The sequence below is a fragment of the Saccopteryx bilineata genome, chromosome 10, assembly GCF_036850765.1.
Source record: "Saccopteryx bilineata isolate mSacBil1 chromosome 10, mSacBil1_pri_phased_curated, whole genome shotgun sequence".
Lineage (NCBI taxonomy): Eukaryota > Metazoa > Chordata > Mammalia > Chiroptera > Emballonuridae > Saccopteryx > Saccopteryx bilineata.
The window spans coordinates 1,715,041-2,002,390 of NC_089499.1; the positions used below are offsets into that span (position 1 = coordinate 1,715,041).

At 52.7% G+C, this 287,350-nt stretch overlaps 2 protein-coding genes across 2 annotated transcripts; one reads left to right on the top strand and one right to left on the bottom strand.

Moving 5' to 3' along the window:
* Positions 1 to 38,585: 38,585 nt before the first annotated feature.
* Positions 38,586 to 41,852, bottom strand: LOC136314581 (proline-rich protein 36-like). The gene has a single exon (XM_066245628.1). It carries the CDS (start codon positions 41,850 to 41,852, stop codon positions 38,586 to 38,588), a length of 3,267 nt encoding a protein of 1,088 aa, XP_066101725.1.
* Positions 41,853 to 44,615: 2,763 nt separating this feature from the next.
* CNTN6 (contactin 6) lies at positions 44,616 to 169,418 on the top strand. The gene is given in 23 exon segments (XM_066244741.1): positions 44,616 to 44,672; positions 68,082 to 68,208; positions 75,199 to 75,374; positions 96,212 to 96,307; positions 97,475 to 97,678; positions 99,916 to 100,018; positions 121,541 to 121,725; positions 124,635 to 124,771; positions 126,623 to 126,752; positions 128,448 to 128,598; positions 137,942 to 138,069; positions 151,007 to 151,182; positions 151,944 to 152,061; positions 153,022 to 153,180; positions 153,296 to 153,445; positions 156,733 to 156,803; positions 159,416 to 159,650; positions 159,763 to 159,878; positions 161,132 to 161,318; positions 166,471 to 166,583; positions 167,755 to 167,923; positions 169,219 to 169,286; positions 169,288 to 169,418. Coding segments are annotated over 23 exon segments (3,093 nt in total). The 5' UTR covers positions 44,616 to 44,617; the 3' UTR covers positions 169,327 to 169,418.
* The last annotated feature ends 117,932 nt before the right edge of the window (positions 169,419 to 287,350 follow it).

The following is a 287,350-nucleotide window of genomic DNA, read 5'->3' on the forward strand; positions in this document are numbered from 1 at the left end:
GAAGGCATGACACAGAACTGATGACATTGCCAAGTTTGGGGTCTTGGTTTCTTTCCAAAGAAGATAAGACTTTCAGAAAATAACTCCAGAGTTGACAATGACAAAATATTAGTAGTTAGAAGAAAGTTTTAGGAAGCACGTTTAGATGTTAAGTAATCTCTTCCAAGTCCCTGTGAGGATGGTGACGTCAGTTAGCACATGTGATCTGTGGTCACAACCCTACCACACAGCACCTGAATTTTATTACCGGTTTTACAATATTGGCATTTGCAGTCTTAACCTTCTGGCTTAATTCCCAGAGTCTTGCTTTTGATGTATTTCAAATTTGAAAGGATTCGGTCCTTACCAGCAGGCTTCTCCTGCTCAGTTCACCATTCCTATAGTCTTTGTTTTGAATTATTTCTTGGGTTGTTGAATTCCACTAAGTAGCATCCCGCCCCCAGAGAAACGGGCATAGATGCCGTGTTCTCCATGTCGCTTGCTTACAAAGGACATTCTTTCTTTTGCCTCATCCATGGGGGAGGGGGGACAGGTAATCTTTCTTGAACCAATACCTTTCCCTTCCTAAGGTGTCAGTGTTGGTAAGCAATGCTGGGGGCTGCTTGCCATGCTGAATGTTGCTGTGGGATTTCCATGCTCGGATGTGACTTGCTCATTTTCTGATGGAAGTCCACACGCTCCTTCTTGTTATTTCTGCCAAGAAGATGTCGTGGAATTAGCCGGTCTTCAACAACTCTTCTTGAACAGCGTCGAACCCATTGATTCTTTTATTTCAAAAATTTGTGGTTACATTACATTACATTATTTGCTTTTTTTTTTTTTTTTTTTTTAGGGAGTGGGGAGATTATTGCTGCGTTGCTTTTTTCTTTTAGGACCGCCAATTATGGGCATGGTTGGCTCTCACGTGTCTGTCTTCCACATTTATTTATTTATCTTTAATTTATTTATTTATTCATCTTAGGAGAGAGAGAGAGAGAGAGAGAGAGAGAGAGAAGGGGGAGGAGCAGGAAGCATCAACTCCCCTATGTGCCTTGACCAGGCAAGCCCAGGGTTTCGTTATTTTTTTTTTTTAATTTTATTTATTCATTTTAGAGAGAGAGGAGAGAGAGACAGGGGGGAGGAGCTGGAAGCATCAACTCCCATATGTGCCTTGACCAGGCAAGCCCAGGGTTTCGTTATTTATTTTTTTTTAATTTTATTTATTCATTTTAGAGAGGAGAGACAGAGAGAGAGAGAGAGAGAAAGAGAGAGAGAAGAGGGGAGGAGCTGGAAGCATCAACTCCCATATGTGCCTTTACCAGGCAAGCCCAGGGTTTCGAACCGGCGACCTCAGGGTTCCAGGTCGACGCTTTGTCCACTGCGCCACCACAGGTCAGGCCTTCCACATTTATTTTTAAGTGGATGCGTCCAAGTTCGTTCTGGTCGATTTCCTGAAGTTGTTCCTCCATATTCCTAACGGTGATTTCTAAGCAAATGTGTCATAATATTATAGTATTACTTCTGATGGAGCTTTACTTTTTAATTCACTCTTTCTCTCCCCTCTCATATTTTATTTCAGTTATTGATTTTCCTTTATCAAAACATGCCCAGAAAGGTGGTGTTCTAGAGATTTTAAACCCACGTAAGAGCGATGGTCTGCCACTTCCCCCGGACGGGGGCTGACTCTTCTTGAGACTTGTTTTTCAACGGCATTTTTCTTTTCTGTTTTTTTTTTTCCTTTTTATCTTTTTTTTTTTGTTTTCTTTAAAAATAAGCGTAAGCCAGGATGAGTCGGCAGAACGCGGTACATTTTTAAGGTGTTGAAAGGCTCCTGCGTCGGACTGTCACGGTAGAAACACGTCTGTACAGGGTTGTCAGAGCCCAGAGGACGTTACCACACCAAGGATGATCCTTAATGTCAACTGTGGCTTTGGCGTGATAGCGACGCCCCAGTGTAGGATCCTCCTCGTGACCAATGTGGAACCATGAACCGCTGGGCGGGGGCGGGAAGCAGAGGCTGGCAGGTGTTGGGGTGGCCTGTATCCTCCTAAGGGTAAGAGGCAGATAAAGCACTCTACTCTGTCCCCTGACCCACCCTCCCAAACAAAACGACTGTGTGTTTCAGCACTTGGCAGCAAGGGGGGGCGTATGCTTCAGCGAGAGTGTTTGGGGCGGTGTCGCCTCCCACTTCTCATCAAAGAGTCAGGGTTTCTGGGTTTTTCTTTTTAATTTATTCATTTTAGAGAGGACAGAGAAAGGGAGAGAGAGAGAGAGACAAAGAGGGAGAGAGAGACAGAGAGAGAAGGTGGGGAGGAGCTGGAAGCATCAACTCCCCTATGTGCCTTGACCAGGCAAGCCCAGGGTTTTGAACCGGCGACCTCAGCATTTCCAGGTCGATGCTTTATCCACTGCGCCACCACACTGCCCAGGTTTTCGTTTTGTTTCGTTCTGTCCCCGAGAGCCACCCTTTTCTGCCTCTCTGTGGGGCCTGCAGAACAAGAGAGGAGCTGCAGTCTCTCGATGAAATGAGCTTTGCATCAAAATCTTTCAGTTTGGCAGAATTCTTTCAAGTGGAAATTTTCATTCGAAAACGAAACTTTTCTCGTGAATTCATCTTGACGAGAGCAGGGGTAATTAATCTGGAGTGTGTGTGCACCAGCTACCCTGATATCAAGTATTCGTTACGGTGTCCGCGTAACACACGGTATATACTGAGAAAATGGGGTCATTGGACATTCTTCTCGTCTCTGATCAGACTTTAAGGATGAAGTCTATGGGTTAATTAACTGTTACTCCCCCCCCCAAAAAAAATCCTCATGTAGTTTCTAGTGAAGTTAGGGTCTACTAGCATAAATCAAAATGAACGGTCTCAAATATTTTATGGTGGAATAGATTTCCAATGAAATAAATACACGAGTGAATTGGCTTAGATACGGAGGTTGTTCAAAAGGAGAAATAGAGGAATTGCGTACCCTAGGCAGTGCAGAACGGTGACCATCCGGCAAGAACCCGTCCCTGTCCCTCTCTCTGACTGTGAACGATGTGACGGACTGAGGTCTGGAGGCAGGAGGCTTCTCCGCGTCCAGCAAGGATTGTCCTCGTCGTCTGACGCAAGTACCTCAGCCTCTCCCTGTCGCAGTTTCTCCATCCACAGTGGCGATGAGAATAGCACCGGCTTCATTGTTTTAGCAAAAAGGATTCAACAGGGTTCCCGTGTGACAACGCCTTGGAAGAGAGAGCCTTGAACTTTACAAGCCGCTCTTTGTACCGGTTGTTTAATCATTTTCATATCAGTGTTTCTGCTTTGTAATTCGTACTTGCTTTTGTCTACGAGTCCTGGGATCAACTGGGAAAAACTCATATGAAAATAATGAAAAGAAAGAGAATGATCATCTTCGCCTAATTAATTATATTTGGGCGACCGGTCGGGAATTAAATTTGGAGGTGTAAGTCCTGATCACACACCTACGAGGAGGGAGCTCAGGGGACAACAGTGTGAGATGAATTAGAAGCGCCGGTCTGGGGTGCGTGTAGCTGAAGCACAGACGTGGAGTTTCTGCAACGAAAACCCATCGCACCTGCTCGAGACTGCGGTGTATTTAACTGTGTGGTTATAAAGGCACAGCACAGAAAAAAATGAGAAAACTGCACGTTTGCAAAACGTGGCTGTGTTTCTTTCCCGTGGCGAAGTTACTCTTCCTGTTCTCTCAATTAAAACTTGAGTGTCCTAAAAAAAAAATGTTAACGCCTTCACTTGGAAACAATAATAAAATCTGAAGCTGAAATAAGAGCTGTGTATCCCCCCACACCCATCCAGGGACGGTTTCCCCAGCTTATTTCATTGTTCTGTTCACTGCCTTCGCTGGATTGACCAAGCATTCTTTTTTTTTTTTTTTTTTTTTCATTTTTCCGAAGCTGGAAACGGGGAGGCAGTCATACAGACTCCCACATGCGCCTGACCAGGATCCACCTGGCATGCGCACCAGGGGGCGATGACCAAGCATTCTTTATTCACCTTTTTTTTTCCTCCAGCTTTTACTGGCTTAGAGATTATATATGCCCTTTTCAAATTTTAGTGAACAGAAATATTTTACAACAAAATACAACTTTATACTTTTATATAAAGTTAAAGATAATATGTCTATCTTCTTCACCAGTAAGACGATCACTTGTTTCAATGTTCTCCAAGGTATTTCTCCCATGTCCTATTTAGTTCTCATTTTATTTTCTTGTCTTTCTTTTCTTTCTCTTTCTTTCTTTCTTTCTTTCTTTCTTTCTTTCTTTCTTTCTTTCTTTCTTTCTCTCTTTCTTTCTTCCTTCCTTCCTTCCTGCCTTTCTTCCTTTCTCTATTCTGTGAGAGGAGGGGAGGCAGAGAGACAGACTCCCGCATGTGCCCAACCAGGATCCACTTGGAAAACCCACTAGGAGGCGATGCTCTGCCCATCTGGGGCTGCTGCTCCATTGCTCACCAACTGAGCTCTTATTAGCACCTGAGGCGGAGGCCATGATTGACCGTTAGTTTTCTCTCGGCATTTTTGCACACTCTGTTCCAGGGTCCACTGGGACGTAACTTTGCTCATGACAAGATGGCTCGAAGTCTGATGACCACATCTTTGAGGATGTCTTTCGTTCCGGTAGACAGTAAGGATTTCTCTTTGGATTGAGGTCTCAGGTTTTACCGCAACGTGTGTGGGTGCAGCTTGGTCTGCAGTGTACGGCGTTTAGGCCTCTGCACGCTCCTGAATCTGTCTCCAGTTCTAGAAACTTCTCAGCTACTTTATATTTAATCTTGTGTCCTCCCCGCCTCTTAATTTTCTCTTCAAGATGCTCCTTAAGCGGCCAAGTCTTCTTCTAGCCTCTGTCTCTGACTTATTTGATATTTTTTTTATATATTTTTTATATCTGCCTTTTTGAACTTATGGTCTGTGTGAAACCCTCTGACCTACACATCATACATTTCTTTTTCTCTTCGTAAAATAGTTTTAATTTCTGTTTCTTCTTTTTCTTTTTCTTTTTTTTTTTTAGGGTTGAATTTCCTCTTTATTCTTTAATAGTTTTCAAAAGAAGGTAAAAAACCGCCTAGGTATGTTATTTTGAAAAGCAATTTGATCGTCACATCTTATACACTGAGATAAACATAATATTTTGAAAAAGTTAATTTATCTTCTTACCCTGTTTGTGCCTAACACTTTCTCTTTTAGCCTCAAACCCGCCCCCAAATTCCACTAAGCGTATTTTAAAGTGGAACTCGGATGGTTCCACTGTTTGTTTGTTTTTTCGATCTTAGAGAGGCAGGTTGCTTTCTGGGTGTGTCTGCTGCCGTTTCCTCACGGTGGGTCCATTCTCCCTGGGGCCTGTGACTTCCTTTCAGGACAAACTCACCCACACTGGACGCTGGTTTCCAAGAGACACCGATGTCATCGGAGCTGCTGCTGCTTCTCTGTGGCTGATCTCCCCTTTGCCTCCACAGTGGCTCAGATATTTCCCCCCGTTTGGGACTAGTTTCCATGTGATTTTTTTGGCCTGACCTTCCCTGGCCACGCAGACAGAATGGATCTGTGCCCCACAGCCCAGCATGGCAGCTGTCCCCGCTCCCTCCGTGTCGTGCAGGGCTCCCCGGGTCATTCTGGCTTAACCACCTTGCTCACCAGTCAACCTGGAGTGTCCTCTTTGTTTCGGGTCCCGGCGCATTGAGCGTGTTCGCTGCCCACCCTGGTTTTGCAGAGTTCTCTGGGGTCTTCCCGCTGCTCCGGTTCTGAGCGTCAGGTGGGAAGGAGGTCCTGTGTCGCGCTCTCCGCGAGCATGCACTCCACGCCGCTGGGATTTCTCCGTCTCCCTTTCATCTTTTAGGAAGTCTTCACATTATTTGGCTTGCTGCTATTATTTTTCTGGTACTCTTAAATGATTTTATGTAATATTTTTTTCTTTTTCTTGTTTTTTTTTTTACTGAGAGAGGGAGGGACAGACAGGGACAGAGAGGAAGAGAGAGAGATGAGAAGCATCAATTCTTGGTTGCAGCTCCTTAGTTGTTCATCAGTTGCTTTCTCATATGTGCCTTGACCGGGGCCACAGTGACCACGTGACCCCTTGCTGGATTGAAGCCAGCAACCTTGGGCTTCAAGTCAGTGACCTTTGGGCTCAAGCCAGCGACCATGGGGTCGTGTCTATGATTCCAAACTTAAGCCAGCAATCCCACACTCAAGTTGGTGAGCCCACACTTAAGCTGGCAAACTCAGGGTTTCAAACCTGGGTCCTTTGTGTCCCGGGCCAATGCTCTATCCGCTGTGCTACCACCTGGTCAGGCAGGTGTAATTATTTTGGTATGTTTTCCACTGGCTCAATGGTGCTGTAAGGGAAGAGACATACACTCCTTCAAAAATCTTGAGCCAGAAGTTAATTCAGATGTCTAAGAACCGATTTTCTTTACCGCCATTCAAGGTGGTTACTTTTCTTAATTTTTAGGTCCTTCACAAGATTATTGCATCAGCTCATAAGAAATGGAGTGTCTTTCCACTGACTCCCTAACTACTGATATAAGTTACTAAAAAGTACCTAACATAGTCGAAAGGACAGGACATCCAATGAAAGCCTATATTAAGGAACACTCTCAAATTTAGTTTTCACGTGTCTGGTGGATTTCAATGGTTTATACATTCTTGGGGAGCAGTAGATATCTTAATCATTCAAGCGGAGTGGCGTGCAGAGTCTTAAAACGTAGAGGCAATTATTCAACATGCGTGTTAACACAGCGGTTCCTAATAACCCAGTGAGGCTGAGGGCTGACCAGACCCTGGCCCTTTAAGGTGAAAGGATAGTGGATGGAATTGGAAAAGGCTTTTGAAAAGTCTCCTTTCACGACAGCGAGGAGAGCCTCGAGTGGGCGTCTTTGCAAGGGTTCCGCATCATCCGTCTCTCTCGCGCGTGGACACTCTATGATCCACGCTTTTCTCTGCCTGTTGTGTCCAGGCAGAACTTATTGGGGTCACCTTACCCTTGTCTAACGGCTGGGGCCCAGAAGGGGCCGCGTGTGCAGCCTCTCTGTCAATATCAGCGGCGTACCTGCTGGGTCTGAGCGCTCAGCAGAAGAGCAGAATTTGTCAGCAAAAAGCCAGAGAGGAGAGGCATCAGAAGTCAGATAAGCCCCTAATTTTCTGTCAGCTGACCGAAGAGGAAATGAAAGTAAGGCCTTAACATCTTGTTGGGATAAAACGGGTACTTTTATTTCAGGGTTTTGTTTTTTTTTTAATGTGTCACATGAAGACGTTCTGTCGGCATTTAATATTGTCAGCGATTTCTTACCCGTACTTAATTGTGACTCCACGGTGCTGACAGATATGCTAATTTTGACATTACTACGTAGAAATTAGCACAAAATTGGGTATTCAAGCGTTCCCAAATTAGCACAGTGGTTATAATATCTGTATTTTTCAGAGGTTCCAATTTTAAGGTGTTATTTCGTGCAGATTGTGTCTCTGTGGTTTGTAGAGGAGAAGGAGGCCTCTTAATTTTTATACATCTAACACATTCCTCTCCCAAATTTATAATATATTTATCGTACTGCGTGCAAGCGTGAAACTCGTAGAACGTAAGGAATCTGTCCGAACCCTTCCGCGTTTCCAAAGCCAGACAGCATAGCCAGAGCAGCGGACGCCGAGAACACTGATGAGTTCACGATGCCGAGGACACGTTCATAACCGTGAGCGCTACACAGTTGTGGCCCTCAGTTGTAAGACAATTAAATCAGCGCTTGACCAGGTCACAGACGAGTGTGAGTGAAGCAGTTTGAAGTTTCCTAGGAGGGAGGCTGCTGGTTAGACCCAACCCGGCGTCCGGCTCAAAACATGCTGCCTTCATGGATGTCCAGTCTAAATACACTGGGGAAACATACACTCAGATACATCTGTGCTCGTTCGAAGTATGCTATTAGAACGTTAACTAGGTCTCGCGGTGCAAGAAATAGCACTTATTAGGATAATTAACAGGAAGCTTGGATTTACATCTCTGCTGTTGACAACATGGCGATCCACTCCATGATGAAGCAATCGGGGCATTTAAGAAGTCTGTTTTTTTGTTTTATTTTATTTTTTATTACATCACCACAAATGGCATCGGCTCTGTCTTTGGAGACTGATGATGAGGGCTTCTCGGAGATGTGGCCGAACAGGGCAGTTCGGACGTGCATGTAGATCGCAGGAAACAGGTCTGAGGGTGACCCTGTCGTTGCCAACATCCCGGCCTCAGAAACAATTGGTAAGCTCCAGACAGGGTAGGTGGGAGGGGTGTGATATTCCCCTCAGGGGATCTCGGAGAATGGCTGGCACAGGACACGTTCCTCCCGACGCTCGCTCACGCAACCACTCCTGACCCTCTGCTCCCCTGCGGGTCACGTGGTTGGGCCGAGGATAGTGCGTGAGGCTGTTTCCGTCCTGGGGGGGGGAAAGAATGAAATGAGGTATTTGCTTTGGCCCAGCGGCATTTCGGGAGCGAATCTTCATTTGATTTAGACCTGCGTGTTATTCTAGCCACACGCTGGCACATCTGATTTTGAAGACAGCAGCCGGCCATCAAACAAACGAGGCGTTACTTCCCGTTTGGAATCCCAAGGTTTAGAGAATCAGCTTCCGCGGCGGGAACAAAGCAGCCGACACCTTGTCTCCGAAACGAGAGCACCTGCTCCTTTTACCTGACGATTCGCGTTCAGGAAACGTCAACAGACTCTGAGTGGAGACGACGCGGACACAGATGAGAAGTCAGGTTATCTGCACGTGCCTGCTGTTGAGGGCTCTCTCCACACGTTGTTTCCGTTTTCGCCCCAACTTTCTTCAGACGCCATTAACGTGCAATGTCATGCAAGTTGAAGGAGGATAACATAAAGGTTTGCTATATGTATATCTTGCAAATTGATGACTGTAACAAGGTTAGCTCATGGGTTAGAAGGAAGAGGAGAGGAGGCAGGGCGTGGCAGGAGGGAGAGATGGGGGAAGGCCAGGGAGGTCCTCGTGGATGAGCGGTGAGGTCTGGGGGTCAGGAAGCCAGGGGAGGCAGACCAGAGCCCAACCAAGAGCTTTCGTAGCTGTGATAAGTCTTTGAGTTTTCTTCCTCAGGAAAATTGGGCCTTGGCTGGTTGGCTCGGTGGTAGAGCATTGGCTTGGTGTGTTGACATCCTAGATTTGATTCCCACTCAGGGCACACAGGAGAGGTGCCCGTCTGCTTTTCTACCCCTCCCTCTCTCGCTTTTCTTTGTCTTTCTTCTCCTCCCGCAGCCAAGGCTCCATGGGAGCAAAGTTGGCCCCGGGTGCTGAGGACGACTCCATGGCCTCCACCTCAGGTGCTAAGAAGAGCTTGGTTGCTAAGCAATAGAGCAATGCCCCAGATGGGCAGAGCATCACACCCTAGTGGGCTTGCTAGGTGGATCCCAGTTAGGGTGCATGTGGGACTCTGTCTGTCTGCATCTCCTCCTCTCACTGAATAAAAAAAAGAAAAGAAAAAAGAAAAATTGAAGAGCTACTGAAGATTGTTGAGAATGAACTAATACCATCAGATGCAGGTAATGAAATATTCATCCTATGTGAGACACTCTTCTTTTATTTATTTATTTATTCATTTTAGAGGGGAGAGAGAGAGAGAGAGAGAGAGAAAGAGAGAGAGAGAAGTGGGGGAGGAGCAGGAAGCTTCAACTCCCATATGTGCCTTGACCGGGCAAGGCCAGGGTTTTGAACCGGCAACCTCAGCATTCCAGGTCGACGCTTTGTCCACTGTGCCACCACAGGTCAGGCGAGACACTCTTCTTTCATTATTCAAATATCTGCGTCAGTCAGGTACGGAAATCAGGAATGGCGTCAGCCATGTGGAAACAACCACCTGTACAGGGCTTCCTCCCCTCCACGGCAGGGCAGAACTTGTCCTACATGTTTACACGTTCTGAAATTGGGTTGTTGGTTCCACGTGGTAAAATTTCCAGCCAAGAGTCGATTGGAATATTTGAAGAAAAGTAAAAAAAAAAAAAGAAATTAAATCAGTTGACTAATTTTTTAAGGTGCAGGTCCAAAGTGGAAAGCTTGGAAATTATATAAACTAACAAAGTAGAAAAATGAAATCACAAAAAATACATCCTTCCTAAAATTTCTCCCTCAATCTTTATGTTTAAGGTTAACAGGAGTTCTAATACTTCCATTCTAATCTAAAACTTTATAAAGGAAACATAGAGAAACATGTATGACTCTCCCCATGGAGGATAATCTTCCGAGATGTTTACCACCAGCCCTTCGCTCCCTGGGTGGACAGGGACGTGGAGTGCAGACTTTCCCCTGAAGTCCACTGTGGACTCGGGACTTGTGAGCCATCGTGGAAGTGAAACCTGCCCAGTCTTAGTCCTTCAGGGGCCAGGAGTGTCTGCTTTCATCGTCTCGGACCTGAACACCATGGAGCCCAGAAATCACGGTGTCTGCGGGAGACAGGGGTCTAGGGTCCCCGGAAGATGAGACACGACCCAAAGCAGGTGGCTTATAGGAGAGACACGAGCTTCCCAGCTAAAAGGAAGGTTTTCTGGGCTCTGCCAGTCCAGTTGCCACGTGAGTGACCCCAGGTGCCACTACACAGGTTCGAAGAACTGTCCAGTGACTCACCGAATTTTGAAAATAATGATTTGTTCTCACCGCTGCCCTCAGAAGTGATGTGTTCCGGAGGAGCATCACATCAACGAAGCAGTCACAAACACGTGGATGATTTTTTTAGGAAGAAGATCGAAAGTCTCTGAAAGGTCTTCACACTCCCTATTTTGCACAGGGCGGACCCTGAATTCAGGCCTTCCAACGTAAACTATACCGAGACTCTCAGAACCCAAACAGGTCTCTGGAAGTTGAGTCCAGTTCGCTTTGGACTTTCAAGTCTTTCAAATTAAAAACTGCTACAACAGACCAGGGAAACGCAAAATTAGAAAGGAAATCTCTTCTCTTCATTCTCACCTCCATGTGTCTGATACGGGCAGACTCGGAGAGAACTTGAACCAAGGGCAGAACATCAGTAAGGGGGCGGAGTCAGGGGTGATGGACGGAGACTTGACTTGGGGTGGTGAGCACACAACACACAGTGTGCCGACGGTGCATCGCAGAATTTCACCCCTGACTCCGGTATGTATTTATTAACCAGCATCGCCCCCATAAACTCAATAAAAAGAAAAAGAAAACGATGTGCTGATTTTTGCCTTTGAGAGGAAAAAAAAAATAAGAGTAAATGAGATTCTCAGATACTTATACACTTAGAGTCAAGAATAGAGGTGACCTCTTTTCAATCTTGGAAAATCTTCATAAACGTCTTGTGACTTTTTAATACATCGTGGACTTGAGTGTTATTTTTATATATCAGGCTATAAATACTGTTGGTTAGAAGTCTATCCAATGAGATATATTTTAAGGACTTATGGTTAGCCAGAACAATTTCAATGTGAAAATGTAACCAAATACACTTGTCTATACTTTTAAGCACAACTTAATTGTTACAATGAGTGTTACCACATTGTGTTTGTTTGGTACCAGTGGTTATTTTGTTTTGCTAACCTATATCCTTCGGAGTCACTAATGAAAAGAAATATAATAGAACAACAGTGAGTTTCTCAGGTGTTACAATAGTAGTCTGTAAGAGAAACCAGTTGACAAGATATTTTTACACCACAGCCGGAGATGACCATCAAATACGTTATACGGTTTAAAATGATGATTGTGGCATACCCATTTTCCTAAAAGTTCCATTGTTCACTCGAGGACTACATGTGACATTGATTTGATTCTCTGTATAATTACGACAGGCCTGCCTGTTTATTCAGAGCAATTTCAAGCACAGTCATGTGAAATTGCCATTCACGTTCATGTCAAAAATGCCACTTGGTATTGTGTGTAATTGTGAGAGTTCAAAAATAAATAACCTTGCTGCTTAAAATGAGATTGCTTTTGTAAGTGTGTGATTAATCATCTTTTAGGCTTCAAAAGATCAAGAATGAAATGACCCAGAACTTTAAGTTTTCCGGGGTGATGCGTGCCGAGTCCGTGCGCGAGGAGGAGCCACGTGTGACCGTGGATTTCTGCAGGTGGCGCGCTGCCCTGTCCTCTACCCGTTCCGTCTTTTCGTGTGAGGCGCTAATGTGTGTAATCAGCATGATGTCAGAGGTGTGTGACCCAAAGATGGACAAATGTCTCTCCAGGGTCGTGGTCCAGCCACATGGGAATAACAGCCATGGGGCTGCGGAGTTAACCCGGAAAATGTTGAGCGGGAATGTCCCCGGTTCATAATTCCAATGATGCGGGGGTTCCAAAGACCGTCAGGACGCACCTCTGAAGGGCTGACACTGGGCGTCTTCCTCTGGGGTAGAAATGTGACTGTCACTAAGGCCCAGGGTGTCCCTGCGGGCGGTAGGCAGACAGGGTACCTGCAAGGTGGCTAGCACCCAGCACCTGCGTCCTGTCCTCAATTTCTGCACCACCACCCCCCAAAAAACATTTTTTTTAACTCATTCAAGGTGGGAAGTCTCCTGAGAGAATAAATGTCTCTTAATGAGGGGCGTGGGGCGTTTTAGAATGAAATGTAGAGACCGTGACATCAATCCAACCTCTGAGTTAGGTTCAGTGTTCAGCCTGCACTAATTAGGACCTCTTCTGTGCACTGGGGGGTGTAAACATGTTTGTAGTACTTACCACACTCTGGGGAGCCGGCCACCTCGGACTCACCTCAGCGCTTTTGCGTTGGCAATTAAATAACTGATTTTAAACAGACCAGTAAAGTTGAAAAGTACAAGAAAATTCACGAATTCAAACAAAATTTAAATAATTTTAAAATAAGCTAAAAATTTACTGTTTTATGAGGTTACCGTATTCCCCCATGTATCAGACGCACCCTTTTCCGAAAAATTTGGGGTCTAAACACTGGGTGCGTCACATACAGTGGTTGTGGCATTTCCAGCGACATGGATGGAACTGAGGACGAGGCCATCTATGAAGACAGTGATTCGTCATCAGACACAGACGAGGACAAGCTCATGGGTGGGAGTTCTGACAGGGATGAGGAGCTGTATGAATTTTACGATGAATAAAACTTGAGTCCGATAACTTTATGTAATACATTTTTTTTTCAAATTTCGGACCCTCAATTAAGGTGCGTCTTCTACATGGGGGCGTCTTATTGGAGACCCGGACGCGTTCCGGAGGTCTTGACACAGAAAATCACGTTTGATGCTCGCACAGAAACCCTGAGAGATGTGTCATCTCCCCCACATGTTACAGGGAAGAGAAATGAGACCCGGAGAGGTGGAGGAAATGGCTCAACCGGCCCCTGGGGAGTTCGGCCAGAATTCTCAACCAGGTGGTCTTCTACCAAAACCAGTGGGTTTCCCACCATGGTCTTAGCCCCAAAGCAAAAGTCAAGGCACCTCCGGGCGCCCCGTGAGCTCCCAGGGGCACCACGGGAGATAATGACCCGTTCCGGACGCCCTGTGAGCTCCCAGGGGCACCACGGGAGATAATGACCCGTTCCGGACGCCCCGTGAGCTCCCAGGGGCACCACGGGAGATAATGACCCGTTCCGGACGAGCCCGGTGCTGACGCCCGTCAGCTTCTGCCCCGACTGCTGCTCTCGGGGGGACACGTCTCATCCTCACGGGGCGGTGCCTCCCTATCCGGGCCCCCTCCTGGCTGGAGCTGGGCTTCCGGCGACTTCTGCGATGAATCCACATGACAATCGGTGGAGAAAGGGAAGCAGCCGGCCTGCTCTGGCCCCAGGTCGGGGATGTGCCCAGACAGGAACGGGCCTGCCGTCCGTCCGCGAAGGTGGCTCTGTAAGAACGAAATGCAAATGCCATCGTTCCTTCCCGCGTCCCCAGGTGAGATGTCTCGAAGAGCCCCTGGGAGGCTAGAACGCAGGTGGTTTGAACCCCTCGGCGCTCTCTCGCTCTGAGTGGGACTGTGAGGGTTGACCTTGGCCTCGGGGGGCCGTGCAGACACCCCGAGACTCCAGGGGGACACTGAGAGCATCCGCTCCACCGAACCTGGGCTCCCCGGCGGCTTCTTGGGGACCTAGGAGCTCTCGTCACAAAAGCCCACAGTAAACCGGGGAAGCAGACACAGAGGTTCATAGGAGACCGTGGTCACGTGTCCAGACGGCCGGTCCCCCTCCCCCACGGCAGGCGGGGCCGTTAGGGATTCCCGAGGGGCCGCGGCACGGAGAACCGGAAGGACAGTTTACTGGGTGGGGGGGCAGCCCCCGGAGGAGATGAGGGAGGTCACCAGGAATGGCACGTGGGCCCGGTGGGACCGGCGGTCACGGTCACGGAGCGCTCGCTGGATACACGGCCACTTTCTAAACACGTGGCAGGTGCCGCCATTCACCAGGCTCTGGGGAGAGAGGTCCGAGTCAGAGCCGGCCGCAGAGCGCACCCCCCGGGGGTTCCCCATGAGCCGCCCGAGTCCAGGCCCGCGGAGGAGGTGAGATTGGAGAGCGATATTGCCTTTTTTTTTTTTTGTATTTTTCTGAAGCTGGAAACGGGAGAGACAGCCAGACAGACTCCCGCATGCACCCGACCGAGATCCACCCGGCATGCCCACCAGGGGCGTCGCTTTGCCGCAACCAGAGCCATTCTAGCACCTGAGGCAGAGGCCAAGGAGCCATCCTCAGCGCCCGGGCCTTCTTTGCTCCAATGGAGCCTTGGCTGCGGGAGGGGAAGAGAGAGACAGAGAGGAAGGAGGGGGGGTGGAGAAGCAGATGGGCGCCTCTCCTGTGTGCCCTGGCTGGGAATCGAACCCAGGACTCCTGCACACCAGGCCGACGCTCTACCGCTGAGCCAACCGGCCAGGGCCTCAATATTGCCTTTAACTTCCAAAGAGACCAGGGGCTTTGACAAGAATAAAGATTGGGCCTAATGACTTTGGATTATTAACCAGTAGCCAAACGCATTCACAAATATTGACATTATTCAAATTACCTTCCTCTTCCTGAAGAGATGCTGCACTTTTTTTTTTTTTTTTTTACCCTCCTGCTCAATACATGAGAAGCATATGTATGTTTTTTACAGAATCATGACTTATTCAGTTTAAGGTCTAATTATTGGTTGAGAAGATAAGTAAATAACAAATTATCATATGAAAAATGTTGGCCTGGGAGTAATTAATGCAATAAATTGGATTGCTGAGTAGGAGACTGACTTGCAAATTCTAGAAAAAGAGCTTGATTTCTGAAGAAAAAAAAAAGTGTAACATCAAAAATTTAAATCTTAAGGATTAACATAAAAGGGCAAAGATTTATGGGATCCAGTGTTCAAATGCGGTAGAGATGTTCGGTGACTTCGGCACAGGGAGACCACGGGCTCTGTTCCTCCAGCCATCCTGGGGGGTGGGCCCAGATGGTTGGGATGCAGTGGTCAGCCCCATCAACTCGATCCCCCCGGGGTCTAGGTGGTCAGTGGTCCCCTGTGACCCGCCTGGACGCCTCTGTTAGCGGCCGATGTCTGGGGCTGCACACAGCCGTTCGTGAAGAACTGTCCGCCACGGTGCCCTACACTCGGCACGCAGCCCAGAGCCCATCCCTCCTCCGTGGGTCAGTGGCTCAGGGAGTTCGCCTTTCCAAGACGTCTCTCCAGGGCTGTGGGATGGGCAGGCCACTGGAACAACCCGTCCTCACGTGCACTGACCATTTGTCATCGTCCCCCCGGGAGAGATGTGTGTGCTCAGAGCCAGCCGCTGTGACAGCCACGGTATTATATAGAAACCCACCGGGAAACAGGTGATTTCCCGCGGGGAATCCAGGGGAAGCTTCAAGGGGGCTGGGCGTACCATCCACGTACCACGGAACGGGCGTTTCTGCTCCACGTGGTTCCGTGAGCGCCCGCCTGCCCGCGGCCACGCGGGTGTGGCAGAGAAGGGGGCTGACCGAAGGGATGGGAGAGACCTTCACCTGGGGGCACCAGCATCCTGGGGTGCACCTCACTGCCCGCCTGCACGTCATCCCCAAGTCGACAGACCAGGAATTACGTCTGCAAGACCGGGTGGCAGCCCGCATGTGTGGGTGGCTGGGGGTGGGGAGGGAGCCGCTTTGAACGACTCCCACCTCTCTGAGGTGACCGGTTTGTGAAGTAGAAAAGCAAAAAACAAACAAACAAACAAAAAAACCCCAAAAAACAAGGAGTGTGAAGGCGTTTTCCATTTATTCCCAAGTAAAATTGCCTCTTCAAAAGAAGTAAATGGTGTTTGTTTTTAATGTCTGGAGGAGGGTAGTCTTCAGGTGTTTAAATATTTCACTGATAGAGGTTTGAATGGAGAAAAGTGGGGAGGTGTGGTCAGCGTGAGCACGGACTCCAGAAAGAAGGGAGTGGGCACTTCAGGGGCAGCCCCCTCGTCGTCCACACAGGAAGTAACATCCCCGTGAGTCACTCGTCCACAGGGTCACCGTCCACTGGTCCAAGGTCCTCAGACCCCCGAGAAAGTGCTTTCATATCTTTTCTTTTTTATTTTTTCAGTTCTCATACTCACTGATTCCTCTCCTCTCCCTCGAGGGGAAGGGCAGGGGGCAGGTGGTCCATACGGGTGCCGTGACGGCTGAGATGGTCGGCATTTATTTCTCCGCCAAACCAGTCCCACTCGTGTTCTTCTCCTCCGGGCAAGCAGCGGTCACCTGGACTCACACACAGTGACGTCCCCCTAATTCATCATCTCCTCAGGAGTGATTCTGGCAACTCCGCGCCACGGCCGAGAGTGGAGCTGGGCATTTGCGCTGTTAACGGTTTCTGCCAGACCAACCACCCCGCACTGCTCAGATGGTGGCTCTCCCGTTCCTCTGTAGAAAATACCATTTCCCTCCCCCCTTCCCCCTTTATCTACAAGTGTCTCCTCTGGTCCATAAATTCACGGAGTGAGAACAGGGAGGGGCTCGCTTTTTTTTTTTACAGGATCACACGTACAGGGTCCGACTCACTGACCCACCTCACATCTTTCCACCCACGGGGGGAAGGCTTTGGAAGAGAAGTCAACGTGGCAGAGAGAAGTGGGGGTGGGGGGCTGCTGGACATTGTCACAGGCCCTTTCAGATCCCCTCTGCCCAGTATCTGGAATAAGAATTTTACAGCCAAACTATGAAGAAAGTGATAAATCCCATCCTTTCTTCAGTCAGCCGACGTCGATTATAATATGATGACTATTTGACGTCGGTGTTGATGGTCTGATTCTAGCCCTTAGAACATTCATGTCTGAGCTCATGGGAGAAAGAGGAAAAGTGACATGAGATGAGCATGTGTGTGCATGTGCGTGTTCATGTATGTGTGTGTGCGTGTGCATGTATGTGTGTGTGTCTGTGTGTATGTGCGTGTGCGTGTGCGTGTATGTGTGTGTGTGCATGTATGTGTGTGCGCGTGTATGTGTGTGTGCATGTATGTGTGTGCATGTATGTGTGTATGTGTGCGCGTGTGCATGTATGTGTGTGTGCATGTATGTGTGTGTGCGTGTGCATGTATGTGTGTGTGTGCGTGCATATGTAACAGGACATTGTTAAACCCGAGACAAATGCCCCCCATGGCCAAGTTCAACCCTTAAGAGTCCATTCAACTGAAAAACAACATGATCCCAATTTATATTTATACATATGCACATATTTGTTTTATTTCTTCCAAGTTCTGAGGAAACAGGTTAAACTGAGTTGTCTCATGCCCAAGTTCTGAGAAACTTTGAAAAAAAAACCAAAAACCCAAAAAGAAACAGTGTCAGTGGAGCACAGCGCGTTGATAAAATATTGGGCTTGTAGAAAAAGATCAAAAGCGAACAACAAGCCTCAAAGAGAATTGCAAATGTGTGTAAACCCAGGAACCTCCAGCGCCTCAGCCTTATCTCCTCCCGGTTTCTCTGCCTTCCCTTCGCTCGCTCTGCCTTTCTTCGACTCGATCTTAGTTCCCTTCAGAATACGTTTCCACTTAAACTTCTTGAGCCGTCATCCGCACGCAACGAATATACATGTTTTAAGCTTTAATGAGATTGAAGACATGCACACGCCTACGGGTCACGACCCACTGCCCTCAAAACATAGACTGTTTCTCTCGCCGACAAAACTTGTTTCATGCTTTTCTGGAATCCATCCTACTGTTTCCTCCTCTGCCCAACAGCCTCTGTTCTGATTCTTATTCCTACAGATTATTATTATTATTATTATTATTCTGACTCTAGAGCTCTGTGTTAGATGGAGTCGTACAACCCGGCGCCCGGTTACGCTTGATGTCGGTCTCAGCACAGCATGACCGAGGTCCGTCCCTCCACGCATCACCAGCCTTGTTCTTTCTTACTGTTGAGCGGTATTTCAGTACACGGAGGACATACGGTGATTGGTTCATCTCCATTCACCCTCTGAGGAACATTCGGGTTGCTTCCAGTTTGGAACTCTTATAAAAATAATAAAATAAAAAAAATATTGCTGTTAACCATGATGAGAACCTATTTGGGTTAGACAGATGTTTTCATCTATCTGCCTTTAGTAATTACCTAAAAGAGCGGAACTGGGGAGCTATGGGTTCTGTTGAACTTAATTGACTTTTTCTAACGAGTTCCCGAAGTAGTTGTGCCTGTTTGTATTTCTGCCAGCACTATATGGGGAGTTCCTATTATTGCAAATAAATAAAGGAAGGAGTCATGGAAATGTTGATAGGGATGGCTTTGAAAAGCTGCAGATTGCCCCGGGCGGTTGACGGCTGACATCTGAACAATTTTACGTCTTCCGATTTATAAACATGGCATGTCTTTTGGTTATTTGGGTCTTTAATTTCTCTTGGCCAAGTTTCATAGTTCTCCGTGCCCACAACTTTCACCTCGCCAGCAAATTTATTCATAGGTGTTTTCCTCTTCTGAATGCTCTCTTAAACGGAATGGTCTCGCTGGTTCCTCTTTCCTGATGATTGATGGCTGGTTCGGAAGGAGCACACCTTACTTTTTAGTGTGTGTTGATCTTGCGTACTGCCCCAGTGATGTCACTGAATTAATTTCTTAGCTCTGGCAGCTTCGTTGTGAGGATTCGTTGGGAATCTTCTCTCTATGGAATCGGGCCATCTGCCAGCGGAAACTCTTGTTTCCTTCTCAATTTGAATGCCGGCCGTCTACTTTTAGTTTTCTCTCTGAATTCCTCCGGTTGGGCCTCCCAGTACGGTAGCGAATGGCAGTGGTGGAACAGGGTGTCCATATCTCATTTCTGGTCCGAGAGTGGGAGGTTCCAATCTTTCTCCAGTGAGTAGGAGGTGAGCTGCTGTAAGTTTTCCTTTAACGCCATTTTGAGGAAGCTCCTTTCTATTTCTAGTTGTTGTTTTTTTGTTGTTGTTGTTGTTGTTTTGGTATTTTTCTGAAGCTGGAAACGGGGAGAGACAGTCAGACAGACTCCCGCATGCGCCTGACCTGGATCCACCCGGCACGCCCACCAGGGGGCGACGCTCTGCCCACCAGGGGGCGATGCTCTGCCCCTCTGGGGCGTCGCTCTGTTGCGACCAGAGCCACTCTAGCACCTGGGGCAGAGGCCAAGGAGCCATCCCCAGCCCCCAGCGCCCAGGCCATCTTTGCTCCAATGGAGCCTTGGCTGCGGGAGGGGAAGAGAGAGACAGAGGAAGGAGAGGGGGAGGGGTGGAGAAGTAGATGGGCGCCTCTCCTGTGTGCCCTGGCCGGGAATCGAACCCGGGACTTCTGCACGCCAGGCCAATGCTCTACCACTGAGCCAACCGGCCAGGGCACTATTTCTAGTTTTATGAGTGCTTTTATCTTGAAAGACTGCTGGATTGTGTCAGCATCCCTTTTGTGCATCAGTTAAGATCATTGTGGGTAGAGCGTCGGCCTAGCGTGCGGAGGACCAGGGTTTGATTCCTGGCCAGGGCACACAGGAGAAGTGCCCATTTGCTTCTCCACCCCTCCCCCTCTCCTTCCTCTCTGTCTCTCTCTTCCCCTCCCGCAGCCAAGGCTCCATTGGAGCAAAAATGGCCCGGGCTCTGGGGATGGCTCTGTGGCCTCTGCCTCAGGCGCTAGAGTGGCTCTGGTCGCAACATGGCGACACCCAGGATGGGCAGAGCATCGCCCCCTGGTGGGCAGAGCGTCGCCCCATGGTGGGTGTGCCAGGTGGATCCCGGTCGGGCGCATGCGGGAGTCTGTCTGACTGTCTCTCCGTTTCCAGCTTCAGAAAAATGCAAAAGAAAATGCAAAAAAAAAAAAAAAAAAAAAAAAAAAAAGATCATTGTGGGTTTTTTCACCTTTGATCGCAATGTGGTACATTCCATTGATTAATTATCTCGTGTTGAACCCTCATTGCGTGTTCAGTATAAATCTCAGTCGGCCGTGACCTATAAGAGCCTTTTAATGTGCTGTTGGGCCAGTGGGGACTTTGCCCCCTAGACAGACAGTGGACAATGTCCAGATATTAATTAACACAGCAAGAAGGGGACGGCAGTGGCATCTGGTGGGTGGAGGCCAGGATGTGGCCAGACAGTCTGTGATGGACAGGACAATGCCCTTTCCCCCCAAAACAAAGGATTGGCCATCCCAGGTTGTCAACATTGCTCAGGCTGAGAAACTAATTCACACCACCCCTCCGACCACTCCACCACAGTCGGCCACCGTTCTCTCTCTGACCTGCCATCTGGGCTCACCCCTCAGCCGCCTCCTGACACCCTACCCTCGTCTACCCCTTCCTGCCATGCTCTGGCCAAGCTGAGCCGCCCTCAGTGCCTCTGTCTGCCAACTTATCTTCTGCTTACACCGTCCACTCATGCGCCTCCCTCTGGTCAGCACCCCATCTGCAGGGGAGCCCTTCCGCACGCCCAGGACCGTCACCAGGTGTGACCTCAGTCATTCTTTGGTTCTCAGGTACTGAGACTAGGAAAGGTACTCTCATAGTATTCCCCCAATATCCTCACTGCTGATGTTATAGCACCTATCAGAATTTATTAAAATCACACCTTACTTTTTTTTTTTTTTTTAGAGAGGAGAGAGAAAGGGAGAGAGAGAGAGACAGAGAGAGAGAAGGGAGGAAGAGCTGGAAGCATCAACTCCCATATGTGCCTTGACCAGGCAAGCCCAGGGTTTCGAACCGGCGACCTCAGCATTTCCAGGTCGACGCTCTATCCACTGGGCCACCACAGGTCCACACCTTAATTTCTGTATGGCCTGGGCAGGGCATTGCCTAGTGCTTCCTCGCTGCTCACTGTTATAGCTTCAAAACTTGAGTTTTTGCCATTTATGCAACAGAGATATATATATCACAGGAATGAATAAATCAATCGACCTAAGTTCCTTTTCCTTGACCCATAACATTCAAGAAATGCAGCCCTTAAGAAACGCAAGATCATGTTTTTGTGGATGTGTACAGCTCAGATACGTCTGTAAGAAAGAAACAGCAATTTAAAATATTTTTTGTCTTCGCTATCCAAATCCTTTCTAACCTGCCTCCCCCCCAAACTATTAATACATCTGATTTTTAAAAATTAGTCAGTGATCAATTCAGCGTCTGAGACAGAGACCCTGAGTTTTCAAAGCACCGATTTTCAGACCAATCCTTGAGTAAATAATTAGAGCCGCAAGCAAGATGTGAAAGGAGAGAGAGCCACGCGCTTCCGCCCTTTAAATCGATAGGCTTGGGGCGTGATTTTTGCAGGGGCTCCCGGCTTTGCGGGGCAGCGTCCAATTTCTGGAGTGAGAAACAGAATGTCATCCGGCACGCCGTCAAATGCCAGCGGCAGTGTGAGCGCCGCACGGGTTCAAACCGGGTCAGGATACAAACGACTGCGGACCAGCCATCAGCTTGTCAAATGATAGAGGAGTTTGTTCTTACTTATTGCCCTTTACAAATATTAAAAAATAAGTCATGGCGTCAGCAAGGTGCCGCGGGCTTCAGTGTTGCTTTATGGACTAGAAGTGTTTCAAGGGAGAGCTGGCCGGGATGGGAATCTCTGTAAATCAAAGCCTACGGTTTCACAGGATCCAATCAACGTGCGGACCCTCTAGAGCGGGGGCAGTCAACCTTTTTATACCTACCGCCCACTTCTGTATCTCTGTTAGTAGTAACATTGTCTAACCGCCCACCGGTTCCACAGTCATGGTGGTTTATAAAGTAGGGAAGTAAGTTTACTTTATAAAATTTATACAGCAGAGTTACAGCAAGTTAAAGCATATAATAATAATTACTTACCAAGTAGTTAATGTCGGATTTTTGCTAAGTTTGGCAGAATAAATCTTTATAAAACGACTTACTGTAGTTAAATCCATCTTTTTATTTATATTTTGGTTGCTCTGCTACCGCCCACCATGAAAGCTGGAGCGCCCCCTAGTGGACGGTAGGGGCCAGGTTGACCACCTCTAGAGCGGGGGTAGTCAACCTTTTTATACCTACTGCCCACTTCTGTATCTCTGTTAGTAGTAACATTGTCTAACCGCCCACCGGTTCCACAGTCATGGTGGTTTATAAAGTAGGGAAGTAAGTTTACTTTATAAAATTTATACAGCAGAGTTACAGCAAGTTAAAGCATATAATAATAATTACTTACCAAGTAGTTAATGTCGGATTTTTGCTAAGTTTGGCAGAATAAATCTTTATAAAACGACTTACTGTAGTTAAATCCATCTTTTTATTTATATTTTGGTTGCTCTGCTACCGCCCACCATGAAAGCTGGAACACTCCCTACTGGGAGGTAGGGACCAGGTTGACCACCACTAGGGGGCGGCAGGGACCAGGTTGACCACCACTAGGGGGCGGCAGGGACCAGGTTGACCACCACTAGGGGGCGGCAGGGACCAGGTTGACCACCACTAGGGGGCGGCAGGGACCAGGTTGACCACCACTTGGGGGCGGCAGGGACCAGGTTGACCACCACTAGGGGGCGGCAGGGACCAGGTTGACGACCACTAGGGGGCGGCAGGGACCAGGCTGACCACCACTAGGGGGCGGTAGGGACCAGGCTGACCACCACTAGGGGGCGGCAGGGACCAGGCTGACCACCACTAGGGGGCGGCAGGGACCAGGCTGACCACCACTAGGGGGCGGCAGGGACCAGGTTGACCACCACTAGGGGGCAGTAGGGACCAGGTTGACCGCCACTGCTCCGGAGCCTAATGGTTATTTGACAACCCCTCCCCCCATGGTGCACCAGGGCGATGTCATCATGGGAGAGATGATTGAACTCCAAAGCCAACGCCGTGTGCTCACGGCACGCCGGACGCGTTCTTCCTTCTGGGGGACTGCGAGCTTCAGTCGGCTTGCTTTTATATTTCATGGCATTTTTCAAATTCTGAGCCCTCCTAGTATCATTAGCTGCCCGCCCGGCAGACCTCCGGAATCACAGAGGTTCTCTAAGGCCCATGTCGTCCTCTCCTCAAAGCGTTTTCCATCTCCCGCCGTTGATTGTCTCAATGTTTAACTTGATAATTGCCTGGGAATCAGCTTCCTTCGCCTGCTGGCTCTCCAGATGGACGGGGAGCAGAGTCAAGTCGGTACTTGATGTTGGAGAAATGAGCGTCTGTGTGGGGAGGACCGATGGGTGTCACGTGGAGAGGCCGGTGGGGACCCACCTGATCCCAGACTCACGCTGCACATCCGTCTCGTCGGACAGGGAGGCAGGCGGACGTCCAGGTGGCCAGGAGGGTTTCCAGGGGCAGGACCTCCCCTCATCGGTTCCCCTGCGGCAGGCAGCGAGTCCCCAGCTCAGCAGGCCCGGGTCCACCCACTGCCCACCCACGTCCTTCTTCACACCGTCACCGTCTCTGTTCACTGGGCTGCGCCTGCTGTCACCATCATCTCTGGCACAGTGGCACCAGCGCCTCAGAACACAAGCTCTGGGGGTTGGGGGGCGGGGACCTCGTGTGCCTCCTCCAGGCTTCTGTCACTAACGCAAAGGGCCCTCAGCGGGTCCTCAACCGATACTGGCGGCATGAGATGTCAGTGGTGGCGAACATCTCGTTTTGCCGAGGTCAAGCCAGGAGGGAGGAGAGAGGCTTTTACTAAGATCGCGTCGTCTTTACACGGCGAGACTTTCTTCCCGCGTCCCTTCCACCCACTCCCTCCCTCCAACGCCAGGTAGGAAGGACAGACGGAGAGTCTTCCGGAGACACAGCAACTTCCCCACTGGTCCTGAATTCCCTCACCTGACATGTGCATGGGTCATTACCGTATCACTGCTGCCTTAACCACCGTAAATTATGTCTAATATATATATTTGGTGTGTGTGTGTATACAGTGCTCACAAAAATTAGGGGGTATTTAGCGTGCGGAGGACCCGGGTTCGATTCCCGGCCAGGGCACACAGGAGAAGCACCCATTTGCTTCTCCACCCCTCCGCCGCGCTTTCCTCTCTGTCTCTCTCTTCCCCTCCCGCAGCCAAGGCTCCATTGGAGCAAAGTTGGCCCGGGCGCTGGGGATGGCTCTGTGGCCTCTGCCTCAGGCGCTAGAGTGGCTCTGGTCGCAACATGGCGACGCCCAGGATGGGCAGAGCATCGCCCCCTAGTGGGCAGAGCGTCACCCCTGGTGGGCACGCCGGGTAGGATCCCGGTCGGGCGCATGCGGGAGTCTGTCTGACTGTCTCTCCCTGTTTCCAGCTTCAGAAAAATGAAAAAAAAAAAAAAATTAGGGGGTATTTTATCACTTCATATTCTTTTTGAAATATCCACTAATTTTTGTGAGCAGTATATATATATATGTATAATATTTAAGGTTTATATATAGTGTACATAATGTATATAAATTTATATATTATATATAATTTATAGATAGCTATAATTTCAGATTATGTAATTACACATATAGTACATATACACTAAGCAGTTTAAGTTATACATATATAAACGGGTAATCGTATAAATTCTAGCAAGCATATACTTTTCATCTATTTCATATGTACTATATACACTTTGTATGTTTCTAATCTAGTGTTCATTTGTTGGCAAGGAAAACGGAAAAGTTAAAAAATACCCGTTTCCCTCTTAAAAGGCATCTTAGCACCGTTAATAGTAAGTATACAACAACCACAAAAAAGGGAAATTCATTTCTTTGACAGTTACAACTTTATAGAAATGCTCCTCTTAGATACTAGCAGTGCTGACAGAATGGTGCAAGGAGAAACATCTCGTAACGTTGTTACTTGGGTATTGCAAACCAAAGCCATTTTCAATCATACCGTTCGTTCCTTTGAGTTCTAAACTTGGCAAGTCGAAATTATCTGTACTGATATCTACTGTCAGAAATGGTTGTGAGCGTATAAACCTCTCTCAGGGACTACATTTCATTCCCTCGTAATCACGAGATTCCATTAGGCCCCGGCTACGGGACGCTAACCAGTAATTTGACTCAGTGGACAGGACCCCAGGAAGCCTGCGACATCGATACACCAGCTTCCTGACTTATAAACGGAAATAATAGGTTGACTGAATCTTTCCCATTGTAATCTGCTACTTTGATATCAAGTATGTCTCAGCATTAAATACATTTTGTTGATTGAATTCCTGCCCACTGAGAAAAGACAGTCTAAGGTATAACTGGAGGGCCTTTTCCATTTTTCTGGAATGTTTTAAGGCCTTTCGTTAGGGAAATGCACGGGCTGCATAGACTTCGAGGAACCGAGGACATGAGGTTCCGTAAAGGGAATGTGGCCGGGTGGCTATTTTTTTTTTCTTCGTCTCTGATCTCGTCGACCACCTACGTCAATGTTGGAAGAACTGGGGTCCGGGCCTCCTTGTATTTGCCTGGTTTTCTTTTTTTAGTATTTATGTAAATGGAGTCAAGGGAAAATGAGTAAAACCTCATATTCTAGGAAAGCTAATAGAATACTAATGTAGCTAAGGCTGTTCTTGGGAACCATGTAGGGGAGAAAGATGGATTTGTTTAAAAAAGAAAGTTAGGGAACATTATCCATCTTGAGAGATCGGCCGTGGGCTTTGAGAGAGAGCGTCAGAGAGGATCCCCAGGGCAGGAGGCCAGAGCTTCGGCACCCGCCCCGAAAATTACGTGCATGGTCCCGGTGCCACTTAGAGCGTCCACCCCACCCCCACCCCCACCCGTTTCCTGGGACGGTCCTGCTGACGGGATCCGTGCACACGTCCCAGGAAACCCTCCGCTGCCGGGCAACTCAGAAACCTCCATCCCGCTGGTCTCAGCCACAGCGCCCGGTGGAAACAGTCACCGGGTCGGGCTGTCCTCATGCCCACAGGCACACCTGAGCGCGGTCGGCGCTGATTTCTGGCCGCACACGGTCCCCCTTTTGTGTCCCACAGCTGGCCAGCCGGCTCTTTGCTCTGTCCCTTTCTGTTTTTTGTCCGCGGGGAATAATACTTTTCTCACCCGTGTGGACAGAGTTTCAGTAAAGACATGAGTGTGAAATGATTCTGACGTTCAGAGCGCGCTGTGGGTCCACGTGCGTTTCCTCACCCGCGCGGGCAGGTTGGGTGTGGGCAGCGCTTTCTCTACGTGGCAGCTGCTGCGGCCACAGGCACTTGTCCTCGGAGGCCGAGGGTGCAGGAACGGGCCTGGGGGCGGGGTGTCTGCATACTGAGCGTCAGTGCTCGTTGATACAAAGCTCTAGCACTCATTGATACAAAGCTCGTTGATACAAAGCTCCAGCGCTAGTTGATACAAAGGTCGTTGATACAAAGGTCGTTGATACAAAGCTCATTGATACAAAGCTCGTTGATACAAAGCTCCAGCGCTCATTGATACAAAGCTCGTTGATACAAAGCTCCAGCGCTAGTTGATACAAAGGTCGTTGATACAAAGGTCGTTGATACAAAGCTCATTGATACAAAGCTCGTTGATACAAAGCTCCAGCGCTCGTTGATACAAAGCTCGTTGATACAAAGCTCGTTGATACAAAGCTCGTTGATACAAGCTCTGCAACTGTGTACATCAGGCAGCGTTCCTGTGTGCACACGATCCACGTCGTTTCCTTCCCTGACGATTTCACCGGGTCTGGCGTTCTGCGATAAATCCTTCCGCAGGGCGCGCGCCCGCGCACGGAGGGGTGGAGGCAGGCTTCCCCGGTGCGGAGCTGAGGAGCCTGTGAGGAAGGGCCCCTCGATCTTCACGGTGGCTCGTCTGGCAGCAGGCCTGTCTTCTCCGTCTTCCCCTGACTCTAATGAGAAAGCCAACTGCAGAACTAGAAGATGGATTCGGAGCCATAATCTCGGGATTCTGGTAATGAGAATCTTTGCCCGAGTCCCATCTTTATGGAAGGCGCCGGCGGTAATTCAAGGCTGACGCGTGACCCTGTGTCTAGCAGAGGCTGAGTCGCCGTCACAGAAGCTGCCCTCACGCTCAGACAGTCTCCCAGCCCCCGACCCCGATTCACCCCACGGCCCCGATGACGGACACTGATTCTGTGTGAAGTCCTGATGACCTCAGAGAAGTCTAGAAAGGGGGCTGTCCCGCGCGGGCAACAAACTAGAATCACCTCAGAGTTTAACGCTCCCAGAAGCAACCCCTCAGTCAACACCAGATGGACAATGGACAAACGGAACCCCGTTCATAGGGGGGGGACAACGAAAGGTCCTTCGGAACCCCGTCCTCCTCGGGGACACTGAGACCCATGTGGCCACGCTGCGGACTGGCCGCACAGCAAACCCTTCCTGGCTTTGTTCTGTCTGAGCAACTCCCTTCCCTCCAGAGTTTGTTGGAACCCCCCCCCAACTAAACTCTACCTTCAAGTCCTTGACCCCCAGTCTACTGGGGGGGGGGGAGACTCAGAACAAGAAGATTATGTGGCATAAAAGAGTCCTCCTGTATGAAACGATGCACGTCTAGACCGGGACGCCTGCCCCCGCTGCGTCCACAGGCCAGACCTCTCCTCTGTCCCCACGGGGGTCACGGCACCTGTTACAAATGGAATGCAGCCAGAGTTGGGCGCGGGGGGTCCTTTCTCCACGAAGGTGCGACTCACAGCTCTCCTCTGCAGGGACCCTCGGGGCGTCCACAGTGGAGTGGACATCACAGGGACCCTCGGGGCGTCCACAGTGGAGTGGACATCACAGGGACCCTCGGGGCGTCCACAGTGGAGTGGACATCACAGGGACCCTCGGGGCGTCCACAGTGGAGTGGACATCACAGGGACCCTCGGGGCGTCCACAGTGGAGTGGACATCACAGGGACCCTCGAGGCGTCCACAGTGGAGTGGACATCACAGACTAGAAAGGACACAAAGGAACCCAGCTCTCTCTCTCTCTCTCTCTCCTGTGCGGTGGGGCATGCAGGGGCCAGGGGGACCCTGGGGGTGTTCTTTTTTTTTTTTTTTTTTTTTGTATTTTTCTGAAGCTGGAAACGGGGAGAGACAGACAGACTCCCGCATGTGCCCTACCGGGATCCACCTGGCACGCCCACCAGGGGCGACACTCTGCCCACCAGGGGGCGATGCTCTGCCCCTCGGGGCGTCACTCTGCTGCGACCAGAGCCACTCTAGCGCCTGGGGCAGAGGCCAAGGAGCCATCCCCAGCGCCCGGGCCATCTTTGCTCCAATGGAGCCTTGGCTGCGGGAGGGGAAGAGAGAGACAGAGAGGAAGAAGGGGGGTGGTGGAGAAGCAGATGAGCGCTTCTCCTGTGTGCCCTGGCCAGGAATCGAACCCGGGTCCCCCGCACGCCAAGCCGACGCTCTACCACTGAGCCAACCGGCCAGGGCCTGGGGATGTTCTTGAAGTGGGTGTGGCCGCCCGGGCCTCCCGGCTGTCTCCTGGGGGAGGAAGGTTCCTGTCGCTGGGCCGGAGTTGCTGTCTTGGTGTCCGACCTGCACGGTGTCCCGTCTGCAGGGGAGATGGCGCACCAGGACACCCGTGCCAGAGATTCCCCTTGGAGCCGGGGAGCAGGGACCCGCCCGTCACGTGGTGTCTGCTGGTCACGGCTCACGTCCGGTTCTGCCTTGCGGTCAGAGCACAAAGGGAAGGCCACGCCGGTGCTGGGTGGGGTGGGGTTGGGGGGCACGATGGTGTGCCGGCCTCCAAGGGGACACTTGTCCTCACCTGCCTGCCTGGGGGTTGCTCTCCCGGGCGAACGGGAGCGTGAGCGCTCAGTGAAGGGAGGTTAGCCCCCCCCCCAAACGCGGGGAAGCAAATTCAACCTTCATTCTGAGGAGAACTGGGAGTGAATCAAGTGTCCGCCTCCCGCCCAGCCCAGGTGAAGTGAACAGACAGCGGGAGTGAGTGAAGACCGGCCTCTCTGGGTGGGCCAGGAGGAGCTCAGGGCACTGTGCACCCGGGAACCTCCCAGGGGACAGAACCGGTGGGAGGGGGCGCTCATCACGCTCTGGGGGCGATCCGGAGTTTCAGTAAATGCGGTGTGGACGCGGTTAAATCTTCTCCCCAAACCAATAAAAACACCCTTGGCTCTCCCAGCCTCCCAGCCTCGATCGGGAGCGATGGCTATTCATCTCGTCAGGGCTATCAGGAGGTGGTCACAGCGGACTCGGAGCGCCTGAGGGAGGAGACACTCGCAGGCAGGAGGCCTCCATCTATCACCCGCGTTCACGGGAAAATGCGCCTTAGATGTTTGAAAGGCAGTTCCCCAGGAGGCAGCCGGGAATCAGGACCAATATTGTGCAAAAAAAATACCGCTCTGCTTGGCGGAGGCATCAGGGAGCTTCCATCAGTCAGACCGAGGGAACGGAGGGCGGTCGGGGGGAGGAGAGATGTGGGCGCTTGGCTCTGAGCCTGCCTCGGTTTGGAGGCGGACGACGTGCCCCGCGCCCACAAGCCCGTGCGCTCCGGGGAATCAGGTGGATTAGCCAGGAGCTCTGGATGTAGACAGCTACGCTTGTTTCCCTCCGCTCTAAAACCTCTGACTCTCATCTGGCGACATGATCAGTGTATCTCCAAGCTCCTGTCTCTCAAAACATCTGTTTGCAACAAATAAGTCCAAGAGGGGTTGGACCAGGTTCCACATCCCCCTTGTGGTGGGGTGTGGGGGGCACCGGGAAGCCCTTGGAGACCCAGGGGCAGAATCAGAAGGTGCCCCCCCCTCCTGGGCATGCACCTCTCCTGGGGTGTAGAGATCAGACCGGTGGCCCCGGGGGTGACACACAGGATATGGGGTGGGGGGCATGACGAGGCTGGGAGGAGGGGCGGGTGACATCAGCCCTGCCCGCGGTCACCTCCGTGGGAACCGGATTCCGCTGCCTCTGGTGTTTGTTCTCAGTCTCTAGACTGTTTGGGGAAGGGTCACTTGAAGTCAGGTCCTCCGGGGCACGCCCACTTACCGCCTTCATTCCCGTGTTTCAACGGCTTGGCGTGTGGCCCTTCCAGGAGATTGCACTGAGTGAATGCTATCGAGGTACAGGGGACAAGAACTCTTGAAATTATTATTGTTTCTGGCTGGCTTTTTTTTTTCTGTAACACCCCTAAGTGCACGAGAGTCACTCATAAGTAGCGACCGATCACCCCTTTGCTCAGTGAATCAATGCAGCTCAATCCGTCCTGTGCACAAGGACACACACACACACACACACACACACACACACACAGACTGTGCAACTTTTATCATAAAAATGCAGACACACCTTCACATTTCTCATGGGCCTGCCCCCCGCCCCAGTACACAAAAATCAAGACCAGAGACACTGCTGGTTAATTCAAACTCCGCCACGGACACCAGGCAGTGGTGTCCTGTCGCAGGGGCAGGGCAGGTGGGCCACACACGCCGTCAGAGACCAGGCAGGTGACTGGGCACAGTGACATGGCCAGGCTTAGAGGGTGGGGTTTCCCAGGCGAGGAGAATGCTGTTGAAGGACCGTGGCCCCTGTGCTGTGACGTCAGCGTGAGGAAATGCAGACCTGGTGATGCCAGACCTCAGAGACTGATCGCAAAGCCGGCTGTCCGTGTTCATACGGGGCTTCAATGGTGTCCTCTGCTGAGGGAAAGCTGGCGTGTGGGTGGCACCTGCAGACCCCGGCCCAGGCCCCCCCCCCCCCGCGCTGAGAGAGGAATAAAAGCTCTGAGACTGAGCCCTGGCCGGTTGGATCAGTGGTAGAGCGTCGGCCCGGCATGTAGAAGTCCCGGGTTCGATTCCCGGCCAGGGCACACAGGAGAAGCGCCCATCTGCTTCTCCACCCCTCCCTCTCTCCTCCCTCTCGGTCTCTCTCTTCCCCTCCTGCAGCCGAGGCTCCATTGGAGCAAAGTTGGCCCCAGCACTGAGCATGGCTCTGTGGCCTCTGCCCCAGGCGTTAGAATGGCTCTGGTCACAACAGAGAGACGCCCAGGATGGGTAGAGCATCACCCCTGGTGGGCATGCCGGGTGGATCCCGGTCAGGTGCATGCGGGAGTCTGTCTGACTGCCTCCCCGTTTCCAACTTCAGAAAAAAAAAAAGTTACGAGTCTGGACGGTTTACAAGCTCATCGACTTAGACCAGGAATCCCCAAACTACAGCCTGTGGGCCACATGCGGCCCCCTGAGGCCATTTATCCAGCCCCCACCGCACTTTCGGAAGGGGCACCTCTTTCATTGGTGGTCAGTGAGAGGAGCACTGTATGTGCCGGCCCTCCAATGGTCTGAAGGACAGTGAACTGGCCCCCTGTGTAAAAGTTTGGGGACCCCTGACTCAGACCTTCTGCACGAGGCACAGGAGCTGCTCCTAGAGAACCAGAGAAGTGACGTCAGCTGCTCCTCGTCACCCCTAGTCCCACAGATCTGGTGTCTCCTGAGAAGCCATCTCAGTTGTTCTGCACGCATGGTCTCGGGGAACCTCACCTGAACCCCGTGCAGCGGGCTCTATCTTTCCCCGTTGTGATGACCGTCAAGCCGAGGCTCTCGGAAGGGCCACTGTACCTCCTCTCAGGCCACAGAACTGTGAAGTACGTGCAGGTTCTGAGAGAGAAACCCAGACTGTCTGGGTTTCAAGCCACCTATAGTCCCACGCCGGCTAAAAACCACTCCGTGCGTTGGACGCTCCGGGCCGATCCTGCGCCGAGATTGGCTGCCCTGAGATGTCCACCCTTTGGTCCAGTTCTGCTCTCCCGGGACACAGATAATAAGTCTAATCCCTCTTCCCCAAGGTAGTCTCTCAAACACCTGAGGATGGCTCTGCTCCCGCTGATACACCGTCCCCACTGCGGGCTGACCAGACTCATTTCTCCCCGCTGACCCTCACACGCCAGACCCTCATCACCCTGGCCCTGCCCCTCACAACCGGCTTCTGATCTGTCAGAACCCTCCTTAGACCGTGAATACTCAGAGGAGAACCCAGTCCCCCTGGGTGGCTACTCAGTGCAGGTAAAAGATAGGAACAGCCCCTCCTTTGCTCCGGGCCCTATGCTTCTATTAATATAACCAGGGTTCTACCATAGTTTTTGTCAACTCTGTCCAAAGACAAGCCAGTGTTGAATGTTGTACCACCCGGGTTTATAGGTTGGTATTTTTTTGTTTGTTTTTGGTTCCTTCCGGCCTTTTAACTTGAATTGATATAAAATTGCTTTCCCCTAATCCACTCCTATTCTGAATAAATTCAAGTAGATCCAATTTGTAAACCCAGGCCACAACACGACACGTGCTCTTAGTCAACGCCAAATGATTCTATTTCAGTACTATTTGGGTTCGACTGATCCGTTTTGTCTGGCTTTTCTTTTAATTTGACAAATGTAGCAAAACAGGGAAAAGAAAAAGAACAAGAAAAATTTCCCCATCCGGCTACTTTTTACTCAGCGTATAAAGAAACAGAAGGGTCTCTTTGACCTCTGTCTCTCCCGCTCTTCTATGCCCCCCCCCCCCCCGACAAGTCTCCTTATCCTCCCCCAGGACAAAGCAGAATTGTTTCGTACGCATTACTTGTTGAACAGGGTCTCCCTGCAGTGATCTTTGTTTGGTTTGCTTTTTACTTTGATCTTGAAGAAGCCAACAATGTGAGAAGAACATTAACTGGCTCTGTGCCCTTTGGTATATCTGTTCAGTTCCCGTGTCACCTCCCTCTTCTTACGTCCCACGTTTCGGAAGTCTGCTGCCTGATACCCCCTGTCCCCCTCAGCTCTGTCCTTCCGGAGGTTAATCCAATACCCGACGGGCTTAGGCTGAAAAGACCAGACGCTTCCCTGCAGGGCACTCTTGAGCCCCCGGGTTGGCACACGGAGGCCTCGGATGAAGCCCCATCCTGGGTCGCTTCTGTGCCGTGAATAAAGTTTTATGAGAGCACGCACCTCCGACTGTCACCGTCTTGTCGACAGACGGCTGAGCCTCTGCCGCCAGAGCCCCTGAGTCGTGGGGGACCACGGCCTGATGACCCACAGAGCCGGAAGGGGCAAATGTCTGGTCCTGGACGGAGAACAGGCGCCCCCCACCGCTCCAGCCTCGGTCCGTGGTCCCCTACCTCCTGTCCTTCACCTCCCTGCTGAGGACCAGAGCCTCCACCTCGTGTCAAAGGACGCTACACAAAAATGACCTCGCTGTTTGCGTCAGGAAGGTATTGCTTCTGTGGGGTAAAGGGTACATGTCGGGACCACATCGAACCCACGTCCAGAGTCTCCGCTCAAAGGCGCCGTCAGCCCACGATGCTGACCAACCGCGGTCAGGTCCTCGTTGGCGAGAGAGCTCAGGCCTCAGTCCTCAGCACGTCATCACCCAGAATGTCCCTCCCCGAGACGGCACACGGCCAGTGCTCTGGCCTTCTGCACAAGTCCTACAGACACAGGTGTGTGCCAGCAAGTGTTTCTTCTCGTCCCCTTCCTGCGGGGGAAAGCCGACCTCCCGATCCCTCCAAACTGCGCACCACGCACCTGAACGCTTTGCCGCTGACACTCACGTGGGTACTGAGCGTGCTCCTGGAAGATAGAGCGACCCGAATTTTACAGTTGGGGACATTGGCTCACGGAGGCTGAAGACATACTGAGGACACGTCCCGTGTCACAGATGGAAGAGGGGCGGTCGTAGGGAGGACGGCTGGTCAGGGCTGTGCCTTCTGGTCTCAAGTCTCACTCCAGCTCACAGACTGGGTTGGGACAGCCATTTCTGTCCCTCGTTGATAAAAGGAAGGACTGACCTGTAGGGTCTACGCAGTTTCCTTTCAGTTCTTCCTTTATGAAACTTTTCTCAGCGAGAGGAGGGGAGGCAGAGAGACAGACTCCTGCATGCGTCCTGACTGGGATCCACCCAGCAAGCCCACTAGGGGGCGATGCTCTGCCCATCTGGGGCATTGCTCTATTGCTCAGCAACCAAGCTCTTTTTAGTGCCTGAGGTGGAGGCCATGGAACCATCTTCAGCTCCTGGGGCCAACTCGTTCCAATGGAGCCATGGCTGCAGGAGAGGAGGGGGGGAGAAAGGGAGGGGTTAGGGTGAGAGATGGAGAAACAGTTGGTCACTTCTCCTGTGTGCCTTAACTGGGAATTGAACCCAGAACATCCACACCACCAGAGCCAGCACTCACCACTGAGCCAACCAGCCAGGGCTTCTTTCAGTTCTCAGAGTATGATTTCTTAGCATTTGGAAAACCAATCTCTTCACACAGGTCAGTTTCCGCAGGACTCACGCCAGAGGCGGGAAAGAGAGGCTGTGTTGATGACCGCAGGCGGGTTGCCCTGATAATAGAAACCGTCTAGAAAGGATTCCAACTATTTTTATAACAAACATATTTGCATTGACTTCACGCTGTTAACAGCTTCACGTGTAATCATGACTCCTCTAAGAAATAATGCCTCCGCTGTGATTGCCGCGAACACGCTGCCTTCTGTCTCCCTGCTAATCTGCCCTCCGTGGCGGCGGCCTAATTTGGGAGCTGGCCTAACAGTCCTCCCAAGTGACGACATTGCATTCCGAGAACAAGGAGTGCGATCCAGTGGTTGTCGTGCCCCATCGCCTGACCTCACGGCGGCTGTGTTTCCTCCTCTAAACCAGGCGTTTTCAGATCATACGGAATGTTTCATTGTTTCTCTTACTACTGATTTAACTTGACAGGGAGTAGCTCCCGCCTCCTGTCTGGCCCTGGGTTGTCTCGTTGTCGTTGTTGTTGTTATTGTTTATCATGTGGATAGAAATCAGCGGGCTACCTGAAGAGAATGGATTTGGGATTTTTAATTTATCTGATGTTGTTAATTAACTGGTCAATTAAAAATAAAAAGGCAATTAGGGCTGAGCATATTGTTCCGATGATGAGCCCGGCATCTAAAGTCGGATCTGGGTCTCTGCCCCGAGATTCCTGAACGCCAGCGCGACGTGGCTCCAGGTAGAGGAAGAGGAGGGGTCGCAGAGGGCGAGGGCCTCCTCACGCGCTTTCCTCCGGGCGAACGCCACACAGGCGCGACGCTGAAGAGGGAGCCAGGCTGCTCTTCTCTGCGATTCCCCCCACCCCGGCCTTCTATTACCCTGGGTTTAGAGCAGCGGTTCTCAACCTGTGGGTCGCAACCCCGGTGGGGTCCGATGGCTTTAGGCGACCCCTGTGTTTTGGTCGTTCGACCCCCGCCGGGGTTGCGACCCACAGGTTGAGAACCGCTGGTTTAGAGCAACTACCAAAGACATTTTGTAGTAGTTTCTTTTTTCATTTGTTTCTGACGTCCAAAGTGAGAAAAGTCATTTCAGATCGCAGGAGGTGCAGGAAGCAGGTAGGATTTGCAGCTGACCCGAGGGATTCTGAAAACAGCATGTACTAATGAGCACAGCTCGCCCCCGCCCACGCTGGCGTGGCACCGATGTATCAACGGATGTTCAAGAGCCTCAGGTGGAGAGAGCCAGACGAGAATGGCTTCCCACGGTGTCCTTGTCACTCAGTGTGACGTGTTCAGTCACCCTCGCTCTCTCTGTGGCTGTGTGGGTGTGTGGGTGTGCATCTGTGTGGTTGTATTGTTGTGTGTCTGGGTGGGTGTGCAGCTGTGTGGTTATGCCGTGGTGCAGCTGTGCGGCTGTGCGGTTGTGCCGTGGTGCAGCTGTGCGGCTGTTCTGTTGTGCGGCTGGTGAGGACCAGCTGGAGTCGCCGGGAGCTCACCCACAGGTTTGGTCCAGAGCCACCCAGGCCCTCATCCATTCTGCCTTTTGGTTCAAGCAAATGTCCCAAAACCCCCGGGGCCAGAGAACTGGAGAGCTGTTTTTTAAGAAAATGAACAGGGATGTTATCTCTCTTCTGGCCCCTCCCACTGAGTCCCGTGTCTGCTGGACACACCACAGTGACACGTGACAAACCCTGCCCACAGTCCCCCGCTGCCTGATGTCTGGCCAGTGCGGGACCTCCCTGACTACCCCTGGTTTGGGCAACTGTCCCACAACTACAGACGGACAAGTGGTTTTATGGCCCAGGGATAGACCATCTAAAAAAAATGCTTATTCTGACCCTACGACACGGTGAGTGTTATCTGGGTTGAGACGAATTAGTGTTGAGCACAGCCGGCCCAGCACAGAAATCATCCCGAATTCTTCTCTCCTCTGCCGTCCGGGGTCAGATGTTCGCTGGACACAAAGTACCCAGAGGTCATTTTATGGCCAGACACAGACAGGCTGGGGAGGTCCTTCAAAACACAGGACCCACTCTTTCTGCTAAACACCTAGTCTTTATTTTCTGAGTAGGTACATGTGGGTCAGAGACATACGGTTCCACCACCCTTCACCTGAGACCTTCACGGCCAAATGCATGTTCGAGTCCAAAGTGCAGCAGCTGGGGGTCAGCGCGGGAACCTCCAGGAGCTCTGAGTCTGTCTGAGCCAGATGGTGATGCCTGTCGGCCTGGGGGGCCACGCTGTCCCCCGCACGGTGTTCGCCTCTGGCTCCGAGCACGGGGCGTCCTGTCGCCGCGCCCGGATAAAGGGGTGGAGGGGCCCCAAGGGAGCTCTGGTTACCCGATGTGGTCGGCAGTCCGCCGTTCGCTTTCGAAGGCAACACGGTCCAGGTTTGTGTGTGGACAGATGACACCGTCAGTGGGCAACGGCTCTGTCAGGAGCCAGTATTTCCGGTCTGGCAGGAAAAACGGTAAATACTCGTAGGATGTTGAATAATACAAGGGACCAGAAAACATCCCCTTAATTCAGGATGGCTTTTGCCACCAAAATGAATTTTGCCTCCCAACTTATAAAGATATTTCTAAATTTCAGAGACTTTTTTTCTGGGGGTGGGGGGAACTATCGAATTCCCAGTTTGTGGGGGTGACACACATTCTTCTGCTGAAGGGTTTGAAACGGTTCCTGTTGTACCGAGAAAGAAAACACACGTGGTCCGGCAGGGACAGCGTCGGCCCAGTGATTACAGAACAGTGACCTTCGCCGCTGAACTGAAGCCTAAATGTCAAGCCGACGCCCACCGACCGCTCCAGGCTGGGAGGGTCAGTGAGGCTCAGAACCGCCCGCAACCCTCGTCTGACGCCAAGTTCCGGGGCCGCGTGGGCGGGGTCCCTGGAAGACAAGCCTCTTAGGTTGAGTTTGCACGGGGAGGGGGGTCTTTATTTAACCCTGAGCCGTCTGTAGGACGCGAGGTTCCCAGAAGCCATTCCTGTGCTGCGTTCTGCGCGCGGCGGCCAGCGTACATTCTATCTGAGCGCGGGGCTGTCTCGGGCGCCCCACCTCCCGTTCTGCTGTCAGTCAATAACCAGCTCTTCTTATCTAGACGGTCCTCATTGTGCTGGCTGCATCTTCTCCCTCCCACGGGCAATTTGAACTTTAAAAAAAAACACAGAACTTCATTTTTTTTACAAATGGCAACTGATGCATAAATATTAGCTGCTTAGGCTCTCTGCTCAGACAGCGCTGCCCAGGGGGACGTCCCTGGCTTGGCCCTCATTACCGGTCGTGATAAGCAACCTGGTGGAAAAGGGCACTGTCTGCTCCGAAAGTCACGCGCTGGGCTGGACCGAGCCGTCTCAGAGTACCAGAGGGGGGAGGTGACCGCCCGGTCATCCTCCCAGGAGACAGTGGATGTGATTAGAAAGGCATCGGTCAGCGGGACTCAGCCCGTTCAGAGAAGAGAGACACAGTAGAGGAGATGGAGCCTGCGGGTCCTCGAACCCCCTTTTCTTCACAGTGCAAGACGGTGGGGCTGCCAGGTGTCAGCAAGGCGCGTGCCTCCTGAGCGGCCGTGAGCTGCGCCTGACGCACCATGCCGGACGCCGTGGGCAAGCGTCCCAGCCGGGTTGGTCTGCCTGGTCTGTGTGACAAACCGGGTGATGTCACGGCACCTTTGAAGCAGCACAGCCCCGAGGGGCAGGCATCCTGCTAGGTGACGCTGGAGTCTTGAGGGGCCACTTTATAGGATCTCAGGATGAGGAAGGAGCCTGACCAGGCGGTGGCGCAGTGGAGAGAGCATCGGACTGGGACGCGGAGGACCCAGGTCCGAGACCCCGAGGTCCCCAGCTTGAGCGCGGGCTCATCTGGTTTGAGAAAAGCTCACCAGCTTGGACCCAAGGTCACTGGCTTGAGCAAGGGGTCACTCGCTCTGCTGCAGCCCCACGGTCAAGGCACATATGAGAAAGCAATCAATGAGCAACTAAGGTGCCTCAATGAAGAACTGATGCTTCTCATTTCTCTCCCTTCCTGTCTGTCCCTACCTGTTCCTCTCTTTGTCTCTCTCTGTCTCTGTCACAGACACACCCACAAGAATGAACTTCCTCGTCATCACTAATTTTGGTTGTGAGAGACAAAAAATACAACGTGACCTTAATTAGGAAACATTTTTTGTGTTATAGGCTCACATCGGGAATTCCAGGAGTTTAAGCGTGCTGGGAGGGGTCGTCACTTCCTGGCCCCACGGTGGTCAGAGGCTCTTGGTCTATAGAACCTCCTCCCGTCAGATTCAAGGGTGGGAACTGTGACGTCTGAGGCAGCGCTCCGTTCTCAGGGATCCCAGGCGGAGACAGGCCTGTGGGGTGACCGGGGACAGCGCAGGGGCAGTCCTGGGTGGGGTGACCGGGGACGGCGCAGGGACAGTTCCGGGTGGGGTGACAGGGGACAGCGCAGGGGCAGTCCTGGGTGGGGTGGAGCAGGGGACAGCATAGTGGCAGTCCTGGGTGGGGTGACCGGGGACGGCGCAGGGGCAGTCCCGGGTGGGGTGACAGGGGACGGCGCAGGGACAGTTCCGGGTGGGGTGGAGCAGGGGACAGCATAGTGGCAGTCCTGGGTGGGGTGACAGGGGACAGCGCAGGGGCAGTCCTGAGTGGAGCAGGGGACAGCATAGGGGCAGTCCTGGGTGGGGTGACAGGGGACAGCGCAGGGGCAGTCCTGGGTGGGGTGGAGCAGGGGACAGCATAGTGGCAGTCCTGGGTGGGGTGACAGGGGACAGCGCAGGGGCAGTCCTGAGTGGAGCAGGGGACAGCATAGAGGCAGTCCTGGGTGGGGTGACAGGGGACAGCGCAGGGGCAGTCCTGGGTGGGGTGGAGCAGGGGACAGCGTAGGGACAGTCCCGGGTGGGGTGGAGCAGGGGACAGCGCAGGGACAGTCCCGGGTGGGGTGACAGGGGACAGCGCAGGGACAGTCCCGGGTGGGGTGACAGGGGACAGCGCAGGGACAGTCCCGGGTGGGGTGACAGGGGACAGCGCACGGGCAGTCCCGGGTGGGGTGACCGGGGACAGCGCAGGGGCAGTCCCGGGTGGGGTGACAGGGGACAGCGCAGGGGCAGTCCCGGGTGGGGTGACAGGGGACAGCGCAGGGGCAGTCCCGGGTGGGGTGACAGGGGACAGCGCAGGGGCAGTCCCGGGTGGGGTGACAGGGGACAGCGCAGGGGCAGTCCCGGGTGGGGTGACAGGGGACAGCGCAGGGGCAGTCCCGGGTGGGGTGACAGGGGACAGCGCAGGGGCAGTCCCGGGTGGGATGACAGGGGACAGCGCAGGGGCAGTCCTGAGTGGAGCAGGGGACAGCATAGGGGCAGTCCTGGGTGGGGTGGAGCAGGGGACAGCATAGGGGCAGTCCTGGGTGGGGTGACAGGGGACAGCGCAGAGGCAGTCCCGGGTGGGGTGGAGCAGGGGACAGCATAGGGGCAGTCCTGGGTGGGGTGACAGGGGACAGCGCAGAGGCAGTCCCGGGTGGGGTGGAGCAGGGGACAGCATAGGGGCAGTCCTGGGTGGGGTGACAGGGGACAGCGCAGAGGCAGTCCCGGGTGGGGTGGAGCAGGGGACAGCATAGGGGCAGTCCTGGGTGGGGTGACAGGGGACAGCGCAGGGGCAGTCCTGGGTGGGGTGGAGCAGGGGACAGCATAGGGGCAGTCCTGGGTGGGGTGACAGGGGACAGCGCAGAGGCAGTCCCGGGTGGGGTGGAGCAGGGGACAGCGCAGGGACAGTCCCGGGTGGGGTGACGGGACAGCGCAGGGGCAGTCCCGGGTGGGGTGGAGCAGGGGACAGCGCAGGGACAGTCCCGGGTGGGGTGGCAGGGGACAGCGCAGGGGCAGTCCTGGGTGGGGTGGAGCAGGGGACAGCATAGGGGCAGTCCTGGGTGGGGTGACAGGGGACAGCGCAGAGGCAGTCCCGGGTGGGGTGGAGCAGGGGACAGCGCAGGGACAGTCCCGGGTGGGGTGACGGGACAGCGCAGGGGCAGTCCCGGGTGGGGTGGAGCAGGGGACAGCATAGTGGCAGTCCCGGGTGGGGTGACAGGGGACAGCGCAGGGACAGTCCCGGGTGGGGTGACAGGGGACAGCGCAGGGGCAGTCCTGGGTGGGGTGGAGCAGGGGACAGCATAGGGGCAGTCCTGGGTGGGGTGACAGGGGGACAGCGCAGAGGCAGTCCCGGGTGGGGTGGTGCAGGGGACAGCGCAGGGACAGTCCCGGGTGGGGTGACGGGACAGCGCAGGGGCAGTCCCGGGTGGGGTGGAGCAGGGGACAGCATAGTGGCAGTCCCGGGTGGGGTGACAGGGGACAGCGCAGGGACAGTCCCGGGTGGGGTGACAGGGGACAGCGCAGGGGCAGTCCTGGGTGGGGTGGAGCAGGGGACAGCATAGGGGCAGTCCTGGGTGGGGTGACAGGGGACAGCGCAGAGGCAGTCCCGGGTGGGGTGGAGCAGGGGACAGCGCAGGGGCAGTCCCGGGTGGGGTGGAGCAGGGGACAGCATAGTGGCAGTCCCGGGTGGGGTGGAGCAGGGGACAGCGCAGGGGCAGTCCCGGGTGGGGTGGAGCAGGGGACAGCATAGTGGCAGTCCCGGGTGGGGTGACAGGGGACAGCGCAGGGGCAGTCCCGGGTGGGGTGACAGGGGACAGCGCAGGGGCAGTCCCGGGTGGGGTGGAGCAGGGGACAGCGCAGGGGCAGTCCCGGGTGGGGTGGAGCAGGGGACAGCATAGTGGCAGTCCCGGGTGGGGTGGAGCAGGGGACAGCGCAGGGGCAGTCCCGGGTGGGGTGACAGGGGACGGCGCAGGGGCAGTCCCGGGTGGGGTGGAGCAGGGGACGGCGCAGGGGCAGTCCCGGGTGGGGTGACAGGGGACAGCGCAGGGGCAGTCCCGGGTGGGGTGGAGCAGGGGACAGCATAGTGGCAGTCCCGGGTGGGGTGACAGGGGACGGCGCAGGGGCAGTCCCGGGTGGGGTGACAGGGGACGGCGCAGGGGCAGTCCCGGGTGGGGTGACAGGGGACGGCGCAGGGGCAGTCCCGGGTGGGGTGACAGGGGACGGCGCAGGGGCAGTCCCGGGTGGGGTGACAGGGGACAGCATAGTGGCAATCCCGGGTGGGGTGACAGGGGACAGTGCAGAAGCAGTCCCGGGTGGGGTGGAGCAGGGGACAGCATAGTGGCAATCCCGGGTGGGGTGACAGGGGACAGCGCAGGGGCAGTCCCGGGTGGGGTGACAGGGGACGGCGCAGGGGCAGTCCCGGGTGGGGTGACAGGGGACGGCGCAGCGGCAGTCCCGGGTGGGGTGACAGGGGACGGCGCAGCGGCAGTCCCGGGTGGGGTGACAGGGGACGGCGCAGCGGCAGTCCCGGGTGGGGTGACAGGGGACGGCGCAGGGACAGTCCCGGGTGGGGTGACAGGGGACAGCGCAGGGTGTCAGCCTGCAGGCACTGCATCGGCTTAGGAAGGTGATGCTTGTTGTCATATCCACACGAGGAGAACAGACAAGAGGTTCAAGGCCAGGCAGCCTCCTCAGAGACCCAGTTTTCTTCATCTGTGGGTCACCGCGCTCGGCAAGAGCACCCACTGTGGTCCCTTCTCGTGCCACGAAGTCACCTGTTAGTTTATCAGCATGTTCCCAGTGTGCAGCCCCATGTCCTCCAGTCTCCCCGTCGACCAGAGCGACGTCTGTAGGATGTAAACTAAACGGCTTCTGCCCTGCTTCCAATCCCCGGCTACACTCTGCCGTCCGGCATTCACCCGACGACGATGTGGCCTGCCGGGCATGCACACTGGGGCCCCCGTCCTGCCTCGTCTCAGGCCTCTGTCCCTCCGAGCATCGCAGGGGACTTCCGTCAGGTCCTGGGGAACGTGCGCCTCAGGGTGCCTCTCTGGGGATGGCTCGCTGCATTCCCTGCGGTCCTGTCTGTCTGTCCCTGAGCTCCGCCAGCCCCACCCCCTGTGCCCCTCACCTGGCCGAGGGCCCCTGAAGCCCACCACCCAGCTCAGAGCTGTCCCTTTGTCCTTCCATGCATTGCGGTATTTACCAACATATGCGTGTGTGTGTGTGTGTGCATTTGTGAGTGTGTGTGCGTGTGTGTTTGTGAGTGTGTGTTAGTGTGTGTGTGTGTTTGCTTCTGCTGTTTTGCTGAATGCCTGTGTCTCATAAAAGAGTAAGTCCTCCAGGGTAGGATGGGAGGGTGTGGGTTCACCTCGAACACCTACCTACCTCATGTCTGTCGAGAACGGGTATAAATACATAGAGATACATCATATACAAATGCTTGCTGGAAAAAATATGAGTGAATGATGAACTAGAAGGCGACGACATTCAAGTGTAAGGAACTGAAATCTTTGCTATCAAACAAAACAGAAAGGAGAGAATTTGTAGAAGGGTGATGTCAACTCAACAGAATAGTATTTTTTTTTCCTGCCTCTGATGTTTATGTCTTGATTAGGTTTGAAAGCACTAAATTTAGACTTCATAAAAACAGAAAGTGGACCAGGGTCATTGTTTTTGGTTTTTACTAGGTTGGAGTAACTAGGATGAGACAGAAGTGAAATGTTTTTAAAATTTAAAACTATACCAGGAAATGATCTAAAGGTCATTACTTAGTTTTTTTGTTTTTTGGGGTTTTTTTTTTTTTTTTTACTTAGTTTTAGAACTAAAACCCACATCCTTGCAAAAAAAAAAAAAAAAAAGCATTTGCGGGTTGCAAGAAAATATTTCAACTAAGTTAAAAGTTCCCAAAAGGTCCTCTCATTTGTTACATGATAATTTTATCAAATGTGACCTGAGTGAGTTCATTCTGAGCTTATTCTTTACTTTTTTGAGATTATGAGTTTTATGAGCCTCTTATTAGATTTCTCTTTGGGAGGAAAGGCCACACAAATATTTTATCTGGAATTCATTTACCACAGGAAAGTTTAAATGTCAAAATAAATTAGAGAAAATTACAAGGTAGTCTCATAGGAAAAGAATGTCCATGCTTGAAAGATAGCACTTTTCGGAAATAGATCCCCTGCAGACATTTTGAAGAACCACATTCATTTATTTCTAGTAACACTGGAAAAAATAACCTTTCTTAACGAGCACATTGTATATCTATAATATGTTCTATAATACGGTACTGTAATAAATTACATACTATCTTAGGAAAAGGAAATGTTTCTTAATGAACATATTCTCGACAACATTGTTAAAACACACTCTTGATGTTGTCCTCATTTAGGTTGATAAAAATATTGAAAAATCCATGAACTGTATCAAGTTGCTGTATGCATATACATACAAAATATATATATATATAAGAGGTTTATATATATGTGTATATGAGCAATATTTTATCTCATTCTTAATGGTATAAAATAAAAAATAAAGGCCAACAGAACTGCAGGAGTTAGTTTCACAGGCTTTTAATTTTCTTTATCATTTTCAGAACAAATGGGCTTAAAATTAGACTAATGAAAGTTCTAATCCACGTGGAATGCATTCGGGATAATTTCATTCCCGTCCATTAATGGCTGCAGCAAATTGGATGGTAAATAAAATGTACATCTGGCCCTGGCTGGTTGGCTCAGCGGTAGAGCGTCGGCCTGGTGTGCAGGGGACCCTGGCCAGGGCACACAGGAGAAGCGCCCATTTGCTTCTCCACCCCCACCCCCCCTTCCTCTCTGTCTCTCTCTTCCGCTCCTGCAGCCAAGGCTCCATTAGAGCAAAGATGGCCCGGGCGCTGAGGATGGCTCCTTGGCCTCTGCCTCAGGCGCTAGAGTGGCTCTGGTCGCAGCAGAGTGACGCCCCGGAGGGGCAGAGCGTCGCCCCTGGTGGGCGTGCCGGGTGGATCCCGGTCGGGCGCATGCGGGAGTCTGTCTGACTGTCTCTCCCTGTTTCCAGCTTCAGAAAAATACAAAAAAATAAAAATAAATAAAAAATAAAATAAAATAAAATGTACATCTGAGGTGTGAACCTAAATCACGCACCTTCGCAGAATAGACATGTATGTAAAGCACAGACTTTTAATTGCTTCATTTTGGATAATGATATTTGAATATTAAATTAAAATGCCACAATCCATATAAATCTTTAAATATGCGTTTTCTTAGACTTGTCATTTCATGGCAATTTTGTTTCTTTTCAGACTGTGAATATATTGACTGGAAGACAGACATTTTTTTTTTCATGCTGGTTGTATGGGAGAAACTTTGACTTTAAAAAGTGGAAATGAGGTTGCTATGGAAACTGGTAATTCTGCTGCCACTCATCAGTGCCTGTGCAGGTAAAGTGTTCTATTATTATAACTTCTGGTTGATAATCTATTTATGTTTTATTTGTTTTTACAGATGATGCGATTTAATTGCATAATAGTTAATTGAATGCCTAAGCGATAATATTTGGAGGTGATCTCTATAGCTAATCCGGGGAGTTGAATCCTTCCAACATGTATGAAGTGCTATTTTTAAACAGAACTAAGATTATTTTGATTATAAATGGTCAAATGTGATATTTTTATAGAAAGAAGGTAAATTTTTTGTCATCAATAAACAATGAAGGCTATTATTTCTTTCTTAGTGAATTATTTAAACATTAAAGTTGAAATATATATTGTCCTTCAGATTTAGAATTTGGTGTGGCAAAAAAACCCAAAACAACTATATTGTCCTGGAAGAAAAAGTGACATAGAATGTTACATCAGAGGTAGATCAACTATTGAATTTTTTCTTTCTATTTTAATGATACATTGTTTCACTGAAGCTAAATAGAGTAAGGTCTGTGTATCTATTAGCTTTTGCTTTGTAACAAACCACCCCAAATCTGCGTGGATTAAAATAACAAACTGCCATGTACTTAGTTGAGGAGTCTCTAATCTGACAGTTTATAGTGGGCCCATCTGGGCTGATCGTACTGGTTTTGTCTGGGCGCTCTGGGACCTGCCCGTCTAGGACACTCTCCCCTGAGACACTGGGCGGCTGCCGCCCAGGTCCGGGTGCCTCTCATCCTCTGTGAGTCTGAGCTCTTTCCCACGGTGCCGGCCCCTGGTTCCAACAGAAATCAGACGTGTGCACGGTATCTCGACGTCCAACCTGGTAACTGACGCGGTCACTTCCGCTGTGTTCTTTTAACCAGTGCAAGTCACGAGGCCAGCCCGGATTTGGGGGGTATGGACACGCGTGCCATCTCCTGATAGAACGTGCAGAGTGACACCGTGAAGGGACATGGGAGGAGGCGCGGAGGGAGAGGTAGCATCTACTTTGTAACTGGCCACCGTCGCGGACCACAGCGCTCCGGTCTCCGTGGTCAGTCTTACCTGCGTGAGTGGCCACAGACGTGGACATCCGCCGGGTCTCCTGAACTTCAGAGAGCAGCCCTTCTAGCACACCATGCCGCCTCCCACCAGCTGGGATGTAGGCGCTGCACTGTCAGAAACACAGGAACAAACGATATAGCTTCCCAGCCAGAAGAAACACAGCGATTGTTAGAGCCCTGTATCTGATCGCACATCCCAGAAATGGACAGATCTGCTCATCTCAAAGAGCTGTGAGAATGCGAACATACACAGACATCAACCAGGAGACTCAGGAAAACGTGTAAACAAAGTTATATTTTACCCCTGAGAACCCAATGGCTAGAAGACCACAGTCACATTTATGCAGTTATTATGTCACTTTTAACACTGCTAACAAAGATTCAAAGTAAAATAACAATGGCCTTTTTTTTTTTTTTGGTAATAGATTTAAAAAGACAGTCATCAGGGTGTCCCCAAAGTAGGCATGTGTGAATAAGAATTCTCCACACTCGAGTTTCAGCGTCCTGTAGAAACTGAACATTTCTACATTTTGTCCTTAAAACATGTATATATTAAATCAGCATCGTAGCTCTGGAAGAACTTCTGTATTAAATTAAAATAAATTATTGTTCTCAGAACATATATGAAAGCTGAGAAATTCTCCAGTTCTTCTGTGACTTTTTATTTATTCAAGTTGGATGTGATTCAATATGTCCCTTTGCTTTATTCTAAAGGGAAAAAAAAAATCATCGTTTACCCTGGGTGTACAATTTCCTTGAGAAAGAACAGATTGGATGTGTTTTTTTTTTTTTGAAGCCGCAGCTTTTTAAAGAAGATCGTCTTAGCTAAACGTTGCCCCTGAGGTAAGGATGGTGAAGCTCTATACTAAAGATCACTGCTTTGAGTCAGTTTCTTGTTTTAGAGATTTTGAGGCTGTCTCCCGGCTTGAACACGCTCCCTTAGCTTTCACAAGTTTATTAGCAGTGTTGTCTAACGTGATCAGTGCGACTTCTACGCTTATGTGTAATATTTTCTTCAATTTCCCAAAACTTACTTTTTATTCGTTTTGAAAGGCTACACCTTGCACTATTGTGTTTTTTTCCTTCCGATATTCACTACGATAATCATCAAAATGTTGACATTCTCAATCTCCCTACGCAGTCAATTAAAACTGAAAATTCTGCCCCAACCTCTCTTCCTCTTTTATTTTTTAAATAACTCAACAGCGTCTCTAACACCTTTCCTGCAGACACTGGGCCATGGGTCTTCACTGGGAACCGTAATCCATCTGGGCATGCATTATGACTCTGAAACATTTTCAAAATTATGCGTATTTAGGCCCTGGCTGGTTGGCTCAGTGGTAGAGTGTCGGCCTGGCGTGCGGGGGACCCGGGTTCGATTCCCGGCCAGGGCACATAGGAGAAGCGCCCATTGGCTTCTCCACCCCCCCCTCCTTCCTCTCTGTCTCTCTCTTCCCCTCCCGCAGCCAAGGCTCCATTGGAGCAAAGATGGCCCGGGCGCTGGGGATGGCTTCTTGGCCGCTGCCCCAGGCGCTAGAGTGGCACTGGTCTCGGCAGAGCGACGCCCCGGAGGGGCAGAGCATCGCCCCCTGGTGGGCAGAGCGTCACCCCTGGTGGGCGTGCCGGGTGGATCCCGGTCGGGCGCATGCGGGAGTCTGTCTGACTGTCTCTCCCCATTTTTTCCAGCTTCAGGAAAAAAAAAATGCGTATTTTATAAGTTTTATTATTTTATTTCAACATTTTCGGCCCTGGCCGGTTGGCTCAGTGCTAGAGCGTTGGCCTGGCGTGCGGAGGTCCCAGGTTCGATACCCAGCCAGGGCACACAGGAGAAGCGCCCATCTGCCTCTCCACCTCTCCCCCCCCCCCCCCTTCCTCTCTGTCTCTCTCTTCCCCTCCTGCAGCCGAGGCTCCATTGGAGCAAAGAAGGCCCGGGCGCTGGGGATGGCTCCTTGGCCTCTGCCCCAGGTGCTAGAGTGGCTCTGGTCACGACAGAGCAACGTCCCGGAGGGACAGAGCATTGCCCCCTGGTGGGTGGGCCGGGTTGATTCTGGTCGGGTGAATGCGGGAGTCTGTCTGACTGTCTCTCCCCGTTTCCAGCTTCAGAAAAATACAAAAAAAAAAAAACCCAAAAACATTTTCTAAAAATATAATAAGAAAATCAAGGCCCATTTAATTAAGAAACTTTGTTAATAATATACTTTTGAATTACATCATCAATGTATGTGGTAGGGTCTTTGGGTAGAAAAATGCAACTATGTTGATAGAATAATGTAGGGACAACACTGTCCAGGAAAGGAAACATTACATCTCTGAATCTATTTATTTTCTTTTAGAGAGAGATCTCACGAAGAGATATTTTATTCTTTTTTTTTTTTTTTTTGTATCTTTCTGAAGCCGGAAACAGGGAGAGACAGTCAAACAGACTCCAGCATGCGCCCGACCGGGATCCACCCGGCACGCCCACCAGGGGCGATGTTCTGCCCACCAGGGGGCGATGCTCTGTCCCTCCAGGGCGTTGCTCTGTTGCGACCAGAGCCACTCTAGCGCCTGGGGCAGAGGCCAAGGAGCCATCCCCAGCGCCCGGGCCATCTTTTGCTCCAATGGAGCCTTGGCTGCGGGAGGGGAAGAGAGACAGAGAGGAAGGAGAGGGGGCGGGGTGGAGAAGCAGATGGGCACGTCTCCTGTGTGCCCTGACCGGGAATCGAACCCAGGACCTCTGCACGCCAGGCCGATGCTCTACCACTGAGCAACCGGCCAGGGCGAGATATTTTATTCTTAAGTACACATGAAGCACAGTGTGTAGAACAGGTCTGTCGTGGGTGTGACGCAGAAGAGGGGTCGTGCGGGATCCGCTTGTGCTGATGTTGGAGCATTCCGTGTGGGAGAAACCCAGGATGCACTGATGTGGTTAACTGTTCAAATCTCCTGCAGTGGAAAAAGGCTCAGAAAATACCAGAGGCTGTTCTTTCTTTAATTTTCTTTCTTTTTCTTTTTTTACTTTACTAGGATATTTAAGTAAAATTTTAGAAATTATAGGCAGATTTTTTTTTTAATTAAGAAAATTTTTTTAGCAGAAATACAGAGACAAGAGAGAGGGACAGATAGGGATAGACAGGCAGGGAGAGAGATGAGAAGCATCAGTTCTTTGTTGCAGCCCCTTAGTTGTTCATTGATTGCTTTCTCATATTGGGGGGCTCCAGCTGAGCCAGTGACCCCTTGCTCAAGCCAGCGACCTTGGGTTTTCAAATCTGTCTTCTGCGTCCCAGGCCAACGCTCTATCCTCTGTGCCACCACCTGGTCAGGCTATAGGCAGATTTTTAAAACTCAAGTTGCAATTTTTAAAAATTTGAGTTTTAAATAAGTACTTGATTAATACGGTAAACGTGATAACGAGCTAGATCGCACACCAGTATGCTGCGCCATGTGCCTTACATGTTATGTGTTCCCGTGTGTAGCGACAGCACCATTTTAAACCCGGGGCCTGGGCTTCGCCGCCCTTAAGAACAGCGTCACGAAGGTCAGGGGACGGTCTCACAGACTCAGACACAGTAAGAGCCACCATCGCTAGTTCTAAGAGACTATATTTCCGTAACATTCATTCAGTATTTATCTCATATTGAGAATTCCTTCCTGATATAGTCTCTTTTAACACAATCTTATTCTTTAAAGGTTAGTTTTTTCTCTTTCTCTTTCTATTTTTTTTTTTTTTTTTTGGAAACAACCCTCTTGGTCCATAAAGAAGTGGATTATTGGTTGTGTGAGTTTTGCTGTGGGCGGAGCGCCTCTATCCGAATCCTGGGGACTGAACAGCCATTCGGTCAGTCCTGAGGGAGTCCCGGCGATTCGGTGTGAGACCTGGCTTTTTCCGAGAGAGACTGACTCCTGCCAGGACAGGGACAGAGACCGCGTCACCATCTCCGGCAGAGCGGCACTCGGGCCTCCCTCAGCCGCCCCGATGAGCACATGATGTCATCAGGACGTCGTGAGCCCGTTTCTCACACCGCATGAATTCCTCTGAGGACCACTGAGACCAGAATGAGAAGCCGTCTTTCCAGCACCGTTTGCTGGTCGTGTCTATTGACAAAAACGTGCCTCTGTTCTTTTCAGAACTTCTCCCAAAGTCTTAAAACTTGAATGAAATAGTCTGGAGGGTTACAGCAATAAAGAAAAAACAAAACAAAACAAACAAAACCTGTCAGCACGCTGACACAGCACGCAGTTTTCCAAATGGACTTGCCGGAAAGTGGCCCTCGGGACAGACCCGGAGTCCCGCACGCGCCTGACGGAGGGCTGTGATGGATCACCCGGGACTGGAAGTATTTGTGATTTTATGAACTTCCTTCTAGTTCAAACAAAACCTGGTACTGTTTGAGTCGAGAACGGGAGTAAATAAACTACGTGAGAGAGAAAAAGCCGCAAGAGTGGACCCAGCTTCCTGCCATGGAGGCGGCGATGTGTCAGGGCGGGAGACCCTGCTGTCCAGCTGCGTGGCTCCGAGGTCCCCGGAGCTCACCACGGACTCCCCCCGGGGACGTCCCCCCGGGACAGAGCGTGACGGAGAGCGAGTGTGTCTCAGCCCGCGCTCTGCCTCCGGCCTCGCTCAGACAGACAGGCAGACAGCATCACGGCACCTTGGCGGGTGGAGCGTGAAGCCATGTTTTCAAGTCAAGTGACATCTGTGCAATTTCTAACCCAGACGGCCCCACGGAGAAATGTGAAAACGCCAGTTGTAGGCAGTGCCTACTGATGAAGGTGTTTATAGGGTTATCAAATCTCCCTCCAAAGTAACAGAGTCTAAACCCTTAATGAAATTGTGTTTTAGGACGGGTAACAACGTAGAAAAAAAAAAAAGTTCTGGTGTGTCAGCATCGGAAGGTGAGGCTCGGTGTGCAGTGAGCTATTCCGCGAGGAAGTGGCCTGTCGGGAGAAGGAACAGGGAGAACGGCTTTCAGCTTGACTCTTAGGAGAGGTCAGGTGTTCCGCAGAGGTGTTAAACAGCAGGTCGTGTTTTCACATGAAGGTCCCATAAAGAACCGTGCCACCAACTGAAACTGCTGGGGGGGGACGGATCGAGTTCTTCTTCTCCTACTTAAAACTGTGCCGAGATTTAAAATCAAACTAGACCACTCACAAAAACTAGGGAATATTTCAAAACGGATATGAAGCGATCAAGTATCCCCTAACTTTTGTGAGAAGTGTTCTTCCCATGGTTGGCAAGACAACAGGACTTCTGTGAGCCCCTTCCATCTCCATTGCACTTACGTCCCCCTCTGCTCACTACACAGACTTCTTTCTTAGGCTCAGGGCCTTTGCACGTGCTGTTCAGGGGCCGGGACGCTCTTCTCCAGGTCTCTCGATGGCTGGCTCTTCCCATTACACCACCTCAGATCCGTCACCTCAGCACCCTGTCCTGGGGGCCAGCACGTGGCCCCCCGTATTCACCCCCAAGGCTCACCCTCATCAACCTGTTCCAAGGTCTTCAGTGCACACGGCACTATCTGAATGAACTTATTTATGCCTCTGTCTGTGACCTGTCCTCTTTCTCTCTGCGTCTGGTAGAATATAGGGTCTTCTGCAGGCAAAGATAGTACCTGTCTTATTCATGGCTTCATCCCTCATGCATCAGGGCGTGACTCATTTAAATAAATGATGGATTTCAGAGTAAGCCCGCAGGACTACCTATGGGTAATCCGATATTCCCAAATACTTTTAGGGTTTTCTCAGCTATTATTAGGATCCCTTTGTAAGCATACATGTTTTAATCGCAGTATATCCTTTGGCCTCACAGAGGTGATGGGCAGAGACGTGACTTGGGGTGGTCAATACAGTGGACAGAGGACGTGTTGTGGAATTGTGCGCCTGATACCTGTGCAATTTCATGAGCCAGGGCCACCCTAATAAAATCAACTTGAGATGTATGTCTGTCCTGAACACACAAAGCTACTTCTCAGTTTTGAAGCGAACTCAGACTCTTGGCTTGGTGCGCCTGACATCGACATCAATCTGGTGGTATTCTGCTCAGGGGGTATTCTGTTCCACAGACAGACAGACCATGGTGTTTTAATATTATTAGGTAGCAGACAACCACGATTCCGCATCAGAGATCATCTAAACAGTGACCACCCCGGCTCTACTGTCTCTCAAGATGTACTCATTCCTTCTTTTCCAGTTTCAGGGTCATCAGTCCAGTCAGGTCCCCATTCTCTCTTTCCCAAGTTTTTCTAGAGGCTTCCTAAGCGCTGCCCCTGTCTGCAGGCACCATCAGGATCGTTTCCAGGATGGGGCAGAGGACGCAGGCCCCTCTCAGACAAACCTGCACAAAGAGACAGCTGGTGGCGGCATTACTCTGTGTCAAACTCTGCGTCGTGACCTTCAGAGACCCCGTTTCCCAGAAAGCTCAACCCGTCTAATCAAGCATTCAAATTCAATTTCCTTCAACAAATATTGAAAGTTCTCCAATTAATTCAAGTCAACCTGTGTCAGGAGCCTTCCCTGACTCTCCTCCACGATCCTTTGTTTAAATCCTACGTGTAGACAACCCCCCCCAGCCCCCGCACAGGGTGCCTTGTTCCAAGTCTCTGTGTCCCGCTGTCTGCACCAGAGACGTCTTCCTCCAGGTCCAAATCCTCCTCCTGAAGCCAAACCCAGCCCTTCCCAGCCGAGTTCAAAGGCGACCTCCCCTCTGAGTTACCCTCCAGGCATCAAACAATCCCCCTGCCTCCTAACCTCCGTTCCACGAAGAGGAATGTTCTCTCCACACCTTGGCTGAAAAAGAGGTCATTTTTTTTTTTTTCTCAAATACTCATTCTGAAAATGAGATAGTATCTGTGCTTGTTGAAAGCAAGTTTACCATCATGGAATGCTCAAATCTAAAGGGAAAATAAAGACTAACCTTTAATAGCTGAACAGGTGCCCCTCTCCCCTCCCCAGTGCACTACAGTTTACAATGTTTTTATGGGCAGCGTTTCATCCGAGCCTGAGAGAGAAACACAGAGAAGGCTCATCCTCTCTGCCGGAGCTGGCGGAGTGGAAACAGAGGTCCAGGAATTATCGAGGAGCTCAGGACCAGACCAGGGCAGAGGGGGTGATGAGGATCCAATGCTCAGACGGAAACTTCCTTCAGTATTAATTCAGGACGTCGCCGCCTGACACAGATCAAACTGGTGTGAATGGTGGGCTTTCTGATGTTGGTGCTGCCTGTGCCCAGAGGCTGGCTTCAGCACCAAGGGTAATACGGTTGAAAGAGACGGTTTCCCTAATTTCATACACCCACAAGCAGAAGCCGTCGCTGTCCGCATACGGACCCGACATACTCACAATCGTGTCATGTGCCTTATAAAGTATATAGAAAACATAGATTATCAAACATATCAGACCAAGCAGATACAGAACCTCTAACATCTTCCCCCCCACACACAAAGGGGGTCGGCTTGTCCCCTCTCTATTTGGGGGTGGAGCAGGTAAGGATGAGCACGGCTGTGTGCTTTGTGGGGGCGCTGACAAGGAAACAGCCAGCCCCCGGCACGGGCAGCCCCGGCTCAGCGGTGTACATGGGGCCATAGGGGGCCCAGCCTCGGTGACTACAGATTAGGATCATGTCGGCGCATTAACAAACCCTGTGTGTGTGTGTGTGCATTTGTGTGTGTGCACTGTGTGCGCCTGCGTGTGTATGTGTGTGCCTGCACGTGTGCGCATGTGTGTACATGTGTGCTTGTGCATGTGTGTGTGCACTGTGTGCGTGTGCATATGAGTGTGTGTACGCGTGCGCGTGCGTGTGTGTGTGTGTGTGCGTGCGTGTGTGTTGAGACAAATCAGATCTACTTTCTTAGCAGGTTTCGAGACCACAGTGCCATATTAGAAACTATAGTCACCAGCTGGGGACTGCCCTCGGTCTTGGTGACCCTCGAGTTAGTAATTCCTGCCCCAGGAGATGACCACGACCTTTTCAGCTCTGCTAGGCAATGGTGTTAAGTGAAGGGTGCACACTGTCTCCCCACTTCTAACCAGTGCCGTCCTCAATGGAAGAATGCATGAGGGTGTCCTGGCATCTCTCAGCTTCAAGGCACTCGGGGACTCATTTGTAAGTGTATTAATCCCCTCTGACGCCATTCTGTGGGGTAATCATGATTGAATTGTTCTGTGCTGGGGTTTTTCGCCATTTTATTTATTTATTTTTATTTATTCAGTGAGAGGAGGGAAGGCAGAGATAGACTCCTGCATGTGCCCCAACCGGGATCCACCTGGCAAGGCCAGTAGGGGGCGATGCTCTGCCCATCTGGGACATTGCTCTGTTGCTCAGCAACTGAGCTCTTCTTAGCACCTGAGGCAGAGGCCATAAAGCCATCCTCAGCACCCGGGCCAACTTTGCTCCAATGAATCCTTGGCTGCGGGAGGGGAAGAGAGAGACAGAGAGGAAGGAGAGGAGAGAAGCGTGGAGAAGCAGATGGGTGCTTCTCCTGTGTGCCCTGGCTGGGAATCGAACCCGGACTTCCACACACCTGGCCGACGCTCTACCACTGAGCCAACCGGCCAGGGCTCTGTCATCATTTTCTAATTGTTGTTTTATAAAATCATCTTCAAGAGCATCCGCCACTGATGGGGTGCATTCACACACGGGCAGTCCTTTATACCAGGACTGTGAGGAGTTGTCAAGCGTGGCTGTCGCAGGATGAGGGCAGGGCGGGGCTAGGTCCCAGCCTTCAAGCTCATTGATTAGCCTGCCTGTCATGAAAATAGTCAATCAGTTCATTCAGTGAGCCGCTCAGACACTGCAAACAGACTGTGAATGTGGAGAGACGGCCTGAGACCAATATTTAGCGGCTGGCGTGCCAAGAGGGTAAACAGCCACCCACAGTCATTTTATGCTCCTCTTGGCTGACCTACGGTCCCCTTTCAGGGGAGAACCGAGCGATGACCAGGGGACCTCTGACCAGGAAGCAGGAGGACCGACTAACTCGGCTTCGCCAAAGCTACCTTTCCCAAACGTCCCTCCTCTGTGTGGTTCTGGATTCAGGCTGACCCATAAGGAAGTGAGCTTCTGGAGAAGATGGCACGGTCTCTGAGCTCCACGTAATCGTAGGGAGTGTCCCGTCTTCTTCGTGTCCAGCTTTGTCCCCATCTGCTCACACTGGTGACCAACCACAACCCCAGGCCCACGTCCGGTTTCAGATGTGACAGTCTGCACGGGCTTTCCCTTCACACGTCCACCTGGCAGCCGGCTTCCTTGCGCTCCGGGTCCCCTCGCTGGACTGGTCTTCTCCACCCGCTCCGGTGCTCAGGAGGGCTGGCTGGTGACATCACTGTGACCCTACACTCCCGCTTTCGGACGCTTTCTTCCCCAGCGTCTCTCACAACGGTACAGGGTCGTCTTCCTAACGTAAACCCTCCCCTGACGGAATCCTGGTACAGTGGGACTTTGTCATGCTTGCTGGGGGCCATGTCAACAGCATCCCTGGGGCTCTGGGTGGTGACTTCTTACTGCTGGGAGTCGAATATCCAGGGTCAAGACGGGCCGGGGGTCATGTGCCACCTCAGTGTACCACAAACGGGTAACTGGCCTCTGCTAACCACAGAGCACACCCCCAATGTAAGTGAAGGCGTATTTGGGGATACCAGAAAGACAGGAAATTGTAAAATGCAGACAAAGTCGCCCGGAATTTTGTTTCAAAACTTAGACAACAGAATCAATCCACCTCCTACTGGTAAACCAGAGTTTCTCAGACAAGATGGACCCGACCCTCGGGTTTCAGGCCAGCTCTGTCATTGCTACATGGGACTCTCCGTGTGCTGTGGGGTGTCTAGCAGCCTCCCTGCCCCCCGCCCAGTAGATGCCAAAAACATCCACGCCACGTCCAAGTCACGACCATCGAAAGATGTCTGCAGACTCACACAGACCATGGGGAGCACAAGCACCCACGTCGAGAACACGCCCGTGTTCTGCTGACGTCAGGACTCGCCCCTGTTTAAGCCGCCACGGGTAACACGCTGCCTCCCAGGAAGACTCGGCCCCCGGCTGTTCGCCGTCCAAACCTGCTACAGGTGCCGGGCCTCCGACCTGGGGACCCCCACGCCCTCCCCTGGGGACGTGTCTCCCTGGAGGTGGTCAGCTGCCCGGGGCTGCAGTGGCCACAGGAGCGTCCCCCTTCCCTCTGGACCTGGGGACCCCCACGCCCTCCCCTGGGGCCGGGTCTCCCCAGAGGTGGACAGCTGTCTCTGGGCCGCAGTGGCCACAGGAGCGTCCCCCTTCCCTCTGGACCTGGGGACCCCCACGCCCTCCCCTGGGGACGTGTCTCCCCTTCCCTCTGGACCTGGGGACCTCCTCGCCCTCCCCTGGGGGATGTGTCTCTCCTTCCCTCTGGACCTGGGGACCCCCACGCCCTCCCCTGGGGCCGGGTCTCCCTGGAGGTGGTCAGCTGCCCGGGGCTGCAGTGGCCACAGGAGCGTCCCCCTTCCCTCTGGACCTGGGGACCCCCACGCCCTCCCCTGGGGACGTGTCTCCCCTTCCCTCTGGACCTGGGGACCTCCTCGCCCTCCCCTGGGGGATGTGTCTCTCCTTCCCTCTGGACCTGGGGACCTCCACGCCCTCCTCTGGGGACGTGTCTCCCCGGAGGTGGACAGCTGTCTCTGGGCTGCAGTGGCCACAGGAGCGTCCCCCTTCCCTCTGGACCTGGGGACCCCCACACCCTCCCCTGGGGACGTGTCTCCACAGAGGTGGTCAGCTGTGTCCCCCTGCCCTCTGGACCTGGGGACCTCCACGCCCTCCCCTGGGGACGTGTCTCCCCGGAGGTGGACAGCTGCCTCTGGGCTGCAGTGGCCACAGGAGCGTCCCCCTTCCCTCTGGACATGCCCATGTCCAATGTTTTCCTTGGAGGAGGGACCTCAGACCAGCGCTGTCATCTCAGAGACGCTGCCGCTCGCCCTCTGACACCAGAAACACCACGTGAAATATCAGACCGCAGTCCCTTTATCTGTAGGCTGGTACGGCGGACGTGGGCAGGTGTGGTTCCTTCTGCTGTCTGATGTTCTGGGAGGTTCTGACCCACTGGGTGTTTCTGCCTCCCCAAGGGCTCACGGACGGGGTCTCCCGGAGGAAACACCAGCGACGGCCCACGCCCCCGTCCCCATGACAGAGCCCTGCGCTAGCGCAAGCGGCCGCCCCGCGCCTCTCTCCACAGACCCCGTGCGCTGGCCTGATCTAGGATAATCCTTTATACCATGGGTCTTCCCCGCAAATCTCAGCTGGAGGCGTTTCTCTGGTACCCACTCCGTGCATTCGCTTGTACAGAGGTTTTATTTTTGTTTTTTTTCCCCCCCGTATGAATTCCCTGGTGCTTTGGCTGCAGCCAGGGGTAAAGCTAACAGGTTTGTGAATCTCTGCAGAGCCTCTCCCCTGTTTACTAACTGTCTCTTAATTGGCACGGAGCCTGTCCAATGCCCTCTGAGAGGCAGGGCGAAGAACATGGTTTCAGTAAAGACACAGAGGACAGATTTCCCGACGGGACCTTTGCCCGGAGGCGTGGGCACGCGTCCCCAGACTGAAGCGATCCGGCCGCCGCTTGTGACTTCCCAGGTCTGCTATCACCCGCGTCCCATCCGGCTTCCTGTCCTTCCTGCGACCTTGTGGACTGAGTGATGGTCATGACGGCCGCTGAAGCCTTCTGTCTTTGTTCCTGTTGCATCCCAGATGGCCACAGTGGTGGGAAGTGTAATTAGTAACCGTTCTTGTGGACGGGGGAGTCCACCAGCGCCTCATAACTTCTCAGTCATCCGAGAACCACTGTGCATCACACGACTTCCGCCGTGTGCGTCTGCATCCCGTGCCGGAGACAGTGAGGGGCGTATGGCAGGAACACTGGGAATAAAACTGAGTTAAGATGCCAAGCCCTGGCCCCAGCCAGTGGCTCAGGGGATAGAGCGTCGGCCTGGCGTATGGACGTTTTGGGTTGATTCCTGGTCAGACACACAGGAGAAGTGACCATCTGCTTCTCCACCCTTTACCCCTCTTTTCTCTCCCTCTTCCCCTCCTGCAGCAGTGGCTTGATTGATCTGAGCATCGGCCCCAGGCATTGAGGATAGATTGGTTGGTCCAAGCATCAGCCTCAGGTGCTAAAAATAGCTCTGTATTGGAGCATCAGCCCCAGATGGGGTTTTCAAGTGGATCCTGGTCAGGCTGTATGCCTCTTACCAAAAGAAAAAAGATACCAAGCCCTGGCTACAGGTAAAGTACTGAGCAAAGGTGACCTTGGTGCATTCCTGAGAGATCCTGTAGTCTAGTGGCTGGGTACTCTTACACACACACATGTGCACACATGTGCACACACACAGAGACCCAGGATTAGTGCATTAAATGACGCATGTCTTTCAAAGCCTATACTAGGGAAGTCTCAGTTGGCTGGGGGGAATTCAAAGAAGAATTCCCTGCAGAATGGAGTTTCTAACATCTGAGAAATAACTGACCATTACTTAGAAACAGTGGGGAAAAGGCATTTACCACGTGAGCAGAAATAAACAGCAACAAGGAGCACTGAGTGGGGGCGCCCGGGCCACTCGAGGCCCACGGGGGCGGTGGTGCCCACAGGGAGGAGACCCACGGGGCCGCGGAGGGGTGTACCCAGCCCCAGAGGACGTCACAAGCCCTTTCAGACACTGTCATGTCTCCCCTTTGAGAACAAGGTCCCCGGGAGGGGAGGCAGGCGGGGGGAGATGAAAGAAGAAATCCTAAACAAACCTGCGCGCTGACAAGGCCTGCCCTGGCCGGTCAGTGGTGGACGTTATGGAAAGAGTGAGGGGGAGGGGCTATCTCAGCAAGCAAGGCATAAAAAGAATTAATAATTTGGTTCAGGGACCCGGCTGCAGCCATACATGTATTTGAGCGGGTTGGGGACGTAGTAAAGGTGAAGAGGGAGTCACCCCGCCCACCGGGGCTGTGGATGAGGGTGGCGAGGCGGACGGGGGGGGGGGGGGGACAGAGCTTTTATTCAGGCCATGAGGCGGGGAGAGGTGGGTGGGGAATGCTGAGCATGCCGGGGCGCGGAAGGAGCAGTGGGCACGGAGTTCTGGCACACGACAGAGTGACCTCAGGGGACAGCTGTCACTTTCCGAGAGAGTCAGCGAGCTGGGAAGATCAGCAGACTTGGAATTGGAAAAATAGGCTTCCGTGCCAGCTCCCCCTTTTAACAGATATTTATGGAGGCCCCCCAACATCCCTATGAATGGTGTTGGAGGCCTGGCAGCCGACGGTAGCCCTGTTGCCTCCTTGGTCTGTGAACCTGCCCACATGGATACATGTTATCCTTGGTCTCCATCCCCCGGAAGTGCGATAGAACTTGTTACCTTTACTCCTGAGCCTGAGCCGTAAATTCTGTGCCATATGCTATAAACATTTTGTCCATCAGAAGCAATTCCCTCAAGGTCTGTCATCATAATCCCGTTCTGGTTGGATAATCTTGTCCACTGGTTAGAATTTTCCCTTTGACTCTGTCCTCCACGTTTCTGAAATGGCCGCGGCCTTGGTTTATCTGCTGTGTTACCACGACTGCTCACCACGTGACAGCCGTTGACAGCTCCGTGTGAATCGCAGGGGTGAATTTCAGCACCGGGGGTGGCGATCCCGGCCCAGCCTGTGACCTCTTCCCTCTGGGTGCCCACATCCAGAGGCTCCTTAGACATTCTAATCCCCTCCCCTGTAATGTCTCTCTGAAGCAGCCCCATTTTCTTTGACGGATAAGATCATCGAGGGTGACCTGGTTTGCTCCCGAGAGGCGCACACACCACAGAGGGGCGGGGCCCTGGAGTTGCGCCCCCTCTCTCTCTCTCTCTCTCTCTCTCGCTCTCTCATTCTCTCTCTAGATGGAGGTCAGCTCAGGAAGGGCTGACTTCTCAGATCATGTGTTTAGACATTCACCCTCAAACCAAGCAAGCTGCTTTGCTTATTTATTCCAAATCTTTGCTTTTTTTTTTTTTTTTTTTTTTTTTTTTTTAGATTTCCTCTTGTTTTACAAAGAAAAAATGAATCACAAAAGTTTTAAGGCCCTGGCCGGTTGGCTCAGCAGTAGATAGAGCGTTGGCTGGTGTGTGGAAGTCCCAGGTTTGATTCCTGGTCAGGGCACACAGGAGAAGTGACCATTGGCCACTCTCCCCCTCCTCCTTCTCTCTCTCTTTCTATCTCTCTCTTCCCCTCCTGCAGTCATGGCTCATAGGAGCGTATTGGCCCCTAGTGCTGAGGACGGCTCCATGGCCTCACCTCAGGCACTAAAATAACTCAGTTGCCAAGCAACAAAGCAACAGCCCCAGATGGGCAGAGCATCACCCTCTAGTGGGCTTGCTGGGTGGGTCCCAGTCAGGGCGCATGCAGGAGTCTGTCGCTCTGCCTCCTCACCTCTCACTTAATAATAATAATAATAATAATAATAATAATAATAATAAATAAAAGATTTTAAAACAAGCAAAAAAAATTTCCAAAGAGTTTTTTTTGTGTTTATGTAGTTTTTTTAAAGTCTCTGCTAATACAGACATCTATATTTTGGGGCTCCCTCTTATTGGGACACAAAGTTGTTATATAGACATCTAACATCTGTGTCTGTGGGGTCTCAGGCACTCTGTGTAAGCAGGTTACAGTTGACAAGGTGACGTCTTTCTAGACAGGTGTGTTCTCCAGGGGACTTGCACACAGGGTCCTCTGTCCTTGTGACCGTTTGTGTCATGTTCATGGCTCGTGGCTTAAACATCAAGGCTATTCATGGGTGTGGAAAATTGATATTTGAGAGCATTTTATTCTGCTTAGTTGGAGTTGCTCTTAATCAAGAATCCAAACAGCAATAACATTTGGAACAGACCACGCGATAGACGATTCAGTGATTATCTACTCCACACAGCTCTGCCCTTTCCAACGCGGCACCCGGAGCGAGCCCCCTCTCTGCGCACCCCCAGCCGTCACCCCAACAACCCCACCAACCTACTCTTATCACCATAGCAACCACCCCAGAAGATGTTTTTTTTTCCCCCTTCTGTTTCAAAGATGTCTCATTTCAAGACGCTGAACATAATACTGAATGATTTCAAGAACATTTTTATATTCATCCATTCGACTGATTTCTCCTTAATGATTTCCAGCTACCTTTCCAAGACCTCCGTTCAGGAAGGGTGGAAGAATCTAACCCCCGCCATGTCCCAGGTCGACAGACGAGGCTAGCCCGACCCTCGTTCCCGCCCGGGACCGTTTAGAAACTGCCTTCCCCGCAATCAGGCGCGAGTCGGACCGTGAGCACCTTCCCGCTCCCGATCGCCGGGAGGTCCCCCAGATGAAGGACTTTGCGCCCAGTGTGTTCCCAGACACCTCGAGAAGCAAGTCGGGGGGGGGGGCGGGAAACACTGTTTTCTGAAGTCACCGGGGAGCGAGACTCGGCAGAGTTCATTCTGAGCAAAGCCTGGTCGTTCCCGCTGATGCAAAGCAGCATCCGCGTCCCGGGCAAGGATGACCCGACGCAGTTTTCGCGAGGATGCCTTCCCTCCGGGACCCAGCAGGCGCTCGCACACTCAACACGCGGTTGCTGTTCTGCCCGGCTTTCTCTCCTTTTAACCTCAAAAATGTCATGCGTCTACGGACGGCGCCTGTATGTATATCCCGTAGCGCGCATTTCACATGGATAGCAGGACAGGAAATGGATGGCATCGTCCCCAACGCTGGTGGCAGAAAATGATCCTTCAGCTCCGGCTCTGAAAGCCACAGCCGAGCGGAATGCGCGTCCTGGGCCCACGGAAGCCTCTTCCTGCGGATGCTTCACGGAGAATTTAACTCCTTTCTTTAACAGTAACCCTGGAGAAACTCACTCCCTCGCTTTCCGAAGGATACAACTAAAATCAGTGAGCTGTACAGGAATCCGAGTTTATAGCACAAAATGTGTTGTCTCAAATAATCATTTTAAATTAATTGTTTGCAGATTTAACTTACAGAGAAAAAAAATTAGCATAATTTTCACAGGCACAGTCTTCCTTCCTTCCTTCCTTTCTTTCTTTCTTTCTTTTTTTTTTAACGTATGAGCTAAAGTTGTGATTTTTGAAAATGGCCACATGGGAATATTTTATATACCTAGGCATAGACGTTAGATAGCCACAAACAATGCTGCTATATTTATATTGAAGTGTAGACTCTTCAGAGAAACAAGATCGTTTGCACATCAAGATTCTCATAAAAACAATAAGGTCATGCCCTGGCTGGTTGGCTCAGTGGTAGCATCAGCCTGGCATATGGAAGTCCTGGGTTCGATTCCCGGCCAGGGCACACAGGAGAAGCGCCTATCTGCTTCTCCACCCTTCTCCCTCTCCTTTCTCTCTATCTCTCTCTTCTGCTCCTGCAGCCAAGGCTCCATTGGAGCAAAGTTGGCCCAGGCAGTGGGGATGGCTCCATGGCCTCCGCCTCAGATGCTAGAGTGGCTCTGGTTGCAACAGAGCAACACCCCAGACGGGCAGAGCATCGCCCCCTGGTGGGCAGAGCGTTGCCCCTGGTGGGCGTGCCGAGTGGATCCCGGTCGGGCGCATGTGGGAGTCTGTCTGACTGCCTCCCCGTTTCCAACTTCAGAAAAATACAAAAAATAAATAAAGAAAGAAGAAGAAAGGAAGGACTTCTCTATCAGCAAGACGAGGGCTCTGTGGTCCCTGCTGTCCTTGTTACTCTCCAACACACGATGGCCTGAGCTCTGTCCTCTCCTGAAGGCTCTCCCTTCCTGGCCTCCCGCAGGATGGGAGTGACCGGTGGAATAATGCCCGTGCCCTAACCCCTGGGACGCGTGAACAGGCTAGATCACACGGCAAGTGGGAAAGGAGGATACGGTGGGATTAGGGTCGCAGGTTAGAAAACAGCCCTGGGTTGTCTGGGTGAGCCCCCCCACCCCGTACGTGGTCACGAGGGTTCTCAAAGGCGGAAGAGAGAGACGGAAATGGAGACTGTGACCGGGAGGAGGTCAGAGTACCCGGATGGGAGGAGAACGCACCACAGCACCATGGGCTGTAACGGCGGATGGAGGGACCGCTACGGGCCGGAAAGGCGAGGACAGGAAGTCTCCACTCCGGGGCCTCCGGAGGGGTCGAGGCTCCGCCAGCGCCTTGATGTTGGCCGCGTGAGACGCAGCTTGGATTTCAGTCCCCGGGGTTCCCAGGTCACGGATGTGCACAGTGTCACACCGACCGCCGCATTGGAGGTCGTTTGTGGTGGTGGCCGTGGAATGCGACAACGATGATCTGGGTAAAACAGTCTCAGCATCTCTTACAAACCGTCCTCAGAGGTCTCGGTCTGTTCTTCTCTCTTTTGCCAATTCCACCGAGGCTGAGGGTCCCTGGTCTTCACCTCCGGGTCCCCTTTCATTCAACGCCCGGTTGCTATCACCTGAGACTAAGCCAGGCTGTCCAACTGCCTGTCCCCACAGTCCCTGCTCATGGTGGCGTCAACTGCCTGTCCCCAGAAGTCCCCTGCTCATGGTGGCATCAACTGCCTGTCCCCAGCAGTCCCCTGCTCATGGTGGCATCAACTGCCTGTCCCCAGCAGTCCCCTGCTCATGGTGGCGTCAACTGCCTGTCCCCAGCAGTCCCCTGCTCATGGTGGCATCCACATCAGAGTCCCTCGGGCAAGGCAAGGCAAATTTAACCTCTTTTAGTGATATATATATATATATGTATGTATATATATATTATATAATATATATGAAAATATAAACGAGCCCATCGGAGGCCGCTGTTCCACTGACGCTCGCAAGGTCCTTTGAAAACCGCGGCTTGCTCTGCCAAATATAAGACGCTGTGAAGTCTAGTGACACTCCGGAGTTAGACGCGGGGACCTCTGAACAGCACGGTGCGGCGAGCGAGGGGGATGGAGGTGAATACGGGCAGTTGCTGTGTTCCTGCTCCGTGCCAGGCCCTGCGCTCTGCGCTAAGTGTGCATATTTCACTTCGGTTTTCCTTGTTGGGCGGGGGGGGGGGGGGGAGCGCGTAACTGGAAACTTGAAAGTTGCTGGCGTCTATGCCATCAAAAAACTGGATTTCCATCTCAACGTATTTGCTTCCAGTCCTGTTCCTGAATGGAAAAACCAAAATCAAGTATTTTCAACATAGTGCATGTTAATGTTAAACATTCAAACTAGGAAAAGCTGTGTAAAGAAAAAAATTTAAAGAGCCATAGCAAAATTGATTTTTAATATGAGACATTCTTAAAATTTAGTAAAACTGGAGGCATCTTTCTATCTATGCACGTAGATACGGAGGAGGTAGGTGACCATGTGGATAGATAAATGCACAGAAAGAGAAAACGCTGCCACAAACACAGAATACCATACGGACTACTTTTAATATTGCAATCAAGTTCTGTTTTAGTTTAAAATAAGTATAAATGAGAATTTTGAACTTCTAATAAATGACTTGAGACTATATATATATATATACATATATATATACATATATAAAGGTATAATGACGGCAGTTGAATATATATATCTTTTTCTAAGAGAGTCTCTTGAAGGTAAAGGATTCACTGAATACCGCTAGGAGACCAGCCTGCTCATGCTTTAGTAATTGTGTGGAGATCTAAAATGATAGATACATAGATAGATAGATAATGACCTATTGACTTTTTGCTGTTGAAAAAAGGTAACATGAAATCTATGTTCCCTCATGCCCCTTCATTTCTTATTTATATTTTTATTTCCCTATTTTCCAAGTTTATAGCATTTGTGTCCTATCTCACAACTAAAACTAACATGGTTCTTTTATTTATTTATTTATTTATTTTGTATTTTTCTGAAGCTGGAAACGGGGAGAGACAGTCAGACAGACTCCCGCATGCACCCGACCGGGATCCACCCGGCACGCCCACCAGGGGCGAAGCTCTGCCCACCAGGGGGCGATGCTCTGCCCCTCCGGGGCGTCGCTCTGCCGCGACCAGAGCCACTCTAGTGCCTGGGGCAGAGGCCAAGGAGCCATCCCCAGCGCCCGGGCCATCTTTGCTCCAATGGAGCCTTGGCTGCGGGAGGGGAAGAGAGAGACAGAGAGGAAGGAGGGCGGGGGTGGAGAAGCAAATGGGCGCTTCTCCTATGTGCCCTGGCTGGGAATCGAACCTGGGTCCCCCGCATGCCAGGCCGACGCTCTACCGCTGAGCCAACCGGCCAGGGCCCTAACATGGTTCTTAAGTCTGAGTTTTGTATTTACATGTAGTCAACGTGTTTCTTTTTCTCTTTAATTCTGGACCCTGAGGTCTCCATGGACGGATTTTGTTGTTAAATCATTTCTTCTGGAGCAGTGATTTGCTACATCTCATGAGAATTATCCGATGTTACAGGATGCTGAGTGTCATTACAGTTAAACGAACCCTCGGTGGGCGGGGACAGTTCTTGTACCCTTATCGGAATACGGTGGACTCTCCTTCGCTGACTTCTGCTATAGGAGGCCACTGTTGTTAAATCTGAGATTAACCTGATTTTGTTTCGTTTTGTTCTGTTGAGTCTTTCAGATGATTTGCTCTCTCACTCTGGTCTTCCTGCCAGGTCTCCCTTCAGCCTCGAGGGTCAGTCGTCCGCTAGCCCGGGTGCTGGGGCCGCACGCTCTCTCTCACGGTCCCCAAAACGGGGTGCCTTCCATCTCTTCACGGGGAATCTTTTTGATGACATCTTCTGATACGCAGGCTTGATTTTTATCTCAGTGACATTGAGGATCTTAGTGACGCATCATCTTACGCCTTTTTTTAATTCATTTTCTTTTCTTCTGTTGTTTTATGATCTGTGCTTTCTTTCAACTGCCTTCATTATAATTATCTCAAATTATCCATTTATGTCAGTAATGTGCCTTTCAGTAGCTGTCTGATTTGTTTCTTGCCTGTTCTAATTGCTGTATTAGCTCTTGAATGAGGCAGTTTGGGTTGCAATTTGTATCCTTACGTTTGTAACTTTCTAATGTATCTGATTCTATTCTTTTCCATCTTGATAGTATGTTATTTTTTTATTTTTTCTTTTGTTATTATTATTTTTTATATTCATGTTCTTATTCTGCAGCATAAAACAATTTAGAGAAATGTCCTGGGGCTGCTTGAGTCATTTTTCTTCTAGAATGGGTGTCTGTCTACCCCCGGCATGGCCCGTTTTTCACTGTCACCGTCGTAGGACGTTTGCGTGGTGCCTGGTCCCTGTCTTTCTGTGGGGCTCACGCTTGAGGAACCGTGAGCAGACAACTTGTTCACGCCTGATTCTCCTCCCACCGTGTCGGGAGCTGGTTCTTCTCTCCCTCTGAGCTCCAGGTTGGAGGCTGGATGGATTCTGAGGACCTGTGATTTGTAGCCGGAGGGAATGGCGGGGTTGAGGGAAGTTCAGCCTTTATGACCACGGACCCTGGTGTTTGTCCCAATCTCAGGGTTTTATTTTTAGTGGGAAGGGAGTTAACGCATGAGACGCAGGTCCTGAAGGGTGTGAGAACGTCATCCAGTTTGGAAACAAGCAATAAAATGTGGGATGTGTCAGAGTTCACGCGATGGAGGGAGGAGACCCTACGGGTCAGACCCGAGGGAGGGACGGCCCCGCACTGGTGTCAGGACGGGTGCTGCAGTCAAACCGGGAGCCGGGGTGAGAACTGGTGCAGGAGAACGGTCTCCCCCCCCGGGGGAGGGGGGCAGGTGCTGCACTCAAACCGGGAGCCGGGGTGAGAACTGGTGAAGGTGAACGGTCTCCCCCCCCCCGGGGGAGGGGGGCAGGTGGCATCACTGGTTGCCTCCAGCGGGATGAACAAGGGTGTGACCCACAGAGGATAACGGGAACAAGTGCCCAGAGGCTGCACAGGGACTTTCCAACGTGGATGCAGGAAAAGTAGAATAATACACCCGCTGGAGCTCATGACAGGTGGACAGAGATGTGGAATACAAAGTCATAAATGTAAACATGGATGCGCGCACACACACGCACACACACACGCACGCACACACACACGCACGCACACACGGGCCTCCGAGAACAATCAGCTCAGGAACACTGAGCACACATCCCTCCCAGATCATGGCATCTCAGTTCCGTCCCCTTGAGAAAAGGAACAGGTTCTCTTAGGAAGAGAAGGGACCTCTTTCCCGGCTGACGGAGGAGAAACACAGGACGATGACTCCAGGACACCAGCTTCCATCGTAAAGTGAGGGAGGGAACAAGGCATGACAGGCACAGGCCACAGAGACAGAGGCCAGCTCCCCTGGGCTCCTGCCGGCCACGTTGGGGACCACCGAGACAACAGAACCACCAGCAATGGCTCACCACACGTCTCATCAAGTTGGAGGCCGTGGACGGGCACGGACAGGCCGCCCCTGCTGATGGACACACACGAATACGCACCTAACTGTTCCATGATGGGGCGCTATCCCAGTGGCCCCAGCCACACAACCCGGCTGATTAGAAAGCACAGCAGGAGCCCCTCTGCCGTGGGGGGCGGGGGGAGGGGTCGGCCGGGTGGGCGGCTCCTTAATCACGGGCCAGGGTGAGCCTCGCAGTGATGGGACAGACGGGAGTCCCGTGCCTCCCGAGAGGGGCGACAGGAGGCACCCACACCCGGGTCCCGTCAGAAGACACGCGCTGCCCCCCCCCCCGGGAGGGCAAGGGGGACCAGGCAGCCCCGGGGGATCCCTGCACGTGGCCTGGGGCAGACCCGGGGGGTCCCTGCACGTGGCCCGGGGCAGCCCCCGGGGATCCCTGCACGTGGCCTGGGGCAGCCCCAGGAGGTCCCTGCACGTGGCCTGGGGAAGCCCCGGGGGATCCCTGCACGTGGCCCGGGGCGGGGACCTGGGGGTCCCTGCACGTGGCCCGGGGAAGCCCCGGGGGATCCCTGCACGTGGCCCGGGGCGGGGGACCTGGGGGTCCCTGCACGTGGCCCGGGGAAGCCCCCGGGGATCCCTGCACGTGGCCTGGCAGGAGAAGGCTGTTCCAGGTGCTGACGTTCTCTAATAAACGTGAGTGGTCTAACGACTCTACATGGTCCTTTCCATGGGTCGTGCCCCCCGCAGGGCGCGACTCTCACTCGGCTGCGTGGGCTCTGCCGGGCTGCACTAGGGAGACGGGCCCCAGGGGACTGGAAGACAAGCTGCCGTCCCGACTTGGCGTCCGTTCCTCGGTTTGCGTGGTGTCACCGTGGCCGCGCACTGGCGGCTCTTGTGGGAAATCTAAGCTAATTGACTCAGGACAGTGGGCGTCAGTTTTCAGAATCGCTGTCGACGGTCCGAGCGTTTCTTTGCACCCTCTGCCCACACTTGCTCTTCGTCTGAGGTCCTTTCCAAGGAAGAGGTGTTTTAGCGAACGCGCGTTGACTCGGCATCCGCCGCGGCCTTGCGCCCAGAGCTGGTGCCGCTTCTCACGTGGGCTTGTGGTTCCTTCCCCAGGTGGTGGTCCCTTCAGCCGCCCCGTCTTCACCCAGGAGCCGCAGGACGTCACCTTCCCTCTGCACTTATCGAGGTCGGAAGTCACCCTGCGCTGTGCCGCGGCCGGAAACCCCCCGCCTCGTTACAGGTGAGGTCCTGCCTCCTGACACCCGCTGGTTTTTGTGTGTGTTTTTCCCTTTGTCTTCGAGGTAAGACGTCCCCACAGAGAACGTGCTGGAAGTGCCCTCGTGTGCAGGGTGCAGCTCCGTGCACTTGGGCACAGGCGACAGCTGTGTGCCCACCGCGCAAATGATGACGCATGCCTCGTTCCCAAAGGGCTCCCCACTTCCCAGGCGGCAGCTGCCGCACCCCACTCCACCCCGTGTAGTCACTATCAGGACTCCAATGGATTACTGATTATATTTGCTTAAGACAGTTATTCTTGGCATTGGTACCATGCATGGTGAGGTTAGAATTGAAAGAAAAAAGAAAGGACAGAGAAGGGGGGGGAAGGAGGGAGGGAAAGAGAAGAAGGGAGGGAGGGAGGGAGGGAGGGCGAGCGGAGGAAGGAAAGAAGGGAGGAAAGAAGGAAGGAAGGAAGGAGGGAAGGAAGGAAGGAAGGAGGGAGGGAGGGAGGGAAGGAAGGAGGGGGAGAGGGAAGGAGGGAGGGAGGGAAGGAAGGAAGGAAGGAAGGAGGGAAAGAAGGAAGGAAGGAGGGAAAGAAGGAAGGAAGGAAGGAAGGAGAAAGGGAGGTGGAAGGAGGGAGGGAGAGAGGGAGGGAGGAAGGAAGGAAGGGAAAAAAGAAACACAAAGACAGTAAGAGAGCGATTACAGGAAAATACAGGAAGGAAAGGATTTGTTTCCCAAATGTGAGGGACTCCAGCACCTGCTCACTGTGCGCCCCCCCCCCCGCCCCCCAGCCTTTGTTGCCTAACATTCAACGAGGGTCAGAGACCCTGACAACATTCCCCCTGAGAGCAGTTAATCAGAACGGAAACTCCACTCCACTGAAGGTCCCTCACCCAGAAAGCACTGATTTAAAAAAATATATCTCAGAAGACAGCTGTGTACCTTCTAAAGGTACAATGATTGATTCTGGACGAAAGGAGAAACAGTGGTCTTTGTTTCTCCGAGGTCACCTGTGGTGTAATAATGGGCGGGGAGGGTCAGGAACGTGTTTGATCGTCCCAGGCTGCAGGAGCAGAGTGGCAGAATCTGATGTGTCCTGTGACTGGAATTCACAAACTGAAATCCATACGCAGGCATATACTATGCGTGTGTAAATAATGCTGGTATCTTGTTGTTGGTAAGGATTGCATATGCAAAGTGAATACAGGGAATGACAGAATCAGTATTAATATAAGTATTGTTAACTTTGGGTTTTAAAAGCATTTTTTTTTAATAATCTTAATTTTTAACAGGGAGGTGGAAACAACATATCCAAAAAGTAACAGTTGCAGCCCATTTGGGCAAAAGAAGCTGGTTTTGCTTACTTTTTAACGTTGCATTAAAAACACCCTATGTATCTGCATTACCTGCTTTGATCTTAAAAGTGTCCACATGAATTAATTAGCTAAATGACTGAAGTGCACAAAGCTAGAGACGACGCTCCCTGGACTCTCAGCGAGCTACTTTAGCATCTTCTTTTTTTATTTATTTTTTTAAACAACAGAAGAGCTGAGAGATGGAGTCTTGTCATGGCCTCTCGTAGAGTGACTGAGTAAGGCTCTCCTGTCCTGACATCCCAAGGCCCACGGAGCCCGGTGTTTAGGTGAACATCGTTCACTTTACAAACGGCTGGTTAGTGTTTTCTTAAACAATGAGCTGTCGCGCTCCATCCCACATGTGGTTTAACATATAAAATCCGACCGAGACGTCTTTCCTACTACCTCGTTTATCTTGGGGGGTTCATCTGACTTCTCAGAAGGGCTGGTCAAGTTTGTTAAGAAAAGAACACAAGGCCCTGGCCGGTTGGCTCAGCGGTAAAGCGTTGGCCGGGCGTGCGGGGGACCTGGGTTCGATTCCCGGCCAGGGCACACAGGAGAAGCGCCCATTTGCTTCTCCACCCACCCCCTTCCTCTCTGTCTCTCTCTTCCCCTCCTGCAGCCAAGGCTCCATTGGAGCAAAGATGGCCCGGGTGCTGGGGATGGCTCCTTGGCCTCTGCCCCAGGCGCTAGAGTGGCTCTGGTCGCGGCAGAGCAACGCCCCGGAGGGGCAGAGCATCGCCCCCTGGTGGGCAGAGCGTCGCCCCTGGTGGGCGTGCTGGGTGGATCCCGGTCGGGCGCATGTGGGAGTCTGTCTGACTGTCTCTCCCTGTTTCCAGCTTCAGAAAAATACAAAAAAAAAAAAAAAAGAAAGAAAGAAAGAAAGAAAAGAACACAAGAATCCCCCCGTCAGAGAAGGGACATTTGCTAAGTACAAGGGCGATCAGTCGATCAACCCGTCAGGTCCTGATGTAGAAACATCTATTGGTTTATCACAGGCAGGAAGAGGTACAACAGAGGCCCTCGGGCTAGCTAATTAGTTCTATCTATATAAAATACAAATACATCGGGTGAAGCGCCTACGAGTTCCAGTCCTGTTAAATGGCTTTTGTTTCTAAGACACTCGTAACGTAGGAGGCAAGAGACAGGTAATTTAGTTCCAATCACAGCGTCCGGCTCAGCCCACCTCTGGTATTACAGCCTAAAATCCTCACAGGCTTCGGAAAGCGCGAGGAGGGAACCGAGGTTTCATTTCTCAAATGTCAGACTCAGACCCAATTTCCTTGATGGTAAAGCAAAGGGCAGAGGTATCTCAGATAGCGCGCATTAGCAACAACATGTGAAGTTTCGTTTTAATCCGACCCTTTCTCACCTGAATTTTACAACAAGAAAACCTCACCTCTAACCCTCGTCACCCTAGATGGTGCGTGTGTGTGTGTGCGCGCGCGTGTGTAACAGAGGAGGGACTCTGTGATTCAGATCCGAACCTTCTGGGAGGCTGTCTGGAGACAGCGTGAAGCCATGGAAAAGAGGTCCTGACTGGGGACGGAGAGTTGACGATTCCAGGCACCCCTCTGACCTCCCCTGTGTGACCCTGAGCCAACCATTCCTCTCTCCTGCCGACAGCGCCCTTCTCCACACAAGGTGTGTTTCTCTTTTTCAGTCAACGCCCTTTAGCAAATTAAATCTCACGGGGAAAATAAGCCCCGTTGAAAGAAGAACTCTGGAAACGGCTGAAGAGCCACGTGTCTCACGTCACCTCCAGTGGAGCCGAGCGCCGTTCCGAGCAGGATTCCGGGGAACGCAGGGCACGAGGGGTCGGGCAGGTTTGGGCACACGCTTCCCCTGGGAAAAGATCACTGTGTTTTCAAAGGCACGTGAGACGCGACTGTGAAATTCCTGCCGGGAAGCTTTGCAAACGGAGGGAGAGTGGGTCCCCCACGATGGCACCTGGTGAGGACTGCTCACCCCCAGACAGTCCAGGACAGTCAGAGAGCAGCAAGATGAGGGCCAGCTCAGACGCTGTATTTTATTTGGAAAACTAGAGCGACACATACGTGATTTCTGCATAGGCAGGCTCGCTTTCAGAAGAAGGTCTTTGCTCTGGCCGGTTGGCTCAGTGGTAGAGCGTCGGCCTGGCGTGCAGGAGTCCCAGGTTCGATTCCCGGCCAGAGCACACAGGAGAAGCGCCCACCTGCTTCTCCACCCCTCCCCCTCTCCTTCCTCTCTGTCTCTCTCTTCTCCTCCCGCAGCCAAGGCTCCATTGGTTTGAGTGTGTTGGCTCCAGGCGCTGAGCACGGCTCCATGGCCTCTGCCTCAGGTGCTAAAAATAGCCCTGTTCCCAGCATGGCCCCAGATGGGGGGTGAGGGCTGCCAAATGGATCTCAGTTGGGGCACATGTGGGAGTCTGTCTGTCTATCTCCCCTCCTCTCACTTGGAAAAAGAAGAAAAATAAAAAGAAAAAAGTTTTTTCACTGTCCTGGAAGGCCAGTGCCCTCTTTGCTCTTGATCTGATCACCAGAGGTCTTTTTTCTCCAGGGCCGTCTGCTCGGCCCCCGCCCCGGTCCCAGAGACACCCCCAGGTCTGCAGAGGCTCCCGGCTTGAAGCGAACCTTGCAGCCGTGGTCACTCCGCCTTCTCTCCTCCTCATCCACCCCTCCCTGGCTCTTAAAGACCCCAGGAGATGACAGAACAGGACGGGAGTTACTGTAACCACTTCAGAACTGACGGATGCGGCTCTCACAGAAACCGGAGGATGAGGTGTCCAGGGAGACCCTCGATCCAAGATGCTGCCCAGGGCAGTGGCATCCGACGCAAGGCACGTCACCACCACCCAGCGAGACGGTTCACGGTTAGGAGTCTGGAGTGCTCTTCAGAGCTGTAACCATAGGCCTAGAGACAGGCACTTTGAACAAGCACTCGGGCAATTCTAAGGCGAGGCCCAGGTTTGAAATGCACACCACACACACACTCACACACCACACAGACACACACAGCCACACTCACACACCACACAGACACACTCACACACCACACAGACACACACAGACACATGCACCCAGCACTCACGCACTCGCATTATTGAAGGACAACACACAGACGTTACCCTCAGCCGTGAGAGTCTCGACTCGGGGCTTAACTTCTCCATTTAGTGAAGGATGTTCTCAGAAAAAAGGTCAAGATTTTAATTCAAACCCATTACGTTTCCTGGAATTAGTATGATCTTCATCAGAGGCTTAAAAATAATCATTCAAAGCATATTTCCTTGTCGACATCACAGGAAAATTCTCCTGGGTGTGCAAGCCTGTATCAGTCACGTGTGCGTGACAACCATGTGGATTCATTAACACCACTTCTCCACCAGGTTTAAACGTATTAATTAGGACAAAGCCCACACCAGGCGCCGAACCCCTGATCTGTGTGCGCAGTTTAATAATCATTGTACCGCAGTGATTAGAATGATTACGGGGACGACCGTGGAAAATTCATTTGCTGTAGCAAAAGCCAAGCGCTTTGAATTTGTGTTGAAAAACAATTACCGAGCTTAATTAGGAGCATGTAACGATGACAACAGTTATTCCAGTGATTGATTTGAAAATTAAAGGGACTGGCAGGCTGCGTGTGGCGTCTCCTGCACTTTGAAATGAGAGGGAGCGCGGGTTTCGGAGAGCGTGCCCGGCGAGCGGGCGCCGTAGGCCGTGGGACCACGCTGTCGTGGGGAGCAGGTGGGGCGCGAGACGCGTCTAAAGAGGGGGCTTCTCTCCGCTGGCTGCTCCTAACATCGAGAATGAGAAATTGCTCACGGTTCTCTAGAAAAAAAACAAAAAATTGGGCAGAAAGTTCAGGACAGTGAAACATAGTATTTTTTAGTGTTGTCTTTCAAATTCCTCTTATTAAGAGGTTGAGGTGCACACGAGTTGGGTAAATAATTTAGAAGTGACCCATCAGCCCGATCCCTCTGATGAATTGGAGATTCGGTCAATCACTTCTGATCTTTCGTAGAGTTGAAGGTCAGGTACCTACGTCCACGCTTCCTTTCCGCAATGTTAGACCTGCCAGGCTGTCTCCGTGGGATGTCTCAAGATGCTCTTAAAAAAATCAATGATGTTTAGCCTGACCAGGCAGTGGCACAGTGGATAGAGCGTTGGCCTGGGACGCAGAGAAACCAGGTTCAAAACCCTGAGGTTGCTGGCTTGAGCGTGGGGTCACTGGCTTGAGTGTGGAATCATAAACATGACCCCATGGTCGCTGGCTTGAAGCCCAAAGGCCACTGGCTTGAAGCCCCACGGTACTGGCTTGAGCCCAAGGTCATTGGCTTGAGCAAGGGGTCACTCGCTCTGCTGGAGCCCCCCGGTCAAGGCACATATGAGAAAGCAATCCACGAACAACCAAGGAACCACAGCAAAGAGTTGATGCTTCTCATCTCTCTCCCTTCCTGCCTGTCTGTCCCTGTCTGTCCTTCTCTCTGTCTCTCTCTCTCTCTGTCCCTGTATCTCTCACTTAAAAAAAATGTCAATGACATTTGGAAGAATCCTGTAAAACGTTTCTTTGTTACAATTTGCCACCCCCACCAAAACATTTTTTTAATCTGATCTTAGTGTGACTGGCAGAATCCTAGCCAAGTGGGCACAGACCCTGGAAAGCGCGTGGTTTGGAAATTGGCTGACCTTCCAGGGGAAGACGCCACCCTCTTCTCTTTCTAAACGACTGTCTCGATTCAGTGTTTTTAAGTATCTATTTTCCTAAACGGTTTCTGTGAATACACACAGCCCGTGCCCTAGGAATGTGCCTCATTAGACATGCGGTATCCGTACTTGGAAATGTCTGGGTGTTCTGATGAAAGTTAGGGGTGCAAGGTGAGGAAAGTGAGCGGTGATCTCCGGGACGCCGTTCATCTGCCAATGACCGATCGGCGTTTCTCAAACACCTTATGCTTCTTTACAACCATGGGGAGGCCTTTCTCCTGCTGAATTCCCGCACGAGAGGGCTGTTCACTGATAACCAAGCCCAGAGACCCGGCTGCCTTATTCAAATAAAAAAACAAAATAAAACAAACAAAAAAAAAACCCCTCCCCAACCGCCTTATCTTAAGTAGCCCGTGAGTTTGGCACTTCTGAGCACCGGGGGCGTATTTTCAGCGTGATTAATTTTCCGAGGAAGGGACTCCCAGAGCCAGCCGTGTTCTGCGGTTGTCAGGCTGTCACCCATCTGCTCTCAGCCCCGGACGGGCTCCGTGAGGTCTCGGCCATCTCTCCTGGGCCGTCGGGACCACGCTCATCCCTGGGGCTCCGTCCCTAAATCATCGTGACATCCCACTCTGCCTGGCCAGCTCCCAGCACTCCACACGCGCACGTTATTTGAGAAGCTGCTCAAAGAGAGAGGACGGAACGCCCACGTCTCCTTTCTCGCGTCAGGCGCCCGTGGCCTCTCCGTGCACGTTCGGGAGATGCTCGCCGTGCGTGGAGAGAACATCGTCCCAACGCCCTGGTTGCTGGTGTTGCTGAGCTGGTGCAGACGGCCAGGACGTCTCCTCACGTTCCCACGGCTCTTTGTTTCCTTGGTCCCCGCAGGTGTCGATGCACGGAGCCCACGGCCACCGGAGGTCGACTCCTGATACCAGAAGCATAATTTGCTTTTCTCTCTTTCCCTCGAAGGTGGAGGCGGAACGGTACCGACCTTGACTTTTCTGAGAGTTCTCAGCACAGGCTGGATGGAGGGGACTTGACCCTCAGCGGCCCGCACCCGGATCGGGACGTCGGCACGTACCAGTGCCTGGCCACCAACCCCCTGGGGACGATTCTGAGCCAGAAGGCAAAGCTCCAGTTTGCATGTGAGTTTGTGTGTCTGTGGGGGGAAATCTATAATTCCTGTGATTCTGAAAATATAATATTTTTATCATATTCATTTTAGAAAAAAAAATCCAGGTTCGCCCCTCATCTGCCCTGGGAGAACCTAGGTGAACTTCTAGGGGCAAAGGGTTCTCACAGTGAGTGGGCTTCTTGTGAACCCAGAATTCCTGAGGTTCAACGGAGTCAGTTCCAAAAAGCAGACGACAGCCGTGTCACCGTCTCCTGTGAGCTGTATCTCGGGAGCCTCTAGGAGTTCCAGATGGAAGGAGGGGGAGAGACACAGGACGGATTGCTAGTCTTCCTTTTCCTTTCGCCTCGGATGTTGGAGCGCAGAGCGCAGGCAGGAGACCCGAGGACAGAGGGGACTTTGGGGGGATGGTGGCTGTTTTCCCGGGGAAGCCATCGTGGGCGCCCAGGTGACAGAAGGGTTGCCAAAGCCAGGCTGTATGGTAACTGGAACGTCGTCCATCTGCATCACATAAATGTCATCAGAGTAATGACCCTTGGGGACCTTTGGGGACATGAGCAGATGAGCAGTAGACAGAGTGTCTCCCTAGAGCTTTCACGTGCGGTGTTGCTGGGACCGCAGTGCGCCACGGGGCGTCCAGGCGGAGCCTCCTCTGCGCGGCGTTCTCTCTGCGGGAGCAGGGGAGGTGGAAGGTGGCCGCCATTTCCTCTTCGCGCCCCCGTCCCACCCCACCTCCCCCAGGGGACCCATCGGGGACCCCAGGGGAAGCACCCGGGGAACGGGGCGTGCTGCCTGTTACTTCGAAAAAGTCATGGTTCTGAAACTGTGTTAATAAATCTATGTCCTGAGCCCACCTTCCGGAATGACGTCCACTATCACACAGGAGTTCGTCACGGGTCTCACATTTCAAAGACCCCTTGCTCCGCACGCAGTTCCCCTTATGACAGAGCATGTTGGGGCCGGCCTTGGTTCTGAATCGATATATGTATCTAGCGCATGCAGACACACAGGGCGTACACACACACAGTTATTTCTGACTGTATGAGTAAATGCGCGTGCACACGCACCTGTGTGTCTGCATGTGGTCACACACACGTTACAAACTGCAACGCACAGACACACGCATGCCGTGGTGTGCCCGAGTGCACACACAGACGCAGGCACCGTGAATCGTGTCTGGCGGCGGTGGAAGGAACCTGGCTCAACGTGGACGAAGCCGCACGTCACGGGCGCAGTGGCGGGCGGTCGTGCCGAGACCCAGGGTGGAGAGAATCACGACACTTCACATCTGCACCTCAGCCAGGACCATCCCGTGCCAAAACAACACGGAGCTGGGCACTGCCGGGAACGCACTTCACAGAACCACGGACGCTCCAGACAGCGTGGATCCACCTCTCCCGCTGGGACAGGAAGCAGCCCCGGGGAGACCGTGACACGGAGGGTCCGGCCTCCTGGTGAAGGAAATCCGCACAGAACCCGGGTTTCTCCGGGGCCGTGGGGCCGTCCCTTCCTGAGAACCAGGGGACCCTCCAGTGGACCTGGGTTTCTCTGGGGCCATGGTTCCGTCCCTTCCTGAGAACCAGGGGACCCTCCAGTGGACCTGGGTTTCTCTGGGGCCGTGGTTCCGTCCCTTCCTGAGAACCAGGGGACCCTCCGGTGGAAACCTGGCTCCCGGGCTTGGACGGCCGCCTCGTTCCTCCTGTGGTCTCCTCCCACTTTCACACAGAACGTACTTTCAATGCATTATTCACTGCATTATTCTCTCTCTCTCTGTCTCTCTCTTTTTTTTTTTTTTTTTTTTTGCTTTAAAAATACACGTGTGGAGAAGCAGATGGGCGCTTCTCCTGTGTGCCCTGGCCAGGAATCGAACCCGGGACTCCTGCACGCCAGGCCGACGCTCTACCACTGAGCCAACCGGCCAGGGCTAGTTTACATTTTAAAATTCCCCCCCCACACCAGTTCCTGGGTCTCTTGTTTTCAAGACTTTTAGGTGCGTTGACAGAGATGACCTTTCCGGAGCTGGGGACGGACCGCAGGAGGCAGACGCCCTTGTCCCTCTGAGCGGATTAGAAGCCCGTGTGGCCCTGTGGCGGGGCTGTTCCGGGCATGTGGACGGGCAGAGGACCAGTCAGAACTTGAGTGTGAAAGTCCAGACCCTCCAGCTCTGTCCATCCTGTGGTGGCTCCCAGTCCTTCCAGACACGGTCCCCGCTCATCCCACGGGGGCCTGCTATCTTCGTCTGATTTGCTCTCAGCACAATCGTTGTCAAAACAAATTCCTCTACTGGGTATGTACCCTAAAACTCGAAAACATGGGTACACAGCCCCATGTTCATTGCAGCATTGCTCACAGTGGCCAAGACGTGGAAACAACCAAAAAGTCCTTCAATAGAAGACTGGATAAAGAAGATGTGGCACATAAACACTATGGAATACTACTCAGCCATAAGAAATGATGACATCGGAACATTTACAACAACATGGATGGACCTTGATAACATTATACTGAGTGAAATAAGTGAATCAGATAAAACTAATAACTGTATGATTCCATACATAGGTGGGACATAAAAATGAGACTCAGGGACATGGACCAGAGTGTGATGGTTACCAGGGGGAGGGGCACAAAGAAAACCAGCTAGAAGGTGACAAAAAGTCAAAGGACAGTTTGACTTTGGGTGAGGGGAATGCAACATAATCAAATGTCAAAATGACCTGGAGATGTTTCCTCTGAATCTAGTACTCTAATTGATCAATGTCACCCCATTAAAATTAATTGTCTAAATAAACAAACAAAACACACTGAGCTATACCCGCAGGACGGTCAACTTCAGAATGGCCTGAGGGGGGCGGCTGTCGGCGTCCCCGTCCACATCCCTTAAAACCAGCAGTGTGTCATCCCCAGCTGTCCCCAACTGTCCCCGGCTGTCCCCAGCTGTCCCTGGTCTGCAGCGCATGCCCAGGGCCCCCCCGAGGGATCAGGTTGCCGTGGACAACAGCTGGGAAGCCTTCTTCCTGAGTTCCCCCCATCTTCTCCCCGGGAGCCCCCCACCCCGTGCGAATGCAACCTCAGAAGTCATGATGCGCTTGAACCTGCATCTCAGGCCCTGCCTCTGCGGGCCCCACGTGAGACGGACAGCCAGCACCTCACGTCAGACACCTCGTCTACGTCTCGACAGAGAGTTAGGTCTGGAAGCCCTATCAGCCGCATTTCCATAGGAAAGAGCAGTCAGCGGCATGGTGTGACTTTGACCTTCAGAACCAATGACTGTGAACTGCCCTTTGGAGCCTCACCTGTCCGCGGGGGACGCTCTGTGACTCACCTCGAGTTAACGGATGGCTTCTGTTTGCACATTTATCCTGATGTCCGGCCACTGAGAAGCAGCCTCGGTGTTCATTGTAGACCCAGCCTGTCACGTTCTGCCTCATCCTGAGTCATCCCACCACGAAACCATCCTGACATGTGGCCCGTGCATTTAAAGAAAGAAAAAAACAAAAAACAAACCCAACACTGACTGGGAAATATACTCCTAAGTCAAACCTGCCTCAACCAGAGGTTATCCAGACAAATCACTCCTGTCTCTGGACTTGCTGAACGTTGCGTTTTGAAGGATCAGAACACCACAGATCTCTCCTGCCCGTCCCTGTGGGACGCTGTCATTCCAAACAGGTGGATTTTAATGTCACATCTCCCTCCCTGCCACGCCCCAAGCAAGCTCTGCGGGTGCAAGTCACCGAAAGCTCCTGTCCTCACCCTGGCCATCTGGGTGGACAGGAGCACTTGGACTTTTGATAAGTTCTCCTCGTAGCGGCGTCACATGTCCTGTCGCTCTCGAGGACTTCCTGGGTCAGGGCTGGATGTGGACGGCGTCCTTTCACACGAATGTTCGTGAATTGCTCTGTGCTGCAGGACAGGGAACACTGCACCTGTCAGGGCTGTTTAAACGTCACCCTGGAGAAGAAAAGAAAGATCGGTGGTTTGAAAGAAACCTATGGTTTCACTAAGCCATATTTTTTGTTTTTGTTTTTGGAGAGTCTTATGATAGACGGCTTGAGCAATGAATAGATAAACATTTGGGATGAACGTTCCTCATGAATAGGACTTTTGGGTCCTACAGTCTTTCATACTTAATCACAGGTCCTGTTTCCAGTGGGTTTGTTCTGTTGTAGCAGAGAGAAGGCGGGGAGGTGGGGGTCTCCTCAGGGCCCACTCAGCCTTCCCTCCATTCCCCCTCCAGCCAGCTGGCCAGGGAGCCCCGTCTACGCAGCAAGCCCTTCGGTGGAAACGTTTCGAACGATGGGAAGGAATTAGAAATGGCTGACACGCCGTAGTTGGGTAATGCCACATGCGTTTCCCTTAAAGGAATCTGTCTGATCGATTAGTTAGAGCGATTATTAGAGCCACAGTACACAGATGCAGGGGGAGCTCCCAACCAGTTCTCACGCCCACCCGATGAGGTTGGAGGATCCTCGCTCCACAGCACATGGCTGGTTTTGGATCACGCACGGTCAGAAGGCGGCGACGGCTCATTCTGAAGGGCTATGAACACGCAGCCTCCACAGCCATCGGGGTTCTCGCCAGAGGAAGGCAAGGGGTTTGGTCTTTGCTCCACACTCACCTGCTGTTTAGAAACCGGGTCTCACAGACGGAGAGACTCAAGGGGGTGGGGCGACGTCCCCTGGTCCAGAGTCATCCCACCCACAGCAGACGCAGAGTTCACATATCTCCGTCTGGGAACGATTTTACCGTACGAAGTATATTTAACTGTCGAGAGAGGAAGTAAACCAGAAGCCACCTGCACCAGAAACTGAAGTCACGGACAGCCGAGAAGCTCTCCTGGCAAATGTCATGATATAAAGCCCTTGACTCATTAGACAGGATTTCTAACACATCTGCACACTTGAAGGTGATGTGTCTTTTTATATCAATCTTTTTCTTTCTTTTTTTTTTGGGGGGGGGCAGAGACAGAGAGAGAGAGAGAAGGACAGAGAGGGACAGTCAGATAGGAAAGGAGAGAGATGAGAAGCATCAATTCCTTGTTGTGGCTCCTTAGTTGTTCATTGATTGCTTTCTCATATGTGCCTTGACCGGGGGGCTACAGCAAAGCCAGTGACCCATTGCTCAAGCCAGTGACCTTGGGCTCAAGCCAGTGACTTTGGGCTCAAGCCAGCAACCATGGGGTCACGTCTATATGATCCCACACTCAAGCCAGAGACCCCCGCGCTCCAGCTGGTGAGCTCGTGCTCAAACCAGTGACTTTGGGGTTTTGAACCTGGGTTCTCCGAGTCCCAGTCCAACGCTCTTTCCACTGCGCGGCGGCCTGGTCAGGCTGTGTCAGTCCTTTGTCCAAGGTCTTTCACTAGAAGAAAAGATGAAATAAAATACACCCTCACAATTAGAAATAAAATTTAAAAGCCTCAGGGGCCCCTATCACTTCAGGATGTCTTAACGTTTTATTTTTTAATATATAAGAAATGCAACAACAGTTACACACGGTCCTGATGACATGGTGATAAAGAACATTTTTATCTGAAAGAGAAACCAAGACCCTGGAGAAGTTTTTAAAAATCACACCTAAGAAAGCGTCTGGAAATCGGAACGTGTCTGGTCACCGTGAGGCGCGTGTGGCGTGGGCAACGCCTGTCTGACCATAAATGAAAATGCTAGGTGGCTTTTGCCGTTCTTCACGTCAGAAGGGAAAAGGCAAAGTGAAGGAGGCAGAGGAGTATTTTTTTTTCTTGAAGTTCTTACGTGGAAGAAAGTTGAAAGTCAGTGCTGGTGGCACCTGCTCATTTTGGAAACAGCACTATGAGCCACGATGCCACGCATTTCACACCTGGATCCGTCTTAAGGTCAGAATAAGGTCACCGTCGACGGGCATCCCCTCGGGGAGAGAGCTCTGCCTTTGCTTTTAAGAATAATTCCCGTCTTAAGCAAATGGACTTGGAGTGGGCACCTGGCTGGGTTGCCGCCAGCCCCCGTTGCTATTACTTCTGAGATGACCGGGGAAGTGCAGTGCGTCGCCCGATGCCGGCTCCTCGCTTTGCCCTTCACCATCCCCACGGGACATCTCATCGGCGTGGAGAAATGACACCCTGGAGACCCAGACCCCTCTCACACCTCCCACCTTGACGGCCATTCAGGGGGACCTCGTCCTCTCGCTCCATTTGGATGAAATTGCACATTCACGCCGCGCAGGCTGAGTTCAGGCGGGAGAGGACCTCGCTGGAGGGTGATGAGTGCTGGTCCCATCGAGACGGAGAGTTCCTGGTTTGTGGAGCTGAGAGAGAAACCGGACTCGGTGCTGCTGGACGAATGGCCTTGAGGGACAGTGTGCACACAGCCCTGAGGAGATCTCGCTGCGTTGCGTGAGGCTGACACGTGGGTTTGGGACCGGCAGCAAAACCCTTGTTTGCACTAAAGAATCAGATGAAATCTTTCCTGAGATGTGTCATCAACGGAGACTTAACGGTGCCTAAATAGCAAATTAAAACGGAGGGCTTTTAAGCATCTATGAGTATCAAGCTCTGGAATCGTTCCCCGTGGTTTAAGGTGTTGATGTGCACAGACTGTCGTTCCCAAGCAGTATAACCCACAGTGGTCACACCGCACGCCCAGGGACAGACAGTGACGATCACTAAGCCAGGTCCAGGGACAGAATATCGCCACCACCCCAGGAAGTCCTTCCCGAGAGCTCCCTCCAGGTTGTCAGTCTCACCAGCCCTCGGGGGCACGGTTCGGATGAGCACGTGGAGAACTGACTTTCGCCTTTTAGAATTTCAGTGAACAATACGAGATAAGTTCCTTTGAGTCTGGCTTCGTAGCCAACAGCCGACAGGATCAGTGAGCCTCGTCCGTGTTGTGGGCAGTCACAGCACATTCATCCTCGTCGTATGGAGTATTTTACTGTATGAATGTAGCTGTAATTGATGAATGGCTTCTGCTGCTATTAATGGCACTGAGGGTAGTTTGTAGAGGCAGAGGGTGAATAGCCTTTGGAACGTCTGTGCCTACCTCTGTCTGTTGTGTGTAGCGTTGAATAGAAGCACATGCTCTTTGGAAAAGCATTATCAACCACTTTAGAAGAAAATACTGATTTGCCAGTGGTGATTTTTATTAATTATTCTTTTTTTTTTTTCATTGATGAGAGAGAAACACCGATTTGTGTTCCACTCACTCATGCACTCACTGGCTGACTCTGGTATGTGCCCAATCCTCAACACTCCCAGAGAAGAGGCTACAGCAGGGGTCCCCAAACTACGGCCCGCGGGCCACATGCGGCCCCCTGAGGCCATTTATCCAGCCCTCGCAGCACTTCCGAAAGGGGCACCTTTTTCATTGGTGGTCAGTGAGAGGAGCATAGTTCCCATTGAAATACTGGTCAGTTTGTTGATTTAAATTTACTTGTTCTTTATTTTAAATATTGTATTTGTTCCCATTTTGTTTTTTACTTTAAAATAAGATATGTGCAGTGTGCATAGGGATTTGTTCATAGTTTTTTTTTTATAGTCCGGCCCTCCAACGGTCTGAGGGACAGTGAACTGGCCCCCTGTGTAAAAAGTTTGGGGACCCCTGGGCTACAGTAACCCCACATTTCACAGGTGAGCAGAATTAGGTTTGGAGAAGTGAGGTGCCCAGGACACGGGAAACCTGGGAACCAGGATTTGATGCCAGAGATTCTGGTGTTCAAACACACTTCCCTCACCGTTCCGCTCAGGCTGGTCAGGTTTCTTTTTTTTTTTTTTTTTGTATTTTTCTGAAGTGAGAAGTGACGATGGGGGTGGGGGGGAGACAGACAGACTCCCGCATGCACCCGACTGGGATCCACCAGACCCGGCATGCCCACCAGGGAGCGATGCTCTGCCCATCTGGGGTGTTGCTCCATTGCCTCCAGAGCCATTCTAGCCCCTGAGGCAGAGGTCATGGAGCCATCCTCAGCACTCAGGACAACTTTGCTCTAATGAAGCCTTGGCTGCGGGAGGGGAAGAGAGAGACAGAGAGGAAGGAGAGGGGGAGGGGTGGAGAAGCAATGGGCGCTTCTCCTGTGTGCCCTGACTGGGAATTGAACATGGGACTTTCACACGCTAGGCTGACCCAATCGGCCGGCGCCTGGTCAGGCTTTAACATGCATTCAAGTGACTTGCGGATCTTGTCACATGCAGGTCCTGACTCAGGAGGCCTAAAGTAGACCCAGGAGTCACCATTCCTAGCAGGTTTCCAGGCAACATGGGGGTGGCCGGCCAGACGGAGACAAAAGCACTGTCTCAAAGGAAGACTTAGGCTGCTCCCCCCAAAAACAAGAGCAACTGCAGCCTCGCTTCAGGAGTCACCCCAAGGTGCATCCGGGGTCAGTGGGCGGCTCTGAGACGGTCTCCGTGTCCCAGAGGAAACGCAGGTGCTAATCGATATTTCCACAGTCTTAGCTTGAGCACTCTCATCTCCATTCACACAGTCACATAATGCGTACTCACTGAGCACCTACTGTGTGCAGACATGTGGAAGGAGCAGCAAAGCACAGCTGGCTCTCTGTGTGGACGCATCCGCTCAGATACGAGTATGGGCCCTTTTATAAAAACCACCAACACACTAAGGCCGCTGGGACGGAGAGCAAGGAGAAATGTGTGGGAGCACCAACCCAACGCCACAGGTTTTCCGACTGTGACCCTGGCCGGAAATACGGTCCCCCGAGGCAACGATCGTGCTGCCCATGACATCGAGACACGGGATGAGGAGAAGTCTGTGTCTCCCTGACCTAAACCAAGAGTGCTTTGAGCATGAAGCAACATTTTAGAAGCAGTTTTCATGGATTCTGAGGCTCGGAGTCGATCGTTGAGGGTCACGCTGGCCACTCTCTGCTCCGTCTTCAGGAAGAGATGTCCTTACGCCAGCTCAGGTCGGCCACCGGCCGTTTCTCCTCAAGAAGCAACTTAGTGGAAGGGCCCGTAAACCACTCGCTGATGGAGGGAGAGGCTCTCGAACACAGACGGACTCCCTGACTGTCAGGGACATCACGAGGACCAGGGAGAGACACTGCGAGGGGGCGTTTCACGAGCTCAGACCGCCCTGGCCGAGGGCTCGTTTGGGGGGAGCGTCGCCCCAGAAAGCAAAGGGTGGAGGTTCGATTCCTGGTGGAAGGGCACAGGTAGGAGTGGATTGATATCCCTCCTCTCTTTCTCTCTCTCTCTCTCTTCCTTCGTCTCTCTAAAATCAATAAATAAATTCAGATAAAATTTCATAAAAAGCAGTGATTAAAACAACAACAAGGCCCTGGCCGGTTGGCTCAGCGGTGGAGCGTCGGCCTGGCATGCGGGGGACCCAGGTTCGATTCCCGGCCAGGGCACATAGGAGAAGCGCCCATCTGCTTCTCCACCCCCCCTTCCTCTCTGTCTCTCTCTTCCCCTCCCGCAGCCAAGGCTCCATTGAAGCAAAGATGGCCCGGGCACTGGGGATGGCTCCTTGGCCTCTGCCCCAGGCGCTAGAGTGGCTCTGGTAGGGGCAGAGTGACGCCCTGGAGGGGCAGAGCATCGCCCCCTGGTGGGCAGAGCGTCGCCCCTGGTGGGCGTGCCGGGTGGATCCCGGTCCGGCGCATGCGGGAGTCTGTCTCTCCACGTTTCCAGCTTCAGAAAATAAAAAAAAAATAAAAATAAAAAATAAAACAACACCACCAACAAGACAAGAACGAAGCAGATGATTGGAAACGTCTCGTTTGCTGGCCGGGTGCCCAGCCTGCCCGTGGCTTCCAGACGGGGGTTGGGACTCCACCGTCTGGAGGCTGCAAGGTGAGTCCTGGGCACTGGGCCACCCTCTGAGCCCCGGGGGAGGCTGAGCACTTCTCACCCCTCCCTGGTGGCCGGGGCGCCCCCGCGGTGAGCTTCTCCGCCTCTCTCTGGCGGGGACCAGGACCACCAGCTCCCCTGTGGTCGGTGCTCTGGGTAACGAGTCACTCGGAGCAACAGAGATATTGATTAGTTTTTGTAACGCACCGTATTCTCCGCTTGACAAAGAAATAATTAAGGAGACGGTTCAGGTTTTACGTGAGGCTTTCGACAACTCCGGGTGTGCCCTGAGCAGCGATACAGAGAAGCGTGGATTTCCCACGGGAGACGCATCGGCGTGTCTGTCTGGGCCGCTGCTGCCATGTTCCCGGCGCCCACAGCAGAGCTCAGAGAGGAGCGGGGCCCAGCAGGCTGGCAACGGGGCTTCCCTGAAATGCCCAGGGCTGCCGCGTTCTGTGTGCCGGCGCTCCTGACAGGAGGTGGGTACGCAGAGTGCGGCCTTTGGGGCCGTGATCGCAGGGTCGTCCCGGGGGAGAGCTGTCCGTAGGCCTCACTCCCTCTGGCTGAGGCAGGCCATGCTGGGGGCACAATACAGAGCCCGCTCAGGACTGCCCCACCGCAGGGCGCGGAAGCTGGCGTTTAAGTACCAGCTCCCTTACCTCCCGGCCCAGGGTGACCGGTGAGGACATGAACTTCCCAGCAGGCAGGGTGGGCCCACAGGATAAAGGAGTCCTCAGAGTCTCAGGCTGGGAGAGCCAGGTGCTGAGGTCGCCACCCTCAGTTGTAACAGGTCCCCGAGGCGACAGGTGACTGACTTCCTGGACAAGTCCAAGGGAGGGGTGGGGAAGCGTAGTGGCCGCCAGGACCACACCTTAAAAGAACCAGGCATTTCTGACTTTCTCGGTGACCGCTGCAATGTGGGGAAATGCAATGCATTGCTACGGACGTTTGCCACAGATTTAACTCCGGGTCTCAGGGGCGTCTTATCTCACATGGCGAGGGGACACGCTCACGTGCAAAGACCGCGGTCGGAGATCCCACATCACGCACGGGCGTGGCCCTTGCGTTTCCAGGAGGACATAAGTTATTTCTCAGTTTCTGGTTGGTTACTGAATAAGTGACTGGTTTAAGCATATTATATATTCGAAACAAATGAGCTACCTAATTGAGACGTGTGGACAGCGACCTCCTGGGTGGACCATTACTTTGAAGATGACAGTGGCGGTCTCTACCTCCCTGCTGCGGTCACAGATGTTCGGCAGTGACCATCTCAGAAATCTCAGGTAAGCGGCACAGGAACGCCCCGGTGGGCTCTGGACAGAGCAGGGCAGTTTAACAGAGCAGCTGAGACGAGGCAACCCGCCATGCCGGCTGAGACTTTCCGGGGAGCGAACCCTGAAAACAGATGGAGACGGATCTGCGGAGAAGAGCCGGGAAGGTGCTCAGGAGAAGAGCAGAGGTGACAGAGACCGGGACGCCCTCATCAAGGGAGAGAGACAGAGGGGACAGTGGCCAGGGGCCTGGCTCTCGGCGGTTTCTGTACGTGGCTGGCCTGAGACCTCTCTTGACTTTTAACTCTCCCTCCACCGGGGTCTGTCCCTGCCGCGCAGGGACCCGATCAAACAGTGGGCACGGGGTCCTTAGTGCTGCAGGAATCGGGGGGCACTGGGAAATGGACGGGCTGTCCAGTTAGGTCTTCCGGTAAAGTCCGGAGGTGACGCCTCCTCCATGGGATTTGAAAGCTGAGCTCCATCAATTAGTGACCAGTTCGGGGATATTTTGGCAAGTTTTTCCTAAGCTTTCTGGTTTCTAGCAATCCATCTGTAAAATATGCATAATAATAGCGCATCCTTTTTAGATATCTAAAGGACATGCCTATAGAGCACCCACACACAGTCTGAATGTGTGTGTGTGTGTGTGTGTGTCTCTCTCTCTCTCTCTGTCTTTGTCTCACTCCGTGTCTCTGGCTCTTTCCTTGTTTGTCTCTCCTCGTGTCCATCTTTCTTGGTCTCTCTCTCTCTCTCTCTCTCTCTCTCTTCGTCTCTCCCTCTGTCTCTCCTCGTGTCCATCTCTCTTGGTCTCTCTCTCTCTCTCTCTCTCTCTGTGTCTTCATCTCTCCCTCTGTCTCTCCTCGTGTCCATCTCTCTTGGTGTCTCTCTCTCTCTCTCTCTCTCTGTGTCTTCATCTCTCCCTCTGTCTCTCCTCGTGTCCATCTCTCTTGGTGTCCCTCTCTCTTTCTCTCTCTCTGTGTCTTCGTCTCGCCCTCTGTCTCTGTGTCTCTCAGTCTCTGAATGACAATGTATGCACAAGTCCTCGTCTCTAAGCCGCAAGTCCCCTGGGGGTCGAGCGGGGGGAAATGCAGAGTGCAGCCGTGACTCCAAGGACCTTGCTCAGAGCGAGACAATTTGATGGAAGACAAGGGTGTGGAGCAGCAACCCTGCAGTCCTTGTCCTTGCTCCCGGGGGCAGGCTCTCGCTGACCGAGGTCAGCAGGTGACCTCTCCCAGGGCTTGTCTGAGGGCTGGCATCTCGGAAGAGGCTGCCACACCCGTCCTGCGGGGGGAGGGAGGGGTGGGATATGTGTCCCTCTGCCACAAAACTGGCCACTGTTCACGTGGTGGAGACTCACCTAGACACACCAGCTACCAAGTCCACGGCCCCACAGACCCCTGGACTTGCCTGAGGCCCTATTTGCACTTGAGCCACAGGCTTGGACCATTCGTTCATCTCAGGAAGCACAAAGGGCCTGGGAAACCTCTTCTGAGACGGCCATCTCTGAAGGTGCCACACTGACCTTCCTGCAGAACGGAAGACGGGACGACAGACCAGAGGGCCAGCCCCAGACCACACGGAGGACACTGGACTGGTCACTTCCTCCTCCAGCTGGGCCCTGGGATGATCTGGGCAGAGAGACGCGGACCCCACCATCTGACAACTTGCTCAAGTTGGCGAGATATTCTCGGCAATGAAACGCCGCCTGACAGACAGCGCTTGGAAGAACGCTCACATGCTTTTGACTTTCGGCCTTTTTTTTCCCCCCTTTTCCTTTTTCTTTTTTTACGTTTATTCACTGAGCATCTGAGCTGACCCTCGTGGGGCAGAGAAGGGAGTTCCAGACCCAGTCCTTCAAGAAAACATGTTTGGTTCATATCATCAGCCACGAGAGAGAGAAAAACTGAAAATCAAACCTGTTTAAAAATGTTAAACATCCTTCTCTGGGCGATATGCAGGTATATCACCAATAACACGTAACCCAAGTCCCCACTGTCATGCATTTTGTTCTGAACACCCCGGGTGCTTCAAAGCCAGTCAGAGTCACTCCTCTGAGTCACGGGCCTCTGCTGGTGGAGGAGGCAAAGGCTGGAACGGACCTGCCCTCGGTCAGCGGCTGACCCACCGGGGGCTCACCCTGCAGCCCTGTCTGACCTCCACCGTGGCTCCTGACTGTCTCTGTCCCAGCTCGGAGTTTACCGAGGGCCGTTCAGCCCGCGCACGCTCACCGAGATGGCCTCTCTTCCTTTTGGAAACACGGCGAGCTCCAGCCATGGGGTTAGGGCATCTCAGTCTGTCCTGAGTCGTCGAAGTCATGGTGCCAGAGTTTCCTCCTGCTTCTCCGTCACTCACCAGGTTCACTACAAGGACTGTGACACTCAGTAAGGAGCATCCAGGGGACAGGCCACATCACAGGTGTCCCCGCTCTGACCCTCGATAGACAAACAAGTCCATCAAAGAATCAAGTGCAGTCTTCCGGGCGTATTTTCATTTCCCAGTTAGGACTTCCACATTTGTTGACTCGCGCTCTGTGTTCAGTGCTCGTCTTGTCTGAAAACCCAGACGCGGCTCCTAGAAGAGATCGTGCCACCTCCTCCTCTCTCGGTTTACTTCTTATTTCCTTCTGCGTCTTAAAGCCACAAGACGGTGGTTGTCAGTGAATGCAGGACATCCAGGTCACCAAGAAACTCACTTATTTATGGATTTTTTGTTGTTGTTGTTGTATTTTTCCAAAGTGAGACGTGGGAAGGCAGTCAGACAGACTCCCGCATGTGCCCGACCGGGATCCACCCGGCATGCCCACCAGGGGGCGATGCTCTGCCCATCTGGGGCATTGCTCCTGAGACGGAGGCCACAGAGCCATCCCCAGCGCCCGGGCCGACTTTGCTCCAATGGAGCCTTGGCTGCGGGAGGGGAAGAGAGAGAGAGGAAAGAGAGGGGGAAGGAGGGAGAAGCAGATGAGTGCTTCTCCTGTGTGCCTTGGCCAGGAATCGAACCCAGGACTTTCACATGCTGGGCTGACACTCTACCGCTGAGCCAACCGGCCAGGGCTATTTATGGATTTTTATACAAATCCTTTTGCATCAATAACAGGTGGGGGTGTCCACCTGGACTCTAAATGGATTTGACGCCTGACATTCTTAAACACAGCCCTGCTTCCCGCTCGGAAATGAGTGTTGCAAGTTCCTGTCCAGCGCCCACGCCGCGGCCTCCTGGACAGGGCTGACGAGAGCACTGTGCTCTGTGAGGGCACGTCCTGTGTCCCTGGGCTATGCTAGGAAAGATGACGGTGCCACAGGCACTGTCGCTAAATGCACAGCATCCTGAGAGTGACTGGAAAAGGGCCCCGGCCCAGGGAGAGGTGTGTGGTTTCCCTTCCGCTGGGCAGAGGACCGGCATTCCCTCGTCCAGTACAATGTGTTGCCAGTGGCCAAACATAGCCACGCCTCTGATGGGACGTGGGTCAGGAAGGTGACCGGAACTCCTTAGTCCTGTTGACCTGAGCTTCGTTTGGACACTGAGCCTTCTTCAGAAAGATTTGCGATGGAGGGATGGAATTTCACGGGTGGAAAGCCAGAGGAAGGTAAAGCAATCTCAGAGCCTCCTATGAGATTTCACGTCCTTAAAGCAACAAAGAACTGAAATCGCTCCGCAGGTGCGGGCAGAGAGGGCGCGAGCACGGAGCACAGAAGCCAGATTGGGGGGCGGCTCCAGGGTGTGCCTCTTGGGCGGAGCTCTAGCTAAGAGCCTGTCGTCAGGTCTGGGGGCACCACCGAAGCCCCCGAGAGCCACAGTGTCCACAATTACGTTTTGTTTCTCTCACTGAGAAGCCACGGGAACCGGGGCACATCTGTCCGTTTCTGAGAGAGGCAGGAGGAGCCGCCGGAAGCGGGTGGTTTGTTTGCAGAGATGGAAGTGGGAACATTCTGGTTCCCTCGTTCCTGAAAGAGAGGACGACTTTGGGAGGACGTAGGGGAGAGGGGGAGAGAGAGAGAGAGAGAGCGAGCACAGACATGTCTGTCGGGGGAGGCGCCAGAGGTCATGAGAGACCTGCGTATCTAAAATTGGATTTTCAGGTGTTCAGGTAGCATCTTACTTAACGGAGTAGATAATGGAGGTGCTTTCATTAGCAGATGTGTGTGTGTGGGGGGGGTGTCTCTGTATGTAGGTCAAGGTAAGAGATGGAGTTCCTGTCTGCAGAGACACGAGGCTGGAGATAACTCAGGCAGTACACCTGGAGGAGAGAAAGCAGGGATTCGGAAGAATGAGGATATTAGAAACAGAACTCGTCCGAAACCCTAAAGATGCAGCAATCCCCACCCCAGCCGGGGGTTTGCCGAGCTCAGGAAAGACACAGCATTTTTGCATTTTTACTTGTTTGTTTGAACATGGGCTGATACTTCATGCCGATTTTATGAGTTGTATGTGGCCGGCAGACCCCAGCTAACATCTGGGAAGCAGAACACCACGGTGACGGGAAATGCGAGCTCTAGAATCCGCCTACGCACTTTTCCCATCCTGCCCTGACACCTGTGGTCATCCGTGGGCTGCTGGTCCCCCATGAACCTCCGTCTCCTCCTCTGTTAAATGCAGGTGACAGACAGCCATGTCCCAGGGTCGTCCCGAGGAGTCAGACACACTCCTCACTGAGTACCTGACACATGGCCGTGACTCTTGAAATGCTCGGGAAAGAAAGAGAGGATTGGAACCCTGAACAGACGCCCCACACGGCAACGCAGGAAAACTGCCATCAAGATGACGATTCAGGTTCTGAACAGATCACACGCCCCGTGCCCTCTCGGAAGCTGGCCCACTCTCCAGGGAGTCTTGTCTCCTGTCCCCGGCTTCTCACGCTGCCCTCTGGGCGCAGGTCCCCGAGCCTTCCTCTGGGCGTAAGGGGGTTGGCACGCCGGAGCCTCCTTCTGGATCCGGCTGGCGCTGCCGACCACATCTTCCGACTGTGAGCCTCGGGCTCTGGCAGCAGATTCCAGCTTCGATGGTGCCGAGATTCATCCCTACACGTGGCAGCTGCAGAAATGTGTTCTCCTCACCGGTGGACACTGCCATCTGCAGTGCTGCTGGGACTTCACCTGACGTACATTTTAGGGGTCCCCCCGCCCGCACCTTGGTCACTGCAGGGACAGGGCATATGGCCCAGTGACTCTGTACAGCTCCTGTGACGGGCCATTGTCAGGGGCTTCCTGCGGGTCTGAGGATGCTGTGTTTCTTCTGCTCCTGCCAAATGCATCCTCCAAAACCAGCCATCAAACCGTGGGATCCGGTAAAGGCCCCCCGGTCTCACCGGAACGGCTGAGTGAGAGCAGCCTCGGCCGTCGGGCTCTCTCACAGCCACCAGGACGGCGGGAACTTGTCCCTCCTGCCCCAGGGCAGCCCGGGCAGGTCCCCTCTGAGGCTTACGTACGGGAATCTTCCAACTAGCACAGGATTGGGGACCACCTCAGGGAACAGTCTCACACCAAGCTGTGTTCTTTCAAGCAGAAGTGGCCAGGACAAGAAAGAGAAGATGGTGGTTCTCTCCGGCCTCTCCCTGCGGAAGAATAAATTCAGAGTCGTACGGCGATCTCAGCCAGGGGTCCTCGTCTCAGCATGACCCGAATCATGTCACGTCTCCAGCCAGCAGGAGGGGCGGGAGACTGAGAATCAGGCTGCATCCTGCAAACAGACCTCCAAAGCGTCCTCACGGGAGACGGGACCCCACGGTGCACAAGGCAGACGGCGTCTGGTCGGTGGTCCACACGCTCTGAAACAGTCTTCAGATCGGAATGGTTCACTTCGGCCTGTGCACGACTCCTGGCCAGGGCACACACGAGCACTGTCTCGAATGGCTCCGCTTGGACGGCCCGCAGGACTTGTGTGACTCTCGAGGGAAGACGGTCGCCTCTGCCGTCAGCTAAGAGGACCCCCACAGTCATCCTAACAGACACGGAGAAAGGACGGACGCGTGGGCGCTCCCCGAGTGGAGGGCACGCAATGCACTTGGAGACTCGGTGGTGACGTCCGCGGTTCAGTGGCTTCCGATGAACAAGGGACAGGATCGGTGCCACCGGGACTGCGGAACACTCTGACACGGTGACGTGGGGATGCGTCCACCCAGAGCTCGTCCGTGTCGCAGATTCACGCAGTCCCTGCCTCATCACAGCTTCGAGGCGGGTTTTGGCTTTTGTGAAAATTAAAAGGTAACGACGATTTCACGGGACCCATCAATAATAGTAAGAAAAAACAAACACACACAAAACCCTTAAAATTCTCACCTGTTATAACAACTAGACACAGAAACAGTGAGTTCAATATATCGGTTTTTCATTTTAAACACAGTTTTATAGCCTGATTCTTATTGACTGACATTTAAAGGGACACAAACCCAAGTCACCGAGGGCTCCCCCATCCGGACAGCAGTTCACGCGAGTCGTGTCATTCACGTGGGTCCGTTCAGTCTTTCTTACGGCGGGCACGCTGGATCAGAAGTCCTTCTAGAACAGGGGTCTCAAACTCAACTCAGCATGTGGGCCACAGAGCAAGATTACAGCCGTTCGGCGGGCCGCACTAGGTCTACAAAAGGCAACTGTTACGCAACACTTTTCAGTGTCACAAAACGACCAGAAACTGTAGTTCGTGGATTAGTCTGTGGGCTGCACAAAATTGTTCGGCGGGCCGCGAGTTTGAGACCTCTGTTCTAGAAGGAACACAAAAGGCGTGCCGCGTCCGACGGGAATGTCACCGATGAGGGCAGGTCAGAGCAGAGGGCGGGGGGGAAGGGGTCTAGCTGAGGGTACACGGAGTCCAGCTGCACCTGGTATTTCTATGGACTGGACGTAGAGCGTGTGCAGGAGTTATTACGTGTATGTCTCAGAACCGGAGCCTCTGCTTCCCTGAATGCTGAGTTTTCTTGTGGCTGGAAAGCAGAGTGCAGGGAAGGAATGCTTAGTGGGAACATCATATGTTAAGAGTGATAAACTGTGGATGCTTCAAATGGACTCATTCACCTACGAAACATTATTGCGACTGAAGTGTGCTACTTAACTTGTGACTGTAGCTTTGTGTGTCGGAACTTCGTATCAATAAGAGAAACATACAGTGGTGTGTTCTGATCACGCGCTATGTGTTAATCACAGTTACTCACTCCCTGCCTTTCTCCCCTCCTGGCCCCCGTAGTCCTCGGCCATCTGTTTCTAAATATCGAGCATCTCAGTGATCCTAGGTGACTGTCCACAGAATTGCTCACGCCAAAAATCTGAGAGTCATCCCATGGGGATTAGACCCATTTCCATAACTTTAAATACTATCTATATGCTAATCAACTCCATTCTCATCCACCTGGACCTGGTCTCTCCTCTGAGTTTCGGGCTCACGTGTGTCAGGGATTATGTGACACTGTCGTCACTCAGCTAGCTCCTGGATAAGGCACATTGAAGATCTTCAAAGTGGGACTCTCCAATGCCTCTAAATCACACCAACGGTAACCTTCAATTATATCATGGTAAATTATTAAAGATAAGCAAACTTAAGAAACACACAAAATTCATAATCTTTATAGTATTTTAAGATAGTGGTGTGAGTCAAGACTCAATAGGCCCTGGCTGATTGGCTCTGTGGTAAGAGTGTAGGCTCAGTGTGTGGATGTCCTGGGTTCAATTCCCGGTAAGGGCACACAGGAGAAACGCCCATCTGCTTCTCCACCCCTCCCCCTCTTGCTTCTCTCTCTTTTCCCCTCCTGCAGCCCTGGCTCAATTGGAGCAAGTCGGCCCAGGACACTGAGGATGGCTCCGTGGCCTCTTCCTCAGGTGCTAAGAAGAGCTCAGTTGCTGAGCAACAGAGCAACATCCCAGATGGGCAGAGCATCGCCCCTAGTGGGCTTATTGGGTGGATCCCAGTCAGGGACGCATCCAGGAGTCTGTTTCTCTGCCTTCCCTCCTCTCACTGAATAAAAGGAAAAACTAAGAATATAAAGAATTAATGATCTTCTCCTTCAGGTCTCCCATCCACTCCCCTGAGATAACCAAGGTGGAAATCCACTCAACAACCTTCTCTACATCAATTTATAAAAATGCTCATATTTAGACTTTTACTTCATTTCTTCCATAACGGGACAACATCATAGCAGTAGGTACTATTTTTTCCCCCTGTTACACTATGACTCTTCTTCCCAAGAATTTCCACGGCAATTCTTTCAACAGAATACACGCTCTGTAGTCTCGGACGGCACCCCACCCCTCGGGGGGTCCCAGGAATCACTCAACCTGGGCTTTGCTGCCTTTCCGGGTTGTTTCTGGGCATCAACCTTGAGCCTCTGCCGTCACCCGGAGTACCGTGGGGTGTCCTGACCCTCGCCGACCGGCCCAGAGTGCCGTCGACACGGGCTGCCCTGCCTGGTCCACGGCTGGGCTCCGGGCCTGCTGCCCCTCCGCACGGGAAGCCCCCCCTGCCCCACGTCACCAGCCGGCTGCCGTCCTCACGCGGGTGTGTGGTCTCCTTCCCCCTCGCGGGCATCTCAGTTGGGGTGAGAAGTCACACCGCCGTGACAAAGAGATCCCAAGATGAACACCTCAGCGGAGACGGACGTCCACGTTCCTCTGACACGGGACGCGGAGCTGGCGTGCAGATCAGCCGTGGCTGCGATCTGAGCGTCACTCGAGGACCCGGGCTGACGGGGACCTTTATCTTCAACACAGTCTCTCACGAGGGGTGGGGGCGTGAGTGGCGAACACGAAGGTCAGTGGCGGTTTCCTCCCAGACGCAGCGGGCACGGTGTCTCGCCTCACTCGTGCTGTCCAGTGTGCTGTCCAGTGTGCTGTCCAGTCTGCCGCAGGGACGTCTGCGCAACGCGTCCTCCGGTTAGAAGTGCGCGCTGGGGCTACAGCCTGTGACCACGGGAGGAGGAGACGAGACGTGGTGGACGGCTGGCACTCTGCACACGACAAGCAGCACAATGCGTCCATGATGCCTGCGTGTGTGTGTGTGTGTGTGTGTGTGTGTGTGTGTGTGTGTCTGTTAGCTGCTCGTCCGTGGCTCTGACAGACAGCGGGCCCAGCGAGGGAACGGTGCCCGCCTGCTGCATTGCTAACACCTTGTCAGCCCTGACACCTCCCCGTCGTTCAGTCCAACGCAGACGCGTTCAATGACGAAATGAAAGGGAAAAAAAATTCCCTTCACTGATTTTATCGGTGAGGAAATGAAGGTTCAGAGAAGTGACCCAATGAAACCACTCCCGGAGGCCGGGTGACCACGACCCAGACAGATGGACGGACACGAGCGCTGGGAGGTCCCCTCCGGACACCGACTCTCCACCATCCCGGGATGTCGTTGGGAAGGAACACAGAGCTGCTCTGTGGAGATTCACTTTCCGTCCCTTCGTTCGGACACACGACTCCCTTCCTCACCCCGTCCCCAGCTCGTGTGTCACGGAACCCACCGCCCCGGGGGCGTGGCGGCCGTCCACCTGGGATGCCTGGCCAGCCAGCACGCCCCGGGCCTTCTCTAGATCACACCTCCCTGGACAGGGGAAGAGAAGCTCGCTGGGGTGGGCACGGCGTCCTGGGGGTCCTCGGCTGTCTGGGGGGCTCAAAGTAAAGATGGGGACCGATGCTGACGAGTGCTTTCCTCACACAGATAGTCTGACCAGAGTAATCAGCTGGTCATCCATGACATCTTCTGGTCAGTCAGTCAGATAGGAGTGGGCACTACTGTCGATAACAAAATAATTTAAGATCCTTCCTGAAGATGTGTGTGTGTGTTTCCTGCAAAATCACTAATTCTGAACCTGCTCTTCTTCTATGTTTTCTAAGACATCGAAGACTTCGAAACCAGAGCTCGAAGCACAGTGTCCGTCCGGGAAGGTCAGGGCGTGGTGCTGCTCTGCGGCCCACCGCCCCACTTTGGAGGTACAGCGGGAGAGCTGGGTCGTGGCGGGAGTGGGGTCCCGGGTGGCCCTGGAGCCTGGGGTGGCCCTTCAGGAAAACAAAGGGACCTTGAAGGTCTTTCAAGTTCATCCTACTGCATCTAAACTTTTCTAACTCAAATCTTTTCCTTAAAAAAAAATGATTTAAGCAGCCACCGGACACAGGTGTCCTTAGGAAGGTGCGAGGTGACCCCCGGCGTGGGCACGGGGCTTCCCTGCTGCGGTCTGGTGCCTGGCACCCAGCACACAGGGACGGCTCACTTAACCTCCTCAGGCCCAGGGTTCGCATCTGTGGAGCAGACACGTTAACGGGCATGGATGTTGTGTGGCTGTTGTCAGTGTGAAGTGAGCGGACGCGTGACAACTGTGAGTGTGATGAGCAGGGCTTTGTTCAGAAAGGGAAGCTAAGACTTACTTCATTTTTCTGGTCGGGCTCGGTAGAGACACAGACTCCAGGGGTCCGGGCAATATCGCATGAATTACCGGAAGACGAGAGTGGGCAGTGAGGCCACTAAGGACAATGACCAGTAAAGAGACTCAGAAGCAAGAGACCACGTGTCCTGATGGAAACCCCCGGAGGGACTGGCAGAAGGAAACAAGGGTTCAGTCACGGGGGCAGGACCAGAAAGGCAGAGCGTGTTTTCAGAAATAAGCGAATGTCACTTGTGCGCTCTTGATACAAAGCAGGGATGCGTAGGCCGAGTAGGCTACTCACAGGAAAACACAGACACCACCGCCTGCCCACTGCCGACAAAAAGCGTGTAACATCTCCAGCAAGGCTAGTCTACCCTCTACTTGGTCACCACTAATAACGGGGAGCTCATCACCCCATACACGAGCTACCGCTGTAGCTCTGAAGTTCATACCATCTTAATGACATTGAGTCCAGCTGCTCCTGTCACCCCCACTGACCACAGTTCTGACCTTTGCCTCTGGACATCAGGGGCAGGATGACCACATCACGTATCATTGTGTCATTCGAACTGGGAGATATCTGAATGCAGGAGACTGAGACAGTTACACCAGGAGAGCAGGCTCACCCTGGACAGACAGGGACACGACCTTATCCTGTTGACGCGTGAGCGGGGCGCAGGACCTCCAGGTGGGGGTGGGTCCAGTGAGGACGACACCCCTCTTCCCTGTTTTCCAGAGCTGTCCTACGCCTGGACCTTCAACGGCGACCCTCTGCACGTCCAGGAGGACAAGAGACGGTTTGTCTCCCAGGAGACGGGCAACCTGTACATCGCCAAGGTGGAGCCCTCGGACGCGGGCGACTACAGCTGCCTCGTGACCAACCAGGAGGCGCGGAGGAGCGTGCGAGGACCGTCCACTCCCCTGGTGCAGCGCCCCGATGGTAAGCGGCCGCGCTGTCTCGGGAACGCCCCTGGTCTGGGCCACAGGCCGGGGGAGGTCGGTCAGTGCTCCGCCTCCCTCCGGGTCAGGGCGGCCACACCACCCGCGAGTGCAGGGCCCATTCACAAACGCGCTGACGCTCAGGGGGTACCACCAGCAGGATAGAGAAAGTCCCCTCATCCCCCCACCCACCCACCACCCACGTGGCACCGTGTCCACGAGTCCTCTCTGGCCCGGGAGCAGACCATCTGTCCTTTGCTCAGGGAGAATTCTGCAAACAGCGGTGTCTCTGGGGGAGTGGGCGTGTGCGTGTTCACATGTAGGTGCTGCCAGTGTTATCAACTGTGTTCATATATTTTTCATGAACCTATGATACAGTTTTTCTTTAACTCACCTCCGTTCCATTTTTAGTCTTTTATTTTTTTTGTTCACCCTTTGCTTACCCGGGTGGCAAAGTGGGGGGAAAAAAAAAACCCCAACAAACTCACCTCCAAGGGAAGCAGAGAGAGCCACCAGCAATTGTGAGCACTGTGCAGAGGAAGCGAACGCCAGGCTCACGCTCGCTCTGCCCCGGCGAGAGACACACTTCAGCTGGGCCTCTGAGGGGCTGTGTAGCTCGTAATGAAGCCATCGCTGGTGTAAGATTCAGAGAACAGAAAATGCAGGGAAGTCATCCGAGTGGAAAAAAACCCCCAGCTGATCCTTTAATTAAATATTCACAGTGGGAACTGTACCAACGGGAAGGCGGCTGGCGCATTTCACGATCGGATTCTGGACTTGAAATGTCATACCTCACTGAGCTTATCTGCTCTCTGAGGAGTTCAGGAAAAGCAAAAAAATAAAAATAAAAAATAGAATGCTAATTATGGCTGCTCAAATTATGAAACAAGCTGCATGCGGGGAGCTCTTACGACCGGGCTTTCATAGCCACCGACCACCTCAGAGAGGTCCACGGTCTTGAGTTCAGAATCTAGTGACCGCCTGACTCATTCACAAGTCCAGTGTCTCCCAGCAGGGGGCGCTCTGTCCGTGGCGGGAGCAGCTCACTCCTCAGGGACGTGCTCAGTCTGCCGTGTGTGTCCGTGTTTTCCTTGTTTATTCTTAGTTCCTTCATTCTCCCCTCCCCCACCCCCGCCCCTCAACACTCTCATGGGAGCGAGAGACCAGAGCGTTATACATGGGAAAACTGGTCACTCAGCAAATTCCAGATGTCGAGGAATCAGAAAACATAAAACCTCCCCACTGACGACTGCGTTGAAGAACGTAGCCCTCTCTCTGCCCCTCAACCTTGGCCTTTCTGAACGTTCAGAATGATCAAGGTCTTAAAAAATACGGTGTATTTTATATTTGTACATTTTGCCTTCCGTGTGATTGTACTGGCCACCAATACCCAGGTGTTTTAGAAACATATTACTCTGGTGTTTGGTATATAAGTAAAAAAAAAAAAAAAAAGATCATAATTGGAAAGAATCTTGGCTTGTTGTTGGTTAGGTTAATTGAGCTAACGAGGCCAGCCTAGAGAAGTCCCCTCTGTCACAGCTTACCCGGCAGGTGGGGTGTTGACAGTCATCAAGCTGTGGTCTCGCTCTGGTCTTAGTCCATGCCCACAGTTCCCTCCTGGACATTTAAAAACTATAAAAAACAAACAAAACCCAAACGTGTTTTTAGTTAAGTGTCCAGCAAAGGTGTTTATCAGTAAAACCTTCCTGAAGTGTCAGAAGAATATTTATGCCTCTGTTTGTCCCGACTAGCGTGATTCCCTTACAGGTGTTGTTGCAGAAATACTGACTGGAACTCTGACATTGTTAACTGAAAATGTCTTTACTCCTGAACCCACCTGGTCCCCAAGAGTCCCATGAAGGGTGACAGACCTGGTTATCTCTCTAAAGAGAGACTTCCTTGTTCACTCCGGAAGATGTTAGATGCTGGGTGCATTCCGTTCTCAACGGGTGACGCTAATTCTTCCTAAGATGTTGAGGCGGGGGACAGAGAGGTACAGGGGGTGCCCCCTTCCCTGACACTGATCTCTCCCAGACACGGGTTTCCCGGGGAGAGGGAGATGACCAGTCCTTAAACAGCATCGTGACGTTTGCTGGCTCTCTGTCCCTCGTGAACGTATGGAAAATGTGGCTAAATGGAAGGACAAGTATAATCAGATTTGGGTTAATTTCGAAGCATCGACTTCGTGGAAACCTTGTGTTCTCCAGAAATGCTGCTAGCTCTTTTGATATTTAACAGGTGTGATGGGAGAGTATGAACCAAAGATTGAAGTGCGTTTCCCTGAAACTAAACAAGCCGCAAAGGATTCATCTGTAAAACTGGAATGCTTTGCCCTTGGAAAGTAAGGTTGTTTTGTTCTGTTTTGTTTCCTGGTGTTTTAATTAAAAAAAAAAAAAAAAAGGAAAAAAAAAACTTTTTGTTATTCAGACAATGCTCGAAGGTAAATTACCCAATAGATTTCAAATGCTGGGAGAGAGGTAATGCTCCTGATTGGAATGTCAGTCAACAAACAGCCTAATCCTCTTAACTGTCCGGGGCTGCCATTCTGCCCGGAACTGCTATGACTGTTCTCTCGTCCGACCCATGTAGGCAGAGCCAGGGCCCTCGGGTGGGGTGCGGGCAAGTCCCCGAGCCACCGAAGCCCCCCGCCCCCCACACACAGTTCCCTGAGCAGAGTCTGACACCCATGGGCTCATCGCCCTGAGGTCTCCTTGCCTAATGAATCAGCAGGAATGATACATAAAAACCCTGCTCTGAAGTTGCCACACTAAGACTCATGAAGGGCCACGGCTCACGGTGGACAACCAGCGTTGAGTCAGAGACCTGCCCTGGCAGCGGAAGTGTTTTTGTGAGACCCCCCCACCCCCAGACATGTTCCACAGCCAATGGGTTTGGGGTGCTGTCCGAGCAGCCAAAACCTGCAGTTTGGCACATAAATAAATATTCAGACATCTCGTGACCTCTGGGCATGGGCAGACTTCCTTCTCACCCCTGCAGATGGAAGTGCCCACAGAACAGAGAGGTAGACCGGGTTTGTCACTTGCCAGGGTGGGTGTGTGTGAGGACCTAGGGACGTGGTTAACTGAAGGCGCTGAGGGTCTCGGGCAAGGCTGACCCCTCTGAGACTTGTTTGGAGGTTCTAGCAGGGGAGCACAGCTACTCGTACACCCTTGACCGAAGAACGGTCCTCTCCTCTAGCGGGGAAGGTCGTCCTCTTCGACCAAGCGCGCAGCTTCGGGAGGGATGCACATGGAGCGGTGAGGGAGGAAGGGGACACCCGCCTAGCCAGCCAGATCAGCCGAATCAACCCTGGCGATCAATGGGGTGACAGATGTCGCAGCCTGATCGCCCTCACATCCAAGGCTGACCCCTCTGACCCTACAAGTTCCCTGCCCGGCAAGAGGAATTCTTCTTGTCCACGGAACACACTGTGGGTGGTCAGCGTGGAGGGCTCCCCTCTCCACGGACAGTCCGTTCCTCAGATGGTCATCACATTCAGTAACAGTGATGAACAGTCCAAACTACGGAAAACACCCTTCAGAGCCGCCATCTTGTTTTTTAAGGAAATAGAGAGTAAACAACCCAAATGGAGCTGGTCAATATTATACATCTTCTAGATTCTTTTCGGGAAATTTGATAGATCTTTACATTGTTTTCAGGCTCTTTATTTTTCACGTACCGGAGAGACCAAATTTTCTGTTTTCATTCAGCACTGGTCCCATAGGCTCTGCCCAATAATTAGATATTGATTGATTAAGTGAAGAAAGTGAAAAACAGCGACTCAGTGTCATAGTTGGTGTTTGTTTGCCTGCCTTTTAAGATATTATGGAATTTGACCGTTTTCGAGCTTTCTCAGAATTTAAAGTTATAAAAAATAACATAAAACGATTGTTGGGGGAAAAAAATACTTTGAGAATTAGATGACTTAGTGAGAAAATAATAAAAGAGCAGCAGTGATACATAGCATTCTGAAAGCAGTATCAATAGCTTATTCTATCAGATGTAACATCAGAAAATGTGGATTCCTGAAATCTAAGAAATACTCATGTGTAACAAATAATGAAAGATTACTGAGGCCGGTCCTCCAGAATCCCGCATGATTACACGTCACGAGTTGAACACGTCCACCTAAGAATGTGTATGATGTGTGAGGACCCTCCTGCCTGTGTGGGGTCCGCCGTGACGTGTTTGCACACGAACCCCTGAGGCTCAGACCAGCGAGGGGCCTGTGGAAGAACAGCTTCTGTGAGGATGTCAAGGCGAGGGACCCTGGTCCCCTCTGAATGTCGGCTCTGAACTTCAGAACCTTGAGCAAATTGTTCGGATAACTGCTCCCAAAGCCAGAGGAGGCAGATCCCATCCCCCACTCTCTCAAGAGTCTGTCTGACCGTTAGCAGGCATCCTCGCCCCTCTGGGAGTCCCCCAGGGTCTCATCCGAAAGGGGTCGCCGTGACACCTGCCCCACGTCTGTCTGGAAGACGAGCGTGGAGAACACACATGAGGGACATGGAGGTGTGCCCGGCATTTAGACAGTCAAGGTTCATTGGGTTATTGGTTACCCGTTCCCGGTTCTGAGGGTTTGAGTGAGTGGGGGTGGTCCGGCTAGACATCGTTATCTCAGAGAGAGGAGAGAATTCTCACCGCTCGCTGGCCGTGTCCTCTCCTCTGCCCCCTCCCTGGGCTCCATGGCCAAGCACAGGGCAGCAGGGTCAGGGCTCAGGGACAGGGGCCAGCAGAGGACAGCACTTAGACCACCTAAACAGCCTGAACTGCTCCCCTACCCCAGTTCTCCACTACACTGATTCCTCAAACAGCCACTCCTACAGAAATGTTGACCGAGGAACACCTGGAGCAGGAGTCCCCAAACTACGGCCCGCGGGCCGCATGCGGCCCCCTGAGGCCATTTATCCGGCCCCTGCCGCACTTCCAGAAGAGGCACCTCTTTCATTGGTGGTCAGTGAGAGGAGCATAGTTCCCATTGAAATACTGGTCAGATTGTTGATTTAAATTTACTTATTCTTTATTTTAAATATTGTATTTGTTCCCATTTTGTTTTTTTACTTTAAAATAAGATATGTGCAGTGTGCATAGGGATTTGTTCATAGTTTTTTTTATAGTCCGGCCCTCCAACAGTCTGAGGGACAGTGAACTGGCCCCCTGTGTAAAAAATTTGGGGGCCCCTGACCTGGAGGATCCTGTCACTCACAGGAACCTTCACCTGAACGGCCCGAGGGTAGATCTTCACCACCCTCACCGCCCCCCCACAGACACACACACACACACACACGCACACACGCACACACATGCCAACGCCGTGCGTTAACACGGGTGGTGATGATAACTTATTCTGCCACTCCAGACGCTGCTACAGACCCACACCCCTTCTTAGTCCCGTGTGCCATGAAAGTGGGGGTGGAGGAAAGAAAACGGCAGTCAGGAAATGCTGACCGTCCACGTAGAGTTACCATTAGACTTCACTCCCCTGAGCCGGTCACAGGCAGGGTCCGTAGGAACCCACCCGCGGGAAGGACACGGCAGAAGGGGACAAACCCCCCAAACAGGACAAGCGTGGTCGTTGCACACGGGAGACAGATCGTTAAGAATTCTCGCAGGGACTTCAGGAATCCATAAAACCATCTCTCCTCATCGATTAATCACCTCATGGTGACAGAAACAATCAACACATTAAAAACTGATAACCAGTAAAACTGTATACAGTGAAATCTATTCTCTTCAGAACCTGTGGGCACGCCTCAACATCTTGATCAAATGAGGATTAGCAATATTTGATCCAGGAAAATTTAAGTTCGAATAGTTTTTAAAAATCCTTTCAAAAATGGTAAATCGTGTATGGATATACAATAAGAAAAAAAAAAGATTAATACATTATGTCTACTGTTCAGTCTACACATAATAAAGATGTAAAAGAATGGGGAAATTATGAGGATTACTTGACTGCTCTTTATGAAAAACTGTCAAGAACGTCATTGATTAAATGGCACTGACACCATAATATTTTATCTGAAAAAGGTGATCAATGCGGGGGTTACATTTGTAACATTAGGTCACGGGTATGGAGTTGGATTTCCTTGGGGTTAAAGGGCAAACTGAGAGACGCCACTGGGTTGAAATGACTGTGCTCACACGCCCTGAGCCAGGAGTGGATTCGTGCCCCAGAGGGTGTAGATACAGGAGGCCTCATTTCTTCACATAAACAAACTGTGCGTGCGGACGCTTACTCTACTTTGGAAGATGTGATACAAATAGGAGATACGACCAGAAAGAATCGTCATACATGCTTGCGAGTAGTCCTCAGGAAACAGACTGCACTGTCACTGAAACACGGCAGGGACACTGAGGGCGCTTGTTAGTCCATTAGAAGATTTGACATTTACCAAATACTCTACCGGCGTTTTTAAGTTTGAAAAACTAAGAAACATAGATAAATATCACACTCCCTAGAAAATGACGTGATAATGTACATAATGAACAGTCCGGAAATAAAATAAAATGTCTGGCTTTTTAAATGATCATCCGTAGGTTCTCTGCGAAACGTTGTTGCACAGTACCGCACGGCAGTGACAAATCACGGTCCCTGACGCGTCCTCAGAACAGTATTGCTGTGCAGCCTTTGGGCTTAGTTACTTTTTTCTCCCCAAAACGGAGGCTGCTGCTTTGTACAGATCTATTCTAACCTCATGTTCAGCGTCCGAGTCGCGAGGTGCCACCTCCTTCGTAAGACGGCTGGCGAACTGAAATCTGAGGAAAGCTCACTGGTTCCGGGAAAACGACATAAACGTTCTTGTTCTGATTCCTCCAGCTTCCAAACGCTTCTGCCAGCCAGCTCCTGTTTATGCGACAAGCCACGCACTCGTGGAGCTAAGGTTTACACGTGTTGATAAATTAGCCAGTCCGTGACGTCTTATTCTAATACTAAGTTTTTCCTCGTAGGTCCTAACACAGTTCCTGCAATGCTGACTGGTTTTCACTGAACGTCTGTGGAATGTAGCACGTGCAGCACACACGTAACTGGGACCTGGTCCCGTGACCCCAGGGGATGCTCCTTCTCTTGAAAGGGGGCATCGGTTTGGCATTTATCTTGCTTGCTGTTCGCTGAGCTTCCAAGTTCTCTCCCTCCCTCCCTCCTTCCTCCCTCCCTCCCTCCCTCCCTCCTTCCTCCCTCCCTCTTTTCTTCCTCCCTCCCTCCTTCCTTCCTTCCTTCCTTCCTTCCTTCCTTCCTTCCTTCCTTCCTTCCCTTCCTCCCTCCCTTCCCCCTTTCCTACCTCCATCCATCCCTCCCTCTTTTCTTCCTCCCTCCCTCCCTCCTTCCCTCCCTCCTTCCCTCCCTCTCTCCCTCCCTCCCTCCCTCCCTCCCTCCCTCCCTCCCTCCTTCCTCCCTCCCTCTTTTCTTCCTCCCTCCCTCCTTCCCTCCTTCCTTCCTTCCTTCCTTCCTTCTTTCCCTTCCTCCCTCCCTTCCCCCTTTCCTACCTCCATCCATCCCTCCCTCTTTTCTTCCTCCCTCCCTCCCTCCTTCCCTCCCTCTCTCCCTCCCTCCCTCCCTCCCTCCCTCTCTCTCTCCTTCCTTCCTTCCTTCCTTCCTTCCTTCCTTCCTTCCTTCCTTCCTTCCTTCCTTCCTTCCTTCCTTCCTTCCTCCTTCTGTTGACTTCATTCTTTCTGTGTTCACACTGTGGCCTGGGATTTTTCTCGGATCTCTCTGGGAGGCTCACTGTCCCCCAGCTGCGGGTGGCGCGCGGCGTAGCCCTCGGAAGGCACGCTCGTCCGTATCACAGCCTTTTCCACCTCTAGCACTTCCTTCTGGTCTGTTCTTGGAACGCTTCTTTCTGTCCCTCATCAGTCTTCTGTCCCTGTGGGTCGCCTGCCTTTCCCAGTGGGACCCTTCCCATAGTCAGCAGGGTGATTTTCAGTTCTCCCTCGGATCGCTCGAAAGCATCGGCCGTACTGGAGTCTGCAGGCTGCGTTCTGACCGGCCTCGTGCCCCGTGCTGCTGGTGCTGACCTCGAGATGGCCCCTGCCGTCCTCGGGTCTCCGTCTCCCTGTCTGTCTGTCTAGGTTTCCCCAGAGGGCTCTGTGTCCTGTAGAGTCCAGTCTTTGGTTCTCTCTGCGGTGACCCCTGCTCCCTCAGGGGCCCCTCTGAGGACGTGGAAGTTCTTCCTCACATCTCACCCCATCCCCTCTGCCGCGCAGGGCTCTGTTTCTATTGACTGCTTTTTCTCCTGATCCTGTTTGTCATTTGTATGCTTTTTAGGTTAACTGGTCATTTCAGATTGAATTCTGGATAGAAAGGTGACGTTGTTGGCTGCTGGCCTGGGGTGCATTTCTGTGAGGTATTAGACTTTGCTGGGAGGTATTAGACTTTACTGTGAGGTATTAGACTTTGCTGGGAGGTATTAGACTTTACTGGGAGGTATTAGACTTTACTGGGAGGAGTTCAGGGGCTGGGGATCCAGGTGGCTGTCCTGTGGCCTGGCCATCGTCGTCCGTGGTGCAGATGGGAGGGTCCACAGCCTCAGGCTGGGTCACGACTCAGGCACGTCTCCTGCCGAACACCCCGAGTGTTCCCGAGTCTCTCCTGCGGAGGGTGGGGTGTGATGCCTCCCATCTCTGAGCCCGGGAACTTCTCCGCTCCGCCCACCACTCGGGACCCCCTTCGGCGGCTGTCCGGAGCACGTCCGTCTGCAGTCCCCTCCTGCCCGATGTCCCGCAGTCCCACCACTTCAGTCCTTGGGGTCTTCGCACCTCCGTGACGCGGTCCTGTCCCTCGGACATCGTCCCTCCTTCTTCCCTGACCCGGAAGGTGCCGGGGAGGCCACGGGCTCACTTCAGGGACCAGGGTTCTGCGCTGCCCCTTTCGCTACATTTCTGGAGTCAGGTTTGATTCCGTCTATGTGTCCAGTTTCCCACCTGCTCCCAGCAGGAGGTGAGTGCAGCCCTGTGACCCCAACGTGACCAGAAGCCGGGGGTGGTTATAATGTGTTGTTTTTTTTTTGTTTTGTTTTGTTTTTGTATTTTTCTGAAGCTGGAAACGGGGAGAGACAGTCAGACAGACTCCCGCATGCGCCCGACCGGGATCCACCCGGCACGCCCACCAGGGGCGACGCTCTGCCCACCAGGGGGCGGTGCTCTGCCCATCCAGGATGTTGCTCTGTTGCGACCAGAGCCACTCTAGCGCCTGGGGCAGAGGCCACAGAGCCATCCCCAGCGCCCAGGCCATCTTTGCTCCAATGGAGCCTTGGCTGTGGAGGGGAAGAGAGAGACAGAGAGGAAGGAGAGGGGGAGGGGTGGAGAAGCAGATGGGCGCTTCTCCTATGTGCCCTGGCCGGAAATCGAACCTGGGACTTCTGCACGCCAGGCCGACGCTCTACCACTGAGCCAACCGGCCAGGGCCTATAATGTGGGTTTTGAGGATACACACACTGAAGGTTGGAGAAATCAAGTCACTGATCAACAGAATGTGCAGACCCGGGGTTCCCATCTCAACCTCACTGACGTCAACCACTCTGATGTCAAAACTCACGCTCCTAGGCCCTGGCCGGTTGGGTCAGTGGTAGAGCGTTGGCCTGGCATGCAGGAGTCCCAGGTTCAAATCCTGGTCAGGGCACACAGGAGAAGCGCCCATCTGCTTCTCCCTCCCTCCCCTTCTCCTTCCTCTCTGTCTCTCTCTTCTCCTCCCACAGCCAAGACTCCATTGGAGCAAAGTTGTCCGGGACACTGAGGATGGCTCCATGGTCTCTGCCTCAGGCGCTAGAGTGGCTCTAGATGCAACAGAGCAACACCCCCTGATGAGCATGCTGGGTCGATCCCGGTCGGGCACATGTGGGAGTCTGTCTGACTGCCTCCCCATTTCCAGCTTCAGAAAAATACCAACCCCCCCCAAAAAAAAACAAAAAATAACTCATGGTCCTAGTCATTGGTACTTACATCCAATGACCTTGTAATAAGTAAGTGAAGTCCCCCTGTGCTGCTGAAATCAGCCCTCAGTTCCGTAAAAGTTTCCCTGTAAAAATGTCTTGACGATTTTTAGCAAAATATTAAAAAGATTTTTTACCTGGGGAATGGAAGGATGGAGATATCTTCTCCTTAGATCCTCTGTCATCTCTAATATATCAGCAACCGACGAGTTTTAATTTTATATAGTAAAGATTGAAAAAAATCAAAAGATAACTTTTTAAAATTCAAGCTGCTTTTAATGAGAAGAAATAAGTGTTTCCATAAATGGGCGTGGGTCCCAGAGGAGCAGCCCCCACCGGTGTGTGTGTGATGAAGCCAGGACCTGCCGGGGCACACAGACCTGGTGCAGGGGGTCAGAGCGCTCAGAGGGTGTGGCGGGGGCGGCCCCCACCGTGGGCGGCAGCTGGCGTGTCGTGGGCGGGCACGGTGAGTCCGGAACGCCAGCTGGAGGGTTTGCTCCCCGAATCTAACCGTCTCACCACCGCCGGCTCACGTGCGTGCAGAGTGATCATGACTGAACTGTTCAGGCCCTTCCGTGCTTCGACCTCCGGGACCTGTCACTTACCTCTGCACCAAGGTGTCCAAGCTGTCCTGAGGGCAGAGCCGAGTCTCCAGCCTTCTGCACCAATGTCCAAGCTGTCCTGAGGGCAGAGCCGAGTCTCCACCCTTCTGCACCAATGTCCAAGCTGTCCTGAGGGCAGAGCCGAGTCTCCACCCTTCTAAACCAATGTCCAAGCTGTCCTGAGGGCAGAGCCGAGTCTCCACCCTTCTGCACCAATGTCCAAGCTGTCCTGAGGGCAGAGCCGAGTCTCCACCCTTCTGCACCAATGTCCAAGCTGTCCTGAGGGCAGAGCTGAGTCTCCACCCTTCTGATCCGAGTGTCCAAGCTGTCCTGAGGGCAGAGCTGAGTCTCCACCCTTCTGCACCAATGTCCAAGCTGTCCTGAGGGCAGAGCTGAGCCTCCAGCCTTCTGCGAGGAATGTCCAAGCTGTCCTGAGGGCAGAGCTGAGTCTCCACCCTTCTGTTCCGAGTGTCCAAGCTGTCCTGAGGGCAGAGCCGAGTCTCCACCCTTCTGCACCAATGTCCAAGCTGTCCTGAGGGCAGAGCCGAGTCTCCACCCTTCTGCACCAATGTCCAAGCTGTCCTGAGGGCAGAGCCGAGTCTCCACCCTTCTGCACCAATGTCCAAGCTGTCCTGAGGGCAGAGCCGAGTCTCCACCCTTCTCCTTGGGCAGACACGGGAGACCCCTTCATCACGGGAGCTGCAGATGGACGGCACTGTGAGATGCCCTCGAGGGTCGGGGGTCGGGGGTCGGGGGTGGGGGAGGCGCTCGGCCAGCGCAGTCGGGTGGACAGGCAGACCCGCGACTCCACTGATGGACGTACAAGCCCGTGTGCGCACACGCGTGCACGCTCTCACTCTCTCTCTCTCTCTCCGTGGTGAGGAAATCACACTGCTCTCCCTCGTAGCCCTTCCCCTGCTCTCTCTGCTCAACAACGGAGCGCCTTGCTTTTCTTTTCCTCTGAATTTCGGAACATTCCCATCGGAGGCTCTGGAATATCAATCAATTCCACAGCAGCACGGAATGTTCCGGAGCGGGCCGCAGCCTTGGCGCAGAGGATGGTATTTATGTATATACACGGAGATCTCATTTATTCTTCTCTCTAATGTATGGAGGAAAAGGTCCCCAGCTGAGCCATGAATGTCAAGCCATACATTGGAAGTCCCGCCAAGGTGTCTCTCGAGGTGTTCCAGAACCTTCCGACGATGGAAGCAGCCGTCTGACGCTGGCTCTGCTTCGGACCCGCGTGGACACGTCACCCACCGCAGGACGCACCGCCAAAAGGTCGCTCGGGGGCCTCAGGGGGACGACAGCATCATTAAGTGAAAGTAGGTACATTCAGTTATTTTCTAGTCCTTTAACCACTGGCTTAAAATGATTGGAGAGGGATCTTAAAATTTCTTCTGTGAATGTCTCAGGAGCCGTTTGGTTTAGTTCCCGCCGTGACCTTGGGGGCAGAGGGCAGAGACCCCCCCTTTCCCACGCATAATTTTGTCCCCTCTGCCCCAGAACGTGTCCTGAGCCCTCGTCCTTAGATTCTTGCCCCTCCTTTCATGATACCCTTCCCGAGAAATCACCGGAGTCTTCTGAGTTAGAACACGCCGAGGACAACGTGACCGACCATGGTAACACAGCCAGCAGACTCCAGCATGCGCCCGACCGGGATCCACCCCAGCACGCCCACCAGGGGGCGATGCTCTGCCCATCTGGGGTGTTGCTCTGTTACAACCAGAGCCACTCTAGCGCCTGGGGCAGAGGCCAAGGAGCCATCCCCAGCGCCCGGGCCATCTTTGCTCCAATAGAGCCTTGGCTGTGGGAGGGGAAGAGAGAGACAGAGAGGAAGGAGGGGGGGGGAGGAGAAGCAAATGGGTGCTTCTCCTGTGTGCCCTGGCTGGGAATTGAACCCGGGACTTCTGCACGCCAGGCCGACGCTCTACCACTGAGCCAACCGGCCAGGGCCTTGGGTTGTGCCTTCTTCCTGGCACTGTCTTTTCTTCTGTGTCACGGATGGGTCTTCCCTGTCCGTGTATGTCTCCTGCATGGATCGAGGTGTCTCTCCATTCTGCAGCGAGTGCCAACCACACTCTCTCTGCGAGGTAGCCTCACAGGGAGTCTCAAAATTAGGCAGTGTTGTACCCCAACTTCATTCTTCAGTATTATGATGGCCATTTTTTTCTTTTTTGTGTCAGAGAGAGAGAGAGAGAGACAGACAGACAGATAGGGAAAGACAGACAGGAAGGGAGAGAGATGAGAAGCATCAGTTCTTTGTTGTGGCACCTTAGTTGTTCATTGATTGCTTTCTCATATGTGCCTTGGCCAGTGGCTACAGCAGAGCGAGTGACCCCTTGCTCAAGCCAGTGACCTTGGGTCCAAGCTGATGAGCCTTGCTCAAACCAGATGAGCCTGCACTCAAGCTGGCGACCTCGGGGTTTTGAACCTGGGTCCTCCGCGTCCCAGTCTGACGCTCTATCCACTACACCACCGCCTGGTCAACAGGCCATTTACTTTTTATTTTTTGCCTTTCCATATAAACGTTAGACACAGTTTGTCCATAATCCACAACACAGCTCATTGTGGTTTTAACTGGAACTGCACTAAAGCTATGCAACAATTTGGGAAGAGCTGCCTTGTGCTGGACCATTGCATTTCTCAGTTGTAAGCGGGGACTGTTTCTCCGTTTACTTAGATTGTGTCTTATTGTTTTCCTGAGAGTCCTATATGTATTATGTTAGATTTAAACCCAAATATTTCATTTTTTGATGCTGATATAAACAATATTGCATTTTAAATTGTGTTTTCATTTTCTAACTCAAATCCCAGTCTTCCACGGCTGGTCTAAAGTCACATTATTTTGGTATATTAACCTTCGCGCTTATGCACTGGCTATAATGGTTTATTCGTTCTGAGTTTATGTTTTTTGGTCACTTCTTGGAGATTGTTTTACATCGTCATCTGCGAAAAGAGGCAGCTTTGTATTTGTTTCTGTTTTCTTGTATTATAGTCTCGGCTAAGATATCTAATGTAATGCCAAGCGTAAGTGGTGAGAGGGGATGCCTTTGTCTTTTTCTTTTTTTTAAGATTTTATTAATTGATTTTTAGAGAGAGGAGAGAGAGGTGGGAAGGGGGGGAGGAGCAGGAAGCAAGAGCTCAGAGCTGCTCTCCACATGTGCCTTGACTGGGATTTGAACCGGCGACCCCAGCGTTCCAGGTTGACACTTTATCCACTGTGCCACCACAGGCCGGGCGACCCTCCTCTTTATCTTAAGGTCAGAGCCTCCAATTACTCACCATCAAGAAGGATGTCAGCTCTTCATTTTCTGTAGACAATTCTTCAACAAGTTGAGGTTCTCCTCACCCCTGGATTGCTTTTAGTTTTTACTGATTGGATTGCTGACTTTTTCCAAATGCTATTTCTATACCAATTGATATGATCATACGATTTTTTTTTCTTTTGTTGAGCAGTGAATTAGATAAACTAATTTGCAAGTATTGAACTAGTCTTGCATGCTTGGAATAAGGGCCATTTGGTTGTGGTACATAAATCTTTCCAAACATTGTTGGATTTAATTTGTTAATATTTGTGGAGGATTTTTTTCCATCTTTGTTAATGAGAGCTACCCGTCTATAGCTTTTCTTTCTTGAAACATCTTTGTCTCATGTTGGTATTAGAAAAATGCTGGCCTCATAGAAGAAATTAGAAATGGCTCTCTCTCTCTCTGCTTCTCTTTTCTGGAAGAGATGGTAGATAATTATTATTTTTTTTTATGTGTTTGGAGAATTTACCAGTGACTAACTGGACCTGGTACTTTCTGTTTGGGAAAATTATTAGTTATTTGTAACATTTCTTTAATAATCATAGGGCTATTCAGATTATTTATTTCTCCTTGAGATATTTTGGTAATGTGTATTTTTCAAGGAGTTGGTTAATTTTCTTTAAGTCATCTTTTAATGTTGATGGGATAAGTAATAATGAAGCATTAAAAAAATTTTTTTTCTTTTTAAGTTTTTAAATTGAATTTATTGGAGTGGCACTGGTTAATAAACTGATAGAGGTGTCAGGGTATTCTAACACATCATCTACAAGGTCTCTTGGTGTTCACCAGCCCAGTCATTTCTGACGGTCCTTGAGTCTTCTCTGTGTGTGTTTTCTTTCTTGGTTAACTCAGCCTAGAGATTTATCAATCTTATTGATCTTCTCAAAGAAACAGAATGTGTTTTTGTTTGTTTTTGCTGATACTTTGTTGTCTTCCTGTCCTCAATCACACACACTTCTCTACTGAACTATTCTCACGTGAGTGGGACACAAGCGTCCAATGAGAGAGAAGGAGACACGTGGGAGCCCTGGGCCTGATGGGAGCCAGAGCTAGGCATGTGCAGGCGTGTTTAGGCATGTGCAGGCGTGTGCAGGCGGTCGCGCCCCCTCACGGTGGGGTCAGCCAGAGTTGGGAAAGGGAGGACGCGTGGAAGGAAGACGTGTAACATAAGAACGTGTTTTCCACGGAGCTTTACTGCCAAACAAAATACTTAGGGCAGTTTATCCTTTTTGGTATTACTACCAACATGTTCAGGAAATGATAAAAACACAGGCAGCAAAACCGGAAAAGAAAATTAGTTGCACAATTCATTCCTCCCTTAGAGCATCACTACTCGTCGGGTGGTGATGTCGGTATCCTTTTACGTCTTGATTCCATTCTTGATACAGTTGTTATCGGACGATGCAGATTCTTTTGTAAAATGCTTTTTTTAAAAAAAAAAAATCTTTAAAATACAGGGGCGGACAAAAGTAGGTTTGCCTACTTTCTGGAGTGTGTGAAACAGTTGATGCTTGTATTATTTATTTACTGTGTCACTGGTGTGTATAATAATAATAATTATTATCTGTATAATTATTTTGTATCCTTACTCACGGTTTCTCGTTCAGGTGGTGGTGGCGGGTCATTCAGCCCACCTCTGCCCACCCCTGTGTGCACTGTCCACAGGTCACAGGGCGTCCTCTGCACCCTCATCCGTAATGACCGTCGGGCATCCGAGCTGCACTGCCTGTCAGGTTTCCTCCAGTGCAGTGGTCCCCAACCCCCGGGCCACGGACCGGTACCAGTCTGTGGGCCATTTGGTACCGGTCCGCAGAGAAAGAATAAATACCTTACATTATTTCCGTTTTATTTATATTTAAGTCTGAACGATGTGTTATTTTTAAAAAAATGACCAGATTCCCTCTGTTACATCCATCTAAGACTCACTCTTGACGCTTGTCTCGTAAATTCAACAATTATATTTAAAAATACCACAGTTTTTACACCGGTCGCATAATTTTATTTTGTGCATTTATCCGTCCCACCCTAAAGGCCGGTCTGTGAAAATATTTTCTGACATTAAACCGGTCCGTGGCCCAAAAAAGGTTGGGGACCACTGGTCTGGTGGACACGGACTGTCCTTTCGTTGACCTCCATTTCCTGTCTTCATGAGGAAGGTGCAGTGAATACCCTCATGGCGATCTTTTGCCCACACCCGTGTGATCGTCTCAGCGTATTTTAAGAGAATTGGAATGATTGGGTAAAATGCTAAGGTTTCCGGAACATGTCTCCAGGTTCTCCTGAGGACTAGTTGCAGGGGGTTCCCCCTTTCAGAGACGGGGGACCCCACCTACCGGGAACCTCTTCTGACCTCACAAACATGCTCTGAAGCCAACGTCAAACATTCCCCTTCGCTTTCTTTTTTCACACACGGATCTTGGAATGTCACAGTGCTGTTTCCGCGATTAAACTGATTTAAGGCTGTGCAAGTCGTTTCAGGAGAAGACCCCCCCACCCCTCCCACCCACCCCCCCCCCCGGAAGCCGCTCTCCACCCCTCCCGTCCCTGTCTGTCTGTCTGTCACCACCTTCCTCAGGAGACGCCCTCTCCGTACGTGTTCAGGAACTGGCAGGTGCAGGAGAGAAGGATTTCATGTCCCAGTTGGAGTCGGGCGGGAGGAAAAGAACCAACATGCTTCTCTCTTCCCAAGTGAGCTCGGAACTTGTCTCTGGAACCCGATTAGAATCAGAGGCATCTCACTATGTTTTTTAAAAAAACAAAAATCTCTCTGATTTCACCCTCTGGCTCTTGGCAAAAAGGAACCCTGTCCACGGCTGAGAACACATTCCCTCATTGGGTGAAAAAAACGTATTTCCAAGCACACGTTACACATCCCGATAAGGAGACCACCATTCTGTCACCACCGAGTTCACGCAGGGGCAGCCGAGGATGACAGCTCAGAGCTCAGTCTCCAGCGAGACCGGCTACGGTCACATCCACAGCTGTTTGTTTCTGGGGGATACGGGGCCTGGTACCCAAACTCTCCCACGTCCCAGCGAGTGGGCAGCGGTCGGTCGTTCTGCGTCCCTTAGGAGTGGTACGCGGCACCGTGCCCGACACAATACGTGCTCAACACAGTGTTCGATGGAGTAATGATAAAATGACTAGATGTGAACATATCCTGTTGAATGCTTCCTCGATTCCTCCACACAGGAGAGCGTATGGCTGTGAACTCACCCAAGGTCAAGCCCTATAAATCGGAAGAAACGTCACCTGCAGAACCTCACCCGCTTTGGACACATTGTCATCTTCTGTGCCTCAGCAGCAGAGTACTCAGATGGTTGCACAGGAGTTTATTTATGGATAGTAGTATATATCAAGTGGCAATGAAATCCCAGGCAGGGCTGAACGCTGGCCTCCAGAAAGTCCCCCCGATTCTCTCTCGCTTCCGAGGGAAGATGAGCTGCGGACGTGAGCAGGAGAAGCGGCCAGGGCACACCCAGGCGGGCAGGGCAGACGGAGGACGGAGAGGAGGGACAGGAAGGAGGAGTGAGGGGAGGATGTTTATTGAGCACTTATTTTGGGCCCAGCATCTCCTTCTCCAATATGCCCAACAGCCACAGGAATTCACGGTTGCTATTATTGCTACTGCTGCCATTCTATAGAGCAGCGGTTCTCAACCTGTGGTCGCGACCCCGGCAGGGGTCGAACGACCAAAACACAGGGGTCGCCTAAAGCCATCGAAAAATACATATTTATTATACAATACATTTTTAAATTTCTGAATGGCTTTAGGCGACCCCTGTGTTTTGGTCGTTCGACCCCTGCCGGGGTCGCGACCCACAGGTTGAGAACCGCTGCTCTAGACAGTAAGAAAGGTCAGAGAGCTTAGGTGTCCTGCGCTGGAATGTCGGGGGCTGGGTTGGAGCCCAGGCTCCCGGCCTCGGTCCCCTGGGCTAGGTCACGGGTCTACGCTGACACCTAACAGGTCCATGACCTGGACACGTACGGTACGTCTGCCGTTTGGGGAAAGGCGTCTGCGGCCACCAGGCCCTTGATCCTGTGCCGACGCCGGGAGGAAGCGGTTCGTTCTCAAACAACGCGTTTGTTCTGGAAGGGAGTGCTGTTCGTCTTCCACATTCCACGCCCTGCACCATGGCCTGTGTGTCGGTGTGGACGTACGTCACCTTGGTGTAAAGGAGGAGAACACGGCAACGGAAACTTCAGGGAGTCTTCGGATGACAGAAGCTCACGGTCCCCGTTGGTTCCCACGGCGATACACGAGTCAGTAAGCCTTCTTTCGGGTTCAGATGTCCCATTCCCACTGATCCCCCCGCCGTGCCGGATGCCCCCCAGGAAGGCTCGGCTGTGCCCCCCGTTACCCCCAGCGCCAGGGTGAGGAGAAAGCGGAGACCCAGAGACGGGAGGCATTTGCCCACCGTCCCAGAGAACGCGCCCATGTCTCCTTACCCCGCGGGCACATGCCACTGCTCTCACGGACACGGCATCTGTGGCTTTCCACCCGGCTGCGGGGACTGTGGTCTGAAACCGCGGACTCACCTGTGCGGCCCCCCCACGCGTCCCGTGGGAAGACACCGGCCAGCCGCCGGCTCCCAGGCGACAGTGAGGTCCTCCGGCCAAGGCAGTTTCCCCTCCCTCCGCAGCGGAGAGAGAAATTGCTTTCCTGCAGAACTCACGCATTTATCCCTCGTGCACCCCACCCCCACCCCCGGAGGACAATCTTCTATTCCGGGCTCTTCATATGAATATTTCAAGTTGGGGAAATGCAAGCGGCCGGCGGAGCAGTCTGAGATTTTCCCAGAGGCCCAGCGCCGGGGTTCCGACTCCAGTCTCCGTGATTATGAATGGCCACGGACCGGATTTCTCTGAAATGAGCTTTGGGGTCAGATTAATCCCCACATAAGTATCTTGAAAACGAGTTCCCTGCACCAGTTCCCAGGACTGGGGATGGCCCGATGTCAGCTGTGGGTGATGGGGTTTAAGAAATCCGGGCGAGAGCCGGCAGCCCCCACAGAGGGCGCTGGTCACGGAGAGTTCTGCCGCCGGGCTGGACGTAGGGAGTGGAAACAGCGTTCCCACCAGCTAACTTCCAGTTAAGGTGGAGCCAGGCCAGGCCGGATGGTCAACAAATGCATTCCCGTCTTCAGATGCAATTCCCGGGATGCTTGCTGGGGGAAGGCACCCTGACAGGAGAAGGGACACAGGTCCTGGTGGATGGAGACACTTATTTAGAAAGCACGGAAGCAGAGGGGTGGGGAAGAGAGGAAGGAAGAAAGGAAAGGAAGGGCTTCTATTCTCTAGCCGTCCTTCCCATCTGCAAGGCGCCCGTTCCCGGCAGGCGTGATGCAGGAAGTGGGACAGAGGCCGGCAAAGGCTCCGCACGGCTCCTTTTGAACCCGAGGTCCACGAGCGCCATGTCCAGTGTCTGAGAAAACTTCAGACGGGAGACTCGCTTCAGATGGGTTTTCTTCATTGAGCTTTGTCTCCAAGCTCTGTCTCTGCGTCATATTTGTCAAGATAAAGTGGGAGGAGGGGACAGTCACTGGAAGGAAGATAGAGCCAGAAATGGCGGATGTCTGTAGTCAGGATGGCGGCACGGTGTATTTGGACTTACCGTCTAGTGGCAGAGATTCAAGTGATTTAACAACAATCCATCCCCTGCGAACCCTGCAGAGACCTCCCCTGCCCTGTGCCATTCTCTCTGTGTGTGTGTGTGTTGTGTGTGTGAGACAGGGACAGAGAGAGACAGAGAGAGAGGGACAGATAGACAGGAAGGGAGAGAGATGAGAAGCATCAATTCCTCATTGCGACACCTTAGTCGTTCATTGATTGCTTTTTCATATGTGCCTTGACTGGGGGGCTACAGCAGAGCAAGTGACCCCTTACTCAAGCCAGCGACCTTGGGCTCAAGCCGGTGAGCCTTGCTCAAACCAGATGAGCCTGTGCTCAAGCTGGTGACCTCGGAGTTTCCAGCCTGGGTCCTCCACATCCCAGTCTGATGCTCTATCCACTGCGCCACTGCCTGGTCAGGCTGCGCTGTGCCGTTCTTAACGGGGCTTCAGAGAAGGGAGGGTGTGAGATCTACAATAAGTGGTTCATTTCGTGTCTGTGTGAGACGTCCCCGCAGAAATGGGAGCGTGTTCTGATAACGCACATGCATGTTTGTTACCTGGGTTTTACATGTATCCTCCCTGACTTTACGTCCCATTTCCAGTAAATAATAAGAGAGTCACGGCGTTCCTGGTTAGCGGTAACGTAACAAATCTGAACAAAATCTCCTCATTTCCATAGTAGCTGCGAAATCTTACAAAACTGCTTGATATTCTTCCCCATTAGAAGTGTGTTAATATGAAATATAGCCGCAAAATACACTTGATCAGACTTTTGAATTGAAAATAAATTCACAGTTTGAGCAGTTACTTTTGGACGTATAGCTGCTTCCAGAATTCTGAAGCATGAAACGCCGTGTCCAGAAGTAAAGCCCGTGTCGTGTAGTTCGGTCACTCAGATGGGAAGGACCCCAGCGAGCCCTGGGACCCAGACCTGCGGGATCCGCCCGTCACGTTCTTCTTGACTAAAAGCAGCAGGAACAAAACTCGGGTGGGCTTGAACCACAACGAGGGTTACTGAATAACAAACAGAAAGGCTCAAAGAGAGAGTGTTTGGCCTTCGGCCGCGCTTGCTCTAGGCGTGTGAAGAACTCCAGGTTTCTCCCCCTCGGCATGGGCTCTGGCTTTCCAAGACACTTTCTCTGCTTGGTGGGAAGTGATTGCCCGGAAGGTCCAAGTTTATATCCCACTGTCTGAACCAATTCCCATGAAAACGAGTCCCTCTTCAGTGGCTCTCCAGGAAGCCGGCCCAGAGCTGCACCCGGCTGCCTCTGAGTGGGTGGCCTTGGTCCCCACGGAAGACCGGTGATCATGGCCACGGCACAGAAGTCTCTAGTGGCTGCACACGAATCACGTGCTCTGTCCCAAAGCCGGAGGTGTGGAGAGCCCAACTCCAAGGACAAGTCAGCTGGGGCAGCCAGCGGACGCTGTTCCCAGAAGGCGCAGGTGCTGACCCTGAGGGTGGGGGCGCGGTGGGTCTGGGAGGCACAGGGACCTGAGGGGAGAGTGTGCTGGTACGCTCCCCTGCACAGGGGCCTTGGGGACCAACGCCTGCAGGGACCGGCAATTCCACCCGCCGGGGGAGCCGGGCTCATGCCGCAGGCTCCAGAGGGGTGTGTGTGTGTCAGAGACAGAAAGACAGAGAGAGGGATAGACAGACAGGAAGGGAGAGAGATGAGAAGCCTCGTTGTGGCTCCTTAGTTGTTCATTGATTGCTTTCTCATGTGTGCCTTGACCCGGGGGCTACAGCCGAGCGAGTGACCCCTTGTTCAAGCCAGTGACCTTGGGCACAAGCTGGTGAGCCTTGCTCAAACCAGATGAGCCCGCGCTCAAACTGGTGACCTCGGGGTTTCGAACCTGGGTCCTCCGCATCCCAGTCCAATGCTCTATCCACTGCGCCACCGCCCGGTCAGGCCAGAGTTATCTTTTGTGGGGAAAGTTGGAATCCTGAGGTGGGTGGGACTTGTTCTTTTTGCCCCCCACTGAACTGGGCCACGTAAAGTGGAGATCCACTTGCTGTGAAACCACGGATACCTCAGCCGTAAGAGGAGGGGTTCACAATAGCTGTGGGGGTCAGTGAAGCGTGGACGCCTGGACACAAACCCAGCTCCATCCTCGTGAATTACAGGGAGAGTCCATGAAAGCACTGGATGCATTATCCGTGTATGCAGTACCTGGCACACGCGTGGAGTTAGAAACCAGCAGCTGTGATATTGCTACATACATTGTTATTAAGTAGCAAGCTCTTCTGTTACTGGGTCAGAGATTTAGATATTTAGTTATGTTAAATGTTGACCTCTGTCTTCACACTCAAATAAAAAAATAAAACAAAATACTGATATAAATATGGGACAATATTCTTCACTGAAATTATGTTTTGTCTGAATGCCTGAGATGAGAAGCTTTTCCTGCTGGATACTTTGCACGTCTCTGTCATAAACTTCAGAGATACACTGTCACCAAAGGACGGAAGGTCATGCACTCAGACAAGTGTCAGAGCCTCTATTTTTCTCTTTGTCAATGAATTTCCTAAGGAATTTATATGACATGGGCAACACATGCTCATGGTAGGAAAATAATTGAATATGGAGGTTAAACAGAAAGTCAAAAACAAAAGACATTCAAGTCCTCCCCGCCCAGAGGCGCAAACTTTCCCTGTGTTCGGAGACGCAGGACGGGCGTGGTCAGACGCTGCCTCTGCTGCAGAATTCGTCACACGCGGTGAGGACCCTTCTATGGGAATAAATTTCCCTCCAGAACTGCATTTGTATTTCGTGCTTGTTTGGTTTCCTTAAACTGAGTGGACAGAAATCCCGTTGTCTGAGGTTAATTGTGGGCAGAAACATGGCATTTTCCTAAAATGTCAACCCACTTTGGTGGCAAGGGGCGAGGCTTTTCAAAAGGACAGAAACTAAATTTACGGCAATAATGATTTGATGTTGTGTGAAAATTCGGCGTTTGTCACTACAATCATTCTGAAACTGAGAGATGGACTCAACCACCGACTGGAGGTGCGTTTTCTGACACATAGGTGTGCTGCTCCTCTATGCCGACACCTTTGATTCCCACAGAAGGGGCTACATCGTTGCCCAATTAAAAAAAAAAAAAAAAAAGGTTTCCTAGAGTTTTATCTGGTTTCTGGCTTTCTTTGAAGTCTCTCCTGGGTCCTCACCACCAAGTCCCCGGGATGGTTTCACAGCCCAAGCTCCACAGAGCTGTCATCCGCGGGGGCCATGCTCAGATGTTTCTCCCACACTGCTTCCGTTGACTTGAAAAAACCCTCCTTATGCTACAAAGTTGATAATTTGGCTTTTTTAAAAAAATGATTTTGTTATTATTCATTTAAAATATATTTAGGATATGACCACGTGGGTCACCTGCCGGTCTACGAGGGAAGGAAGGAAGAGTGGGTTGTGGGGAGGAAAAGGACGATGTCGAGGGAAATGGATCAGGGAGTGATTTCTTGAGTGACTGGCTCCGTAGGGGGCACTGTGCTCTGGTCATTTTATTTACAGCCTGCATTGCTTTAGGCTAGACCGGTAAACAGGAGGCCGTCTACACCACGGTTTCCGGCAGCTACTCTTTACTGTTAGGCGTTACATGTATCTATTAAAAAAGCATTCCCATTAGACTAAAGCTATCAGCTACACGATATTAAGCTCAAGTCCTATAAATAAAGGACCTCTTTACAAACTTTTTTTTTCTTTTAACAAGAGACAGGTTACAATGTAAAGTTATCGCTTACATTCCTGTTGTTTTCCGTTCTGTAAATGAGGGTGACGAGGACAGTTTTCGAGGCTCACAGAGGAGGCACCCCCAGCCCACGTGGACCCACTGAAATCTTGACCCCCTGGGTAGTCCAGCTCACCTCTCACACATGGGTCAGTGGCCTGCTAGCACTAATTTAGATTTAGAGGAATCTGCATTTCTTTTTTCTTAGAATCTGCAAATACAGAGAGCTTGCCTACTGTTACACGCATGTCCTTCTAAGACCTTCCTGAACACCATGTTTAAGTTGATATAATCTGGTGACTATCTCTGCAGCCTCTTTCTGTTACCGCAATTTACCAATAGATTTTTATTATTATTATCTGTGTACAGTAGACTGCTGTGCTGGTCTGTCAGCAGCGTGAGGGCAGAGGACAATGTCGATGTTGGTCAGTCACCAGTGTATCCTCTGATCACGGCCCCGTGGCTGGTGGCTGGCGCCTGGTGGGCCTGCAGTGGGGTGTTCTCCCCTGCGGCGTGCGTGAACTGGGGAACGGCTGCACGGTCTGCAAACTAGCCTCCCTGTGATGGATTAACTGGATTCTTTTCCCTTACGAGTTATTTTTTAAGGACGCTCTCGTTTTCGCCCGCCGCTCACCAGACTGAACCGGGCCGTGTTCTAACGAGGTCTCGCTGTTCAGTCCAGTCCCCGATATTAGCTGGAGGCGGCTGGATGGAAGGCCGGTGCCGGCGAAGGTGAAGTACAGCCCGTCCCGAGCCACCCTGGAGATCCCGGCCTTCCGGCAGGAAGACGAGGGCCTGTACGAGTGCGCCGCTGGCAACCTGCGCGGACGGAACCTGGCCCGGGGCCGCCTCCTGTTCTACGGTGAGCTCACTCGCGGGCGTCAGGGCGCGTGGGGGATGCCCGGGGCCGCCTCCTGTTCTACGGTGAGCTCACTCGCGGGCGTCAGGGCACGTGGGGGATGCTCGGACCGCCTCCTGTTCTACGGTGAGCTCACTCGCGGGCATCAGGGCGCGTGGGGGATGCCCAGGGCCGCCTCCTGTTCTACGGTGAGCTCACTCGCGGGCATCAGGGCGCGTGGGGGATGCCCGGGGCCGCCTCCTGTTCTACGGTGAGCTCACTCGCGGGCGTCAGGGCACGTGGGGGACGCTCGGGCCGCCTCCTGCTCTACGGTGAGCTCGCGGGCGTCAGGGCGCGTGGGGGACGCTCGGGCCGCCTCCTGTTCTACGGTGAGCTCACTCGTGGGCGTCAGGGCGCGTGGGGGACGCCCGGGGCCGCCTCCTGTTCTACGGTGAGCTCACTCGCGGGCGTCAGGGCGCGTGGGGGACGCCCGGGGCCGCCTCCTGTTCTACGGTGAGCTCGCGGGCGTCAGGGCGCGTGGGGGATGCTCGGGGCCGCCTCCTGTTCTACGGTGAGCTCGCGGGCGTCAGGGCGCGTGGGGGATGCCCGGGGCCGCCTCCTGTTCCACGGTGAGCTCGCGGGCGTCAGGGCGTGTGGGGGACGCTCTGGCCCGTCCCTCCCCACACACTGGGAGGGTCACTAGGCCGTGGTGGGAACCAACGGCCAGAGGGAGGCGGGGGAGACGCGTTCCGGGTAAGGATGCTGCAGACACAGGTGCAGCGGGCGGGCGGTGACCGTTTCTAAAACACAGCGTGGACCTCAGCGCGCTCCTGTGTGCTGTCCCTCGGCCGTGGAAACATGAGCAGTGTTGGGCGGGAGCGTAGATGTTTACACCCCAAAGGACCACGGGACCCACTTTCACTTCCCGTCAAACACTCGGCCCACAGCCCACGGGTACCTTGACGGAAGGTGGGTTTTACAAAGGAGGTGACAAGGGGCCGGGCCGGAGGCACAGATGCGGAACGGGGTGTTCAGTCCCTGCCTCTCCATCCCGGCTTCTCTACCCGTACTTGGGGAATAGAAAAAAATCAAGTCATTGTTCCATTTAAAAACAAGCAAACAGGTTTGTCTCCATCAGCAGACTCCCTCGGGGGCTGAAGAGAGGTGGTAAAAAAGCTACATTAGCTAAGGGTGGTCTTCCTGCCTTCTCCGCTCCAGGCCAAAATACAGCCCGGGCGTGAAACTCACCCCCTCCTTTTTTTCTTTCATCCAGAGTAAACTATAAAATATACCGCAGAATTAGCAAAATGGTGCCTTTAACATATTCTCAACTCCTCTCCTAAATGCCGTGCTCCCGTAGGAGAGAACTTATAAAACCTGTGTTTATGTACGGCCCCCAAACTACTCTCCGGGATTACATGTCTGTTTGTGAGACACTAATACTCACTGATAAAGGAACTGGAGGAAAGATGTAATTTCTGGTAAGTAGCGTGGTCTGAGGGATGGTCGTCACCGCGCAGGAACGCCGCCCAGTGTCCAGTGGGAAGCAGAAGGCGCCCACCCTGGTTACACCAGCTTCCGTTTCCTTCAGGATTTTCAATTTGGACCTGGAATGGGAACTACTATTTTATGCAGAGAGCCTGATTCCCCGCTGACAGTTTCTCCGCGGCGGACCTATATGTATGCATACTTACGGTTCCGTGTTTATTCTCTGCAGTAGCTCCTGCTTCTTAAAGAGAAGTCTTTGGAATCGGGCAGCTTTGCCAATAAAACAGTAAGGGTGGAACCGAGGAGTCTCTGAGTGGCACCGAGGTTTTAATGCTTTTGGCTAGTTTTTGCTGCTTCTCACTTTCCTGGTAACTAGACAGAGCAGTGTCACCGGGAGGCTAAGCAGGAAACGGAGGCGTCCACCAACCGGACATCAATCATGAGGCTCTTTCTCCCCCATCGACACAGCCACTGTCAGTGTCCACAGACGTTTCCACAAACACCCACTCACATCTGTCCTTCTTGTAATAAGACGCGGAAATGGTTTCCAGGGGCCTTAGAGGTGAGAAGCCCTATGCGAGTTGAGCAAGGCTGCCCAGACCCTTCGCTTGTCAGAGCCAGAACGAGAGCTCCGAGCAGCCCGCGGAGACCAGGCCCCGGCCTCCCGCCTGTCACAGACCCTCAGCTTCCACGTGGCGGCCTCCCACCCACCCAGCATCTCACACAACCATGCTCATCCCGAAACACCTCCTCAGACCCCACCCGTGTCTGTGAGTGAGGGCGAGGGTGATGCCACCTCACACCGGAAGAACACTTCCACGCCCATCACACCAGCTGCTGTTTGCGGCCTCGCTAAGCGGAACTTCCTCGTGTTAGGAAGCAAGGCCTTGTGAAGGCGTGTCCCAGGCCCAGCCAGGCTCTGAGCCCGTGTCACACCCCACAGTTCTCTTTCCCTGCATGAGTCGTGTCCAGGTGGGAGAAGTGGGTCCCCCCCCCTGCTAACAGGCAAAGAAGCCCCACACCACACTCACGCCTCAGGCTACCGAGTGCGATTATGTCTGCTCCGGACACACTACGTGCAGTCAGACCAGGTGGACTCACAGGTCTCTGCCCACAGAGGGTCCGGGTTCAGTATGCATTTTCTAGTGTGACCCACGCACCGATAGGCAGCCTGGACTGATCATCTGGCCTTGTTCTGCGCTGGGACCTTTCCCTACAGCTACCTAGTGGCTACAGCGGTGCATCCGATGACAAATGACGTCTACCTGGTGCCAAAGGCCCACTGACACCTGAGACGCGACTGCCCCGTCCCAATGGGAAGCCCCTGTGGTCCCGGGCACGGCCTGGACCCCGGTCAGCCATTCCTCCTGACTGCGGCCATCCTCGGCCGGAGGGCGATGCCCTGAGTAACCGGCCTGCCCTCTCTGTCTTTCTTTCCGAAACAGCCCCTCCGGAGTGGGAGCAAACCATTCAGGACACGTTCCTGTCCATCGATGACAGCTTGTCCTGGGCTTGCAGGGCCAGTGGAAGGCCCGGCCCCCGTTACACGTGGTTCAAGAACGGTGAGCGCCTGAGCCCGCAGGTGAGCCGACGCGTCGCTGTCACACACTCACCTCCTCTGATGGGAAATGTCACTCAGAGTGAGTGACAAGGGACACAGGTGGAGTGTTGAGTCGGTGTCGGGGAACACCACAGATTCCTCCTCTACATTCATTTAATCCTTAAACAGGCCCTGGCTGGTTGGCTCAGTGGTAGAGCGTCAGCCTGGCATGTGGGAGTCCCGGGTTCGATTCTCGGCCAGGGCACACAGGAGAGGCGCCCATCTGCTTCTCCACCCCTCCCCTTCTCCTTCTTCTCTGTCTCTCTCTTCTCCTCCCACAGCCAAGGCTCCATTGGAGCAAAGTTGGCCCGAGCGCTGAAGATGGCTCCATGGCCTCTGCCTCAGGCGCTAGAATGGCTCTGGTTGCAACAGAGCGACACCCCAGATGGGCAGAGTGTCGCCCCCTGGTGGGCGTGCCGGGTGGATCCCGGTCTGGCACATGTAGGAGTCTGTCTGACTGCCTCCCCATTTCCAACTTCAGAAAAAAAAAATCCTTAAACAAACTCAAAGGGCACTGTTACTATCACCCCTCCCACCCGCCCCCAACTTCCACTGGTAAAAACAGGTTGGGGAAGACAAATTATTTCCACAGGTCACATACGGTCGGTGATGGATTTACATTCCGATGTCACCATCATCATCGACAGTTAACACTCACTGAAGTCGCCCTCCAGACGGCTGTGTTCACTCTGTCCCCACCCTTGACACCCGCACAGCCTCACGACACGCTCAGGAGAGAGGCGTGGTCACGATTTCTTTACGCAGGCGAAGAACAGTGGTTTGACAGAAGTTCAGTCGCCGGCCCGAGGCCAGCACAGCCGCGAGGGTGTGTTAGAATCAGGGTTCCGACTCCGGGACTGTGGTCTTCACCACAGCCCAGGGGCTTGCTGGTCTGAGGCCCCAGGACTCTGTCCAAACACACGGGAAAAGCGGCGAACTCGTCCGCTTCCCACACCCTCCGTCCCCAGCCGCTTCAGTGACAACACCCAGGAAACGAGGCAGGGCTGTTCCACCCCCATCAGAGGATCCCAATAACTGTGTTCATTCCCCACTCTGCCGTGCACATGCGGACACCACTAGAGACCCAGACACGTCTGTGGCTCAGAAGCTGAGCGCAGTGAGAGTCTTTGTTCCCGGCTGCCAGGGAACTTTCTCCCCGGGGGGCCTGCCTTTTCCCGAAGTCGGACATCTCAGCTCCCTGCCCCCGACCTCCTTTACCTTTGGAGGCGGGCAGCTGTCACCCTGAACTGTTTAGTTTTAAGCTGTATTTGCAATGTTAAACGACTTCAGAACGTGTACACCCCACACGGGACTTGCTCCGGGGGAGGCTGTGGGAGCAGCACTTGACAGCTGACCAAGGAAGACAGAACTCAGGTCCTGCACCTTCAGACTCGATTAGAAAACTATCCTCTGACCACATTCCAGACCTTTTGGGGTTTTTTTTTTTTTTGAGAGCTCAGGTCGGAAAGGCGAGGGGGAATCCTAACCAGAAAACCCGTGTCTAATATGACCGCCAACACGCTTTCTGCCACAATTGGATGGGTGGCAGTTTCCAAAACACGCATGTCCTCCAGAACAGAAACTGAACACACATGCTCTGCAGATAGTGCCCGTGTACAGAGAAACGAGGGGACCGCCAGTACGCTGACCGCTCAGATGACACTGGGCACCTTCCCTTTATCTTCTCTTTAACGTCAGAAAGCTGCCTGGGGTCCCTCAGGACGTGCAGCCGCCTCCTCCCTGAGCACCCGCTCCGGTCCCCACGCGAGGGTGGCACACACATCATAAAGGACTCTGATAATAGCGTCTTCACACGGCTCCTCTTCTCATTAGGAAAGAATTCACATAGACAACGGGACGCTCGCCATCCCTCTGCTGAACGTGTCAGATTCCGGCGTCTACCAGTGCACCGCCGAGAACAAGTATGGGGTCATTTACGCAAATGCGGAGCTGAGGGTGTTAGGTGAGTCGTTTCTGTTTATAACCACAAGATCCAAAGCGACATGTTAGCGAGCTACGATTATGCGTATTCTGAACCCAATTATTCTGTAAATTAGAAGTCGTTTTCCCTTGAAATAAGGGGAAATGTCTAAACTAGCTGTTAGGAACTGCAGGTGATTTTTTACTCTGCCCGGGACGCCCAGGAGGCCTCCCGGAGGACGCCCCGCGTCGGGTGTGCCGCCCAACAGCAAGAAAGAGGCTTCTCCAACGCCCATCCCGGCCGCGGTGTCAGGTACAATTCAGAAAGTACCATCAGGAATGTGTTCAGCTGTGAATAAAAAAACCAAGAAGCCTGACCAGACAGTGGCACAGTGGATAGAGCGTCAGACTGGGACGCAGAGGACCCAGGTTCGAGACCCCGAGGCCGCCGGCTTGAGCGCAGGCTCATCTGGTTTGAACGCAGGGTTGCTGGCTTGAATGTGGGATTATAGACTTGACCCCATGGTCACTGACATGACCCCATAGTCGTTGGCTTAAGCCCAAAGGTCACCGGCTTGAAACCCAAGGTCACTGGCTTGAGCCCAAAGGTTGCTGGCTTGAACCCCAAGGTTCAAGATAGATGACAGATGATAGAGAGATGATAGATAGATAGATATAGATGATATAGACCAGGGTGTAGTCAACCTTTTTATACCTACCACCCACTTCTGTATCTCTGTCAGTAGTAACATTTTCTAACCACTCACCGGTTCCACAGTCATGGTGATTTATAAAGTAGGGAAGTCACTTTACTTTATAAAATTCATAAAGCAGAGTGACAGCAAGTTAAAGCATAGAATAATAATTACTTACCAAGTACTTTATGTCAGATTTTCGCTAAGTTTGGCAGAATAAATCTTTATCAAAGAACTCACTATAGTTAAATCTACCTTTTTATTTATACTTTGGTTGCTCCGCTACCGCCCACCAGGAAAGCTGGAGCGCCCCCTAGTGGGCGGTAGGGGCCAGGTTGATGACCACTAGTGGACGGTAGGGACTATGTTGACCACCACTAGGGGGCGGTAGGGAGCAGGTTGATGACCAATAGGGGCGGTAGGGACCATGTTGACCACCACTAGGGGGCGGTAGGGAGCAGGTTGATGACCAATAGGGGCGGGAGGGACCAGGTTGACCACCACTAGTGGGTGGGAGGGACCAGGTTGACCAGCACTGATATAGACATAAGAAGCTATCAGCTCGAAGAGACTTGATTTCGCTGATCAGGGTGGAAGTTCCCTCCTCGGTCTCCTGGGGACCACGCTCTCCCTGTGCTGGGAGCTGCGTACAGCAGGTGACTTTTGGGAACTTCCTTCCTTCCTCACCTCACTGGCGTTGGGCGCTGCAGTGATCAGCACCACAACCAGGCTAATTATCCTCACTCACCGATGCCTACTTTGTGCCAGGCAGACACGCCGGTTCTATGGTTCTGTAACAATCTCATTCAATCCCCACACTGGACTTCCGATGATGTCGTTGTCACCTCCAGTTTGCAAATGGAACCAGAGGCTCCACCAAAGCAGAAGTCAGTCACTGGCCCCGGAACCCCGAGTTTAGCGAGAGAAAGTGTTCTAGGTATCGGTGTTAGAGTCCCCGAGCACACCAAGCGGCATCTTGCACCACGACAGGCCAGTTATGTGAGTAATTGAGCGATATATTTTTTAAATCTTTTGTTTTTTAGCGTCAGCTCCTGATTTCTCCAAAAATCCCGTTAAGAAGAGTTCGGTGGTTCACGTTGGCAGAGACATTGCCATCGAATGCCAGCCCCACGCCTTCCCGCGGGCCACCGTCTCCTGGCAGAGAGGGGCGCGGAGTCTGAGGCAAAGCAGGAGGTACAGCCATCTTCCTCTGCGTGGTTTAATGGCGTAACATATTTGGTTAATGTAACATCCCCCCAAATTCTTACAGTTTATTACGAGGCCTTCCAAAAGTCCCTCCCCTCTGACCAACCTACAACCAGAGACCCAGGACTTTCTCACCTGACAGTAGAAACAGAACTTGGTACAGCCAGGACCTGCCCACATAACTCGGCTACAGCGCCCTCCACGCCAGGGCTTGTGATAGATGTAGTTTTAAAAGGTTTTGAAGGCCTCCCCGTGGGCCCAGCGTGAAGAGAGGCTCCTGACCCGGCCCACTGAGAGGTCAGGGAGAAGCACGTGGCCCAAGGGGGGAAACACTTGAGCTCGCACACCTGGCCTTGTGGTGTCTGCGTTCTCACACAGGTGTTGTCCTTGTGACCTCGTGATGGGATGGGGTCCCCGCATGAACCTCTGCAGAGCGGCTTCCGCAGGAAAGGGGAGCTAGCTGTCTGTCCTCCCTGGCTGGGTGCGGGCGTGTCTCCCAGGACAGTGTGGACAGAGCGGAGCGGGTGTTTCTCCCCACGTGTTACACGTTTCATTCCGTGGTGGTTGCGGAGCCTTGCACGTCTGCAGGTGATGAGCCTGCAGCTGCAGCTCTGTTCGGTGAGCACGCGTGTTGCGTGTGGCCAGCGGCGCAGGGGCTGTGTTCAGAGTGAGCCATTGCGCTCAAGGTACGTAAACGGTTCCACTGGAGGCGTCTGGAGGTCACATGCCAGCCGGGCCTGGCAGGTCACACAATGAAGGGGGCCAGACAGGTGAGAGAAAGGACCAGGGAGACGTGACAAAGTGGCAGCTTCTCGGTTTTGAAAGACAGGACTCGGCTGGAGAGGGACGCTGGTACCTGGAGATGTAGGAGCCCGGATGCTGTGAATGATGTTGTGGGAAGGAAGGGAGGAATGGAGGGAGGGAGGGAGGGAGGGAGGGAGGGAAGGGAGGGAGGGAGGAACAAAGGAAGAAAGGGAGGGAAGGAGGGAGGGAGGGAGGGAAGGGAGGGAGGGAGGAACAAAGGAAGAAAGGGAGGGAAGGAGGGAGGGAAGGAGGGAGGGAGGGAGGGAGGAACCAAGGAAGAAAGGGAGGGAGGGAGGGAGGGAGGGAGGGAGGGAGGGTTTCCAGCACTGGGCCGTGGACACACCTGCATGGGGAAAGGACACTTGGCTCTGGGCTGTAGCCTGCCTGGTCCTGTCCACTGTAAAGTTTCACTGTCACTGACATTGGCTCCCCATAAAGTGTAACAACCTAGAGAGGGTTGAGAGGCCTCTAAAGAAGCCTCTTCAGAGGAATCTCACTGAATCGCCTGCTGATAAAGCACGGTGGCCGTAAGTCCTCGCTGACAGTCCCCCCCAACACGAGGCCAGAGGGCACTCGTTCCGGCTCATAGAGGACAGAGCTGCAATGTGACGTGAGCCCCCGCTAACAGGCGAAGAAGCCCCACACCACACTCACGCCTCAGGCTACCGAGTGCCATTATGTCTGCTCCGGACACACTACGTGCAGTCAGACCAGGTGGACTCACAGGTCTCTGCCCACGGAGGGTCCGGGTTCAGTATGCATTTGCTGTTTGACTCAGTGACTTCCGGTCAGTCCACTGAATTTCCTGATCACGTGGATGGCCGCAGGTCCAGCTTATAGAAGCCTGTCCAGATTTCGGAGTAGGTATGATCACAAGACATGTGCTCATGAGCCTGTGACCGTGGGGGGTTATTCCTGGAGGACAAAAGGACATAAGGAATGACAGCGTCCATGTCGGGGACACTCTGTATCTTCTAGACACGTGCTCCGCGATTTAAACAAACTCCTTTAAAATGAGCTTATTGTTATTACTACTGGACTTGTCGTTACTGCTCCTGCCATCCCTGTTGTCCCTGCGAAATGGACACAGTCCTCCAACCAGTGGACCCCGAGTGACCCAGCCAGCAAACGCGAGCTGGGAGAGGCCGTGGTCGCCGGCCCCTGGGTCAGGGGCCTCCACAGCTCACAGTCCAGTCTGGGAAGGCTCGTCCGAAAAGGAAATGATGAGAGAGGAGTGAAAGAAACAAAATGGAGCAAAGGTCGTCTTCTCAGGAAATGGCTCTGTGTCAACTGGATGCCATGTATCAAAAAAGGGATCTAAACACCGTCCTTATACCCTTCCTAAATAAAAAATAACCCAACAGGAGTTAGAGACCCAAATGTAAACCACAAAACTATAAAACTCCCAGGACACAGGAGGAGGAGATCGAGATGACCTTGAGTCTGGCGATGACTTTTCCGACACACGTCAGAGGCAGGTCCACGCGAGGAGCGGGAAGAGCCGGACCTCGTCCATGAAAACGAGAACCCTGCGCTCTGTGGAAAACCCTGCGCCCTGTGGAAAACCCTGTGCTCTGTGGAACACCCTGCGCTCTGTGGAAAACCCTGCGCTCTGTGGAAAACCCTGCCCTCTGTGGAGAACCCTGTGCTCTGTGGAGCACCCTGCCCTCTGTGGAAAACCCTGCCCTCTGTGGAGAACCCTGCCCTCTGTGGAGAACCCTGCGCTCTGTGGAGCACCCTGCCCTCTGTGGAGCACCCTGCGCTCTGTGGAAAACCCTGCCCTCTGTGGAAAACCCTGTGCTCTGTGGAACACCCTGCGCTCTGTGGAAAACCCTGCCCTCTGTGGAGAACCCTGCCCTCTGTGGAGAACCCTGCGCTCTGTGGAGCACCCTGCCCTCTGTGGAGCACCCTGCGCTCTGTGGAAAACCCTGCGCTCTGTGGAACACCCTGCCCTCTGTGGAGCGCCCTGCGCTCTGTGGAAAACCCTGCGCTCTGTGGAACACCCTGCCCTCTGTGGAACACCCTGCGCTCTGTGGAACACCCTGCCCTCTGTGGAGCACCCTGCCCTCTGTGGAAAACCCTGCCCTCTGTGGAGCACCCTGCGCTCTGTGGAAAACCCTGCGCTCTGTGGAACACCCTGCCCTCTGTGGAGCACCCTGCGCTCTGTGGAAAACCCTGCGCTCTGTGGAGCACCCTGCGCTCTGTGGAACACCCTGCGCTCTGTGGAACACCCTGCGCTCTGTGGAGCACCCTGCCCTCTGTGGAGCACCCTGCCCTCTGTGGAGAACCCTGCCCTCTGTGGAGCACCCTGCGCTCTGTGGAGCACCCTGCCCTCTGTGGAAAACCCTGCCCTCTGTGGAGAACCCTGCCCTCTGTGGAGAACCCTGCGCTCTGTGGAGCACACGGCCCTCTGTGGAGCACCCTGCGCTCTGTGGAGCACCCTGCCCTCTGTGGAAAACCCTGCCCTCTGTGGAGCACCCTGCCCTCTGTGGAACACCCTGCGCTCTGTGGAACAGCCTGCGCTCTGTGGAGCACCCTGCCCTCTGTGGAGCACCCTGCGCTCTGTGGAAAACCCTGCCCTCTGTGGAGCACCCTGCGCTCTGTGGAAAACCCTGCCCTCTGTGGAGCACCCTGCGCTCTGTGGAACACCCTGCGCTCTGTGGAGCACCCTGCCCTCTGTGGAGCACCCTGCCCTCTGTGGAAAACCCTGCGCTCTGTGGAGCACCCTGCGCTCTGTGGAGCACCCTGCCCTCTGTGGAGCACCCTGCGCTCTGTGGAGCACCCTGCCCTCTGTGGAAAACCCTGCCCTCTGTGGAGCACCCTGCGCTCTGTGGAGCACCCTGCGCTCTGTGGAGCACCCTGCCCTCTGTGGAAAACCCTGCCCTCTGTGGAGCACCCTGCGCTCTGTGGAACACCCTGCGCTCTGTGGAAAACCCTGCCCTCTGTGGAACACCCTGCGCTCTGTGGAACACCCTGCGCTCTGTGGAGCACCCTGCGCTCTGTGGGAAACCCTGCCCTCTGTGGAAAACCCTGCGCTCTGTGGAGCACCCTGCCCTCTGTGGAGCACCCTGCGCTCTGTGGGAAACCCTGCCCTCTGTGGAGCACCCTGCCCTCTGTGGAGCACCCTGCCCTCTGTGGAGCACCCTGCGCTCTGTGGGAAACCCTGCCCTCTGTGGAAAACCCTGCCCTCTGTGGAGAACCCTGCGCTCTGTGGAGCACCCTGCCCTCTGTGGAGCACCCTGCGCTCTGTGGAACACCCTGCGCTCTGTGGAACACCCTGCGCTCTGTGGAGAACCCTGCCCTCTGTGGAGCATGCCGTCCACAGCATGGAAAAAGTCACGTTTGAAAAGAAAATATCTGCCAAGGACAGCCGCTAGCGTGCGGTCACCCAGACGGTACTAAAACCCTTCCACCTCCACGGTAAGAAAACAGCCGCTCTACTGAACAGCGAGGCAAAGACCTTCACAGACACCTCGGCCAGGAAGAGTCACAGGCGGCAAACAGGCGTGGGACAAGCTGCTCCCCAACACACACGTCGTCAGGGAAACGCAGATCAAAACAACAGGGACAGACACGGACGTGCCCTGTGACAGTGGCGGGGACGCTGAGCGGCAGGGACTCGCTCGCTGGTGACGCAGGAGGAGACAGAGCAGGGCGACGCGCTGAGGACAGTGTGAGCATTTCTCACAAAACCGAACATCCTCTTCCCACCCACCCTCCTCACAGCACTTACCCAAACAAGTGGAAAAGGCGCGTTTACACAAAAGACCTGCTCCTGGATGTCTATAACAGCTCTGTTCCTGATTGCTCTGCCTCTGGAAGCCACCCAGACGCCCTTCGGTAGGTGGATGGATAAACAGACGGCGGTCCCTCCAGACGCTGGGATCTTGTTCAGCCTGAAAGAGAGGTGAGCTACCACCAGGCCACGGAAGACAGAGAAGAGACTTTAAATGCAACTTACGGAGCAGAAGACGCCCGTCCGGACGGTTACACGCTGTGTGCCTGGGACGTCACGACGTCCTAGGAGAGGCGGGACGGTGGAGACGGGGAAGACATGAACGGCGGCCAGGGAGCGGGGAAGGCGCCGTGAGCAGGTGGAGCGGAGGTGGTTTTCAGGACGGGGAGAATGCCGAAGGATCCTCTCACGGTGGACACGCTATACGTTTTTCCAAACTTGTACAATGTACAACGTCAAGCGTGAGCCATAAGGTAAACCGTGATAGTTGGGTGACCGTGACGTGTCATTGCCGGTCACCAGCTGTAAACAACGGACCATGTGCTGGTGTTGATAACGGGGGTGTGTTGCGTGTGTGTGTGGGGGGGGGTATACGGGAATCTTTGTACCTTTCTCTCAACTGTTCTGTGAACCTAAAACTGTTTTTAAAAAACTCGCTTTTTTTAAATTCAGAGAGAGGAGTGAAGGCAGAGACAGATTCCCGCATGCGCCCAACCCGAATTCACCCAGCAGGCCCAGCAGGGAGAAATGCTCTGCCCCTCTGGGGCATTGCTCTGTTGCTCAGCAACTGAGCTCTTCTTAGCACCTGAGGCAGAGGCCATGGAGCCATCCTAAACACCCGGGGCCAACTTGCTCCAATCGAACCATGGCTGTGGGACAGGAAGATAGAAAGAGAAGTGAAAGGGGGAGGGGTGGAGAAACAGATGGATACTTCTCCTGTGTGCCCTGACCAGGATTAAACCCGGGGCTTCCACAAGTGAGGTCAATGCTCTACCATTGAGCCAACCAGCCAGGGCCTAAACAACTCAAAGGAAAATAAAATAAAATTCAAAATATAAGGCAGCATATGACCCAGATCAGCAGGACGAGCATGACAGGATCAGCATGACAGCTGCAGTTAAATCGTGACGGAACCTCTCTGAAGATGTTCGATTGATGCGGGAAAAACAGCTGATCTTGATATTCTGTGGATTGTCGCGATGGGTGGGTGGGGCCGGGTGGGGTGGAGAAAGCTGTGTCTCTGAGCCCATGTTCCCTAGGAAACAGAGGTACGAGAGTGGCCAGGCCCAGATGGGCAGCGATGCAGGACCACACTTCCTGGCACTGACCCCTGAGCCACTTGAAGCCACAACACCCAGGTGGGCGTCCAGGCTCGATCAGCCGCACAGACTGTCCCAGGCCGGAGTGACTCAGGGACCATCCCTGGAGGAAAGAGAGAGACAAAAGAGGTTTTCATTCGTCCACTGATTCAGTCTTGACAACTGCCCCGCCCAGCCGAGCGGGATATTTTCTGTGTCCAGTTGCACCAGAGCCATTTCAAGTCTCGGACGTAGAGTGACAGCGAGGAGATGGTTACCTTTGATTTAAATGAGCGAAATTGACTTGTAATTGACCTGTTTGCAGATTGTGCGTCATTTCCTGTAGCTTGTTAAAATGAGAAATTGTAGAGACATAACTTATTAAATGTCACTGAGGGATAGCACAGATCCTATACATTAACTGTGATTATCAGGTCCTAAACATTCTTAAAATGGAATATCAATATTTGAACTACAGTGGGTTCCAGTGAGACGCCTTACCTAACAATCGAAGCTGCAAAGAGTTAAAATTTACACACGCTTTCTGACTTTTTAATCTAACTCATTTTTATCCAGTTTATTTTAGATTTTCTAGAAATCAGTAATATTAGACAGTCAATTAAAATTTCATGGTCTACAGCATTATCTTTAGAGGAAAGTGGAAGCAATACTCCAGTTAATAATTTCACTGTAAAAATAGCAGTAATGCTCTAGTTTCAGCAATAAGAAGTCATAATTGCCCCACATCCTAATTTTTCATGGTTTAATGCCTTCATCGACTGCTCATCATTGATGTCCTCAAACTTCAGGCTAGGCAGTGGCTGACATCAAATGAACAAACAGAAGAAAAAGGAAATATCAGAGCTTTTCTCCTCGTCTTGTTCCAGACGGGAATCAACACTTGCAGGGTCTCTTTTCTGCACGTCGACAGATTAAAGACCAGATAGACATCGGATTAGTTACTGTGATACAAGAGATGTTGGCTCTTGTGTTCTGTTCTGTTCAGTTTACGGAGTTTAAATGAACAGACGTCATACGCAGCCCAGCAAGGCACGGGTGTGAAGGACTTCACATCGGTCCTCACGTCCTTCCTCAGAAGGACACCCAACCTGAGAGGTGGTCCGGGGGTGGGGGAGAGTCCTGTGCGTTCATTCGAGGGGGTCGTGGGTCTGCCCGGGGTTTTATTCTGCAGGTTGTCACAGAGACAGGGAGCAGGCCGGGCGAACGGGCAGGTGGCGATGTTTCCCGTGTCTGCCCCGCGTCCCCGACAGAGAGGACTGCCGTGTCGTACGGTCAGTCTCGCCGTGTGGCCTGCCTTCAGCCTCACCATTGACATTGACGTGTGTTCACATGTTGGTGGCTCCGTTTCCTACATGTTCTATTTTCTCCTTTTTCTACCCGTCCTGTTTTCTGGGGCCACTGTGATATCTCCCAGGGTCACCCGACTGTCACACACAGCTTGTGCACCCCAAGTTCTACCGCTTTATGCTCAGAACGTGCTTGGAGGGACATTGTGGTCCATCGCAAATGCTCTCTCTTGACTTTTCTGTTGTTCGATGGCGATGAAACCTTCTACACGCGCGGATGTCTGGAGATTCTCAGTTTTATGGAACTATTGACATGCAAGAGCCTGAATTTGTAATTTAATCATCTAAATGGAATACTAAGCCGTGGTAATTTGAAAAAAAAAATGTTTCTATTGAATTGTGTAAAGGGTTGAAATAGTCTAACTAAGTGAATGTTGGAGACGGGAGAGTTGAGGGGAAAGGCAGGCTCGCTGACCTGTGAGATGATCGTAGCGGGAGAACCGTGGAGGAAACAAAGACCCCACAAGGCTGGTATCAGCTCCGTGACCCCAACACCGAGGTCATCCAGGGCCCGACTGATGACCACGAGTTAATTAAAGCCGCTGACTTACTGCCAAGTCCAGTCAGACACAGGGGTCAAAGGGACTCAGAAATCCTCGTCTGAGATGTGGGAGGGAAGAAAGGCCAGAATCTACGGTCGGTCATGTTTCTACATTGTTGAGATGTCTTGTAACTTATGCCTCAATGCTTGGGGGAGATGACATCCCTAAATGCTTCTCACTCTGACCTCTTTTAATGAAATCAGATAAAGAACCGCATTCATCCAGACGTACGCTGTTCCTACGTCAATAATTGCTGGACTGGACTGTTAATGTAAATTGGGATCAGAAAGTAGACATTTCAGAAATTAAACAAGATACCAAATGGCCACTGTTGGGAAGTATTCCAAGATAATAACTTTTAAAAAAAATCTGATCACGGACACCGTGAGCCATTTGACGCCCGGATGCGATGTGGCCCTTCTCACGAATGGGATGACAGAACACAGAGCCCGCTGCTAAAATAAACACAACGGCAGCAGCTGGTTTTATACAAATTGTCGTTGGCTGATACTCGCTGTGTTTCAAATTGGGTAATCAATTATATTAGCTACAATGCATGTAATACACATATTGTACACGATAGGTTTGCAGTGCCACAGCCACTGTTTCGTCCTTGTCCGTGGGCGCGACGAGCCTCCCAACGGCCTCATCTCTCGTCTTCCAACCTATTGGTGTTAAAAGCCAGTTTTCATCGCTTCCTCTTGTACAAACCTCAATAATCACCAGTATTTTTTCAGGGTTGCTAATGAAACTTACAAGACATCAAGTTGAGCACACGCTATGCTTTCATTGTGTGTGTGTGTGTGTGTGTCTGCGTCCCCTCATAAAAACATTCGACGGTGACCTTGTGGAGAGACCCAAACTGCTCCCACCATGACGGCAGCATTCTGATGTTTGCTTTTGAGCACTTCTCAGTTTCAGGGGAAATCTAGAAGCAGCAGCATTTTATGAACTATTGGGCCTTCTTAGATAGCGACCCCTCGGTCGTGTCTTGTAAGGCTGCATGCATTGCAGGGACGTCTGATCAGGTCTGACTCGTGGAGGCTTCACTCTTCCTCTCCCCTGCGCCACACGGCGGGGCGGGGGGCGGGGAGGGGCTGTTACGGAACCGTGTGGCTGGTCCTTCAGGCCAGTGGCGCGGGCCAGCGTGGCCACGGCTGAGCACCCTCTTGTTTGGGGGCCCAGAGCCCCTGACGAGGCCACGGCTTCCATTCCTCTGACGGCGAGTTCCGTTTTCGCCAGAGAAGGAGCTTTTCAAAGTGCACGGCGAGGGGCTGCCCTGCTGTTCTGACCAGCCAGTGGGCACGGCGGAGGCGAGCACCGCCCGCGTTTTACGTGCCTGGATAGCGCCAAGGGCCGTTCGGGTGATCACCAACACTGTGTCGCAATACAAGCACACGGCACTCGTCCTGTCACGCGGAGTCCGGGCTGCTGGCGGTCAAGGGCGTGGCGCAGGGAGAGCCACGAGCTGCCGTTCCCACACGGCGCCCGGGGGTGCGCGGGGGGCGGGGCCGGCGTGCGTGTCCGCGGGGAAGACGCCCTCCTGGGAGCCCAGCTGCCACTCACCGCGTCTTCTCTTTGTAGAGTGTTCCTCGTGGGGGACGGCGCCCTGCAGATACTCAACGTGACCAGGTCGGACGCCGGGCCCTACACCTGCGTGGCCGCCAATCGGTTTGGGGTGGCGAGGAGCACCGGCAGCCTCATCGTGAAAGGTACTGGGTCACCTCTGCTGGCGCCCGACGAGCGCCGGGACGCGTGTGCCCGGCACGGTCCCACCCGCGGAGCCGAGCTCGCATCCCTGGGCACGAGAAGGATGTCCCTTCACCTTCTCTTCTTTTTAACGGCATGTCCCACGTGCAGGGGTGGCACGGGCTCTCGGCTGGTGGGACCCCATGGCCCATGGGGACACTGTGGCGGTCGGAACGCTGTCAGTGGGCAATTAGACAGAATTAAAACCTGTGCTTACAATATCTGCATGTTCACAGATGCCTTAGTGTGTGCGTGCATGCGTGTGCATGTGTGTGCATGCATGTGCGTGTTTGTGTAGGGGGGGCATGGATGTTTTGATGGAGAATCTTTTCCATGGCTAAATGTGCTTGAGAAATTCTCATTTGGTGTGAAATTTCCCCCTGGATAGGAGGCTGCCTTGTTCACCACCAGCTCCGGTAGGTCTGTGACTCCAGGTGCTTAACTAGGGAGAGGCAGGCTCTCTCGCACACACACACCCGTTAATAAGCAGTTTCTTTCCAAAGAGGAGAAAGTTAAAATATCCGTACCTGTGCGGGTCACCGCTGCCGTCCTAGCACAGTCAACAGAGGAGCTCACACAGCACGGGGCGGTGAGACCCCAGCTCCGTCCGTTCCGCAGACGTTGAAACTGCCAGCAGTGCAGACGCACAGGCGTCTGTCGCCAGGGACGGAATCAGGGTAAGACGTGTCGCAACTTGGCTGCCTTGCTGAATCGAACCCCAGCTCGTAAAACTAGCGTGTGTACCGGAAGCCACGCGCCTGTCATCCCTGACTCCCAGAGGATAAAAATGACAGGTTTTGTAAAAGGACTTGCAGCAGCTATTGAAGCCCAGATGATCAAAACCAGCAACTGGTGCTTTGTTATAATCTTTATTTAAAAATAAAAGTGTTCAATAAAAAGGTGTTAGCTGCTACAGATCAGCCCTCCTTCCTCACGTCTCGGGGAGCAGACACCCCCGTGCCCCCGGCACGTGCTGGTGCCCACACTGTTCTGTGCGTCTGTCTGAAACAGTCGGGGAAAACGTGACTGGGAGGTGACTCGTGTCAGCCGATGGGGCGCATTCTGAGAACTTCACTTCCTTGAGGACGCTGTTCGGGGAGGCGCTGTGAGGAGGAGGAGAAAGGGGAGCCTCACTGAACGGGGGGGACTCAGGGGCCCTGAGACCGCGCTCCGTTCTGAGACGGTAACTGGGTATTTCAGACACTCGGCGTGGCGGGCGCCCTGCTGGACACGTCCCCGGCCCTCAGGATGGAAACACGTGATCTGTACCTTCTACCTTTGGGCTGCTTCACAGAACACCCCCAAATCCACAGGGACTGTCCCTACGAGGAAGACAATACCCAGATAGGATTGCTCAGGTCTAAACTAACAAAAAACAAAACAGACAAAACACCCTGACTCCCATCTCTGCTGAGCTCTGGTGCTTTGTTCCTGGGGGGGGGGGGGGACTGTGGACACACGTCCACCCCATCTGGTCGCCTGGACCTCGTCCACTCTTCCTTCTACTGTGACACGTTTCGTCTTGTCACAAACTGCAAAGTCCAGGACGGGTGACGTCAGCGGCTCTTCCTCTGCCTTCTCCTTCCTCCGGAAAGGAGTCTGACGGCGGAGGCAGGGGCAGCCCGGAGTGGTGTGGGCTCAGTAACTACCGACTGACAGAGCGAAGGCGTCTCCTCGGACGCCCCTGCGTTCACGTCACCCCATCTGGCCTGCCTCGCTCTGGAGATGGAAGGATTTCCGTGTTTCAGGGCGTAAGTGTCTTAGGACCCTTTGCCACGAAGGGCATCACAGGGAAGTAACAAAACAGCTCAATGTCTTTCGTTTTCCCGTTTAAGGGTCTGTGGTTGTGTATCTCTAACAGGCAGAGGGGCCACTCTGCTCAGGGGGGGCAGACGGACAGACGTGCAGCCACATGAAATCCCTAAGATGTCACAGGACGCCCGCTGTCCCGCCATCGGCGCAGAGCAGAGGAGGGCAGAGGCGAGGCGCGCAGCAAGGGCGTGGTCCGCGCACACGTGTGCCAAGTCATCCTCCCTCGTTTTCTGTCGGATAATGAAGAGGAAATTGTGGGGTCAGGAAATCCCCACCTTCCGTTTTAGGGGAAGGAGGGACCGTGAGCTCCTCTCCCAGCGACAAGGGCCACCATCAGCTGATCGATGAGACACCACGTACCTGGTAACAGGTGCACACGTGAAAAAACCGTCGACATAAATGCAAACCGTCTGCACAGTATGGAGAAGAGCATCTTTGGAAACTTGGCTTTCTCGGTGGTCGGTGAATGACCAGCTTCCGTACGCTGGGGCGTTGTCCATTACGGTCCTACCCTCTCGGGGAGACCGCCTTCTGTGAGTTCCTTTTCATGGGGGAGGGTGGAAGATGCCCCTGACAAAGGATGATTATTTTATAGCCCACGCATCAGGAAGCTCTGAGCTGAGAAAGAATCATAATAACTACAGCAGTACGTGCTGGTGCAACCGTTTTCTTGACTCTGAAGAGTGTGGTCATCTGGTTGTTTGTAAAAATGGTCGAGCGTGTGTGTGTGTGTGTGTGTGCGCGCGCGCGCGCGCATTCTGAACTGTAATGTCCATCTGATGGTCATTACACCGTCAAGCATAATTTCGTTTCTCAAACCGAAACCAGCCCACGGTGACCTTCCTGGTAATAACAAGGAGATAAAGAGCCAGTGAGAGATTTCTGAAGGCTGATAAGACAAGCCTCTCGCTTTGAATGCCTTTATCAGCCTCGGTCACGCAAGGGAGGCTGTTGTTAGACAGCTTGTAAGATGATAATAGTTACAGGAGTGTGAGCATCTCCAGCTTGGTTTTCTAGCTGATAAGGCTTATCTGCGTTAAGAGGACTCTGAAGTTGTCTGCTCGGCGCATCTGGAACTCGTTTCGCTGACGCAACAGGAGAAGGTCGTTGCCGTATGCACATCCGGGGCTCAGAGACGCCCCGCCCCCCCGGGGGGTGGAGTGGGGGGCACCGTCCAGGGGGTCTGAGGAGAGAGAGTCTGAACGGTTTCACGTTGGGGGACTTGGGCGGAAATGACAACGTGCCACCCACTAAACAGTCGATGGAGATCCCAGAAGAGGGGAAATGATTCGATCTGGCATTTGGAAAATGATTAAAAAGCCGAGAGCTAACAGCCGGTGATAAAAATGATCTTGTTTGCAGGCAACATTTTTTCTGGGGGCCCCCCCACCGGAGAAGTTTCGGATGTTCAATTACAGGCCTCATTGCTCCAGCGTTCTTTTCCACCGAAATGTCGGAACTTGGAAAAGCATAGCTAATGTGGAAATTAAGTTTATTGCTGTTCATTTAGCTGTTTATTCTTTGTGAGGGAGTCTTTACGACAGCAGCACCGGTCGGCCTGCCCGTGCCCCCCGGCAGAATGAGCGGGCGCCCCAACCTGGCTCTATGTCGACTGCGGGGACAGGCACCCCAAGACGGGCGGGTAACCGGAGAGGCGGCGTCTTTAAGAGGCGGTCCCGGACCTGAGCGTGGAGCTCAGCTTTAGGGAGAAGCCGGATGGATGGAGTCACCCACAGGTGCCATTCCACGGAGGCGACGGGACGTGTGGCGATGCGCCCAACAACTCGTGGCGCCCGCAAACAGCTCCCCAGAGAGGTCTCTCAAGTCCGGCTGAGCCCGGGCCCCCACGTGTCTTAACCCTGCACCCCGACTTTCTGCAAAGCATGAGTTGAAGCACTGGAATACAACAGAGACTTTGATTTTGAAATGACTCACGGGAGCAATGTTAAGGTGAAAAAAACGTATCTATAGAGAGAGTAAAATTTGATACTATCTAGAAACGACATTTTCTTTCCTCCCTTCAATAGCGAAACTAATGCTGAAGGCATTCTTGAGACTTGACTTCCATAATCTCAAGTACAAGAAAAAACAAAATGAAACCAAACAAAAAGCATTTCTTTATGTAACACAACAATGTCAATGGTAGTTTGGTTTCCATAACAACTTAAGTCTTTTAGACAAAGGAGTCCATGTCACTCGGATTAAATTTCCGGGCGTGCAAAGCAGCTGCCAGGTTCAAATGTACATTGTATAGCAGACGGTGAAAAGGCCAGGCACCACCGCATGCTGGGTCCACACCGTTTTTTAATTGTTCCAGATATTCTTTACTGAACAGATTAAATCGATAACTGGCTAATGTTTTATTTTATTTTTAATCAATACTGGAGGTGAATAGTGAGGGTTTATGTCATATCCAGACGGCCAGACGCACGCATGAGCACACACCACCATCACAGCGGTGAGAGGCACAGCCCAGAATGAGGCGCACCCTCTGCACGGCTGACCAGTGCGGCCCGTGGAGGGGACGCTTCCTGTCCCGGACGCGGACGTCATTGTTACTGCTGCAGCCGCCCCGCCCTCCGTGCGTGCCCCGCCCCGGGCGCGGTGAGAGGGGCTCCGTGCGTGCCCCGCCCCGGGCGCGGTGAGAGGGGCTCCGTGCGTGCCCCGCCCCGGGCGCGGTGAGAGGGGCTCCGTGCGTGCCCCGCCCCGGGCGCGGTGAGAGGGGCTCCGTGCGTGCCCCGCCCCGGGCGCGGTGAGAGGGGCTCCGTGCGTGCTCCGCCCCGGGCGCGGTGAGAGGGGCTCCGTGCGTGCTGTCTCCCTGGACCCTCGGACCAACCCGCGGACGCAGACGCTCACAGCTCACAGAGGCCACTGAGGCGCAGGGCACGGAGGTCGGCCGCCCGCGGCCCTGGCCATCGTTAGCGGCACACGCCTCCCTCCTGCTGTTTTATCTCGTGGTCCAGGCGTGTTGTCCTGAGGGCATGAGACGCTTCCAGGTGACACTGATGACAAATAGGGGCATCAAAACAGGAGTGCTTTCACCTGAAGAGCTCAGTGCGCTTTCATTAAATAGAGCCTAATAGTCGCTTGTACTTCTGAACTCGACATCCAAGGAAATACATAAACTTCAAGGGCACATTGACCGCGTCCCCCGAAACCGCATTGACCGTGTCCCCCGAAACCGCACCGACACAGAAGAGGTTTCCGTCACCCCACGGAGCTGCCCCGCGGGCCCCTTCCTCACGCCCCCCCCCCCCACCAGCCGGCTCGGACACGCCCTTGCTCCCCGGGTCTCCCGCACGCGCAGTCTCACAGCGTGCATGCGGCACTCGGCTTCCTGCACCTGACATAGGACACGGGCTCCCCACTTCCTGTTCTTTATGAAAAATAACCAGGGGGCCCTAGCATTCGTGGGGCATCCCACTGTCAGGTATAAAACTGTCACATCACTACATGGTACACCGCACACGAATGTAACCAATTGAAGACCGAACTTAAAAATGACATGTAAAAGAACAAAAAGAAGTGTAAAGCCACAGCCGGCTTAGTCTGGGCAGGGAAGGTGTCTGTGACCACAGGTGCCTCTGTCCTCCCGAGCCCCGAGCCCGTGTGCGGAGGGAGGGGTCTGGTCAGGGACCGGGCGGTCGGCGGGTCCCCTGGTCTCGGTCCTGACGCTGAAGGATGGAGGACGCAGCCAGCCTCCTGTGCTGCCACGGTCCTGCCCCTGCAGGGCAGAGGGGTTGGGGACGTGCCCCGGCTGCTCCAGGAGCGATCTGCGTCATTTCCACACAGAGGACCCGAGACACACGTCCGGCTGTCAGTCTACAGATCCCAGAGACTCGGGGAAACGGGGAGCCCGCTCTTCCAGCACCCCGGTCAAGCTCAGCCCGAGTCCCCCCTGTGGCTTCTGTCCTCACTCGGTTCCCCTCACCCCAACGTCAATTCGGAAGCCAGCATCCCCCTCCCCCTCCGAGGTCCTGACTCCTTCCGTGTGAAAGCCCAGACTTCCTCAGCCCGATGGGTCACCGTCTGAACGCAGGCCACCTCTGTCTCGGAAACACGGGCGGAGCGCCGAGAACGGCGGCTGTCGGTGGTGCCGTGCCTGCCGAGGAGGAGGAGGAGGCGGCTGGGACGTGGTCGGCGGGACCCGCAGCGCCTGCCGGTCTCACACAGGTGTCAGGCCCCGCGGTGGTCACCTGTGAACACGGGAGCTGTGTGTTTGCAACCCCGCACCGTGGCCAGCCGGGGAAATGTGCCGTGTTTCCCTGCAGGGTACGCGGACGAGTTTTCCCGTTGAGACACCTCTGATTTCAGACAGCGGCGCTCCCTGACCGGCTCTTCGTTTGTTGCATTGACTCGGGGGTGCTTGGCCTTTTAATAGGTGTCCTCAACCGGTGCTCTTCAAACCCACCGAGTCTGGACTCTGTCATCTTCCTGCAGCACCGGCGGGGGGGCTCTGTCGTGGACGGGCAGTGGGCTGGCAGCTGGACACCACCATCTGAAACCATTTACACGTGGCAGTGGAAGCTGAATGGGTAAACTGGAACCAACTGACCATGGTGACCTTGGGCACAGAGATAGAGGAAGCGTGGCCTGTGGCAGAGTAGATGCCCAGGGCTTTGATTGGGGAGCACTGAGCAGATGACCCGCCCCAGCTCAGGGGTGCAGACCTTGCTGGGCACAGGCCAGGTCTGTCCCAAGAGGAAAGGTGCATTAAATAAAGGTCGCTGACTGCCCATTGCTGGAGGGCTGGAGGGACCAGGCCCACCTCTCCACCACCCCATTCCCTCTTCTGTCTGTCTGTCTGTCTGTCTGCTCTGCACAGCTTAGTTTCCACGTATGACCTCCCGTGTCCTGTGTCTGCCTCCCGAGTCAGTCACGTTCTTGTGTGGTTTGTTGGCTTAGTTTCACTGAACTTGACATTAATTCCCTCCTCAGATCGATCTCCATCATGTCCCCTCAACATCAGCCTGCCTGCCTGTGGGGGGCCTGCAGCCTACACGCCAGGCCCCCTCTTTCTTCTTCCTTTTTTTTTTTTGGATTTTTCTGAAGTGAGAAGTGAGGAGGCAGTCAGACAGACTCTCGCATGCTCCCAACCGGGATCCACACAGCACGGCCACCAGGGGGCGATGCTCTGCCCATCTGGGGCGTTGCTCTGTTGCAACTAGAGCCATTCTAGCGCCTGAGGCAGAGGCCATGGAGCCATCCTCAGCACCCGGGCCAACTTTGCTCCAGTGGAGCCTTGGCTGCGGGAGGGGAAGAGAGAGATAGAGAGGAAGGGGGGGGGTGGAGAAGCAGATGGATGCTTCTCCTGTGTGCCCTGGCCGGGAATCGAACCCGGGGACTCCTGCACGCCAGGCCGACGCTCTACCACTGAGCCAACCGGCCAGGGCCCAGGCCTCCTCTTTCTTGATAGAAACACTTATTTTGGTAGAATGCACCTTCCAACAAATTTTGGAGAAAGAATTCGAGAGAGACGCGAGTCCCATGAGATTTCTCATGTTCAGAAACGTCTTCATGCTCCCTTCAGTCTGACGGATGGTTTCACTGGAAACAGCTCGGGGCTGGGACTCCTCAGTCTGCAGAAGTCTGGAGACGTCTCTGCTCTGAGGCTGGACCCGTTCTGACCCCTGCCCCGCGGAGTGCGGTGCTGTGTCCCGCTCCCTCCCCGGGCACCGCAGGGCTGGTGGGAGTCTGGGTACAGCCGTCCCTGGGCGTCCGGGTGATCCGGTCATCCGGGGGACCCATCCTTCCGGGCCTGGACTAGCTTCCTGGAGAATTAAATAATTTACTGCGTTTCTTTTTCTGAGATACACACCATTGAAAAGTGAGATTTCCCAAACTGTTACTCTAGTTTATGTCTGTCTGCGTGTTGGTACGTGTGCAGGCATCTATCTGTGTAACTTATTATGTTTTATGTATTTAGATACATAGAGTGCATATACAGCTAATAGGCTATCTCTAGATAGATAAGATAGCTAGATCGACAGACAGATGTCTCTCTTTCCTAGTATACATTTTATAGCTTTCCTGCTCTACCTCTTGGGTGATTTTCTCAACTGTATCTTCCAGACATCTATTTAATTTTGGTTCTTGCTATTTTTTAAGTGTCCTTTTATTTTTTTCCCCACTGTCCCTTTATATAACTCCTTGTTCTTCTCTCTCTCTCTCTCTCTCTCTCTCTCTGAAAACACGGCTGATAGCTTCTCTTTTCTAACTCATTTTTCTTGAAGTCTGTGTTGTCGCAAACGGCCTTCTCCTTCCTGGTTGCTTGAATCCCTCTGTTTTCTGAAGAGATGTACACGGCTCCTTGGTGGATCTTAGTGGTTCGCCCGTATCTGCAGCAGGTGCTCAACCTCTCACACAAAGCGCTGACCACGTGCGGGGGCTCAGGGATCTCCAAACGTCCCACCAAGAGGAGGGAGCCAGGAGATTCCCTCGGGAGATTCTTAACAACACGGCACCAGGGTCTTTCTTCTTAGGCTTCTCAGACCCTGAGGACAGCTGTCCGCCCAGCTCCTGCCCTGGTTCCCTGCGTGGAGAGCAGAGGACCAGCAGCCGTGCCCTCAGAGCTGAGTGGGGCTCCAGGACAGGGCTCCCCACTTCCGACCGAAGTCATCCTCACTCACGTCTTCCTCAGCAGGCATCAGCAATGCTGTACCATGCCGTTATCTACAGCCTGGCACTGGTGCGTGGCCTGGATCTGCCCAACCAACCCCCCCCACGGTCTCTGACGCACTAACAGTGTGGGGGAGCCTTCTGCCCGGGGAGCTGAGGTGCTCCGCCCAGCAACACCACCTCCGTCTCAGGCACAGACCCGGCGAACGCATTCTTATAAGGAAATGAAAACGAAAACACGAAGGTGCGGGGAGAAGAACCAGGCGCCTGCAGCACGAGGGACGGTCCCCTGGAGAAGAGGAAACACGGTGGGTGACCCCACCGCCCGGCCGACCTCTCCTATAGGAAGCTGCCCGGCTCCAGGTCGGCTGGGTCAGAAATACAAGCACCCGAAGAGAAAGCAGATGGAGCCCAGCAGAGATGGAATCAGGTCCCGGGAGCGTCAGACTCACTCCCATCAGGTCCCGACCGGGAGCGTCAGACTCACTCCCATCAGGTCCCGACCGGGAGCGTCAGACTCACTCCCATCAGGTCCCGACCGGGAGCGTCAGACTCAGGTCCCATCAGGTCCCGACCGGGAGCGTCAGACTCACTCCCATCAGGTCCCGACCGGGAGCGTCAGACTCAGGTCCCATCAGGTCCCGACCGGGAGCGTCAGACTCAGGTCCCATCAGGTCCCGACCGGGAGCGTCAGACTCACTCCCATCAGGTCCCGACCGGGAGCGTCAGACTCACTCCCATCAGGTCCCGACCGGGAGCGTCAGACTCACTCCCATCAGGTCCCGACCGGGAGCGTCAGACTCACTCCCATCAGGTCCCGACCGGGAGCGTCAGACTCACTCCCATCAGGTCCCGACCGGGTCCAGTCCTGCTTCTGGCCGCCTCCTTTCAAAACAGTGCATCTCCGTGGGGAACATCTGCCAAAACAGAGACATTGACATTCTGACCCACGGGGCCTGGCGCACAATAACACGTTACCAGGAATAGCTGGAACCCGGATAAAAAACGACCAAACCAGAGAAACGGCCAATGGAAGGAGGGACGTCCGCAGACCAGGGCCCTAAAACAGCTGTGCTGGACTCGGCCAGAATAGAAAGGACGAGATGAAGAACTGAAGAAGAGTCACGCTATCTCTTCCTAACCAGTCGGAAGTTCCAGAACCGAGAAAAGACAAAAGGTAAAGCTCGGAACATCATGGAATGATTTAATGAGAGATTAGACACAGGAGACAGGGGGGTTATTAAAGGCGGGTGTGTGTGAAGATAAAACATCCAGATGGCAACACGGAGAGAGAACAGCGCAGGAAAGACAGGCGAGGGCGTGGGGACACGGTCGTCCCTCAAGGTCTGGGGACAAAAAGCACGTGAGGCATCAGCAAAATCTGAAGAATTATTTGCCTTCGGTTTTTAACAAAAAAACTGAAAATGACAGCCGGCCTCCTATTCAGGAGATCGTAGAATCCCAAAGGAGATCGCTCCAAAGGAGATTTAAATCAGCACAGAATGAGACAACCGGAAAGGAAGAATCATCCTGACAGTAAAAACGGATACATGATCTTCGGAAGGACAACAGTAAGGCTGGAAGTTGCAGTAGCAGAAATAAGAGTCCAGAAGACAACGAAAGAGCCTCTTTGAAGGCCTGAAAAATAATACCAGTCAGAACTCCACCCCTGGCAAAAGTAGCCTCCCACCTGAAGATGAAATAAAGGTGCTTTTACACAAACAAAACCAGAGGGCAGCCCTGGCCAGTTGGCTCAGTGGTAGAGCATCGGCCTGGCGTGCAGAAGTCCCGGGTTCGATTCCCAGCCAGGGCACACAGGAAAAGCGCCCATCTGCTTCTCCACCCCTCCCCCTCTCCTTCCTCTCTGTCTCTCTCTTCCCCTCCCGCAGCAAGGCTCCATTGGAGCAAAGTTGGCCCGGGCGCTGAGGATGGCTCCATGGCCTCTGTCTCAGGTGCTAGAATGGCTCTGGTTGCAACAGAGCAATGCCCCAGATGGGCAGAGCATCACCCCCTGGTGGGCATGCCGGGTGGATCCCGGTCGGGCGCATGCGGGAGTTTGTCTGACTGCCTCCCTGTTTCCAACTTCAGAAAATACATAAAACCCAACAACATCCAAGAAAAAAAAACAGTAGGCATCCATCGCTTTCAGACATACACTAGGATGCTGACAATGTTTGTACATTTAGAAGGAACAGGACCCGGGATGACGGACAGAAGTGCACGGAATGGAGAGGCATACAAAGAGATACCACGGTAACTGGTTGGGCCGTCTGAGATCTGAGGACCTGGGCAGCGGACCCCATTTTAAAAAGGAGTTATTTTTGCTTTCCCTCGGTAAGCAGCGAGAGAGCCTGTCAGGGAACTTCATCACCTGTTCCACGTGGCTGTGTATCCACCGGTTTCCTTTATTTTGGTCTCTCAGCAAGACTTCCGGTCCTGTCAGAGACGGATGGAGGCAGGCGCCCCTGTCTGAACAGGGGGAGAAAGGTCTGGTAATTTTTCTCACGCTTTTCTCCATCTTCCGGGAGGAGCCGCTGACTTCAGAGACACCTGAGTGGTAATTATTCCGAACGGCGACCCTTGAAAGATGATTGCTGGCAGGCGGAGGTTTCCCCCGAGTCGAAGGAAACAAAAATAACACTTTCTGGGCGGCCGGGGAAGGCCAACTAATTACACATTAGATCGGCATCTCTCGGCTTCTAAAAATATCGTTCGGGGTCATGATGGCCGTGAGCGTGCGGCTGTCTGTTATCACAGGAACAAGCCCCATTTGTGTTTGGAGGAATCACGCTAAACACATCCGACAGAAGTTTCGCAATAATTAGTTTCCACATCTCCTGAGGTGCCTCATAACCGAAGATGCGATCTGGAAACAGCAGACGCCGTCAACAACGTGAGTCTGAGCAAAGCCCTTCCTCAGAAGCAGCGGCTCTTCTATGAAAACTTCCCTGAGACGTCTGAAGAACAGAACTGTAGGCTCAGGTCATTTCTGTATGATTTCTACCTCCCCGGGATGGACTGCCAACGATAAACGTTCAAGTCCTGTAACTCGATGACCTCTTCGTGAATGTGGTCATTTAGAGTCAGGACCGTCTGCCCAAACTGACCGGTCCCCATCTCTTCAGAAGCTGCACGGGAGAGGTGCCCCCTACCCTGCACATCAACACTCCCTCTCGTAATTTCCTCTCTGTCTTTCCTTTATCGTTTTGGATATTATATACATAGAAAAGCAGAGGGGAGGGAGGTATAAAGTAGGATGAGGGACTTCCACGTCCCCGTGAGAAAGAGTAGATCATCAGCAACTCACGTCCGGGTTGGTTCCATCCCTGCCCTCTCCTTCCTCCCGATGACCCACCCTCAACGTTTAGCTGCGCAGAAGAAGTCAAGGGACGGAGCCGAGTCCCTGTCCCTTCCTTACGGGGGCATCCAAGACTGTGCCGGTTTCTGCTGCCTCGGAGCCCGCTCCCACCCTGCGGCGGTGGCCCGTGCGTGCTGCCGGCCGCGGGTTCCAGGATGGGGCTGGCGCGGCCGCGGGCGAGCGAACCCCACAGCGGAACGGACCTGTAGCTCTGAGTCTCTCTCCGTCGTTTTTATCTTAGTGTATTTCTTTATTTTTATTCACAAATTAAATTGAACGGGGTGACATTGGTCTCTCTTCATCAGAGAAGTAACAGGGTGCCCGGGGCCGGCTGGGGCACCACGACGTCCTTTGGGACTCTGTCTGAGGAAGCTGGGACTTGGGGACAAAGCCGTAGCATGTGGCTGGTATTTCCAGAGGGAAGCCGGTGTGTTGGTTTGCTGGTGTCTGTGATGGGTGTATGATTCTAACGTGGCAATATCTGGGTATAACAGGGAAAACTTTTCATGTTGCATCTTTAAAACAGGAAATTTTCACAATTATGTCAGAAGTAGCCCGTGTGGTACTCACACTCATAACTGTAAATCATGCCTGTATGTCTGTCTCTCTCAACACTGTGGGAGTTATGCTCTCTCGGTCACAGTGTGTGTCATCGTACATGCAACCGTCACAGACTGCTTAGAGCTCTAATCGTGTGTGGGCTGTCGTGCTGTGGTGGACATTTCAGGGGGAAAAAAAACAAAAGCGGTGTGGTGTGTTCTCCCTGTACGGGATACTGCCTTTGAAGCCCAAAGATTTTATATATATTTACATATATATATATATATATATATACACACACATACATACACCCCAGTTATTTGCATATAAAATATGAACGAAACAGTGCATTTCATTTTACTACAGGTAACAAGCTAACTTGATTAACGCAGAGATATTTGAAAACAGGGAGTGGGATTTTTCACATCAAATACAGCAAAACTCCAAGCTGCATGGACACGATTTCAAACCACTGCAAAAACCATTCAGGGACATGCTTTACGGCCAGCTGCTAGTGTCGGATGAGCTTCCACAATAACGGCTCTCTCTCTCTCTCCTCTCTCTCTCGACAGAGCGGACCGTCATCACGGTTCCACCCACCCAGATGGACGTCACGGTGGGCGAGAGCATCGTCCTGCCCTGCCAGGTGTCCCACGACCCCTCCGTGGACGTCGTGTTCGTCTGGTCTTTCAACGGACACGTCCTAGACCTGCAGAAGGGCGTGGCTCACTTTGAAAGGATTGGAGGAGTACGTGGCCAAAAACATTCTAAGTGCTTAAGGAATGGATGGAGTCCTGGCCGTGAGCCTCCGTCTTCCGGGGTCCCCTGCCCGCCCCCGCCGTCGTGTCCGCATGGACAGTCACCCTCTGCGCGGGAGGCTGCCTCTCTCTGTTCTTGTTCTATTTTCTGTCCTTCACGGGAAGGCTTGTGTCCTGTAACGAGGGCGACGGCACAGGGGACAGACTGTGAGGACGGACGGAGTTCTGAGCTGGTCTCTGAACATCTCAGCGGCCTCACATTTAACATTTATGCAACTGTAAAAAAACAAAAAACCAGGCAGGGGGGACGGGACGGGCATATTTACATTGGGTTTTTTTTTGTTTTTTTGTATTTTTCTGAAGTTGGAAACGGGGAGGCAGTCAGACTGACTCCCGCATGCGCCCGACCGGGATCCACCCGGCACGCCCACCAGGGGGCGATGCTCTGTCCACCTGGGGCGTCGCTCTGCCGCAATCAGAGCCACTCTAGTGCCTGAGGCGGAGGCCATGGAGCCATCCTCAGCGCCCGGGCCAACTTTGCTCCAATGGAGCCTTGGCCGCGGGAGGGGAAGAGAGAGACAGAGAGGAAGGAGAGGGGGAGGGGTGGAGAAGCAGATGGGTGCCTCTCCTGTGTGCCCTGGCCGGGAATCGAACCTGGGACTTCTGCACACCAGGCCGACACTCTACCACTGAGCCAACCGGCCAGGGTCTACGTTGGGTTTTTGTTACCCTCTTTCCTTCCTGTCCGCAGGAAGCCACTGGGGACCTGATGATAAGGAACATTCAGCTGAGTCACTCAGGGAAGTATCTCTGCACCGTCACCACAGCTCTGGAGAGCCTGTCCGCTGCGGCTGACATCATCGTCAGGGGTAAGCACGCACGGTGGCAACCGGTGGTCACCGCGTTTCTCTGCCGCCAAAATAAAAATGTTTACGGTTAGCGGTAGATCCCTGAGCAACCACATCATCATGATGCAGGAGTGAGGAAAGAGAAAAGGTGTGTCCAGTTTTCTAAAGTCCGAGACCCACCCTGGTGTCTGGGTGGCATGCCCGTGGGGTATTGCCATGAGTGGGCTCCGAGACCCACCAGGGTGTCTGGGTGGCATGCCCGTGGGGTATTGCCATGAATGGGTTCTGAGACCCACCCTGGTGTCTGGGTGGCATGCCCGTGGGGTATTGCCATGAGTGGACTCTGAGACCCACCCCGGTGTCTGGGTGGCATACCCGTGGGGTATTGCCATGAGTGGGCTCTGAGACCCACCCCGGTGTCTGGGTGGCATGCCCGTGGGGTATTGCCATGAGTGGGTTCTGAGACCCACCCGGGTGTCTGGGTGGCATGCCTGTGGGGTATTGCCATGAGTGGGTTTCATCTCTTTCTACGGAAGGTCAGACTGGGCACGCAGTGTGGGTCCCTGAGACTCGGCCGTGTCTTCCACGTCTGATGACCCGTTCTCGCCGAGCGGGGTCGAGGTCCGCGTGGCTACCGCGCTCCCGGCCAGCGGCAGTGACCGGCGCGGGCTGTCAGGAGGACTGGACCAGAGCGGTTCTCAGTCCTGGAGACAAGCTCCTCTTCGGAGGACAGTGCACCGTCCCAGGGGCTGGCATTTCCTAATCTCTAAAGGAAGCATTTCTAAATTAACCCCTCACCACGGAAGCTGAGTTAACAGGGCTTTATCTCAAGTGATGTGCTAATAAAACACATGATGTTCAATATTTTATTTTCTAAGCATAACAGAAAATAAACAGACAAAACCCCCATGATCCCTGTCCCAAATCGATGAATAATTTCCAGTCCAGTCCAGTCCAGTCATCACACGCCTGTTTGTCCAGGTCCCCCCGGGCCCCCCGAGGACGTCAGAGTGGGACGCGTCTCCAGCACGACCTGTCAGCTGAGCTGGCGGCCGGGCCCCGACAACAACAGCCCCGTCCAGATCTTCGCCGTCCAGGCTCGGACGCCGTTCTCTGTGGGCTGGCAGGCCGTCGCCACCGGTAAGCGACTCAGGTGGTGGGGATCATCCTGTGAAACAAATGTGGTCTTTTTGTTTGTTTGATTTGTTTTTAGCTACTGCCAGTGTCGGTGCCTGAAGTGTCCCCTTCTTATTAGTTCCAGAGATTCTCAACGGTCAGACCTACAACGCCACGGTGGTCGGTCTGAGCCCTTGGGTGGAGTACGAGTTTCGCGTGGTCGCGGGGAACAGCGTGGCGATCGGGGAGCCCAGCAGACCGTCCGAGCTGTTGAGGACCAAAGCCTCCGGTGAGCCACCAACGCGTCTCACAGTGGGGGCGCCCCACGGGGGTGCTGAGTCTCAGGGAGCGTCTGGCCCCAGTCTGAGACGGGACAGGAAGCCCCAGTCCGAGACAGAAAGCACAGTCCGCGACGGGAAGCCGCAGTCCGAGACGGGAAGCCCCAGTCCGAGACGGGAAGCACAGTCCGCGACGGGAAGCCGCAGTCCGAGACGGGAAGCCGCAGTCCGAGACGGGAAGCCCCCGTCCAAGACGGGAAGCTGCAGTCCGAGACGGGAAGCTGCAGTCCGAGACGGGAAGCACAGTCTGAGACAGAAAGCACAGTCCGAGACGGGAAGCCCCAGTCCGAGACGGGAAGCTGCAGTCCGAGACGGGAAGCACAGTCTGAGACAGAAAGCACAGTCCGAGACGGGAAGCCCCAGTCCGAGACGGGAAGCCGCAGTCCGAGACGGGAAGCACAGTCTGAGACAGAAAGCACAGTCCGAGACGGGAAGCCCCAGTCCGAGACGGGAAGCCCCAGTCCGAGACGGGAAGCCCCGTCCGAGACAGGAAGCCCCACTCCGAGAAGGGAAGCCCCCGTCCAAGACGGGAAGCCGCAGTCCGAGACGGGAAGCCCCAGCCCGAGACGGGAAGCCCCACTCTGAGACGGGAAGCCGCAGTCCACGACGGGAAGCCACTGTCTCTCGTTTCCACGTCTTCTACGTGCACAAGGCAAGGTGTCTCTTCTCCCAGACGGCGCTCCGTAGAAGATGATGGTCGTTCAGCAGCCCCGTCTGAACATGTCCCGGAAGCTTCTCCTCTCATCTCGTCTATTTTCTCATCAGAACCAGGAGGACCTGCGGGTCTGTAGACACCAATGGGCTTCTGCTCGTCTAGTGGAAGGTGTGGCCGGGAAGTAACCCAGACGGTCGGCGGGGGGGCGGTCACTTCTGTTTCTCAGCTCTGCCAGGGCAGCAGCGTCACTGAGCAACCTTATCAGCTCGCCCCCCACGGAGGAGGTGTGTCCTAGTCTCACGGAACAGGAGGACCCACTGAGCACCCAGTGGCGCACGGACAAGTACAGGACACCGAGACTGTTGTTCCCCAGCTGTCCCCTGCGGGTCCACCCTTCACCCCTCCGCGCCCAGGGCCACGCCTGGTCCGGTCACCACCCCGCAGCCAGAGAGGACCCCTTCTCACTCCATCCCACGATCGAGGGGCCGTGGCCCCGTTTCCAAAACGCGTGTGACGGCAAGAACACGGGCACGGCTGTCTCGGTGGAGGCCAGGACGTCATGGTTTAAACCAGAGACGGTGTTTTTATTCGTCAGGTCGGGGCTGTAAAAGAACACCAACAACAGCAATGTTGGGAATTAAATCACCCTAGAAGTCTAGAGCAGAGAGGAGAGGCCGTCCCTATGACCGAGCTGGAAGGGGAGGATCAGAACACTAGCCGGCTGGTTTGGGCGGGGTCCAATTCGGAACTCAGTTCTCCAGACTCGGGCCGAGCCCGCCACACAGCAGCCGGCCTCAACCTAGCGGAGCCAGGGAGGGGCGGAAGGGAGGGGCGGAAGGGAGTGTGTGGATCCCCCCGGCCGTCCCAGCGCCGACAAGCACAGAGCAGGAGTGCGGATCACGTGGTGTGCGCTCCTGTCTCGGGCTGTGTCAGGCCGGTGGACACACCACAGCAGCTCCGGGGAGGGCTGGCCAGTGTGCACGCCGTCCTCTGTCCCCCGCTGAGGCCCGCTGGGTGGGGTGGCAGAAGACTCAGCACCCAGAAGGCTCCAAACCTCGGGGAAGCGTGTGTTTTTCTGTCTCGCGTCATCCAAGACAATTCACAGTGGGGTTTTAGGCTTAGCATGTGATTCATTTGAAGAGCAAATAAAGGAACTTCATTATGTAGAATATTGCCAACTTTGTAAAGAGTAAATTACAGCATGGTTTTAAGTAATTACCACATGTGTATCGACTATTTGGTGGTCTGGAAATAATGTGGCTGTGAGCTGTCAGGTACCAAGAACCTGCAGATGCTGAACCCACTGACCGGTGTGGCTGCTGGCCGCAGACATTGGGAACTCAGGAACAGGGTGAGGGGAGAGGGGCGAGGCCATATTTAAATGAATTATGAAGATCAAAGCAGACAACATTACAGAAAATGTGAAGGTGAAATAAATGCTATCTGACTGAGGCCTTGATGGAAAAGAACAGTCAGATTATCGTATAACTGTCATGACGAGGTTAAGCACTGGCAGAAAATGGGAATACATAAGTTAAGTAGTCTAGATATTTCTCTGTGGTCTCTATGGTACCTCAGCTATTTTATTTTCCATCAACAAATATACCAGGCACTCCACCCACCTGTGGATAGTGATGAAAAAGAAATGATCCAATATAGATAACTGCATATAATCCCACATTTAAAAGCTTATCTTGCAGACTTATCCATCCATACAGATTTAGGATACTTTTGTCCTCATGACAGAAAAAAGAGGATTTTATAAACGCTTCCACACGTATAACGTAAAACTCTATTCCCATTATACACTAGAATACTCACACACACACAGCTGTCATCGACTTTATAATTTTACCTCGAACTCTATTATTCATTATAGTACTTATCACAAGAACAGAGTTGAAGGGTGTGTGTTTTTTTCTAATTCATAAGGGTAACCGGCGTCTGGAATTGTCTACAAGGAGCATCGAGTCCTTGGGGAAAACAGAGAGGCCCCTCAACCACACCTTGGGGAGTCGACAAGTCAGAGGAAAAGTCCGTCTGTTCTGTTCCAGGAGATCTGAGATTCGAACATGCGCTTCCCAAACAGGAACTTACTTACTGATGTATCGCTTGAGAATTTATTTTCAAATGTTCAAACATCCTGACGCGTACCAAGGAGGAAAATCATTTTAGTTTGTTTACCGGGAAGAGAGAATTAATTAATCGCTGGCTCGGAACCCTGTTTACAGCACAACTGTATAATGAGGCACGGAGTCATGTGGCTTCTCAGCCCGTCCGAATGGAGCAGCGTCCTGCCAATTAGCAGACGATGTATAATAATGTCAGAGACACGATGTAACTCGACTTTTAATTAATTCTGGACCCGGAGTGCTTGTGTGTCCCACACAACGGTGTCCTCTCTCAGACATTTTGGGGATGGGTAAACATCACTTCTGCGGATGCAGAACGCACGGCTCCCACCCCCCCACCGGAGCGCCCCCACCCCCGTGATGAGCTCTGGAGAGGTGAAACCCACCCACAGAGCTCCTCCCCGTGAAGAGTCGCTTCCCTAACTGCCTCCCATGTCTCTCTCCCTTCCAGTCCCCGTCGTGGCCCCCGCCAACGTCCACGGAGGTGGAGGAAGTCGGTCGGAACTCGTCGTGGTGTGGGAGGTAATTTTCTGTCCAACTGAGTTATTTTGAAGGAGGAAGATGTCGCTGGCCAGGAAGAATACTGAGAAACAACTTGGGTGTACACCAGCCATGGCACGCAGGCTCCCGGGGAAGCCGTGTGTGTGTGTGCATGTGTGTGTGTGTGTGTGTGCGCGCGCGCGTGTGTGCGTGCGGGGGATGGGGTTGGAAATGGCCCTTCTTTCTACTCGCAGGAGAGGGGGATGACTCACTGGGCAGGGTCTCTAACAAACAGAAGAAAAACAGCTTCTGTGGGCACTGAACAGGGGGGTCAGGAGCATTGGCATTGTCATCTGGTCAACCGAATGTGACTTTGTTCCCTGCTCTGGGGCCTCTTCCACTCTCAGACCCTGCAGAGTGAGTGCCGTGGAAACGGCCACTTCCCCATATTGATCTCTGAGCCACACACACACACACAGACACACACATACATATATACACACACACACTGACACACACACACAGACCCATAGACACAGACACACACAGAGACACACAGACACACACACACAGACACACACACAGGCACACAGGCACACACATAGGCACACAGACACACACACATATATACACACACACACAGACACACACACATACATATATACACACACAGAGACACACACATAGAGAGACACACAGACACACACACATACATATATACACACACAGAGACACACACACAGACACACACACACACATACATATATACACACACACTGACACACACAGACACAGACACACACACACCCGCCCCCCTCCCCGGCCTGCTCCTCCGGCATCTGGGTGAGAGCCCAGCAGAGGGAAACGCTTCTATGGCCTTAGTCTTAAGTAGTAACATACAGGCTTGTTTTCTCCTAATTAAAAAACCCAACCTGGCTTATTAGTATCAACTTCCTAGAGTTTCACCCAACCTGAAGTGTCTCATTTCCCGCCCTCAGCCTTCCCCCCGCCTGGCGGTCCCAGGCTGGGGAAGGGGTGCTCGGGCAGGCTTCACCTGTCCTCCGTGCAGCCTCCTCCCCTCTCACCTGCCACTGCTTCCGACCCCTCCTCCTGACGCGGCTCTGGGCGTCCCCATGGTTACCCCGCACACCTGTGGTTCACACGCAGCTCTGCAGGGAGAGGGATGGATCGGCCGGCGTGCTCCTCGCTGGAATACGAGGGCTCTGCCCCTGAACGTCTCAGGGACCTGACCTCAGCTGGGGCTCAGGTGTGGGCCCCATCGCAGGATAATGTGATTACGATGAGGGGGTACCTGGTAGGAAAGACCTCCAGGATGGAGTTGGGGGGGGACATGAGACCAAAGCATGAAATCCCATCAGGAATGCCTAATGAGTCTAGGAACATTTTTAGAAGAAGAAAATAAATTTTAAAAACCCCAGCATTTTCCTTTGGAAAATCTAAATATGATTTCATGGGCTTTCAAATGCGACCTTCTGATAAACAGGTGGAATATCTGCCTAAATTCAAGGAAAAGTCATTTTCATTTATTTTTATGTGACTGGAATACCCGCAGAGTTCTGGGAGGCTTGTATCTATTTTTGTTTTGGAATTTTAATGAGTTTAGGTTTTAAATGAATTTTAAATTACTTGGTTTCTGTGGGAATTGGCAAAGCTATTTTTTGTTTATTTGTTGTTATGTCAGGAAGAGCACACACATCAATGTTCCTATGAATACAGGGAGATGCATGATTAGAAATGATGGGAGGTCCTTTCTACTTTCCTGTTTGAGGAATGCTACTTTGTATCTTAAAGCAAACGTTATTAAACCGTAATTGTATTACCTGTAACTTCCATACATTTGCTGAAAAGTTGTGTGAAAGAAAAACACAGAGAGGCTTAAAACAGTTATTTTGTGCTGAGTTGAAACATGTTTATCCCCCTGGCCGGTTGGCTCAGTGGTGGAGCATCGGCCTGGTGTGCAGGAGTCCCGGGTTTGATTCCCGGCCAGGACACACAGGAGAAGCGCCCATCTGCTTCTCCACCCCTCCCCCTCTCCTTCCTCTCCGTCTCTCTCTTCCCCTCCCGCAGCCAAGGCTCCATTGGAGCAAAGATGGCCCGAGGCGCTGGGGATGGCTCCTTGGCCTCTGCCCCAGGTGTTAGAATGGCTCTGGTTGCAGCAGAGCAATGCTCCAGATGGGCAGAGCATCGCCCCCTGGTGGGCATGCCGGGTGGATCCCGGTCGGGCACATGTGGGAGTTTGTCTCCCTGTTTCCAGCTTTGGAAAAATACAAAAAAACAAACAAACAAAAAAGCAAACGTGTATCAAAATATAAATTTTTCACTTACAAAACCTTGCAATCTTCTAAATCACTTTGTTATCATTTATGAACAATCATGGAAAGAAATACAGACAGATGGAACCTTCTTTACATTTCTACTTCACATGGTTACTTATTTATCTGAGTTTCTTGAATGGGCACCATTTTTTTCCCCATTGGGCATCCCCCATAAAAGCATGATCATTCTTCAGTATTCAGGGTGAGTGCCTGTGGTTGTCTCTAGACAAGGCGTGATGCCTGACCGGGTAGCTGGCACCAGAACAGCTCCCTGGACGACCCCGGCAGACACTCAGGGATTGGTCCCTTCTGCCCCAGCCCATCCCAGAGGAGCTCCAGAGCGGAGGGGAGTTTGGCTACGTCGTCCTGCTGCGGCCGGTCGGCTCCGCCCGCTGGACCAAGGAGAGAGTGCCGTCGGTGGAGTCCTCGAGCTTCGTGTACAGGAACGAGAGCGTCAGCCCCCTCTCCCCCTTCGAGGTCAAAGTGGGGGTGTACAACAGCGAAGGGGAGGGCGCCCTGAGCGGCGTGTCCGTCGTCTACTCCGGGGAGGACGGTGAGTTGAGCCCAGAGCTGGGGTGGTTCCTGAGACCAGGGGCGCAGCTGGCGTGGGGCGTCCCACGGACCGCTCTGCTGAAGATGCTCGTGTGCCTCTCTCTGGATGGCAGAGCCCCAGCTGGCCCCGCGGGGGACGTCCGTCCAGAGCTCCTCCGCCTCGGAAATGGAGGTTTCGTGGGCAGCCATCGCCTGGAACAGGAACACCGGGCGCGTGCTGGGCTACGAGGTAAGCCGTGGGGGACCGCCCGGCTGGGCCACGCTGGGGCTCCTGTTCCCGTCCTACCCCCCCCCAGCCTAGAGCATCACAGTGCGTGGGGTCCACAGCCACAGAGGGGTCAGCTCTCGGGGTCTTTCCAAGCAAGCCCGTTAGCAAGCACTGAGACAGGGACCGGAGACAATCTCCTTACGTTACTCAAACCACAGTCATCCTGAGTTGGGGGGAAAGAACGTCTCACCCTCAGTGATCTCAAATCCCAGACGAATTTCACGGGGACACCCTGCCCCGTGAGCTGAGCGGGAGCCCGGCTTGGAAAGGATGTCACCCGGGGCCAGGCAGGTAAGTGACAGGAAAAACCCTCGACCCCCCCTCAACCCATCAGGCGTAGACAGTCTCTGCAGAACGAGAGACAAGTCGCTCCGTGTTTGTGGGACTTCACTTCCACCCAGCGGTGAGGCTCGTGGCTGCGTTACACGGATTAGGTTGGAGTTGAAGGAAAGTCCAATTACGGTCCAGGCATAAAGCTGTCCTCCTATGACCGGGGTCTCTGCCCCCCAGTCCTAGCTGGCGTCATCTCTTCTCTGTCCCCGGTTTTCTCTCAGCTCATCTGCAGTTCCCCGTCTCTGTGACCTCCTCCCTGAGCACTCCCTCCGGGGTCTCTCTCTGGAGCCTTGAGCCTTAGGGCACTGTTTTCTATGTCACTCCCTTGACCACACCCTCTGCTTTCTTCTCTGTATGTATTCTAACCTCTTAGCCAGATCAGAGGGGGCGCAAAGGCGTGGGTGGGACTCTCTGTGGTCCTTGCCGAAGTGCCTATAACCGTGCTCTGCCGATGCACAGGGAAGGCTCAGCCCAGGCGGAACGATGACTCAGCCTGTCGTCCGGAGACCTCTGCAGGAAGGGCCAACACCAGCACTTCACCCCGGAAAGTCTTGGGTGGACGCTGTGCCTCTTTAGTCTGACTTATTAGATACCCTTTCTTTAAGCTGATAGCCTGAAGATCTAGCTCATGAAATATTTTATTTTGGGAATCTAAGAAAGAAAGAAAAAAAAGAAACACAACAGGTTCTCTAAATTTCATTGTGAATTTGTATTTTTTATTCGTTCCCTGTAAGATTAGACCTGATGCCGTTGTTACCGTACGAGCCGTCAGATCAGAAGCGGTTCTGGTTCTGCCCTTCACGGTCCGGCCCGCCCCCTCCCCCGCTGTGGCGGGTGGTGGACGGTGGCTCCGTGACCGTGCGCCCCGTCTTCCCGACCAGGTCTTGTACTGGACAGATGACCCCAGGGAGCCCACGATCGGTAAGATTCGAGTCAGTGGGAACGTCACAACCAAGACCGTCACAGGGCTGAAGGCGAACACCGCCTACTTTGCCGCCGTCAGAGCGTACAACACCGGCGGCACGGGGCCCCCAAGTCCTCCGGTCAACGTCACCACCAAAAAGTCTCGTAAGTACACCACGCCCCCCCCGACCAGTGGCAGCGGGGGACAGAGACACGGGGCCCCTGGCTCAGTCTCCCCCGCCCCCCGCCTGCTCTGTCCACGACGGCTCTGTTTGGCTGATTGGCTTGTCTGTTAAATGTGGAACCATCGCTGACACTTTCCCGTAACAGTCAAAATGCACCGTTTTGGTATTTTTGGAATTCCAAAAGAAGACATATTCTGAGTGTGTAGATGAACTGCAGAGAGTGTAATGCTGAGGACTGGGGACGACCGCGCCCTCTCCCGGGCTGCGCTCAACACGGGTCCCCCAGCCTTGCGATGCCAGGTGTTCACATAACCTTTCAGTCTCAACATCCCCGATGGCGAAACGAGGACAGAGGCCACTAAAGCCCTTCTCAGGGATGACCAACAGTAAATAAATAAATAAAAGAGAGATGGAGAGATGCTGTTAAGGGGAAATCTCGAATGCACCCCCAATATATCGAAAAAGTGAAGCATTTGCAAACTTTGGAACTTAATTATTAGTAACGAACCACTTTGAACACAATTGAAAAACTGATTATGTCGTAACACCGCAGTGGAAAACTGCCTCTCTCAGGCAAGAGTACGGGCGGAGACTGAGCTGCTGAATTCGTACCACTAACCACGCGAGGAATACGCTTCATTTTCCATTTCGTGCGAGCGGAAACATGTATCATCTAGGAGATTTCCGTCTCGTTCCAAAGAGGGGGAAACCAGGTGTCTTGGAAGAGATTGGACACGGGACACAGACTCACGGCTCCCTGACCTCAGGTCCATCTCTGCGGACGTCCTCGGCAGCAGGAGAGAGGACTCAGCCCAAGGAGCCCGCACGGCGAACCATCCGTCCCGAGAGACACCGATGTCTCAGTGTCGTGGCGGGTGGAGGTCAGCTCTGCTCCCAGCCTGGGCTTCAGACTTCACTGGTTGGAGACAGTCTCATCCACACAGGCTAACACAGTAAACAGACACAGCGGTCGACGGGGCCTTCAGGATCCATCAGGGCCGAGGGCATCAAAGGAGCGAATTTGTATCTTCTCCGTATTGATGGCACAACGCTGTCCACGTCAGTGCTTTGTTTTGAAGAACGGAGATCAAAGAAACAGGTCACAAGAGTATACTAGGCATTAAAGCGGTGATAGCTTGCGAGAAATCTTGTATTACCGCTCCTGGAGCCGAGAAGAGGATGAGATAAAGCACCCTGGGTGAGGCGGAGGGAGAAGAGTCACAGGAGGCTGGGCCCACGGCCGAGTCCTTCGAAAGCCGTGTCCTGAGTGGCGTGCCTGGGAGGGCTCGCGGGGTGCAGCGCTCTCGGACCCTTAGCCACGGCTGGGTTTGCCCAGGAAGGCACTGGGGGCGGGCGTGGTCAGCCCAATGGGCCTGTCTGTCTCAGGAACCCCTGAGGACCCCTTAGCTCGGCCATGGTGCTTAGCCTTGATTACAGGGCAGTGTAATGAGTGGACTGGCCGGAGTGTGTCCCCTGTGGGTCTGCCCTCCGCCCGGAACATCACTAACAGGACCTGAGAAAATCGCCTCGGACCCCGTGTCGTCCTTTCCAGCTGTCTGACCACACAGTCACGTGTTCAACGCATAGGAAGTGAGCTAGGGACCGACTGGTTGGTGTTCAAGTCGCCAAGTTGACTTGAGCAAGACGCATGCTTTCACTATATAAGGTCTACCGGAAAGTTCTGTCCGTTTCTATCACCACAAGTTTCGACACGTAAGCACATGTTTATTTGGCGCATGTGTGCCTCTCTATTTTTATCACTTAATGTATACATACTGACGTAGCACATTAACTAAAACAAAGTTGATTCACGTTAGTCTTATGTGTGAAGTGATAGTGTACCCATGGCTACTGATAAAGTTCATTTACGCCACTGTAATTTTTACGAATTTCAACAAGGAAGAAATGCTACAGAAGCATGTCTGTCGCATTCACCATATTCCCCGGACTTAGCACCCTCCGACTATCACTTGTTTTTGTCCTTACAAAATTTTTTGAAGGGCAAAACATTCAAAAATGAAGAAGATATCAAACAAGCACTGGTTCAATTTTTCGCATCAAAAGATAAAACATTTTTCAAAAGTGGGATATACAAATTGGCCTCACACTGGCAAGAAATCATTAATAATAATGGCAATTATATTATTTAATAAAGTTTATTGACGGTAAGAAAAATTTGTATTTTGTTTTATTCCCAAAACGGGCAGAACTTTCCTGTGTAGACCTTATATTTGACAGCAGAATAACTACAAAGCCGTGTGATAAATCCGTAATAAAATACAAACTGAGCCCCCTGGGTGCCAGGGGTGAACCTTTGTCTCTCTACCGTGTCCCGATGGAGCGGCGAGGGTCCGGGTGAACCACAGGGCGTCCCCGGGGGGTTGGGGAGACCAGGGAGCGTGTAACAACACAGCGTGGGGCAACCCAGGCTCCTCCCAGGGACACGCATGGGGCTCGAGAGCGGGGGAGCCAACACCCCTCCAGACGAGACCGCTTCCAGCTCCGCCTGTGTCATCTGAGTCCAGCGTGACGCTCACTCAGCCTCAGAGTCCAGTCGGGTGCCAGCAGCCTCTTGCTGGGCTGTTTTATCTCTGCCTCTGCCTCCCGGCGAAATTACTTCTCATCTCTGCGGTCTTTTAAATTTTAAAAATAATCATGCGGACTCCAGTCTCTGAGAAGCAGCGTGTGGTCAGGAACACTGGACGGGGGGGGGGGGGGGATTGACGAGGGGGGGGCCCTGGTGTGACTCATGCTCGCGTTAGCTGCATGCTTTTCGGACAAGTGGATAAGGGGCCTCCCGACCAGGACGCCCGCTTTCTGGCCCGAAAACATGTTCCAGGGGGGCCGGATTTGTGACTCGGGGAGGCCCCGGTTTTAATCCCATCTCCCCTTACTTCCTACCACCCTTCTTTCTCCTGGGCCGCTCTGATTTCAGGGAACTAGAAGCCGCAGTCTGAACTTGGCGTCGACGGCCTTTGGGGGGGGATCGCCCAGTCTGTGATGCTTTTCCCATTTCTGGGGTCCCAACAGCAATCTCTGTGTTACGTGAGGGTCCTCTTTCTCACTCTCAGCCACACTGATTGGGCAAAGATGCACCTGTGGGCACATTCAGTCAGTCATCAGCTCCCCCTGGACCCTCTCTGGGCAGGGGAGGAAGGGTCACAGTCCCCCTGGGCCCTCTCTGGGCAGGGGAGGAAGGGTCACAGTTCCCCCTGGACCCTCTCTGGGCAGGGGAGGAAGGGTCACAGTTCCCCCTGGACCCTCTCTGGGCAGGGGAGGAAGGATCACAGTTCCCCTGGACCCTCTCTGGGCAGGGGAGGAAGGGTCACAGTTCCCCCTGGACCCTCTCTGGGCAGGGGAGGAAGGGTCACAGTTCCCCCTGGACCCTCTCTGGGCAGGGGAGGAAGGGTCACAGTTCCCCCTGGACCCTCTCTGGGCAGGGGAGGAAGGGTCACAGTCCCCCTGGACCCTCTCTGGGCAGGGGAGGAAGGGTCACAGTCCCCCTGGACCCTCTCTGGGCAGGGGAGGAAGGGTCACAGTCCCCCTGGACCCTCTCTGGGCAGGGGAGGAAGGGTCACAGTTCCCCTGGACCCTCTCTGGGCAGGGGAGGAAGGGTCACAGTTCCCCTGGGCCCTCTCTGGGCAGGGGAGGAAGGGTCACAGTCCGCCTGGGCCCTCTCTGGGCAGGGGAGGAAGGGTCACAGCTCCCCTGGACCCTCTCTGGACAGGGGAGGAAGGGTCACAGTTCCCCTGGACCCTCTCTGGACAGGGGAGGAAGGGTCACAGTTCCCCTGGACCCTCTCTGGGCAGGGGAGGAAGGGTCACAGTTCCCCTGGACCCTCTCTGGGCAGGGGAGGAAGGGTCACAGCTCCCCTGGACCCTCTCTGGGCAGGGGAGGAAGGGTCACAGTCCCCCTGGACCCTCTCTGGGCAGGGGAGGAAGGGTCACAGTCCCCCTGGGCCCTCTCTGGGCAGGGGAGGAAGGGTCACAGCTCCCCTGGACCCTCTCTGGGCAGGGGAGGAAGGGTCACAGTCCCCCTGGACCCTCTCTGGGCAGGGGAGGAAGGGTCACAGTCCCCCTGGGCCCTCTCTGGGCAGGGGAGGAAGGGTCACAGTCCCCCTGGGCCCTCTCTGGGCAGGGGAGGAAGGGTCACAGTCCCCCTGGACCCTCTCTGGGCAGGGGAGGAAGGGTCACAGTCCCCTGGACCCTCTCTGGGCAGGGGAGGAAAGGTCAGAGTCCCCCTGGACCCTCTCTGGGCAGGAGAGGAAGGGTCACACCGCAGATCTGTGGTGGCGACCACGCCTCCGGCCGTGTGCCCAGGGAACAGCAGGGAGGTGGGAAGGGGAAGAGGGACCTCTTGGCGTTTTGACACGTTCTAATGTCCTTCCTGAGGCGGCCATGAGTTCTAAGGGATCCCCCTAGAGCCCTCACAATTCCTTACTAACATTTGCTTAAAATATCTCAGATTCACTGGGTTACTTCCCAAGAGTCCTGACACATGACTAAGGAGTAAAAGACCGCTAACGGCGGACCCCTCTGTGTGGATATGTGTAAAAAAGCTTTGCAGCCTGAATCTGTTTGACTTGCAAATTGAGGGACAGCCCAGTGGGACTTGAGACAAAGGAGACCCCCCCCCAACTAGTTATATGTGGCAAAGTAGACGGACTCACATCAACGATGGATAAAGTAATACCGGACATGCCGCAAGCCAATTGTTAATTCATAAGTGTGTCACAGGCATTCCCAAATGACCGGCATTTGAACGACGTCGCTGACTTTTAATTAGAATTAATAGGATATCTCCAATGACAATGAAAACATCTGAAGCTCCTTCCAACTCCTAATCCAGGCCTCACGGCTCCTGTTCACGTGGATGGGACATAGAGCGACCAGGAGCCAAGTAATATTCATTTAGACTTTTTTTTTTAATTTATTCATTTTAGAGAGGAGAGAGAGAGTGAGAGAGAGAGAGAGAAAGGGGGGAGGAGCAGGAAGTTTCAACTCCCATATGTGCCTTAGACCAGGCAAGTGCGGGGTATTGAACCGGCGACCTCAGCATTCCAGGTCGACGCTTTATCCACTGCGCCACCACAGGCCAGGCTATTCATTTAGACTTTGATGCTCTTCTTCCAGCTCCAAGCCAGCCACCGGCCAACATCGCTTGGAAGCTGGCGAACTCCAAGTTGTGCCTGAACTGGGAACACGTGAAGACCATGGAGAATGAATCTGAGGTGCTGGGCTACAAGGTGAGTGCTGAGCGGGTCCTCTGATCCTATCGGGTTCAGTTAGTGACCAAAGACCAGGAACGTCCCAACCGAACAGCGAACACGTTTCCCGCGTATGGAAACTAAGGAACCGTTTCTCTGTCCTGAGAATACTTAGCTTTGCTGGGTTTAATGTCTCCGTTGCAAAGTTTTATATTCTGAGGTCCGTCCTGTGTCACGGAGCACGAGAAATAAAACCCCGCAGTCTGCAAATAGCTTTCTTCAAGTGACTCTCCTTGCCATGACAACACAATGGTCGTTGACGGGGGCTGTACGTCTTAGATGCGGGGGAGGTCAAAGAGTGCTATTCAGACAGAATTTCTCGGACTTGAGCTGCACCAGGCTGTGAGCATTTAGCAACAAGAGCACAGTCAAGCACCCAGAGCAAACCGCATCCGTCGGTGCTAATGGACATGGTCTCCGGGCCAGCGCCGCCTCTCAGACATTTAAAATTGATCCAAAGTAACCAGCAACTCTCCGCAGCAAGAAAGCTGCAAAGATAAATAGTCTCCAGCTATTTAATTAATGAAGATAAATCCATTCCTGTTTCAGAAGGTTGGGCCAGAAAAGCAAATCTTTCTCTCCTTCCCTCTCTCTTTCTCTCTCTCTCTCTTTTTTATGACACAGAGTCAGAGAGAGAGAAACAGATAGGGAGGGACAGACAGGCAGGAAGGCAGAGAGATGAGAAGCATCAATTCTTCGTTGTGGCGCCCTAGTTGTTCATTGATTGTGCTGCGATATGTGCCTTGACCTGGGTGGGGGCGCTCCAGCAGAGCTAGTGACCCCTTGCTCAAGCCAGTGACCATGGGGTCAAGCCAGTGACCATGGGGTCACGTCTATGATCCCACACTCAAGCCAGCGACCCTGTGCTCAAGCCAAATGAGCCCGCACTCAGGCCATGGACCTCGGATGGGGTTTTGAACCTGGGTCCAGCACGTTCCGGTTTGATGCTCTGTTCACTGTGCCACAGCCTGGAAAGGGGCCAATCTTTTTCTTAACACTACATTTTCAAACACGGCACACACCGGGGTACGCCCATCCCAGGAGCGCGGTGTTTTATAACGCAGTGCCTTCTGGGGGCCGGAAAGGCATCTGTCTGAGCCTCTGAAAGGGGACACGTCCGTTTCAGCTGACCTCACCCTCTCGCGCGCAGATTCTGTACCGGCAGAACAGACAGGGTCAGACGCACGTCCTGGAGACGAACAACACCTCCGCGGAGCTGCTGGTCCCGTTCGAGGAGGACTACCTGATCGAGATCAGGACCGTCAGTGACGGAGGGGACGGGAGCAGCAGCCAGGAGATCAGGATTCCAAAGCTGTCAAGTAAGTCGCAAGGACGTCGCGGTCACCGGTCGCCGGCCCCGGTTCTCGCCGGCCACAGCACAAAGCCTGGGCTCTGTGAACCGTCCCAGTTCTTGTTCAGACGTAGGTAGGGGAAGAAGGAAGGAAGGGAGGGAAGGGAGGGAAGGGAGGAAGGGAGGAGGGAAGGGAGGAAGGGAGAAAGGAAGGAAGGAAGGAAGGAAGGAAGGAAGGAAGGAAGGAAGGAAGGAAGGATCCGTGTTTCCACCTGTCACTGTGAGCCAGGAAGGAAGGAAGGAAGGAAGGAAGGAAGGAAGGAAGGAAGGGAGGGAGGGAGGGAGGGAGGGAGGGAGGGAGGGAGGGAGGGAGGGAAGGGAGGGAGGGAAGGGAGGGAAGGGAGGAGGGAAGGGAGAAAGGAAGGAAGGAAGGAAGGAAGGAAGGAAGGAAGGAAGGAAGGAAGGAAGGAAGGAAGGAAGGAAGGAAGGGTCCGTGTTTCCACCTGTCACTGTGAGCCAGGAAGGAAGGAAGGAAGGAAGGGAGGAAGGAAGGAAGGAAGGGAGGGAGGGAGGGAGGGAGGGAGGGTCCGTGTTTCCACCTGTCACTGTGAGCCAGAGGCGGTGAGTCAGGTTTTCTTTAAATTATCCTTGAAATCTGCAACATGCTTACATAACAAAAAACAGCTTTATGTTTCTTCATTTGAATCTTAAAAAATGAAAAAGAATAACTCTGTATCCCTGTGCATGATTCATGCTATTGGATCAAAACCACAAGAGCTTCTCCTGGGTAATCACAGATCTGAGCAGGGATTGCACATGCGAAGCTCGTCGACATTCACCTCTGCCCGCACCCATGGCAGACATCACTAATCAATCACGGCACTCACGCTGAGCTGGTGCCCAGGCCCTCTCCCTGCCTGTTCCAAGCAGGGGACACGGATCAGTCAGACTGAGCACCAGACAACAATGGTTATTTCTGCTTTAACAGAACCACACGGTCTTCCGTTTTCCTGAGGCTGTGACTGAGGGGAAGTGGTCAGCCGCCACCACACGTTGGCCAATCCTCACCCGCCCCGTGGTTGGACTTGGCTGACACGGGCATTTTTATTTCAATTTTTTTTTTCATTTTTGGATTTAACACAGACCTCCTGGGATAGAGGGCTAAGGTCCTTCCCTAAAAGAAAATATAATGTAGAGGACACAAGAATTCTAACATATGTATTAGCAGGGGAAGGGCAGGGAGCCCTAGGGCCACGTAGAATTAATCCGACGCGTCATTTCCCCCTTCCTCAAGTTCCACTTTCTCCTTTTGCTCCGTTGCAGGTCTGAGTTCGAGAGGAGCCACCGCTACAGAGCCTGGAGTCCACCTCCTGTCAGTCGTTGTGACGGTTCTTTACTGTTTTGCTCCTCAGCCAGGTGTACGATGAATAAACCAACCCATGCATCCTGGGAGGTTTCTGAAAGCAAATTGTTCTGTCCATAAGCTCGCCAGCCCCATCACAAGATACATTCTTATTACAGACTTGTTTGGAAAGGCAAAAAATATATATATATGTATATTATTAATGTCTTGTATGTATCTATGGTATAGTAATAAAACCATTTTAAACGCTTTTGAATTTTAAATTTGGCCCGTGATTGCATATATTCAGAAGGTGCCAAATTCATCTGTGGAGTTTCAACTGCTGTGGCGTTTCAGTGACTTATACAGCGAGCGTCCATCACTCCCCTTGGTGACCATGGTGGAGATGAAATAGATCACCATTATCACGGCTGAAATGGACATTTTTTTTTTTACAGGCTGTGGCAGTTTAATTTGGTATTAAAAATGTTCACCCTACATAGCAGTAATAACCTGTCCATATGTACACGGTCTTCTTCACCCCATTTTCTGGGGGGTGTCATATAGGCAACGGCAGAGAAAGGGTTTTATGGCGAAGAATAAAGGGAAGAAAATAGGCGTCCCCCGAAAATAACCTTAAGAGCTCTGGCTCATTGTAAGGAACTCCTGGTAGCAACGTGGAACTTGTCAAGCGATTCTGTACTCTGCTAAGGAAAGTGCTGCATGAGTATGTCTCAGGTAATTCTCAGTTGTTAGCAATGTACGTGGCCTTATTTTTTATACAACGAATAAATCTGGGAACAGCATTATTTAACCAGGTTTTTGACATTTTGGTCCAAATATTTCTGTGCCAGTCTCCTCTCTAGCTCTAAACATAATCCCTGCGCTTCCCAAGGCTCAGGAAGAAGTCATGGGCTGACTCTGCTGGGAGGCACCTGGTTTGAGTCTGGGGTCCCATTCCTGGGGTCGCATGGTGTGGGGAAGGAAAGGTCAGGAGCAGCCGGGGCCATCTGCGTGGCCACCTGCTTCCCTCACGGACAGCCGGGAGCACCGCCCTTCTCTCAGGCTGCTCTGGTCCTAGTTCCCCCCCCCCTGCCCCCACCCACCCCGGCTGAGGGGGCTATAAGTCCCAGCGGCAAAGGGGGAGACGAGGTCACAGGAGCGCTGCCTTCTTCACAAGCTGCGACCCCTTCCTTCTGTTGAAAATATTCGAACTCTCCTCACAGCCCTTGAATCGCACCATCCTCACGCCAGGAGGTTGTCATTTTTGTTTGGAAAGTATTTTTGGAGCTGGTCACCATTCCTGACACGGGCAGCAGCAGATGGACAGTGACTTTCCATAGCTGCGAACTTGTCCTTGCCCAAGCGGGGGGACAGACGGATGAGCCTTCTTCTCTGCACGCATGAGACAGCTGACTGGGCTCGGGTGGAGCAAAACAAGTTACAGCAAATATCGTGGGTGCACGTATGTGATTGGCTGATAGCTGCCCGTCCAATCTATTCGTGTAGATCAGAGGGAGGCACCAGAGAGGTCCCGGTCTACATGTCTACTCAGCTCGCTGAGAGATAAGATTGCGTCCGCCTCCCCAAACTGGAGACGGGGTGGGGGCTACCTAGTTCATGCGGCTTTTGTTTCCACTGAACGGGTGCATCAGACGTAGAGACGCCAGTGAGTCGACGTCCAAAACTCAGCCGGCGTCTATCAGTTGTCCTGACATGTTTGCCGTTGTTCGATTCACATTTGCTTGAGTCTTAGGAGACTATATTCTTTACTACCTAGCCTGTTTTTTCTTATGTTTTCATCCACCCACACTCGAGTTTTTCAGAGTATAATTTGGCATTAATATGAAAGAGCTGGGCTGTGCTTCTCCATTGACCTGCATGCACCCTGACTGTTGGTGAGGTCTCGGGCACATCTGTCCACGTCCTGTGCCAGCTCGGCAGGGCTAAGGTCAGAGTCCCCCTGAGCATCTGGCGCACCTCGTGGGACACCGTAAGGAGTCAACAAACGGAGCAGCTCTCGTCCACTGCTATGAACTCACCCCAGGCTCTCGTCCACTGCTATGAACTCACCCCAGGCTCTCGTCCACTGCTATGAACTCACCCCAGGCTCTCGTCCACTGCTGTGCACTCACCCCAGGCTCTCGTCCACTGCTATGCACTCACCCCAGGCTCTCGACCACTGCTATGCACTCACCCCAGGCTCTCGTCCACCGCTGTGCACTCACCCCAGGCTCTCGTCCACCGCTGTGCACTCACCCCAGGCTCTCCTCCACCGCTGTGCACTCACCCACCGCTGTGCACTCACCCCAGGCTCTCGTCCACTGCTGTGCACTCACCCCAGGCTCTCGTCCACTGCTGTGCACTCACCCCAGGCTCTCGTCCACTGCTGTGCACTCACCCCAGGCTCTCGTCCACTGCTGTGCACTCACCCCAAGCTCTCGTCCACTGCTATGCACTCACCCCAGGCTCTCGTCCACTGCTATGCACTCACCCCAATGCCATTAGTTACCGCACTTCCGTAACCGTCCAGCAGACAACAGAAACAGTCAGCCTGTGTCCCTGTCCCAACCCAGAGCAGCTTCCAGGAAGAGTGGCCCGCCGGCTCCTGATGCTCTTGCACCAAAGGACAGAATGGACGTGGCTCCATCCACCCCCCGCTGGGAGGACCCGCCCAGCCTCGTCTTCTCTCTGCAATCAGGAAAGATTTCTAGGGATCTTTTCATTCGCCACGCCTACCGCTGTGATCCAGGGTTACAGACCTAACTCACTCTTCTCCGTTTGTGACAGGAGAGAGGGGAGAATGTGGTGGCCCCTGGAAACAGCCCGAGAAGGGAAAGGGGACAGGGACCAGGACCCCTGGCGAGGGGACTGGGACACCTGACATCAAGCTCCAAGGTACCTGTCTCGTCCGGGGTGAGGTCAGGGGAGCAGCCGCCCCGAGGAGTCACTGCAGGAAGCAGGCTGCAACTCGCGGGAGAGAAAGGACAGGCCTAGGGCTCCCAGGGCGCGCTCCCCTCCCCCGCCAGGCCCAGGCCGCACGCAGGGCTGAAGCCCCTGCACCCCCGTCATCGCCAGCGCCTGCGACAGCAGGCTGTGCTGCACGGGGACCCGCTCTGGCACCGTGACTAATTAACGATTGTAAGTGGCTTTGTACACGAAAGGCATTTCATAAGTTCAATCACTTTTATTATGATGCTTTTCCCCCAGAAGAGAATTGATTTATTCTTATTATTTTGCAATGGTTCTTTGGAAACGCACGCATTCGTGCTGAGGGCCAGAGGCTGCGCCTGGACGGAAACAGGGATCCGAGACACTGAAACCTGAAGGGAGTCTGTGACGGCCCAGGTGGACGCAGGACAAGTTTACTTCAAACAGGAGGGAACCCACCCCTGACTCCTCTTCAAGGTGATGCGGGTTGAGTTCCCCGCCCCTGAAGGCAATGCCATGGCCACGGAAGGGCTTCCTCAGAGGATGTTTACTCACCCGTCTCAGGGAGTCTCCCGGGCTTCAGAGAGTGACAATAATGACGGCGGCCACGTTTATCACCTGGGACGCGGTCCTTATAAAGTCTTCCGCACCAGCTCTGAGGCGGATTAATGGAAGCCTGTTTGTGTTGACAGCAGGGCGCAATTAAATACGTTTCCGGCCTTCTAACATCAGATCATTTCCCTTATCTGTTTTTAAAGTCAAAGTGTTGTCATCCTAAATTTTCGTTATATTTGGACGTGCAGGCGCACGGGGAGAGCAGTTTACATCCCTTCAAGTTCTTCAGAGAATCCTCAGCGTTTCGATGTTTCTAAATCACGCCTAAATGCCAGGGGCGGGGCTTGGGTTATTTTGGGTGATGTCAGAAATCAGTTACTATTTCAAGAAAGATGAGCACTGAAGAGGGAGGGAGTGCTGACTGAGGACCAGGGGAGGAGCCTGCCACCTACGGCCCCCGTCACTGGACAGGGGAGCCCCCCCCCAGGGAAGCCCCCGCCCCCCATAGCATCAGGGAGCCGCCGGGAGCCTCCCAAGGTGGAACTTGTAACTGTTTCCCTGCAGCCTAATCCACCGACCTCTATCCACTTGACCACAGGCTACAATGCCATGGAATCGCAGTGTCAGGCTGCAACATTGTATCCATGCCCTCAGCCAGAAGAGGCTGCTGAGGGGGCAGACAGCACACCGTACCGTACGCGCCCTCTTCTCCAGGACCTCCTCAGGTACGGTCGGCTCTGTGTCTAAAAGCTCAGTCGGAATACCTGACGACGTTACTAAAATTTTCAGGAAAAGAGAAAAGAGCACCTGGCTTTGAAGAGCTTGCAGCCAGTGACAAGAGCTGACAATGCCACAGCTCCACCCATGCCCTCGGCGACCCTCCGGGCGGACCTTCAGAGCCTCCTCGACACACACAGGTCCACAGGCCACAGTCACTCATGGTTTTTTTGCATCAGGAGATGACACTGGTTTGCAACACCATGAAGAAGTAAAGAAAACCATCCCTGCGTTCAGCGAGACGAACCTTTCTGGGGAACTGGGAGGAGAACACATTTTCTAATCATCCTCATTGTGCGGTCACAACCACATACTGGGAATAGCTTTAAATTTTTCTATAGATTTCTGCAAAAAGGTTTTCACACACACACATACATATATATATATATTTTTTTTTTTTTTCAATTCCATCTGTCTCTTCTCATAATACATATCAAACATGGTCTCTGTTCTCAAATTTCTTAAACAGGAGTCTATCGAGATGACATTCAGACAACAGGGTGCCTGCCCCCTCCGCGGGTGTCCACGTCCTCATCCGCAGAGCCTGTGACTGTGCTGTCCAACACGGCAGAAGGGACTCCAAAGATGTGATTAAATTAAAGACCCCGCAGGGGTGGTGACCCTGGATTATCTGGGGGGGGGCCCCGTGGAATGACAGGAGTCCTTGGGGAGGAAGCGACAGGCTGCAGAAGAGCCAGAGAAAGGGGGACTTCATGGAGAAACAGCTGGACTGGCAGCTCTCACGATGGGCGGGGGTGCTATCCGAGGATCACAGGCAGCTCCCGGAGCCGAGAAGGCAGGACCCAGACTGCCCGCGGCCCCTCCGGAGGGAGCATAGCCGTGACGGCTCCTGCTGCCACCCAGCGAGATCCAGGGAGAGCTCTGTGTGCCCCCGAGTCTGGGGCCCACAGCAACTGGCAGCAAAGAAACCCCCCAACTCATCCAGAGAACGGAGAGTCCCTAGTAACACCCAGACAGCCTGCCGAGAAAACGGTCCAAACTGGACACACGCAGGTGAATACACAACACAGCGTAAACACAGACACTCACACAACTACATGCATGCACACATGTGCAGCTATCCCTCTATCTATGTAGAACAAAGGCTCTTTCCAAGTAATCAGGATGCACTGGGCAGGACCAGTGCCTCGCTCGGTGTGACCCCTTGAAAGGAGCAAGCTTCCTCACAAGGGAGGTGCAGAGAGAAGCTTGGCTTCAGCACGTTGCTGCACACTCGTGTCACGACTGCCGGCGTCGGGACACGCAACACTTGAAGGAAATTAGAGTCCTGCCAGCATGATGCTAGGGCGGTAAACTGACTGTGGGTTATGGATGGAGTGTGTGTGTGTGTGTGTGTGTGTGTGTGTGGTGTGTGTTGTATCCACCTTCTTGGAGACCCTTGGGGATATCTATAACTGGAACTATTATAACTGATCACCCATCAGCCCTTTCCGGTTTACCTACAAGGAGTCTTGAAGCCAAGACTAAGGGCGACAGACAAGAAGTGTGAGCCGGGCGGGGGCGGGGCAGGGCGGGGCGGGGGGTGTGAAGAAAGAGGAGAGGTCGTGCTGGACAGGGAGGACCAGCGAGCGTGGGTGACCGGAGAGGTGGGCAAGCTCCCCCGGACCAGGCTCTGAAATACTCACAGGAACGTTTAGATCGGAGACCGCAGTGAACACGGCGTCCCGGAGGCAGGAAGGACACCATCACATCCGCCGCTGTTCAGCGGGGCGGCGTGGAGCGCGGTCCCTGGCTCTGAGCCTGGCTCTCACGTCACCACGTGCACCCGTGTCCCCCACATGGGCTGCGGTGGTGACGGAACGAGTCCGTGCTCGCGGCCCCCCTGGGGCTGGGTAGACAGGTGGTCAGCAGACAGCTGCCCCTTCTTCCCCGCTGTCTCCGTCATCGACACAGGGCCACACGCAGTACGCAATGCTGCAGCCTGACACCTTCCTCCCTCGGGTCAGCTGCCATCCAGGGACGCGCAGCCAGGGCCTCGTGAGGTGGGTGACCTGCGTTTCTGCTCCTCACCTGGGGACTCTTCACAGCCTTCGGGTTGCACTGGCTACTGTGGTTCTCGGGAGGCGTGCAGGATAGAACAGGAATCAGTTCCCAATTTGACTCCACAACAGCATTTTCCTTCACAGAGAATCATACGAAACCAGGTCAATAAAAGACACAATGAAACCAGCAAAGAAGAGCACATTTCGAGGAAGAACCTGGAATAAAGGAAGCGTCAGGGCCGAGGAGGTGAGCGCTGCAGTTCAGTAGTGTCGTGTGCCGTGTTTGGCTGTAAAAGAAATGTTCTAACACTGAGCACGCTCCGTTCTGCCCCCTGCTCCCCTCCACAGAGAGCTGAGATAAAACTGCGTGCAACGCAGAGAGTCATCTACGTGGGGTCACGGTGCCACAGGAGCGTGAGAGCGCACTGCCCTGCCACACCCTCACCTCTGACCTGCCCTCTGGTCCCCCACGGAGAGGGGATGTAGTCGGTGGCCCCGGAGACCACGGCAGGCCACAGTAAAGAAAAGGCACGCCTCGCTAGACCCCGAGGCCACAACCCAATTATCCCCGGGAGAAGGTAATCCGATTCCAAACCGATGGCCTACATTCAGAGCGCTGGAGTTCTGTGCAGGAGGGACACGGCTTTTAAATTTCTTCATTGAATTTTAATCCATTCAGAGAGTCAGGCACTAAATTAGTCATAGGACAGTCTGTTCCCTAACTTCCTTTGTCTCATTGAGAACTCATCATCTATTACTCCCTGCTCTCTGGGACTCAGAACTGAAAGGGGGAGAGAAAGAGAGACAGAGATTCACTAATTTTACTTGTCCAGAAACTCCCCAAATCTGACTGGTGGGATACTGAAGCCGGGAGGTCCTTCCATGCTAAATTACATCTCGGCAGTTTCACAAGGCACTTTGTCCATCTAAAGTGTCCTGAATATCTCACAATAAAGAAACTTGCATCCCTGGCCAGTTGGCTCAGTGGTATAGCGTCAGCCCAGTGTATGGAAGTCCCAGGTTCAATTCCCAGCCAGGGCACACAGGAGAACCGCCCGTCTGCTTCTCCACCCCTCCCCCTCTCCTTCCTCTCTGTCTCTCTCTTCTCCTCCCGCAGTCAAGACTCCATTGGAGCAAAGTTGTCCCGGGCGCTGAGGATGGCTTCATGGCCTCTGCCTCAGGTGCTAGAATGGCTCTGGGTACAACCCAGTAACATTCCACATGGGCAGAGCATCGCCCCCTGGTGGGCATGCTGGTGGATCCTGGTCGGGCACATGGAGGAGTCTGTCTCTGCCTCCCTGCTTCTCACTTCAGAAAATTACAAAACAAACAAACAAACAACAACAAAAAGAAACAAAGAAACTTACAACTTGGTCTAATCAAGTATTTCCCAAATTATTTGATTATAATAAACATCATACAAGAAATTTATAATAATTGCACTGAATCATGCCCCACCAAACCACAGGGGCAATACTCCAAGAGCTCTGTTACTTCCAAGTTCAGACAGTTCCCAGTGGGGGATGTTTGTTACGCAGCAGCAACAGCTAACAGCAGCAGTCCCTTTGTCCTTAAACCCAGCTCAAGATACCTGATGTTAAGTGCACCATCCTGATATTCCTAGCGTTTCATTTTGATCAGTAATCCAAGACTGACTGAGGCTGTATCCCCCTACACCCCCAAACCTATAGAAGCATTTCTCCAAGAACTCCTAACACAGCATGTCAAAGCTGGGACCTGACTGACCCCTCTAAGGGCACCAAGCTTTCCCTGCATTACTCCTCCCCATCCTCCTGCCTCCCCAGGGTGGGTGTGCATGCACACGGGTGTGTGAGGGAGACAGCATCTGTGTGTGTGTGTGATCGCTTCCAGAGGAACACGCAGCCATCACGCCACACATGTGCAGTGCTCGTCTGCAGTGCGGGGTCGTTTCTCTTGGGCCAGCAGTGCCCTCTCCTCCTCAGTGACCCCACATGAGGCCGGAAGATGGCGGCTGCTGCCACCCTCGGGTTCTGCCCACGGCCGCAGGGCAGAGGGGGATTCCTGGGCGATCCCAGGATGGAGCCGGTGACCCTGGCCTCATCAGCAGCCTGCTTTGATCATCCAGGACCAGCAGCTGCTGGTGATGGTGCCCTGCGAGCGAGCATTCTGCATCTCATTTCCTGAGCATGCCCGCGTTGGTGCGCATCAACGTGACTTACAGCCCCGGGACGGCGGCACAGGCACTCGTGGAATGGTTTTACGGCACTGATTCTCAATAGGTCACTTGCCGTAATCAGCTCAACTCCGTTGGCTGGAAAACATCTGGAACATGGAACAAGCAAGGACCCCAGCCCCACCAGCCGCGCCTAGAATCCCGTCCACAAGTAGACTGGGAGGACATCTTAGATAGACACGTCCTCTCCGACTCACCAGGTCTCGGGAGCTCACAGGTTCCTCTCCCTCTCATCAGTGTCTAACAGGGGACTGTCTCTGAGACACGGCCCGTGACCTTGGCCATGTCCGCTCCGACTCACCAGGTCTCGGGAGCTCACAGGTTCCTCTCCCTCTCGTCAGTGTCTAACAGGGGACTGTCTCTGAGACACGGCCTGTGACCTTGGTCATCTCTGCTCCGACTCACCAGGTCTCGGGAGCTCACAGGTTCCTCTCCCTCTCATCCGTGTCTAACAGGGGCCTGTCCCTGAGACACAGCCCGTGACCTTGGCCATGTCTGTCCTGTTGTCTGTTCCCACAGACACCTGCTCCCACGTCAGGAGAGGCCCCGTTCCGGAGGACGGTGGCTCTGACGAATGGCAGAGAGACCAGAGCTGAGGGAGTCCAGGGGCAGGAATGCCCACGGAGGGGGGGCTGGAAAACACGGGGCCTGTAAGCAGCCCCTCCTCACTAACAGGAGTGGCAATCACGTCCTCTCTTGTCCAAGGTATTAGTCTAAAGAACTGAAAAGTCGGTTTTCCATGAGGAGGAAAATAAACAAGAAAGACATAGAGCAGAGGGTAAGGGGTAGAACCCAGAATGCACTATGGGCACAAACTCGTCCACCTGTGACCGTGTGGACTCTTCCTCGGGCCCTGAGGTGGGGACGATGATCATATTGCGATTTTTGAAGATGGCTAAAGGCTTTATGAGCCTTCCCAAGTCGGTCAGCTATAGCATCGCAGGTTGGGATTCACGCCGAGCAGACACACGCCAGAGTCCATAAGTCCACTCGCTGGACATCACTGCCTGTGAGGACGCACAAGGGAGCACAGGGATGGGGGTCCCTTCCTGATATCAATCTGCTCTGGACCTTTGGGGGAAGCAGTCCACAGCTGGGAGCCCCAGGGCCTCTGGCCCAAGAGCGGAGACACAGCCTGTGTCTGACCACCGACCCAGCTCAGTGGCCCACTGGGCACGCTGGCCAGCCCTGGTGGGACTCACTGCCTGTCTCTGCCCCTGACCCAGCTCAGTACCCCTCTGGTCTGTCCCTGACCCAGCTCAGTATCCCACTGGTCTGTCCACGGACCCAGCTCAGTACCCCACTGGTCTGTCCACGGACCCAGCTCAGTACCCCTCTGGTCTGCCCACGGACCCAGCTCAGTACCCCTCTGGTCTGCCCACGGACCCAGCTCAGTACCCCTCTGGTCTGTCCACGGACCCAGCTCAGTACCCCACTGGTCTGTCCACGGACCCAGCTCAGTACCCCTCTGGTCTGTCCACGGACCCAGCTCAGTACCCCACTGGTCTGTCCACGGACCCAGCTCAGTACCCCACTGGTCTGTCCACGGACCCAGCTCAGTACCCCTCTGGTCTGTCCACGGACCCAGCTCAGTACCCCACTGGTCTGTCCCTGACCCAGCTCAGTACCCCACTGGTCTGTCCACGGACCCAGCTCAGTACCCCACTGGTCTGTCCACGGACCCAGCTCAGTACCCCTCTGGTCTGTCCACGGACCCAGCTCAGTACCCCACTGGTCTGTCCACGGACCCAGCTCAGTACCCCACTGGTCTGTCCACGGACCCAGCTCAGTACCCCACTGGTCTGTCCCTGACCCAGCTCAGTACCCCACTGGTCTGTCCACGGACCCAGCTCAGTACCCCACTGGTCTGTCCCTGACCCAGCTCAGTACCCCACTGGTCTGTCCACGGACCCAGCTCAGTACCCCACTGGTCTGTCCCTGACCCAGCTCAGTACCCCACTGGTCTGTCCACGGACCCAGCTCAGTACCCCACTGGTCTGTCCACGGACCCAGCTCAGTACCCCTCTGGTCTGTCCACGGACCCAGCTCAGTACCCCACTGGTCTGTCCACGGACCCAGCTCAGTACCCCACTGGTCTGTCCCTGACCCAGCTCAGTACCCCACTGGTCTGTCCCTGACCCAGCTCAGTACCCCACTGGTCTGTCCACGGACCCAGCTCAGTACCCCACTGGTCTGTCCACGGACCCAGCTCAGTACCCCACTGGTCTGTCCCTGACCCAGCTCAGTACCCCACTGGTCTGTCCACGGACCCAGCTCAGTACCCCACTGGTCTGTCCACGGACCCAGCTCAGTACCCCACTGGTCTGTCCCTGACCCAGCTCAGTACCCCACTGGTCTGTCCACGGACCCAGCTCAGTACCCCACTGGTCTGTCCCTGACCCAGCTCAGTACCCCACTGGTCTGTCCACGGACCCAGCTCAGTACCCCTCTGGTCTGTCCACGGACCCAGCTCAGTACCCCTCTGGTCTGTCCACGGACCCAGCTCAGTACCCCACTGGTCTGTCCACGGACCCAGCTCAGTACCCCACTGGTCTGTCCACGGACCCAGCTCAGTACCCCTCTGGTCTGTCCACGGACCCAGCTCAGTACCCCACTGGTCTGTCCACGGACCCAGCTCAGTACCCCACTGGTCTGTCCACGGACCCAGCTCAGTACCCCACTGGTCTGTCCACGGACCCAGCTCAGTACCCCACTGGTCTGTCCACGGACCCAGCTCAGTACCCCACTGGTCTGTCCCGGACCCAGCTCAGTACCCCACTGGTCTGTCCACGGACCCAGCTCAGTACCCCACTGGTCTGTCCACGGACCCAGCTCAGTACCCCTCTGGTCTGTCCACGGACCCAGCTCAGTACCCCACTGGTCTGTCCACGGACCCAGCTCAGTACCCCACTGGTCTGTCCACGGACCCAGCTCAGTACCCCACTGGTCTGTCCCTGACCCAGCTCAGTACCCCACTGGTCTGTCCACGGACCCAGCTCAGTACCCCACTGGTCTGTCCCTGACCCAGCTCAGTACCCCACTGGTCTGTCCACGGACCCAGCTCAGTACCCCACTGGTCTGTCCCTGACCCAGCTCAGTACCCCACTGGTCTGTCCACGGACCCAGCTCAGTACCCCACTGGTCTGTCCACGGACCCAGCTCAGTACCCCTCTGGTCTGTCCACGGACCCAGCTCAGTACCCCACTGGTCTGTCCACGGACCCAGCTCAGTACCCCACTGGTCTGTCCCTGACCCAGCTCAGTACCCCACTGGTCTGTCCCTGACCCAGCTCAGTACCCCACTGGTCTGTCCACGGACCCAGCTCAGTACCCCACTGGTCTGTCCACGGACCCAGCTCAGTACCCCACTGGTCTGTCCCTGACCCAGCTCAGTACCCCACTGGTCTGTCCACGGACCCAGCTCAGTACCCCACTGGTCTGTCCACGGACCCAGCTCAGTACCCCACTGGTCTGTCCATGACCCAGCTCAGTACCCCACTGGTCTGTCCACGGACCCAGCTCAGTACCCCACTGGTCTGTCCCTGACCCAGCTCAGGACCCCACTGGTCTGTCCACGGACCCAGCTCAGTACCCCACTGGTCTGTCCACGGACCCAGCTCAGTACCCCTCTGGTCTGTCCACGGACCCAGCTCAGTACCCCACTGGTCTGTCCACGGACCCAGCTCAGTACCCCTCTGGTCTGTCCACGGACCCAGCTCAGTACCCCACTGGTCTGTCCACGGACCCAGCTCAGTACCCCTCTGGTCTGTCCACGGACCCAGCTCAGTACCCCTCTGGTCTGTCCACGGACCCAGCTCAGTACCCCACTGGTCTGTCCACGGACCCAGCTCAGTACCCCACTGGTCTGTCCACGGACCCAGCTCAGTACCCCACTGGTCTGTCCATGGACCCAGCTCAGTACCCCACTGGTCTGTCCACGGACCCAGCTCAGTACCCCACTGGTCTGTCCCTGACCCAGCTCAGTACCCCACTGGTCTGTCCACGGACCCAGCTCAGTACCCCACTGGTCTGTCCACGGACCCAGCTCAGTACCCCACTGGTCTGTCCCTGACCCAGCTCAGTACCCCACTGGTCTGTCCACGGACCCAGCTCAGTACCCCACTGGTCTGTCCCTGACCCAGCTCAGTACCCCACTGGTCTGTCCACGGACCCAGCTCAGTACCCCACTGGTCTGTCCCTGACCCAGCTCAGTACCCCACTGGTCTGTCCACGGACCCAGCTCAGTACCCCACTGGTCTGTCCACGGACCCAGCTCAGTACCCCTCTGGTCTGTCCACGGACCCAGCTCAGTACCCCACTGGTCTGTCCACGGACCCAGCTCAGTACCCCACTGGTCTGTCCCTGACCCAGCTCAGTACCCCACTGGTCTGTCCCTGACCCAGCTCAGTACCCCACTGGTCTGTCCACGGACCCAGCTCAGTACCCCACTGGTCTGTCCACGGACCCAGCTCAGTACCCCACTGGTCTGTCCCTGACCCAGCTCAGTACCCCACTGGTCTGTCCACGGACCCAGCTCAGTACCCCACTGGTCTGTCCACGGACCCAGCTCAGTACCCCACTGGTCTGTCCCTGACCCAGCTCAGTACCCCACTGGTCTGTCCACGGACCCAGCTCAGTACCCCACTGGTCTGTCCCTGACCCAGCTCAGTACCCCACTGGTCTGTCCACGGACCCAGCTCAGTACCCCACTGGTCTGTCCACGGACCCAGCTCAGTACCCCTCTGGTCTGTCCACGGACCCAGCTCAGTACCCCACTGGTCTGTCCACGGACCCAGCTCAGTACCCCACTGGTCTGTCCACGGACCCAGCTCAGTACCCCACTGGTCTGTCCCTGACCCAGCTCAGTACCCCACTGGTCTGTCCACGGACCCAGCTCAGTACCCCACTGGTCTGTCCACGGACCCAGCTCAGTACCCCTCTGGTCTGTCCACGGACCCAGCTCAGTACCCCACTGGTCTGTCCACGGACCCAGCTCAGTACCCCCTCTGGTCTGTCCACGGACCCAGCTCAGTACCCCACTGGTCTGTCCACGGACCCAGCTCAGTACCCCTCTGGTCTGTCCACGGACCCAGCTCAGTACCCCTCTGGTCTGTCCACGGACCCAGCTCAGTACCCCACTGGTCTGTCCACGGACCCAGCTCAGTACCCCACTGGTCTGTCCACGGACCCAGCTCAGTACCCCTCTGGTCTGTCCCTAACCCAGCTCAGTACCCCACTGGTCTGTCCACAGACCCAGCTCAGTACCCCACTGGTCTGTCCACGGACCCAGCTCAGTACCCCACTGGTCTGTCCCTGACCCAGCTCAGTACCCCACTGGTCTGTCCACGGACCCAGCTCAGTACCCCTCTGGTCTGTCCACGGACCCAGCTCAGTAGCCCACTGGGCACGCTGGCCAGCCCTGGTGGGACTCAAGGAGCAGTAACTGAAGTTGTTATTATTTTGTTATTAGATCTGTGACCCTAGGCAAGTTATTAAATGACTTGAACTTTGAGGACTTTGTTATTTAAATGAACAGTTTATTGCCTTTTCCAGTTCACCTCCCGGGGGCTGTGATGCTCAAAAGAAAGAAACAAACACCTCAGAAAATCAGGAGTTGGAAGGTAGTTAAGCCCCGAATGGAGTGCATCCCAACAAATGGGCCAAGCAGCTCCTGATAAACATCTCTGAGCAGCAGGTGAGATCCAAGGCTGCGAACAGGTCACCTGCGGCCGGACCAGCACTGAGGACGGTGCCCGATGCTGTCTGTGGGGGGTCTCCCTCCACCCGGGACCCGTCCTCCACTGCAGGGACGCCCTGCCTCTCTGCCGTAGCAATGAGTGTGTGTGTGTGTGTGCGCACGCACGCATGCGTGTGTAAGAGAGAGACACACACACAAGTTGAAATTTGTCCACTCGGATGGCTATTGGGGGTGTCAGAATGAGGATTCAATTTCAAATTTGTCTAACTACAAATGCATATAATAACAATTCACACTTATGAAACAGTGATTATGTCCTGAGCCTCTGGCGGGATATATACATGTACACGTATATATCGACACACCAGTGTCTGTGTCCCCGTACATATATACACATATGTGTACATGTGTATACATCAACATACTAGTGTTTGTGTCCCCATACATATATACACATGTGTACACGTGTATACATCAACACACCAGTGTTTGTGTCCCCGCACACATATACACATATGTATACGTGTATATATCAACATACTACTGTTTGTGTCCCCGTACATGTATACATATATGTACACATATGTATATCTACATACTGGTGTTTATGTCCCCATACATATATACATATGCATACATCATATATGTGTATATATTCCAACACACCAGGGTTTGTGTCCCCATGTTACAGATGTGGAAATGGCCTCCAAGTGGTCACCTTGCTCACGGCTGTACAAAGCCGTCCAGAAGAGCCACGATACCTTCCCTAAGTGCATCTGAGCACAGAGGCACCTTCGCCGTGTGTGAGGCCCTCGGGAGCCTCCTTGGGGCCTGGTTTGGGGAGTCCTGGGAGAGGGCCCCGAGGGGGTCAGGACGTGCTGGGCGGTCACAGAGCAGGTTCGAGCTTTCCGCTGAGGGGCTATGCTGGCTGTGTGGTTCCGACGCGACCGCATGGTGTGGACTCGCTCTGGGGAACTCGCAGCTCTCTCTCCCAGAAAGCCCCTGAAGGCTGAGGCTGTGGCCCAGAGTTCAACTGTGTGCTCCTGAAGGCAGCACTCCTGTGGGGCCACAGGGGCCCTTCCAGGGTCCGTCCTTGGGGACTACAAGTCTGAGTCCTGTGTCATATATTAACCAAAGTCTCCCCGACACATGCAACAAGAATTTAAAAAACAAAGCCTCTCTGGATTAGGGGAGGACGATGCCTCAGTCCGCAGGGCAGGTGGCCTGTGCCTCTCTCATCTCATTCACACAACCCTGAGCAAAGAAACCCCGGTGTTCGACAAAGTGCCTCAGTCCACGTGGGTGGCCAGTAAAATACAACAAAACAGCAGGAACCATCTTAGACCGGCTGGCTGATAAACACAGGAACGCACCACTCGTGTCTGGGAAGCCGGGAAGGGCGAGGCCCAGGCCTCAGGCGACTGGCATCGGGAGAGAGTCCTCCCCCCACGGATCCCTGCCTTTCACTGCGGCCCACGTGACGGAGGGAAGGAGGCGGGTGGGTCCTCTTCATCGGGGCACACATGTGATCAGGAGCCTCTGTACCCGTGACCTAATCACCTCCCCAACCCCCACCTTTTGACAGCACAGTTCTGGGAGCTGGGTCTCAACACCTGAAATTGGGGGGGAGTGTAGACAGTCCATAGCATCGAGGGGACCGAGGCCAACTGAAGGACTCGTCAGAGAACAGCTACCGTACGCGGCAGAGCGGAGTCAGAATCAAGGATTCTTTTTATTTTTTTATTTTTATTTTTTATTATTTCTATCTTTCTGGAGTGAGAAGCAGGGAGGCAGAGAGACAGACTCCTGCATGCACCCAACTGGGATCCACCCGGCATGCCCACCAGGGGGCGGTGCTCTGCCCATCTGGGGCGTCGCTCTGTTGCAACCAGAGCCATTCTAGCACCTGAGGTGGAGGCCATGGAGCCATCCTCAGCACCTGGGCCAACTTTGCTCCAATGGAGCCTTGGCTGCAAGAGGGGAAGAGAGAGACAGAGAGGAAGGAGAGGGGGAGGGGTGGAGAAGCAGATGGGCGCTTCCCCTGTGTGCCCTGGCCAGGAATTGAACCCGGGACTTCCATACACCGGGCTGATGCTCTACCACTGAGCCAACCAGCCAGGGCCAGAATCAATGATCCTTAAACCTTGACTCCCTGCTCTGAGTAGACACAACAGCCCTGCATCCCGAGAAATAGAGGTGTTCTCATCCTTCCGCCAAAGAAAAGAAAACACATTCCCTTCTGTTCTTTCACGCCAAGAGGAGGAGCTTCTTGCAGCCTGTGATGGGGCACTTTTTAAAAAGAAAAGGGGTTAAAAGCAAGAAGTCTTCATTTCTGAAGAGTCAAGCACGTAGCGATGTTCCCAGTCGAGAGAGAGATAAATTATTCATCGTTCTTCTCAGAGAGGAAAATCAAAGAGCGGGTGGTGAGACTCCAGGCCCTGCACAGCGGTGGCCGTTCCCAGCTCCTGTCCAGCAGAATAATTTATCTAACCGAGCCGCAGCCCCGCACTCAGATGCGCAGATCCTTGATTACCCCGCATATCAAGGTTTCTTCGGTTTCCGGAAAAGTCCTGTGTTTCATTGTTGGCTTTTAGCTTTTCCAAGTCCCTCTGAAGAGTTTCCTGAGTCAGTCACATGATTTGCATTGTAAGTACTTGTCCTCTGAAAAGATTTAGTCAAGAGTTATTGAGCTGACGTGAGAGGTAATTCCTTTTTACTGCTTTTAATTATTTAAACCCAACTCTCGTCTTCTCCCAGTGTTCCTTTGGGACTGATAATAATTAGGAGCTAGCCTTCACTGAGCACTTACTATGCAGTGCGCCCTGTGCTCAGCACGGATTCAAACAGCCTCTAACACAGCCACGGCGGCTTTTTGCTACTTTGTGCTATTCCACGTCTCACCACCAAGGAGGTCTGTCCAGAAAGACCTCGCTGCTCAAAAGCAGAGAAAACTCTGCACTCAACTGTAGAGACATGAACGAGTGCAAATCTCTCCTCTGCCCCTTGCCCACTACGAGGCCTTAGGAGAAATATACTGTGGAAACAATAAAACCCATGTTGCCACCTATAAAACGCACACAGCCATCTCTGTGGGGTAGATGAGAAATAGCATGAGAAACACCGCAAAGAACAGGCGGGCCAGCGCACTCTGTGTCCAGCGCGCTCCGCGGGGCCCCAGCTCCTCAGCCGTACTCTCCCTCCCAGCATGCCCCCCCCCACGACACGCAGTCTACATGACCCTGAAGCACCGTGAGGATCCCTTTCTCTGCTTGCTGCGGGGGCTGGCAGTGCAGGTGGAATGGAATCACGCCCCAGATGCGATGGGCACACCAGGAAACCCCAGGACCTGTGGCTGCCGTGAGCGTCCCGGGTGCTGAACGCACGTCGGCAGGAGGACGCTCTCTCCTATTCAAAATTCACGGTGGGGGGGGGGGAGTAATGCCTAAGGACCCAGGAGAACGTCCCTGAGTTCAAAGCATGAGGGGACGGAGGGCGTTTGGCCCGGAGAACACGCCGTTCGGACGCGACACGCGGGGGACTCAGCGATTTTTCCCATCAGGGCGTGGATTGCCTTCCCCTCGGGTTGAATTCACCTAAAACCCACCAGAAACCCCAACTGCGGGAGAGAGTTCTGCGAGACGGCGGGAGGAGCTTCCAGGCCCGCACGGGGATGAGGAGAGTCTGGCGAGGACCATGCAAGCGAGCCGCTGAGACGAGGGGGGGACTTCAGGAGGAGAACAGGCGGCCTCTGCTCTGGAAGGAACGTGAAGGTCCTCTCCCGGCTGGACCCCACGGCCCCTCCGGGCTCGCTGACCTCCGCCCTGACCCATCGCCTTCCTGCCAACAACCTGTCGGTTCCTAAAAGGCACGCACTATGGTTTCCAAGCGTAGCTCATGCCTGAACCTTAACATCACCACCGCTGGCTCATTTCCTACGTTTAAGGGCAGAGCCAACGTAGCGCTCGGGCCGGGCTCGCCTCCGGCCGCTGCTGAATGAGGAGGGAGGGGCGGCCGGGCGCTCCTTCCGGTCACTGATCCCGCGCAGGCAGGCGTCCAGCCCAGGGCACAGAGAGGACAGCATCACGGGGCGCTGAGCGGTTCTGCTCCCACGTCGCGCGGGGCTGCACTCCAGCAAGCACGCATGTCGCTCTGTGAGGCTGTCTGCGTGGTCGCTGTCCTCGCCTGAGTGCCCGGGTCTGAGCTGCTCTGGGTCACCCCCAGGGAGTCGGGAGGACTCTCGGTGCCTCTGGACGGCCCCTCCGCCTGCGACCGATGGACCCGACAGGCCGCAGCCCCGAGAGGAGACAGATGCGAAGTTGTTCATCTTCATAGTCGCGGCTCGCTGGCGGTTTCCATGGCGACCTCCGGGCCGGCAGCCACTGTCCTTCCCGCATCCCCTCGTTCAGCTGAGCGTCCGTCTTTCACGTTCCAGGTTTGAGAACCAAAGTCAAGGCAGGAATTTTTTTTTCTTTTTGTATAGATCACAAGGAAAGAAATCAGAGAAGGCAGTGAAACTGTTATCACTTTCTGAGGGGGGAGAGGATAGAACGGGAAACGGTCCTGCGCCGTCGGATTCCCCATGAGGACGGGCTCTGACCACTCTGGGTTTTGGGATCACCACGCTCTCGCACGTCACGGCGATCAGAGGAGGATGGGGTGCCGCCTTGAACCCCACCCACGTGGCAGACGTCCACCCCGGTCCGCCAGGCGGGAGGCCACGCCCACCGGGCAGACCTTGCCGTGGGGGGGCGGGGAGCGGGAAAGACCTTGCCGTGGGGGGGGGATGAGTGGGGCAGACCTTGCCGTGGAGGGGCGGGGAGCGGGGGAGACCTTGCCGTGGGGGGGGCGGGGAGCGGGGGAGACCTTGCCGTGGGGGGGGCGGGGAGCGGGGGAGACCTTGCCATGGGGGGGGGGCGGGGAGCGGGGGAGACCTTGCCGTGGGGGGGGGGGCGGGGAGCGGGGCAGACCTTGCCGTGGGGGGGGGCGGGGGAGCGGGGGAGACCTTGCCGTGGGGGGGGGGCGGGGAGCGGGGGAGACCTTGCCGTGGGGGGGGGGCGGGGAGCGGGGCAGACCTTGCCGTGGGGGGGGCGGGGAGCGGGGGAGACCTTGCCGTGGGGGGGGGGCGGGGAGCGGGAAAGACCTTGCCGTGGGGGGGTGGGTGAGTGGGGCAGACCTTGCCGTGGAGGGGCGGGGAGCGGGGGAGACCTTGCCGTGGGGGGGGGCGGGGAGCGGGGGAGACCTTGCCGTGGGGGGGGCGGGGAGCGGGGGAGACCTTGCCGGGGGGGGGGGGTCGGGGAGCGGGGGAGACCTTGCCGTGGGGGGGGGCGGGGAGCGGGACAGACCTTGCCGTGGGGGGGGGCGGGGAGCGGGGGAGACCTTGCCGTGGGGGGGGGCGGGGAGCGGGAAAGACCTTGCCGTGGGGGGGGGCGGGGAGCGGGGGAGACCTTGCCGTGGAGGGGGGTGGGGAGCGGGAAAGACCTTGCCGTGGGGGGGGCGGGGAGCGGGGGAGACCTTGCCGTGGGGGAGCGGGGAGCGGGGCAGACCTTGCCGTGGGGGGGCGGGGAGCAGGGCCTGGGCCCCCCGTCCCTGCAGCCCCAGGCGGATGGACAGGGACTCGGAGGGGCCCCGTGGGCCGGACGCATCTGCTCACGTGGTCGTCCGGTAGCAGAGGAAACGAAGTCTCCCGCGGCCAGTGAATTCGTCACGGTGACAGGAAATTAGTGGTGGAACTGAAGGTAGATTCAGGAATTGATTAGCTCCCCGTCCGGGGAGGTAGGAACAGGTCATGGAGGCTAAGTGATTGATTCTACTACATTACCAAGCTCTTTAGAATGTGTGGGTTTTTCCTTTACATCGTTGTCTTTTTTTTTTTTTCACAAACTGAATTTATTTGGGTGCGCTGGTTAATCACATTATATAGGCATCAGGTGTATAGTTCTAGACTCCATCGTCTGTGTGCTGCATTGTGCGTGTTCGGCGCCCAAACTCAAGTCTCCCTCCATCACCACGTCCCCCTCCCCCGCCCCCTTCCCTCTGTGGTCACCACACCGTCGTCTGTGCCCCTGAGTCTTTCTTTTCTCCTTTGCTTAATGCCTCCGCCTTCTTCCTCCACCCGCCAACCCCCTTCCCGTCTAACAGCCGTCAGTGCGCTTTCTGTCTACGACCTGGCCTCTGCAGAGCCACGCAGTCGCAACAACCTGGCCCTGGCACGGCAACTGGCTTCTCAGTTCATCTTGTTCGTTAGCGACCGTGTGGAAGTGAGATCACAGGCGCCTTTCTCTGCCTGGCTCGTTTCACGGAGCAGAACACTCCCCGGGTGGGCCCGCGCTGTCACAAAGATAAGACCCCCCCTCTGTTTATGGGCGAGCAGTGCTCCAGGGTGTAAATAAACGTACCACGGCTTTTCACCCGCTCAGCGACGGAGGCACTTGGGCTGCTTCCCAATCTCGGCAAATCAAATGCATCCCCCACGAAGATCAGGAACAGGACCCAGAGCGTTCTCTCAGGCTAGTTCTAGTCAACACTGTGCTGGTTCCGGTTTGGGTGACAGAAAGGAGGAAGAAACAGAAGGCATAAATAAATAATGGAAAGCAGACGTAACACGTGAGCAGTACGTGACCCAAAGGAATTTATTTGCAAAGTACCTGTAATCTGTGAATGTGGCACAGGCCCTGAACATACACACAGTCAACAAACAGCTGAGAAATAAAAATTCCAAACTACCATTTAACAATAACATCAAAAAAGTAACATAATTACTAGAAATAAATGAAATAAAATATCTAAAAAGACATTTTTTACTGAAAACCACAAAATAACACCCTAGGCGATCAAAACAAATATAAAATGGAGAACTGAGCTGGGTGTGAGTTAGAAGATTCAATGTTAAGATCTAGATTCTCCTCGGCCTGACCTGTGGTGGCACAGTGGATAAAGCATCGACCTGGAATGCTGAGGTCGCCGGTTCGAAACCCTGGGCTTGCCCGGTCAAGGCACATATGGGAGTTGATGCTTCCAGCTCCTCCCCCCTTCTCTCTCTCTCTCTTTCTCTCTCTCTCCCTCTCTCTCTCCTCTCTAAAATGAATAAATAAAAAATAAAAAAAAATAAAAAAAATAAAAAAAAGATCTAGATTCTCCTCAAGTTGATTTACAGAATCAATATGACCCAATAAAAATCCCAAAAGGCTTTTTAAAGAATAGGACTGAACAAGCTTACTGCAACAATTATACGACGATCCAAAAAAACCCTAGACTATCTGAGGCAATCTTGAAGAAATACTATAAACTTGACGGGCTTACTCTATCTGATTTCATGACTTACTTTGAATCCATAATACAAGGGCGGGTGCTGGTTATATAAGAAGAATACACACATAAATCAAGGAGACACTATTCAAAGTACTGAAATAGAAACAAATATATGGTAAATTTATTTTTGACATGTCAGTGTAACGCTGAATAAATGAAAAGATTTTTTTTCAACAGTTCATGCCAAAGCAACTTATCTGGGAGGGAGGGAACTTGAATTTTACTTCACACCATGCAGAAAATTAATTTTAAGTCTTTCATAGACCTAAGCATGAAAGATGAATCTATAAAACTCACAGAAGAAAAAAGTGAAACAGTATCTTCCCAGCTGTGGTTTTAGGCTGAGATCATTTCTTTAAACAATAAACATGGAAAAGAGCTGATAAATCTGACCTCATCAAAACAAAAACCTTTGTTCACCTCACAGTTAAGAAAGTAAGTTTTGCCTGACCTGTGGTGGCGCAGTGGGATAAAGCGTCGACCTGGAACACTGAGGTCGCCGGTTCGAAACCTTGGCCTTGCCTGGTCAAGGCACATATGGGAGTTGATGCTTCCTGCTCCTCCCCCTTCTCTCTCTCTGTCTCTCTCTCTCTCTCTCACTCCTCTCTCTCTAAAAAAATCAATAAATAAAATATTTTTAAAAAACAAACAAAAAAACCTAAAAAAAAAAAAAAAAAGAAAGTAAGTTTTAAATATCTCATAGGAGATAACTATCCAGGAAATAAACCTTATGAAAAAACAATAATCCGCCTGACCTGTGGTGGCGCAGTGGATAAAGCGTCAACCTGGAAACACTGAGGTTGCCGGTTCAAAACCATGGGCTTGCCTGATCAAGGCACATATGGGAGTTGATGCTTCCTGCTCCTCCCCCTTCTTTCTCTCTCTCTCCTCTCTATAATGAATAAATAAAATCTTAAAAAAAAAAACAATAATCAAATTAAAAAGTGGGCACAGGTTACAAAAAAGTCAATGGGGACTTCATACGATGCCTGGCAGCATTACTTATAATGAGAACACTAATTAAAGACAAAATAAGATGCCACTTATACCCACTGAAATGGACAATAAAAAGTTTGACAATCACTAGAGCTGATGAGGACGTGGATAACTGAACTTCTTGGATAAGGAACACAGAGCAGCATAAAATGATACAGCCGTGCAGGGAAACAGTTTGACAGTTCCCAATATGGTTAAATATGTTATTTCATGATCCAATAACACCTAAAAGATCACTGAAAGCATATACCCATAAAAGATTTGTATGAAAATGTTGCTAGATTTATTCATAATAGCCCAAAGTTTAAAACATGCCCATTTCCATCAACATAATAGCTAAAGAAATTGTTGTGTCTTCATAAAATGGAATACTGCTCAGGAATAAAATTAATACATTTATCTGCCATTCAGAATGGATTAATTTTTTTAAATATTTTTTTAAACATTTTTTTTTCTTAAGTGAGAAGCAGGGAGGCAGAGAGACAGACTCTCCTATGCGCCCCGCCTGGGATCCACCTGGCAATCCCTCTGTGAGGCGATGCTCTGCCCATCTGGGGGCCACTGCTCCATTGCTTGGCAACCGAGCTATTTTAGCAACTGAAGGGAAAGCCACGGAGTCATCCTCAGCACCTGGGGCCAACTTGCTTCAACTGAGCCATGGCTGCAGGAGGGGAAGAGAGAGAAAAAGAGAGAGAAGGGAGAGGGGAAAAGGTGGAGAAGCAGATGGGTGCTTCTCCTGTGTGCCCTGGCCGAAAATCGAGCCCGGAACTTCCACATGCTGGGCCGACGCTCTACTGCTGAGCCAACCAGCCAGGGCCCAAAATACGTTATACAGAAGTAACCAGATACAAATTGGTACATACACTATTGTTCCCCGTATATGAATCTTAAGCACAGGCAAACTTAGTTTACAGGGACACCAGTGAGGGTGCAGGGGATTCTGCCGGTGGCGGGACTGACCAGTGACGGTTGTGAGAAAGTGTGGGGGGAAAAGGGAAATGTGCTACAGCTTGATTTCAGTGATGAAAACAGCCGTATGTGCTTATTTCACAAAACTCAGGGGAACGTACTCTTATGGTCTGTTTTTCTACATGTCAACTAACCATGCCAGACCAAAAATAAAATAAAATAAAAGCATATATGTAGAGAGGAATAGAAGTTTTTTTTGTTTTTTTTGTTTTTTGCATTTTTCTGAAGCTGGAAACAGGGAGAGACAGTCAGACAGACTCCCGCATGTGCCCGACCGGGATCCACCCGGCACGCCCACCATGGGGCGATGCTCTGCCCACCAGGGGGCGATGCTCTGCCCATCCTGGGCATCGCCATGTTGCGACCAGAGCCACTCCAGTGCCTGAGGCAGCGGCCACAGAGCCATCCCCAGCGCCCGGGCCATCCCCGCTCCAATGGAGCCTTGGCTGTGGGAGGGGAAGAGAGAGACAGAGAGGAAAGCGTGGCGGAGGGGTGGAGAAGCAAATGGGCGCTTCTCCTGTGTGCCCTGGCAGGGAATCGAACCCGGGTCCTCTGCACGCTAGGCTGACGCTCTACCGCTGAGCCAACCGGCCAGGGCGGAATAGAAGTTATTTTTATCTTTAGGTTTCTGAAACAATTTTGGCCCAAGCCATAAACACTGTGAAAACACTTCCTTGATAAATGTCTTGGTTGAAGAGATGTATTAAAATGAAGGGCAGAAGGTTTTAGTTAGGAGACCGGGTCCAGTACCCCGCAGACCCCATCCTCTGAGGAGGCTCCAGCCCCTCGTACAGAAACCCCAGGATTTGCCTGAGATCTGCACACATCCCCCCGCATCTCTACATGGCTCACAATACCTCATACAACATGAATACTCTGTGTGCAGCTGTGACCCTGCATTGTTTAGGGAATGCTGACAAGAGAAAAGAAGTCTATTGTTTAGGGCAGGGGTCTGGAACCTATGGCTCGTGACGCAGATGTGGCTCTTTTGATGGCTGCATCTGGCTCGCAGACAAATCTTTAATAAAAAAAAAAATAACGTTAAAAATATAAAACATTTTCCTGCATTACAATCCATTCATTTCCTACAGCTCATGTTCATGGTTGCAGGTGGCTGGTGCCAGTCACAGCTGTCCTCCGGGACAACACCAAATTTTTATTGGATAACGCATAGCGTACACGGGTCATTGTATGGCTCTCACGGAATTACATTTTAAAATATGTGGTGTTCATGGCTCTCTCAGCCAAAAAGGTTCCCGACCCCTGGGTTACGGAATGGTGACAAGGAAAAAAGTCGGTACGCGTTCAAATGATACAGGACATGTCATGTCAACAGCAGTGGGACATCTCCCCCCAAATATTCCTGGTCCACCGCTGGCTGAATCCGCGAGTGCGGACCCAGAGACACGACGGGCTGACTGCAGGTGACTTTTGAAGAGCTGACTTCTCTGGACTATGAGCTGGTTACAGGTGATCTCACACTAGGTTTTCGACAATACCATGTTTCCATTTTTTGCAGGAACTAAGATTTAGTCCTCTGGGCAACTAAGATGATGTGTTGTTGTTTGTAGGAACCAATATATATTATTATTAATGTTACTGTGCTGTTTATTATTGAAAGAATCATTCCTGGAAAGTAGTGATGCATTTACCGCACAGAAGAGAAGATTCGGTAAGTGGACGACTCAAACTCTCTCACAATGCAACATCGAGTCCACTCGTGAGAAAATCAAGACAGAGCCGCACGTTGCCAACGAGACGTGTCCCTCTCTTAGCTGGAACGTTAATAAATAGCAGTAAAATGTAGTTTAATTTTCCCCCCTTTTTCTCAATATCCTGGCAACTCAAGCAAAGCAAATGATAGATAATTGTTTTTGAAACTTGAGTATATACTCTGAGTATAAAGATAGTAATTTGTTTTAAGATAAAACATATTTCTCCTTCAACTTGTCAGATAAGTTCCCCCACTGTCTCCCCTGCTTAGAAAGAAAGGCTCATCACTTCAGAATCTGCGAGCAGCTGTCCTAAGAGATGCATACATACACACGCCCACACACACATGTGCACGAGCACACATACACACGCACACACAAACCCAGCTTGCTTTGGGCTCGCACCAAAACCCTAATGAAACCAGCATGTGCCGTTTCTCATCTCTTTCCATATTCGTGGAATGATTTCTCTCTTTTTTAAAAAACAAAACACCTGAAGAGCTTTCTTTGAAACCAAAGGCTCCAACCCCGCCTGGGGGTCACTGTCCTGAGCCTCCTGCAATGATTTCCTCAACAGGAAACGAGAGCTCCCTGGAAGCTGCTCGGGCTTTGATGTCTGAAATGACAAAGGAGAAACCTGCACGAGGGGCAGCCACGCACGTCCGCTGCGCATCCGAGGGCCTCTGCGTCCGGCCACGCCAGAGTTCTCTTCTGAAAAAATTCGGGGGGCGCCGGGGACCTTCTACCCAACCTGGGTTGTCAGGGTCAGACGGAAGAAAAGATGGGGTCCTGAGGGGGAGACAAGACTCCCATTGGTGAAATGCAGACGGTCTCAGCGCTGACCACGTGCCATGGGGTCCACACCCACCGGGGTGTCCCGTCGGCTCCAGGAGAGTCCGCCTGCTGCCCTCTGACCTGCTGTCCCAGCTCCAGTCTCAGTGCTGACCACGTGCCGTGGGGTCCACACCCACCGGGGTGTCCCGTCGGCTCCAGGAGAGTCCGCCTGCTGCCCTCTGACCTGCTGTCCCAGCTCCAGTCTCAGTGCTGACCACGTGCCGTGGGGTCCACACCCACCGGGGTGTCTCGTTGGCTCCAGGAGAGTCCGCCTGCTGCCCTCTGACCTGCTGTCCCAGCTCCGGTCTCCGCTGACCATGTGCCGTGGGGTCCACACCCACCGGGGTGTCCCGTCGGCTCCAGGAGAGTCCGCCTGCTGCCCTCTGACCCTGCTGTCCCAGCTCCGGTCTCCGCTGACCACGTGCTGTGGGGTCCACACCCACCGGGGTGTCCCGTCGGCTCCAGGAGAGTCCGCCTGCTGCCCTCTGACCTGCTGTCCCAGCCCCAGTCTCAGTGCTGACCACGTGCCGTGGGGTCCACACCCACCGGGGTGTCCCGTCGGCTCCAGGAGAGTCCGCCTGCTGCCCTCTGACCTGCTGTCCCAGCTCCAGTCTCAGTGCTGACCACGTGCCGAGGGGTCCACACCCACCGGGGTGTCCCGTCGGCTCCAGGAGAGTCCGCCTGCTGCCCTCTGACCTGCTGTCCCAGCTCCAGTCTCAGTGCTGACCACGTGCCGTGGGGTCCACACCCACCGGGGTGTCCCGTCGGCTCCAGGAGAGTCCGCCTGCTGCCCTCTGACCTGCTGTCCCAGCTCCGGTCTCCGCTGACCACGTGCCGTGGGATCCACACTCACCAGGTGTCCCGTTGGCTCCAGGAGAGTCCGCCTGCTGCCCTCTGACCTGCTGTCCCAGCTCCGGTCTCCGCTGACCACGTGCCGTGGGATCCACACTCACCAGGTGTCCCGTCGGCTCCAGGAGAGTCCGCCTGCTGCCCTCTGACCTGCTGTCCCAGCTCCGGTCTCCGCTGACCACGTGCCGAGGGGTCCACACCCACCGGGGTGTCCCGTCGGCTCCAGGAGAGTCCGCCTGCTGCCCTCTGACCTGCTGTCCCAGCTCCGGTCTCCGCTGACCACGTGCCGAGGGGTCCACACCCACCGGGGTGTCCCGTCGGCTCCAGGAGAGTCCGCCTGCTGCCCTCTGACCTGCTGTCCCAGCTCCGGTCTCCGCTGACCACGTGCCGAGGGGTCCACACCCACCGGGGTGTCCCGTCGGCTCCAGGAGAGTCCGCCTGCTGCCCTCTGACCTGCTGTCCCAGCTCCAGTCTCAGTGCTGACCACGTGCTGTGGAGTCCACACCCACCGGGGTGTTCCGTCGGCTCCAGGAGAGTCCGCCTGCTGCCCTCTGACCTGCTGTCCCAGCCCCGGTCTCCGCTGCCCATGGTCGCACGAGCACAACAGGAAGCACGCATCTGCTGTCCGTGCTGGGAATGTCCTCCCGACTGAAGGAGGACTCAGCCAGGCATCGGCACCGGTGCCTGCGGGGGCCTCACTTCCCTTCCGTTTCCAGGGGGCCTGCCCGCGGCCTGCGTTGAGACGGCGTGAGGGCAGGAGATGGACAGACAGACTGCTGCCCGTGTGCTCGGGCACCAGCATCGCCCGGCCCAGAGCAGGCGCGCAGGATGACCGTGCAGATGGCTGCGTGACACAGGCCACTCCATTGTGTCACAGTCCTTCACCTTCCTTCACGACTGTGACTCTGGGCCTGGGGCTGCAGAGGAAGAAAGAGTCGACAGATTGCTTTCTTTCCTTCTTATTTTTAGTGCTGGTATTTAAGAAATTTTCTCTAGGACCCGCAGTGGTCAATCCCCCCATTTTCTCACGGCAAGAATTCGTCAGGCCTCAGGACAATCGCCCCCTATCCCGCCGACCTTGCCAGCAGTGACTCGGACCCGAACATACTTCCCTGACTCCCACGTCAGCGAGGAGGTTTCCAAGGCCTCCTCCACACTGCGGACCCCGCGGACCTGACGTGTTCAGGATGAAGCTGCGACCTTTCACCTCCACCCTCTTTCCGCTCTGGGAGGAATCAGGCTGTTCTCTGTGTGCGTTTGTCTCTGTTTGGTTTGCTTGGGGGCACGGGACGCTGAGGATCCCAACGGTGAGCGAGGGTCTCAGGCCTGGGGACTCGGGAGGCCTGTGGCAAGCTCAGGGGCCACGAGGGAAGATGGGGGGCCGGGAGGACTGAGTGAGCGAGGGTCTCAGGCCCGGGGACTCGGGGGGCCTGTGGCGAGCTCAGGGGCCACGAGGGACGCTAGGGGGGCCGGGAGGACTGAGTGAGCGAGGGTCTCAGGCCTGGGGACTCGGGAGGCCTGTGGCGAGCTCAGGGGCCACGAGGGAAGATGGGGGGCCGGGAGGACTGAGTGAGCGAGGGTCTCAGGCCCGGGGACTCGGGGGGCCTGTGGCGAGCTCAGGGGCCACGAGGGACGCTAGGGGGGCCGGGAGGACTGAGTGAGCAAGGGTCTCAGGCCTGGGGACTCGGGAGGCCTGTGGCGAGCTCAGGGGCCACGAGGGAAGATGGGGGGCCGGGAGGACTGAGTGAGCGAGGGTCTCAGGCCCGGGGACTCGGGAGGCCTGTGGCGAGCTCAGGGGGACTCGGGGGGCCTGTGGCGAGCTCAGGGGCCACGAGGGAAGCTAGGGGGGCCCGGAGGACTGAGTGAGCGAGGGTCTCAGGCCTGGGGACTCGGGAGGCCTGTGGCGAGCTCAGGGGGACTCGGGGGGCCTGTGGCGAGCTCAGGGGGACTCGGGGGGCCTGTGGCGAGCTCAGGGGCCACGAGGGAAGCTAGGGGGGCCCGGAGGACTGAGTGAGCGAGGGTCTCAGGCCTGGGGACTCGGGGGGCCTGTGGCGAGCTCAGGGGCCAAGAGGGAAGCTAGGGGGGCCAGGAGGACTGAGTGAGCGAGGGTCTCAGGCCTAGGGACTCGGGGGGCCTGTGGCGAGCTCAGGGGGACTCGAGGGGCCTGTGGCGAGCTCAGGGGGACTCAGGGGGCCTGTGGCGAGCTCAGGGGCCACGAGGGAAGCTAGGGGGGCCAGGAGGACTTAGTGAGCGAGGGTCTCAGGCCTGGGGACTCGGGGGGCCTGTGGCGAGCTCAGGGGGACTCGGGGGGCCTGTGGCGAGCTCAGGGGCCATGAGGGAAGCTAGGGGGGCCCGGAGGACTGAGTGAGCGAGGGTCTCAGGCCTGGGGACTCGGGGGGCCTGTGGCGAGCTCAGGGGCCACGAGGGAAGCTAGGGGGGCCAGGAGGACTGAGTGAGCGAGGGTCTCAGGCCTAGGGACTCGGGGGGCCTGTGGCGAGCTCAAGGGGACTCGAGGGGCCTGTGGCGAGCTCAGGGGGACTCAGGGGGCCTGTGGCGAGCTCAGGGGCCACGAGGGAAGCTAGGGGGGCCAGGAGGACTGAGTGAGCGAGGGTCTCAGGCCTGGGGACTCGGGGGGCCTGTGGCGAGCTCAGGGGGACTCAGGGGGGCCTGTGGCGAGCTCAGGGGCCACGAGGGAAGCTAGGGGGGCTGGGAGGAACAGGGGAGCAGAGGGTCCACAGCCCCTCCCAGCAATCACCACACTGTGCAACGTTATGCTAAGTCAAAATTTCAACGGGTGTGACCAAGATGGGCACGCTTGTGGTGCTGCACCCAGTGGTCACATCCGACGGGCTACGTGCTGGTGACATGGACATCACATGTTCCCGCCGGTGGGAGGGCGTCTGTTTCTGATTTGAACCTGCTTTTCCCTCCGGGGTGGGAGGGCTGCTGCACCCCCCCACACACCTGGGGACACCCGGCGGAATCCTGACCAAACAGCCCTGTGTGAAGTTACTCCGCAGACAGGGCCGCGCCCCCTGGGTCGGTGACAGGATTGTGGAGCCGGGGCAGACAAATGTGTGGGACCCCTGGTTCAACAATTCACACTAAAGACGGTGACAGCAGGGCAGGAAACCAGGCGCAGGGCCCGTCTGAGCGCCCGTGTGTCCCCACATGTGCCGGCCCCGTGGGTGACCCTGGCAGGTACCCAGCGCGCCCGAGTCCCCGAGCCGTGTGCCGGGTCCCCGTCTTCATCCACCGACTGTGGGACTATCCCACTCCCTTCCTCCCCTCTCATCAGCCACATGTCACCCCAGGAGAAGTCTGGGGCCCCTCAGCAGGAGGGGTGCAGCGCAGCAGATGAGCCCTGCTCTCCACGGCGGTCTCTGAGAGCTCACCCGGGGTTTTGTTGGAAGCTGAGAGATTGCTTTGACTCCTGGTTCTGCCGTCATTTCCCACAGCCGAGCCTCTGGCCAAGGCTAGGTCCAGCGAAGGCCGAGTGTTAATTAGGCGGATGCCCGCTAAGCGGGACCTTCTGTAACGCAGGCTGATGGGGAGAGGCACAGACTGCAGGGAGGAGAAACGGTCCAAGAAGCCGGGCGGGCACACTCACAGCTGGCACGTGGCCGGTCACCAGCCCTTCTGTCCCCTACGTGGCCACAAGGCTGAATAACAAGTCCATTAATTAGCCTCAGACCATTAGCTGTCCCCTGGCCACTGCCACCCTGGAGCTGGGGTGACGAGGGCCAGATAGTCTCTTGGCTACACGTGGTCACTTCTCGAATAGCCTCTCTTTTTAAGTCTATAAATAATTGGGTGGGGAAAAAAATCTGCTCTCGGTTTCACGACAGAAGTCCGGTAGCAACCTCAAAGGCCCCACTGACCGGAAAAGGTATTAGTTTAAAGCCCAGACGAACACGGGGCCGAGAGACACACAGCTGCTGTCGCTTGGGATTTTCGCAATGGCTGTTTACAGTGAACGCCCTGGCAAACAGGGTGTGTTTTCTCTCATCACCGCAATTGCTCTGAAGCTGGGTCTTCAAGGTATTTCAAACGGACCAGCGTTTCACGACCAAGAATGAGGTCCTCTCCGGGGCCTGTCACGTTCAGTGTGAACAACCAATGTGGCCAGCGACCTCGCACTGGGCCCCTGTTCTGTTAACTCCTCTGGGTTCATCCTTAGGCTAAAAATTCCTGAGGCTGTCCAAGGTTTCTGTTCTTTTAATCTCAATCTTCCGGTCAAGTCTAAAGACAGCGAGCCGTGAGCAGGGCCGAGGAGGAGGACGGAGGGAACGGCGTCGGTGACGGGAGCTCGCGTGACGGTCACGCACACGTGGTACCGTGAGAGTGTGGACGCGTCAGTGCAGCGGGCGTGGGTTCTGGTCTACACTTCCTGCGTACGGGTCCATTTTATAGGGATTTTTGAAGGCTTTTTTGTAAGACACGCTAGTTTCAGGGAAAAGTGGAGGTTTCGGGAGGAATCAGGACCTAAATGGGTCGTCGTGGTTGAAATGGGAAGACAGAGGCACGACGCTCAGCAGGGCAGTTCGGGGAGACCCAGGTGACCAGGTCCGACCCGGGGTGGGTGGTCCCTGAACGACCGAGAACCTGGACCCAGCTCCCCGAGTGTGTAAACTTCGCTACGCCCTTCAGTCCCTTCCGGCCTCCGCTGCGTCGGACCCTCAGCACGGGGGCGCCCAGCACGGTCCCCATGACCCTGACCTGAGAGTAGGCACCCTGTGCCTCCCTCTGCCTGTGGTTCTGGCTGACCGCGCCCCCAGAATTCCTGGGGGTGGGGTGGGGCCACAGGCAGGACTCTGACTCACCCCGGGTCGGGTGTGGCCTGAGCATCCTGAGCCCCAAACTCTCCCGGGTGACTCTGCTCTGCGCCCCTGTTGGGAGCCACCGCTGTCGGCCATAATTTTTCAGGAATAATCCAGTGTGTGTGTAGTGTGCGAGAAAGGCTCCCTGAGCCCCGTCGGAAGCGTTCCGACCCGGTCTACGAACGCAGCTCGATCACCCCTCCCCTCCCGTCCCCTCCCCTCCCCTCCCCTCCGTTCCCCTCCCCTCCCCCTCCCTCTCCCTCCCCCTCGCCCTCTCTCCCTCTCTCCCTCGCTCCTCTCCCTCTCCCTCTCCCTCTCCCTCTCCCTCTCTCTCTCCCTCTCCCCTCTCCTCTCCGGAGCTCACGTCTCTCGTTCTCTCCCCTCTGGAGTGAACAGAATGGAGGAAACATTGATGAGACCCCGTGATTTCAGCGAAAGACCTGAGGTTCAGGTCAGCTCTGCCTGGTAGGAAACAGCAGAGGAATTCTCCGAATCAGGTCCCTAAACGTAGACGCTGGAACCGTGATGTGTACCCACAGTAGCTGCCCTTCAGCAAGGCCGAAGGGATCGCCCCCTCTTCACCGCCGTTGACCCTTTCCTCTCTTATTTCACCCGAGTCTTTCAGAAAGACCTGAGCTAGTCCTCATGCCTGTAGGAAATCTGACCAGGGGGACCAGGAAGGAGCCTTACACAGTCCCTAAGGGAGAGGACAGTCCCTTCTTTCCTCCCTCCCTCCTTCCCTTCCTCCTTTCCTCCTTCCCTCTCTCCCTCCCTCCTTCCCTCTCTCCCCTTCCTCCTTCTCCTCCCTCCCTCCTTCCCTCTCTCCCTCCCTCCTTCCCTCTCTCCCTCCCTCCTCCCTCCCTCCCTCCCTCCTTCCCTCCCTCCCTCCCTCCCACCTATATTTTCTATGTTCTCTCTCTCTCCCTTCCTTTTTCATCTTAAGACTTTTTTTTTTATCTCTTTCTCTCTTTTTTTTTTTTCAAGACCTGACTTCCCTTCCAGGTGAGGAGAAAAGAATTTCCGAGAGAAGCCAATTAAAGCTGCCCGGAAGAATCCGAGTCTCCGGGGATCAATCAGATGCCCAAACCTATGAGAAAGTGAGAGTTTGTCCTCCCTCTCTCCTTGTTAAGGGTTCAGCTTCCGCCCTGAGGTATGCTAGTTATTTATTTTCCATCGGAGAAAAGAAAGAGCCTTCCACAGAGCTGAACTCTTTTCTAGTTGATAGAAAAAAAAAACACCCAGTTAAAAGAAACAAAAAAAAAACCACCCCAAAATTCTCTTGCTCACCTCCTGCTGTTTCTCATCGACCTGTCATTAGTGAACTCTACAGAACACCTCATTTATTTATGCAGATTCTGCTAATTGGGGCTAAGAAGATGTTCACAAGAATTAGACCAAAATTTCTCTAGAAATGGTCTAAAGGAGGCTTACTAGCTCCCCGTCCAAACAAGGAGATGACATTATGGACAAACCCCAGACTGTGGACTAGGGAGCAGTCGTGTTCACCAAAATAGTAGTGAGCCTTGTGGTGATATTAATTTGAGAGGTGACGGCCAGTAGAGAATCATTACCACTGCACCCCCCTTCTGAGCCTTGGCTCTGCAGGATGCGTACGGACACCCTGGTTGCTGATCGGAGGGGCAGCCTCTCAGGCCCCGCCCACCCACTCGCAAATCAAACATTCACGTCCACAACATCTTCACGTGAAAGCTACGTACATGACAGCTTCATACTCTACTGTGGAAGGTCCCAACTCATCCTAGCATATGAGCAAGAAATAACTTGGGGGGAAATTAGTAATTTAACAATCCTTCTCCATTCCGCTTATCCCACAGTTTAATGAAAACATTTGACCTCAGTAATGTATCTGTGTTGCTTTTGAGGCCCTTACTAATACTTCACCGTCCAACACATTGTTACATGAACAGAGTCAGGAAGCGAAGTCAGAGGATCCCCAAGGCTCCTGGGAGTTCTCACATTTTGTTTCTTTAAAAAGAGGGTGAAGACCTGCCTGCCTTCTCAGACAAGAAAGGTGTAGGAGCGCTGAGCATCCTTTGCTGACAGGGCTGGTTCACAGGGGACTGTAGTCAGTGGTCCAGAGGTGCGAATCCTGTGTTTTGTTTCCATCTAAACTGGTGTGTGTGTGCATCTGTGCATGTGTGTGAGGGTGTGCGTGTGTGAGGGTGTGCATGTGTGTGAGGGTGTGCATGTGTGTGTGCAGGTGTGCGAGGGTGTGCAGGCGTGTGAGGGTGTGCATGTGTGTGTGCATGTGTGTGAGGGTGTGCGTGTGTGTGAGGGTGTGCATGTGTGTGCAGGTGTGTGAGGGTGTGCATGTGTGTGAGGGTGTGCATGCTTGTGTGGGTGTGCATGTGTGAGGGTGTGCATGTGTGAGGGTGTGCATGTGTGAGGGTGTGCATGTATGTGAGGGTGTGCATGCTTGTGTGGGTGTGCATGTGTGAGGGTGTGCATGTGTGAGGGTGTGCAGGCGTGTGAGGGTGTGCATGTGTGAGGGTGTGCATGTGTGAGGGTGTGCATGTGTGAGGGTGTGCATGTATGTGAGGGTGTGCATGTATGTGAGGGTGTGCATGTGTGAGGGTATGCAGGCGTGTGAGGGTGTGCATGTGTGTGAGGGTGTGCATGCGTGCGTGGGTGTGCATGTGTGCGTGGGTGTGCATCTGTGCGTGTGTGTGAGGGTGTGCATGAGTGTAAGGGTGTGCATGTATGTGAGGGTGTGCGTGCGAGTGTGCAGGCGTGTGAGTGTGCATGTGTGTGGTGTGTGAGGGTATGTGTGTGTGTGAGTGTGCATGTGTGTGAGGGTGTGTAGTGTGTGAGTCTGTCAGGGGTCCCCAAACTTTTTACACAGGGGGCCAGTTCACTGTCCCTCAGACTGTTGGGGGGCCGTCACATACAGTGCTCCTCTCACTGACCACCAGTGAAAGAGGTGCCCCTTTCCGGAAGTGTGGTGGGAGCTATATAAATGGTTTCAGGTGGCCACATGCATTCCGCGGGCCGTAGTTTGGGGATGCCTTGGTAGACTGCACTTGCCCCCCCACCCCGCGCACTTATAAAAACATGTCCTGAATGCTACAGCCCTGTTTCACATCAGCATCAATGATGCTGCCTTCTTCCAGCCTTTCTGGGTTGGGCTGGACCGACCCAAGTTCCGGCAGTTTTGCCTGGATCTCTGCCCCTCATCTAGGAGCTATGGAACAGGGTACTACTGAGCTCGTCCCTCCAGACCTTCCAAAAGCCACTGAGATGCGGAGCGCGTGGCCCCCCTCCCAGGCCCACAGGCCTTTCCCGTCTGTGTGGCAGGAAGCTCCCACATCCTTCTGGCCTGCAGGAGTCTCTGTCCCTGGCCCCTCTGTGTCCCCACCTGTCGGGGTCCTATCTCAGGGAGGACAGAGAGCTCCTTCCCCAAGATCTGCTCCGGGAGAAGTGGCCGGCTGGTCCTCATCGGAGTGCACAGCCAGGGGGTGGACAGGGTGTCACTGTCCCTTCTGGAAAGATGGGGGATACGATGTCCTTCCTGTTGTTGGTTTTTATCTCACTTGAAGGAAAGATTTCCCAGAGCCACATTCAGCATTAAATAAAACCAAAGCTTTCCAACCAAACACATTTTCATGCATCAATAAATAATCATGTTTTACTTTGTAGGAATAAAGCCGACAGATTTTTTCATTATATTCTTTTGACTTACAAAGGAACAAAAAAAATGTATTTTAGAAGGAAAAAGTAGATTTGAAAATTTAGAATGTGTTCTTCCATTTTTTTCCTCAAAAAAAAAAAATCTATTTTGGATTTCTTTCCAAGACAAGTGGGTATTTGGCATTTACAACCACACGGAATTTTAAAGACAGGCCTCTTTAGAAACAAAGCACAGTTGTTACATTTCTGAATAAAAAGCATCCTTCCTGAATTAAAATCACTTACAAAGAATCAGTAATAATTTAGTCTTAAGTCTTCCGAGTCAGGGAGGTCACACCATCTCAATCAGAGTTCTGAATGCAGGTTTCCTTTCAAAGCAACATTCGGTAACATTTCTGACTCCCATCTGCCGCGCCCTCCCTGGTTCTGAGAGAGCGTTTAGAGGAGACCAATCAGAGCAGAGAAAATAATAACTACCTTCTGGCTCCCACTCAAAACTTTTCAGTGTATGCAGCTCAAAAACAAAACATTTTTTTTTCTCAGAAATTCGAATTTTTTTTTTTTTTTTACGACGTGAAGGTGAGATGGGTTTATTTACAGTCTATTTACTCCAGAGAGGATTGTTAAGAACGCCCTTGCCAGGAAGATGTGAGGTCTGAAAAATGAAGAAGAGCTTGAAATCTCACAAGAAAGCATTTTTTATTTTTCCGTGCCCGCCATGAAAGAGCGTTCCGTCTCTCAAGGTCGCTCACTGCGCTGCGGGGGAAGCGGATGGGGTCTGATTGGGGGGGAACGGCGGCTCTCACATCCACTGGAGAGGAGATGCTCGTGGCCACCGCCCCCGGCGGGAAGGGGTCAGGGAGGCGGGCAATGCTGTCTTATCGATTCACATCTTTCTTTTTTTAAAATAAAATGGAATGTATTAGAGGCACGGCCCGACGAAGTGAGCGTAGGTGAACGTCACTGACAATGTTTCCGGCCTGTCCAGTGATGACAATACAGAGACTTGGGCGTTGTGCTCGGCCAGGTTACGTATGACAACTATTCCGACCGACGCACAGACGTAGGTTGAAGCCCACGTGAACTGTCTTCACGTCACGGAACTCGGAAACGCGTGCTCAGCAACAGGACGCAAAAGCCGGGTCGAGCCCTCAGGCTGCCTGGGCCCCCGGGCACCTCTGGCTGGGAGGGCTGATGTCCTTAACTGCCAGTAACTGTGGGTCCATATTCCTGTCTTTGCCTCGGAGGGGACACCTTAAATCTAGAGTGTGACAAGTCACGTTAGGGGTTTATAAACATGTTCATAAACACATAATATATTTAGCATGTGTAGTATGTTATACAGACCTTCCACTTCCATCAGCTGACGGAGAGAGGGAGAAGAAGGTTATAATATCACACCTCTGCAGGGCTCTGCTGTGTCCTCTAATATTGGGGACCTGAGAAGCCGTGGGACAATTTAGCAAGGGGTCTCAGTACAGACGTGTCTGGGTATCCGAGTCCAACATGCATAAATGAATGCCACATTTCCAACCCCTGTGTGTTACACGACTAACACCTTAATCTTGTGGGTTCTGCGAACGGATAATGTGTTGCTCGTCACCAGACGGCAGGTGGGACTCCTGTTCTAGCTCTGGGGTGCCCGGGGTGGCACTGCCCCCCACCTCTCATGCCATTCACGGCCCAGCTCCCCTCCCCAAGGAGGGACGAAGTTCCCAGGGGTCCGGAAGACGCCCTGCCCCTATCCCTGAAGGACACCAGTGAGAGACTTTCTTTGTCAAAACAGAGGATCGCCACAGCCGCAGACAACTGGGGGTCATTCGGCACAAAGTGAGGAGCGGCTCCTCCTTATCTGTGTCACATCCCGACCCCCTTCTCTCTGTCCTGACAAATCGCCACTGACATTCCCCCCAGAGTGACCCCATCCTCCCTTCTACAGACAGGCGGCCAACCGACTTCATTTAACCTAAGTCATCCGAGTGACTCCGGTTCTGTGAGGTAAGTTCCAAGTACCACCGAGTCCGAATGCTCCTCCTTCAAGGACACTCGGACCTACGACCGCCCACAGCCCACTAGATATCGTGGCGCCATTTTACCTGCCGATCGTGTGTTTATGAGGTCTCCATCGCGTGCGAGCCTTCCCCAGGCCGTGCGCGTGACCGGAGGGGCCGCTGTTCTGACACACTCCTGCCCGTACTGGATTGGGGCCGCTGTTCCGTCCGACACACTCCTGCCCGTACTGGATTGGGGCCGCTGTTCCGTCCGACACACTCCTGCCCGTACTGGATTGGGGCCGCTGTTCCGTCCAACACACTCCTGCTCAGACTCGGACCTGCGAAGGGAGACGCGGCCTCCCGGGAGGGCGCACGGCCGTCTGTGGAGTGATCTGGACTGTGTCCCATCAGGAACCTGCCCGCTGGGGAACAGCGTGGACTTCCCTGCACAGTAAACAGGACTCCCACAGGCAGAGGTGCAACTACATATAGAGAGAGAGGATTTAGAGTTAAACCAGCAAGCCCCTGGCAACCAAGGGCGAAACTGTTTCCAGTGAGACGAAGAGAAGAAGAATTGTAACACTAGGGTCAGAGCTGGGGCGTGTCTGTCCAGAATGACCAGAAACCAGACCTGGGCCGGCCGGCCCTTCCAGTAATGTGACTCAGGCCGATGGACGTGAGGTCCTCGGTACCTTGACATTGAATGAGATGCCTAACATGACACATCTACGCAGTCACGGCTGAAGAACCACACGTCAGAATATATCGCCCACGCTGCACCACCGCACGGGGACGGGGACGGGGAGGGTGAGCAGGACACCCCGCCAGCTCCTCGCCTCTGATTTCACCATGTTTCTGTCTTTTCAGTATTTGCTTTTCTGTCTCAGCCTCAACGCTGAGCCCACCGAAGCTTCCCTGAGGCGAGGCCGCGGGAGGACCGGGCAGAGAGGCCCCCGCGCCCCCCGTCCCTGCGCGGGCGCCACAGAGCTGGCTCGGCAGCGCGGAATCAGTGCCCCTGCCCGTCCACTTCACTGTCAGTCAGGACAGTCGAGACGGCTCAGAAGCAGAGCAGAGGTCACAGGAAAAAGAGAAACCTTCGTGCGCGTGTGCGGATGGCGCTCCTGGTCCGCAAGACAACCCGAGTCCTTCCAACTCCTGCAGAGCCAGAGAAAATCGATGGGAGGTGACGTCAGAGGACAGGACGGGCCAGATCTGCCACAGGTCAGTGCGTCTGGGGCACCAGGTGGCCGCTGCGGCCCCGAGTCCACCATCTGTCTGCGATGACGGCACGTATCATGTGCTCACTCCTGCTCACACGTGGGGCAGAGGTGGACAGGGTGCGGTCAGCGCCCCAGGCGAGGTGACAGGCTCAAGGGCACAGGTGCTGCTGAGGGAAGCGTGGGAGGCAGGAGATGCACCTGGGTGGACGGACAGCTGTGCAGGACCCGGGGAGGGAGCCTGGGGTTTGCGCAGGACACGAAGAGGCCCCAAGCTCCAGCACATTAGCACACAGAGGGAGACGGCGAGGGAAGAACAGGAAGGTGGTGGGAACGAGGAAGAGGAGGTTGTCTGCTGCCGGTGCCCCCGCCTCGGACTTGAACAGCTGCCCCCCTTCCATCAGGGAGGACAGCAGCCACCACTGAGCTGATGTCTGCACTTCTCTCAGTGGGCTTTCAGTGGGCACACTGCAGCCACTGCCCCATCTGTCCCCCAGCAGGACCTGTCAGCCCGCACCTTCCGGACGTCGGTGGTGGAGACGAGACTCGGGGCACGGGAAAGAGAAGGCGACCAGCGCCCACGTGGTACGATTTCAGGCGGGTGACCCGACAGGCCACTCAACTCCTGTGCAGATGCTAATGTGTCAAGAAAGTCACCCCGAGCTAACGGGTCCTTTGCGTGACCACGCTCCTGGGTGGCCTTCTGACGCTGCTGGTGCAGGTACGCGTCGCTGTCGTGGACGCACCAGGTCTGGTGTGCCACGCGCCAGCACCCTCAGAGGGACAGGAAATCAATCCCACAGGCGGTCAACCGGAACTCACCACCGCACTTTAAACAACTAGGTCGTCACCAGTGTCAGTGTCTGTGTGTGGTGGGGGGGAGTGGGTGCCTCCCACGGTAACGGGTGGGGGAGACGTGGAGAAGGCAGGGAGCCAGGGCAGGCATCCGTGCCCGTGCGGGGCCTGTGACCTGGGGAAGTCATTCTCTGAGGGAACTTAGCGTGGAGGTGACCAATTTCTCCAGCCGTCTGCCGTGGGAACTGCGTTCACACTTGTTACCGTGACTACTGTGTCCCAGACAAGCCCTTGGCTTCCTTTACTCCGTCCCTGAGTATCTACTTTTAAAGAGCGACTGTGTGTTGGTCTAAACAGGTGGAGAGAGACCTGTGTGCACACGCCTGTGTCACCTGGACCCGGCCAGAGGTGCTGACACAGGCGGATGTCACAGAGGTCGTGCTGTGGACAGAGAGAGACACAGGAAAGCATTAGCCGATCTCGGAAAACCGGAAGGGGTGTGGGTTGCCCGGGGCGGACCAGAAACTCAACGGTTGAGCAGCGTGCCCCTGTGGACAGAGTGGTGGCGCGTAACCAGCCGTGCGGTCAGCAGAGCCCTGAGAGGACGGAGCTATCGTCCACTCAGGTACCGGCTGCCTCCCCGGAAAGAAACAACTCCAGCATCATTCTAACGTGTGTGTGTGTGGGTAACCCTCACCGCCCTCCCACACCCACAGCCGGAAGTTCCCCTGGAGAGGTATTCTGGGGCAGCCCAGAGACCCCCACGTTGACCAGCGTGGACACCAGGCTGTGCCACCACACCCTGCAGCCTGGACCAGGCCAGGAGTCAGCCGTGGACTTCTCTGAGCGGCGAGGCTCAGCTCTTCCTTGAACTAGAACGAAGCTTCCAATTCCCATATACATGTTAAAAAGCATTAAAAATGCATAAAACAGATGGTGGGCCGTGGCTATGTGATTGAGGGTCACTGTGAAACTCAACACCACTGAATTTTGAAAGTTTTCACACTAAAACATTGGGAGAAATGATCAAGGGGGCTTTTTTCTCCCTAATTTTTATGCTGCTATCTGTCTGAAGGAGTGAAAAATCAGAAACTCCGGCCCACGGCCTTAAAAGATGGGTGTTTTAAAGCCCTCGTCAAATTGAAACATTCAATGATTGTTATACAAACTTATGCTTATGATTTATTGTGATAATAATGCTTCTGATGTTACCGTCCGTCTATTAAGCCGTGCTGAGTGGCAGTCATCTGTCCGCATTATCTAATTTAATTCTGCGATTACCCCGCAGGGGAGGGGCATTGTAGGAAGGAAGGGGGTTCTGGAGAGTGCCCAGGGCACTGAGGGGAAGCGGAGGAGCCCGGTTTCGAGCCCAGGACCTGGCCCCACTCCTCAATGACGGCACTACAAAAGCCCCATTCCAGCGCTGTGGCCGGAGGACAGTTCCGAAGAGGACACGGCTGGGACCAGCCAGGTGACACGGCAGTGAGCACATTCACCTAAGGCTGAGACGTGCCCGCTGAACCGTCCACACCTCGGCAGCAGAGGCCAGCGGCTGTGTCGGTCTCCTCGCTGCCCCCTGCCCGGAGCAGGGAGCGTGTCTGCACTGAAAGGCCACCTCTGGGCCCTGCACTGGCCTGGGCGCCAGCCTGCCCCGAGCCGCACTCGGACCAGAGGGTGTCAGATTTCTGTCTCAGTGCCCGCCCGTTACCACCGCGAGGCGGCCAGCCAGCCCCGAGGTCCCTGCGCGCGCGGCTGACGTTACACCAGCTGTGAGTTGGTGACCCAAGGGCAAGGCTTTGCTTTGTCTGCCTGTGACCTGCTGGTGTTCCGGAACCTCCCCTCCCTGTCGAGGTCCTGAATCACATCATAACCCCAAAGAGTACATCTTCTCATTTAGTTATTGCATTAAGTGGAGAGCTTTGTATGTTTGCTTCTGTTTCCATAAGGAGGAAACACTGTTTCCTCCCTTTTAACTCAGTAGGTACTTGATTTGGCCATCTGCACTGGAACTGTCTGCCTTACACCTACTATCTCCCAAAATAATCAAATAAAAAGTATCCACATACTTCTCATCTGCATAGTGACAGAGACGCCTGTGTAGCTGGGGGGCTCTGTCACCCACCCGGTATAAGAGCCACAGCGTCTGCAGGACTCGCCACACGTCAGACACTGTCGACGGCAATCCGCGCACCACGCAGCTCTGAGAGGGAACGCGGTCTGCCCAGGGACACAGGGTAAGGGGCAGGTCTGAGCGTGAGGCTGGCCAGGCCTGCAGACCTGACCCTCCCAACGCAGGGGTGTGTAATGACACAGTGAGTCTGATACTTCTTAAAATGTCACCGTATGTGTCAAATTTTCATTTGAATGTCATTAACAATTTCAAAAGCATGGGCAGAATCCTTTTTTCTTTTGCATTTTTCTGAAGTGAGAAGCGGGGAGGCAGAGAGACAGACTCCCGCGTGCAGTTGACCGGGATCCACCCGGCACACCCACCAGGGGGCGATGCTCTGCTCATCTGGGGCGTTGCTCCATTGTGACCGGAGCCATTCTAGTGCCTGAGGCGGAGGCCATGGAGCCATCCTCAGTGCCTGGGCCAACTTTGCTCCAATGGAGCCTCGGCTGCGGGAGGGGAGGAGAGAGACAGAGAGGAAGGAGAGGGGGAGGGGTGGAGAAGCAGATGGGCGCTTCTCCTGTGTGCCCTGGCCGGGAATCGAACCCGGGACTTCCACATGCTGGGCTGATGCTCTACCGCTGAGCCAACCAGCCAGAGCAGAATTCTTTTTATAATATATTAAGGTGACATGAGAACTGTTGTTTAAAAGAAACCATTTCCTCATGCCGAGCCCTGCTGTTTGAAAAAAGTCACCCTATGAGCCTATTTAGAGGTAGAAAGGAAGAAAGGAGAGATTTAATTTTAGACATTCTTCTCTTTTAGAAGACAGACGTGCTTGGGGAATTACCAGCGGCCAATTACTAATGTTGTCTCAATTACTGAGCACTTCTCAGTAAAGCAGACACACTCCAGTTTCTGCGCGGGCGTCTGATGCTCATGAGTGACAACCACATCTCTGATTGTGCCCCCAACGCCCTCACCAGCCGGGAAACAAGGGCGCACCTGTGCTGCCCAGAGCAGCACCGTCTGCATGGATGGAACCGGGTCAAACAGCCGACAGATTCCGGCTCGGAATCTTCACAGGGCCGTTTCATTTACAAGTGTCAGAAACCCAAGTCAAACGACCAAACAAAGAAACAAAACAATTATTGAGTCATATAACCACAAAACGCTAGCCACGTCTGGTTTCAGGCAACGCTGGGTCCAGGTTGAAAAGAGTCATTCGTGGGTGAACACACAGTACAGACCCAGGTGACGTACTCTGGAACTGCACACCTGACACCTGTGTAATTTATTAACCAATGTCACCCTCATAAACTCAGTAAATTAAGAGAAATAAACAGCTGTCAGAAATCCCTCCCAGCCCGACCTCTGTCCGAGCCGGCTTCATTTTCGGAACGTTCTCCATGGAATCAAAGGATGACATCACACCTAGCAAGTAGTACGTAAGCAGAAGAAGGTGGCGATACCGGCCACGGTGAGGCAGCAGAGGCAGGGTGCCACGACGTCCTGACTGGTGACCGTCCTCTTGGGGGACCCGTGGTTCCCAGTGTCGGGCCCTCCCTCTTCCAGCCATCTCACTGGTGGAAGTGCTCCTTCGCCCCGCCTTCCCTCCTCTTCCAGCCATCTCACTGGTGGAAGCGCTCCTTCACCCCGCCTTCCCTCCTCTTCCAGCCGTCTCACTGGTGGAAGTGCTCCTTCACCCCGCCTTCTCCTCTTCCAGCCGTCTCGCTGGTGGAAGCGCTCCTTCGCCCCGCCTTCCCTCCTCTTCCAGCCGTCTCACTGGTGGACCCCGCCTTCTCTCTTCCAGCCGTCTCACTGGTGGAAGCGCTCCTTCACCCCGCCTTCTCTCCTCTTCCAGCCGTCTCACTGGTGGAAGCGCTCCTTCACCCCGCCTTCCCTCCTCTTCCAGCCGTCTCACTGGTGGAAGTGCTTGCTCCTTCACCCCGCCTTCCCTCCTCTTCCAGCCGTCTCACTGGTGGAAGTGCTCCTTCGCCCGCCTTCCCTCCTCTTCCAGCCGTCTCACTGGTGGAAGTGCTCCTTCACCCCGCCTTCTCCTCTTTCAGCCGTCTCACTGGTGGAAGTGCTCCTTCACCCCGCCTTCTCCTCTTCCAGCCGTCTCACTGGTGGAAGTGCTCCTTCGCCCCGCCTTCCCTCCTCTTCCAGCCGTCTCGCTGGTGGAAGCGCTCCTTCACCCCGCCTTCTCCTCTTCCAGCCGTCTCGCTGGTGGAAGCGCTCCTTCACCCCGCCTTCCCTCCTCTTCCAGCCGTCTCACTGGTGGAAGTGCTTGCTCCTTCACCCCGCCTTCTCCTCTTCCAGCCGTCTCACTGGTGGAAGTGCTCCTTCGCCCCGCCTTCCCTCCTCTTCCAGCCGTCTCACTGGTGGAAGTGCTCCTTCACCCCGCCTTCTCCTCTTCCAGCCGTCTCACTGGTGGAAGCGCTCCTTCACCCCGCCTTCTCCTCTTCCAGCCGTCTCACTGGTGGAAGTGCTCCTTCACCCCGCCTTCTCCTCTTCCAGCCGTCTCACTGGTGGAAGTGCTTGCTCCTTCACCCCGCCTTCTCCTCTTCCAGCCGTCTCACTGGTGGAAGTGCTCCTTCACCCCGCCTTCCCTCCTCTTCCAGCCGTCTCACTGGTGGAAGTGCTCCTTCACCCCGCCTTCCCTCCTCTTCCAGCCGTCTCACTGGTGGAAGTGCTCCTTCACCCCGCCTTCTCCTCTTCCAGCCGTCTCACTGGTGGAAGCGCTCCTTCACCCCGCCTTCCCTCCTCTTCCAGCCGTCTCACTGGTGGAAGTGCTCCTTCACCCCGCCTTCTCCTCTTCCAGCGTCTCGCTGGTGGAAGCGCTCCTTCACCCCGCCTTCTCCTCTTCCAGCCGTCTCACTGGTGGAAGCGCTCCTTCACCCCGCCTTCTCCTCTTCCAGCCGTCTCACTGGTGGAAGTGCTCCTTCACCCCGCCTTCCCTCCTCTTCCAGCCGTCTCACTGGTGGAAGTGCTCCTTCGCCCCGCCTTCCCTCCTCTTCCAGCCGTCTCGCTGGTGGAAGCGCTCCTTCACCCCGCCTTCTCCTCTTCCAGCCGTCTCACTGGTGGAAGCGCTCCTTCACCCGCCTTCTCCTCTTCCAGCCGTCTCACTGGTGGGAAGTGCTTGCTCTTCACCCCGCCTTCCCTCCTCTTCCAGCCGTCTCACTGGTGGAAGTGCTCCTTCACCCCGCCTTCTCCTCTTCCAGCCGTCTCGCTGGTGGAAGCGCTCCTTCACCCCGCCTTCCCTCCTCTTCCAGCCGTCTCACTGGTGGAAGTGCTTGCTCCTTCACCCCGCCTTCCCTCCTCTTCCAGCCGTCTCACTGGTGGAAGTGCTCCTTCACCCCACCTTCTCCTCTTCCAGCCGTCTCGCTGGTGGAAGTGCTCCTTCACCCCGCCTTCCCTCCTCTTCCAGCCGTCTCGCTGGTGGAAGTGCTCCTTCACCCCGCCTTCCCTCCTCTTCCAGCCGTCTCGCTGGTGGAAGTGCTCCTTCACCCCGCCTTCCCTCCTCTTCCAGCCGTCTCACTGGTGGAAGTGCTCCTTCACCCCGCCTTCTCCTCTTCCAGCCGTCTCACTGGTGGAAGTGCTCCTTCGCCCCGCCTTCTCCTCTTCCAGCCGTCTCACTGGTGGAAGTGCTTGCTCCTTCGCCCCGCCTTCCCTCCTCTTCCAGCCATCTCACTGGTGGAAGTGCTCCTTCACCCCACCTTCTCCTCTTCCAGCCGTCTCGCTGGTGGAAGTGCTCCTTCACCCCGCCTTCCCTCCTCTTCCAGCCGTCTCACTGGTGGAAGCGCTCCTTCACCCCGCCTCCCCTGCTCTGTGTGCTTCACGCCACGGGCACGTGGATGCCCCTCACGCCGTCAACACTTGCCAACCAGACCCCTCACCCAGCACAGTGCTTCTCAGTGGGCAGACAACCCTGGTGTCACAATCAGCCTCTCTGACTCTCCGTTCTCTCTGTCGCTGTCAGTGTCACCTGTTTAAAACCCTCCGTCTGCCCTGTGACGTCCGTGTCTGGACACCCCGGACACCATCCCGGGCTGGGCGGCGCCGTCAGACCGTACCCAACGGCCTTGGCTCGCTGTGCAATGAGACCACGCGCTTCTGCCATTCTGCTGCACGGAACGGCACCCAGCAGCTCCACGTGACAGTTCAAACAAAATTAATCAAAATGAAATGACACTTAAGACGTGTTTCTCCAGCTCAGTCACCGTGCCACCAGGGCTCAGCAGCCGGGGCCGGTGGTGCCGCAGCAGACGGCACAGACCCGGCACAGTCCGCCCTGCAGAAGGCGCGGGGCGTCGTGGCGTCGTGGCTCCGTGGGCGGGCTCGGATCCGCTGACATGTAGCAGGAAAGGCCGCTGCCTCTCTCCCCTCGACTTTCTGCACGGTCTTAAAAGTCAGCACTCCAATCAGTCTCTACTGACACACAGAGAATGGTGACATATTGGCTCTCACAGGAGATAAATTTGAAGGAGGCAGAACACGCAGGACCAGAACCCCCACACACAGAATTGTCCATATAAAGGCAGCCGTCGACTCAGCAAAGAAAGAGCCCCCCACCCTGTCTCCCTTACAGAGTCCACCCAGGCGCTCTGTCCGCATAACACAAACGTGAGTGACGGCTCCCCGGGGGCCTGCTGTTCTGCTGGAACTGGAGGCATTCTGCTTTTCACATAAAGTTGAGTTTCACTCCTAGCCCTGGCGTACCTTAAACTGCAAAGCACTTGGAAGGGGGCGGGTCTTTCAGCTCAGTCCCCCCCCCCCTTGTCATTTTCAGTGGTGAAATGACGAATGATTGAGACCTCAGGATGAACGAATTCAGCTAAGTAGCAGGATGTACAGTGGCCACCCGGAAACCAGCTGCACACTTATAAAGAGGCAATAATAATCCATTGGAAAGGAAAACAAGGAAAGCAATACCATTTGTAATTGCTTTTAAAAACAAACAAGCCTCGTGATACATTTAATCACGACGTAAAAGACCTGCAGTCCTCAGAAAATCACGTCACTGGAAAAAGAAACTGAAGATGATACCAATACGTGGAAGCCCATGTTGTGCAACGAATAGGAAGAATCTGAACGGTTAAAATGTCCGTATTAGGAATGTCAAAATAGCCAACCCAGAGCAATCTCTAGGTTCAACACACTCCCGATCAAGAGACCAACGGCATATTTCACATAGAAACGAATATTCCAAAAATTTATATTGAAAAGTGAAGTCCCCAGATAGTCACAGCAATTCTGAGAAAAAAAAATAACAAAGTTGGAGCAATCACTCTACCTGATCTGAAACGACCCTACAAGGCCACAGTCACCCAAACAGCCTGGCACTGGCATGAAAACGGGAATACAGACCAACAGCACAGAGTAGAGAGCCCAGAGATCAAGTCATGCCTTTTTGGTCAGTGGATATTTGACAACGGAGATGGGGACACACAAGGAGGTCAAAGACAGTCACAAGAGTCCTCGCACTATATTGGAAAAAAATAGAAATGTTTTAAAAAAAATGGAACACCACCACCTTCTTACACAAGACACAAGAATTAACTCAAAATGGATTAAAGACTTACACATTAGACTCAAAACCATAAAAATCCTAGAAGAAACATAGGCAGTAACATCTCAACTGTTTCCGATAGCAATACTTTTTCTTATATATCTCTTCAGGCAAGAAAACAACAACAACAAAATAAACAAACGGGACTCCATCAAACTGAAAAGCTTTTTTTTTTTTTTACAGAGACAGAGAAAGAGAGTCTGAGAGAGGGATAGATAGGGACAGACAGACAGGAATGGACAGAGATGAGAAGCATCAATCATCAGTTTTTCGTTGCGACACCTTAGTTGTTCATTGATTGCTTTCTCATAAATGCCTTGACCAAGGGCCTTCAGCAGACCGGGTGACCCCTTGCTCGAGCTAGTGACCTTGGGTCCAAGCTGGTGAGCTTTTTGCTTAAGCCAGATGAGCCTGCGCTCAAGCTGGTGACCTCGGGAACTCGAACCTGGGTCCTCCGCATCCCAACACTCTATCCACTGTACCACCGCCTGGTCAGGAAAAACTAAAAAGCTTCTGCACAGCAAAGAAAACCATCAGTAAAATGAGAAGCCAGCCAGCTGAATGTGAAAACACATCTGAAAAGGGGTAAATATCTGAATTTTATAAAGAACCTATATGACTCAATACCAAAAAAAAGAAAAAGTCCATCCAATTAATAAATGGACTGGTTATATTATTATAATTACTTGGGTATTTTATATAAAGTCTTCAGACACACTGAAGCAGAAAAGCAGGACCAGCTAATTCACCAGTTCCCCACGGGGCAGTTACTGAAAGGCCAGTGTCGGAAAAAGAGAATCACTCCAAGGAGGGAAGCGCGGGGGAGGCAGGAGCCTGGGTCCATCAGCCTGTGTCCATCAGCAGAGCAGGGAAGAGTGGCCCCCAGTGCCCCCCGGGGCTGGCCAGGGTGAGGCTATTCTCTCCGGAGGGTCTGAATGGAGGTCTCAGGAGGAAAGTCCCCAGAAAGGAAACGAGAATGAAAGTATCATCTGGTTGGGTTGAACATCATCTGGTTGATTCGAACACTTGAAAAGAATTCTTTATAACAGAGAAACACCCCTGTGGGAGAATTTCAGGGGGGAGGGGGAATCAGCAACACCCAGGACACTAAGCAAGCGGAAAAAGGGCCGACTATGAACCCCAATTTACAAAAAAAAAGCTATCAAATCAAAAATAAACATAATAATAGAGCATTCCCTTGCTCAACAGCAAATGGTAATTGTACAGAGGAAAAAACACAAACAAGAAAAGCATGGACTTGTAGAGAATCTTGGTCTGAGTTCATGCATACATTACTTTCACAAAGAGAATTTTAACTTAACAAAAACGACTCTGTAAGAGGAAATTAGTGAAAGGATAAGGTTCAAACGAGTATTGTTCACAGACATTTGCTTCCTTCAGCTCCTGGCTCTATGAATACAAACTTGAGCAATGTGACGTGCTTTGACCAATAAACAGTTCCAAACCAAACACTGGCCAGAGGCAGACTGTCCCCAAGGGAGACCGCTGTTAGCGGGCTGCCACAGTGAGTGGATACCTAGCAAGTGACTGACAGCTATCATTTTAGATGTAGGGCTTTGTTGCCACAGCAACAATGGACCTATTCTGACCAAGGCGGGGGTTGACAGGCCAATCCATCACGCATTCAACACAGCAATGCTGTGAAGGTGAGCAGTCTGTTAACATCGGAGAATTTATGTCCCGTAAGTTCGTGTTCTCTCCAGACACTGTCCTATGACCATTTCTGGTATAATTTATGCCACCCACGTCCCTCCCTGTTTCTAACGAATTCACACCACCGCCGCATAAAGGGAGAGACTTGCAGAGCCAAGTGTAAAACTGATCCAAGTACTGTTCTTCCACGAGAGGTCTACGGCCCTCATATCTGAACATCCCCAACCGTTTCTCAGCGTTCCTCAGATTTTTAGTTAATTGCTTAATTTTTCATTGTCTCGCAGGTTTTCTCTTCTGGAGAGTGGCAGAGTGATTGCAATCTCCTCTTGTATTCTTTATTTGACAGTTTCCTTTCCAGACAGGAACTTACCTGTCCAGCTTATCAGTTTCTCTGCGGCTCCATTAACTGGAGTTTACAGTTTTCGTGATGTGGTGTTTTGACATTCGAAGCGTCTCAGCTAACCCGGCGGCGGTTGGCCCCAGGCAGGGACACGCAATGTGTTAAATCCCGGCTGTGAGTCTCCCATTTTTAAACAGGACCGCGGGCACAAAACCAGCGCATAAACGCTTGCGAGAGAGACTACGCCGCACTGTCTACAGGGCACGTGGGAGCTCCTGCTCTCTCCGCCACACAACGCCATCTCCACGTCACTGTGGTTCTCCTAGGCTGGTTCGGCCTCTCGGCATGGGTCTGAGCCCTCTGACCTCAGCGTCCTGGGATGCGACCCGGGAACGGACACTCGTCTCAACCTCAGCCCAAGCTGAATGTAGACATGGACGTAACTTTCTGTAAGGGGAGCAGTGACCCCAAGGCTAAGTGTCCACGCACTGCTTCTGGGCTCCTGCATTATCGCAGCCACGCCTCCCTCTATTAAAGCCCAGATGCTGGACGTCCACCACGGTGTGAGGAGGAAGACCAGTGAGCTCTTAGCTCGTGGCCTTGTCATCCTGGGGGCTGGGATGACATGTGTGTCCCGAGTCACACAACCCCATAATGGCAGCGGGCGGCGTGGGCTGGCACCTTCAGACCCCAGGACACAGACATTCCACCACACATGCTGTCTCCTCCGTGTTGCGTGTCACTTGTTTTTTTTTGGGGGGGAGGGTTGTTTTTTTTTTCCCTACAGAGACAGAGAGTCAGAGAGAGGGACAGATAGGGACAGACAGGAATGGAGAAAAATGAGAAGCATCAATCATCAGTTTTTCATTGAGACACCTTAGTTCATTGATTGCTTTCTCATATGTGCCTTGACTGTGGGCCTTCAGCAGACCGAGTAACCCCTTGCTCAAGCCAGCAACCTTGGGTCTAAGCTGGTGAGCTTTGCTCAAACTAGATGAGCCTGCACTCAAGCTGGTGACCTTGGGGTCTTGAACCTGGGCCCTCCACATCCCAGTCTGATGCTCTATCCACTGCGCCACCACCTGGTTAGGCTCACTTGTTGATGTTTTATGCACGGAATGGCCCAGCACAATGTCTATTGCGAGACATACGATCTCCTGTTTGCTGGACTTACCTTGGACAAAGCTCGGCATCAGGAAAAATCATCCTGAGTAATTCTGCAAGGTTGCTGAGGGCTCCTCTATACAAAAATAAATAAATGCTCGACTCTGGGAGCGAAGTCGAGGAATTTTATTTCAAACTCTTGTTCTATCAACACTCCCTTATCTTTCTCCTTGTCACTCACTGCCTGTAAGAACAGAATGACGTGAGGAAGTAAATACGCTGACTCAAGTCACCTGTTCGCTGGGAGAGGGACTCCTCAGAATTTTTCCAGCTGGCAAACTAGGATGAGGTAGTCCATATTATATATTAAATTAACATTAAGACTCATTCACGTCTTTGAATATTTAAATGTCACGGCCAACGTATTCAAAGGTGGTACAGAATTAAATGTCATTAGCTAATTGTTGGACTTGGTATTTATGGAAGGCTGTTACTTATCCAAAAAAAGTCAGGATTTATCACCTTGGTTTTTTTCCTTCCTGACTTGAATGACTGGAGCCCGCTGGAGAACGGGTGGGGTGGAGCTGTCTTCTGTTTCTCCAGTATCTCTCTTTCCTGAGGCTCATTAGCGAGGCGTTCTCTGCTGTCAAACCAACGGCCCCGTAGCACCTGGCAGTCAGCGTGTCCTCAGCCATAGCCCAGACCCCCGCCTGGACGCGTCCACGGCGCTCAGTGGGCAGCGGCTCTAGCGGCGTTGTCATTAGAGGTGGATGTCGCTGAGCCCTGTGCTGATGGCCGAGACAGCGCGGCGACAATTCAGCGCCCGTGGGACACCGCAGTCTGCGGAACAGGACGCGGGGCTTCTGCTCGTTTCCTCCGGTTTCATCGCCGGAGGGAGAACGTCCCTCCTCAATAATTGAGCAGGCGTTCAATATTTCAGCAGCCGGGTCCTTCCAGGTGTGACACAAATGCGAGCGCTGCAGAGAAGCAGCTACTTCTTGGCACCGGTCCACCTGACAGAAACGCCTTCAAGTTCAGGAGGGACGGACGGGACGGATAGGCCGCAAGCTCGGGCTGCAGGCCATTACTGCTCGTAACAGGGGCCTCGTCAGCGCAGAAAGGTTCCTTTGTAATTACACGCCCGTGTGGAAACTACGGTGTGAGTACTGAGGGCTTTTTTATATATATAAGTTTTAAAAATTTACTGATTTTAGAGAGAGGAAGGGGGAGAGAGACAGACAGAAGCATCCCTTTGTCCTGTACGCGCCGTGACGGGGGGTAGAGCCCGCCACCTTTGCGTCTCAGGACAACTGGGCTATCCGGCCAAGGCAGCTAATGAGCTTTTAATCACACATTTTATGTTTATTTATTTTTCTTTGTAGCTACTGAATATTGGGATCACTTTCATAAAAGGGGGGAAAAAGACAGTGTTTACAGAAGATGAGATGTTGGGCATGATTTCACTGCTAACTAATGTTCAAAATACAAAGATCACCATTTACCTAAACACTTGTTTTGTGTGTTTGGTTTTTTTTTGTATTTTTCTGAAGCTGGAAATGGGGAGAGACCGACAGACTCCCACATGCGCCCGACCGGGATCCACCCGGCACTCCCACCAGGGGCGACACTCTGCCCACCAGGGGGCGATGCTCTTCCCCTCCGGGGTGTCGCTCTGCTGCGACCAGAGCCACTCTAGCACCTGGGGCAGAGGCCAAGGAGCCATCCCCAATGCCCGGGCCATCTTTGTTCCAATGGAGCCTTGGCTGCGGGAGGGGAAGAGAGAGAGAGAAAGGAGGGGGGGTGGAGAAGCAAATGGGCACTTCTCCTATGTGCCCTGGCCGGGAATCGAACCCAGGTCCCCCGCACGCCAGGCCGATGCTCTACCGCTGAGCCAACCGGCCAGGGCCTAAATACTTGTTATTCTGAAGTCGTTACCGCCCACAGTAAAAACTGGGGGACACAGTTGCACTGTGGGGGCTCCGGCAACGGTCCTGGTCTGACTCTTCACACTCCCAGCCCTGCCCAGGCCTGCCTGGCCCTGCCCAGCCCTGCAGCTGACCTTGTAAATTCTCATGAGCGCACCAGAAACCTCCGTTGACTCAGTCGCGAGGTAATTTATAACGCAACAGTTAACTTTACCTGTTCCATGAAGAAATTTGACTACCTCTGCTGAAGCCTGTTCCCGATTGAATATAAATCATAGTCTTAAAAACATCTTATATTTCTTCCTAAAACACCTGTTCTTGACACTCCAAAGCCTGTTTACTGAAAGGACCAAGGTGACTTTTAAATTCACGGCACTGGGCTCGGGCTGTCTCTCTTTCACTGAGGATTAGGATGCGACACAGCCTGCTAGCGGGTCGCGGATTCCCTCACTATAGCGTCCTCTTCGATGTTCCATGAGGGACATTAAAGTGACTTTCATTTTCAAGAGGCATTTCAAGTAAAAGTTGGGGTGGAAACACATAATTTTAAAATTTAAAAGCAGTTTGACCTGTGGGGGCGCCGTGGATAAAGCGTCGACCTGAAACCCTGAGGTGGCCAGTTCTGAACGCCAGGCTTGCCCGGTCCAGGGACATAAGGGAGTTGATGCTTCCTGCTCCTCCCCCCTCTCCTTTTCTTTCTAAAAGGAATAAAGTAAAAATCTAAAAAAAAAATTTTTTTAAACAAGATAGATGCTTGGGCTTCAAAACCAGAAAATCTGATTCAGTGAAGGTGCAGAAAGGCCTAGCCTTATTTGTTTATATGCAGATATATATATTATTTTTTTTCCAAGCCTGACATTGGTTGAGAACCACTGTCACAGAGTAACTGCTGGAGATAAAGCCCTTCTTGAATTTTACTGTTTTCTTCCTCACACGGGCACAGAAATAGAAGCCAGGAGCAAACACTTCCTGGGAAGGTCTGGGAAGCAGAGAGAGTGGAGTTCCGTCCTTGAACGGGAGCCAGACAGGATCTCCGGTGCCAGGACCCCGAGGGCCCCCCCCGTGCTCTCTGCTCCCTCCACCCTCAGGACCTGGGCCTGGAACATCCGAGTCAGCTTCTGGGGAGCCCCTTCTGGGGTTGCAGCGCTACCCCGCCGAGAGAGGCGCCCCCTTTTCTCCCAACCCTGCACATGGCCGTGGGGACCCTCACTGGAGTGGGGTACACTCTCGTCCTTTACTGGGCTTGGCTTCTACGGGGTCGCAGGCCGACGTCTCTCCTGGTGACCACACACGGCCTATCGGGGGGCCCGGGAGCCTCTAGAACCCCGAAAATGCACGCGTGCTGTGGTGCCCCCGTAGGCAATCAGAGGGAGAATTCCCTGTGGGAAGACTGTCCCTCCCGTGGCAGGAGGAGAAAGCGTTTAGCACTTGTGAGGATGTAGCAAGAGCTCGGATAAAACCCACCCCATCTAGTGTTTTCCCTTCCTGTCCGCTATCTGCTTGAAGACCAGCAGAGCAACGGTGCTCACTCAGCGTCCCCACACGCGAGGTCCTGGCGCGCGGACAGACCCCCCCCCCCCCCGCAGCTGGGCGGGGAGCGGGAGCCGGTTGCTTAGCGACCGGTCACCACAGGCGACCAGCCTGCAGGGCGGCGGTCCCCACGCACATCTCTGCACCCCCCTGCCCCCTGTGCTGTGACTGCGGCCTTCGCTGAGTCGGGGTCAGGTTACCCACCCCGAGTGGGAGGTGAGGGCCGTCAGACCACAGGTGAAAGAGAGAGAGACTCAGTCTTCAGCTTCTGAGCTCGAGAACGGCTGCCGGAGCTCGCTGGGGGCAAGTTTTGCAAAACACACTTTTTAGTTTGCCAAATTCTGGCTCCCTGAAAGACCGAACGCATGGATGCCTCCCCGGATGTACCGCGGAGTCTTTCTCTCCACCGTGCGGGAAATCCTGTGGCCTACAGAACCACGTGCTGAAGTCACGGTGTTTGGGGGAAACCAGATCAAGGCAGAACACGAAGCCTAATGCCACCTTGTAAGCAGAGTGCTGAGAAAGCTACAGCAAGCCCGGTGTACACAGCAGTGCAGGGAGTCTCGGCCGGTAAGCCCGGTGTACACAGCAGTGCAGGGGAGTCCCGGCCGGCTCCCCAGGTGCTCGGCGGTCAGTGCTTCCACGACAAACCTCCTCCGAGGGGCGCCCTCCCCGTGGAGACCGGCGTGACCGAAACTGGCCGTGTGATGTGATACGCGGTGTGGTCTTCCGCCTCAATCATTAGTTCCTAAGTGCTCCGGCACCGGCTTTGCAGATCACTCACGCCTGCAGGCTGCGCAGAGAAACCGTGCAGAGCCCCAGGGCTCCGGAAGCCACGGAACCGGCCACCGTGCGCACTAACGGGAAGCGCCTGGCAGCACCCGCCACCGCGGAGGCTCTGGTTCCTCTCTGAATTCCGCAAAAGCGTGTCCCCAATGGACGCAGGACGCCACCACGCCGGGAGGACCGAACCCGGACGAAGGCAGTCTCCCCACGTCACTGGGGTCGTGTCTGCTCCGTGTCAACTGTATGTGAGTAAGGGTGCAGGAGAGAGACACACATGGTCACGGAAAACCACGCACACGTGCACACACGCCCAGCACACGTGGAAGTCCACTGCAGGTCCTGCAGGAAGCAGATCCTCCCTTGGGAGACGCACTGGAAGGGGAAGGCTCAGGGGTGGGCAGCCGTTTCCTGAGTGCAAGGCAGGTCTGACTCCTGGGAAAGGTGACGGTGGAGGACAGAGCAGAGGACAAGCCTCAGACCACCGCTCAGGTCTGAGACGGTCCCTGTAGGGAGGATGCGGTGCCCTAGCAGACGCCCCGTGGGCAGGACCCGTGACTGAGCAGGGGTGGCGGGTGCTCCTGCATTCTCGAAGCCACACTAGGTGTGTGTGTGGGGGCTCCTGGTTCTCCTGAAAGGTCTGAGGGGCTCCATTCCACGGCGCCCCCCACACGTTCACTCTCCCACATCCCATCCCCAACATGAGCTTTTGGTCAAGTCAGAAACCTCAGAGAGCAGGACACAAGGTCCTCCCTGACGTCTACACTGAAAAACAGAGAGAAGAGCACATGTCTCACTGGACAAACTAGGATAAGGAAGAGGGTGCTCATAGGACCTTGGAAACTGAGGGGAGACCCCCAGCCATTGCTCCAGAGAGCAACTGATCCCCAGCACCCAGCACCAGGGGTCACGGTGATGACAGCGCTCAGCCTCCTGCCATGTCCGGCCATCACAACCTCAGTGAGGGCCAGACATCGTCCCCCAGGGCAGCTCTGACAGCCTCACGCCTCCAACATGGGAACCCTACAGCATCAGCTTGAAGTCTGACTGTCAGTAGAAATGCTGCCCCCTGTACTCTCTGCACAGTAGAAGCAACCTGCCACCTCAGTGGCCCAGGACCTTCCAACAGAGGGACCGAGGGTGTCCGTATGAGAGGAAAACAGCCCCCAAACTAGTGACGTACCATGTGGAATTAACAGAAACACCCCGATAATTATCTCTACACCACACTTTATTTTATGAAAGGAGGAGAGGCAGAGAGACTCCTGCACATACTCCAACCGGGACCCACCGCAGGCCCACTGTGGGGGCTGATGCTCTGCCCACCTGGTTACTGTTTGAGGTGGAGGCCATGGAGCCATCCTCAGGGCCCGGGGCCAACTCACTCCAACCAAGCCATGGCTGCAGGAGGGAGGGGGGGGGGAGAGAGAGAGAGAGAGAGAGAGAAGCAAAGGGGGTGGAGGAGCCGATGGGTGCTTCTCCAGTGTTCCCTGACCAGAATCAAACCCAGGACTTCCACACATAGGGCCGACGCTCTACCACTGAGGCCAGGGCCTACACCACGTTCTTAGAAAGGGTGAATTAAACCCGTTATGAGTATCTGTCACGTGTTGTTGGCTGTGACCACTTATTGTAAAATAAGCAGAGAAGTGGCATTGTTATGAAGTGACTAAGTGATTTTAGTGGGACACAGAGCCCCAAACAAAGCAAGCACTGTCTGATGGCAGTCCTCATGGATGGAACAGTATCGTCCTGCAGTCTGAGGACTCTGCACGGGCACCCAGCATCTGCCGGTGGTCAGCCCTCACAGTCTCGGCCAGAACTAATAAGTGAATGGCCCCAGGGGCCAGTCCGGTCTGCAGACAGCCCTGGCCTCGTGCCCTGTGCCTGCGGAAGGGGTCCCTCCGAGGCGCACGGGCGATGCTGCCCGACATCCCAGCCGCTGACCAGGACCTGGGGCGGGGCCCCCAGTCCCGGGAACAGAACTCGCTCCCTCACCGGAGCCCCGCCCCCACTCCTTCTGTCAGCGGCATGCACGTGCAGACAGACACCCGTGTCTGAGAATCCGGACAGGCCTGCGTGTGCCCCTGTTCCAGCCGTCTGTCCAGTTATATCTGGGATGAGTTAACATCACAGGCTGTGTTCCCAGAGCACACGTCCCTGCAGAACATGACCACAGACACTCCGCACAGTGGGGCTGGGCTCGTATTTACACCTTCTCCACGCTGCAGATCATTCACACGCATCTCACTGAGATTCATGGCATTCGACATTCTATCAATATCCTGTTTAGTGGATGAATAAAATCCAACGTCGATTAGAGTAACACTTGAAAGAATTTTCCGTCTTATTTCGGTACGATACAGAAAGAAGCAAACCGAAGAGCTACTTTGCCTTTAAAAATTACAACCACAAAAAGCCACCTTGGTTTTGGAAATACTCGAAAGTGGATGCTTGTTGTATTGATCGCCCTTGTTTTTGTTGTCAATAACCAGAGACGCGGCGACGCCCAGAGTCACTCACAAGGCTGCTCCTCTCCAAGCCCGCATTTAATCTTCCCTTCGTCCCGTTTTAGCGTCAAATCCTGGGAATCTTCAGTTCAGACACCTTCGCAGGTGCTGCATATAACTAACCTTTCAATAAGATTAACTGCCAGACTGTGACATTTGATGTGTTGTTGCGTGGGGCTCTGTGAATTTTAAATGCTGCCGATGAGGTTGAGATACAATGAAGCCTTCTTGAAACACAATGCAAGGACCAGTCACCAGCAAACCTTAGTTCCAGAGACGTCTGAAGACAACAGCAGAAGACAGCTAGCACGCGGAAGGGAGCAGGACAGCCGGACGGGCTTCACGGGCGTTCTAGGTGCAAGGGCTTGTACAGGCTGGTGACGCCGACTGCCGTCACATCGCACACCTGCAGGGGGCGCAAGGGTGGTGCGGCGATATTCCATCGCCCTCCAGGAAAGGAACAATAACTGTAGAGATAAACAGCAAAGTCTGCCCGACGTGCCGCCTTAGGTGTTGCACATGCATATTAATTCCGTCCTCGTCATTTCCCGATCATCTAGCTTCTCTGGAAGTTTCCGTTTAGACCATGCAGACACTGGGGCCCCGAGAATTGAAATGCTGGATCGAAGCGGAGTGTTGGAGGAGGGAAGCCAGCGAGAAGACATGACCGCTGGTTACCGAGAGCCGTCCACTCACCCCCCTCCTGTCCCTGGAATGTATGGTCCGTCCACTGTGCCCAGAACCACATCTGCTCCAAGGACGCAGCCTTGAGAGAGGCGGGGTGGAGACCACCGGATGGAACCCGTAACTGACCGGACAAGGCCTCTTCGGGAACTGTTCAGTCCTGCTGGGTGGGGGCAGAGATCTCCTGGCCTCGTTCCTGCCCAGAACAAGCCTTCCCTGTGTGTGCAACAGCGTAGAGAACGGCCCACTCCCGGTCTGGAGGGGGGGGGGGGCTCATTCCCTGGCTCTCCCCCTGTACAGGGGCCAATCGGAAGCCATCAGCCGGGATCCAGCCTGAGACCAAGGAATGGGTCTGTGGAGACAGGTAGACGTTTTTAGTATTTGGTGTATTTCAATATTTCATGGACAGGATATGTTCTGTGCACGATGATACATGAGAAATTTTGCTCATTACTTAATTCAAACTCCTGCAGTAAAAGGGAGACTGTATTTCAATCTTCCAGGTAAGAGAAAGAGATACTTCTACTATCCTCTTGTTTTAATTTGTGCCACAGAAAAATGAATTTATTTTTTAAAAGCTTTTATTTATTCATTTTAGAGAAGGGAGAGAGAGAGAGCGAGAGAGAGAGAGCACGCAGGGTGGAGGAACAGGAAGCATCAAACTCCCCTATGTGCCTTGACCAGGCAAACCCAGGGTTGGTTTCGAACCGGTGACCTCAGCATTCCGGGTCGATGCTTTATCCACTGCATTGCCACAGGCCAGGCGAAAAATGAATATTTTTTTTAGTAAAAATCAATTCACATACCATAAAAGTCAGCCTTGTAAAGTGTGCAGCTCATAGAAAATACCTAACAAAAACAATAGGCTGGAGTTTACTAACATATTTTCAGGTTGCTCTGTTCTACAACATCAGCATTGCATAGACCAGGGGTCGGGAACCTATGGTTCACGAGCCAGATGTGGCTCTTTTGATGGCTACATCTGGCTTGCAAACAAATCTTTAATAAAAAAATAATAATAATAACGTTAAAAATATAAAACATTCTCATTATTACAATCCATTCATTTCCCACTGCTCATGTTCATGGTTGCAGGTAGCTGGAGCCAATCACAGCTGTCCTCCGGGACAACACCAAATTTTCATTGGATAATGTGTAACGTACACGGGTCATTGTATGGCTCTCATGGAATTACATTTTAAAATATGTGGCGTTCATGGCTCTCTCAGCCAAAAAGGTTCCCAACCCCTGACATAGACTATATTCCAATGTATAAATATATAACTACCAATCCTCACACATGTATAAAATAATTCCTCAACATATCTTAGGAATCATTCCCCCGGTCTGTGGCTTTCATATTCATTTATGTAATCATGGCTTTTGATGAGTTCTTACGTCTTCAGAACACATCTCACTGGACTTTACTTCTGACCTGGTGTGTAACTTCCGCACCCCCGACACACAACCAAAACATTCACTAGAAGGTGCGGTCAGCCATGTCCTCCCCACGCCTCTCCTCACCACCGGGAGTGGGCGCGGTCAGCCTCGTCCTCCCCACGCCTCTGCTCACCACCGGGAGTGGGCGCGGTCAGCCTCGTCCTCCCCATGCCTCCCCTCACCACCGGGAGTGGGCGCGGTCAGCCTCGTCCTCCCCACGCCTCCCCTCACCACCGGGAGTGGGCGCGGTCAGCCTCGTCCTCCCCACGCCTCCACTCACCACCGGGAGTGGGCGCGGTCAGCCGCGTCCTCCCCACGCCTCTCCTCACCACCGGGAATGGGCGCGGTCAGCCGCGTCCTCCCCACGCCTCTCCTCACCACCGGGAGTGGGTGCGGTCAGCCTGGTCCTCCTCACGCCTCTGCTCACCACCGGGAGTGGGTGCGGTCAGCCTCGCCCTCCCCACGCCTCTCCTCACCACCGGGAGTGGGTGCGGTCAGCCTCGCCCTCCCCACGCCTCCCCTCACCACCGGGAGTGGGTGCGGTCAGCCTCGCCCTCCCCACGCCTCCCCTCACCACCGGGAGTGGGTGCGGTCAGCCTCGCCCTCCCCACGCCTCCCCTCAGTACCGGGAGTGGGCGCGGTCAGCCTCGTCCTCCCCACGCCTCCCCTCACCACCGGGAGTGGGCGCGGTCAGCCTCGTCCTCCCCACGCCTCTCCTCACCACCGGGAGTGGGTGCGGTCAGCCTGGTCCTCCCCACGCCTCTGCTCACCACCGGGAGTGGGTGCGGTCAGCCTGGTCCTCCCCACGCCTCTGCTCACCACCGGGAGTGGGTGCGGTCAGCCTGGTCCTCCCCACGCCTCTGCTCACCACCGGGAGTGGGTGCGGTCAGCCTGGTCCTCCTCACGCCTCTCCTCACCACCGGGAGTGGGTGCGGTCAGCCTCGCCCTCCCCACGCCTCCCCTCACCACCGGGAGTGGGTGCGGTCAGCCTCGCCCTCCCCACGCCTCCCCTCACCACCGGGAGTGGGTGCGGTCAGCCTCGCCCTCCCCACGCCTCCCCTCAGTACCGGGAGTGGGCGCGGTCAGCCTCGTCCTCCCCACGCCTCGTCCTCACCACCGGGAGTGGGCGCGGTCAGCCTCGTCCTCCCCACGCCTCCCCTCACCACCGGGAGTGGGTGCGGTCAGCCTGGTCCTCCCCACGCCTCTCCTCTCCACCGGGAGTGGGTGCGGTCAGCCGCATCCTCCCCACGCCTCTGCTCACCACCGGGAGTGGGTGCGGTCAGCCTCGCTCTCCCCACGCCTCTCCTCACCACCGGGAGTGGGCGCGGTCAGCCTCGTCCTCCCCACGCCTCGTCCTCACCACCGGGAGTGGGTGCGGTCAGCCTCGTCCTCCCCACGCCTCCCCTCACCACCGGGAGTGGGTGCGGTCAGCCTGGTCCTCCCCACGCCTCCCCTCACCACCGGGAGTGGGTGCGGTCAGCCTGGTCCTCCCCACGCCTCTCCTCTCCACCGGGAGTGGGTGCGGTCAGCTGCATCCTCCCCACGCCTCTGCTCACCACCGGGAGTGGGTGCGGTCAGCCTCGCTCTCCCCACGCCTCTCCTCTCCACCGGGAGTGGGTGCGGTCAGCCGCATCCTCCCCACGCCTCTGCTCACCACCGGGAGTGGGTGCGGTCAGCCTGGTCCTCCTCACGCCTCTGCTCACCACCGGGAGTGGGCGTGGTCAGCCTCGCCCTCCCCACGCCTCTCCTCACCACCGGGAGTGGGCGCGGTCAGCCGCGTCCTCCCCACGCCTCTCTTCACCACCGGGAGTGGGTGCGGTCAGCCTGGTCCTCCTCACGCCTCTGCTCACCACCGGGAGTGGGTGCGGTCAGCCTCGTCCTCCCCACGCCTCTGCTCACCACCGGGAGTGGGTGCGGTCAGCCTCGTCCTCCTCACGCCTCTGCTCACCACCGGGAGTGGGTGCGGTCAGCCTCGCCCTCCCCACGCCTCTCCTCACCACCGGGAGTGGGTGCAGTCAGCCGCGCCCTCCCCACGCCTCTCCTCACCACCGGGAATGGCACTGCAAGTCAAGTTCTGGAAACTCGATGTTCTTGTATTATTGTAATTTCATTTCATATAAGCCTTTCCATATAGCACCCTAGGAAATGTTTGTATTTCGTAAAGCATGAATGTATGTTATCACTGCTGATTCAATTGCAACAACAAAGAGTTCTTCTCCTCCTTCCCTAATACCAGAAAATTAAAAAAGAAAAAAAAACCTGCTTCCAAAGCAAAATGATGCATTTATCCATTTGTTCTGTTACTTGATACAACCACCTTCAAACTCAATCTACGCCTTCCCTCCATCACAACAAGCCTCCGACATAAAGTTCAAATTCTCTCGTCAGAGAACCTAAGGCTGTATGTTACTCTGACCAGATGTTACCTGAAATGTTCCTTTTTCCTGTGACGGTAGCTGTTAACTAGACTGGCTGTGGTGATCATTTCACAAGATATTACCAGTATAGAATCTTATGTAGTACACCTGAAACAAATACAATGTTCTGTGCAGGGGTCCCCAAACTTTTTACACAGGGGGCCAGTTCACTGTCCCTCAGACCGCTGGAGGGCCGCCACATACAGTGCTCCTCTCACTGACCACCAGTGAAAGAGGTGCCCTTCCCAGAAGTGCGGCGGGGGCCGGATAAATGGCCGTGGGGGAGGGGGGCAGATAAATGGCCTCAGGGGGCCACATGCGGCCCACGGGCTGTAGTTTGGGGAAGCCTGTTCAATGGCAACTGTATCTCGATTAAAAATACCTTATTAACTTAATACGTACTTCCAAATGAAAACCAAATATTTACATGACGAATGTAAAAATAGCAGAAATGATATAATGAGTTGTTTAACGGCGCACTTGAGGCTTTATCGCGATTCTGCACTGTCATACAGCTCAGATCGCGTTCCTTTTATCAGGATTTTTGGGACACGTCTTACTCGGCCAGAACCTGCCACACAAAACATCTTCACTGATGGTTCTCTGATGGGCCCGTGCAAGCACTTTCCCCAAATTATTTATGCTTTTATTTGCTCTCCTTTCTTTTTGGCAGGAAGGTTATTTTTCTGATTAAAGAGCTTAAGCACTGTCCTTTATCTTGTTAGACATCTTCGCTGAGAGGTCTGGAAAGATGTATCAGGAATACCACCTGGAATACTCCAAATTGAATCTTCGTTAGCTGAGAATTTTGACTCATTTATTCCCCATTCTACCTGCAGGTGAGATCCGGCGTTGACACCATGGTGACGTCTCTGGAAGGGAAGCGCGTGCCATTCAGAGGAGTCACTGCTGTCACATAAAAACCCACGACCGGACCACGGTAAGATATTTGCTAGGAATAGCATATAAACGCACGCTGACGGTGAAAACTTGTTTGAAATGAGTTGAACGATCATTTTATAAGAAAGCTTCATTTAATTTGAGCCCTGCTCGGGGAAAGTCAATGCAGAAGTTGCCAATATAAGCAATTACACGTTAAATGGAATTTGTACAGTACATTTGAGTGTAGATCTTGCTTTTCAAAAATTATTTTATGCGTAATTGCAAATGATTACATTCCAATGAAGCCGTCTACACTGCAGCTCATGGGACATATCCGTGCTTCTCATCACTGACATGCGAGAGTGTAAAATTCAGGGTGATTATTGGATGCTAATAACAGAACCAAAGGATACAGAAGACAGTGACAGACAACCATGTTTCCAGCCTGACCTAGCATTGCATGTGATGACTGAATGGACATCTTTTTATTACAAAAGGAGGCTCAAACCACGATAACGTAAGTCTTTAATTTCCTATAAGGACGTTCTCCTATGCCTTGAGTCACGAATGTCATAACACTTTTTTCTTCCCATGTTCCTCTTGATGAAACTGGGAATTATTATACTCTAGTTCACATGTTAGAGGTCTACTAGAAAGCCAATGTATACTTAAATACCTAGAATTCTACTTTTTTTAGTGAGAGAGAGAGGGAGAGAGAATGGGAAAGAGAGAGAGAGAAGGATAGACAGACAGGAAGGGAGAGAGATGAGAAGCATCAATTCTTTGTTGTGGCTCCTTAGTTGTTCATTGATTGCTTTCTCATATGTGCCTTGACCAGGGGGCTACAGCAGAGCAAGTGACCCCTTGCTCGAACCAGTGACCTTGGGCTCAAGCTGGTGACCCTGCACTCAAGCCAGATGAGCCCGCGCTCAAGCTGGCGACCTCGGGGTCTCGAACCTGGGTCCACAGCCTCCCAGGCCAACACTCTATCCCCTGCGCCACCGCCTGGTCAGGCAATAAGATAAATTTTATAATTTTGTATTCATTGAGGGGCACATATTTATACCCAATAATGGTTAGATTGACTACTAATTGTATTTATTCAGTAAGTGTTAAGAAGAATCTATCATCTGCCAACTCCCGCACTAGGTTCTGCTATGTAAATTATATTAAAAAAAAAAACATTTGGAAAGCAACATCTGCACTTAAATGTACTGAACTATAAAAATACGAATAAGGTCGACTTCCGGAGCCCCTCTGGCCTGGGAGAAGAAGACAGACAGTGTTGTGGGAACCCTAGAAGCAATGGCATTAATGCCTTTTGATATTGTATTGTTATTAAGCTATCATGCAGGTGCACTCCATGTATCTTTATAAAGGTTATGCTTGATGCTATGCCAACTTCTAAGTAAACAAGCTTTTTGAAATCTTGTGAATAAAAATAGGACACAGCGGGAACTCTGTGCCATTTTCCTGAGCGAGCGGTGGTCCTTGGCTAGTCCACGGTGATGTCGTCTGCTGATCTCTCTCTCTCTGTGCCCACGACTCACAGCAACAGACAGAAAGGTCTTGGCAGCTCGGTACGGCCGTGTGGAGAGGGTGGGGCGGGCGTGAGCTGGAGCCGGACAAAGGCCATCAGAGGCTGCTGGCTCCCTCCTGTCCCTGGTCTGTGAGCTCTGCGGGCTGTCCCCACGTGAGAGCCATTTTCCAGGACACAGCTATGGACCCTGAGACAGAACATGCCCGTCAATGAGGAATCCCCCTGGTTACCTGGGCCCGCACTGCGGACCAGAGCCCAGCGTCCACTGCATTTCAGGGAAAAGCCACAGCCCAGTGGCTGGCCTCCTGCCCTGGGCTCTTGCTCGCTGAGCCACCCCTCAGCAGTGAGCTCTGGAAATCCTCTTTCAGCCAGTGGCCTGAGACCTGCCCGTCCCACAGGAGCCCAGCAGACATATCCCTGTTGGCATCCTGACCAACCAACCAGAGCAGCGACATCACCACCAATCAGGACGCACGGTTCTGACCAATAAGACAGTGCTCTTAGGACCCACTGGACTGAGCACATTCTGACAGTGCTGTTAGGGTCCTTACTGGCAAAGACACGAGCCAGCAGGGACCGGGGTGGGTACTGTCTCCACCTACCTACGCAGGCCTCCCTGGTGTCCTCAGCGTGTCCTCTGGGCTTTCTGCAGGGGCCCAATGTTCTGGGTTCGCAAACCGTTCACCTGAGTACCCTTTGTCCTCTGATCCCACCGCGCTCAGGGCTCCTGCTGCCATTAGATATGGGTGGCGGCAACTTTTTGTTGACTCAGCCTTGAGAGAGGAAGGTGCTGATGAGTCCATCTGGACTGTGCCTGTGACTGAACCCAGTGAAAACCGCTATCTCAACTGTTGTAACTCCAGAGGGCAGAAGCTGACACCGACTCGTCTTGAAACTTGCTGAATGAGCCCTGGCTGGTTGGCTCAGCGGTAGAGCGTCGGCCTAGCGTGCGGAGGACCCGGGTTCGATTCCCGGCCAGGGCACACAGGAGAAGCGCCCATTTGCTTCTCCACCCCTCCGCCGTGCTTTCCTCTCTGTCTCTCTCTTCCCCTCCCGCAGCCAAGGCTCCATTGGAGCAAAGATGGCCCGGGCGCTGGGGATGGTTCCTTGGCCTCTGCCCCAGGCGCTAGAGTGGCTCTGGTCGCAACATGGCGACGCCCAGGATGGGCAGAGCATCGCCCCCTGGTGGGCAGAGCGTCGCCCCTGGTGGGCGTGCTGGGTGGATCCCGGTCGGGCGCATGCGGGAGTCTGTCTGACTGTCTCTCCCTGTTTCCAGCTTCAGAAAAATGAAAAAAAAAAAAAGGAAACTTGCTGAAGATGAGTCTCACCAGCGACAGGCCTCACCCACCAAAGACAAGCCTCTCCCGCTGGCTGGCTCCTTCCATCTGCCCTCCCCACCCGACGGTCTGCCTCTGTCTATCTCTGCTTGTCCTCTGTGTACATGGGTCATTTTTAGACGTCACCCAGCCACCTCTGCAGCTTTCAAACTGAAAAAAAAAATTACTCTGATAGAAAATGATGACCATGTCTCTACTAATTATACTTCTAGTCTATATTCTCAGAGGCTTCGTCCAGTTACAATGAAGATTCACCCTCTTCTCTAGCCTTGCAAGTTTCATTCAGAAGATTCAAGGTGTGTTGTCAACGCTTTTTCTACCGCGTTCCTGTTAGTTTTCAGATGGCAAACAATTGCTGTGTCTGGTTACAGAGGGGAGGCTTGTCAAAGAGCGGATTGTGATGCACTCTGAGGATGTTTCCAAGGTGTGCGGGGTCAGGGACACAATTAAACCTCAGACTCCTTCCATTAAAACAGACGTAAAATAACAAAAACACCTCTTTCCACACCAAACCCTGTGCCAACCTCTGTCTCTGCACCTCCAACCGGTTTTTGTTAACTGGGTCACGATCAGGTCAAAGGAACTTGAAGAGAGTTCTTCTTCACCTGGACTGTAAATTGCCACCGAGGTCTGGAAAGGTCCTGAGTGACATTCGCACCATAATAACTACAGCTGATACTGGTAATTTAGTTTGTTGTGTTGCCTACAATAAATTTAAAACCACAATACTTTTTTTTAATAGAATCACAAGAGATAAACGACTTAACGTATAAAATCACGAGGGTCAGTCACTTGGTCTGAAGTTCGTGGACTGGGGAATGGAAAGAGTGAGATATTTTGTGATTTTGTTTCTAACTAGGCAGATATTGCCAGCAATGTACATTTTAGGTTAATAGCTCTGAAAACGATTCAAACAATAGTTGTTCCCAAAGGAGAGAACTACGAGGGTGATCTGAATCCCAGAGGACCATCATTCCGCTTAGTGGCCCTTTGCCAGTCGTCAAAGGCACCAATGCCATCGGCACCCACAAGTCAGGGTGTTCTTCTTACCTGTGTGTCCCCATTTTAGATGAAGTTCTAGCGTGTTCTCTTTAGCCTACATGGCAGAGGTAGAGTGGATGTGAAGTAATTCTCCAATCCATCATATGTGAGTAAAGGCAGATGACCCAGATATCAGCTAGTTCACAACCTCTGACTACAAAATATGGGTAAAATTGTCCAAATGTATGATTCAACTTTCCAGTCTCTCTTAACTTGGGACATAAAATCCTGTGACTTGGGATGAGCCAGAAACTGTTTGGGCATCACTCCTGTATATCAACAGGCTTGGACTCTAGTAATAAAATACTACATTAGGAGAATTAGAGATGCAGGGGGGAAAAAAAAATCCACAAAGCTACCCCTGGACTATTGTTTACACCAATAAATTACTGCAAACCACCAAAGACGCCAGCAGGGTGGGACTCGGGCTCTTGTGACGAGTCTGACGGATGGAAGAGTCACAGAGCCATCGCACGCGCATTGTTAAAAGCCGTCATGACTCGAGAATATGCTCATGGAGTGATACGAACTGAAACAGGAAACATCAGCCAATCCAAAATAGAGCAAATTAAGCTCTGAGTGCAGACATGTATGTCTGTACATTTATATTCAATTCTTTCCTAAAAAAACAACAACTATTAACCAAACTGTTATCTGTGATTCAAGGCGATCTCTACATTTTATTTCTGTGTACTAATGACACTTTCTAAAATGATCAGAGAATGTTGCCGGTAGAAGAGTGGTGGTAATCCTGGTCCCTACTGCCCACTAGTGGGCGTTCCAGCTTTCATGGTGGGCAGTAGCGGAGCAACCAAAGTATAAATAAAAAGATAAGATTTAACGATAGTAAGTTGTTTTATAAAGATTTATTCTGCCAAACTTAGCGAAAATCCAACATAAAGTACTTGGTAAGTAATTATTACTATATGCTTTAACTTGCTGTAACTCATTATAAATTTTATAAAGTAAAGTTACTTCCCTACTTTATAAATCACCATGACTGTGGAACTGGTGGGTGGTTAGAAAATGTTACTACTAACAGAGATGCAGAAGTGGGGGAAGGTATAGAAAGGTTGACCACCCCTGCATTAGAATGATACATCTTTACCAGAGTGAGGTGCATGGGGATGTGTCAGTGGTTTATTCCACAGAAACATTCAAAGGTCCTTTACAGAACCATCCAGGAAGTGTATCTTATGTACTGTCTAATTCCAGGGTGACCGTATATTTATTTTCTAAGATGAGACACTGCTGAAAGTAGAAGAGGACCTTGTTAATAAGAATTCTGGAACAAAAAGAGTCAGTTGCTATTACCTGAGCCCTCTGCATTTGCTACCTGGTGCCCCTGGAAGTTGGACCTCTACTCTCCTCCGCCCCCGACCCCCCAGCCCCCGCCTCTACTCTCCTCCACCCCGACCCCCCAGCCCCCGCCTCTGCTCTCCTCCGCCCCCCGACCCCCCAGCCCCCGCCTCTGCTCTCCTCGGCCCCCGACCCCCCAGCCCCCGCCTCTGCTCTCCTCCGCCCCCCGACCCCCCACCCCCACCTCTGTTCTCCTCCGCCCCCCGACCCCCCACCCCCACCTCTGTTCTCCTCCGCCCCCCGACCCCCCTAACCCCCCACCCACAGACTGGGAGTGAAGGGCATCCTCTTTCTAGAGTCAAAGGGATGATGTTTCGAAGTACCTGACAAAGTCATTCCTGGGCTATAAAACTGGGAAATGGCTGGAAGAAGATTTATATCTCAAAGTAATCGTTTTACCACTGGAAATTTTCTCAAGTCAATACTCTTAAGAAAAGGGAGGTCTAAAGCATGGAGTCAGGTAGAGTCTAGAGATAAAGTCCAGCTGCGAACTTAGGGCTGTCTTCCCCGCGGTTGGATCTGGGAAGCCCTTGCTCGTCTGAATCTTGGTTGTGTATGACTCATCTATCCGTCCATCCATTCATTCATCCGGTCATTCATTCATGCCCAGAAAGCACTTGCCCATTCGTCAGCATTTAATGGAGATCTACAAACACCTGTAATTTTCTCAGGCTCTCAAGCTCTTGATTCTAAATACACTCAAAAACTACAGATACAAGTTTGTTAAATGGCCTTTGCTTAAAATCTGCTTTGGAAATTATATATAATTTTTCTTCTTTCTCATACAAAGGATTTCTTCATCGGTCTGTTCCCTCATGGAGTTCTCTCATCTGTCCTCTTAAGATAAAACAGTAGTAAAATATTAGTCCAGGAAGTAACAGAAAACATCTTGGCCCCAGAAATGTTAACTTTATTATGAGCAGGAGAGAAAACAAACAAAAAGCCGATTAAGACAATACCACCTTGCTGATGGCTTTTCCAAAGCGTCCCCCTGGGGAGAGGACCAAACAAGACTGTGAATATCGCCTTAGATTCGGAGAGTCAATCACAGGGCAAGCTTCTTGACGAGGAGTAGCATATAATAATAGTAATAAAAAACAATAATCAATCGAAGGATCTACGAAAGGAATAGATTTTGTTTACAGAAATGCTGACAGCAAATTGTTTCTTTGATGCTGTCGAGCCCAAGGTTAACAGGAAGGGAAGAGATGGGGATGGACGCATCCTGCAGGTGGCCCAGACACCTGTCATTTCTGCATCCCCACCTCTGTCCTAGCTCTTCAATACTGCAGCCCAGCCCCCCCCCCAAAGACAAAGAAAAGGTGGGGGAGGGGAGGGACGCGGTGCAAACATTCGGTGACAGAACATGACGTGAGGCTGGGTGATGGGCACACAGCACAGTCAGCGGTCCAAGTGCTACAGAGATGTTCACCTGAAACCCGTGTCCTCTTCTGGATCAACGTCCACCCCATTACATTTAATCTTCTAAGTAAAATGAAAACAGAAGAAAGGAAGAGATAAAGACAGACTCCGCAGAAAGTCACGGCGGTAACAAGACTCTGAGACACGCGGGCTGAAGCTTGCCCCTCCCCTGGTCTTGGGCGCAGCTGACATTTCGTTAACAAGGTGCAGGATTTCCCGGGTAACAGTGAGCGAGCGGGATGTCGATGTGGTAACATTTTGACGGAAATGAACAACAGTGAAGTGGGATTTGAGGACTGATAAGAAAAGCTGTGGTTAAATGTCACATCCCTCGATCATCGTGTATGCTGTTCAGTGGACATGCTCTTCTGTTTAATTATAACGATATTGCACAAGGTGCTTGAAGGGGATCTTTTCCCGGTGCCTCTGACAGCCCTTCAGCCAGCGGGCGCACAGCAGTGCCTGAACTTTCGCAAAAAATTAACTGCTCAACACAATTAGCATGGGGTCTCCTGGGACCCAGGCAAAGTCTCTATTTCAGAATTCAAGGTGGATCGTAATAAGATATTTTTTTTTGTACTTTTAGGATAATTATGAGTCTAGATACACGTCAGAAAACTCTTGTTGCATGGGGCACCAGGACTACCCATGAGAGGTCCTTCTGTTCCCCATTCATCTACTTTGAACATGATGCACCCTTCCTGAGCACGACAAAATGTCCACAGAAGAATCGTATCAGGTCAGCCTATGGTTAGGAACACACGTAAGAAATTCCATAGACCATTTAAAAACCCTTTTCAGGCCCTGGCCAGTTGGCTCAGCGGTAGAGCGTCGGCCTGGCGTGCGGGGGACTCAGGTTCGATTCCTGGCCAGGGCACACAGGAGAAGTGCCCATTTGCTTCTCCACCCCCACCCCCTCCTTCCTCTCTGTCTCTCTCTTCCCTTCCCGCAGCCGAGGCTCCATTGGAGCAAAGATGGCCCGGGCGCTGGGGATGGCTCCTTGGCCTCTGCTCCAGGCGCTAGAGTGGCTCTGGTCGTGGCAGAGCGATGCCCTGGAGGGGCAGAGCATCGCCCCCTGGTGGGCAGAGCGTCGCCCACCCGTGCCGGGTGGAACCTGGTCAGGCGCATGCTGGAGTCAGTCTGACTGTCTCTCCCCATTTCCAGCTTCAGAAAAAATAATAAATAAATAAATTAAATAAAAAAAATAATAAAAACCCTTTTCCCAAGTCATGGTGCCATCGTTAGACAAGATGAATCCTGTGCCCAAGGTTGTATTTAAACAGTAACATTTATTCCCCAGTGTTTAGCATTCAGTTCTAGTGACGCTCAGGGAAAAGCAAGTCTGAGATTAAATACTTTCCAAGAACATTCTCAATGTGGCTCATGAAGAGCTGGCTGTTCTTACACATTGGGAGTTAGTACACAGAGACACCCTCTGGGACACAGAGGTGGGATTCAAACAGTTTCCAACAAGTGGTTCTCCGCCCTAATGACTGTTTTGCCGAAAGGTATTTTGTTGTTTAATACTGAAATAAGAATAAAAAATGTACAGAAAGCTAATTATTTTATAATAGTTTTAAATATTAATGAAAAAAATTAAGTAAGACCTGACAAAAAACAATAAAACTGCTTTTTAAGGTGTTTCAATGGCAGTTTGTCACCCCCTGGTTGTACTGGGCTTCTTTCTTCTCTTTACGTTATATGTTTGTTTACTGAAGTAACAAATGTGAGCGAATTAAAATGTATTATTTCATCAAAGGTATAATGAGCTTTCTGAAATGAAAAAATCAATAGTACACATACAGTTCCGTCAAAATTCTTTCCCTTGTGGACGGAATGAACATGACTACGGGCGCTTAGAATACACTGTTGTGCAGATGAACATTAAAAAAGTCAGGAATGTCAATTTGTGATTTCCTCACGGGGAGGCTGTCCAGGCGCCCACCTTAGAGTTAGCCCTGATGACAGGTGCCGTTTTAACAACTGGTTCACCAAACTCAACAAAAAATTAGCTATCAGTTCTGCCGAACCGGTGCCAACCTACCGAATCCCACCGCTACGATAAGGTAGATTTCCTTCTTCGATGGACAGTCCAGGGGTTCACGGAGAAAACCAACCACCGGTCTTGAAAGCACGCTGGGTTAAAAATGGTATTGCGTGGTCCCATCCTAGCTTTACGGTGAATCTGCCTTCCAGACGACAAGACGCAGTTTAAGACTAGAGCTCCCATCTTCTAGCTCGAGCCGCCACCCACGTGCCATGAGGCCACACGCCTGTTGGACACGGAGCCCGGAGCAGCACGTGAGTCACACAGCGGCGGAAGGTCAGACGGACTGAAAACACCTGTCCCTCTCTCACACGTCCAGCTGAGGCCCTGCTAACACCCTGGGAGCTCTGGGCTTGTCCTTGATGACGTCACTGTCGCCCTTTCTCATTCGCCAGCGAGCTTCCCCTGCTGCCCCGGGCTCCGCTGGTCTGTAGACTCTTCACTAGGAGACGGGGAGCCTCAGCCCCTCCGAGGAGTGAGGAATGGACCGCGTTCCGTGGGGCGCTCCCCCCCACCCCGTCCGTCCACTGCACTGGCGTGCACACGGTCCAGCTGCCTCCCCAAAGTCCCTCGGACCTCATCCACAGACCTGCTGCCTTTGACTCGAGCATTGCGTTTGAACAGTTCAGCAGCCTGCTCTCTTCACGGATGCTGTTCTTACTAATGCACTGCATTCAACAGTGCGTTCCTCGCTCCTCAAACACCTCCAATCACAGGATTAACAGTGAATTAGAGACGCTTCCCTTCCCCGAGACTGGCAAGGCAGCTGCTGTGACAGCGGTAAACACCACGAGCGAAGCGGCATTTATTTCTGTGCTGCCCTCTGGTCTACCCACCCTGGGACCAGCCACCCAGGTCCTCGTCTGGAAAGATACGTGGCATCTAGCGCACACTTGCTCAAGGGGAAGAGCTGGCAGCAAGGACACGTGTTCCACTCGGTCACAGGAGGAGGGAGGTTAATCCTGACTCAGGACTGAAATCCCTATTCAGTCTCTTTTAAAGAAATCCAACTTAAGGTCCCTTTTATCGGGAAAATAGAAAGTGCTCTTGGAGGAACAAAGCCCACTTATCGCTGATCTCAGGTATATGCTCAGTGTTATCTGCTGTTTCAAGTGGTGACAGCTCAGCACAGGGATTTCAGACACCACAGCAGGCTACCTGTGTTTCCCCACTCTTCTCTGAAGAGGCGCGTCCCTCCCGAACACAGGGGGAGCCCACAGTTTGTTCTCTGGCTGCAGCCCGGGACCAGTTTGTGGCTGGAGGAGGGAGAGCATGCTCAGGACGTGACCTCTGGGGCTGGGCGTCCTGAGTCGCCCTGGGCAGAGGCGCTCCGCCTCCCGGTGACTTCCCCCGGGAGGGACCGCAGCTCGGATTAGAGGAGACAATGACTGTAAATCTTTCACAACCGAGCTTGGCCGCTGGCGAGCCCTCGAGAACAGGAGCGGTGTGACTCCAGGTTTGAAATGTTACATTATTATTATTATTATTATTTAACAGAGAGCAGCTCAGAGTAGTAGACCATCCAAGGAGGACTTCGTTTCCTGCGTTCAAATAGAAGAATATAACTGACCGCATCGTTGGCCTCTCCTAGAAGGGCAGAGGTCCCGGGTCTATGGCAGCCGCTCACGGAATCCGGCTCTCAGGGGACACGTCCTGCCTCGCCTGTCCTTGTGGATCACGTGTTACTGGGGCAGGGACACACGTTCATGTAGGTTCTGTCTGTGGCTGCTTTTCTCTGCAATAGCAGAACCAAATGGCTTCGTCAGAGACAGTCTGTCCCGCCAAACCTGAGGTATTGATCACCTCCCCCCTTCCCACGGCTCTCCTAACCCTCGTGAGAGCGGCCGTCAGACACCGGTCTGGAAGCGTAAGTGAACTCTAAGAAGGGGGGGTGTGGGGAAACCTCCCCCGATGTAATCCTCAGAGACGGACAGATTTGTGTTGAAAACGGTTCATAAAAAGGAGATGATCCCAGAGCTCACACTGGTTTGTATCGAGTGTTTTCAAAGCAGCAGTGACTTGCAGTCATCCCGCACGCTGAGCCCGGGGTCCAATAGCACAGTCACACCATCACGTACAGAGCTGCGCGGTCATCGGCACCACAGTCCAGTTCTTGGCGTTCCCGCGACCCTGAGTGTCCCCTTGTACATCTGCAGTCCATACTCGCCCCACATCCAGCCCCGGGCAGCCACTGGTCTCCTTTCTATCTCTATAAATTCGCAGTTTACGGACATTTTCTAGAAATGAAATCGGGTATCCTGACACCTTTTGCCTTTGGCTTTCTTTCACTGAGGGTATCGTGTCTCAGAACAGAGCCCTGTAGGGACGATGAGTGTTTGAAGAGTATTTTGTTCCCTTCGGTGGCGGAGGGGCATCTCATCACATGGACACAGGACGTTCTGCTCGTCCATCCCAGGGATGGGATGTGCACTGGGCTTGGTTCAGTCTGAGAGCTTTTATGAATGATGGCACTGCGGTGCATACTCACTAAAAGGCCTTTAGAGTAACAATGTATATTGTCACTTAATGGTTTGTAAATTTCCAGGACTGGAATGATTTCTCCTTCTGGTAGATACATGCTTCAAGTTTTTGAGAAACTGCCACACTGTTTCCAGAGGGGGTGCAACATGTCCCATCCCCAACGAGGGGACCTGGCTTTAGTTTCTCAACATGCCCACCAGTACTGGTGGTACCGACCCGTCTGAGGCAACCATCCAGTAAAAGAGCACCCCCTTGTTGATCTGCCATGCTTTCCTCCTCACAGGAGGTGGTGTTTCATTGGTTTAGCAGACTCATGTTGTCTTTGGTGAAATGTCTATGCCGAGCCGTTGCTCGTTTTTTTAATTGGAGTTTTGTTTTTGTCTCTTTATCATAAAATTGTTTGAGTTCTACACATTTCTAGATACTCATGTATTTTTTGTTTGTTTTTGGGTGTTTTTTTTTTATCAGATAGCTAGGCTTATTTTTAGCAACTCATGGCTTCAAATCAGAGGCCAATGAAAGTCACATTAATTCTGCACTGGTGGTTGTAAGCCCTTGGAGTAGACCACGTGTAGACTTTGGAGTCAGACAGCCCTGGGTTCATCTTTGATCCCTGCTTTTTAACCACGATTTATACCCAGGCTGGGTTGAAACTCAAAGGTTTAATTATCATCTATTAACAGAGAATGAATAACAGAAATTTTATGTGAGAAATGAATAAGGTGAGTTCAGGTCAACAACTTACTTCAAAGGGAGGGAAACATCGAATCCCTGCCAGCTGTAACCGCACCCCCTTTGGGACAGAGGGGTTTAAGTAGAGAACATCATCTGTGACAGGTGCTGGCTTAGAGGCACCGGCAGGGGGTGCAGCCGACAGGAGGAAGCAAGGATCTGACCAGGTGCGGCCGGTGGTCAGTGCCCGAGGGTGAGTCCCCAGGCAGAAGTGAGCCGGTGGAACAGGCAGGCTGGACTGGACGGTGTGAGTGTTTTACACTCCCGTTGTGTCCAACCACCAGGCCAGCTTTAGGGAGAAATGCGTGAGCAAATTTCTCAGAGAAACTGTCCTCCACCCAGTAAGAGGCAAGAGAGGTGCAAATTCCGAGCTCTGTCAGTCAGCGGCAGGAACACCCTTGACCAGCGTGGGAATAAAGAGTCAGAATAACGTCTGAAGAATCTGGACAAGTGTGGTGAAAGAGTTAAGTTTTAATTACGTAGAAGGAGGACCCAGGACAACCCCATCCCCATCATCCTACTCCACGACCACGCCAGTGCCAGTGCCAGTGCCAGTGCCAGGCCCGTAGTGGGCTTTCCGGTGCCATCAGCGGAGATGGGTGCGTGGGCTTCGCTCGAGTTGACGGCTGGGAGGCTGGGAGGCATGGTCACTTTCTTCAGGCTGCCTGAGGACCCCCTCAGAGCATTCACGAAGCTTCAGAATGGTGTCACTGCTCTGGGTCTGCGTTCAACTCCAGCGAAAGGATAGTCTGATGTGCAAGGGCCGGGTGCCTGATGCAGTCCTGTGTCCTGTCTTCCTCGTTGCCTTTATTAAGAGCATCGTTGAGCTGGGCTTAGTGTCAGGCACCCCCTGGGACTCTGGGTGACTTCTGGATGTGACAGTCTGTGTGTTTTCAGATGTTACCACGACCAGTGATTGTTTCGTTTCTGCATTTGTTCCTGAGGGATCCCAACCCCCCTTGAGCACACTGTGCATTTAGCGTGGCCTGTGGGTTCACGGTGGACGTTCCTTTTATACTTTCCCGAGCGTTCCTCCTGCCTTTGCACCCGCAGCGAGCTTAGCGTAGGAACAGCGTCGCCCCCGACAGCACTCAGAGAAGCCCAGCTGCGAGCCCGAGCCGGGATGCGGGAGAGGTGGGGATCAGAGGTACGACAGAGACAGGCAGTGAGTGAACCCCGGAAATGGAAATGGACCAGCTCAGGGCGAGCATCTGCCCAGGACCACGGGAGCCGAGGGTCTGAGGTCCAGCGCTGCCTAGAGCACAGCTCTGACGAGGACGCGCTCCGTGTGTTTCTGAAGCCGAGCGGGTCGTCCCTTCACCGATTTCCATGGCGCAGACGGACTTGGTCATTTCCAGGGCATCCATTTGGAGTCTACAGATGCGGCATTTCGATTCACGCGTGGGGGGTGTATTAGGGAGGAAAAGAACAATTGGGAGGAAAGCCTGTATTTGAATCATAAAGAATGGACGAGTTCATGAGATCAATCAAAACACGACCTAAGAGGTGAGTTGCGCAGACAAGGGAGGCATGAACGCCCTATTTGTCTTTCAAGGTTCAGTTCAAAGACCTTCCCCCCCAAATCCTGACCAGAATCACCCGCCCTCCCTGTTCACGCTCACTGTCCCTCTGCTGTGGTTATCACTTCCTGTTCACATTATCTACGCTTGACATTTATCACTTCCTGTTCATGTTGTTATCTATGCTGGACGTTTGTGACTTCCTGTTCACATTATCTACGCTCCACATTTATCACTTCCTGTTCACGTTAATTTCCACGTTTATCACTTCCTGTTCATGTTATTATCTGTGCTCGACGTTTGTGACATTGGGGAAGTCCTGCAGGACAAGACCTCGGTCTGACGGAGCTGGCTCCCCCCCCCCCCATGCACGGACACACGTGGTCTGCATACAGCGCAGCGCCCCCCGCAGGCGTGAGACGCTCCACACAGAAAGAGAAAGACCAGGACTCAGAGCCTGGCTCACTCGTGAGACCCAGGGGGTGACCCAGGCACTTAAATTCCACTTCTTATTCTGTGAAATGGGAGAATGATTCCACTTCAATGGCTGCCGCCAAGGAGAAAGGAGATCGATGTGCCCTGCCTCTGTCGGCTGAGAGAGAAACACTGCTTGAACTTTTCAGCGAGACCGCGGGGAGATGGAGAAGGTGGGTTTTAGCAGGAGGACTGGAACCCGGGAAGCCCAAAGAGAGAACTCAGGGACCGTCCTACTTATTTGTCAGCTCGGGAGGGACAAGTGAGGGACGGGGCCAGCGGAGTCCTCAGGTATTTCTGAAGTCACCTTTCTTGTCCTCCTGGGTCCCTAAGCTTGGTCTTTGTTATTTTAATGTCAGCTCTCAGATTTTAGTCTTTGCTTGCGCTAAGAGATGGGCTCTCAAAAGGAGAAAAAATGGACACCCCTTGCAAACGACAGCAGAGATTTCCCAGGAAAATATACTCTGGCTCTCTCGCTCTTCCCACTTCTTCCCTTAATTGGGGAGTCGCCGAAAGGGTGAGGAACGAGGTTAATCAGCAGACAGAAGCCAAACTACCAAGTTCTCAGCATAATTCTTACCCGTAGCACACGATTCATGACTGATGCTGTTCCCTAATCTTTTACGGTCACGGATGACAGTGAGCTCTGGGGAAAGAACGCCTCTCTGCTCTGTGGCACCGTGCTCAGAGGACGCTGTCCTGTGAGCGACGAGACAGCCACCTGGATTGTACAGTGTCCCCTTCCCTGCACCAGCCATCTGCACACGTCACCCAAAACATGGTTTTGTCTGGACTCTCGAATGAGCCTGTCCACGTGACTCCATTTCCACAGATACGGCGCTAGACGAGCCTCTGTCACCCGCGATGGACCCCTGGAATGACCCCCATCACGTTCTCTGCAACCGCTCAGTTCCTCTGAGGGGCTGTTTCCCCACGGTGTCCACAGTGGCCTTTCAGGAGTAAATCTACCCCCACCTGCTATGTCACAACGAGCGCCTCCTCACGGCAATGAGAACAGGGTCTCCCCTGCAGTCAGTGCCTTATCACCTCCGCCCCCACCGCACCCCTGACCCCCAATGCTGGTCCTCGCGCCACCGACCTCGCCTGTGTCCACAGGGACCCGTCTTCTCCCAGGTCAGGGTGTGGACACTGCTTTCCGTCCAGAATGTCCTCCTTTCTGTCCTTTGTACGGCGACCCCCTTTGCGTTCCTTTAGCCTCTAATGAAATCCTTCGCTGCAGCCGACCGCCTTCCCCAACGCCCTCAGGTGGCAGAGGACACCTCGGCCCATCGCCTGATTCCCGCAGGTCAGAGTCCTGGTGGTGCCGCTCCCTCCTTTCCCGCACGGCCTCACCCACGGGAGGACCTGGCTACCACACTCTGAGGAGCATCAGACGAAGCGTGGACCGCGCTGGGAGCAGGGGCATCGACACCTCAGAGTGCCCACGCTGGCGCGAATCCCTCCCTCCCTCCCACCCACCCTCCATCAGGTGAGAAAAAAGCAGCACCCAAGACACACCCGACCAAGCGCAAGGCAGAGAGGTGGAAAGGAAGGTACGTGACGGAAGGTTGTGAGCAGAACCGGTTCGGTCCAATGCAGCTGGTCCAGGGACACTTCCTGCCAGGTGGGTCTGTGCAGAGGCTTAGGGCAGGAGAAAGGAAGCCTTCACGGGGGGCCCTGGCTGGAACCCCCAGGACGTGGGAGAAAGCACCAGCCTCCCGCGACGGGAACGTGAGCTGGGAAGCACAGCCGTGTCTGAGAGCGTGCTGGGCCGTGGCCGGCTCGGGGACAGGAAGCCTGTCACAGCGTCCACCACGGCACCGTCTCAGGACCGGTCCCAGCCCTGCCTCGCGGATGAAGCCTCCTCGTGACTGTCACCCGACGTGCTCCGTCCCTCAGTCTTCCTCGTCCCGGCTCCTGCTTCACCCGTGTTCTCTGGTTAACCCCCCTAGAAACTCAGAACACCTTGAGGCCTCGTCTTACGTGAAGAAACAGCATCTGACATGGGTTTATGTACTGTCCGCACTTAACGAACAATTCCTCACTGATGAGATATCCCGAGGTCATAGAATTAGACTCTCAAATTGAAACCGTGACAGTCACAACCTCTGGCTTCCTCCTAAGCCACAGGACAGATGCTGACCGTGTCCGCCCGACCGCAAGAGCAGAGCCTGACTGGGGCGCGCTGTCTGAGCCCTCTGGTCACGCCCACGCGGCCAACAATCCACATGCGCGTGACGCCAGGCGCGGTCTGCGTGCGTCCTGCTCCTCCCTGTGGAGGCTCTGCTCTCTGACGGGGACCGCTCACACGTGACGGAAGCCAGCTGTCCCACACCTGTTCTGAAACCGGAATGTGACCCGAACGCCAGGAGGCAGATTTACACGACTTGCCCAGCAGGCGGTGTGTGCCTCTCGGCCGACGGAACCAATTTGTGGCCAGAGCCCCGTCTGCTGAAGGCAGTCTGGGGACAGGCCCTCCAGGACCCATGTGAGGGGACGGGGCTGGCTGCTCTCACACGTGGCCCGGGAAAGCAGCCCTGGCCGACCCCGAGGCCGCGGGGACACGGTAGAGGGGGCAGGACCCCGCCAGGCAATTGTCAGAAACCAGAAACGGCCTCCAGGGTCAGACGCTGCAGCTGCAGAGACAGAGGGGTGTCTTCAAAGAGGAGCAGCGGTGACCTCACCGGCTCCCGGAACGTGAGAGGCAGCGGCTCCATAAACTATGTGACTTTAAAGACTACCGTGATTCTGAGGGAGACCGGCGGAGGGGTGTTCCCTCTGTAAGGAGCTGCCTTGGAGCTCTGTGCTGGGGACTTCTCTGAAGGGGGGATGGAGACAGCACCGACAGGGCAAGCTCGCCGTGAACGGTCTCCACTAGGTTAATTCCGACCGCATCCGAGTCTGGCCACAGCGGTATGAGCACAGCTCTGAAGGCGAAAGGCTAATCCACTCAGCGGGATCATAACCCCCTCCACATCTCACTACTGTGAGCAGCTGAGCTGCCCAGCAAATCCTGGGCACACACACAGAGACCGCTCTGTCCGCCCGCACAGCAGCTGTTGAAATGTGTGTCTCCAAACTGCAGCCAGAGAAAGGATGGCCGAGATCATTGGTGATGGCCAGAGCCTGGTCTCAGTCCAGACCTCAGGACGGCCCAGCGTCCAGCCAGCCGGCGCCCTCCCGCACTGGGGGAGGGCTGCTGTGACTTCTGATGTCCGCGGAGCCCAGCCAGCCCGTCACCCTTCGCTGATTTACGTCCTCAGGAAGGACAGGCTCAGGGCACGTCACCTTCCCAGTCCTGCTCCAGGTGATGGGAGACAGCAGTGGAGAGAACAGACGAGCTTCCGCTCTCACTGGATTTGCATTCTGGTAGGAAAGGCAAAAAAAATACACCAAAAAGAACGAGGTTCCAGGCGTCTTTCAGATGGAGCAAACAGAACACAGCAACAGAGCAGAGAAGAAGAGAAGCAGCACTGAGCGTGCCCGGCTGCACAAGGAGCCAGGGCTGTCTCAGCCAACGGAAACGTCCGAGAGAAGTCGTGGAGGCGGTGAAGGAGTGACCGGTGTCTGGGAGTTCAAGGAGCAGCAGAGAGACCTGCGTGGACGGCCGGAGGGCAGGAGATGAGGGCTGAGCCACAGGAGAAGGGAGTGGACCTCGTGAGAGGCCACGGGGGTCACTGAGGGGCCAAGGGCTCAAAGAGGGGCGGGTAATGGGTCTCAGCATCTGCGACTCTCAGTCTGGCTCTGCGATGAAACACAGCGAGGCACGAACAGAGCAGGCCCCCGGTGAGGGGGTCGCGGGATCATCCGGACGGCGGAGGCGGGATAATGCCTCGCCCCAGGGTGGATGGTGGGTCATCCAGTCCATTCAGCTCGCTGTCCTTTAATTCACGGGGACATGCGTATGCAACACGAAATCAGCTGTTACACCAGCAGCCAGATGTCTCTGAGCTGCCCTAACACAGGGACCACGTGCTCTAACCTGCAGACCCAGGAACAGCGGGCCTCACCGGGACAGGTGGGACTCCAGGCACGGAAGCAACAGGAAGGACGTGCTCGGGGCACACCATCCCCCAGGCCCTGCTCCAGGTGCCGGCTCTCTGGAAGAGGCAGTCCGGACCTAAGCCCGGAACACCATCCTCCAGGTGCCGGCTCTCTGGAGGAGGCAGTCCAGACCCAAGCCCGGAACACCACCCTCCAGGCCCTGCTCCAGGTGCCGGCTCTCTGGAGGAGGCAGTCCGGACCCAAGCCCGGAACACCATCCTCCAGGTGCCGGCTCTCTGGAGGAGGCAGTCCGGACCCAAGCCCGGAACACCATCCCCCAGGCCCTGCTCCAGGTGCCGGCTCTCTGGAGGAGGCAGTCCGGACCCAAGCCCGGAACACCACCCTCCAGGTCCTGCTCCAGGGGTTGGCTCTCTGCAAGAGGCAGTCCGGACCCAAGCCAGGAACACCACCCTCCAGGTCCTGCTCCAGGGTGCCAGCTCTCTGCAGGAGGCAGTCCGGACCCAAGCCCGGAACACCACCCTCCAGGCCCTGCTCCAGGTCCTGCTCCAGGTGCCGGCTCTCTGGAGGAGGCAGTCGGACCCAAGCCCGGAACACCACCCTCAAGGCCCTGCTGCTCCAGGTGCCGGCTCTCTGGAGGAGGCAGTCGGACCCAAGCCCGGAACACCACCCTCCAGGTCCTGCTCCAGGTGCCGGCTCTCTGAAGGAGGCAGTCCGGATCCAGGCCCGGAACACTACCCTCCAGGTCCTGCTCCAAGTGTTGGCTCTCTGAAGGAGGCAGTCGGATCCAAGCCCGGCACACCACCCTCCAGGCCCTGCTCCAGATGTCGGCTCTCTGCAGGAGGCAGTCGGACCCAAGCCCGGAACACCACCCTCCAGGCCCTGCTCCAGGTGCCGGCTCTCTGCAGGAGGCAGTCGGACCCAAGCCCGGAACACCACCCTCCAGGCCCTGCTCCAGGTGCCGGCTCTCTGGAGGAGGCAGTCGGACCCAAGCCCGGAACACCACCCTCCAGGCCCTGCTCCAGGTGCCGGCTCTCTGGAGGAGGCAGTCGGACCCAAGCCCGGAACACCACCCTCCAGGCCCTGCTCCAGGTGCCAGCTCTCTGGAGGAGGCAGTCGGACCCAAGCCCGGACAAGTAGGCAAATAGACACAACATCTGTCTACGGGCCTGGCAGCTGCAGTGACGGGTGAAACGAGCCCGGGGAGGCTGAGGAGGAGGTGACGAATGCCACTGAAGTCCAGTCCCTGAGGCGGTCCCTGGCAGGACTCGGACCCTGCGTCTGAGACGGTGGGGAGAGGGAGGCCGGCCAGCACCTCTCCTAGGAGCACAGAGAGCAGGGTGAGGGCGCTGGGCGACAGGGAGCCAAACTACAGCAGCGGCAAGAACGCACGCTCACCGCTCGGGAGACGGCCGGTTCCCCGCTGTGCGGGAACACGGGACATGTGGGGGATGTCTATGAGAAAGGACGTCTCCAGAGCCATCTACACATTTAAAAGGAAAGAAAATAAAAGGGCATCTATTTGAGTAGCTAGGCCAACTAATATATGTTGAATAAGTTGGTTATTTTAGACACAGTCATTAACCTGTAAGTGACACATCTCCTTCACTTTAGGGAGGAGACGAGGATTTGACCACGAGTGTGGAATCCTGAGGGCACTATGACACATGGCACGGACACTGAGACACGTGTCCACAGAGCGCTCAAAGGCTTTCTACTCAGAGTGTTCAAAATCTTCAAACAGTGAGTATGACCACTTAATTTTATTGTACCTCTGAATTTAGATTTCCACAATTTGCAAATAAAATACAAATATATATAAGTATATTATATGGATGTTTATTACATGACAGGCTATATGTAAATATATGACATGATATATTTAAACTTTCTCTTTTTTTTGTATTTTTCTTTTTTTTTTTTGTCTTTTTCTGAAGCTGGAAACGGGGAGAGACAGTCAGACAGACTCCTGCATGCGCCCGAACGGGATCCACCCGGCACGCCCACCAGGGGGCAACGCTCTGCCCACCAGGGGGCGATGCTCTGCCCATCTGGGGCGTCGCTCTGTCACGACCAGAGCCACTCTAGCACCTGGGGCAGAGGCTAAGGAGCCATCCCCAGCGCCCAGGCCATCTTTGCTCCAATGGAGCCTTGGTTGAGGGAGGGGAAGAGAGAGACAGAGAGGAAGTAGGGGGGGAGGGGTGAAGAAGCAGATGGGCGCCTCTCCTGTGTGCCCTGGCCGGGAATCGAACCCGGGACTTCCGCACGCCAGGCCAATGCTCTACCACTGAGCCAACCAGCCAGGGCACATGATATATTTAATGTATAAAGATTTACGTATTAAGAAAATCTTGGAGATTTTTCAAAAGATCTAGTACCATGTTAACTTAAAAATGAAGGATACATAATTTGGTTTTTGTATCTTGCCTGCTGCTCACTAGTTGTGTGACTTCAGAAAATTACTTAAATCTCCGAGCGTTACTTTCTTCATCAGTAAAACAGTTGTTTTAAGGACAAGCAGGTTATTGAAGTGCATGCAATCTGAGCGTTCTATCTACATTCCTGTCTTGCACAGTGTGTGTAACTGTGTGTGCGTGTGTGTGTGTGAGTGTCACTGTTACAGTCGGCAATATAGCACCAAAACACGGCAATGTTTAGCCGATAATGTGGAACCTACCAGCCTTCAGATGGGCAGCAACTGGCCAGTCCAGCACCCGCCCACCTGCACCCCTACCTGCAGGAGGTGAGCTTGGAATGGTCACAGACACAGCCTGACTCTGATCACATTAGCTGTTATAATCAAGACTACTCTTAAAAGAATGAGGTTACAAATCATCGTCATGATCAAGGCTATGCTGTGAACCCTAACATGGCGGGAGGCACACCAAACATTGAAACCAAAATTATGGTGACTACCAGTGATTTGGGAGGCTACTCTGTAATCATAACGTATCATTTCTATTCTATTCAGCCATCATAAGTTACCACTTTTTCTGGATTTATGTATAAAGAAGTGGAAGTCTGGAATGGTTAAATTAATTAGCCCAATGAATTGTTCTGTTGTTCATTGGTATCTCTGAGGGTCACACAAGGTTCTACATACAGTACTGTCAACTCTTCTCATCTCATCGCACACACAAACCAATTACTAAGATTCTGTGGCACACCAAAAAATATGTTTTTTATTGACCTGACCAAAAAAAAAAAGTAATTTTGATTCAGTCACACTGGACGGCTATTATTGTGCTGACGGTTGTCATTTTTTTTTAAACTTGACAATCTAAGAGGAAAGAGCTCGGTGGCCCTCAGGTGACTGTTGGGGCCCCTTGGTTGAAAATCGCTGCTCCGTGTGATGCTCAAGTCTCCTCCTGCTTTGTTCCTGTTGTTACTATTCTCAGATTCATCTCTGCCTCACGTTCTGCTGACCCGGGAGGGAGGGTGATTTTGAAGAACGAGGGAAAGGCAGGCCTCTGGAGCATGTCACCCATACCAAAGGTTGGCTGTCCTTGTGCCCAGGTCCTGTCTAGAAACAGAAGGGAATGACTTCGTACATGCGCGTGCTTATGGCTTGCAGTGGGTTTCATGTGGGTTTCCTTACACAACGACCCCGTGAAGTGCTCCCCGACGCATTTCACCATGTTGAAACTGCCGAGTTCAGAGGGGCGGTGTGACGTGTCGAAGGCCAGATCACAGGGTAGGTAGAAGAGATGCGTCAGAAGTCCAGGTTTCGAGTCAAAATTGACTTGGTTCAATTACGCCTTCTCCTCTGAAACCCCAGAACAGAGCCGCACCCTCATGCTGGCCTTGGGTGTCTGTCATCACAGCATTTCAGATGCCACCTTTCGTTTGTTACAAAATCATCGCCTACACAAACGTAAATATTCCATCACGTATTATTTATGGTTATCTCTTGGCATTGGTGACACCGTAGATAACGCATTTGCGTCCAGAGTGTCGACATCTTCCTTCCAAAGAGACTACAATGGATGCTTTCTGCCTCTCATTATCAATGAAGAGTTAATAATCTCTGTCACTCCAATGGAACGTCTGAATTCACCGAGCTCAGGGCAGCCTCCTGCCTCAGCGAACAGAGACCCTGGTGTTGCCAGGAGCCGGTCCTGGGTTGCAAGGCAAGCGTGACGCTCTATAAAGGCCCTGCTTCCGTGTCTGGAGGGACCCGAGGAGCCCCAGCCACACTGTGACTGACGCGCCCTTCCCTTTACCAGACCTGGCCTTGTCATCGTCTCCAAGGAGAGGGTAGGGCTAGCAGCTTCTGACTGTGAACACCCCAGGGGGGGAACAACATGGTGAGTGCAGGGCTGCGTGTCCAAGGTCCTTCATCATCAGTGCTGACTCTCAACGAGAAATCTGTGAAGGACACCGTGACCGGCAAGCCATGGTGTGGACCCATGTTCCACCAATCGGCACCCGAGAAAGACGGGCGTGGGCCGTGGCTGTGAATCCCTAAGCGCCTGCTCGGGGCATTCTGGAACACGGGGGGCGTGTTCCCATGAGGACGTGGGCAAGGCCCGTCTTGTGTCCCCGCTCTCTGTCTGCCCTGGGGTGTGTCTCTCTTTGGTGGTGTTCTTATCACGTTGCGGTGTGCTTGCCCATCTTCAGGAGGAGCCGTTCTGACTTAGATGAAACATAAAATATAATCAGGGATGATAACATGACAAATATATTTCCAGTGCCGAGTCTTTCTCATCGTGTAGAAAATGTGAAGACTTAATTCGTCATAAAAATAACAAGAATAAAAATCCTAAGGGAAGTAGCGGCATTTTCTCAATCCCACCCCTGCCTGCCGTACGCAGAAAGGTAGACAAAGCTCTCGTGGCGACATTCACTCAAACTGAGGGTACAATGCAGGAAGGATCACAATACTCTGAAAAAAGAAAGCTTGTGTGGACATATTTTTATTATGAAATTTTACTTTGAATAGTTCATCTTTTAGCCATGCAGGATCTAGTTGGAAACGGAGTTATTAAAAAGATCATACCACTATGTGCAATCAAACCATCACTGCTAAATAAAAAGATGACATTTAGTTTCTTTTTTTTAAAACCTTGAAAAGAAAAAAAAAAAAAAGCCAATATATGGGAAGCACGTGGCCTCCAGCGAAAGCCGTCACCGAGAGCTTCCGCAACGATATGCAATCTGTTCCCTATCTGAGGAATGCACACAGGCTCATATTTCAAGAAGTGGAGATGAATCACCCGTTTAGACGCACTGAAGAGAAAATGAAGAAGCTATGAGTGAGTTGTGAAGCAACGGATCAGGATGGATTACCCCACGGGAAGCCATCGATATTTGCCTACGGGGCCAGGCTGAGGAATAAATCTGTCAGCTGATCTGCATTCTGCACCGTTAATTCCAATGCCCCTGCCTGAGCATCTCCGTTCAGAACGAGCCTCGCACAGCTGTTTCACGGTTCCGTCGGGAATTCGGAGAGTCACGGTCCCTTAGAGACAAAAAGGCCTTGTGAAGCAGGACATCCAATCACAGATCACTCCCTCTCTGTCCTTCTCTCTGTCTCTCGCACTCTCTCCATCCTGTGCAGACGTACGTGCCCATGTAATTAGACAGACCATGCTCTGCAGTTCTAAAAATAACTCTGCTCACAGAAGAAGCAAAACAGCTACTGGTGTAAATGGCTAACGCACTGCATTTTTATTTTTTGCAATTGCAAAGTTCTGTGAAGTGTTACTAAGTCTACTTTACAGTGACCATCAATATCATCAAACACGGAAATTCATCTCACATGTAGGAAGACCTTAGGCTTACCAATCATTCTTGGTTAAGTCACAGTGCCAATATTTATACATGTAGCTAACTTATAGTGATAGTTTTAAAAAGCATTTCTCTTAAATAATATTGTAAAGACGTATTTCTTCCCAGGTATTAGGAAGCACTGCCACCCCCTCTCTGGGCTCTTTCTGCAAAGCCACTTTCCTGGCTTGCTTCTGGGATTCTTACACAGACGTGAGCTAAATTTGCTGCCTTCTCTAAATTCAAAGGAAAAGCAATCCTTCACTCAGCTAGAAATTATAACAGAAAAGTGAGAAACCGGACTTGTAGCTCTGATATTTGCTCAATCTAGGGTCAGAGAAGGTTCCAGACGAGAATCCACTCTCGTGATGACAACTCCCTACGTGCACTTGCTGTCGGCAGGAAGGCTGAGACACGAGTCTGGGTTCTGGGAGTGAGTCCTCTCCTTCGCTGGTAAACTAATGACTAATCAAAGCCTTTCAAAGGTGAGGAATATAAAATCAAATATTTGTCCTTCCCAAATCAAATATTCTGCCTTATCCCACAAAAAAAAGCCTTACCCCAATCAACTATACACAACTTAAAAATTAACAGGGTCATTGTCTCAAGTGTGCAAAGATGGTCATCAAGAGTTTCTCTTCTCTTTAAACATATGGAGTTTAATGTATGGTAATTTTTTTTTTCTCCGCCTGGATCAATTCAGTGACAGATTTCTTCCTTCCATGCTGATTGCTCTGTCTTTAAATCTGTATGGGCATATGTAGAACTAGTTCCACTTGCAGCATGAGGAAAACATAATGCCACATAATAATATGTATTCACTGGGTGCTAAGCATTGCTAGTTGATGATGTAGATGAAGGAGGTTATGTTTCCCAGGGAAGATATAATTTTTTCCCAGTTGCAATTTACTAACAAGATATAGCTCCTCTTCTGAGATTTTTTTTTTTTTTTGGAAGGGAGGTAGTAAAAAGAAACATTTTTATGAATTTCTCAGTTGAGAAAAGAGACAACACATTTCATTCCGTAAGTCTCCAAAACATGCCAGCAATCAAATAAAAATCCCCATTGTTTGTTCACTAGATATTTATAAAGGTCTTCAGAGTAGAACTCATTTCAGAATCATCCCTGTAAATGTCAGGAAGGTCATAAAGGTTTTGTGTTGACTCTCACTGTTTGCTTTTTATTAGTCATCTGGCTCTATAATTTCTGGTTTGCAACTTGAAGAAGTTAATTCCTGATTCATTTTGAGGAACGAGTCATATGTCTTAGAAAATTGCACATCTGAAGCGAATGATGAAATGCGTAATTAAAAATGAAATAACACACTTTGCAGGAAATATTACAGGTTGTAACTTTGTTTGTTACAGAAGGGATTTAAAACAACTTTCTTCTCTGCAGGAACATTAATGTTAGCATTTCCCATTCTAACCACAGGGGCTTAAAGGCAGGTTTATGTGCTCTCCTTGGTTCTGAACAAAAACAATAGCTTCTGTCAATGAACTGTACATCCACATCAGCTAGCATGCGGCTTCCCAATGGCGTCCGTTCATGAGAGAGCATGAGAGATGCCACAGAAGCCGGTTTGCTCTGTGTGGGCCTCCCCGGATATGCTGGCCTGGTGTCCATCTAAGCTCTCTAGGAATGCACTGAGTAGACGCTCTGCCAGGCAAGACTCAGGAGAGTATAAGGAGTCGGATGCATTATAAAGACACACCATGTTTGGCCCTGGCCAGTTAGCTCAGTGGCAGAGCGTCAGCCCGGAGTGTGGAAGTTCTAGGTTTGATTCCTGGCCAGGGCACACAGGAGAAGCACCATCTGCTTCTCCACACTTCCCCTTCTCCTTTCTATCTTTCTCTTCCCCTCCCAAAGCCAACGCTCCATTGGAGCAAAGTTGGCCCGGGTGCTGAGGAAGGCTCCATGGCCTCCACCTCAGGCACTAGAATGGCTCTGGTTGCAACAGAGCAATGCCCCAGATGGGCAGAGCATTGCTCCTTGGTGGGCATGCCAGTGGATCCCGGTCGGGCGGTGCTGGAGTCTGTCTGACTGCTTCCCTGCTTCTAACTTCAGAAAAATACGAAAAAAAAAAAAAAAAAAAGACACAGCATGTTTGTGTGTGCGAGAAGGAGAAAGTCTCTATCAGGCACCCCAAATTCAGAGAGTCCCCCTAATTCTCTGTCCTATGGACTCTGGCACCTGCCTAAGACCTAGGAAGCACTTAAGTGATGGTGACCCATTTGTAGCTTTTGAGGGAGGGTTGGCTGTTTCCTAATCCCCGACCCTCCCACTGAGATGATGAAAGGGCCGGGAACCACCTAATGGATTCTCATTCAGGAGAAGTTATAATGGGAAAGAAAGTGAACTGGAAGTCAAGATCCTCACAGAATTGTTCTTAACATATTATTTGGACTCACGCAGAACTCTTAAAGATTATAAACAGTCGGATGGTCTTAATTAGTAAAGCCGATTTCCATCTGTGTTACTTAACGAAAGAATAATACATTTTAAAGTAGCTTTACTAGAATTAATTAATATTTATAGGGCTTTATTACTCTTGACATTTCAGATTCAGTACCTGACAAGTATTCATTAAGCACCACTTCACACACCCGGGCGTGATGCTAGGACCCGGAGACACACAACTGCATTTGTGGTCCAGCCAAGGAGGTAGAATTAAATATGATTCCGTATGGTGTGGTGAATGGGAGAGATGCGGACTGCCACTTATACTTCTATTCTGAACGCTTTCAAATGCCTGTCAGCACAGAAGTAACAGAGTAAGCCCCTGGGTGCTCCCCATCCAGCTACATCGGTGATCAGTGTCAGCACACCCTTGCTTCATTTTTATCTGAATTCTCCCAACCTTTGCTTTCTTATTTCAAAGGAAATCCTAGTCATGTCAGTAACTCCTTCATTAAACGTTTCAATATACTTGTCTAAAGATAAAAGGGCTTTTTGTTTCGTTTTCTTGTTAATCACAATACCTATTAAACACGACCAGGCTTTAAGAAGCTAACAGTATTATTATTTACTTAAATTTGGCTACTATTCCTTCAGTGGGGGATACTTCCCCGGTTGCCTAAAAACAGTATCATCACCGTTAGTTTGTTCAAATCAGGTCAAAATAGGTTCCGCACATGGCATTTATTTGTTTGATGAGATTTTCCCCCAGTATTTTATAGAAAAAGTTTAAAACCCACAAAGCTAATGAACAAAAGAAAATGCAGCCAAGACGTACTTCCCAACTGGATCCGCCAAGGGACATCGTATCTGGGCTCTCTCACGCGTCTCTGTGGCTGTCTGTTCCCTCACTAGAACCGTCTTCTGTTCTGAGGCTTTCCCACAGCCCGTGACCAGGTGGAGAGAATGAGAGGTAGGTCCAGGAACAGGGTCAGCCCAGGAAGAGCAGGAAGCGCCCTGTGGCTCGGTGAAGCGTATGGGGCACAGAAAACTCAGCAGACACAGGAGCAAAACAGATCAGGTCCTACCTGGCCATCCGGCTTCAGGGGAGCGTGGGCAGAGGGGAGGGGAAGAAAGAACAGGGGGGAGGTAGTGAGCTCTGCAATCAGAAACACAGCGGCCAGGGCCGGAAGGTGACATTTGAGTCAAGACCTGACAACAGCGAAAGGGAAAGTCCTGTGGCCACCTGGGGAAGGAGGGTCCCCAGAGAGGGACAGGGAACAGGGTCCCCTGAAGCTAGACTAAGCTGGCATGTGTCTCATCGTTCTAACAAACCGTAATTACACAGCATTATGAGGCCGTAACAACAGGAATAACGGCCAATGACAGAATGGAAACTCCTGCTATTAAAAGTCAAATGACCTTTCCTGTCTTTCGCTTTGGTCTTCTTTGCTTTTATGCATCATGTTCACGGTTCACCTAAAATTTAAGCGTGTGAATATACATATATATACTATGCATACAAACATAGGTAGTTAATTTTGGGCTGTTCTTTGTTATAAAAATTTTCCTCATTGCTGTATAGTAGACACATTTGTTAATAGCTATTACGTCATTAAAGATAACAGTGTGAATTTTTTTTCTAGTGATTCTGTTGCAGTTAAATATATATTTAAATTCTTCTTTTCCTTCTTACAAATATAGCAGAAAGTGTCTTCGTACATTTAGTTGCTTTTATTTTTCTTTTAACAATATTTATATGAGAAAAATAAAAAAAACAGACTGGTGGCATCAAAGGCATGAGCATTTGTGTATCTTTCCTTTCTCAGAGGGTTGTGTGGGTGGCACTTCCCGTGACAAGCACGTGGTTCTGCTGCTGCCCGTGTCGAAAGGGTCAAGTTAAAAACGAGAGGGTGTGTTTTCAACACTGAAGCTATAGAGAAATGGACTTTTATTTTGCATTTTTATCATTAGCAAGCTTAATATTATACCATGTATTTATTTAATAGTTGTATCTGTGAGTACATAAGTTCCTTGGCCTTATTTTCACAGAAATATATTTATTTTTGAAATATTTCACCAACGTTTCTTGTCTGGAAAACAGGCAAGAGAGCAGACCCCCTGCTCGGCCTTTGCTTTACTTTCAGAAAGAAGAACAAATCTCCAAAATACATGTGAAATTTAAAATCCATTAACATATTCAAAAGTTTTAATTTTTCTGATTATAAAAGAAATAAATTCTTAGGGTTGTTCTTTTTTCTTAACTTTGGATAGAAACTGAAGAGGACAATGAGATCATCTGCCTTTGTGTGTCAGCGGGTAAGAGGGACACAGTGCTTGTCCCCTCTGCCGGTTCCCACGCCCATGCCATGAACAGAACAGTGCAGGCACTGCCGGGCAGGGACCTCGGGGCATGATGTTTTCATTAACATATGGGAAACAGGATAATTTAAAACAAAAGGAGTGGGGGTCCTGGCCGGCTGGCTCAGCGATAGAGCGTCGGCCTGGCGTGCAGGAGTCCTGGGTTCGATTCCCGGCCAGGGCACACAGGAGAAGTGCCCATCTGCTTCTCCACCCCTCCCCCTCTCCTTCCTCTCTGTCTCTCTCTTCCCCTCCCACAGCCAAGGCTCCATTGGAGCAAAGATGGCCCGGGCGCTGAGGATGGCTCCTTGGCCTCTGCCTCAGGCACTAGAATGGCTCTGGTCACAACAGAGTGACACCCTAGATGGGCAGAGCATCGCCCCCTGGTGTGCATGATGGGTGGACCTAGGTCGGGCGCATGCAGGAGTCTGTCTGCCTCCTGTTTCTCACTTTGGAAAAATAAAAAAAATTAAAAAATTAAAAACAGTGGGATGTGGACGAAGAGAACAGAGAGCACTGCGCGGGCAGACTCGGGAGAACACCCAGGGACACGGGGACCCTGTGACATGGACTAACGCTGCAGTGACTGTGAGCACGGTGGGCTCTAGGGTGAGACGAGAGGTGTGCATTAAACCACTCGCTGAACAGTAGTGTGTGGCACCCTGCCGTTTGCTCACTGGAGGCCCAGACCCACAACTGCTTGACGGATTGCGTGTCCCCTTCCTCCAGAGTGACACTCCCAGCGGGGACCTCCTCTGTGCAGTCCTGTGGCCGGGAAGCACCTGTCACACAGGAGGTTCTCATCGTGTGCTGAGCGAACGGACCAACGACAAACCTCTCTCCTCCTCTCAAAGGGCCTGAGTCCCTCTGCTTCTCCGTGCGCAGGTCCACATCTTCGCGCTGGATTTTTCTATCACACCCCACAGCCCTGGGTGCTTTCTGGGAATTCTTTACAGGGAGGTGGTCATAACCATAGGCCCGTGACATTTTCATGTGTTCATCGTTTCTAGAAACTTCCGAGGCACATTAGCGGGACGCGGGACCATCAGGACTGCAGCCGGCCCCATGCCGTTCTGATCCAGCTGCTTCTGCGTGAAGAACACACAATGGCGTCTCAGCGTCGGCGGCTCGGGGCAGGTGTCTCATTTAACGACTTGTGCCTTCTGCGTCGGTGGAGTGGGGCCAAGAGCATCTCCATGAAACCTCTCCATTTAGGGCCGGTTTCCCGGAGACTCTGATGTGCGGTCCCTCTGTGGCCTCCTGCGCTTGCTTTTAGAAAAACAACAACAAAGAGGCAGTTTTGCTCCTGGCCACACGCGAGCCGTTCCTGAACGCGGCTCCGACTTCAAACGCAGAAGTGGGTCTGCTGTGCTTCTGAAGTCTGGCAGCGCACAGAAACACATCCTAGGAGAATTCCGTTCTAAAAAGCCATGCGCTCTTAAGCAGTTTCAAATTTTCTTTTATTTCTGTTTTCTTTTTTTAAAACTCTTCTCTCCCCCCCCCACCCCCCAGTCTGAATTCCCCTTCAGTTAGGCTTGAACCTCGTTTACTGCAAGGGGGAGGGGAGCTCTTTTGATCCTCACGGTCTGTTTTTCTACATTTCTCCCAACCCTGTTTTTGTTTTATATTCTGTTGCCAAAGCCTTTCTGCTACTGTGTTTCTAATGGTTTTACAAGTGAAGCCCGCAATGATGTGTGTGTAACTGGTTCCTCTTCATTTAGACTTTGGATAACGACCTGGTGGAGAGCAACAGGAAATCATGCATCTGAGTGAAGATTTTAAATAAAAAGTGGAAGTTTAAAGTCATTTTTCCAACAAGGCAAAGGAAGCTGACGGGATTCCGCGTGAGGGTGACACGGGCATGAGGAAGGGTGGATGTGAGGCAGGCGGCGATCTGACCTCTGCCAAGTCCCCTGGGACAGATGGGGACAGCGGGGAGGACAGCTCCCTGAAGCTCCACAGCGCACCGTGGGGTGGCTCTCAGACACCTTCCCAACACTCAGATCCACAGAAACCGACATCTGGATGATTAGGGTTCAACAGCTTTTACGAACGGCTGTTTAGTTTGGATTTTGGTCAATGGACACTTTTTAAACATTGTTTCTCTGAAAAAAGGCATGTACTTCTTGCCAACATGTTAACTCTGAAAATCCCTATAATACTAAGATGGAGAGAGGAATCCCATCTTACACAACAGTAACTGAAGTTCAGATATTTAAAAAGTATAAAAATGACACAGGTGCCTGATCTCTGGTGGCGCAGTGGATAAAGCGTTAACCTGGGAACACTGAGGTTGCCGGTTCAAAACCCTGCACTTGTCTGGTCAAGGCACATATGGGAGTTGATGCTTCCTGCTCCTCCCCCCTTTCGCTCTCTCTCCTCTGTAAAATGAATAAAAAAAATAAAAATAAAAAAAATGACACAGGTAGCAATCACTCCATTTGGAATCTTGCTGCAGGGTAACCTGATTCTAAGCGCAGTGTTCTTGCCATTCTATGCAGCTTTCCCTGGTGGACCGAGAAAGGCCAAAATAAACACACACACCAACAAAAATAGCTGGAGGTCCACCGAGCACTTCAAAGAAACCTTCTCGCGGACAGGAGCCAGGATGAGCAACGGTCATGAAACAGATTAGGGAAGTCAACAAAATAATGCCCGATGATTTCGGAATGAAAAGTATCTCACGGTGGAACATGTCAACGCTGCAGACAGCTCTCATCTGCCGGGTGCTGTGCGGCTGCTCCCGGTTTTCGTTCTGCGCCCACCTTTCTGGATTCAGGTAAGACAATTACAGCCAACAGAAAATGCGGGTGAGCTCTTTGAGGTAATGAGATCGTCTGTATGGCAGACAGATAATAGAGCACGCTCAGACAGGCATATCCATTTAGACACAGTTTCTGAGTGCAAGCGTGGGCACCACTTTTGAGAACTGGGCTGTTCAAACTCTGCTCTTTCAAAGCAGAAGCTGAGAATACACCAGAAAACAATAGGCAAGAAAGGTTCGTTTTTTTCCACTTCATTTCTACGTCACCTTGTGCTTACACGTACTAAGTACGTGGATATAACAGGTTGATAAATATATAGTGAGTATCAATTGTGGAACTGTGTATTTCTTTAAAAATTCTTTTACACGAGGTCCTTGGAGTACATGTTTTTAAACTTTATTTTGCTCTCACATCCACGTTTAGATTAAGCCCGTGCCGTGAACTGTAAATATTTTCTTTACTAAACAACAGCACCTGCCTCCCAGCACCCCCCCCCCAGTCCTGAGAGGGCCAACAGGAGCCGAGGAGAGAAGAGTATCGTCCTTAGTGTCCGGGTTTTCTGTCCACGCAGCTGTGGGTCCCGCTGCATCCACAGGAGCCGAGGAGAGAAGAGTATCGTCCTTAGTGTCCGGGTTTTCTGTCCACACAGCTGTGGGACCCGCTGCATCCACAGGAGCCGAGGAGAGAAGAGAGTATCGTCCTTAGTGTCGGGTTTTCTGTCTGTGCAGCTGTGGGTCCCGCTGCATCCACAGGAGCCGAGGAGAGGAGAGAGTATCGTCCTTAGTGTCGGGTTTTCTGTCCACGCAGCTGTGGGTCCCGCTGCATCCACAGGAGCCGAGGAGAGGAGAGAGTATCGTCCTTAGTGTCGGGTTTTCTGTCCACGCAGCTGTGGGTCCCGCTGCACCCACAGGAGCCGAGGAGAGGAGAGAGTATCGTCCTTAGTGTCGGGTTTTCTGTCCACGCAGCTGTGGGTCCCACTGCACCCACAGGAGCCGAGGAGAGGAGAGAGTATCGTCCTTAGTGTCGGGTTTTCTGTCCACGCAGCTGTGGGTCCTGCTGCATCCACAGGAGCCGAGGAGAGGAGAGAGTATCGTCCTTAGTGTCAGGTTTTCTGTCCACGCAGCTGTGGGTCCCGCTGCACCCACAGGAGCCGAGGAGAGGAGAGAGTATCGTCCTTAGTGTCGGGTTTTCTGTCCACGCAGCTGTGGATTCCACTGCATCCACAGGAGCCGAGGAGAGAAGAGTATCGTCCTTAGTGTCCGGGTTTTCTGTCCACGCAGCTGTGGGTCCCGCTGCACCCACAGGAGCCGAGGAGAGGAGAGAGTATCGTCCTTAGTGTCGGGTTTTCTGTCCACGCAGCTGTGGATTCCACTGCATCCACAGGAGCCGAGGAGAGAAGAGTATCATCCTTAGTGTCCGGGTTTTCTGTCCACGCAGCTGTGGGTCCCGCTGCACCCACAGGAGCCGAGGAGAGGAGAGAGTATCGTCCTTAGTGTCGGGTTTTCTGTCCATGCAGCTGTGGGTCCCGCTGCACCCTCATCCCTCTGAAGGGGGAGGGAAGGCCTCCTCTGACGGCTGTCAGACTTTCACATCCACACTGTGTTCAATCTGGAAGCTTTCTCTTCCTAATGGAGTCCACTCCCCGTCCACTGTCCTAACCGAGAGTTTCTGGGGTGCAGTCATTATGCTCCCCCAGATTCCTTGTGACAGCAGATGGAGAGACGCCTCCCCGAATCCGACCCTTGCTCTTACAAGCCACTCTTTCTTTTGAGCGGTTATTTCTATTCTCGGGGGTTCTCTGCACAACAATGACACTGACAGCAGATTCCGAGGAACTTCGAGCCCCACTGAGGACAGTAACCACCCCCAAATCGTGAGGAGGAAGCCGCACTGCAGAACTAGAACATAGGACTGAGCGAGGACAGAACCGCGGAGTCGGGCGACTCGGTCTGAATCACGGCGCCTGCACGTCCTAGCCCGGGGTGGGGAGCTCCCTGCGCCTTGACTGCAACTGTGAAATGGGCATGTGACCTGTGTCCACCCCTTGGGACCACTCAGGGATTAAATAAGCAAACCTGAGCACAGGTAAAAGACAAAGGGGACCTGACTTAAGAGTGATCAACAGTAGCAATGATAATAGAATCATCACTGGTTTGTTTTCTTTTTTAACTGACACAGTGACTACTCCCCATATATTAGTGCAGCAGTCTCGGATACTGTTGCCTGAACCAAGTTCATGGATTTTGGAGGCTTGCTAGAGTTAAACATATCGTCTTCTGCTATCTGGAATCTTAGAGGAGGGTGGTCTTGACCCCACTAATAAAAGAAGCGAGGTTCAAGTCCAACGGGTGCTGTTCTTGCTAGAGTAATTACGTGACATGAGTCCGAGTGGATCTTCGTCCTAAGTGGTTAAAACGTTGATATCTGTATAACACCATCACAGTATCGTGCTGCCACTGGAACTGAAAAATGCCAGCTGGTTATAATTACTCTTGGAAACTGTTGCTATATTTATTTTCTTCTTGTGCCACTCATTATCCATCAGGCAAAATGGGACCCTCAGCTGTAGAAACCAAAAAAGCAGCTACACTGGTTAGGAATGGGAAAGTGGAAGACTCTCCTACAAAGGTAGTTCCTTCAGGTCCCAAACAACGTGTGCGGTTCAGCGGACACCTTGCCGTGAGTGTAGTTCACCGCTGGACGTGACAGAGGGAAGCCCCCTGCCTGTCTCACGGGGCACTGCTAAGAGTCAGGACCCTGGCACGGAGGGGCAGACCCTTATTCTTGCAGCCTCGGCTGTCTGCACAGCAGCAGGAAAGCCGGACCATGTGCCTCAGCTGTCTGCACAGCAGCAGGAAAGCCGGACCATGTGCCTCCAAGCATTTCACCACCATATTTAACTCCCACATGGTTCCCAGGATGCAATAACCATGTGTTAATGACTACAAGGAAAACATGAATAAAGCAGCGAGTCAGAGGGCTGGGGGGCTCAGCCAGAGTGAAGCCCCTGGTTTGCACCTGCCCATGCGCACGGGGGCCTGGTCCCCGGAGGTGCTGCTCGCGACCTCCTCTTTCTTCCCCGTTGGCAAGGCTGTGCGTGTGCTGATGGGAGCAGGGGGCCCCTGGCCGCGTCTGGTTCTGAGAGGTTGCCAGCCGTCCCACACGGAATTAGAGCAATTCCAATAAACACAGTGGCTGGAGATTAATAATAAGGATGGAAATGATTTCCTCTTGGAAACAGCTATTCTTCAGAAGGGGATGTGCATTTATTTCATTGTGTCTGCTGAGTGAGTGGTTTGCGGAAATGCTGATTTCAGTGCTTATGTGCTCCCTGGGAACCAGGCGGGCTGGTTAAGACAAAAACAAAACAAATAATCAAGAACACAACGAGGCGGGTTGTTGAAGGCTTTCTGTTTGCTCGCGTGCTGATTTACATGCCTGAGCAAAATGGAAAAAGCCCGGAGTTCAGACCTATTAGAGGAGAGCCTCCCTCCTGCAAACACACCATGCTTATAATTCATTGTGATGTGCGGCGTCGGACATCGATTCTTTGAAATGAAACTAAGCCCCTTTGGGCTCGTTCTCGCTCCCGACTTTTACGGAAGGAAGGGAACTCTCCGGTTGATACTGGACCTCCCGCATGCTAAGGAAATAAATATTTCATGAGCTCCGACCGTGTGCGAGGCCTATGTTAAGCACTCAGAAAAAGAAGAGGAAGAAAAGGCACTATCCTGATGCTCTGCTGGAGTGATTACAGATGGAAACTGTAAGCACAAAGCCCCGGGGAGAAGAGAGCCCCTGGGGTCAGGCGGGCATCTGGATCCTACATCAGCTCTCCTCTCGGTGACGTAGGCGAGTTCCTGAAACTCCTCGAGTTTCACTTTCTGATCTGTCAGATAAGAACAGTGAAGCCCGCCTGACCAGATGGTGGCGCAGCGGACAGTGTGTCGAACATGGATGTAAAGGAACAGGGTTCAAGACCCTGAGGTCACCGGCTTGAGCACTGGCTCACTAGCTTGAGGGCGGGGCTGCTGGCTTGAGCGTGGGGTCATGTCTGTGATCTCTGGCTTGAGCCTAAGGTTGCTGGCTTGAAACCTAAGGTCACTTGAGCAAGGAAGGGGTCACTCGCTCTGCTGTAGCCCCCTGGTCAAGGCACACATGAAAAAGCAATCAATGAACAACTAAGGTGCTGCAATAAAGAACTGATGCTTCTCATTTCCCTTCCTGTCTGTCTTTCCCTATCTGTCCCTCTCTTTGTCTCTGTCTCTCTCTCTCTCACACACACACAAAGAACAATAAGGCCTGACCAGGTGGTGGCACAGTGGATAGAGCATCACGCTGGATGCAGAGGATCCAGGTTCGAGACCCCGAGGTTGCCAGCTTGAGCGCAGGCTCATCTGGTTTGAGCAAAAGCTCACCAGCTTGGACCCAAGGTCGCTGGCTCGAGCAAGGGGTTACTCGGTCTGCTGAAGGCCTGCGGTCAAGGCACATATGAGAAATCAATCAATGAACAACTAAGGTGTTGTAACAAAAACTAATGATTAATGCTTCTCATCTCTCTCCATTCCTGTCTGTCCCTATCTGTCCCTCTCTCTGTCTCTCTCTTTCTCTCTCTCTCTCTCTCTCACACACACACACACACACACACAGAGAACAATGAGGCCCAACTTGCAGGACTAATGTCAATACAAATAGCTCTCTGCATGATGCCACCCACCAAGAAAGCCACTGGTGTTTTACACCAGCCTACAGATCTCTCCACAGCTGTGAGTTCGCTGCAGGAGAGCTGAGCTCTGGGAAATTTAAGCAGCAGCTGAACTGCTCTTGTCCAGAGCCTCCCGAGCACAGAGCCTCCGACAGGAAGAAGGTGATTCTCTACAGGGGCGGGTGGTCTTGGGCAGGCAGGTGGACTGACTCTGCTTCAGAAAGTGCCCCGGGGGCCTGGGCAAGGGTCCAGCTCGAGCCCTCCACACACCTGGTTCTGTCTGCTGTGCATGCGGAGGCCACATAAGTCAGGGCTACTGTTTTCATGACAAAGAGCTCTGTGTACATGCATTGATTTCTTTTCCTCGTTACAGAATAGCCAAGGCCTCGTAGAGGATGTGCCCACAGTTGTTCTGTAGACATTTTGAGAAGATACATTAACCCTTTGAGTAGTACAAACGTTCCTCCATGTCCTCCTGCCTCCTGACCATCCAGAGTACGATTGTACATGTGTAAGGCAACATTGAAAAAAGGCAAATGTATGTTCTTCTTGTTTCCATAAACAGGTCATCAAACAGACATGATTTTAAGTGAATAAAACTGTAATTGGAACTAATTTCATTTCTGGAAAAAAAAAAAACTCACTCCCAGGGGTCAGCGAGCATGAAAAAAAAGTCACTAACTCAAACGCTTAAAATATTATTTTGATTTCAAAATACTCTTCATTTTTTTCCAACGAGGAGTAAAAATAATGATTATCATCCACATTCAGAGAATTAAGAAGTATCAAATTAACTGAAAGGGCCATTCTTCACTAAAAGTTCAGTTTTTAAGGTAGATAAAACTGGGGAACAAAAGTTTTGTTGCATCCACAAAAACACTTGTTCTTACCTAATTTGAGTGTGCTAATCTCAAATCTGGCATTAATTTTTCTCTGTAAGCTACAGTGCCTTTTGCAATTCAAGATTTTAGGTTTTCATGTGATTGTAAAATTTTCAACATTTAGTTTAACATAACGAAGTAGAATGTCTTCTTGGGCATCATCTTTGTGAAAATATAATAATTTATATAATATAGGAAATACACTAAAAGATATGATTGCATCAGAATTTGTCTACAATTTTGAAATAGAACATTAAAACACTTATTTTAATCATAAAATTTGCGCAAAACTTATTTTAATTCTATTCAGGCAAAAATTTGTGTTTGTAGCTCTTGCGTTTGTGTACTTGTTGAGGACAATCTCGTTTGATGCTCCAGCAGTAGTCTGCTCATCACTAACATCTCCAAGATTTTCGGGAAACTTATCAAGGTGACTGTTCAGGAAGTGGATCTTAACACTTGTGTTATATCCAATGTCGCGGAAAACCAACAGCATCCTTTGAACCAGAAGTTCCTAGTTTTCTGCTTGTTTGTTGCCAGGAAGTTCTCTGTGACTGTCACAAAAGACTGCCATGCTGCCTTCTCCTCCTTATTCATCTTCATGGCAAATTCTTCATTATGTATGAGGTTTTGAATCTGAGGTCCATCGAATACACCTGCTTTTATCTTCTCGAAAGACAAGGCAGGAAAAGCAGAAATAATATGTTGAAAGTATTCCCTTTCTCTATTCAAAGCCTGAACAAACTGTTTCATTAAGCCAAGTTTGATTTGAAGTGGGGAGAAAATGATCCTGTCTCGATTAACTACAGGTTCATTCACAATATTTTGCATCCTTACTTCCAGAGCTTCATGTTTTGGCCACTCCTTCTGTGTCCAGTGTTTCTCCCGAGCCTGGCTGTCCCACAGACACAGAAAGCAAGGATAATTCGTGAAACCTCTCTGTTGTCCTAGCAGGAAATTTACCATTTTAAGATCCACACAAATGATCCAGTTATGCTCCTCATACTTCAGAAAGTTGAGGACAATTTTTATGTCATTCTTAGTAAGTCGTTCAATTCAGGTTGGCTAAACTGCTGAGGAGTTAATGACTGCTTGGCATCAGAAGAAGACCCTTCAGATTCTACAACCATTTCCTCATGCATCTTATCAAAATACACTTGATCACCATGTTCACTTTCTTCGTCCTTAGAAGAAATAAAACCATTGAAAACTGGAACCGGGAGTTTCTCAGAGTGTGGGATAGGTTGTATTGCTGAAGAAATATTAGGATATGCGATCATATGCCATTTTTCCTTGCTGATGCCCTTTGTATGGATCAGACAGAAATAACAGTCACTGCTGTGGTCCTTAGGTTCATGCTAAAACATGGGTATACCAAAAGGCATTCCTTTGTGTTTTCCTTTTGTCCAGTCATGAAGCATTTCCTCACAATTATGACACACAATATGAGGAGCCCAATTCTTGTCTTGATCTCCAAGGAGACGTAACAGACCGGGGGGGCTCAGAGGAGGCGTAATAGACTGGGGGGGCTCAGGGGAGATAACAGACTGGGGGGCCCAGAGGAGGCGTAACAGACTGGGGGGGCTCAGGGGAGATGTAACAGACTGGGGGGGCTCAGAGGAGATAACAGACTGGGGGGGCTCCAGGGAGACGTAACAGACTGGGGGGGCTCAGAGGAGATAACAGACTGGGGGGGCTCAGAGGAGACCTAACAGACTGGGGGGCTCAGAGGAGATAACAGACTGGGGGGGCTCAGAGGAGATAACAGACTGGGGGGCTCAGAGGAGATAACAGACTGGGGGGGCTCAGAGGAGATAACAGACTGGGGGGACTCAGAGGAGACGTAACAGACTGGGGGGGCTCAGAGGAGATAACAGACTGGGGGGGCTCAGAGGAGATAACAGACTGGGGGGGGCCCAGAGGAGATAACAGACTGGGGGGGCTCAGAGGAGATAGACTGGGGGGGCTCAGAGGAGGCGAAGCAGACTGGGGGGCTCAGAGGAGATGTAACAGACTGGGGGGGCTCAGAGGAGATAACAGATTGGGGGGGCTCAGAGGAGATAACAGACTGGGGGGACTCCCGTTCAGCCCCCAAACGTCAGACTGCAGGGACGTGGCCGGAACAGGGCCACCGGGAAGCCCTGTCCCTCATGAAGCAGGTGTTCTCTCACTTCACCCCGCTCCCAAAGAGAAGGAGAGTTCAGTCAAGTCCTCGACAGAGCCAGGGAGGAGTCGTTACAGAGGGTGGCAGCTGATAGGACTGACACCTGCCCAGACGTCCCAGGGAATCCCTGACCTTTGACTGTCAAGGGCGTGAGGGTCCTGGTCTGCCTCCAGTCAGCCCCCGCTCTCCTGCTGAGAGCCAGCCCCGAGATCCACTTCTGTGTGTGACTAAATAGCTCGCTCTAGGCAGACAGGCAAATATGATCCTGAAGACAAACTCTTTGCAGAAATAGTTTTCTCTCTATATATAACTTTGGCTGTTTCAGTGCAACCAGCGAACGTTCAACTAGTCTTTGCTCAATCAGAAACTATGAAGGAGGATGAGGGGATGGATGGTTTTCTACCAGCAGCTATAACAACACGGTCTTCCAGAGCTCAGGATGTCCTAGAGAAAGTTCATCAGGGCTTGATTATTTCCAGTAAGTTCCTTCTGGAATGATCTGAGCAGGGGACACAGGTGGGCTTTCAAGAGCCAGTCCTAATGAAATCAAGACAGTTCAAGAATGTTGTGCAATTGAAAGAATTAAAGCAAAAAAGATTAAGCAAAGAAAAAACTTCAGAGAGACAGACAACAGCAGGTGATTACAGGAGGGAAGGGGGTGAGAGGTGGGAGACGGTAAAGGGGTTGAAGGGTGATGGGGAGACCTGAACTGGGGTGCTGAACACACCATGCAATATACAGATGACGCGTTGTGGAATCTGTGGGCCTGAAGCCTGTATAATTTTATTGACCAATGTCACTGCGATACAGTCAATGAAAAAAAAAAATTGAAAAAATGGTTTCTCAAATTGGGGAGGGTTTTCAACCAGTTTTTCTCTCTCAATTTACAAACTGAGACTGCCTGTTAGAGACTGAGGAAGGTTATGTTACATAACAAGAAACTGTGATAGGTCGCTGAGCAATGGTACTTTCTGTTACACGCTCTGCCGTGGGTGCTCCTGCCTGCATCCGTCCTAAGTCCGGGGTCTCTGGAGTGTAAGGTGGGTTCCCATAGCTGCAGGAGCCGTGTTTGTATCTAGTGGGAGACAGAGACACCCCGCAGAAAACAAGGTGACTGAACACGTTCTCCGTTTCCCCAAGGTTGATGCAAACAGGAGATACTCTTCATTACACGCTATGAATGTTCTCGGACATCGCGTGTCTTTGGTCCAAGCTGGCGGAGAAGGGCTGATGGGAGGCGGAGAGGGCTGGTGGGAGGCGGAGAAGGGCTGGCGGGAGGCGGAGAAGCTAGCCGAACCACGCCAGGGGTCTGTCTGCAGGAGGAAGGCGGGTCTAGACGGAGTGGGTAACCAGCAGGAACAGGCTGTACCATCACAATTCCACGGGGGATTCTCCATTCTTCATCCCGTTTTACATCCCGAAACATCGTTCTGGATTTGCCACCAGTCTGTTTAAAGGCCGTGTTCCGTAGCGTTTATCTGAATTCACCCAGCTGGTCTCAGTAAGAATCTTCGGACGTTATGGACCCTACTGATCTCCGTTCGCGTCCCGTTTTCTCAGCGGCCGTCTCCCGACATGCCCCCCCCATGTCTCATCATTACGCAGAGACACATGGCGCTCGCTGTCCAGCTTCGTTCTCTCCATGCCCCTCCCACGTCTCATCATTACACAGAGACACATGGCGCTCGCTGTCCAGCTTCGTTCTCTCCATGCCCCTCCCATGTCTCATCATTACGCAGAGACACATGGCGCTGTCCAGTTTCATTCTCTCCGTGCCCCTCCCCACGTCTCATCATTACGCAGAGACACATGGCGCTGTCCAGTTTTGCTCTCTCCATGCCCCTCCCCCCCCACGTCTCATCATTACGCAGAGACGCATGGAGCTGTCCAGTTTCGTTCTCTCCATGCCCCTCCCGCCCCCACGTCTCATCATTACGCAGAGACACATGGCACTGTCCAGTTTTGCTCTCTCCATGCCCCTCCCCCCCCACGTCTCATCATTATGCAGAGACGCATGGAGCTGTCCAGTTTCGTTCTCTCCATGCCCCTCCCGCCCCCACGTCTCATCATTACGCAGAGACACATGGCACTGTCCAGTTTCGTTCTCTCCAGTTCCACTGAACAGCGTTGGCCTGAAAACATCCTTCTTCATCGAGCCGCCTTGGTCCCACGTGGCACGCGCCCGCCCACCACCCACCGTGCGCAGGAGCAGTGCTCGGGTGGACAAGGGGCGCCCCGCCCCCTCGCCGGGCGCTCAGAGTCATCGAGCGCTGTTTGCTCTCGTTGTCTTCGGGTCCACACAGAGTTTATCCATATTGCTTTCCTTTTCTCGCCCCGAGGACCATGGACGCAAGGCCACCGGCCTGCCCGGTCTGCAGGGTGCAACTTCTGATCAGGGAGTGGGGTGTTTATCACGCAGAGGACTCCTCAGCCTCATTGGAGCCGATGGTGCATTTTTATCACGTCAGGAAAACGCTACCGGCAACGCCCCAGTAAGGAAAAATGGAAATGAATTGAAGCGGCCGAGGGCATCCTGGGGTAGATTATTTAAACATTTATTCTGGATAATTCTCTACGTGATTGCAGCAATCGCTGCAGAGCCTGTTTCTGAACCCTCTACCTCCAAAAACAAAAACACAAAAAGCATGAGATTAAGTTTCTGGGTGCCCTCCTACCCTGTAGACCTCGATGGTGGCTTCTGCCTCCAAGTTAAAGCACCCCTGTTACAGGGTAGACACTTCACGCACTGAGGCGCACCTGCCCGCAGCGTCTTCTGAAAGCTGTTTTTCCCATTTTCAGGTAAAGTTGAAAGCGTAGGTAGAGCAGGAGATAGGAGTATTATTACGTGATGGGAAGTGCTGCTCACGTTAACTGCTAGTATACATTTCTTGTCCGTTTATACCACACCAGTTCCACCTCTAGCTCAGCACGGCATCAGAGACTTACGTTTCAGAAGCTGATTGGTGCTGTTCTGAAAGGTGTGGGTCTTTCCAACAAAAGGAAGACATTGGTTGACATCCTTTTCTCTCCTGGCATTCTACTTAAAATTCAGCTATTTAAACCACTTCTATAACTGAGCGTTATCCAATAATAACTTCCAATCAGAACTTCTTAGAGTGTTGCAGGGCCGTCTGCCAAGCAACCTAGGTTTTTTGAAACAGATAACATTCTCACATGTCAACTCTAAGATTAGGTCTTCAGAGTACGAAAACCATTCCGTTTTTAGAGAGAAGAATTTTGGCAAGTCTACTCTAGACCATTATTGGTGCAGGCCGGACCCACCTCCCTTAGTAATATAATGGCCTGTTGTGGTGTTCATCTGTCTCGATACGGAACAGTGCTTACGGTGATGTCAGATCCGTCTGCTAGCCTGCGTGGGGTCAGACAACTGCAGAAAACTCAGGTGAAAAAACAAAAAAACTTTCTGGTTCACAGGTTCTTTGAGAACTCTCTTGATTTCATACCTGGTGGGAACTCATCATGAGCACAGAACATATCCCTCTCGTAGACAGAGGGGTATATGGATTCAAGGAATACAAAAATAGACACATTTCAAAATCAGAATGCAGATGAGCTTTTACAGTTTCTCTCAGTGTTATTTCTCTTGCCTCTCCCTAACAATAATGGCCTATTATGTTGAAAAGGAGAAGGAAGAAGAGGAGGAGGAGGAGGAAGAGGAGGAAGAAGAGGAGGAGGAGGAGAAAGAGGAAGAGGAGGAAGAGAAGGAGGAAGAAGAGGAGGAGGAAGAGGAGGAAGAGAAGAAAAAGGAAAGAGGAGGAGGAAGAGGAAGAAGAGGAGGAAGAGGAAAAGGAGGAAGAGAAAGAGGAGGAAAAGGAGGAGAAAGAAGAGGAGGAGGAGGAAGAAGAGAAGGAGGAAGAGAAAGAGGAGGAGGAAGAGGAGGAAGAAGAGGAGGAGGAGGAAGAGGAAGAAGAGGAGGAGGAGGAGAAAGAGGAAGAGGAGGAAGAGAAGGAGGAAGAAGAGGAGGAGGAAGAGGAGGAGGAGGAAGAGGAAGAGGAGGAGGAGGAAGAGGAGGAGGAAGAAGAGGAGGAAGAAGAGAAGGAGGAAGAGGAGGAGGAAGAGGAGGAGGAAGAAGAGGAAGAAGAAAAGGAAGAGGAAGAGGAAAAAGAGGAGGAGGAAAAAGAGGAGGAGGAGGAAGAGGAGAACAAGGAAGAGGGGGAAGAAGAGGGAGAGGAAGACCAGGAAAGATTTTTGATACCTTTAGCAAAGTGTATCATTCTTCAACAGTATCTAGTCCACTACACTGCTAATCCAGCGACAGTGTTCAGATCTCAGAGTGCCCTGTATTCCAAGGGTGCTGCTGTCTCGCCCCAATGCAAACCTAGACTCACAATGCACTCATTCCCCAGGCTCCTGGGGGCGGAGGACATGGTCGCCGAGCACACAGTGTGAAGGGGACGCCTGCTCCCGTGCCTGGCAGGCTGCTGATTTAAGGCCAAGGCGCATTTTCACGCTGTCTAAGATCCACGAATCCCTGGTTCATGGTGCGCCAGAGATCAGGGAGCCTGGCTCTTTTCAAGAAGGAAAATAAAGTGTGGGGTGTGGGAGAAAGACCTTCAGCGGGAGCCCCCTAAGTCCAGCCCCACTGCAGGCACAGGCTTAGGGCAGAAAGAAAAAGAGGACCCATTCGTAAAGGCGTCCCCACAGAGTGAGGTTGGCTGAAAGAGGCTCTACGCTTAGGCCAGCAGTGGCGACACGGGTGTTTATTTTCTTGTTTAGAAATAAAATGTAACAGGGTGGCACTGACCAATAAGAGCACACAGGTCAGGTGCTCGTCTCTGTGACGTCTGAACTGTTGATTGCGTTGCGTGCCCATCACCCAAACGCAAATCATCTTCCCTCACCATGTAGATCTGTCCCTCATTACTCCCCTCCCATTAGTCTTTAAATTGTACAAAAACATGTTATAGACTATTCTGTATGTATCATTGTTTCAAAAAAAATTGCAAAAACACTCAATTAGAAAGTAAAGAATATGTAAATAAAATAAATTTTGTAAAGAAAAAAAAGTGCCTTCAATTTCCAGATTATGAATTGACTTTTTTTTTTTTTTTTTGGTGGACAACACTGTGACAACAGTTTGTCATAGTTTTGACAAACAGACCCTGTTTTAGTCAGCTTGGGCTGCCAGAACAGAATGCCACAGATTGGGTGTCTTTTAAATGACATTTATTTCTCTCGGTCCCAGGACTGGGAAGTCCAAGGTCAAACTGCAAGCAGATTTGGCTGCCAGCCAGCGTCTCCTTGCTGTGCCCTGGCATGGAAGAAGGGGGAAGGGACTCCCAGGTCCTCTTTCTGAAGGACACTAACCCGTCATTATGAGGACTCCACCCTCATGACCTACCCCCTCTAAGTCCCATCGCATAGAGCAGCGGTTCTCAACCTGTGGGTCGCGACCCCGGCGGGGGTCGAACGACCAAAACACAGGGGTCACCTAAAGCAATTATAAAGTATAACAAATATGTATTTACTGTATGTATACTTTATAATAAATATACTTTATAATAAATATGTATTTACTATATGTATACTTTATAATAAATATGTATACTTTATAATAAATATGTATTTATTATATGTATACTTTATAATAAATATGTATACTTTATAATAAATATGTATTTATTATATGTATACTTTATAATAAATATGTATACTTTATAATAAATATGTATTTCCGATGGCTTTAGGCGACCCGTGTTTTGGTCTTTCAACCCCCGCCGGGGTCGCGACCCACAGGTTGAGAACCTCTTGGCATAGGGGTTAGAAATCAAGGTATACATGTTGAGGGATACAATATTCCATCTGTAGAAGACCCATTTAAAAATATCATTTTAATAGTTTATGGCACAGTTTTGGAAACTGCTGTGGTAAGACATTAAGATTCTTAAAAACTATCACCCCCATGTTGATACCAGCCTACTGACTTCAAAATGATGTGTCACTTGAACAAGGAGAAGAGACAGCAGGGAGAGGTGTGACTTCAGCCTTGTGGTCACCGCAGCTCGTCTCAATCCTCTTCCAGTGGTCGGCAAACTCATTAGTCAGCAGAGCCAAATATCAACAGTACAACAATTGAAATTTCTTTTGAGAGCCAAATCTTTTAAACTTAAAACTGTATAAGTAGGCACATTCCTTATCGAGGTAGTGCCCGCACGTGGTGTTTTGTGGAAGAGCCGCACTCAAGGGGCCACAGAGCCGCGTGTGGCTCGTGAGCTGCGGTTTAGAGCCTTGCCTGTTTGCCTCTAGACATTTAATAATGACACAGAGTCACGGTGCTCTGTAGTGACGATGCTTTAATGCATTCCATCCAGATATCTGAAAGCACACAGTGCCTACAGCAGATACCAAGTTCTAACAGCCTCGCAAAATAATGTTTGGTGGAGGTGAACGGCCATTATTCTAACCTGAAATTCACAATGATCTTTACACCTTGCTTTCTAAGTGATAGATGAAGTTACCATAAAACAGACTCATAATGCTCTTTTCAGTACCATGTTAATAATGTTTCATTGTATGTTATATTGTTTTATCGGTGTACATCTAGCTTTGTTAGCAAGACTCTGAGTTCTCCAGAGGTAGAACTGGTCATTTTTTTGTATATGTGGCAACCAAAGAATCCACTTCATGATTGGTGGCCTAATTGGAGCTCAGAAAAAACACCTTTTGTATTCTGTTTAATAATAAGCTTAACTTTGAGAGCTACTCATGTTTTCAAAAGATTTGGAAGCCTTAACCTAGATACCACAGACAAATAAATCTAAAGGTTTGATAAGTGTGCATTTCTAGCCCAGAGGTAAAGAGGGTCATAAATAGAGGATCAGCTTCAGTATAATTTTCTAATAGTCTCTGAGGCGGCGCACACACTTCACAGTTTTACTGCTAACTTTTAAGGTAATAAACTGTACAAGGTTTCTTAATGCATTTCAACTCTGGGTCAATAATATGCCACATTAAAAGGACATGTTGATAGTTTGACAAAGAAAACAAACAGCCCTACTTTCAGAGTATCTAATGAACTAACACGGAATAAAAAAAACTGTGTGTTTTTTCTTACCAAATGTAATATCACAAACTATAATTAAGAAAACTTATTTTTTTTGTCTTAATTTTTTTCTCAATTTTTTGTTCTTGTTGTTTTGCACAAGGCAGCCTATTCGCAGAACGGCATTTAACTTTTTTTTTTTTTTCATATTATAAGACTTTTACTTTTAACCGCTACAGAACAAGCTCTTCAACCATCTGGAAAACTTAAAATCCAAGCCGTGGAAAAGACTCAACATTAGAGACGGGGCTCTCTCTATAGATCGATTTCTTCAGTGCTTTTCTTGATTTTCTCTGTCTTTTACTTCAAGAACTTCTGAAAGCATTCACTGTACTACATTTTTATATCTGATTTTGAAAGTGCAACATGTATTTTCACAAGTACACTGAGAGGCTTCCTTTGAATCACTGACTCACATTGAGGAATAATTTCCCCCCCAAAAAATCCTAGCGGCTATTTGATATATTCCAGGGGTTGTGCAGTCTGGTGGTGTGTATTCCAGCCATTGTGAGCGATTTTATCTCCATAGAAAAAGAAAGGGTTGTGGATGGATACACAAAAGCTTCCTCGCTCTAAGGTCTGTAACTCTAAACCCCTGGGGAAGGAGTATTCGGTGAGTCCCTAAGCCTTGAGAGAGCCTTTGTCTTCTCTTCTCTTTCTAGAGTTTGCCACAGTCCTCCACTCTGAACAGAGCCATTTCCCAAGCAGCTCTGTCCTCCGTGTTGGTGTGAGGTCGCCCCTTCCCCCACCGTCGGCCGCACCTGCCCCGTGGCTCAGCTCTGCCGGGACGCAGCGCTTTCCTGCCTCCCAGTTTCCAGAGAGACGTTTCAAGCATTATTGTTTCCAACACCTGACACGCCGCCCACATTCCTTTAACGGTGAGCTGTCATACCACATGAGCTGGGTGTTCTATTAAATGGTGACATTTCGTTTGTGTTCACGGATACACATTCAGCTTTGTTCAATTGTATCCTGGTAAGAGAATGTGTTTTTATTGGGCCGAAGAAATAACTGCATTGTCATCAAATGTGAGGAGACCCAGGGAGGGCACCTGCATACATTCTAGTCAACATACGGGAGAACTTTATGGACAGTCAGCATCTGCCGCTAATTGATGCACTCCGGGGAACTGTTTCCTCAGCCCGATTCTCCAGAGATGGGACTTTCACCGGCAGTGCAGGGATGGCTCTGCGGGACAGAAGCCTCTCTTTGCTCTAAAGGGAGATGCTAGCTGAATGACCCAGGTAGCAAGCATGCTTGTACTTTGCACTAGTAGGAAACTCTAGCTTGATCCTCCAAAGCTATTCATCATGCAAACATCCTTCCAGAAACTGTTGGGAACAAAGTGCCGACAGTGTGTCTCATCCTGCCCATCAGATGTGACTCCACAGACTGGTTCAAACTGTCCCCAAAGAAGTCTGAGAAGCACCGATCTAGATCTAGGGGGGTTCTAACTCCTTTGTGCTCACAAAAGTCATGATCTAGAGGTTTCTAACCTCGGTTCCATGTGGTTCCAGGAAGTTGCCATGGTGACTCTGAGGTTATTGGAGGGCTTGGTGATTTTAAGAGAAAATACTGGAAGACAAACCTTCTAGTTTAGCTTTGCCCTATGGCAGAGGTCCCACAGGGGGCCAGTTCACTGTCCCTCAGACCGTTGGAGGGCCGCCACATACAGTGCTCCTCTCACTGACCACCAATGAAAGAGGTGCCCCTTCCGGGAGTGCAGCGGGGGGGGGCGGATAAATGGCCTCAGGGGGCCACATGTGGCCCGCGGGCCGTAGTTTGGGGACGCCTGCCTTATGGTCTCTGTTTGCCATTGAGAAGAAGCATGAACCATCACCCCACCACGGCTCATTTCAAATCGGAGACGATTTCTGCAGTGTGACGTACGAGATGCTGATCAGACGGGGAAGACAACGGGAAACCGCTGAGGAACAGGAGCACCAGACACCTGGCTCACCTGCAGGAATAAGAGAAACCAAGGAGGCAATGTCCAGGAAACAAAACAAGACAGATAGGCTAAAGGAGGCATACGGAGAAGCGAAAATGCATCAGGAAAATAGGCAAAACAATAAAATAGTTTGGGTCTTTCTAATCGCGCGAGTGAGAAAGACCAAGGTGAGGGCAGCGAGCTGCCCAAGGGAGTTCAGTCTGACCCGAGGCGGCATGCGGGCTCAAATGACGAGAACGGAAGCATACCCAGGGGCACTGTGCAAAACAGACAGACAGACAGACAGCCGCTGTGAGGGCAGCTGCATGGGGTCCCGGCAGCTCCATCTCGGGAGGTCAGGAGAGGAGTCAGAAATGGGGTTGAGCTCCGGGGAAGCCACGCCATCTGGAAGGAGAACTTCAGTGACCTGCTAGGTGTGAGCTTCGTTTCACACCTGAGAGAGATTCAGTGATTCCAGACCAGCTGCCTCCCCAGGACTCTGTCAGTCGGCGAGGGTGTGCTTCACACGGTCCCCCCTCTGCTCTTCGGTGTCACAGGGGGCCCCCCAGGTGAGGGACAGCTGAAAATCTTGACTGGAGGGTTTGCTGCAAACTGGACGGCAACCAGCGCAGCAGCCCAGGGAGCTGGCTACTTATTCTTGTTTCTATCATCTCTCGAGTGGGCTGAATATTGATCCCTCTCGTGTGTGTGTGTGTGTGTGTGTACACGTGTGTGTGTGTGTGTAAAATCCATGCAAAAAGTTCCAACAATACAGACGAAGTAATTACCCCATTGCCACATCCTCAGTCTAGTACCAGCCCTGTCCCCAGGACACACACCTTCAGTGGGTGCAAGTGCACTTGTCCAGAGCTGCCTAGAGATGGTTACGTGGTCATATATGTAGATACAGAGATGGGGTCACACAGAAGAGTCAGAAGACTCTGTCCTGAGGGTCACCTCTTGTCAGCAGCCTGTTTGCTTATTGTCTGCATGTGTGCAAAGGATGTGTTTCACTTTTTTTTATGGTTACGTTGAACTAGTCATATAAGAGCCCACATGACCTCCATATTTTGTCTTGGTCTGCAGCGCTTTAAATATTCACTCTGGAGCTTTGCTGTTTAACCAAACTTCTCGATTTATTTGTAAAACATGCTTAGAGCTCTTTCCATGAATCTATCTCATTTCTCCTAGTTGAAAGATGACATTCATAGAGTGATTGTTGCCATGTAAATCATTTATGTTTTGAGAGCTATTAAGGTGTTGTTCCATTTTTCGTATCACAAACAACGCTGAAATAGCCACACTTTGGGGTGCATATGGGCAAGTATTTGTCCATGAATGTATTCCACTGACTTTACAAGCAATGCACTGATCATCTCGCCATAGATTTGAGGTCATTTCCCAGTTCTAAAAAATGTTTAAAGCCAGACACTCTTGGTTTATCACTTTATGAAAACTGTTATGTTTCAATAAGAAATGTAAGGGTAAGGGTCACGTGGCTCACCAATGGTGGATATAATAAGCTTTCCCACAGACAACGCACTAAAGGATGGCTGGTTACAACCACAAAGGTGTTGGGTGAGTCCGGAAATGAAACAAGGGGCATCACATATGTATTTAAGGTTTGGAGCACCAGACAGATTCAGCCTCCAGTATCTACCTCAGAAATAAGCGTAGTCTTGTTAACAGACCATCAGGGTCCAAGTTCCTCCCTCCTGTGAACAGACTCCCTGATTCTCATTTCAAGCACACAGCCTGCAGACTAACACAGGGTAGAGCCCACCGCACCACGCGATGAATGTCTGATGGAATGTACTGATGAATCTTTGTTCTTAAGATGGATATTTGGGGAGTTATGCATATAAGGACACAGAAGATAGAAGAATGAATAAAATTTAACTCAAATCATGGCTCTATCTATCATGGGAAATATAATAAAAGTTGTGTTATTACGAGTCCTTAGAAACACTTATGTTGGCCAATTTTAGAATACTGTGGGTAATACGAGTACAGAGAGAGGAATACGCAAAAAAAAAAAAAAAAAAAAAAAAAAGTCTGCCTAAAAGGGTAACTACGCTTTGGAACAGTATGATTAAAATGTACTTTCTGATGAGCTCACAAAGGTTTTATTGAGAGGATGTCAAAAAGCACGTATCTTAAGAACATACACTAACCACATTTAAATAGTTTCATGGTTGTCACAGAATATGCGAATCGAACATTTCTAAAGCAACTCTAAAGAGATTCTGAAATTGCAGCCCATTTCGGAACCACCTGCAGGACCTGTCAGGTGTAGGAGGTCTGGGAAAGAGGGAAGTTCTCTGCATTGCAAATGTTCAAGATACGTTTGGATCGTAACAGTCCACGTAATATGCAATAAAAGAGTACTTTTCATGTGCCAGGAAGTCTTTTAAACACTTACATGTTATTTATGACAAAGCTGTCTGTCTATCTAGCTAGCTAGCTATTTCTCTGTCTTTCTACCTATTTAGCTATCAAAGACTCTACGAGAGAAAATATTTAATTAGGAACTGCTCATATTAGATAATCCAGACCTGTGGTGGCGCAGTGGATAAAGCGTTGACCTGGAACACTGAGGTCACTGGTTTGAGACCTCAGGCTTGCCTGGTCAAGGCACATATGAGAATTGATGCTTCCTGCTCCCCCCCCCCTTCTCTGTCTCTCCTCTCTCAAGAGTGAATAAATAAAATCTAAAAACATAAAAATTAGATGATCTGGAAACGATTTTTCAACTCTGATTCAATGGATAGCAGAAATAGCTGGTTTGACAAATTCTTTCATTTTTTTTTTCTTTCTTCTCCCATTCTTAGAATTTACTCTTTTGATCGCTTGCTTTTATAAACAAGCTTAGTTGTGTAAACACAAGTACTCGGCACCCTGGTGACTCAAATACGTGTTAACTTTTTTAATTTTCATAATACCACGCATTTCCACTTTTCCTACCCTGGGACAACTCCAGTGGAGAATTGAGATAAATAACTCGGACCTCAGTTCTACTGTCAATATTAAAGCACAGATTTGTGAAAACAGCCAAGAGTACATAGAGCTCTGCCTCAAGGGGTCTCTACTATATGACACATGTTTTCAAACTTCATGAAGAGAAGAGAAAGAGCTGCCAGGACCTACAATGTTATCAGCGAATAATATCATCTTTATCATTAATCATCGTTTGTTACGTTGTATTTGCTCTCCATCTGGTTGGGTATCAGGTGTGATGTCGAATAGTTTCAGTACATTAATTTCCAACCACTGACTACCGGTGGCAGGCAGGTTAGGTTACTCTGTGACTATTTATTATCTCTGTTAATTGTTTGACAAATCATTATTGACTATCATTCACAGAATGACAGGTGGCCAATAAAATGTTAAGGAGCATTTGCTGTACTTTTGTGATCTCTTGATAGATCATACAGTGAAGAAATTAAGAAGAAGAAGCATTTCTCCTTTAAGGGCACGGATGAGTTATGTTATGAAATCAAGGTACAAACAGTGTTCGTATGAAAATAAAGCCTAATTTAAAAGACAGCAATGAAGACCAAAGGAACCTTCGATGCTCACACAATTAGGGGTTGTTTTCTGAATCTTTTGTGCTTCCCTGATAATGAATGAATGTGTTAGGTGAGTGTCCTGGTAATCAATACTATCACAGTAGGAGATGAAGCTGGGAAAGAATCCAGTTAGTGGAATCGTCCACGGTGCAAATGCTTTGGGGATGAAATGATGGAGTTCACGTTCTTTCCCAGGGTTTTACACACATGAAATTCCAGTGGGGTCGGAAGCAAAAAAAAACCTCAGCAACAGAACAAGCCAAATTCCTTTCACCTTTAAAACTTCAACTAAGGAGTTTAAACCCTAAAAACTTACTTAGAATTTTCTTTTAATTAGAAAACATATTGGCTATTATCAACAAAACAAGTAATAACACGTGTTGAAGAGGCTGTGGAGAAAAAGGAACCTTCAGTCACTGCTGGTGGAAATGTAAACTGTACAGCCATTATAGGAGAAAGTTTGGTGGTTCCTCAAAAAACTAAGAATAGAACTACCATATGCCCGACCCAGCAATCCCTCTACTGGGGATCTACCCCCCAAAACTTAAAAACATTGGTACATGAAGACACATGCAGCCCCATGTTCATTGCAGCATTGTTCACAGTGGCCAAGACATGGAGACAACCAAAATGTCCCTCAATAGAGGACTGGATAAAGAAGAGGTGGGCCCTGGCCGGTTAGCTCAGTGGTAGAGCGTCGGCCTGGCATGTGGGAGTCCCGGGTTCGATTCCTGGCCAGGGCACACAGGAGAAGCGCCCATCTGCTTCTCCACCCCTCCCCCTCTCCTTCCTCTCTGTCTCTCTCTTCCCCTCCCGCAACTGAGGCTCCACTGGGGCAAAGTTGGCCCAGGTGCTGAGGATGGCTCTGTGGCCTCTGCCTCTGGCACTGGAATGGCTCTGATTGCAGCAGAGTGATGCCCCAGATGGGCAGAGCATTGCCCCCTGGTGGGCATGCCGGGTGGATCCCGGTCGGGCGCATGCAGGAGTCTGTCTGACTGCCTCCTCGTTTCCAACTTAAAAAAAATACAAAAAAAGAAGAGGTGGTACCTATATACAATGCAATACTACTCAGATATAAGAATAATGACATATTTCCATTTACAACAACATGGGTGGACCTTGATAACATTATACTGAGTGAAATAAGTAAATCAGAAAAAGCTAAGAACTGGATGATTTCACACACAGGTGGGAAAAAACTGACTCATGGACACGAATAAAAGTCAAGTGGTCTCCAGGGGGGAAGGGAATGTGGGGGAGGGGTGGAGGAGGGGTGGGACAAGGGTAGGGGAAAGGTTTAAAGAGAGATAAATACATGGTGATGAAAAATGATTTGACTTTGGGTGATAGGTATTCAACATAATCAACAGTTCAAATGCTATAGAAATGTTTACCTGATGCCTATGTACTCTTATTGATCAATGTCACCCTGTTACATTTAATTTTCTAAATAAAACAAAAAAACAAAAACAAAATATAATATGGAAGACCTCAAAGCTGGCAAAATATCCTAGGAATAATGACTAAATATTGTGTAGGATTTTCAAAACGAAACCTACAATTCTTGCTCACTTTCCCTCATCTCAGTTTGTATCCGTCTTGGCCACCAGTGCCTTCCTACGTTATCCTGAGTGATGCCTGCTGATCCGTCTTGGGCACCAGTGCCTTCCTCCGTTATCTTGAGTGATGCCCGCTGAGGGACAAGGACACCCCAGTGTCACTGACTGGACACAACTACCGCCCATTTCTCACTTGGCTAGAGGTGCTGCTGCGGGTGTTGCTTGCCAGAAGGTGGTTTTACTCCATGTAAAGGTTTTGGAATTCAGGCCCTGGCTAGTTGGCTCAGTGGTAGGGTGTCAGCCCGGTGTGGAGATGTCCCAGGTTGGATTCCCGCTCAGGGCACAGAGGAGAAGCGCCCATCCGCTTCTCCACCCTTCCCCCTTCTCCCTTCTCTCTCCCTCTCTTCTCCTCCCACAGCTATGGTTCAATTGGTTTGAGAAAGTTGGCCCCGGGTGCTGAGGATGGCTCCGTGGCCTCCACCTCAGGTACTAAAAGAATTTCTCAGCTGCTGAGCAATGTAGCAACAGCTGCAGACGAGCAGAGCAACGCCCCCTAGTGGGCTTGCTGGGAAATCCATGGGAGTCTGTCTCTCTGCCTCCCTTCCTCTCACTAAAATTAAAAAATTAAAAAATAGAAGATTTAGGAATTCAGATGTTTTTAGTCTTGGGGCTCTCTCATTTTCTAGCATTCTACAGTCTACCTGGCTCAAGCAGAGTAACGGGGAAAAGGACTGTGAAAAGGCAATACTCACCCCTTTTAATCTTTTCACAAAGGACATGACTCGTCACTCTCATTCATATTCCTAAAACTAGTCATGTGACTGCTTGGGTGCAAAGGAGGCTGGGACATGTAGTTCTGCCTGGGCAGCCAGTGTGGCCCCTGGCCCATTCTGTGGAGGGGCAGCCAGCAGCATACATGCTGGTGGGGTGGAATGGTGTCTGACAGTTCTGCCTCATGGAAGGCGTGGAACAAATGCTCGAGGGATGCGGACAGCACCTTCTGGACTACCCTGCGGCAGGACACATGTTCACCAAGGGGCAGGGTCCCCCTGAGAATCGTGGCTCCCCTGGCTCTGGGGAGGAGACAAGCTATTCCAGTAAACGTCTTACTTGGTACTCAAGTTACGCACATTCCCACCTTCCAGCCCAGTCATCTAAGACTTGAACTGGCATGGATACCGAACCGAAGGACTGCAGGCAGCCCGGCCGTGGGGACGAGGAAATTATTACAGGATCGTCTTATGATAATTCGTGTCTCACTCTACAGTGTGGAATCAAGAACACATTCTTGCCAGCGTAGCATCTATAACCTTAACACACACCGAAGGCTGAAGACCGACCTGTCCTCGGGTCTAAGAACATGTCTGCCAATTAAAAAAACGTTCATGGCCCTGGCCGGTTGGCTCAGTGGTAGAGCGTCGGCCTGGCATGCGGGGTACCCGGGTTCGATTCCCGGCCAGGGCACACAAGAGAAGCGCCCATTTGCTTCTCCACCCCACCCCCTCCTTCCTCTCTGTCTCTCTCTCTTCCCCTCCCACAGCCAAGGCTCCATTGGAGCAAAGATGGCCTGGGCACTGGGGATGGCTCCTTGGCCTCTGCTCCAGGCACCAGAGTGGCTCTGGTCGCGGCAGAGCGACGCCCCAGAGGGGCAGAGCATCGCCCCCTGGTGGGCAGAGCGTCGCCCCTGGTGGGCGTGCCGGGTGGATCCCGGTCGGGCGCATGCGGGAGTCTGTCTGACTGTCTCTCCCCATTTCCAGCTTCAGAAAAATAAAAAAATAAAAAAAATAAAAAAAACGTTCATACTCTGTGGCTGATTTGTACCATGGGACATAATTCAAGACAGACGGGTCTCTTGCTCAAAACAAGCAGTCTAACAGGATGGTGACAGAGTGGGGGTGGGGGCCGTAGTGTCATCCACTTCTGATGACCTGGCCTCTCAGTTAGTCTCTGTCCATAGACACCCCTCCTCACGGGTCCGCCTATTATGTTTAAAAACAATCGGCACTGGAGACATGGAGTTACATTATTTCCTCTGGTGTTTGGGGGTTATCTTCTCTGAGATTACCAAGTATGTTAAATGGGAAGTATTTCCCCTTTTTCTACAGTCTCACCCATTAAAATAGTCTGGTTATAAAATACCTGATTTGGAGAAATTCTGTCGTATCATTCTAAAGAGAGAGAAAAGAGAAAATTATGTAATTTTAATAGAACAAAAAAACATCAGAGCAAAGATATCCCATGAAATGTAACGCATTGATCTGTCTTCACCTCAAACCACAGTTGCTAATATTGAAAAATAACCTAGTTAGAAAATCCCGTAACTTGCGTACTGGAGAGGATATTTCATCTCTGTAGGTGTCTCAGAATTGTTTACTGGAGCACTGAAAGCTTCATCTAAGCTTGGAAAACACAAGGAGAGACTGTTGATAGAATCTCATGAGGTGTAAAAACCAGGCATCATTTTTAACTGGCTTAGTGCATCTCTTACACCTGCTGAGTAACAGGTATTAAAAAGACGGTACTGTCTAAAAATTTCACAACTGGACTGCCTTTCTTAAATTTGCATTTTGAGCCCTGCCAGGCGCTTGCAAAGAGCTTCATGAGATCCAGGCATTTCCTGCACCCACTGAAAGGGCTTGGCCTCGCCCCTGGGGGGTGATAGGACCATTTAATCCTGTTATCTGAAATGGGGAGGGACCAGGG

What these genes read in the sequence shown, in the direction of transcription:
- LOC136314581 (XM_066245628.1), bottom strand. Translation starts at nt 41,852, where the DNA reads ATGCAGTGCCTGCAGGCTGACACCCTGCGCTGTCCCCTGTCACCCCAC.